The sequence below is a fragment of the Cuculus canorus genome, chromosome 3 (assembly GCF_017976375.1).
Source record: "Cuculus canorus isolate bCucCan1 chromosome 3, bCucCan1.pri, whole genome shotgun sequence".
Lineage (NCBI taxonomy): Eukaryota > Metazoa > Chordata > Aves > Cuculiformes > Cuculidae > Cuculus > Cuculus canorus.
The window spans coordinates 16,545,665-16,789,457 of record NC_071403.1 but is presented as its reverse complement, the minus strand read 5'-3'; the positions used below and the strand labels follow the sequence as shown (position 1 = coordinate 16,789,457).

Here is a 243,793-nt window from a genome sequence, read left to right as displayed (position 1 = left end):
AAACTTTCTGGCAGCAATTTGAACGGTGTGCATTAGGTTATGTCTTTCAGCAATAACATTATTGAAAATGCTCACCTACTCTCTTTTACCTGCAGAACTGTATGACAGTTCTCTGCATATGTAGAGACACAACAAATTGCTGATAAAGCTAATGGCTTGATTTTGATCCTTTCTTTTTTCAGTGGTTGAAGTGGTGTTTATCAGCTTGCTATGACACAACCATAAATTCAACTGGAGATCCATCATCGTCTTGGAGGGGAGAAAAATTTGATTGTGGTTTAGATTTGGGCAGAGACATCCAGTAATAACTGTTAGCTGCTTTCATGTATTTAGGAACAAGCTTTATATCCGAGATAGCTAGTGGTGTCAGTTGAAATGCCTGCTTTATGAAAAATACTTCCAGGAAGCATCTTCAAGTTTGCGAGTATGAGAATCACTTGTAAACCACGCTGATGCCTCGTACTAGCTTGACTATTGCAGTTAATGAGGAAGAATATCTGGGAACCAGTGGTAGCTGTGCATCCCTAGTGAGGTTTTGTGTTTCTAACACAATTTGTGCTTTTGTAGTCTTCCTGACAAGTTGTCGCTTGTGGGTTATTATGCTGAAAGTCTGGTGTTGACTCTGTAACAGTTTCTAAAAAAAAGAAAAAAGAAAATCGAAATAATCCTTTTGTTTCTTTTCTCAAGGAAGCAGTGGGTTTTCCAAAATGTGCAAATGAGCACAAAAATCTAGCTTCCCACTGCAGTACTATTTTAAGCATCTTGTGGATTAAGTTTGTTTAGAATTTTTCATTCCTGTCCTGGAGAACCAGAGTACGATTGTTAAACTTGAGGCAAACTGGAAGAGAAGGGCCAGTATACTCAGAACTTTCTAGTAGAACCAAATGTAAAAACAGGGGAGTAGGGGAATACCCCTGGATGAACTCTGTCTGTGTAGGTGGGTTTGACCAACTGCATGACTAGAAAACTGCAAACCGCCTGGCTGGATGTCTCAGAAGAAGGTTTGGGAAATGGGGTACAGCTTCTCTTGAAATGAACTTTGATGCCTTCAAGGAGGAGAAACCTTGTGACACAGTGAACTATTTCACAGGATGGGAAGGCATCAGTCTGGCAAGGCTTCTGCTGCTGCCATGTACTCAGGGTTATTACCAAGTGGTGGACATCTAGAAGGAATGGCATAAGGAAAGACCAAAATCTTTAAAAAGCCCGTATCCTTTCCCACCCACAGGAATGATGAAGAATATTGAAAGAAGGACAATTGATTAAATAGTCTAGATTATAAAAATCCTGTCATGAGCTACGCAGAAAATGTGTGTTTCTGTGTGCAACTGAAGCAGAACGTGCAGCTGTTCTTGTTGCAGTCAAGTGCATCTCAGAGTCCACAGCAGCCCTGGTGGGAGGCCATGAGGGGTTAATGCAAACTAGGAAAAAGATCATACTGTAAAGTGATTGGTATTTACAGACAGAGCCTTGACATGTTATTTAAGTGAAGCTTCTGATGACAAAAATTTGTTCTGGCAGAGGTGTGTTTAGTAACCCCAAGCTGTGCGCTGGAGCCTGCAGCGGGAGGCAGGCGAGCGTGGTTCTGCCAGGGCTGCACTGTTTTGCTGCACAGTGCTCACGCGGTGGCGTGCGCAAGCCGTGGGGCTGCCTGCACTACTGGGATTTTTTTCCTGCTGCCGAGCAGCTGACCAAACAAGACTCGAGGGCAGCTGCTCAGCAGCGTTTTCTGAGACTGCATTATACAACAAGGAAATTCTCACCCCCTCTTCAGTCTATAAAAGTAATTAGTTGCAGGCGTGTCCACATCACAAGCTGGTGCCTATACTGTCTTTGCCTAGGAAAATGCAAAAAAGAAAAAGAGTTACAAACCTTTTCTAGGGCTAAAATTAATGGGAAGTTTTTTTGAAATATCTGAAGATCTTGCCTTCAATGTCCCTATGGGTATTTTATGAGTAAAGGAAACTTAAAATAAGTAACTTCCATTGGTCCTTGTAAATGTGAGAAGTAGTACATTTTAAAAATGAAAAATTGTTAGTAATAGGAAGTCTTAGATTCCTAGCAGTTGATGTACTCCAATTATGTGCTTTTTCCCCTGATTCTATTACTGTAGTGCTTAATTACCACTGTTAAATCAGTATTTTTTGGACTTAAGTATTATATTGAAGTACTTATTGCTATTTCAGTAGTAATACTGAAATAACTGAACTACATTCAGTTCTGGGCCCCTCGCCACAAGAAGGATGCTGAGGCTCTGGAGCGTGTCCAGAGAAGAGCAACGAAGCTGGTGAAGGGGCTGGAGAATGAGTCTTATGAGGAGCAGCTGAGAGAGCTGGGGTTGTTTAGCCTGGAGAAGAGGAGGCTGAGGGGAGACCTTATTGCTCTCTACAACTACCTGAAGGGAGGTTGTGGAGAGGAGGGTGCTGGCCTCTTCACCCAAGTGACAGGGGACAGGACAAGGGGCAATGGTCTCAAGCTCTGCCAGGGGAGGTTCAGGCTGGACATCAGGAAAAAAATTTTCACGGAAAGGGTCATTGGGCACTGGCAGAGGCTGCCCAGGGAGGGGGTTGAGTCACCTTCCCTGGAGGTGTTTAAGGGACGGGTGGACGAGGTGCTGAGGGGTATGGTTTAGGGAGTGTTAGGAATGTTGGACTTGATGACCCAGCGGGTCCCTTCCAACCTGGTGATTCTGTGATTCTGCTTTACTGCATTCCTATTTTTGATTTGTATTTAGGAAATAGACATGGTAACTTTTCTGAAAAGATAGTTCATGTAAACTTTATTTTCTATTTCAGGTTCATATACACTTGATTTTTTCAGTGATTGTCATTAGAAATGTTTGCTATGATTTTTTAATATTTTACTTTAAAGGATGGGAAAGTCTCTTGGTGCTGAGGACATGGGAACGCTGTCCTGGCTTCCACTGACCTGGAAATATATAGCCAATGAGTATTCCATCTCTTCCACTTCGCTTCCATTCTGTCCTTCATTATTTAACCTTTTAAACTTATAAGCTTTCAAGGTTAACAAAGAAAGCTTACTGTGCCAGCTTTGGCAGAACGAAAATATCGTTCATGTCACTGTAAGAGAAGTGACCAGTTGAATAATAGTCGGACAGATGAAACAAATTAAAACCCAATGATTGTATTTCTAGGTTATGCAATCCTTTTGAGGCCCCAGGTGTACAGACCATGTTTTACTTTCTTTGCTGGGAAGGTAGCTCAGAACTATCTACTTTTGGAACTGTGTCCTGGGCTACATTTTCTTGGCTGTTGAACATACATGTAGATCCGATTAGCTTGACACACACAAACATTTCCCAAGTAAAAGTCTGGGGACTAATAATGTACAATATCACAAAGAGAACATGAATAAAAGTTCAGAAGCCCTCAGAATTAAAACGGAAGTGCCAGAGAGATCTCTTAAATGTACCTGTTTTAAATTTTCACAAACAGCAGAGTAAAAATACCACTTTCCTAACGTTGCTTACCTTGGCTATTGCTGCTTTGAACTGTGAGAAAGCATGCTTTATTTTTTGGCATCTCTCACATTAAGCTGTCCTTCCTTACTCTCCTGTTCTTTCCCAATTCTGTTACATACCAAAGAGCTGGAGGTCGACCTTCATAGTCACTAGAGTGAATCAGACTTTCAAAGACAAAATTAATCTGATCAACCTGACTTGACCCTAAATAAGGTATTTAGGTGATGAGTAAGTCATAACCAACATATCTTTTCATGTGCATGCTTGTGCAATTCTTTTTCAAAAGAAGTTCCTTTTCATAATAACACCACCTTTTCTAATCTAACTTGCCTGAGCCTTTACACTTAGTTTTTTCAGTACTCAGTCAATTCTGCTGTAAAAAAGATGGCTTGTCCAGAAACACAGTCTGAGAAGAATCTCTCGCCTGTACTGTACGCTTTTTCTGAATGTGAGCATTCACATCTTCAAACTTGGTAGGCAGTGCATACAGTCTCTGAGATATGCTTTGGTCTTGTCTCAATATTTCCCAAGATATGCTCTTATTATTCACTATTAGACTGATTAATCACAGGCCTCCCCAAAACACAAGTAAAGCTCTGGCGCACTTATATCTATTTTCTCAAAAAGATATATCCTTCTAAAAAAAGCTATTTACCCTGGATTCCTGTTTAAAAATGTTGTGATAAGCCAAATTCACTCTCAGGGGCTGGAGAGGTACATGAAAGAAGGGTGTTACCCCACTGAGTCCTCAGGCAGACCTGGTTTTAGGTCCATAGGGAACAACAGTATCTGTTTACAGTCTATTCAGCTCACAAAATAGTTACTCCCATTGAATATCGCCTGCTACATCCTAGAGAAAACTACTAAACAGGGATGAATGTGTACTTTGTTAACGTGTTTCTTTTTTATAGTTCCTAATCTACCAGTCTGAACTTTTTGAATGGCAAGAATCTTTGTTTTCATCTTTCTGGTTTCTGCACGTAATTATCTTTCTTCTCCTTCTCTAGTATTTTATTGTTTTATGCAGCTTTGGTATTTTCATTGGTGAAACTGTGAGTCCCTTGTCTTGTTGGGTCTTTGCTGGTTGCAGTAAAGGTAAAATGCTGTCTGGTGGCCATGGAAATCAATTGGAAAGGGATGGTCATGAAAGATCTAGTGGTATTTAAGCTCTACGTATAAGAGCATGGAATGAGCTACAACAGAAACAACCACAGGAGACTTGGAGGTTAAGAGTCACCTAAATTAAGGCTTCCTAAATAGAATTGTCACAAACTAAGTATGAAATGAACAAGTTCATATTGCATACTGCAGCATTGGTGCTCTCTTCTACGAGCAATACGTATTTGGCTGCTAACAGAGATGTAAAATAAGAAAGGAGTAGAGCATCTTGTGGTATGTCAGTCTAATAAAATGGTATCCTTACCATTAGAGTTGTATCGATAACTTTCTTCTTGAGGTTGCCTGTGAAGTTGACCTAGAGGTGTGGTTCCTCATGATTTCACCAGAAGCAGCAGCTGAACGTTTTCTTCAAAAACAACAGTAAGGTGTTCAATGAGATACTTCATATGTGCTAATCGAAAAGCATTCCAGCTGCCACAAGGATCCAGAAACAACTTGAACTGTCTCTCAGTTCCTCTGAGTTAAAATTTTTTAGAGGACCTCTCGGGGCCAAAATTGATGCATTTGCTTGTTCAATTTTGACAAAATCTGAAACAGTAGCAAAATAAATTTAAATACTTGCAGATGACTCTCTTTTGTTTTCTACATAAATTTTGCCTTTTAACCAAGAAAGCAGGGCTGAGTAGGACCTGAAGTGTATGATCTGTCCATAATGTTCTTATATCTAAATTAAGATTCCTCTAAGATTTTCTATGCAAATTTCCTGATATCATTCTCATCAATGTGACCATAGTGTTATGGATAGATATTCAGACATCCTTTTTGGAATAAAAGGGAGAGGGAAAGATTCAGTGCTGCTCTCACCTGTTGAATCAGTTTGTTCCTGTGAGCATCTTTTATTCTCACAGGGTTACAAGAAGTAGCTTGTGATTCCATCAAGTCTTTTAAGCTACAAATGTGTTCTTAAACTAATTGAGTTATATACATTTATTCAATATCAAAGTGGTTCCACACTGTTTCATCTCAACATTAGCACTTGCTCTGGATGACTAATACCTTGGGACCTGAAGTTTATAATGGAAAGGCTGACACACGCGTGCAATCTTATCTATCGTAACACTATGCAAAAGGGAATTATATAATTAAAACATTTTAATGATCTCTATTGCTCAGTGGGATGTTACAAGTCCCAAAGGAGCGAGGCCAACTTTGTTATCAAGGTTTATTCAGTCATCTCTTAGCAGTAGGGCACATTTTGCTAAATATAGTGTGGTGTGCTAATATGTGCTCTGTGTGCTGCATTGCACTGGGACCACTGTGCCACAAAACTGGAACCGGGTGGTCAGTACACCTTGTCCCTTTGGCTGAGGTTTTCAGAAATGAGTGCCTGGATTAGACTCCTAAATCCATACTCAGGCCTTTACATAAATAGCCTGATTTTTTTTAAGAAGACCAATACCAACAAATTGTCTTCTATTAAGATCATAAAATAGAAAAAAATATTACAATAACAACAACAAGAAAGGGTTTTATTAATTCTGGAAATACTACTCAAACAGATGGCCATATTTCTGGGAAAAGAAGAGGGGAATCACCACTATTGGTTACTCCAGTTTAATTAATTATGGGGTGTAAATGCAGTTTCTGAAAGGAACTAGATATAAGGCAGAATTTCTTCACTGTAAGAGTGGTGAGGCACTGGCACACATTGCCCAGGGAAGCTGTGGATGCCCCATCCCTGGAGGTGCGCAAGATCAGGTTGGATGGGGCCTTGGGCAGCCTGGGCTGGTGGGAGGTGTCCCTGCCCATGGCAGGGGGTTGGAACTGGATGGACTTTAAGGTCCCCTCCAACCCAAACTATTCTATAATTCTATGAATTATCAAAACTCGGTAGTGGTGCAGGAGAGGCATAAACTGCACGGCTAGGCAGTAAAAGCTGCTCAGTCCAGCTGATTGTCCAGCACCATCTGAGGCTATATCTGAAGCATTTTCTTGGGGCTGGAAAATACAACAAAGGACCTGCAGGAGACTCGCATGCTCGTGTTATAGTATTTGGGGGGCAGAGCAGGATCCCTGTGGCATTCAAACAGCACTAGGGGATCCCCTCTGCCTCCTAAGCGGTCTGGTATAGTCTGAGGTGAGTCAGCCTATATGGGTCTTGGTCTGTAGCTGGCAGCTCCACGAGAGGTCTCAAGTGCTGCAAGGCACTCACATGGCTCTAGAACCCACTGGAAGCAGCTGAGCCAAGCCCTGGGGATGCTGCATAGCCAAAGTACTCAGGCATTGCTGAGTTCATTTACTAGATCCTCATCAGCCATTGCAGAAGTTTAGATATCGGGCTTAGATGCAGGCACATAAATGTATCTTAATATATCACAGCCAAGTGTCACCCGAGGTGACATTGCAGGACAGAGCAATGGGCACAGCCAACGTTCTCAAACAGCTAAGCTGTGTTGGCAGGGCATGTGTCAAAGAGCACAGACCCTGTCTGCCTTCTCTAGAGATTAGAGAAGCAGATTCTGTAGTTTTTATTAGAAAGTAAGGTGCCAAGAACTACTCCTAGCATAAAGAAAGGGACCTAGTCTTGCATCTTGCTGCTGTTCTGTTCTTGACTGGGGAAGAAGATCATGATGTAGGAAAGCCCCATAAACGTGTTTTAAAGAGCGCTGGGCAGAGGGTAAAGGAGCAACAGGTCAGTTTTACCAGCTGAACATTTATGCTCAGCAAATGTAACAGCAAAGGATGGAAAGAACCTGGGCGGTGTTTCATTGTGTAATTTGTGCTTAAAAAACCCTATTCGTTTAAAAATCCCAAGCAGATTATTCTTTTTAAATTTTTTTTTTTGGAGGGGATAAAACAAATAAGAGACACTGGAGCTAGCGGCAAATGCATTTTTCCAGAGAAGAATATAACATTAATCAGGACAATGCCAAAACCAAGACATGTTCAATAAACTGGGGTGGCTAAAAGCTAACAGAGTAGCGAAGCCAGCTGGAAAGCATCCGAGAGAGCGAGGAAAGGGCATGAGAGGAGACATTTTAACAGCTTCCTGTGAAGCCTCTGTGCAGGCTGCAGAGGTGTTGATACGCAAGAGAGGCACTGAATTCCCAACAGGTGAAAAAAGGCTGCCAACAAAGGGTGGGGGGAAGCTTTCAAGTAACCTTTAAAAGCAGAAAAATGACCACAATAGGTTTCTGTTTACACAACAGAGTGCTTCTGATACTGAAGCACAGGGCAACATCTATTTATAATCCAAATAAATCTTATGTTCTGGTATTTGGAACTGTCAGCATTTAACATCTTGGGAAGCAGGAGCCACAAGGCTGCATGAAGAAATGCCAATTTAAATCTGCATTTTTTTGCTTCTTGTATTTTCCCCTTTAGTCACTAGCCAACTATGACCTGTGCAAAATAAACAAATTTCTTTTTCAAAAGCTAACATGGAGTTCATAAACGTCCTGGCAGGTTATATCTAGATGGAGCCTTTATCTAGATGGAGCCTTTAATAGCTGAGAGTTAAGCTCTTACCTGACTTTTTTTTCCACAAGATCTCATGTGTCCGCCAACACCTGGGATAAGTGACACGCAGAGGAGAGCCCGATAGGTCTAATGGAAATATATATATATATATATACATATATATATATATATATATATAAACTGGGCTATCCATCTCCTTGGGCATGGTGGAATCCATTCCCTGGCCACGTCCTAGCTTGATCTTTCCCTGTTGTGCACACTCTTTTCCTTCTGGAGAGGAAAAAGCTGTAGTGAATGCCCCAGCCTGCCAGCTGGGATACCAAGGCACCAAGATTTGGAAGGTAGAGGCAGGGGGAGTGGTGATCATGGAGCCCATCTGCCCTAAAGTCTAGAAATAGTCAAAAATTACATGGCTTTAAAGTACAGACGTACTATAACAGCAACAGGTTTTTTAGCAGTGCTGGTGAAGTCTCTACCTCTGGCAGTCATATGCATGAAGGAATTTCCCAGTGCTAGTTCTTTGCTCTCAGGCTGAGAGTTTGCAGAGATGCCAGTTAAGCAAACAATTAATTTTTCATATTAAACCGAGACTGTTTTTCTGAAATCATCCAAAAGCACAGGCTTCTCTGGTATAGGGTAGGGTTTTATCCCCCCTAAATATTTTTTCCTTTCACTGCAGAGTACTCTGTTGATCCAACTTATTTCTGACTGCTCTGCTCATAGCCCAACTATGGACAACATGCAACCCACTTAAACCAAGTTATTATCTATTGTCAGCCACTAGGTAACACCTCCCCAAAGTGTGCTGTTAGTACTAAGTATGGTGGATTTCGCTTTGAAGTCCTAATGTACTCTGAATATCGGGTGATGAACTAAATAGCTTCTCAGGACCCTTTCCAGCCTCATTTACTATGGTTCTGTTTGTTAGACTGTTTAAGGTTTTAAATATTTGTGCTGCTGAACTGACAGGAAGTTTTGGGCCAATCTTTGCATCCTCTAAACTGTTTTGGAAAGATGCATATTGGGAGAGAGTTCAGCAGTAGCTGAGCATTCCCCCTTGACAGCTTCCCTCCAACCTGCTCCTCAGGCAGGGGAATCACAGCATCCCTTCACACTCAATGCCTTTTGCGCCTGCTGGGGTCATAAGAACAGCATCAGTAGTTGGCCTAATGACAAGGTATTTGTTCTTAAAATTTTCCCTATATAATCAATTACTACACTGTCTGCAACAATGTGATCTAGCCACTCATTAGCTCAGACAGCTTGAACTTTCAATACCTTTGATTACCTTGTCCATTCAGGCACAAGCTTATCTTCTCTGTAAGCCTACTTACCATCTACATAGACCGTGCTGTCACAATATATATTGTTTTTTTCTTTATATATAAGTACTGAGAAGAGTTAGCAAAATGTTCCTATTGAATGCTTGACACTGTGCCGTTTCAGACTTTGTTGCAGATTAATATTACGAGGACAGACTGAGAGAGTTTGGGTTTGTTTAGCCTGGAGAAGAGAAGGCTCCAAGGAGACCTTATAGAGACCTTCCAGTACCTGAAGGGGCTACAGAAAAGCTGGGGAGGGACTGTTTACGAAGGCTTGTAGTGATAGGACGAGGGGGGATTTCTATAAATTGGAGAGGGGCAGATTTAGAATAGACATAAAGAGGAAATTCTTCACGCTGAAGGTTGTGAGGCTCTGGCACAGGTTGCCCAGGGAAGCTGTGGCTGCCCCATCCCTGGAGGTGTTCAAGGTCAGGTTGGATGGGGCCTTGGGCAGCCTGGGCTGGTGGGAGGTGTCCCTGCCCATGGCAGGGGGGCTGGGACTGGAAGATCTTTAAGGTCCCTTCCAACTTAAACCATCCTATGATTCTATGATTGTGTGCTTCTTTGTAGGAAGTGATTACACTGAAAGAGTTGAAGGGTTACCAGATGTAGAGGAATCCCTACATACTAACAGAGAGCACTGTATTATAATTTTCTGCAAGTAGCACCTAATATCTAGTGATGTTTAAAAGTGTTTTGATTTCTTAAAACAATGTGTTTCCTCAGTGGAACATCATTCTTTCGCTGGGGATTCCTTAGCCACGTGGAGGAAAAGGAATGCTTAGACCTGCATTCGTAAGTCTTTGTGGCTAGTCCAATGCTGTGATCCAAAATGTGATACCTGACAAATATACAGGGTCATTGCCCTCAGTAAATTTCTTTTCTTACCCTCTTTATTCAAGCAGGATTTGTACTGGCTTCACTGGGAAATGCTTCCTGAATAGATCAGGACTCTATTGTGAAATAACAAACCAGCTTCTTTGAAACAAAGCAACTTAATTTAGGAATGTTTTAATATAAAGCACGTTTGCATCTCTCTGTATGGAAGGGACTATAAGCTTGTTGCATCTAATTTTTTCCAGTTTTAGTATTAAAGATATGATTTTTTTAGAAAATTAACTGCCATTTATAAGACTCCCAAATCCCATTAGGAAGCCAGTTCCTTTCTATTTATACCTCTGCTTTTGAATAATTTATTTACTTTTCCAGTTCTACTTATTTGGGACCACAATGATTTTTAACTTCCAGAGCATTACATGATGGGAAAACTCAGTCAGAGAAATTAAAGAAATAAATAGTTGCTAAGGAAAACATACCTGGTGAGGGAGATAATTATTTCATGGCTGTAATGCTCTCCAGGGACGCTGCTTCCATAGTTGTTCCATTAAATGAAGAGATTTTAGATAGAACCAGTCCTCTCTGAACACTGCTAATATAAGAAGCCATTCCTCATTATGAGAGGTCAGACTAGTACTGCTCTCTGAATACCAGCTCTGAAACAAAAGTATCTGAATAAATAAATACCAGACTGAGTTCTTCTCATGCCATTGACTGGAATCTCTCGGAGAAGGCAGGGCCTGGAGGAAGAGGTTTGTTGTATTTTCTTCTTCTGCATTTTGTGGATGCAGATATAATACCGTGCAATATTAGCTTTATGACTGACATAACAGGGAATAAACAATACACTGGAAAGGTTGTCCTCGGTGCTGTAAGGAATGAATGTGCCTCCTAAATGACTGTACTAAGATGATATCTAATGCAGATAGACTGCAGTGATAGTGATAGATTGACCAGCAAAGCAATTCTTAGGTAGATTTAGATCAGTCACTTACAGTTTTACCTGTATAACAACATTTAATGCTGAATCTATTAATTATTTAATGTTCAAAGAGCTGGCACTTTCTTTCTCTGTGTAAACCATATACACAAATACATATATACGCTTTTGAATAAGGCATTTACCCTATTCATACGTAAAGCAGATGGAACCAATTGTCAGGAAGCCACAGAGGCCAAATCTAGTGTGACATCCACACAGAAAATGATATGCACGGTTACAGTGCTGAAATGCACAACATCCTCTTTTATGCTGCCCTGGCAGTGCAGCCTGAGGAAACTAAAAGAAAAAAAACCAAACAACTGCCAAAAGCACAAAGTATCTTGCACTACTCTAGACCAAAAAACCAGTTCAGAATTTCTAAGAAATTCCGGGTTACCTACAATATTACTAGCACATAACTACACCAAAAATGGTCAACATCATTAAAAGCATAAACATTAATTCAAATCTTGATTTTTGTGTCTAAATTTGTCACTTAATTTACTCAGCTTAGATAGAAAAGAAAATTGCAGAGCTGGAGTGCACAGTCTTAATGTTTTTAACACTTGTCTAAGAAACAAACAGACAGGAGAGTGCTAGTAAATGTTTATGCATTTCAGAAATGCCTTCTGCATCACATATTAAGTACTCAGACTATGAATGTACATAGCAACAGAGCTGATTAAAACCAAGCCATTTAATTACTGTGATGTGTGGAAACACACACTCTAAATACAATTCCTTGGTACATTTTACACGTGAAAGATCTTGGGAAGAACATGGTTAGAATGATTAGAACAAAGAGTTAAAGATAAGAATGAAATCCTGCTGCCCTTGGAGTCAATGAACTACTTGTTCTTGCCAGCTCTGAGTCTTATGTCATGACAAGATACTAAGCAAAGCTGGTCAGCTGAGAATAATGAGAGATAGCCCCCTCAGCAGCACTAAAGTCTGGGGGGGAGCACAGAATCACGGAATCAGAGAATAGTTTGGGTTGGAAAGGACCTTAAAGATCATCCAGTTCCAACCCCCCTGCCATGGGCAGGGACATCCCACTAAATCAGGCTGCTCAAGGCTCCATCCAACCTGACCTTGAACACCTCCAGGGATGGGGCAGCCACAACATCCCTGGGCAACCTGTGCCAGTGCCTCACCGCTCTCATGGTGGAGAAATTCCTCCTTATGTCTAGTCTAAATCTGCCCCTCTCCAGTTTATACCCATTGCTCCTACTCCTATCACTACAAGCCTTTGTAAAAAGTCCTTCCCCAACTTTCTTGTAGCCCCTTCAGGTACTGGAAGGTCAGTACAAGGTCTCCTCGGAGCCTTCTCTTCTCCAGGCTGAACAACCCCAACTTGCACTTCTGAGAGACTTATTGGTTTCAAAGTGGCAACTCCTGTAAATCCAGTAGCGGAATTAGTACCAAATTATTTAAATATTTTTAAAATAATTTTCCAAGTGATTATAACTTTTAAATAGAATAACACATATTTTCTTCCATCCTCATTATTTTTATTAATTTATTGTAACTATTAACATAAAATCTCGGTTATTCGATGATGAAAAAGTCCACAGTATGTTGTAAGAAAGTACCGTTGCAGTGCACAAGTGATAAAAACATTTCTTTTGCATTAATTGACTTCCTAAGGAAGGATATTTCATTGTAATCCATGATGCCTATTCTGCTGAAACTGCTGTTCACACCACATTTATACCAGAGCTCTTGGTGTATTCCTTCAGGAAACTAAATTAAATTTTTTTAGAAGTATTATTGCTTTTACATATTAGATCTGCATAAGAAAAATTAAATTCCTTATGCCAAAATGCCCAAAGAGGAAATTCAACTCAGCAGCTCGGCAAGGGGGTTAATAGGTCAAAAGTATTTGAAAGTTTATCAGCAGAGGAGATATTGCTTTTGGAAAATGTGTTTTATCAATACCAGACAGCTGAAGCTGTGGTCTGTCCCCAAGAGTAGCTGACTCACTTCCAAAGTGCCTGGAAATGTCAGCACACGTCTTCTGGTTATCACTTTCTTTTCAGCATTCGGGTTCTCATGCTGATAACAGGTCTATTGCAGAAATAAAGATTCAGCTCAGGGAAGACGAGTCCTTCCGTTGACATGTCCTTGATCTCCCAACCCTGCAGAAAACCGACCCGGAGCCGTCACTCTATAAACAATTAATCTTCATTACCAAGCACTTCCACCCTGAATGGAACTCGTCTGGGTTGCTCTGAAATTCATGTTAGTGCAAAGAGCTGACACAGGGCCAATACAGAACCATAGAATCATGGAATTGTAGAATCATAGAATGGTTTGAGTTGGAAGGGACCATAAAACCCACCCAGTTCCAATCCCCCTGTCATGGGCAGGGACATTTCCCACCAGTCCAGGCTGCTCAAAGCCCCATCCAACCCGGTCTTGGATGCTTCCAGGGATGGGGCACCCACAGTTTCCCTGGGCAACCTGTGCCAGTGCCTCACCACCCTCAGCAGGAAGAATTTCTTCCTAATGTCTAATCTAAATCTTCCCCCTTGCAATTTACAGCCATTCCCCCTTGTTCTATCACTCCATCCTCTCGTAAACAGTCCCTCTCCAGCTTTCTTGTAGCCCCTTCAGGTACTGGAAGGTCGCTGTAAGATCTCCTTGGAGCCTTCTCTTCTCCAGGCTGAACAACCCCAACTCTCTCAGCCTGTCCTGGTATGAGAGGTGCTCCAGCCCTCTGATCATCTTTGTAGCCCTCCTCTGGACACGTTCCAACAGTTCCACATCCTTCTTACAGTAAGGATTTCAGAACTGGACACAGTGCTCCAGATGAGGTCTCTCAAAACAGGAACAGAGGGGCATAATCCCTTCCCTGGCCCTGCTGGCCACACTGCTTTTGATGCAGCCCAGGACAGGGTTGGCCTCTGGGCTGCAAGCGCACATTGCCGACTCATGTTGAGCTTCTCATCCACCAGCACCCGCAAGCCGTTCTCTTGTTCTATCCCCACAAGCCTTTGTGAACAGCCCCTCTCCAGCTTTCCTGCAGCCCCTTCAGGCACTGGAAGGTCACTATAAGGTCTCCCCGGAACCTTCTCTTCTCCAGGCTGAACAACCCCAACTCTCTCTGCCTGTCCTCACAGCAGAGGGGCTCCAGCCCTTTGTGCTCCTCCTCTGGACCCGTTCCAACAGCTCCATAGCCTTTTTATGCTGAGGATTCCAGAACTGGACACGACACTGGCGCTGGGTCTCGTCGGGGGGGCAGCATAGGGGCAGAACCCCCACTCTCCCCCTCGGTCCCGCTCTCCCTCGCAGCCGCTCCCGCCCCGCCGGGGGGCGCTCCCGCACCGCCAATGGCCCCGCGGCGCTGCCGCTTCGCTCTCTCCCCATCTCCCTTCCTTTTCCTCCTCCCCAGTTTGCGCAGACGGTGACATCCCGTATTGTGTCCCGAAGGGCTCCGCGGGAGCCTCTCCCGGGGCTGCCCGTTCCCCGCTACTGCGCGGAGCCGCCGGCTCTCCCCGGGCAGGGAAGGGGACGCGTGTCCCACCGTGTCCCCCGCTGCCACAGGCGAGCTCCGGGCAGCAAGCGACGGGAGAGACCCTTGCGGGTTCCCTTTCCCACAGGGCTGCCCCGCTTGGGAACGTGCGGGGCTTTGCCCGCAGGGTGCGGGGCGGGCAGGGGCAGCGCCCCCCCTCCCCCCCTTCTGTGCTCGAAGCGAAGCACCGACGGGCCGAGGGGGGTCGATGTCTGCGGGCTGCGGGGGGCGTTGCCAAGCACACCTGAACCCTGTGAAAATGGCTGCCTTCTCTTCGCCCCCGAGGCTTCTGGCTGCAGCATCGGGGTTGTCTGCCCTCCTCTGCTGTTTACTATCGTCATCTTTTCATTTCACCAGGGGCAAATCCTGTATCACCAATCTAATGGCTTTCTATGATGAGGTAACCACAGCAGTGGACAGGGGTAAACCGACGGATGTGATCTATCTGGACTTCTGTAAAGCCTTTGACACGGTCCCCCACAATATTCCTCTCTCTAAATTGGAGAGATATGGATTTGATGGGTGGATGGTACAGTGGATAAGAAACTGGTTGGATGGTCATATTCAAAGAGTAGTGATCAATGGCTCAATGTCCAGATGGAGATCCGTGAAAAGTGGTGTCCATCAGGGGTCCGTACTGGGACTGGTGCTGTTTAATATCTTTATCAATGATATTGACAGTGAGATTGAGTGCACCCTTGGCAAGTTTGCAGATGACACCAAGCTGAGTGGTGCAGTTGCCACACCGGAAGGAGGGGATGTCATCCAGAGGGACCTGGACAGGCTGGAGAAGTGGGCCTGTGACAACCTCATGAGGTTCAACAAGGCCAAGTGCAAGGTCCTGTATCTGGGTCAGGGTAATCCCCATTTTCAGTACATGATGGGGGGTGATGTGATTGAGAGCAGCCCTGCAGAGAAGGACTTGGGGTGCTGGTCGATGAGAAGCTCGACATGAGCCGGCAGTGTGTGCTCGCAACCCAGAAGGCCATCCGTGTCCTGTGCTGCATCAAAAGCAGCGTGGCCAGCAGGGCGAGGGAGGGGATTCTGCCCCTCTACTCCACTCTCATGAGACCACATCCAGAATACTGTATTAATTTCTGGAATCCCCGGTGTAAGAAGGATATGGAGCTGCTTTAACGTGTCTAGAGGAGGCTACAAACGTGATCAGAGGGCTGGAGCCCCTCAGCTGTGAGGACAGGCTGAGAAAGTTGGGGTTGTTCAGCCTGATGGAGAGAAGGTGATGAGGAGACCTTATAGAGACCTTCCACTACCTGAAAGGGGCTACAGGAAAGCTGGGGAGTACTGTTCACAAAGGCTTGTACTCATAGGATGAGGGGCAATGAGTATAAACTGGAGAGGGGCAGATTTAGACTAGACATTAGGAAGAATTTCTCCACCATGAGAGTGGTGAGACACTGGCACACGTTGCCCAGGGAAGCTGTGGCTGCCCCATCCCTGGAGGTGTTCAAGGCCAGGTTGGATGGGGCCTTGGGCAGCCTGGGCTGGTGGGATGACCCTGCCCATGGCAGGGGGGATGGAACTGGATGATCTTTAAGGTCCCCTCCAACCCAAACTATTCTATGATTCTGTGAGTCTGTGACTCTCTGCAGGGTTGCCCCGGGGACCGCTCCGGGTCCCAGGAGGACAAAGCCCTTACCCCGGGCTAGGGGCGAACACGGGGACCGCCTGGAATCCCTCTCTCCGCCGCCCCTGGGAGCCGTGCCCGGGACTCATTCCTTGCCGTCCCCGCCGCGTCCCCTGGCCCGGCAGGAGGGGGCCCTGCCCGCGGGGGCGGCTCACGCCGCAGGAATGCGCGCAGCTCTGCGCCAGTTTCCAGCCGCGGATCCCCTTCCTTGCTGGAGCCGAGCGGCGCATAGATCACCCGGTGGCAGCGGTCCACCTTCCCTGCCGTTTCGTAACCGCTTACGAGGGTAAATTGAGAGTTGGGAACAGCCCTCTATTAAGTAGCAGATTGAGAAGAGGCTCTTCCCACTTGGAGAAGGCGAGTCTTCCCGGGCGGACCCCTAGCATCGGGAGCTACCAGGCATCGAGGCGCCTCTGCCCCGCGCTCCATCGCCGCCGCTTCTGCTCCTCCTTCGCTGCTACTCGCCGCTCCCTCCACAAGGTGCCCCCGGAGCTTCATCCTTTCTCCTCCTCCCTTTCTCCAGGTCCGACGGCTGCTGCGGGAATCGCCGCCGGAGGAGCTGCCCGGTCCCCCCGCAGCCGTGGCTGAAGGTCTGTGCCCGGGGAGCGGGCTGCCCGGGCGGTGCTGGAGCCACCAGCCCTGGAGGTGTTCGAAACGCGGGTGAATGAGGTGCTTAGGGACGCGGTTTAGTAGTGGACAGGTACGGTTGGACTGGGTGATCTCAAAGGTCTTTTCCAACCTATGATTCTATGATTCTATGACATTGAGCTGCTGGAGTGCGTCCAGAGAAGAGCAATGAAGTTGGTGAACAAGTCTTATGAGGAGCTGCTGGGGGAACTGGGGTTGTTTAGTCTGGAGAAGAGGGAGCTGAGGGGAGACCTTATTGCTCTCTTTAACACCCTGAAAGGAGGTTGTAGTGAGGTGGGTGTTGGTCTCTTTTCCCAGGTGACAGGAGATGGGACAAGAAGGAATGGTCTCAAGTTGTGCGGGGGAAGGTTCAGATTGGACATTAGGAAAAATTTCTTTGCCTAAAGGGTATTCAGGCACTGGCAAAGGCTGCCCAGGGAGGTGGTTGCATCCCCATCCCTAGGGGTATTTAAAAGATGGGTAGACGAGGTGGTCAGGAATGTGATTAGTGGACAAGTAGGGTTGGACTTGATGATCTCAGGGTCTTTTCCAACCTAGTGATTCTATGATTCTGTGGTCCCCTGCCCTCCCCTGAGCTGAGCCCAGTTGCCTGTGACCGTATGCACCATCCACGCAGCCCCTTCTGAGGCACCTTCGGCTTTTAGCAGTGTCGGGCTGAAGGCTGACGGAGGAAAGGGGAAAGAGAGTGTGTGTGCTTGTGTAGGGCATGTCAGAGCTGGCTTGCGGGTGTGAAGAGAAAAGGTGGATGAGTGGCACAGAACGGAGTGCTCTGGGGGGCTGCTGGCCGTCGGGTGCCTGGGCAGCAGTGCAGGGTAGCGGTGTAGTGGTGTCCCGGCTGTGATGTCTCTTCCCAGCTGGAGGCTCCTGTCGGAGGCCGGTGTCAGTGCCCAGCACCCGCAGGCACGCTACTGCTGTGGCTTGGCAGAAGCTCTCGCTTCCCTCCCTTGCCTGTGCAGCTGCCAGGGATGCTTTTTCTTGTTTCCAGTTTTTTTAATGCCTTTGATGGGTAGTGTGTGTTTCCTGTGGTTTTTCTTCTCGTTTAGGTTGTTTTTTCTTCTTGAAAGTGGTAAATGTCATGCACTGTGTAGTTTAGAAGTGCTTTGACTAGGCTTTCTTTGGTTGAATTAGTACGAGACTGGACTGACACCGGTGAAAGCCCGTTTTTTTAAAGTGGTCTCTAAAGATATGTGAAAAAACCTTTAGTCCCAACATAAAGTCTGCCTGTGTCCCTGCTGAGCCAGCAAAAGGACTTTTCCTCCACCACCTTTCACACAGCTGAGTTTGCGAGATGGAGACAAAGCGTTCCTAGGTGGGCAAATGAATGCTATAGCTAAGATGTTTTATTTCATACAAGAAACATGTGTGTAAGGAATGGTAGACCTGCAGCAGTACTGAAGTCCTAGATGCCTTTGTGAGATGATTAATTTCTGTTGCTCTTCAAAAGGATCAAAAGATGGCAGTCCAAGCCCACACAAGATTTCCAGGGCATAAGTCCATTTATGTTGTGTTTAAGCAATCCTTAAACTTGCTGCAGAATGCAGTAGATGTGCTCAGGGATAGCCGTTTCCCACGCAGAGCAGTGATATGGTTTTGAGGACAATTTAATGTTAGCCTTGTTTTTTGTCATGTTAATGTCAGGGAGTCACTGTGGACAATATTACTCTTCTGTTTACCCCCTGGAGTTATCGTTGGACTGAAACCATTGCTTAGTTTTCCTTCAAGCTCTTGGTATTTTTATGTGCAGTAAAGGCATTTGGCTAAAGCAAGTATGTGCAGCTGCCTGGCTGAAGCCTGTTAAGTTCAGTAACTGGGAAATTACTGGATCTCTATAGCATCTACCCACTAAACGTGCCTTGCTGCTTCGTTCTCTAGAAGGCAGAAGAATATTTTCTGCTTTAGCTTTTTCTGCGGACTAATGATTTATACATTTTTCTTGTGTTTTGCTTTTGGCACCTTCCCGATAAAATCTGTTGCCTTATTGCTTTTGGAATTCTTTTCCCTCCAGACTAATTATGATATATGATGCATTTGTGACTTTATTCAAGCAAATTACCCCTCCCCTACTTCCTGTGCTAGAGAACCCCAGTCATCAGAAACACTTATATGCATATGCGATAAGGACTATTCATATTAGCCTTTACTTAGACAAGGAAAAAATTTGGAAGTTTTACTCTGGAGTAATTCAGAGTAATTTGTCGTGACCTAGAACTTATAGTCATGGAAGTATAGCTGCTTGCAATTAGGAAGCATTAACTTGGCCTATTCCCACGTAGTTTGCTAGATAACCTGCAGTAATTGTGAGACTCTCTTACCTGCCTGCTTTTTGTAGGGTATTTTAAATCCATTTTCTCTCAGGACGTGTAAATGAATTATCAGATGTTGAAACATCATGGCTAGACAGATGTGTCAGGTTTCAGTTGTGTGTTACACACACTTCTGTATAATCTATTGCAGACTTTCAAGAAATGAAGAATAGCACATTCGTAGGCAGAACCCCTCAAAAAAAGTTTTATTACCGTTTCCAAACTGCCTTGAGACTACTAAAACACAGCTAACTAAGTACTTCAACAGTTATGAAAAAGGAGCTGAATAAAATCCCCAGCTGAAAGAGATATTTAGCTGATCCAAGGCAGGAATGACCTCTGAATTAGCTATCATCACATTCAGCGATGAAGTCATGGAGCTCCCTCCTGGCTCCTGCCCGTGCGGAGGCACGGATCTTCACCACGTTCCCTGATCAAATTAACCCAAACTAGGTTAAAGCTGCCTGTGCTTACTGTGATTGGAAAGGGTTCAGCAACAAAAGAGACATTATTGCGAGACGAGACTCTCCAGTTAGTCATGCAGATCTGTCATCGTCTTGGACGGCATTCAAGTCTAGAGGTTTCAACCTGGTCCCGTGGGCGGGGGCTGGGGATAAGGGAACAAAGGGAAATCCGTGGTTCATCTTTTTTATGTTTCATGAATACACCCACGCAACCCTCTAATCCACGCGTATCGTTTCCTTCTCCTTTCTCTCTTTCCCCGCCATCACTGCAGATTCATTCATGTTGTTGTGATCTGAAAGGGCAGAAATGAAGACAGCGCTGTGCTCCGCAGTCGCTGCTCTATGTGCAGCCGCCCTCCTCTCCTCCATCGAGGCTGAAGGTAACCTTCCCCTCCCTGCTCCCTTGCCCCCCATGCTCCACTGAACAGCAAACCTCCCAACCACACTTGGGCTACCGTCTCTCTCCCTCTCCGTTTTTGAGTGTAACTACTTCACCATCTCTCTTTCTCTCCTTCAGAGAAACGCCTCTCCTTCCTTGCCCAGCTCCTTCTGTGCTCTGTTTCTCCCGGCTAGTCAGCCGGACTGTAGCTCCCTCTCTCTGTCTCTCTGGTGTGCTGTCCACACCACCCTGCAGATGGGATGCAGGACAGCCAGCGTGGCCGCCTGGGCTCAGCGCCCCGAGGAGCCCGCTGCCACCGCGGGCGGCCCAGCACGGCTGGGGCTTGCAGCACTGCCCCGCTGACTGACCAAGAACGGCTGTAGAGTCTCGTTTAGTGATGTTGAAAGAGGAAATGAAAAACCCATCACCCAACAACCCACAGCTTTGAAATAAAATGCTCCAACAGAGTCTGGCTCTCTGCGCCTGTGTGTTTTGTCCAGGCGGGACCCCTTGCCTCTGTCCTGCCAGCTTGCTGGCACGCTGGCCTCCCCTGCTCAGCGAGGCGACCCCTGGCTGAGCCCTGGAGTGGCCAGACTCTCCCTCGGGGATGCGTCAGCCTCCATGGTAGGGCTGATCCAGGAGAGGCTCCTGGGGAGATGCTGCCACCTCCATGACATGCATCCTGGACTTGTTGTGGCAGCTGGGCACCCAAGGCTCTGGCATGCACATGGTGGAAATTACCCCTAAAGAGGCCTTTCTCCTCCTCATGGGGTCCTGGCCCGGTCTTGCTGGAGATTGAGGTCCCTGTCAGCCCATGACAGTGTCCTGTCTCCAGCTGCAGGGTTGAAGACCTGGGAAAACCCATTACATCTGCCACACTTACCACAGTTTGGGCCAGGATAGTGTGGCCCAAAATGGTGTGGGGACAACCTCCCCTGTCATCCTCTATATGATCTCAGTGGCTTTGGTTGTAGTGGCAGCGTTTCTGCCAGCAGTGGCTGCCAGGAGAAACAGATGCTGAACATCGTGCACTGAAATGACTTGATCTGATCTCTGGGACTTGACTCCATCACTGAGTGAACCAAACCGCTGAGTGTGAACTCCCTCGGATTTATTGGAAAAAAACCAGAAGCCAGCATCTGATAATTCAATTTTTTTCCCCTTCCTTCTTCAGAAAAACAAATTCTCTGATTGTGGCCTGCCACAAGCTCCTGTGTCTGGACCTGGTCATCTTGGCTGATGGCTGCTATAGAAACCATGGAGTGTGAGAGGTGCCTCTGGGGCATTTGTGTCCCCAGCAGTGAGTTTGCTTGGAGTATGCAAAAATTGCTGGAAAAAAAAGGACATTTCTGCACAAAGTGCAACATCTGGTCACCCCAGGAAAGAATCAGCCTGCTGCCTCCCTCTTGTGCTGCATTGTTGTTGGCTGAGGAACCAAAAGAGGTCATTTAAAGTCATTTCAGAGTTGCATTTGAAATGCAGGACTGCTGTGCCAGAGAAAGCAGAGAAAGTGTATGGTTTTGATGGAGGAGGGCAGTGAATGTGTTTGTGCGTTCTTCCCCATCTCAGAAGGGGACTCGGTCAGAGCTGGAGTAATGTTGCTGTTGTCTTGCACTGCTGATTGCATGTATGGAGTAGGCTGTTTTGAAAAGTAAGTGGAAGTGTTTTATTTAGCTAATTAACTGAACTAGTCATTGCTTGAGTACTGTTAAATGAAAGCTACGAAAATGTATTTGGAGACGCACACAGTTGCAACAGCAAAGCTAGACACTGCCAGACAAGCTGGCTCAGCTTGTTTAGATCTCATGCTGAAGGATGCACCATAGCTAAGCAAAAGAGTGGACAAAGCCTGATCTTTTGAGTTGTAGAGTGTTCCTGAACATGAATTATGTTGCTCTGCATTCAGACATGTGTATTAAATAAAACACCTAGTTTATAGTGATCAGGTTTCTAGAATTTTGGAATAGGAGCAGAAAAGTGTCTTGAGTAGGAAGTGTGGTGAGAAATAGTGGTGATGAAAATGGGAGTTCAAAGCTATGAGTACCTTAGGACTTGCTCTGGCGGGAACTGCTTTCCTAGAGCTTTTTGCAATGTGTTTTTTGTTTGTACTGTACTGATTATTGTTCTGCACTGTTCTAATTTCATGCTTCAGTTTAGCATCATCTTGTAAACTGCACGTTGGATCTCTCTCGTTTTAGTTCTGGTATCATTACAACTTAAATCCTGTCTGCTGAACTGACCTTCTGCTGTGGACATTGGGCCTTTAGTCTATTTTTCCAGCTTTCAGATTGCATTGTGCCTGTCTCTTTTTTTTTTTTTTTTATTCTATTTTTTTCCTCGTTGTTCCTTTGGCTCTTCCTGTGGTGTTCAGAAGAGATGCAGTTTGCATTTTCTTTCCTTAGGCTGTGGGTAGACACTTGGTGGGCTGAAAAAGTGAGAGGAGGGTAAGGGAGAGGGCCAGTTGATGTGAGAAAGATTGATGATGTTGGGGTGGAAAGGTGGAATGAAAGCAGAGGGAAGGAAAAGCTTAATTCTATTTTCTGCCTTCCTTCAGCTTTCATTTTTCTGTTTCCCCTGGGAGTAGATCTGGTGTTTATCTGATACTGCTGTTCATAGATTCCTAAATCTTTCAGGGTGAAACTGGTTATTCATCAGCATCACAGCTGCTCTTCGAGTCCTTTGTGAGAGCTGTGCTCTGTTGCTGTTGGCAAGGCAGTGAGCTGCAGTAATGGTGTTAGAGCTTTTCTGCAGAGATCCAGCAACACAGGGGTTTCAAGTTGGACTTTCACTGTAGCAGTAGTGTGGGTAAAAGCAACATATAGGCGAAACGCATTCATGGCATTTCACTGGGGATGTTGTTTCTTTACCCCGGACAAGGAAGCAAATCTGTTTTAATGCCTGGCATTCTTTCCTCTTTTCTTTTACTGTGAAATTATTCTTGTTTTATTTTGTAATCCTTCTGATGTCTCTCTCTTATCTTAAACTTTCTATGCATGATGCTATATTTTATGCTCTGTTTAAGTCATATCTTGCCTTTTTAGTCCAGCACTGCAATATTCCAGTGCATTCCCTGTGTGTCTTTGTGCCAAGATTTCTTTCTGTCACAGTATATCCTTTTTCTAGATAAGATTTTTTTTTCATTTCTTAGTTGTAGTTAAGCCAAGTAGATTAGTATGCAAATAACCTGTTAATCATAATCTCCAGGTAATGCTATGGTGATGTCATGGCTTGTGTAGTATTTTGTGTTTCCCAATTTCAAAGGCAACGGGAAGGAATGAGGAAATCATTGGTTCTGTGTGACCTCACTCAGCATGAAGGTGCTGACTTTTCAGTGTTCCAGGATCTGGTTCAGACCTAGAAAAGTCCGTTTTCTAGGCTGGAGGTAGAGAGGGAAGGAGGCATCACAGAGCCAAGAATGGGATCTTTGTGTAGTGCACAAAAGGATTTAAAGGGTTTATCAGGTGAAAAGTTTTTCTCCAGGACATCCAGTACAGGAAGTCACAAATAATTGCAGCTCAGCAGTTACAGAGGGTTGAAAATTTCTCATGTAGTAAAGCTTGTGTCATATATGCATGAGGGTGACAATAATTTCTTGTTTTTCTTACTGCTAATTAGAAGCAAAGTATACATATGTGTATGTACACACACACACACGCATGCGTGTGCGCTTAGGTATGCACAAACATGCATAAAATTTGGTAAATATTCATGCATGCTCTGTGTGTATATATATGCAATTATGTTTAGTTGCATACATCTTTATATGTAAAGTTATATATGAGTATATGTGTATAAATATACATATATTTAGATGAACTTTTTTCAAAATACACTTATGAGCTATATTTCTTGTATTTTGAAGAAATTTCATATACAAGTATAAAATAAAAAAATGCAAACATACAGGTGGCAATGTTTCTGTGTCATGATTGCCAGTGAGTATCTAACAAGGCGGAGAAACTGCTCTTTACTGCATTGCTAGGCTATAGTTTGTTCTTTCTCCTATTCCATTTGGCAACACTGACTTCAAAGGAGCTTGACTGAGGTTGTGATCTAGTTAGTTGTGTCAAATCCTTGCCATATATGAAAATAATAGTAAATGAGGACTTTGGGCCTCTTCGAGCCACAGCAGGGCTTATCTCAGTGACAGTAAAGCTGGGCTTACTCTTCAGCTTCTGTAGCGTGTGTGGTGTTTTAACGTGGGCTAACACATTATTTCATATGCTGATTATCATGAGTTTTCCAGTGATGGAATTACAGTTTTTTTTTCGTATAAGGATTGTGGATGGCCGCTAATTCCAAGTTATATAACTTTTAAATCTGGTTCTAGATTCAACTTGCTTCATCTTCTCATTATATTTTACTTTGGCCTTGTTATGATATTCATTGTGGTGATTTAGCAGTCACATTGTGTTAACTGTAAAAACCTGTAGACTTTTCTGTATTAGGTTTGTATTACCTGTTAAATAATACAAGATACTATGAGACATATATAGCATGAGAAAGATGCCTTGCTCTATATGTTTTTGTTTCAGAAAATATACTTTTATGATACATGTATCTAACACAAGGAGTGGCAATTAATGAAGTATATTATGTCTTTTTTATTATTTTGAGGTGCATAGGGCAGGATAACTGATCAAGGAAGTTATATCATGCTTCTTAGAATAGTGGGTCTTAAGACTGTGTAAACATTATTGTTGTACAGCAAGCTATTTTTTTACTAAACTGGAAACCTGTAGGAGAGCCATATATTTCAGTGAATCAACAGTATAATCACTGTATTAAGGCAATGCTATAATACCATTACATTTACTGCCATGATCCTGTACCTTGACAAATCAGTGAGAGGTTTTGACATGGATTTTGATGGACACAGGTCCAGACTGATCAGCAGTGTCACTACAACGTAAGCACATGTGCAACTTACTTAATGTAAATAGCCTTATATCAAGACTAATTGCTTGAGTAAAGCTGCACTCAAATGCAGGCCTTTGGAATTTTAAGCTTTGTCCCTGTAGTGGGACAAAGTCCCACCACAATCAGGGGAATTTTGTTTCTAGTCTGATCTGATTCCATATTGAAACTGTATTATTTTTCCAGTGGTGAATTCCCTTCTGGAAGAAGAATTTTAATAAGGTAGAGTAACAGTTAACCTCTTTAGATAATAAAAACCTTATTGTGATAATCAAATATTTTGTTGTTCTTCAGATCAACTTACTGTTCTTAGTCATATGACCAAGGTTTGGTTCTCACCCCACAGCTGGTTTCACATGGGTGAAATCTGGACCCATGTGAAGGTCTGCGAATATTTTGGTGGTTCTGTTTGAGTATCGAAAGCTCACAGGCCATCCAGAAGAGGTTTTGATGACATGGGGTCCAAACAGGCATTTTTTCACTCTGACAAGGTTCCTTTTTGGATTTCAGTGGGAGAAGCATTCCGTGCTTGAGTTTGATAAGCCAGACACAGATTGAGAATAAACATATTCAAAATGCAGCAACGAAGACTGGAGTTAGGTGTTAGGAATAACTTTATGATGATAAAGGGAGTCAAGTGTTGGAATTTCTGTGAGAAGTTCTGTTGGCAGGCTTGCCAACCGCGGACATCTTTAAGAATAATCTGAGCAAATGTCAGAATTGACATGCAGTAACTGATCATGTCTTGGCCGTGGGGATGGATGAGGGGACTTTCTGAGGTCCCCTGCACTGTTGTTATTTTATCAGGCGGTGAACACCTGGTGAACGGATACGTCACTTATGTGCTGATGTACTTATTATTCTTGTAACCTGCCAAGATCCACATCTGAATTTCCACAAAATGGATTAAAATCCTTTGAAATGTTAAAGACTTTTCCTCACAGTCAGTTTTTTCAGTTTATCTGGAATCCGGTCATTTGGATATCAACAAGTTGGGCTGCTGCTGTTCTTCAGCAGTTAAAGCCTAAAGTCTCTGCTGCAACATGCCAATTTACTTGCAAGGTTGGTGGTGATATTTTTTCCATGTACTGAATTTTTTTTAAAGCATGCTCAGGTCATTTGTCTCTGCCTTTGCATTAAATTTGTCCTGAGCCATTGCTACTGAAACAATATTTTATAATGATATTCTTATCATCTAAATGTATTTTACTATTAACACATATTGCATGATCTTGATACTAAGTAACTACCCTGCCATCTCTAGCACTGTGATACTCATAAACTGAATGATGAATAATCTACGCATGCAGGTTAATGGTCTAATCTCACTGCCTGTGTATGGACAATAGGAAAAATAACATTTACTTTAGTACTAGCTTATATGTTGTATCAGTATTACAAAGCCATATTATCCTATGGTTGGAAATGACAGTGAAGTAAAAGGAAAAAAATGCATACACAATTGGTTGCCAGTTTTCTTGAGCTCAATATTACTTGTTTCAATTGACAGTGTCTTTTCATAATTATACATTCTAGCATTTTTTTCATTATCTGCTCTTTAAATTTAAGTTCAAAATTGAAACAAAATCTGACACATAATGCAGGTCTTCCATGAAGCAGAGAAGACCTGCCTATTAAAAATGTCTGCAAAATGGCCTCACAAGTAGTTAAGGAAAGTATGGCTGAATCTACTCTTACTTTGTAGACCTATTTAAACAATAATATATAATACACCTACCATGCACTGACAGTGAGTCAGTAAAATGCTGCATGAATAAGCATGACAATTTTACAGAGAGAATATCATTATAAAATATTTATGAAACGTCTTTGTGTAATGAACCTTGTACATGGAGGCTTTTGTCCATCATGGGAAGCTAAAAAATAATCAACATTTCATTTACATATGCATGATGCTGCAAATTAGCGTACGTAAACTGTTTCTTTCTGTACTGTTCAGTTACTTCTGTCATCCTACAAGTTTTATTTGCGGTCATTTGTTCAGATCACTGGTGCCCTCTTTGCTGTTTTCTATAGATTCTGTAAAATAAATGTCCATAAATATACTTCGATGTTGTCTTTTCACAATTAACCACTGTGTTGTTTGGAACCATACTGGCATTTTATGTTAAAATGCCACTACTAGTATGGGTACACCTGCTGCAAAGGGAAAATGAAAACAATAGTTTACACCTTTGAAATTGTACAGCAATCTGGAGTAAACAGGTAGAATCTTATTTTTGTGAACTTTTGCATCAGCTCAAATATTTCAGCAAATTGCAACCATTACTAACCCCGTTTATTATCCCCTTAGTTCCCAAATCCTTTGCAGCCATCTGCAAAGTATGCCACTAGTATGCCTAGTGGCATCTAGGAACAAAGGGAAGGATCTCTCTGTATTTTGAAATAAAATGATACATCGGTATATTATGATTACCGATATACATTTTACATGTATATTTATATCTAGACCCTAACAGAAATTGTTTTACTGAACATTAAATACCCCATATTTTCCCGTATTCCTTAAAATACTTTTTTCTCTGCCAAGTTTCTAGATTCAGTGAAATTGATAAGAAATATGACTACGCAGAGAGTCTATTAAAAAGCTGATCAATTCTTTGATGTCTAGTTAAGAAGACTATTGTGTTCTCAATGTCCTAAATGATCTCATGATATTGTAAGCAGGTTGTGATTTGGCATGCTTGTACGGATTGCACCCAGCATGTAAAAAAATTTCCTTTAATTGTTATGTGAAATGTTTGCATATGTGGTGATTATCTGTGAACTCATTGTACATGTATCCAAATGTGTTTTCTATTGTGCTTGATTTTTCTGCCCATTCTTGAATGTCTTGGCAACTCAAGAAACATATGTTCTGTGCTGTCCTCTATAATGCGTATACTCTTCAATGTTTTGTCATATTTCATCAGCTTTTATTTTACTCTTTTTCCAACAACATATCCTTATATTTGTTGGAAACAAATTTATGCAAAGACAATTTTAGTAAGCTTTGCTCAACATTATTTTATTTCTACGTTTACCAGAGCTTGTTCAAACTTTTAAACATCCACCTGGTGTAAATCTTTTGCAGTTAATCCACCGTCAGACTTGAATTTTACAATTATAGATGAACATAATGTTCAAATGTCATGGAAAAGGCCACCGGATGCAATAGTGGGTTACAGGATAACTGTGGTTCCAACAAATGGTGAGTTCTGTAAAATGGTATTTTGTTATTAAATTTTTTGAAAGCTTGGGTCTATTTTCACTTATATCTAACTTAGGTATGAGAGTAGCTATTAATGTCTCTCTGAAGTTTGTGATCAGGACTGGTAGCAGGAAAGGGCATGCAGAAAGGGGCACGGGTTGTTTCATGTTAAGAGTTTTCCTTACCTTAGTGTTTACCCTATGAGGACTGCAAATAATTAGCTTTGGATGCCTTTCCTTTGCAAGGAGCTAAAAGAAAGTGGAATAATCACTCTGCCTCTCTTCCCTGCTTTTACCCTAAAGTTAGAAAACTGTATTGTACTTAATTCATGTAGTTTATTGCATGTGTAAAGTAATGATTTATGTTATGTAACTTCCTCATAATGGCTATCTAAGACACCTAATATTTTCTTTCACTTCAAGAAGTAATCAGTGTAAAAGTGATATCAAACCAGAACTGGACCATGATTTCTTAGGTGATAGTACATGTTGTATGGATGTTCTAAGTTTCAAATTTCCCAGAACTTATTAAACACTTCAGTAATTTTTTCACTACTGGAAACAGTTAATTTAAAGTTTCATGGTTCAAAATTCATATTTCAGGAAAAAGAAAGTGTATAATTCTAAAATTTGAATTGTATTTTAGATAGATTGTTCCTTTTTTTTTAATGATCAACTTGTCATTGATATAACTGAATTTAAAGGCTGCATTAACATTTTTATTCACTTGTTGCAGATGGGCCTACTAAAGAATTTACTCTTTCACCTAGCACAACCCGAACTGTCTTATCAGATCTTATACCTGATATAGAGTATGTTGTATCAATAGCTTCATATGATGAAAGAGAGGAGAGTCTTCCTGTTTTTGGCCAACTGACAAGTAAGTACCTGTAAAACCAAGTAAGAGAACTTGAGTGGTTGTTCGCAAAGTTTGGCTTTGTTCCAGTTCCTCAACAAAATTGCACATACCTAAACTCTGATAAGATCTAGCTGCCTGAACAACCTTCTTCCATGAAGTATAATTCCTAGTAGAAGCAGAGATAATTTACAAGAGACAACAGGAAGCTAAGATGGATATATTGTGTTTGACAACCACTATGGAATTCTTTGCTGGAGGCCACTGATTCTGTTGAGCCAAGCCTTCTTCCTATAAATATCTATATTCATAATAAAATATGGATTTTAATTTTTATAATGTATATTTAATAATGAAATAAAGCATAAAATAAATTGGATTAAATGAAGAAGTTAAGCACAGCAGACTGACTTCTATGACACATTGTGTTGCATGTCTCAGGCTTCCCAAACAACACAGGAAAATTGCTTATGATGAGTTCCCCTGAGTGTTAGAGAGGGGTAATATTGGTATTTCATCCAGGGATGTTGCAGTTAATTTTCGGGAAGTTACTGTAAAAGACGCACAAATGCAGAAGATTCTTAATTATTTGCATTTTCTGTATCTTGTGTTGCCCTGAATGCTATGTTGTCAAATCTGTAAGTACAGATGATGTATTTATAACTTATGTTTTCATGTTCTGAGACTTGTCAGATGTGTGTCTTGAACTCCATCCATGCTTTTCTTTGATGTTAACAGATTTAACCTGATTTCCTCCATTAATTCTCTCTATATCACACTTTGTGCAGTTCAGACAGGTGGTCCAGGTATACCAGAAGAAAAGAAGGTTGAGGCTCAATTACAAAGTAAGGTGTTTTGTCTTTCAGCTTCTCTGACATTTTAGTGATGAGTCATGTCTAGCTCTAGGGCCCCATAAAAAGATAGACTGTGTTTCCTAGTGATAAAGTAACTTGTAGAATTGTCCAGAGTTAAGAAAACTCGGGAAGGGACTAGGATGGAAGGAATTTATTCATAGCCACATTGAAAGAATAAGGTGAAAAGTTGGTACTAACACCAGGAATTTCATGTAACTAATCCGAGAAAGTCCATGAGTGTTTTAGTCCTATTTACAAAAGACTTTGTGCTGTAGATAAAAGGCATGGCAGAAGAACCTCTGCAGCTGTTATGGGAAGGCAAATATACAAAGCAGAAGTGGTAACAAAATGAAATGTTCCCAATAGCATCATACTGTTGCAAGAAGTTTTATATGGGAGTTTTCATCTGCTATGACACAACAGATATTGTGGAATAACATGAGGAGTGCCTCAAAACTGAGTATCTAGGTGACAACTCCCTTGTGATAACATCTTTTAGAAGGCTTGTATGCATTTTCACTTCTGTGAGTAATGCTTCCCCAATAAAGGTATTCCAGAGAAGAATATCAGTCTATTTAGAATGTTTGTTTTGGCTTTTACCTACTAAGTTTCTGTCAGGCATTTCTCACTGATTTGTAAGAATGCGACTGCTCATTTTCTAACAGAGATTTTATTTTTGTGTCTGTGTGTTTCAGGATGCTCCATAAGTGCAATGACAGATTTAGTTTTCCTGGTAGATGGTTCATGGAGTGTAGGGAGAAATAACTTCAAATATATTGTGGACTTCATGGTTGCCCTTGTATCAGCTTTTGACATTGGGGAAGACAAGACAAGAGTTGGAGTTGTTCAGTACAGTTCAGATACAAGAACAGAGTTCAATTTAAACCAGTATTTCAGAAGAAGTGATCTTATTGATGCAATTAAAAGGATACCTTACAAAGGTGGCAACACAATGACAGGTACAGATTTCCCACATACATGTTTATTCAGTATTTCCTTTTATAATTCAAATTGCCTTTAAATCCTAGTTCTTTCAAGCCTAATAAAAAACAACTTGTGGCATTGTTTTTAGGTGAGGCTATTGATTACTTGGTTCAAAACACCTTCACTGAGTCTGCTGGAGCAAGGAGAGGCTTTCCCAAGGTAGCAATTGTCATTACGGATGGAAAAGCTCAAGATGATGTAGAAATTCCTGCAAGAGAGCTTCGCAACATAGGAGTTGAAGTTTTTTCTTTGGGTATGTTGAGTTTTTCTAATGATTTTGCCTTCCAGAGGGACCTTGGCAGGCTTGAGAGGTGAGCCTGTGTGAACCTCATGAAGTTCAATAAGGCCACCTGCAAGGTCCTACACCTGGGTTGGGGCAATCCCAAGCACAAATATGGGCTGGGTGGAGAATGGATTGAAAGCAGCCCTGAAGAAAGGACTTGGGGGTGCTGGTGGATGAGAAGCTCAGCATGACCAGACAACGTGCACTTGCAGCTGAGAAAGCCAACCATATCCTTGGCTGCATCAAAAGAAGTATAACCAGCAGGTCAAAGGAAGTAGTTCTGCTCCTCTACTGTGCTCTCGGGAGACCTCACCTGGAGTACTGCATTAAATTCAGGAGTCCTCAGCACAGGAAGGACATAGTTCTGTTAGAGTGAGTCTAGAGGAGAGCCACAAAGATGATCAGAGGGTTGGAGCAACTCCCATACAAGGACAGGTTGAGAGAGTTGGGTTTGTTTAGCCTAGAGAAGAGAAGGTTTTGGGGACAACTTGAAGCAGCCTTCCAGTACTTAGATTGGGAGGGGCTCTGTGTCAGGGAGCATATAGGTACGATGAGGGTAAAACGAACAGTTTTAAGCTGAAAAGGAGTAGATTCAGGTTCGATATTAGGAAGACGTTTTTTACTGTGAGGGTGGTGAGACACTGGAACAGTTTGCCCAGAGAAGTTGTGGATGCCCCAGCCCCAGCAGTGTTCAAGGCCAGGTTGGATGGGACCATGAGCAGCCTGGTCTGGTGGGACATGTCTTTGCCAATCCCAGGGGGCTTGGAAAAAGAAGACCTTTAAGGTCCTTTCCAACCCAAACCATTCTATGATTCTTTGATTCCATCACTGAGAGTTTAACATTCCTGGAAAAGTAAGTTATGTATTTTACAGATTCTGTATTTCAAGAATAAAAGAGTGGCTATGCCAGACTTTCTATGTGTAGGCCTTGATATGAGTCATTTGCAGCCTCCAGAATGGAATGTACCAGTTGTGTTTATTTAATAGGAATTCTGTAGCTCCTGCATTGAGATTGAGATGACTTACAAGCACGGTCAGTTTTCCTTGACCTTATTGCAGATACCACATTATTCAGGTCAAAAATGGAGTCTGCATTAATTATTATTTTGTAGTTTGATTGTTAATAATGACAGAAGGCAAAACTCAATTAAACTCAGGTTTACCCTAGGATGTTCTAATACTTTATGGTACCTTCATGGATGTCTGTATTTTATGTCCACTTAACACAGTCATGTCTGTTGCAACTTCTAGGAATCAAAGCAGCAGATGCAAAGGAACTCAAACTAATTGCATCTCAGCCTTCACTGAAGCATGTGTTCAATGTGGCTAATTTTGATGGAATTGTGGATATACAGAATGAAATTATCTTGCAAGTATGCTCTGGTGTTGATGAACAATTAGGTGAACTGGTTAGTGGAGAAGAAGGTGAGATACTGGATATAATATATTTATTGACTTCAGTTTATTCTGATGCTATTCCTACTTTCTTTGTTTTGTTTCTGAAGTTTGATTCATGGCCTCATTTAGAAACTGGAAAACAGGTCTCAGCTTTCTCTTTTAAATGCAGGAGAATAGAAAATGTGAAGCATGTAGATTTGGAATAGTTCCATTATTCCGTAGTTTCAAGGGTAACACGATGTGCAGTTATCAGAGTCTCATACAGTCAGTTTGGACACAGGCATCACTTCTATGGAAAAATGTACTAAAGGGAAAGAACCTGCTTGGTGAAGGGCCTGAATATGTAATAGGTTAAGAACCAAGAAATGAAAAGATTCTGAGTAACTAGTTATTCTTTGGACAAAATGACAGCAGAGATGACTTCAGTGTCATAGTGCTTTGCTCACATCTGCATTTGTTCATACTCGGTACTGTGGTTCTGTGGGTGTAGCTTTCACTTCTTGTTGAAATATTATTAAAGCAAGGCAGCAATACTTCTGGAACTTCTGTTACATTCAGGGGACCACAGATGTGTTGTTCATATTTTTACCCTCTTGCTGATGCCCCATTTGGACTGTGCTATAATTCACTTATGTTTATTTATGATAAAAAAATTGTGATCTTTAGTAAAGATGAAGCAAAGATGACTAAATGTATTCCAGAAATAAAAATGTGCAAGAAAATGTGTTTGTAACTGTAATTAATATTTTGGTTTTGCTTTTGATTTCTCTCAGTGGTGGAGCCTCCTTCAAATCTGGTGGCCACTCAGATCTCCTCAAAGTCTGTTAGGATCACTTGGGATCCGTCCACAAGCCAAATAACTGGCTATCGGCTGCAGTTCATTCCGATGATAGCTGGTGGAAAACAACATGTACTGAGTGTGGGTCCTCAGACTACTGCTCTGAATGTTAAAGATCTCTCTCCAGACACAGAGTATCAAATTAATGTTTATGCAATGAAAGGGCTGACCGCCAGTGAGCCAATAACAATAATGGAAAAAACACAACAAGTAAAAGTTCAAGTGGGTGAGTTAGGAGCTACTATGTTATTTTCACACTGTACCTTTTTGTTGTTTAAACCTCTGATGCTTGTTTTAATATCACACCTTCATTATTTATGAGAAACACCTTTACTTAGAATGGTTTATTTCCTTTATAATCAACTGGGTATGATACATGAAGTGCAGATGCAATCGTAATGCTCTGGCTACTGAATAATCCGTTTATAGTAGTAATTCTTTTTCTTCACAGAATGCTCACGTGGTGTGGATGTAAAAGCTGATGTTGTGTTTTTAGTGGATGGTTCCTACAGCATTGGTATCGCCAATTTTGTTAAAGTAAGAGCCTTTTTGGAAGTTTTAGTTAAAAGCTTTGAGATATCGCCTCGAAAAGTACAGATCAGTCTTGTCCAGTACAGCAGAGATCCCCATATGGAGTTTTCTTTGAACAGATACAACAGAATGGAAGACATAATTCAGGCTATTAACACCTTCCCCTACAGAGGTGGATCTACCAACACGGGCAAAGCAATGACATATGTGAGGGAGAAAGTATTTGTTACTAGCAAAGGATCAAGACCAAATGTGCCAAGAGTCATGATTCTTATTACTGATGGAAAATCGTCAGATGCTTTTAAAGAACCTGCAATAAAGCTAAGGGAAGCAGATGTAGAAATATTTGCAGTTGGTGTGAAAGATGCAGTGCGTACAGAGTTAGAAGCAATTGCATCACCTCCTGCTGAAACCCACGTTTACACAGTGGAAGATTTTGATGCTTTTCAAAGAATATCATTTGAACTTACACAGTCTGTCTGCCTACGAATTGAGCAGGAACTGGCTGCTATAAGGAAAAAATGTAAGTAACTACTATTACTTTAGGAAATGTAGAAGATGCTGTGAAAAAAGATCTGAACCAATGTTTTGTGCTTGTAAGTTACCTAAGGAATTAATATTGATGAAATTGTCTATATATAACTGATTATTTAAATAACTGGGGATTTGGTTCTCATTTTCAAACCTATTAAAAGCAACAGGGGAAATCAATAGAGAAACGGAAATGAAAAAAATATGAGAGAAATATTTTTTTCTCTCCCCTCCTAGGTAGCTGGAAAGCTACTAAAGCACGCGTCTATCTGGAATGACCTTAGTGGATGTGCTCTGCTTTTGTACTCAATGTCTTGAGTAAAACATTTACTTACTGGGCTATTCTCCTTTAGCTGTCCAGAATGAGGTAGCTAGTCTAAGTCTGTCGTTTAGAATTTCAAAGGTAATGGAGCAATGCTGACACCACAAGAAGATGACTTGATTAATTTTCAGGGTGAAATGAATGGCCCTCAGAAATGGGCTTAGACAAGACAATTTGAGACAGCAGTTGCTAGGTGATATTAATCGCAATCTTACTGTAAAGACTGCAAAGAAGTAGCACATGAAAGTCTTCACATGCATCCAAATTTGGCAAGCTTGGATCATGTTTACTATGTAAAAGATTTCTAAATGACCAACTTTTGGTCAGCTAAAGTTGCTTATGATTAGTTGCACCCTCAGTGTCCCTACCTATGTTTAGTAGAACACTAACATTGAATAGTCCCCAGTACTGAAAACGCCACTCTCTTTAAAAATAAGCCTTTTGTTTCAGGATAGCTTTGAGGAACAAACCAGCAAAGCAGCCTTTCTTTTAGAGGGCTCAAGCAGTCTTAACATCCCCACTGTTAGGCTGACTAGGCCAACCAAAACAAGCCCAGGATGTCAGGTTTGTGTTTGTGCCTCATGTCAAGCTCTTTTTTTCCCCTTTGACTCCATTCCTGAAAAAATACTGGGATTTCTTTTGTCATATTTCTAATGTAGATCTGAAAAAGCCCAAGGATTCTTAGTTCCCATTGATGGCATAATGTTATTGCTGTTCATGGGACGTATGAAAGAGGGAATCCAATATGTTCATCAGTTTCTTACTTTAAATTTTCCTAAGTACATTTTTTTAGATGGTCTGTAGTCATTTAATCTAGAATCACTGAGTTGGTGCTTCTACTCATTCTCATATGATCTGAGACAACCCAGATATGATCTTCATGAAATTTGATAACTATATAAGCAAGTATAGAAAACAAGTACTGTTGCATGTGCAAAAAAAAAAATCTGTGCAATTAATATCAAATTGTTGAGACATTTTTCATTTATTTTAGAGATTTTGTGTTAAAAAAGTATTCTAGCAAGTACGTCTCATCTGAGTATTTTTTTTCCATACAGCTTATGTACCTGCAAAGAACATCGCCTTTTCTGATGTAACATCTGACAGTTTCAAAGTGAGCTGGTCTCCAGCTGGATCTGAGGTTTTGTCCTATCTCATTAAATATAAAGAAGCAGTTGGTGGAGATGAATTCATTGTTTCAGTACCAGCTTCAAGTACTAGCTCAGTTCTCACCAACTTGCTACCTGAAACTACTTATGCAGTCAGTGTGATTTCTGAATATGAAGATGGTGATGGCCCTCCCTTGGATGGAGAGGAAACCACCTTAGAAGGTAGGCTTCCCATTATTCTCAGACACAAAAGAGTCATATGTTAAAATAAGAATTTGCTTTGAGAGAATGGCTGTATGTGGAAAAGCCAGCTAAGGCTGAGAAGCCGTACTGGTATGCAGAATGAGAATAAACATTATTGCCCATCAATGCATTTAGTAAAGATATACAATTCAAACAATAGGTCATTAAAATGTTAGGACTGCGTTTTTCCCTGAGAGTTGGATGGAGGATGTGTTTCTCTGCAGTGGCCTATTTTTTGAATGGTGCGTTGTCAATAATAAATTCACTGGCATGTATTAGTCTTAGTATACACTTAAGTTGGACTAGATGATTATTGAAGGTCCCTTCTAACTGAACTATTCTAACTATTTATAATCATGACTGATGCAAGAATGCATGTTGATTTTAATACATTTAAAGTCAAGCATGTACCTATGTAATTTACCGTGTCTACATCTAACTTGCATTAATAGACATTCTGTTTTATATACCTTAGTCGTAAAGGGGGCTGAGATTTTGGTCAGCTGTTTCTCATCAGAACTTCCTGAGTCTGATCCAATAACTCTTACTGATTCAAAACTTCCATTGATGTCAGCGTGGCTTACATGATCAATGGCTGTAAAGTTAAGCATGATAGTTGTACTTTTTCGTGATGGAATTGCCTCAATGTGTTTCCACTGATTTAAAGGAGAAGGATGATGGTAGATTTGATTTTCTATTCTGGTAATTGAATACTCAGTCTACTCCAAATCATGCTTTTTAAAATATTGATCCACTCTTTTTCATTATTCCATGCTGTCATTTGTGACCTTTGGTGATGTAAATGATTCCAATGGAGCAAAAGAAACAGCATGGAAATTTGTTAATTGCTTTTTCCTCTTAGGATTGATAGAAATACACACTTATAAAATCGCTTAGTTTGGATGTTAATTTTGGAAGATACAGGTTTCACTGTTGGTGCGCATATTTCCATGACTTTACTAGTCAGAACACTTCGGCCACGCATAACTTTCCCTTAGGAAAACAGACAAACTCTTGACTGATAGAATATGTAACTTCTGAGAGAAAGTGACAGGAGAAGGAATAGCTTGAATAAAAATAATTGGCGTTCCTATGTTGTAGCTGATGTTGTCTTAAATAAATGTCAGCATCTTGATCTGATGAAATCCCAGCATGTCCAAGAAGACAGAGTTTCTCTGCAATATGTAAATACCAGCACCTCTTCACACATATCTAGCATAATTTGGGCCAGACAGCTTTCTTGGCAACTAACTGGTTTCAGGCTTTTAAAGAATTTAAAATTGTGTTTCTGATTAGTAGAAAAAAAGTTGATTTCATTAAAACTAGGATTATTAGTTGCTTCACTCTTAACAGGTCTGTAATTTGGCTCTGAAAAGCAATGCTTTTGGCATACAATGTTCCAGTTGAATTATACTTTAGATAGTAAACAACAACCCCCCCTTTTTTTTTTTTTTTTTTGCTTAAATGAAAGTGCCATATGCTGGTAGGCAACTTGCAGTACAGTAGGTCTTAATGCATGTTCAAAATTCAAGTCCTTCTTCGGTGTGCCCACTGAGTTCGTGTGAAATGACCTGAGGTGCTGTACCTTTTGTCAAGGAGCAGGCTAAGTTAAATGATCCACCATAGTTTTTGCTGAATTTCTGGGGTGACAAGATGTTTCTTGTCTTTGAGTTTGAGACTTAATTCAGAAGCCTTTTTTAAACATTAGATGCAACTTGTAGCGCAATTAACATATTTTGTGTTGTAAAAATCTAACTTAAAAAATTAGAGTTGTTTTGGTGTTTTTTCTTATTTCCTGTTGCATTTACCTTAGTCATTTCATTAAAATAGGAGAGCTGCCTGTGTGTAATCTGAACAACTATGTGTAAATGGAGGTGGTGCAGAAGCAAACGGCCACAGTAAAGTGTTAAGAAATTTCTGCACTATGCCCAAATGTGCCTTATGCTGTTCAATTCTGCTGTTACTGCTAAACAGGGGTAGACTGTCTTCAGTTTCAGGATTGATTGTATAAACTGGGATTAATGTACTTTTGGGGACAACTTTGTTATGCTGCTGATTGTAACTCTTGCCTTAAATTTTCAGGAAAAAAAGGCTAATGATTTGTGTACCTTAAAACAATGAGAGGGCAATATAAGCTGTTGTTTGGTAAATTGAGTGAGCTAACAGAATGGTTGGGATGGTTTCACTTCAGATACTACTTGATTAAAAACAAATATTTACAAATAATATGTGTATTTTTTTTGTAGTTAAAGGCGCTCCTCGAAACTTAAGGATAACAGATGAAACTACTGATAGCTTTGTAGTTGGTTGGACTCCAGCTCCAGGAAATGTCCTCCGGTACAGGCTTGTTTATAGACCACTTACTGGAGGAGAAAGGAGACAAGTGACCGTCTCAGCAAATGAAAGATCAACTACTCTGCGGAACTTGATTCAAGATACAAGATATGAAGTGTCTGTTATTCCTGAGTATCAGTCTGGGCCTGGGAATTCGCTGAATGGATATGCAAAAACTGATGAAGGTACGTGGTCAATGCTGTGAATGTAGTAAGCTTGACAAGAACCCCTTGCACACTGACATATTCATACTGAAAAGAAAATAATCCATGTTGGCCATATGTATTATCCCAGATGAACAGGGAATTATAAAATTACTGAAGCCTAGTGAAGAGATAGTTTAAGACATATTTATGAAAATGCTAATATTTTATTTTAAAATATAGTATATTGAACCTGCGACACTTAATATGGCAAGGTAACTTAAGCGAAGAATGTACCTGTGTGTTCAATTAATTGTCCTCATAATTCTTCATATTGCCAATGATATAAATTATATTTCTTTTCAGCAAATTCAGACTCTTTGTGCTTTGTTCTGAATGGCTAGCAAGGAATGAAACATTAAATTTACTGAAGTTCTCACTATAGCTTTAAATTGTATGAAAAAACCCTCAATCCTTTAACAGATATCATGCCTTATTAAATAAAATCTGAAGAGTACAGAGACATTACAAATCTCCTGATCACTGGTGAAACTTTACTGAGATTTTAGATATTAGAAAGCAGAAAAGCTATAATCAAAAAGAACTCTGTAGGTAACCATAATGTGTTGATTTCACATTTCATTGGTGATTTTTGACTTGATACTGCAGTGACTTCAGCATGGATCTCGGCATGTTGATGTTATGCATAATTTCAGGTGCTAGTGTGTGTAAGTGTTATTGGGTATTTTTGCCTTAAGGAAGATGGGGATGGAATTGTACAATCCTGATTACACTAATACTGTAGTAGCATTAGTGCAGGCTATTCAGGGACTATTTTTTCAGCATTAAATCCTACGTTGTGGTAACCTGAAAAATAAATGCTTCAACTTTTCAACCTCTTTTGACATGTGCAGTCCGAGGAAATCCAAGAAATTTGAGAGTTTCTGATGCTACAACATCAACAATGAAGCTGTCTTGGAGTGCTGCTCCTGGCAAAGTGCAGCAATATTTTATTACATACACTCCAGTAGCGGGAGGGGAAACTAAGGAAGTGACGGTGAAAGGTGACACTACCTCTGAAGTGCTGAAAGGCTTAGATCAAGCCACTAGGTATGCATTGACTGTGTCTGCCTTGTATGCCTCTGGAGCCGGAGAGGCCCTTTCTGGAGAGGGAGAAACACTGGAAGGTAAATATTTATTGTTTCTGTACAATTATTCATTTATTTTAAGGTGTCTTAAAGTGTACTGTCTTCCTGAGTTTTCTGTATGTGAATGAAATGTAGGCATGAAGACATTCTTATATTTTACAGGGATTGTAAAAATGACTGAAAGACGTGCAGGGACCATTTTTGCATTAGAGAAGCAACATCAAGTCTAGGCATAAGAATAATGAATCATATCCTTTTAACTAATAAGAGTAAGAACCTGGAGCTGAGCATTAACAGAATGCTGGCAAAAGTGTAACTTGGAGCCAAAGACTTTCGTATATGGAGGGGAGGCTGCTCTCGCTCTGCCTTTGAGCAGAGAATTTCCCAGACTGCTTCTCTGTGAGCATTCTCAGTGTCATCTGTTAATTGTCAGAGGATAGGGAAAGCTGGCCATGAAAGGAAGTGTGACTGTGCTCTGTGCTGGCCAGGTATGTATTGCTAAAGTCTACCACTGCAGCTGTGGAGGCGCGGCACTTGAAAACAACTGATGGATGAATTATGTGGAATTAAAAGTTGTCCATTGACGCTAATGGAGTTATAATAGGGATGTACTTGGCTCTCAGGTTCTGCATCACTTTAACTTTTTGTTTATGACATAGGTTAGGAAACAAGCCAGGAAACCTGTTTCTAGTAGGAAACTGTAAAAAAAAAAAAAAAAAATAAAAAATGGTTCCAGTAATTCACCAATGTCCTGAATTCATCCCAGTAAAATTTAGGCACTTCTTTGAACACTGCAGTTTACAGCATGGACTCCGTAGGATTCTGTGATTGATGAAGAAATGTAGATACCTCTAGAAGGCCATCTGAGATCTAATTTTTCCTTCAAAAGAACATTCTTCTGTTCATTGATTATAGAAGGAGCAACTGAGAGCTAGGCACCAAGCCCTTGCTCACCCCACTACCTGAGTCTCAGACAACTATCCAGTCCACCTACTTACACTGAGACTGGATGCAGCCACCAGAAAATCAGGCACCTTGCAATTCATGCTGAAAATTCCCTAGCTCCCTCACATTTACTACCCATGCAAGATCCAAAATGTTCCTTCTGTAGGAGAAAAGAAGTAGCCTCCTGTCCAGAACACTGCTGGGATCCAGGTAAAGGAAAGTGGGTAGCTGGATTCTGCCCATATCCTCCAGAAAAGCCAGCAGTGATCAGAACTTAGTGAAGTTCCATGTTGGTGGTGGTACATTAAAGCTCTCTATTAATTTTTGCTTGGTTTGATATTAGTAAAATATTAGTAAGACCATATACAGTTGTCAGTCATTACCGAGTGATCAAAGGTGAAGAATAGAAGACAGATTTCTGTTTGCATGACAGCAGACGCCTAAAACGTGATGTTCCCTCATGTAACATCCACCCTGTATTTCAGTAATCAGCATATCTGCAGTTTCATGGGGTAATAAAAATATTTGAATTAGGCCAAGACTCTTTGGACATAGTCCATAGATATTTTAAAAGACTCTATGACTAATGGCATGAAAGGTTCTCAGAGTATCTGTTGAAGTACATAGAAGATATTATTTCACTCTATGGTACTGTCGTAGGTCATTGGAAGATAAAAAGACAAAACCTTTGAGGAAAACCACAGTTAAGGGTTGCAATTTTGGAACTGAAAGGTAGTGTTCAAACCTTCAAAGAGTAGTATAGAAGTTTACTTGAAGAAAGAAGTCATGCTGCTTGTGAAGCGAAAATAAATATGGTTGGACTTGGCTGAAAAGTTAAACAAGTCAGTGAAGTGAACGCTTGACTAACTATTAGATGAAATAACTTGTCTGACTGAGGCTGGGAATGGCACACATCTTAACTTCTGGAGAAATAAACTTATCAACAGTAATGACAAAAAAGCTGTGAAAGGAAGCATAAAAAAGTGTTTAGTATTTCAGTTAGTTTTTCCATGAGCCATAGTGTCTGAGAAACAAAGGAGTGCGGTGTGTGTTTTTCATTGCCAATAGCATTGAAGTACTGAGCACTTAAGTATTTTCCTGTATCAGGAATGCCAGTGAGGCTTACTTGATGTCTTCACCATATGAATTCTCACCAAACCTATTCAGTCGGTGATGCCGTAGTTGCTGGCCACTTCAGTTCATGATCATATCAAAAGCTAGACTTCAGAGTGACTTTCAGTCTGGGACAGTTGTTAGTTTATAGTATTGATACGTAGTCTAAGAGAAATCAGTCTGGGTGTAGTCAACATTTCAGCACTAATAGGAAAATGAGAAAAGAGGAGCTGGATACAGTAGCTTCTCCAGCTATTGTATAGTCAAGTGGCAGGAAATGAAAAATCCAAGCTCTCAGATGTTTATGGAATTTTACTGAGTCACTAAATGGTCCCCTGCGACTGAGGGTGTAGACAAGCATTCTTACTGCCTTCAGTAATGATTTATTTTGCTCTGCCTGTAGTAGGAGAACTCACATGGGCAATTACTGTCTCTTGGTTGCAAGAGTAGCCTTCAGCAGAGAGAAGTGATAACTTTTTAAACTGCTCTAACATGATTTACAAGAACATGTCTGCCTAGGCACTCGTTGAAGGTCCTTCAGTTACGTGTGTTATCTCCAAAGTAGTTTGGAGCAGTTACAAATTCCTCTTGAAAGTTCCTCCTCTTCCTCTTCTTTGCTCTGCGTGGCAGTTTTTCAGTGGTTTGTAGTGGCTTGTTTGTTTCAGGATACTCAGGAAAATCAGTCGCCACAAACACAGCAATCATTCTGTGCACTTGGTATCATTTACCAGCTGGGTAATCTCTGCTTCTCCTGTTGTTTTTCTTTTTGCTAAGGATGTGCTTACCTTTGTTGTAAGCACACCTAAAACAGAGAAGGCAAATATTCCCCCAAGTAACTGCAGATAATCTCTTCCATAAACTGTTTGCATAGTTATCTGCTCCAGCCCAAAGATAAACACATGCCAGAGGATCAGAATTTTATGAACTGTTAGCAGACAACATGGTATAGAGATTTTAGCAAATGAGTAATCAGGAAGTTACTAATTTCTGAGGGTGCTGTTCCATGCCATACAGGTATTTGTTATTCAGAGAGACTGGGTTTATTTCTTCTTTGTCTTTGTGGAGTGGGAAAAGGGAAACAATGTTTTTGTCCGTTTATTGAAGTATGTTTTCCTTCTTCAGTAATATGGGTTTTAGGAAATTTATAGTGCTCTGATTTTTTTATACGGCCTCTTTTAGTCACTGGCTGATTTCATCTGCAGTTGTGAAGTACCATCCAGAGGTAAAAGTTCTAGAGCTTTATATTTCATACTGCATTACGCATAACTGCACATGCAAAATATGTGCTGTTAAAAACTCTCCGCTTTTATCCTCTCATTTTCAAAAGTGCATGGTGATCCATCACTAAGCAGCTTTGGTTGAAGCCCCTTTTACAAAGGTGCTATGGAAAAGTTTTGCTCAGACGCATTTTGCTGGCGGTGGTTCCCCTCAGCTCACACAGTCACTGAAACTGCTAAAGTAAATGAAATTGGTACAGGCTGCCATTTGCTGTCTGGTGGAGCAAGGTTTGTGACAACAGGGGAACTAAACAAATTAGCACTAATGGTTATATTTGATGATACCTAACGCAGATTGAAGATAAGAAGGAAACACCCACAGGAAGTCTGTAGGAAAGGATCTCCTTCTTATCCGCAAACACCCCAAACAAACCATTTAGTTAGTTGCAAGTCTGGCAAGACTTTGTTTTTCTGCCCAAAGGCATGCTCTTGCATGAAAAGAACGTACTGTACATTAGCTGGTAAATAGATTAACTTTCATACTTTGCAGTTACAAAATTAAACAAATTCATTGCTAGATTAAGCAATCTACACAGAAACGTTTAATCCTAATGAATGTCTGAAAAGTTTGAAAGCTGCAGAACTGTTTTATGAGTGTCCTTTTACTGGCAATTATGTATTTTTCAGAACAGCTTTAAGAATTTTTCAGTTACTCTAAGCAGGGGAATCAGTACACTTTTAAATACAAGCTTCAAAGAAATTTAGAACTCCCCCCTCCCCCTTTTTTTAAGATTCAGTGGTCAGATTCCCATCTTGCTTGCAGTGAGAAAATTCAAAGTATTTCCACTTGCATCAGTGAAGTTCCTGGGCTAGAAACGCTGTTGATGTAAATGGACATAGATATTCTGAAATAAATGAGACTGTTAGTCTTCTTTAGCAGACATGTCAACCCATTTCATTCCTTACCTTTGCGAGGTATTTCTTACCTTATTTTTAGAATAAACAATAAGTGTATTATATTCAGGAGATAAATTTGAGAGATAATTATGTCAGTTTCTTCCCCTTGAGAAAGAGACTCTATGTTTCAGTGACATAGGACCCAATCTTGCCATCCCATTTGACAGGTAGCTATTTGTACTGAGAGACTTAGGCTGTACTAAAACAATACATTAAAAAAAGTTGTTATGACTGAGTAATTTTTCATTTTTCAGTTATTTTCTGTTGTATGGATTTCTTAGAGTTTAGATTTGGGGATTTTTTTGGTCAGAAAATGGGTAGTAGTTCTTTGGTAAATAAATGATTTATTTTTGCAGTTTCTATAGTAACATAAGCATGCTTTAGAAATGAATGACCTCCTACAAGCAGAGCGGTACAAATTCAAGTGACATTTTCTTACAATGAAGTTTTTAGCACATCACAGGGACTTTACGTAATGTTCAGGCTGCGTAGTGCTGCCTCCATCCTGACAGAAACAAGGACTCACTGTCCGCTGGAGATTTAATGCTATTTCATGCATTTTTTAAATTATACATTCCAAGATAGTTGAGTCTGACATTTGAAATTGACTTTTTGTAATCTGTGGAACATTATTTTAGTTTTATAAAGGAAATGAAAAACATATCAGAAAAAAATTAACAAAGGGGAAGCTTGAATGAATAAGAAAAAATATTTCTAGATAGTTGAGAGTCATATTAACTGATTATCAGAGATAAAAGGTTAAAGGGACTGAGTATGAGTTCCTGTTGGCTTTTTCCTAGAGCAGGGAGTCTGGAGTGCTCTGGCTCTCTTTTGGGTCAGAACTCTTCTGGTATGCATCTTCTCACCCTTTTGCATTCCCAGTAGCAAAAGAGCAAGAAACCTGCTCTATACAGGGTCGTGTGAGCATTCCCTTTGCTTAGCAAGTCCTTGACTCTCCCCTGCACCATGTCCACATCCCCTTTCTATGTGCTTGAGGGCTGGTGCTCCAGCAATATCCATCTGATTTGTGGCTTTGAGGGAGGGATATCCAGTGCCTCCTCCAGTGCCAAGGAGAGCTTGACCATTATAGTTAAACCTTAAAGTGATTCTGCTACCATCTCATCTGATGTGCACTTGGATCCTTGGCTGCAGTGGCTTAGCCTGATGACTTAATGGGATAGTCCTGATGGACCCCATTGTAAACAAGGCAGGACTCAGGACATACATTTTTGGTGAATGCTTCTGTGAGAGAAGACTCGTTTATTTAGTTGATTCTGATCTTGCAGGATGCTGGCTTAGCTCAATCCTGTGCTTAACTTAAATGAAACATGGCTCTGTGTGAAATTTACTGTTGCAGGTTGATTTTGAAAACTACTTTTAAGAATACTTTGTCTAATTAAGTTAAAATTATTTAGAGTTTGGGCCCAAACTGCATGTACAACTCCCACTGAAATCAACTGGAGTTGTGTAAATGTTTCTGAGGGGGAAAAGCCATTTGAACAAGGCCATTTGAATTTTATGGATGTCAACTTTTTCATTTTAGCTGATTCACAGTCTTGTATTCAATAGCAACAGTGATTGCTGGAGAGCTATGGGAAGTGAGCCAAGTGGACACAGGGAACTGCTTTGATATTGTATTGTGTCTCTGGCATAGTATAGTGGAAAAACTTAATATGGAAATTGGACTTTGCAGAAGTCCAAAACTGGGTGTAAAAGCACCTGACTGAAAATTACCAAGTTAATTTTTTAATCCTGAGAGTATGTCTCCACCGAGTGATGGTGGAGATACATGAGGGACTGTAGGCAGACTGTGTCTGTGAGCTAAACACTGCTGAAGATAATCTGATAGTCTGAAACTGGTGACTCCTTGCTCTCCAAGGTAGGTGTTAGATGTTTCTGAGCAAGCACTTCTTTTTCCTTTGTACATATTCCCCATGGTTTACAGCTGTGCTTACACCAGCTGGTTTAGTGCTCCAGAGCATCACAGGACCTAGTGGCTGTTAAGAGGATAATTTAAAAAAAACAGCTCCTTTCTCACTTGCTGATGACTCGGGGGCTGTATGAAGCTATGGGCATACTTCAACTTCCATTTGAAGTCAGGGAAAAGCAGGACTGTTTTGACTGTTAAACACTTAGAGGCCAGCCAGCCAGCACTTTTCTTTCTTACAGTGTACATTGTCTTTCCATGCTCCTTATCCATCCCATTTAAACAAGCAGGCAAGAAGCAGGTGTACAACAAGCATATCTGAACGTGTAGACCAAAAAACAGAATGACTGCTGCGGTATTAAAGTTGTAGATTTTTGTGTGTCTATGTGAACTGTATGCAAAGTAACCAGATATTTTGTTTTAAAGAAAAATCTCTCATATGTCTAAATGTAATTTTGTAGACATTACATTATACAAGTGTTACTGTGCAGCGTAAATATGTTTCTTGATTTTGAGTGTACTAGCTCAGATAATACTCGATGGAGAGAATCCTGGTAATTTAAGACTTAGAGTTGGATTGCGTCTTAAACACAGCTGCTCCCCTAATACAAAAACACTTGTGGAAGATCCAGTGAAACAGAAAAAAGCTGTCAGTGAACTTCCACCTCACGTATGAGGTGCAAATCAAGTCAGTGTGTTATGTTAAAGAAATGTTCTCTGTTGCAGTGTAACATATAAAAAGTCTAATTTCCTTTAGTAGGTAAGTTGTCTTGTCAGCAGTTTCCAACTATTTGAAGTAAAAACTTTCCATTTAGTTCAAGTGGTTTGGTAGGAATCCCAATCCATTTTCCCTCTCTTACCTTGCTTTATAAAAAGGACCTTTAGTTCCAAAGGATATTTCTTTCAGAACCGACATATTACAGTAACTGGTGTTCATTACAGACCATTCCAAACAAATTATTTTCCTCTGTTATTTAATGACCTCAGTAATGACTTAATCGATAACAGTTTTAAATATGCAGTTATTTTTGCAGTGTTTCCAACATATATCATTAGCTGTAGCGTCCAAGAGTAGACTTGCAAAAAATTGTGCTGTGGTAGCAGATACTTCAATACTGAAATCATGTTGTGGCAGAGCCATGTTTTAAAGTAGCCAAAATAAAGTAACTTGTATATTTATATTACATTAAAATATGGAAAGAAAGATTTTTATTGTGAGACATCTGTGCATTCTATCAAATTAGGTTTTCCATATTTTTTCCATTTGGATTGCCTTAATATTTTTTTTATTGTATGAAAAAGCCAAGATTTGGGAGTAGAAGCTTAAGAGCAGACAGAAAAATTGGTGTAATTTACTTCTGAAGGCAAATCTTTTTTTCAGGCTTCCAGGAAAATTGGTCTTTGGAGTTCAGATTCTGTCCTGGCTTTCATTTAATGCAGTCACTGAATTCAGTGAGACTGCATGAAGCATGAGCTGAATCAGACCTTTTCATTATAACTTTTTCACTATATGTGACTTCCATTGTTGTGAAATGATAAACATTTCACTTTACTGAAACCTCCCTATCTTAACCTTTTTTTTGAAGAGAAGATGCCATAAATTTTGGTGGTTTATATTGTGAGGCTAAAAATTGGTTTGAAGTGTAAAATTGTAAGGACTGATGCAGAGTTAGGATGGGAAAAGAACTGTGTCCAGAAGAGCATGGGGGGATGTCCCAAGACTGAATTAAAATCAGGAAAAACCCAAAACACAAAGGAATTCTATTACATGTTCTGCTAGCTATATTGGAGAGTCAGCTTCATGACTGGAGTGGTACCCTCTGATCCTCTAATTTGTGTAGCTGATGAATTTTTATTATACTGTAAGAATTGTTTTCAGATATGTTGATATTTCAGTTCTTTAAGCCAAGTGGAATTAATTTGCTAGATAGATACTGCTCAAAATGAAGTTGGCTGGCCATGAGGTATTTCCAAAATGAAGCCTTTCTACAGGTAGTTCTGTTTGCTTCTCTGGAATTATGTTTGGAAATGTTGCAGATTTGTGTGGAAGCGAAAGATAAATTAATATGAGAAGTGAAAACACAGTATATGACTTTGAGCAACTTGCTCAGTCTTGGACTGAAACTGCTTTAGGCTTCTGAAAGCAGTGAGGTCTGTTCTTGCAATGAGTCTTAAACGGTGGAAATTGGATAGGTACTGAATTTCTCTGTGTGCAAAGAATTTTGACTCTAGTCCTGTGATTGCTGTGGTATAATATAGGGATATGTTTATATCAGTGCAGTAAAACTTAACTGTGATGCCAGGAGCCCACCTCGAGTGTTTAAGTCCTCTTGCTAAGCATTCTCTCAGGAACGTCTTGTAGGCTGCAGAGAATACACACGAAAGAAGTACGCACTTCTGTGTGTATGTGGATCTAGTTTTGTAGATCCCTTTTGCAGATTTTGCTACAGTCAGGCGATTGCATCAAACCCACCACTCAGCACTCCTCTCCTGCCATCAAAAGGCAGCGACTGCAATAGGAAAATTGAACATATGTTATAAACGTATGTTAAACATTAAACAGAGGCACTCTTTTCACTGCTCCACTGTAGACCAATGAGCTCCATTTTTAAGCAGTGGAATTACTCTGGTCTTTTAGGCGAGACTCGTGCATTCAGCTGACAACTGGGTTTCACAGACTAACGAGCTGTTTCCTTTGTTCCAAGCTGGCTGGAACAATATGCAGAGAGGAAGGAGGTATAAATCTTATGAGTGGAAAGATGGAGACTGTTTTCTGCTGTAAATGTAGCATGAAGTAAACACACTTCAAATTAGTTGTAAACATAAAGTGAAATAGCTGATAGATGTGATAAGAAGTAGTCTGGAAGATTAGAATAATACTATTAAATAAGATAAGGTTGTCAGGGAAGGAACTGTTTCTCTCAGGTAAAAGTTTCCTTTATTTACCGACCCCCCTAAAACAGAATAAATTACACATGTAGGATGAAGTTGAATAAATTACATGAAATTATTTACTTGGCTGTTAAAACCTACCTAAAGAGTTGCAGCACATTTAAGCATTGGCTTCATTGAAGGTCTTTGATTAATGCTGTTTTTATTTTGCATATTCTAAAGCATAACTGCTGTGTATCTTGCATAGTAATGTATAGGATTCATAGTCTAAAGTTAGCTTTAAGCATTTAGCTGAAAAATCCATCAATTTTCTCTTGGAATTACAAATGAATGCTACTGAAACTGATATGGGTTGATTTTGCTCTTATGATCATTTTACTTCTCCATTTGTACTTTGCTAACTTTTGCTATTTGTATTTTAGAGAAAATTTGCTGTTTTCTTTCTTGCAGAACGTGGTTCACCACGTAATTTGGTTACCACAGACATAACTGACACCACAGTTGGGTTATCATGGACACCAGCTCCAGGAGCAGTTAATAATTACAGGATAGTATGGAAATCACTATATGATGATACGATGGGAGAGAAGAGAGTCCCTGGAAATATGGTGGATGCTGTACTAGAAGGCTTGGAGCCAGAGACTAAATACAGGATTTCAGTTTATGCAACCTACAGCAGTGGAGAGGGGGACCCAGTAGAAGGAGAGGCCTTTACTGATGGTGAGTATAGTACGTTACCACCATTTGTAACATACTGTTCTTGACGAAATTATCATGTTTTAAAGAAAATGTACTTTAGTTTTCTTACCTTATTTTCCTGAAAAGTCCCCCGAAACCAAAATGCCACCTCAGATCAGTCCATTCTGGCTTTTTGCTTGATCACTAAAAAAAGGAAAAGCTCTTCTATGTCATGTGGGTTTGGATTCAGCAAGACTTACTTGCAACTTAAGATGTGATTTTGTCTGCAAATTACTCTGAAGTCAGCCTTTCATAGGTTCAGTGTGACTGCTGGAAATCGAGTGGGAAAAATGTTATGGATAAAGTAAGGAGAAAAAGTGGCATAAATTCTCAAAGAATCAATGAATTTCCTTTCTAAGCTGTTGCTCTTTCCAGTCCATAGTCCTCAAACTTTATTAATGTTTGTTATTTACCTTTCCCAAGGCTCTTCTTTTTTCTAAACTAATGTACTATTAGTCAAAGCAGGCTCAAGCCTTTCCTGCATTGTAGGCCAGGGATAGATTGTTGCTGTATAGCAAGAACTGGCAAGTGGAGGAGATGGAATGAATGAGGGGTTGCCCTGGATCAACTTCGACGTTTCTGTTGTTTACCTAAAGGGGTCATGTGAAGACAGGGTCTGAGGGGGTGCTCTGGGCAAGCATTATAGAATCATAGAATAGTTTGTGTTAGAAGAGACCTTTAAAAGTCATCTAATTCCACCTGCTCTGCAGTGAGCAAAGTAATCTTCAACTACATCAGGTTGCTTAGAGCCCCGTCCAACCTGGCCTTGAATGTTTCCAGGGATGGGGCATCTACCATGTCTCTGGTCAACCTGTTCCAGTGTTTTACCACCCTTATTGTAAAAAATGTCTTCTATATAGCTAGTCTAAATCTACCCTCTTTTACTCTAAAACCATTACCCCTTGTCCTGTTGCAACAGACCCTGCTAAAAAGTCTGTCATTCTTATAGGTCCTTTTTAATTATTGAAAGGCCACAGTAAGGTCTCCCCAGAGCCTTCTCTTCTCTAGGCTGAACAACCTAGAGTCGGCTCTATGTCTTCACAGGAGAGGTGTTCTATTGCTCTGATTATTTTTGCGGCCTTCCTCCGGACCCATTCTAACGGGTCTATGTTGTTCCTATGTGTTTACACATTCTTGTACTCTTTCTTAAGCATCTGTTTTGACTACTGTTGGAGACAGGCTGCTGAATTACATTAACCTTTGTTCTTGACCCAGTATAGTTGCTCTTAAGGTCTCACGAGAGTAGTGATTGCTGCCATTGTTAAGATCTGACTCCTCAGATTCAAAGTAGACTGCTATCCTACATCTTCCTTCTTTCTTCAGGAATAGTAGCATTAACTGTCCAGGCTTTGCTAGGTTAAGTGGGCAGCTTAGCCATATAATTTGTTGCTTCTCTCACTGTGTTGACTGACAGAATTTGCTGTGAGGCCTTATTTATAGATTTATATAGAATTTTATATAGATTTTTAAAAATTGCATCTTACTGTTGCAAACACAATTAGAAATTCTCAGTTCCTAGGACTGGGAGAAGATACTGCAACCTGCAAAGCCTACTTACTGTGTGATGAAATACTGACCGATTCTGGCACGCCAAGAAGGTTCAGTTTTGCCAAAACCTAGATGGCTGATTCCAGCTGACAGCCAACATTACATACCTTTCAGTTCACTTCAGATAATTTGTACAGTCTGGAAAATATCTCTTAGAATCAGAGTGTGCTGCAATTTGTAGAGAAAATGCTTTATTAGTCCGTGTGCTCATTTCAGCACATATACTGTCCTGCAAATAGTGGTGAGTGATTTTCCAAGCATTTGGAAAGTCACCACTGTTTGCAGGATAGTTTGTATGAGTCCAGCGCGCAGCAGTTTAGCTGTTTGCCAGTAGCTGATCAGATTTGTAAACTCCAAACTTAGAAGATTCTAACTCTATAGGACATTGTGTTCATAAAAAAACAATGACTTTATAATTTATCACTTTCATTTAAGAGTGCTGAATCCATTACTTAATGGATTACTGAAAAGTGTGACTAAATAAAATTCCCAATTATACTGTGTCATCATGTAATTTATACTTTCCTCTTATTTTTCTCTCTAGTGGAAAGCACATTTATGTTAGTTTAGTCTGCTACAGTTAAGAAATAATTTAACAGTGGTCTGTGGGATTCCCCTATGTCTTGTCCACAATCAAATACTGTAATTTTAAGAAGAGCAATTTTTTTTAATACATCAGAATTAATTTTGTAGGCGTGCATTTGAACATATCTTTATGTGACAAAGTAAACCTTTATCCATATTTTTACACTGAAAAGTGTCACCAAATGCCAGGACTGTGACAGTAGACAACGAGACAGAAAATACAATGAGAGTTACATGGCAGCCTTCACCCGGGAAAGTCTTGTCTTACCGTGTATACTACCGACCACGCAGTGGAGGAAGACAGATGTTTGGAAGAGTAAATGCTCCTGCTACAAGCATAGTGTTAAAGCGTCTTAAGCCACGAACTACATATGACCTCAGTGTTGTTCCAATTTATGATTTTGGACAGGGAAAATCAAGAAAAGCAGAAGGAACAACAGGTATGTATCACAAGCTTGTACAGGATTTGATAATTAGAAGTTCTGTGCTTAAAATTAATAATCATGATATGTAGAAAAGTATAATGGAGTCTGCCAAGATCCCAGATTAACAGGCAAACTTAAGAAAATGCTAGAGGTTGAGAAGAGTGTTTAATTTGCTGGAAACTTCACTATGGCATAGCCCGAGTACACCGTATTACTGTTGATAATAATATGTTGTAGAATCTAGTTGAAAATACTGGGCTTGTTTTGAAACACTGTCATCAGAAGTTAAAACAAGGTGTTTTGTGAGGAAGATAGTATTTCAAGAGACTGCTCAATCAGTTGTTTCATAATTTGCCTTTTGATCCTGGTTATTGATTAAATAGCTACACAGCATCCTGTTACTTAGATTTGTATTCTTTGGTCACCATATTTTCTGTGGAAAAACTGAGGTAATAGAAGGGTGGAGTAGATGGTTTTGAAGAATCATCAGTGGAAGCATGATATCAGAGACCGTGGTCTTTTTTTCTCAGAAACAGAAACTCTAAAACGTTTATTAACTGGTGAGGTGATTTTTATGGTAAGAGTAAAGACCAGTTTTCTACTCTGCCTTTTGTACGTATCTGATACTAGTCTTTCATTTTGTAAGGAAATGTTCTCAATGTTCTCTTGCTATCCAGAGGAAGTCAACCAGATTTAGAATCAGCTTTCTGCTTGTATAGATAGTCATTATAAGAAGAGAATTGTTTTCAAGATGTTTCTGCCCCTGTGAGACTAGTGCCATTCACTGAGGTACACTGTAAATACTTCACGCCATTCTCTGTTCTCTGAATGCACGTCATGTAGAATAATTACAGGAAGTAAGAAACAAGACTCTTTAACAGTGGAGACGTTGACATCCCTGTTACTGAATAAAGATTTCTTTTTAAATTAAAATGTGGTTGATGTAGAGGAGTTATGAAAACCTGATCAGCTCTGGATCAGCACCTGTTTTTTCAGTCTTGAAAATTATACTGAGGTAAATCTCAGATCATCCATCTGCTTTTGATTTTTGACCTGTTCTTGATATGCCTATGCTTTCAGTATAGATAATTGTGGTGGTAATCACTCTTTGGAAGCAAGTGGAGCTTGAATGATCTTGTTAGTTAAAGCTGTCATGATAATTCAGGGAGGAGTATCATGGAAGATGAGACAGAAAGGCTATATTTTTCCTTGTGAGTGGGAGCGTATCTACTGTTTCTCAGCAGAATTAAGAGTCAGAGAATATTTATGATATTTCAGCTATAATTAGACAATTGCATAGGCACAGGGATACGAACCTTTTTTTTCCCCTCCACCTTTTCACTCCAAAGTGACAGTGGTGACTTTATGTATAGCTTTACTTCAGATTTACGGAAAAGCAAAAGTGATGCAAACCATTCTGTCTGTCTGTGAGTACTAACCTGCATTGGGTAGCTGTTAGTCTTCAGAGGAAGTTTCTCTTGACCTAAAAACCTCAAACTCTCTGGCTGCTCTGAAGAATTATTTTTTTGACATACTGCCACACCTGTGGTTGGTGAAGTTGCTTGAGCTGCCAGGCCCCGAGCATGTCAAGGAGAGGACTGTTGGCAGAGGACCTTTACTACAAAAGGGTCCTTGCTTCCAACTTTTCCATGCTTTGATTTGTGGAACCCACAGCTCTGAGGAGGCAACTTGAGCAGTGATATTGGAGACTGAGTACTGGCTGTGTGTGACTTTTGCCTGCAGAAAATTCTGATTTTTCCAGTGTTGGTTTGAAAGGAAGAGGCTTCCATTTCTCTCTTTTGGTCTATGTGACTCACCTCCTTGTTGCCATTTAAAAGACAGAGTGGCTAGTCTATAATTGATGGAGAGAAAGCCTGACGGTGGTTAGTCAACATTTATTGCAAGATCAGATGGGTGTTTAAGATACGTGAGGTGAATTGCTGTCTGTCCCTCAGTCTGTTGACTGTAGAGGGAACCTTGGTGGGAAACTTAGCCCACATACCTGTTGGTTAGATAGCTAAAATTAGGTAAAATAAATCTTGCCTTTCACCTCTTTATAGTTTAGGGTTGCCACTAATACTGGATTTGCATATAGATTTTAGGTTTTTACATAAAAGCATACTGGTTGATTTTTTTTTCCCATAACCAGACCTGATTTAAATCCTTTTTTTCCATCCTTACAGCCTCTCCCTTTAAGCCACCTCGAAATCTGAGAACTTCTGATTCAACTATGTCAAGTTTCCGAGTAACCTGGGAGCCAGCTCCAGGGCGAGTGAAGGGATATAAAGTAACTTTCCACCCTACTGAAGATGACGGGAGTCTTGGGGAATTAATAGTGGGGCCGTACGACAGCACAGTGGTATTGGAAGAGCTTAGGTATGGATAATAATTCATGTATTTTTATTCTATTTGAAATAATTTCAGTTTAGCCTTCTGTTTAGTTGTGATTTGGGATTGAAATGCCTGGCAAAATCTACTGTAAGTGAGAAAGTGATTTTGTCGATAACCTATGAGGATTTTGTAGTCACCGAATGGCACCTGGCAGGGTCCTTTCTGAGATTATCCATATCACTTGTGGTGTTCTCACAGAACTGAAGGAAGCAAAGATGTGGGCAGAGTCTGTGTTCTGCATTTCACATATGAAAAAGCTAATGCGACACTGGAGAAAGTAAGAATTTCTAAAGTTTCGTCCCAAAAGTTTCTTACCTCATGTTAAAAAAAGCCTGGTTTAGATCTTGATTTATTTTCCCAGAGAAATGGATTTATAAAACAGGCATCAGACAATGTCAAAATCTGCTATGCAAATATCCTAAATATATTAAAAATAGGATCATTAATTAATCATTATATTAGTCTTCATTAGTCTTGAATTACTTGAATGAAGAAGGCTATAAATTTAAGTATAGAATTGGCTTTTAAATTGTCAAAACATCCCTGTCTTGTGGAAGAGCTAGCCTTTGGGCTTCACGTTCTAGCACCTTCTTTTCCATGGGGGATTTTCTTCTGTGAGATTTTCATAAGTGAAGTGTCTGCATTTGGCTAGCAAAGTGACTTTAGTTACAGCACACCTGTTTAACTATTGCAGGGCAGGAACTACCTATAAGGTAAATGTTTTTGGAATGTTTGATGGAGGAGAGAGCAACCCTCTGGTTGGACAAGAGATGACCACCCTTTCAGATACTACTTCGGAGCCATTTTTATCTAGAGGTAAACATGATCATATTGAAGAAAAGTCAGGCTTGGCTTTTGGATAAAAAAAAAAGACCAAAAGTTTACCAGTATTTCCTTATCATTTTTCTAATGTACATAAATATTTATTTACAGGATTCAGTGTACTCCCTACCCTGATGATGTAACCCCTGGTCTGAAATGACCACTAAGTATGCCCCAGTTCATGATTCTAGTCCTCTGCACCCTTTAGATGATCTTACAAAGATGATAACTCAGACAACCCATGTTTTGCTGATTACTCAAAGCCATCTGCATTGCATTTTCAAACCATCCACATCTGTGTTAAATTACATAAGGTCAAATTCTTGAACAGAGTTCATGGCTCATTTACAGGGGTGTTCACAGGAGTAGAACAAAGAATTTTAAGCAGATCTTTAGCCCTTTGCTTGTCTATATATGGTGACTTCTCCTTTTAAGACTAAGATGGAATAATGAACTAAGGGCTGATAGTTGGGAATGTCCCAATGTTATTGTACATTGTTTGAGTTTATATGCAAGATATATGTTATTATGTAAATTTTTTTACCATAAAAGGAGGAGACTTAGTTCAGAAATGCAGTTGCTGAGTGCTCTCCAGTATCTGTCCGGGAGTTTCTCCCCATGTAACTAAACATTCCAGTTAAAGTTTCTATGAATTTTATGATAGAAGCTCCCTTGATATGATTAATGGGCTAACAATGCTCATAGTTGTGCCCACCATATTCTCGAGTAATATTGGATGAAGACAGTTTCAAGGTTCAGTCCTCATTCATGGAAAGCATAAAGAAGCAAGTTTTTGGTAAATAAAGACCTTTCTCCTCTGCCATAAAAAAAAAAAAGAAAAAAAGTTTCTGACAGTTGGCTCTATATTCTTTTCACTTAACCTCTTTGATGCCTTGTTTCCACTGGGCTGTGTAAAAAATATTCACTTTGGATAACTATTGGCAACATTTTTAGAAACTTTTAATTGATTGCTGCACCACTCTGTCTAATAGAAGAGGGTAAAACTGATAAAACCTACATAACAGGCTATCAGTGTCATTAAAGTAAAGCTGTAATAAGTCTGGCAGAATAATTGTACTAAAAGTTGTTTGTTATTTTTTATTACGGCAGCTGTCATTTCTGTCTTCAGTGTTATATTCTTTAAGCTAATTAGTTTTACTAGTGCATGGTCTTGAGTCATGCTTAATATGAAAAGGAAATTTTATAGCTAGGACTGTAACTGTAATAGTACATTATTTATTAATAGGGAAAAAAAAATCACCCTAGGTTTGGTGCTTTTGCTAGAATTTTCCATGTGTGGAAATATGGTAGTTGGAATAAAGGTAAAAGTCAAAATAGTTTAACCTTTATATTGTACATGAAGCTAACTTTAACTTCCATATTAAAGTTATGCATGCAATTTTTTGAATTAACATGCTTTTACGTAAATCCTACTCCCAACTGATTTTATTGTCCTGACTAAAGACTAGATCTATATTTTCTATGCAGAAGAGGATCATGCTTTTAACCCCCAGGTACATGGAATAGTTATATTCATGAGTCTACAGTGTTGGATCAATTATGTGGAGCATATATGAAATCACAATATCTTTCAACTGTGATGAGTGTGGCTGATTTTTCTCAATGGGATTTCTTCCATATAAAGACCAGAAGCTCTGATGGCAGGAAGCCAGAAAATTGCAGCTGGTAACACAATCTACAGGAAAAGAGAGAGAGCAAGGATTTTTTTTTTTGTTAAATGGTTGCGGATAAAATCATTGTGTCTATCTGTTTTGTATAAATATTTTGTGATTTTCCTTGTGATGAAAAAAAATATGATGCATATTTTACTCTGTAATTTGTAAATTGAAGATATTGGAAACACCTTCCTACCTTTTCAGAACATTGTGGCTTTATATAAATGTTCTTTTACCTTTTCTATCTCTTGGCCTGTGTTTATATTTGTATATCCTCTTTAAATTGCGTTCTTTCTTTTCTGGATGTGCAAACTTCTATACCATCTGTTTTACTATGTCTTTTTCCCCTGAAAATTCAGAAATGCTGTTATTTAAAGTGCTTGCAATTTATGCTCTTAATTCCACTATTATGTAGTTGAAAATTAAGTAGTAGTTTAGCAGGCCATGATAGACTAAATACTGTAAGTTTGTATAATCTGGTAATGCTTACTGCCATGTCAGTGGTTAGTTTAGTAGTGTTTTACAAAACCTCCGAAATCAAGTTGTCAACTATCTTTAAAGACTAAACTAGATAATGACATGAAAATAGAGAATAGCACTGGCCTTGACATTTGTGAAGGCTTATTTATAAAAGGAAACATATATGAAGAAATTTTTACAGCTTTTGCCATGGAACCAGTGACTAGTATGAATAATGTTCACAAATAGGTCATACTTGACAGAGTGCCAGTGAATAAAACTAGAGCTATTTTGGAAGCTAACTCATGACATATGTCATGTGAAAGGATAGGGAAAGAAAGCTATCATGCTAAGGCTTTGTTTTTCTGGTTGAAAGCTATTATGCTAAGGTTATATTTTTCTGGTTGACCTGACAGGTTTAGAATGTAGAACCAGAGCAGAAGCTGATATTGTACTACTGGTGGACGGCTCGTGGAGTATTGGGCGCCCCAATTTTAAAACTATAAGGAGTTTCATTACCCGTATTGTTGAAGTTTTTGATATTGGTCCTGACAAAGTACAGATTGGTAAGTCCTCTGCTGTTGGCAGTGAAAATGAGACATAACTTCTACACAGCCACAAAATAACTGACTAATGATGGCTTTTTTTTCCAGGTCTGGCACAGTATAGTGGAGATCCCAGGACAGAGTGGAATCTCAATGCTTACCGAACCAAACAGACTTTGTTAGAGGCTGTAGCCAATTTGCCATACAAAGGAGGCAACACTCTGACAGGTGTGTCACACTTCCAGGTTATTACATAAGCTCCAATGGAAATAATTCTAGTAGCTGTTAGTACTGTTCAGTGAGCACAAATTTGTCCATGGTGAAAGGGCCTTACATTTCAGTTCAATTCAATTCAATTCAATTCAATTCAATTCAATTCAATTCAATTCAATTCAATTCAATATGTTTGGAAGAGAACTGGCATAGCATGTAGAAACATAAGTTCAGTGGAAATCTGGAGGAAAGCTGTGCAAGAGAGCTTGGGTGATGAAAAGCGTGGGATGCTGTTAAGCATATGAGAAGAAAAGGCAGTACCATGTTGGAGTTGGGATGAAGACAAGGTGAGGACCCAGAAGGGAGGCTAGAGGAGATCAGATAGGAGGGTGATGCATAAAGGACAAGAGATTAAAGACTTTGAAAGGGCTGAAATAATATCAGTTGCTGGTAAGTCTAGATGATGGGCTGCAACTAGATTCTGAGTACTTCTAGAAGGTAGAAAATTGTGGAGTGAAGTCACCAGGATGAATTCTCTGTGGAAGCAGTTTACAATGATGGTTACCTTCTTTGTATTGTGCTAGGCATGGCCTTGGATTACATCTTAAAAAACAACTTCAAACAAGATGCAGGCTTAAGGCCCAGAGCTCGTAAAATTGGTGTTCTCATCACTGATGGCAAATCACAAGATGATGTGGTCACCCCTTCAAGAAGACTCAGAGATGAGGGAGTGGAACTTTATGCTATTGGTAAGTATTATATGAAGAAGTGGGCTGCGCAAGTCCACTCCTGCCCACCTGCTAAATGCACAGCAAAGTGGCAACATAAATAAGTTTCTAAAAGGGTATTCAAATAATCTGTTTAGGGACTTAACTTCATGGCATGGTGTTTCATGACTGTCACTTCTAAGAAGATTTGTTTTCATGTCTTCTCTCTAAGGTATTAAAAATGCAGATGAAAATGAATTGAAGCAGATTGCAACAGATCCAGATGACATCCATGCTTACAATGTTGCAGATTTCTCCTTCCTGGCTAGCATTGTTGATGATGTAACCACGAATCTGTGTAACAGTGTGAAAGGTCCAGGTACTTCACATCAGTCTAGTTCATCCTTTTTCCATTTATGTACTTGCACTGCTAATTCCTTTTATTACTTACTGGGAACACCGTGTAGCCCTAGGGTGTTTTTTCAGCTGCTAGCTTGAGGAAGTCGTGCAGACCACCTGGACTACCCTGCAGGGGTTCTTCCTTTCTTCTCAACAATGACTGTGTTATACCTAACACAATGTGACATGGCTGGGCGTGCCTTTTTTTCTCCCAGAATCACGAAGTATGTTGCTCCATGTGTCACCTTTTTGGTCTATTGTGGCAGGTTCTTTGATAATAGTCAGCCGATAAGGAAAATTTCAGTAACACTGCTTAGGTATTAATGTGTGACATCCCAAAAGCAAAGCCTGGCATGGAAAAACAGTAATACTAGCTGATAGTTCTCCACTTAAACACTGTTGATGCAGGTGGAGTAGAACTGTTAGGGAGCTTGTTTGGTCTTGAGGGTATCATGGTGAGCCAACTCTTGATGTGGTTGTTTTGAGAATTCCTGAGGAAACAGAAAGAAGAAAATCCTTTTGTCTCACGTTTTTATTCCTGATGACATAAGGTAAATTAATATTTTTTTAATTTGCTTCCACTTGTAGGCGATTTGCCACCTCCCTCTAATCTAGTTATATCAGAAGTGACACCTCGTTCTTTCAGACTGAGATGGAGTCCGCCTCCCGAGAGTGTTGATAGATATAGAGTTGAATATTATCCTACCTCTGGAGGTAGCCCTCAACAGGTTAGTACTATATATTAATCTGTGACGTTGTCCATAATAACCTTAGACTTCCATATCACAGTAATATCATTGTGAAGTTTGTGCTGTGTGTGGTATAACAATCAATGAAAAAAGGCTCCTAAGGTCAAGAATACCATGCCTTGGTAAATGATACGCAAAATTACAAAATGTAGGAGCATAAAGATGACTTTGGTTGTTTTAAAATCATGAATCCAGGAGTAAAATGTATTTCTTAAAAGCAGTTGACTGCTATTTCTAGTAATTCCTTTCTATTGATATTCCACTGTTATATACTGGTTTAAATAAGTCTGTATCAGAAATTTTCTGAGCATGCTTGTGGGGAGGCTCACTGTCCTTTTAATACATTTTCTTGTTAATAGCAAAAAAACCCCAGTGGATGATATGGGTTGTGAGGTAGTGCTTAGATTAACATTGTATGATGGTACTTTGTGCCTAAGCATATGCTCCAAACTCTTTAATGCACAGGGCCAATCGCATCTTGTGGTGATTACTCCTCTACACAGGGAGCCAGTAATCGACAGCCCTTAACTCTAGGCAATCTGAATTGCTTATTACACTCTTCAGCCAGATAGAATAACATTTATGAGAATGAGGTTAGGCACCTCTGTGTACCTAACTCTGAGCTTCCCGTCTCTCAATGTGGCTTTTAAATTTTAAGTCAGATTTGACTCATGGAGAATTTAGCCTAAGTGTATCACGACCTCAGGATTTGGCCTTTAATTAAGGTTGGAGCAATCATTCAAATGCACACTGACTTTAAAGCTTGAGTGCTTGCTGGCATTTCTCTTCTGCAAGATTTTGCTAATCTTGCCATGTGCTGTAAGCGTCTAGATTATCCCGGGTGTTTAAATTTCTGTTTTCTGAAGTGGTAACATTTATCCCTGGCACATTCTTTTGTTGCTGAGTAATATAGAAGTGTAAACCATGTGTGAAAGCAGGATGCACAGTGAGTGCTGTAAGATATATCCAGCTCCATTTAAAACAAGTGTCTGTCTGAGCTTTATCTACAGCTTGCTATGCAAAAATAATGGTGTGCTGTCAGATAAAATAAATAGCGGATTAAGACTATACTCTTTTTTTGTTCCATACCATTGATTTCTGAAGAGTTTCACAAGGAGTGATTTTTTTTTTCTTAGAGATAAGATTACAAATGCATTTGTTGTATGGTGGTTAACATTGCTTCTCTTTTATATAGTTTTATGTAAGTAGGATGGAAACAACAACTGTTCTGAAAGATCTGAAACCTGAAACAGAATATGTTGTTAACGTGTTTTCTGTGGTAGAAGATGAAAGCAGTGAACCTCTAATCGGCAGGGAGACAACTTGTAAGTTAGAAATGGAACTTGAACAGCCAGTTTGGCATCTGGGAACTGTCCGGTAGAACTTTTAGCACTACAGGCTTTCTTCTTAGAGGAAACAAAATTTTTAATTTCAATGACCAAATTGTGTTGAGTTACGCTGGTAGTTCAGATCTTGCCTGGGAAATCTTAGCAAAGTGAAACTGCAGTGTGGTAAAAAATGTTTGTCCCAGCTTCTTTCCAAGCCCATAAGGCATAGTTGTACAAGACTAGAGCAACAGACGTGAATTACAAGACAGAGCTTATAAATTCCTGAAAGCTGATCATATTACAAATGTATACTCATTCATTTTTATGCTAGATAATTAATTCCTGCTACTAGAAGCCAGGATACTGTAGAAATTAATTCTGATTTTGTCAGAATAACAAAAAGCCAGCTCAACACAATTGCATCACTTCTGTGAGGCATAATTTAGCTGTATTTCTACTATTATCTCTCAACATGTTTGATTTTAGTACATTTATGCTGAATACAACATAGGGTGACTTTTCTGCCTCTTTAAGAATATTGAAAGTTAAGCGTTCATTGCACTTCTTTGATTGCTTTGTACTAGTCTTGTCATAGACCCTTAAAGTATGTACATGATTTTTATGAAGTCTGTGGTAATTTTTGATGTTTACTTAATAATTTGAGAAGTACAAAAACCAAGAAGAAAGTACAAAAAATGCTTTTACAGGTACAGAACCCAAGACAGTCATGTTGTTTTATATTAGAGCACTCGTGTGAGTTAATGTTTCTTTTTAGAATATTCAAGTGTTCTAGTGCAGACTGGTAACATAGTTTTACCTGTGTGTATAGCAGATCTGTAGCATGTCCAAAATGTGATGAATATTACCTTATTCTTTAACTAAGCACCCCTTAAAATACCACTACTTGCAGATCACCTTCCTACTACCCATAATGTATCCTAATGCCCATGTGCAGTATTGTCAGTGGTGCTACCTGTGATGTGAAATGCAAAAGGTGAAGAAGGTGAAGGAAGTAAATTAATATACTTTTTTTTTTGTTTGGACAGTGCCGATCTCTTCAGTTAGAAACTTGAATGTTTATGACATTGGATCAACTTTCATGCGAGTGAAATGGGAACCTCTTGATGGAGCTACTGGTTATTTGTTAGTATATGAACCAGTGAATGCCACTGTCCCAACCACAGAGAAAGAGGTTAGAGAATTTGTCTTCACTTCCTGTACTCTGCCAAAAACAAATGAAGAAAAACTGTTAGATTTTCTTCATCTATCATAATACTCAAAAGAGACTGGCATGTACTTCTTGAAGTGCAATGAACTTACTGGGATATTTTATACAATGACATCAGTCAGGAAGCTGTAAATATACTGTGAATCTCACAAACAAAATTCCCTTGAAGTTAAATCATTGCTTGCTTTTCTGCCATTGCTTTCTTCAGTTTTTAAATATGGTGTGCTATTTTTCTTTTGCAGATGCGTGTTGGACCATCAGTGAATGAGGTACAGCTGGTAGACCTGCTCCCCAATACTGAGTATACTTTAACAGCTTACGTACTGTTTGGTGATATCACCAGTGACCCACTCACCACCCAGGAAGTGACATGTATGGACATCTTGACTTTTGCTTTTTTATTGCTTCAGCAGCATTTAATTTTAATTTTAATTTTAATTTCATGCACCAGCTTTTATGTAGTCTGCTTTGTTTAGAAGACTGTTTTTACATGTTTTATGCATTTACTAGCACCCATACATTTCCAAAAGAACTTAAAGACAATTTCAATGAAAAGGGAGCAAATAGAGGAACAAAAGAGTTTTTTCCTTCAATGATGAAGGAATTTGGCTTCACAGCCTTGAGGTTATAATGTTTTGAAAAGGTCTTAATTTTGCATGCATTAATTTCAAAACCTAATTCCAAAATTCAGACAATCTTTTAAATATAGACAATGCTAAGGAAGCATGCCATTCAAGAAAAAAAAGCAGTATGTTTTTTGTATTAAAAAATGTTAATTCCTTAACCATACATGAAAAGTGACTCCTTTCACTGGAAGTTAGAATCTTAAGCACTGATACTTTTAAAAATATTGTGCTTATAATTTACATAGGTGAAGCTAATGTAGTTTATAGCTATTTTGCTCGTTGCTGGGAGAATACCTTCCTAAGCTGTTTCATTTAGTGGCCAGAGCATTTAACTTCCTAGAAAGTTATTGCCTCATTTTTAATGAAATGCATGAAAAGAATTTATTTCCTTCTACAGGAGACCTACACCTCTGCTGTGAATAGAATTTTCATTTATTACTGTCATTATTTTTACAGTACCTTTGCCTGGACCCAGAGGATTAACAATTCAGGATGTTACTCACAGCACCATGAATGTTCTTTGGGATCCTGCCCCAGGGAAAGTTCGAAAGTACATATTAAGATACAAAATAGCTGATGAAGCTGATGTAAAGGAGGTAAATGACAGGAATGTTTCCGAAAGTACTAGAAGACAGCTCTATTTTGAGGAGCTAGGTTACTAAAATAATAGTAAAAGTACTAAAATTTACTAAGGCACCATTGAGAATGAAGAGTGTCAGTTCACAGTGATTGCATCTTGAAAGGGTACTGATTTATTGGAAACTGAAAAAGCACAAGAAAGATTTCTCTTCCTCCAGAGAGGAAAAAATCCTCAAACTCACTGGGGAATTTTCCTGTGCTTTGATGAATAGCCATTTTTACTCCTGCCCAAGTGTTATCTTGCCAAGGTCTAAGAATAACTTACAATTAGGAGAGGATTTTGGAATAAAGGTATGTTAGCATCTTTCCCACTCTCAAAACATGTATGAGCATTGTTAGAGATGTCTTTGAGTTATCTACAAGTTTCCCATAATTGTACTTCTAGGCATGAATCAGCTCTTGGAGGATTAAGTGTGTTTTATAAGGAAATGAGAATTTTCTGGAGATGCAGTCTGCATCCTTGTTCCAAAAAGAATTAAGTAGTGAAGATCCACAAGCAGTACTAGTATCTGAGACAACGTCCTTCGCAACAGAATCAGTAGATAGCACTCAATATTCAGGTGTAAATTTAGGAGTATATGGCAAAATTTAGTGCAAAATACTTTTCTGGTTTTCAAAACAGGAATTTCTGCCATTTAATCAAATGTAAAGTCAGAAATAGAGCAGTTTACAATTCTTAACTCACTGTTTTTATTCTTAGGTGGAACTCGACAGACTGAAAACTAGCACTACTCTCTCTGACCTTTCCTCGCAAACACTCTATAATATAAAAGTTGTTGCCGTATACGATGAAGGGGAATCTCTACCAATAAATGCAGAAGCTGTCACTCGTAAGTTTTCCTAATAACCTTTTTTGTAGTTATTTTTGCCTTATGTTCTATTCAGTTTGTGTGTGTTGCAATATATTGCTGAATTTAGATGGAAGAAATATCTGAGAAATATTTTACTTGCATTTTTGCATTATTTGCAATATGATAATCCCTGGGATTCTTAAATTAATTCAGAGACTTACTGCGGTAAACACTGAGACCAGCATCTGAAGTAAAATTATTTCTGTTTAGAGGCTGAAGGAGGAGTGTAGGGGTAGAATTAGTAAGAAAATACAAGGGCAGAAGAAAGGTTTAGCAAGCCTATGCAGGAGTCTAGGAAAGTGAGTAGGAAGCTGGGGCATATGATAGAGGATTACAGACATGACCTTGATTCTGATCCAAGAGAGCTTTTGTACTGTAGAATGCTAAACCAGCCTGTACTTTCAGAGAATCATAATGGCAAATTTTGAGTAATCTCAACAGATAGAGGCAAGGAAATGGTGTTGCACAAGTGGTAAAAGCCAATCTCCATACAAGAGAGGCGGCAGACTGCATGGAGAAAGCTGATATCAGGGAAGTGCTCATCTTGATCTAGGCTTATCATAGTATCATAGTATAGTAAGGGTTTGATACTGTGATTTATGAAGTCGGCTAGAATAGAAATGAACAATATTACTTTACCACTGCCCTTCACTCTGATGTGAAAAAAAAGTGAAAAAAAAATGCACATGCTGTCTCTCTCTTTTTTTTTTTCTTTCCTCTTCTGAATTTTTCATTTCATAGCCTGATGTATTTAAAAAGTTTTATGAGTTTTTTTTTTTTTTTGCTTGCTTTTGTGCTGGTCGTTTCGTGTGAAATTGTGTGTAAGGAAAAAGAGGAAAGCTCTGCCAAAGAATTTATTTTTAGTTTAATTCTCTGGTTTTACTTACCCATTTCTTCCCAGTGGCTGTAATAATTGGCCTCCTTAACCTACAGTTAACCTCTGTGAATTCTTTCTCAATAAGTGGTGTAATTCAGTCATGACTTATTTGGCTTCTATAAAAAAATGTAAGATCTGGGAGAAACTCATGCAGAAGCTTAGCCTCTGTGTGGGAGTTCATAATCACTCCTTCTAAGTCAAAAATGTAAGAGCTAGGACTTCAGTTGCTGTGAGTAGGCATGTGAGTTGTGACCTCTACTGAGGTCAGTAGAGCTATGTCTGTTTTATCAGGTGATGACCCGTTGATGTGAACTTATGGATGCTGATTTGCTTAGTGTAGGTGGGCTGTGTTATACTGCAGCATTTTATTATAGTCATTAGAAGTGTGGTAACTGAGACATGAATCTTTTACATAATCTTCAAATTCATTGTCTGATTAATTCCTTCGTTTATCTGTATTTTGTAGTTGCATTTTGTGGAGTACTTTTCCTTTTCTCCCAACAGAGCCTGTGCCAGCACCGGTCAATCTCAGAATCACAGATGTAACCACAAATAGTTTCAGAGGAACTTGGGATCATGGAGCTCCAGATGTGTCTCTGTATAGAATAACCTGGGGACCCTACGGAAGACCTGAGAAACAGGAGGTAAGAATAGATAGTGATAATACAGTTTTGTGGGTCTCTCAGATGGTATATTTTTTAAATTAGAAATGTAATTAATAAATAGCCTATACCTTGCAGGCCCTCCTGTTGAGCTCAATGGAAACTCGGTGAGAAGATGTAGAACACATAGTTATGGCCACTTGTAGTGATGTTACTGTGTGAAAAGTTACTCAGTTATAGTCCACTCTTTCTTTATTTCTTTTGTTTGCTTTTCATCTATTTATTTATTTATTTACTTATTATTTTTTCTTCATTCTCCACAAGACTATCTTAAATGGGGATGAGAATAGTTTGGTCTTTGAAAATTTGAATCCAGATACATTATATGATGTCTCAGTGACTGCCATCTATCCTGATGAATCAGAAAGTGATGACCTCATTGGCAGTGAACGAACATGTAAGTGAATAAAGCATTTCTGCACTCTATTATTCATAATTACAAAATCAGAAGGCATACATATACAAGAATTCTGAAAACTCTTTCTGCTTTTTTTTCCTAGTACCCTTGGTACCTGTGACCACACAAGGTAAGAATCTGAATTTCCAGGTATGATACCATTAAAGTAAACTCATAGCTATTTTTTTCTAAACTGTGAGGACTGTTGATTTTAAAAAGCTGAGATGATTTGATAAATATTAGTGTATATTTGGAAGAATACTAAACACTAAATTACCACATGTTTATTATTTTACAAACACTGCAGTTTATGTTTTCTTGTATTTAATACATTCTAGTCTAGGTCAGGCATTCATGTAGCCCTAAATGTACGAATGAAGTGTTTATTCCTGCTTTTTTGCTTGACTTACATATTTATTCTTCTCTTTATTACATTTCTCAGCACCAAAGAGTGGCCCACGAAACCTTCAGGTGTACAATGCAACTTCACACAGTTTGACTGTGAAGTGGGATCCTGCCAGTGGTCGAGTGCAGAGATACAGGATCATTTACCAGCCTATTAGTGGAGATGGCCCCGAACAGTCGGTAAATAATTTTGAAGTGATATAGTTATTCAGCCTTAAATAACAGTTCTGCAAAGCAATCCCTTAGAATCATTTATCTTCTAAGCAGATGTATATTAATCACCTTTTAGGTGAAGATTTATATTTATAGTGAATAAATAGTACATGATCCCAACTTTTTCTTTCTCCTCTTTGAAATCCAAGATAGAATGCTCATTGTGGAGCAAAACCAACCTTTGATACAGCCTGTTTTATTGAAGATCACATAATCTGTAGATATAATTAGAATGAAGTTAAAATGTTTTGAGGAACAAGTCAGTTAGCACGTGAGACTACAAGTCACTAGTTATCACAGTAATCAATAATATGAATTACCATAACTACTTCAATAGTCCAGAGTTTTCCATTGTTCTCATAGTGTGAATCGTGCTGTGAGAGGGTCTTTTCTGTGAAATATATTGTGGAGAGCTGAGACTGTCTCTTAGTAGGCTGAGGACAGAATAACTGCCAAGAAGTGGCAGTTGCAAAAGAAAAAAATCCATACAAAATACATGCTAGGGAACTCCCTAAGATATATTAGTGTCTTTTAATATGATTGAGCAGCTGTAATGATAGGGAGAGCCAGTGTTTCATGATCAGCCAGCTTTCCCTGCTTCATCACCAAGAGTTGTGTTGATTCCTGGCAGCCTGCACAGCACAGCCTGGGAATGGTAATTCAGTCAGCCTGTTTATCCAGAATGAATGCTACTTAAAAATGCCCTATTCTGCAGTGGGAGGTTACTGCCAAATGACTCAGAGGAACAGTCTCAGATGAGAACCACACTCATTTGTCTTTTTTTTTGTAATTGGAGTTCACACATGTTAAGAAGTGTATTTAAGAATGTTTACTTTAGAATCAGTTGGATACTTACACACCCATTTTTACTCTCTTCCGAACAACATGCATTTGAGTTGAGGTAATTGGGCTGTTGAATGAATTGAGTAGTCGAATGTAAGTTTAGTGAGAAATCCCTAGAAGAATAAGAAACAGCAGTAAAGTTGGTTAATATCTGTAATTGATTGCTGGCACTAGACTCAAAAAAGAATTATGAGCATTCTGTTGAAATTTGTGCAATGAACAGAATTAGTAAAATTAAGTGTTCACAAGTGGATGAAGTCCAGAAGTAGCAGTCAGTGAAGACACCTCTTTTTGAGGAGAGCACACAGAACACTCATGTTCTCTTCATGACATTTAAACATGCCTGCCAATAATTCTCAGTCATTTGATAGTAATTCCTTTTCTGCTTTTGTTGTTACTGTGATATTTGATTAAATTGCAGTATGTAGCTAGTAGCAGTGTAACCACTGAAATATTTAAAATAGAATTTCTGGAAGTTTTTTATTGTTCTGTCTGCCATTTAACAGCCTTAGCACCAAGAAAGAGCACAGGTTATTTGAAGACAACTCTGCAAAAGGTGCACACCAAACTCCAGAGACCATCGTGATAATTTAGGGCAGGCTTTGAAAAGCAAATAGATACTAAAATATGGAGGCAGGTATGATGGGATGCTAAAGACATTTACGCTTTGAATTGAGCTTTGCACACTTGAGTACAAATAAAAAGTTTCCTTGTAAATTAAAATAATCTACGAAATATGAAGATGTGTAAGTGCTTGCTCATTATCAGAACTTCATCATCAGAACCTTTTAAGTTTTATGACAAATTTATTAGTTGAATAGGCTTTGAAGATATGCAGATGGTCTTAAAAGTACAAAGGATGATGTTGAGTAAGTGTACTTTCACACAATTAAAACCCAAAAAGCTCACAATTCACAAATGCTGAATGTCGAAGTATTTTTCTCAGTGCACTGTAAATCTTTTACTTGATGGAGATCATGATCACAGGATTGTATGTAGGAGGAAAATTGAAATGAAAGATGTATAATGATTTCTAACTCTTAACAAAGGTGTTTTAGAACTGAAGCATCTTGCTGTAGAAGTTTTGAAATCAAGGAGGGGAAATGTTGATATTGTATCAAATGTACATTAGAGATCTATTTATTCCATATAATTTATTCCATGTTTATGTCCTACCTGAGAGTGGAGCATAAAGAGCTAATTCCAAGAGTAAAAGACTCTAACTGATTTAAATTTGATATAGTCAGAGGCAATGCAGAGAAATAGCTCTCTGCTGGCACAGAACTAGCAGTTGATATGTTTTTGTGGTTATATGCAGGTTTGGAGGTCTTAAACAATATTGGTTTTGTGTCACTAGGCTCTGTCTAAACTTGTTAAGATGAATCTGTACTAAATAGTATATTTGTTCAGTGCCTGCTTTTCAGTGTCAGTTACAAGAACGTTGCAGCACATGATATATAATAGCATTAGACCTTATTGCTCTCTACAACTACCTGAAAGGAGGTTGTGGAGAGGAGGGAAGTGGGCTATTCTCCCAGGTGATTGAGGACAGGACAAGAGGGAATGGCCTCAAGCTCCGCCAGGGGAGGTTCAGGCTCGATATCAGAAAAAAATTCTTCACGCAAAGAGTCATTGGGCACTGGCAGAGGCTGCCCAGGGAGGTGGGTGAGTCGCCTTCCCTGGAGGTGTTAAAGGAATGGGTGGATGAAGTGCTTAGGGACACGGTTTAAGGGAGTGTTAGGAATGGTTGGACTCGATGATCCAGTGGGTCCTTTCAAACCTGGTGATTCTATGATTCTATGATTTTCCACTCTGTATCAAATGCTTACATTCTTCACTATAACAGTAAGCATAAAAGGGGCAGCATGAAAGGGATTTTAATCTTTTGTTTTACTACAGACTACGATTGGAGGGCGGCAGAACAGTCTGGTAATACAGAAGTTGCAGCCTGACACACAATATACTATTACTGTGTCATCAATATACGCAGATGGTGAAGGGGGACGAATGACAGGACGAGGCAGAACCAGTAAGTAACTTCTTGAGCTCTACATATTACGTGAACAACAATATTGATGTGTTGCTTTTTAAATTATCTGAGAAAAAATTATCGTGGTGAAATTAGTCCCATCTGTATTTGTCATTTGTCCTTTGATGGGTTTCAGATATCTAAAGTAAGAAGGCCTGTCAGTCTACTGGCTGTAGAGAAATGCTGGGCCACTAGCTTAGACTGGATGCACAGCTTTTAAGGCTGAGAGAGACCCTAATGCTACTATGGAACTTCTTCCTCATTTTCATCTGTTTCATTGTCTTATGCCACAATTTAGTAAAGACCTTAAAGCATCTGAAGGCACATGACTCTCATGTATGTGCTATTAAGTATAAGTTTACTATTCTCCTGTCAGCATCTTCAGTTCAGAGGCTGACCTTTGCAGTGTGCACTTTAAAACTCTACCATTTTAGGTTCTGCTGATAAAAAGTGCAGAGTGATTTGCTACCAGATTCTCTTCAGGCATAAACCCCAAGTAACTGGTTTTTAATTAATTAATTAACTATAAATTTATTCATAAATATCTTAATTTGTACTTAGTTTACTTTTGACTGCGTGATGAAAAGTTAGATATAGCAGAGTATTTGGTTAGGATTGAAGAAAACAATCCTATTTAACTCATTGTATAATTCTAAAATAGTGTCTAAATTATTAGAAATAATTTTTTCTTACTATATTTAGCATTGCTTATGCTCTTGGATGGGGAAATGTGTTCTGATTAATGAACGTGTAATGTGACCTATTAAACCTGTTGTTTTCTAAATTTCCTAACGATACATTACATAGGCATGGTAGGACAGCACAGGTGAGAGAATGTGGTTCCACGGTTCTTACAGCTCATTGATCTGTTTCAGAACCTCTCACTACTGTGAAGAACTTGCTAGTTTATGACCCTACTACTAGTACTATGAATGTTCGATGGGATCATGCAGAAGGAAGTCCTCGCCAGTATAAAGTGTTTTATAGACCTACAGCTGGAGGTGCAGAAGAAATGGTAAATACTTTGTGGATCTCATGAATTATCTCAGATAAATTGCAGCTCATGGTGCTAGTGAGAGGAATACTGCTGAGCTAAATAGGCCTTGTTTGCCTACGCACTGACTTTTTTTTCTATTTGTAGCTACCCTGGAGAAAATGCAGAGCCCCTCTATGAAAGTCAGTTGCTCTCATATGTATTATAGATGTTTGATTTTATATAGTAGACCTTCAGTGATTAGTTCTTAGCGCAGGGATTTAATAATGCACACAATTTTTTGTTTGTTTATTCTTGGGGCAGTGCGTGTGAATATAAAGCTGACTTCAGGGTATACAAAAGGCTATAAAGTCAGCAGACCTTATTTCTACCCATTTTTACTGCTAAGAAGTCATGTGACTGTGGGCAGTCAGATGGGATCATATTTGTGAAAGCAGAAAAATCCACATAGGTGATTGATTCTAATCTCCTAAAATTGCATAATTGCTAAAGAGCTAAAATAATCTTGAAAATAGGAACCCTTGTTGCAGACTGGGAAAATATATTTTTCCCACTTGTCTTTCTTTATCCACATCTGGAAATTTGATGTGCCTGTGACATGAGAAGTGCATAAATTACCACAGTTTCAATAATATCTGCAGAGCTACTGATGATAAATATTCTTAAATGCTGTGGAATTTTACTTTCTAACAAGAGCTGCTCATTGTTTCTCATCATTAGCATTTTGTAGTATTATGTAATGTTTATTTTTTGATTTAGAAAGTGACCTTTTAATGACTTCGAGCTGTTAAATAGCAGTCACTGCAGTTCCTGCTGCTGCTATTAGCAGGACAGATTCTGAGTCCAAAGATGAAGATAACTGTAAGGGATTGTATAGGAGAACATAGGACTTAACAAGCATTTTTGTTAAGTCCAAGACAAAACCTTCTTGAAAGGCAATTCCAGAAGATACCAAGAACCTTATTACATCAAGCTTCACTAAAGTTTCTCATGAAACCCGGTCTAGAAATGAGATGTGGTGTAGGAGTAAGGGAGGTACAAAAAAGTTCAAACTTTTTGCATATTTGTGTGAGCATTATGCTTCTATCTTTCTTCATAAATTTGTAGACCACAGTACCAGGAAATACAAACTATGTCATCCTGAGGAGTCTCGAACCCAATACACCTTACACAGTAACTGTGGTTCCAGTTTTCCCAGAGGGGGATGGTGGACGTACCTCTGACACTGGAAGAACTTGTAAGTAAAATAGTCCTTTCTGAGAAAATGTTAAGATTTTTGGTATAAGTGGCTCAGATCTTTAGAAATTGATTTTACATCAAATGTGGAAGTTTGTTTTCCCCAAAGCTAAAACATTAGTGTGAGAAAATCTGTTTACCTGCTTGGTTATGGTTGCAGCTCTGTAACTTACTCAGTTTTCTTTGCTTATTAGGCTGGGGGCTGTCAGTCCACTTATCTCAGACAAGCTCAGCTCTTGCATTGTGCAGCAAACTTACTGTTTACTTCCAGATGATAACAAAATTTTAATTGTAGTGGCAGCAGCAAAATTGGTGAACAAATGGCAAATACCAGTGTTAATCCATGATAATGTCCGTATCATGTGCCTAAAATTTTCCAGGGCTCCTAATGTGAGCATGTGCTAAAATGTGTAGTTTGTGGCTATTTTTCATCCCTGTCTGATCCACAATAATGTAACAAAGTGTTGTGAACATACCATCAATTTTCACTATAAACGTGCACTTTGCTGCCATGCAGGGAAGTTTGTAAAAGCTTGTCACTGAGATTCTTACATTTCTAGATTTTGAGGTAACAGAATTATGTGTTTATCTTGGACTGATTCAGTTTTCAGGCTTCCTTTGAGCACTGTTGTAAATTCAAGTAGAACAAGAACTTATGTGAGCAATTTTATAAAACTTAATTTAAATTATCCTTGATCTAGTGGAGAGAGGAACACCAAGAAACATTCAAGTTTACAATCCCACACCAAACAGCATGAATGTCCGATGGGAACCTGCTCCAGGTCCAGTACAGCAATATAGAGTTACTTACTCTTCACTGTCTGGCCCAAGGCCATCAGAATCTGTAAGTAATTTAGTTTTTATACTACTCCTTAAAAGTGTGTGGAGGATATTGCTTCCTTCAGTTCGTGTAGAGCAGTAATAATAAACAGAGGCCGTCTGTATGCCTAAGAGTGCCCCTGCTGAAAACAGTGTCTACGGGAATTTAGTTCATTGTAAATAAGTGCTTAATTTGGTGAAATAAAAGAAATAAGACTCTCTTATTTAAAACTGAATATTGAGGACTGAGTATCATTTATCATATTGCAGGTAAGGATGAGTTAAAATAAAATTTTGTTTTTTTCCAAAGAAGAGAGAAGGAAACAACAAATATTTATTAGGAAATGTTTAATTATGAAACCGGATGCCAAGTTTATGTCTTTTTACCACTAAACCATCTGTTTACCCCAAATCATTAGTGTTTATGTAGGTCATGGTGAGCATTAAAGTCTGGATATTGGTAAAAATTTACCAGCTGTGAAGTAGGAGTTCTTGGATTTTTCTAGAAATAGGTGCAGGTTTAGAGATAAGCTTGTGAATGTAGTCACACAAACTGTACATTCATATAATACACATGGATATATTTCTATGTAAGGAAGTGTAAGAATTTTTGATGACTCATTCCATCTGCAAAGTGGAACTGCATATTGTTTCACACAAGGGGGAACCTGTCTGTTAGTACCTGTTAGCAAATGCCCTTTCTTCATCAGTCAGCCATGACAGAATTTACTTTTTTATTTTCTGTTCCAGAATGCTTCTTTTTTTTTTTTTTCTGAAATATTTTCATTTAAAATGTAAAAACTAACAATTGCATTTGCAGAATGAGAACAATTGAATAGCATTTTTATCAATATTATTTGGTTATTTTAGACCTGTATTTTTTTTTTTTTTTTGAAAATGTGCAGTCTGGTCATGTTCCAGATTTTTCTGTATTCCTTCAAATTTTTCATTATAACAAGACATGTTATAAATGGAAGGGTGTTTTTTTTTACATAGTTGCCTTTTGTTTGTGTTTTAGATCGTGGTACCAGGCAACACTCGTGATGTGATGCTGGAGCGCTTGACTCCTGATACAGCTTACTCAATAAATGTTGCAGCTCTGTATGCAGATGGAGAAGGAAATCCAAGCCAAGCACAGGGAAGAACATGTAAGAGGCAGTCAGTACTTTGTGAAATATATGTCAAAATCTGTGTGTGAAGAATTTATGAAATTGGTTGTAACCACAAATAGTGTAAGCCGTTCAGTGCAACTCTGAGATCAATTCTGTTTAATGCCTTCAGTAACTGCTGTATTATCATTGACTAAGTCTACCTGTATATGTTTATTCAGGATTTCAAAGAGGGCTCTTAGCTTTGGCTTCAGGGCAGTGTTTGAATCAGTGAACCTGATGCTGAACTGGAAGAAACGTGCTCCATACAGACTTCTGTATTTCCTTTTTTTAGTGCCTCGCAGTGGTCCAAGGAATGTGAGGGTGTTCGATGAGACCACAAACAGCCTTTCTGTACAATGGGACCATGCTGATGGGCCAGTCCAGCAGTACAGAATCATTTATTCACCCACTGTGGGAGACCCTATTGATGAATATGTAAGTTCTGTAATTCCTTATTAAGCACTTAGAGGTTCTCAGTTGATTCTTTAGGCTACAGAAAAACAAAGACATCTATTCTATGTGTGGTGTGCTTTGCGTGCTCTATGGGTTCTTTGTCATTGTTGTCAATGCCAAGAAGCTATGGTTTGTATGAAAGGTAGTTAAAGTGTTTTGTTTGGGCTTCCTCCCCCCCCAAAATTGCAGAACGTATGCAGTTTGGTGAACCAACTTGTGTGTAAAATAATGTTAAGTATGTGAGTCACACATTAATCAGAAGATACTGAGCAGAACCTACTTCCTGACATTTGATTCAAACCTTGTGCTATAGTGAATAGCCGTCTATTACTTCATGTTCTATTCCTTGTGTAGTCAATGTGCCAAGATACAAAATAAGCATAAGTCTGCATTTTATAAATTGAAGAGAGTTGGCAGAGTTTAATACGAAAGCTATAGTAGCTTTGATTCAACATCTAACTTGCTTTTGTAAGATTCAGTGTGAATTATAATTGTTTGTATTTAATTTCCTGCAGCTTAATGATAGGACAAGTTAATCTGAAGCTTATAAAATTCTCTGAGTGTTTATAGCAAGGCTAGACTCAAATCTTGTAGAGGTCAATAGCAGAATTAGTGCTGACTGTCACCAGTAAAAATGTAACATGTATAGAGTGCTATTTAAATGCTATTACTGCTTATTTATTATTGTGCAGGCCATGTCAAATGTTCAGAGGTTGAAAAATCCCTAGCAGAGCTGTTAATCAGGACACACATATTTTTCAACATCTCTTCTTTGCAGAAAATATTAGACATCTCAGAAACAGCAAGTCTCAAACAACTGAAAATTTTTATCAAGTAATAATGGAAAAAGTTGACTGGGATGTGCTTCTGAGATACATACCTCAAGTTATTTTCTGTAGTTTCACTGCTTTATTGACATTTAATGGAGCAGTGTAATTTTTTTTTTGATTACACCTACCTTTTCACTGACTGCAGTGTTTCATAATTTAAAATAACAAATGCTAATAATTGTTTATAGGCTATAAGCCTTAAGATATCCCAAGTGACTTTATCTACAGTGGACATAAAAAAAGAGTGCCAAGTGCCAAAGCGAATTTTTAGTTTTATTTACTCTCATTATTGATCTGGTACAGGACTGTGAGTTTGTTTACATCTGCTTCTTTTCTGTTCTAGACAACAGTTCCTGGGATAAGAAATAACGTGATACTACAACCACTGCAATCAGATACGCCATACAAGATAACAGTTGTGGCTGTGTATGAAGATGGAGATGGTGGACAACTGACTGGAAATGGCAGAACTGGTAATTAGTTTTCATACTGTATATTCTTTCTTAAATTTTAGACACATATTCCTTGAGCACTCCAACATTGTTTGGGTTTCATTTTTTTAATTAAGTCTTTGATATGATTGTTACCTGACAGAGTCACAATCCAATTTTTAGGTTGAAAAGCAGTCCCTAGTCTAATTAGAATGTTTTTTGTTTCTTTTTTAGCTGGCCTGCTTCCTCCTCAAAATATGTATATAACAGATGAATGGTACACACGATTCAGAGTTTCCTGGGATCCTTCACCATCCCCTGTTCTTGGCTATAAAATTGTATACAAACCTGTAGGTAAGAAAACCTGATCATTCTGGGTGTAGCACTTTCTGAACACTGAGTGGCTAATGGAAGATCAGAATAGAAATTGTAGGTGTTTTGAAACGTTTGTGTTAGAGGATTAATTAGTTTTCTTTATTTAATGATTTTGATAGAAGCTTAAGTCTTATTATCAGTATTTTATAAGAAGCATAAGCTATTAAATACAGTGTTTCATGCATTCAGTTAGGGGGACTGAATTTTATAGTTAAAATTTACCGTAGTGACTTGATACAGACTGGGACCAGACTAGGTCCTCTTGTTCTTATGAGCGTATAAACTGGTGTATGTGAGATGAGTATTGTTCAGGTATTTAGGTACTAATGTCCTTCAGAAGCTTTGTTTTATGTGACAGTGAAACAATATACATCCCTTTCCATAAGTTAAGATAAACATAAGCATTGCGCAGTAGCTTGTAAAACTGTGCATGTTCTGTTTGCAACAGTCTACTATGCTAAAATTTAAGAAATTGCTGTGTTTTGTTTTCAAGAAACTGGGATTAACAATGACATGTAAAAGATGGCAAATAGTTTTGTAGCTCAGCTAATCGTGAATCTTTCTCTCTCTGTACTTTCTTGATGCTTCCTTTCGTTTCAAGGTTCAAATGAGCCTATGGAGGTTTTTGTTGGAGAAGTGACTTCCTACACCTTACATAATCTCTCTCCCAGTACTACTTATGATGTGAATATTTATGCTCAGTATGATTCTGGAATGAGCGTACCCTTGACAGATCAAGGAACTACATGTAAGTAAAACTAATTTTGCTGTAGTCATGATAGATATGTATGCTGATCTAAAATAATGTTGAATAAGAGAAGATTTTTAAGGCTGGTTGTTGAAAGTCTGAATATCCTGTCAGGGATAATACTTATAATCTGTCTCTTATGTTGATCTTAAAAGCACCAAGCTTGGGAACAGTTGTAATACAGTTGTAAGCAACAATTTAATGATATTACATTTTCTAGTCTGCTTCCTAAAATTTTATCCAGCTATAGTTGAAGTCAATCTCTAACTGCCTCCAGAATACTACAGAGTCTAACCATACTGAGCAGATCTAGGCTTTTTGCTATTCTGCCTTTATCTCACAGGAATGTCCAATATTGGAAGTCTTAGCTTTTTGGAAGAAGATTATTTTGTTCATGGCCTAAGCTAAGTAACTTCTAGAAATTTAGCTAAGATGAATCAATATCCTGAGTTTTGTTGACTCAGTACATTATTTTCATGCTGCCACATATGGGATTCGGGTTCCTGTTTTTAGAAATTTGTTATTTTATAAAGAACTTGCCTTACTTCATGTGAAAACTCATAAAATGGGCCATTACCCAATTTGGGATGGCTATCGGGCTTTGGGCCTTTGTAAATAGTGAAGCTGGGATCTCTAGGGCATAACAGAAAATGAGATCTGACTAGAACTGCTCTTTCCTTCTGGGAGTATTTTGAAAAAATGATGTTCTAGGCCAGCGCTGCTAGTATAATTTTTATTTTGACGTGCTTAATTTAACATCCATTACATATTATTTTCCAGAGAACAATTTATCTCTTTCTCTATTCACAGTATACTTGAATGTCAGTGACCTAACAACTTACAAAGTGGGTTGGGATACCTTCTGTATCCGATGGTCAGCTCACCGGTCAGCAACTTCATACAGACTGAAGCTAAACCCAGCTGATGGCAAGTGAATTTTATTTTCTTGCATTCTCTGGAAATGCTTTGTGGTGACAGCACCACCTATTTGGGATGATAGCAAACCTCCACCAGAAGCCATGAGACATCTGGTTGAGCTTTAAAGCTCTGAATATATCCTGGTTTTAAAGTGGTGAGAAAGCTGCAAAGAGGGAGTGCTGCTTATTGTCAAGTTAACTTTCATTAGTGGGAACCTGCTAGTTACCTTGATTTTACATTTAAACTTAAATGTAGTTACTCTCCAGTATACTCCAGGATGCATAATCACCACGTAATCTTGGTCTAGAAAAGCTTTTGTGGGACAAGAATGAGACTGCTGTCCTATCTACTCCAACCTCCTTGCAAACGGTTGCTAATTTCTACACTTATATGCACACTTATTAAAAGGGAATAGTGGGTTCTAACTTTCTTTCCATTGGGCTTTGTTTTGACAGGTTCCAGAGGACAGGAAATCACAGTACGCGGATCAGAAACAAGCCATTGTTTTACTGGCCTCTCACCAGACACAGAATACAATGCTACTGTTTTCGTTCAGACCCCTAACCTTGAGGGGCCTCCAGTCTCTATAAGGGAGCATACAGGTAGGTAATAGATACTGTGAACCTTAAGTTTTGGCTATAGAACTTGTCTTGTTTCAGCTGCAGAATTTGCCTTGCTCCTCAATGGCTTTCAATATCTCTTTTAAATGATCTTCTGTGTGGTAATATGATACATAATCTTGAATTACATCATTTCTATGGAGTAACAAAGTTTTTTTTTTTTTTACTTTAGTCCTTAAACCTACAGAGGCTCCAACGCCACCACCTACACCTCCTCCACCACCTACAATCCCTCCAGCTCGGGATGGTATGTTTGTTTGTAGATTTATTCAGTATTTTTACATAGTTGTTGCACCGCTTCAGGATTTAATTCTATTTTTCATAAGTTCAGATATATCTAAAAATAGCGCAGCGCTTTAGGGAAATCGTTCGAGACCAGTTTCCTGATGCCATCCATTTGCTGTTGAGCTTAACTGGACTTAAAATTTTCCTGGTTTAGGACAGCAAGATGCATGCATTTGGGGAAAAAAATAATGATATTCTGTAGGGCTGCAGGAAGTCTGTGAGCCTGGCCCTCAGCAGAGGACTTATGTTTTACAGTAGCTGCTCAGAAAAGAAATAGGGATTAAAAAATTTGGTTTTGATTCTGGAGCTTTTCCTCATTTCTTGCATTTTTCTTTGAAAGCTTTAATAAATCGCTTTGTGTTGAGCATAAGCCATCTGCCATGTTGACTGTGTGGTAATATAAGTTTGTTGAATGTTTGTTGTTCTTGAATTTTCAAATTTTGAAGTAGTGCTCTTTACTTAACAGTGCTATGAATAATGTGTTTTAAGTGTTCCTTCTCTTGCTCTTTCAGTATGCAGAGGTGCCAAAGCAGACATAGTATTCTTGACGGATGCTTCCTGGAGTATTGGTGATGATAACTTCAACAAAGTAGTGAAATTTGTTTTTAATACAGTAGGAGCTTTTGACTTGATCAATCCTGCTGGAATCCAGGTAAATGTGTTATTTCCAGTGCGTCCATTTGGGAGGGAAATTAAAATGGAGCTGAATTACTAAAGTTACATCTGATTTTTTCTTTCTTTCAGAATGCTGTCTTTTTTTTTTATTAGATTATTGTACAGATAAAGAGTATGTGTGTGTATGTATGATTATGATGAAATATATTATGAAATATATAGGACATTTTGTAAATATGAAGGGAATCCAGTCTGTCCTGAGAGGTTACTGTTCTTAAAGACAAAAGTTGTAGTGTGTGGGAATTCTCCAGGCAGAGAAACTGGGGAGACATATGGTCAATGTATGGTTAATTTTATATTTTTGTTTCTTTGTATCTACAACTGACACACTGTTCAGTTGTTATTTGCTAGGTTTCGTAGGTGTCATATTAGAAATCTGTTTTAGGGAACAGCCTGACTGTTAAGTTAGGGTTGTGTTTTAACTTCTCAGTCCAAGAAAGGAGTCTTGTACATGTAAAGAGTCCAGCTGTCTTGCCATTAGTCTTGTCTGGTTTAACTGCCTAGAATCCCACTGCAGCCAGTTAGTAGGCAGAATCCCTCAAAGAGAAGCACTTCCAGAGGTCTCTTCATCCCATGCTAAAGATAGATAACATGGGTCCACTCCACAGTGTGCACAGTGAAAAGTATCAAAAGGTGAAAATTTAGTCCTCTTAAATTAATACATCTTTAAAGACTGAACGGTAGTAGCTAATATTTAAATTTGAAGATGATTTCAGAATAGACATTCAGTGATGTATTCCAGTATTTAAGGCAAAGGAGTACCAAATTTTTTATATAAAAAACTTTATTGACGTTCTGTTGCTTAGTTGTGTATTTCATAAAAAAACCAAACAGACTGGAAGAGGTTTTCTAGATACTGGACACTTGCTCGGAAGCAGAGAATAGGCGCTACGTATATACTGCATCATAGCAATAGCAATGATTTAATCATATGTAGTGAAGGTCACATCAAATTTCATAGACAAAAGAGAAAGAAAAGTGTTGGATGTACATTGCTGTGATGACATCTGTCTCTGTAAATACGTATGTGTATGCATATATACACAGAAAAGATTTTTCAATTATTTAATCCTTACTAATATGCCACAAGACATATTTCAGTGGAGGCAGTTGGTCTGGAGGTATGAGATTGAACACTGTGATATATTCCATTTCAGGTTTCATTTGTGCAGTACAGTGATGAGGCAAAATCTGAATTTAAACTGAATACGTTTGATGACAAGGCTCAGGCCCTGGGCGCTCTTCAAAATATCCAGTATAGAGGAGGAAACACAAAGACAGGTACTTCTGAGCAGCAATTATATTTCTTTTAAATAAAGTGTTCTCAGAAACTTCCTCAGTACCCTAATGTTGCATGGCTGAAGAACTAAGTATTTATGCTTTTCTGTTTCAGTTTTATGACTGTTGCTCTTTCAAAGTAGGAGATTTCTTCTCTTGTGGATAATATGGCTGACTCCTTGTTCATTGTCCTCTTGCAGGGAAAGCCCTAACTTTTATCAAGGAAAAGGTTTTGACTTGGGAGAGTGGCATGAGGCGAGGTGTTCCCAAGGTACTTGTTGTTGTCACAGATGGTCGATCTCAGGATGAGGTGAGGAAAGCAGCAACAGTCATACAGCACTCTGGTAAGCGATTCACAGTATCTTGTTGTTTCATTTCCTTATGGGTTAAGCAATGGGATTATAAGTGGTGCTTCAGTTATCTGCGAATCCTTTACTCATCGTTTATGGTCTCAGAAACATATTCTGAGCTTTTGGGAAAAACTTTATTTAAAGTATTTGGACTCTCTCGACCAGTCTTAATTTTTCTTTCTCTAGACTTTTCTCTGGGGAAGAATGTGGCCTCCCAAGGCTTTCAAGTAATTCCTGATGCATATCATTTCATAGGCGTGGCTTTTGGTTTACTTCTTTTTCTGTTTGCTGTGTGGACCCCAGGCATCATTGTGAAGTCTAATCTATTCTAGTGCTTTTATGTAATAGGACTAGCTTTTTGAGCTTTATGTTTTACCCAGTATAAACCAGCGGATCTCCAGTTAAAGTACTGCTCTTGCTGAAGCTGTATTTTCATTGCGTATTTTTTTTTGCTGAGAAGCATTGCACTTCCTCTTCAAATCTGCTGAACGGGACTTACGTGTATCTAATAATCTATTCATATCCCTGCAACCATCAGTTTTGCATTTCAGTGCAGGAACCACCTGCAGTCATGTTCTCTGATTAAGGACACATTGTACTTCCTTATGGAAATCACTGTCATGTAAACCAAAAATGGTCATCTTTTCTGTGTCTGTGATCTGAAGTATTCAGCTCTGTCTAGATGTTTTTTAAAGGTGCTTGGCTAACCTATTCAACCTATTAATAAAAATCTCTATGGTTTCTCTACATAATCTGCTTCAGTGCTTAACCACCTTAATAGCTGGAAAGCTTTGCCTCACATTTTCACCTTAGTGTTTCTTCAGGCGAGTGAAACTATTGTCTTCTTTTAATTTGCATAGTTAACCAGGAAAACAACAGATCACTGTCCACTGTAGCGGGCCTTTTTATTTGAAGCCTGTTGTCATTTCCTCTTGCCATCTTCTTTTTTCTTGGCTAAACAAACCCATTTTCTTCAACTTCCTATAGATGTTTTCAAACCCCATATAATTTTTGCTCTTCCCTCTACTTGCTTTAGTTTCTTTGCATCTTAAATGTTGTGTTCAGAGCTGGACAGAATAATTCAGCTTCACCCTAATCGGCTACATAGGAATAATTAGCTCCCATTTCTTTCTGAAAAATTAAAAGTTTAAATACATATAGCATTATCATTTGAGATAAATGTGAATTCTGCTTTCAGCCTCCATCTGGTACTTCTAATGTCTATGTAGGTTCTTGTCAATTAAATTTTGTGGGAGATTTTTTTTTTTTGCTATATAGTGCTGAACTGTGCAGTGACTATTTTTTCTTTCTTGTTTGATATAAAAAACAGAGGTGAAACGCGGAGGCTTAGGTGGGAGAAGGAAAAGGAGTCAGAAACAGAATTCTATAAAGGCTAGAAGATAGCAGGAAACAAAAACTCAAAAAAGACAGAAGGAGATGCTAGTTTAAGGATTTGAAGAGGAAGATCCCTCTGACAAAGATCAAGAATATGTCTTTATACCTAGTAATTTGATTAAATTCTTGGGTTTGGGTTCTTCTCATTTGATTTAAGCCATCTAACAACTAAATGCCTAATCTAAGGTCATCACATAGGGTCCTTTTATGGCTAGTGAAGAGAGAAACAGATAGACACTGACAGACCACACTTCTGTCTTGCAGGTAGCATCCTAGGAACGTGAGATAAGTTGCATTCTGAATCTTCCAATGTTTGTTGGTTGATTATAAAGACTAGTCAACTCATTTAGTCTTGTTGCTAACTTGAAAAGCAAAAATTGGTGAGATGAGTACCACCCTAAGAAATTAAAAGGGGAACTGAGAAGCATGAAATGCAGGAGATGGCAGCAGACAGAGAACTGGGTAACTAATAGTGTGCACAGTGGTTTTGCAGAAAGAACAGATTAAAGATACTGTACAATTGAAAGTATTGTATATTTTGTGCAAAAGAGTGTGTAGCCAAGGCTGTATGAGATTGGATAAGGCCCCACAAAAATCAATGAAGGGAGGAGGAGAAAGTTCTGAAAGAAAGATGCAAAAATCAGTTTAATCCTTCCTGAGCTTTGATGGGGTCAAAGGATGTCTAGAATGTATGCTTATGATGAAGGCCAAACAAAAGACTAGGTAGAGGATGACAAATCAATGGTAGAGAAAGATTTGCTTGAAAAATGCTAACATATATTTAATACATTGCAAATAACAAGTGTGATTTTTACAGGCTTCAGTGTCTTTGTGGTTGGTGTAGCTGATGTAGATTACAATGAGCTGGCCAAGATTGCCAGCAAGCCCAGTGAGCGTCATGTATTTATTGTTGATGACTTTGATGCCTTTGAAAAGATTCAAGATAACCTCGTCACCTTTGTGTGTGAGACAGCTACCTCAAGTGAGTAGAAAACAATATTTTCCCTTTTCCCAAACTAACACATTTGCTTATATACTGCTACATTTTTTTATGCCATTTAAGGTACATCAAAGAAGTGTTCATATGTAAGAGTTAGGTTTCATAATGACTGGACAGAGTTTAAGGGAGCAAGTTACTACTCTAGAATTTTAAAGTAGGTAATACATTTTATATAATCTTGTCTCACATTTCAAAAGTACTGGTATAAAAAAAGAGCGTAATAGTCAATGAGAACTACTGCTCTTTAAAAGGAAGTAGGATGATGTTTATTGTGAACCGGGGGACACAACAGGTCTAGGGATGCTAATGAGATGTGGCTATAGTGTAGAATAATGGTTTAAAATTATCTAAAATCAGATGTTTACTCAAGTGAAATCCTTCTATGGCAAAAATGAAAAATTCTCAGGCCTGTCATGTGCAAGTGTGTACTCCCTAACTGCTTCATCTGCTGGCTCCTGAGGAGCCATATAAATCTGCAATTTTTCCTTGTGAATCTGATGGCTATTATGCAGCCTGACTCATGCCTTAAATATTAATGGAAAGACTGTGTCATTGTGCTCCTTTCTTCTTATGAATAAGACTCTTAAAATATTTTGGGGGTTCATTTGTTATTCCATGTTGTGACAGTAGAAATATGCTACTAAAAGTAACGAGTAAGGATTTTAGCAGTACTTATACCTCAGAACAAAACACAGAATGACAACTGTAACAAAAGTTGGGTGATAATTAATAATAACACAGCTTTTTTTGGTAATAAAACTTTCTGAGGTATGTACATGTTCATATCCTGTTAAGTTTTAGAATTTTGAATTATATTTTTTTCATGTCTTTTAGCTTGTCCTCTTATTTACCTGGAGGGATACACTTCACCTGGTGAGTAACTACTATTTTGGCACAGGTTTGTGTCTTTTACAGCTCTACGATGTTTTTATTGTTTTCATTTTCTCTCCGGATTTAAAGGTTTCAAGATGCTGGAATCATATAATCTAACAGAGAAGCATTTTGCTTCTGTACAAGGCGTATCACTGGAATCAGGCTCTTTCCCAAGCTATGTAGCATACAGACTCCACAAAAATGCCTTCATCAGTCAGCCAATACGGTAAGTAAACCTGAAAGACTCATACTCAGGGCAAGAAGGTGATGAGAATTAGTAAAGTTTATAAATAGATATGGAAGATGCATTTATTTGATGTTCTCTTTACTGAACTCTAAACCCCATGTATTTTCCTTAAATACTAATCTATTCCATTGCAATCTGTTCACTATTAATCCAGTTGCTTATTGTTCTTTTTTTGAAATTTGACTTCTTTTCATACCAGTCTTTGAAAACTTATGCAGTCTTGCCAGACTGGGTAAAGATCACAGGCCCAGGAGCTGAGGTGTATGAAGAAATAATTTCTTTTTGCCAGCCTTCTTGATTCACAACTTTAAAAGCGGAGGACATGAGAATTTTTTTAGTCATTGACATGCTGTTATAGCTACGGGGGGGATAGATCTCTGGCAGCCTGGATTTTTATGATCTAGGGGCGTACAGACAAACCGAGGCACTGGGATCTTGTTTTGCAACTTTCTTATATTAAGATTAAGCTTGCACGATAAGATGATAAAAAGCAGACTTCCTATTTATTTTTTTTCTTTCTTTCTTTTTTGGAATATAGAGATGCATAACCTGTTGTTTGCTGTTAGAGGTGGAGTGGACTTGCTAGTGACACTTATTTTTCATGAGAAGCCAGAAAATGAACTCGTTTTATACTGAGTCAGCAAAGCAGTAAAAGCATGCTCATCCTGGTGGCATAGCTGAGATTACTTGATATCCAAGTTATAAATAGCGTTGCTATATCTACTTTTATATTTTTCTTGCACTGTGCTCTATGGTGTTGTTGACTTAGCGATTGTTCTGTTATTGCAGTGTCCATAATTGTATGGGTGCGTAAGCTTTTCCTAGAATACAGAGCAGCTTCTTTCATCATTTTAAGGTTTCTATGTTTATGTTCATGAAGCCAAATCCCCTCTCATTTCCATTATAATGGTTAAGGAGAAGCAGAAGCTATTTCCTTTACAACAGATTCCTTGCTACTTTCCCACCCTTCCCCTTCAGAAAATGCTGGAGGCCATTTAGTGCATATTTTTATTTACTGTGGCTTTCTGGTTTTTTTAATATCTTAAGAGTCTGAAGACCACAAATTTAAATCTCAGCCAATGATGAATGAATGAGCTGTAGCACATTCCCAAATGTGTCACCAATTGCAGGGAATACGTTAAATGCATCCTTCATTGTGTCTGTGTGTGAAGGCAAGAATAGTTAAGTGCTGTTCTCTGCCGCCTGTCTAAATGAGGCCAGATGAAAAAAGAGTAGAGCTATGGTCCTATTTTCCGTACTTATCATCAAAGAATTTAAGATATGTATATTTTATGCAGAATCTTGCCACAGTATGCTTGCCATAGTAATACATCTGCAAAAGTTCTAGGTCATATTCTGGCTTCCTCTATAATCATAGTGCCTGGATCAGTTGAAGACAGGCTGTTCATCTTAACAAATCACACAATGATTTTTATCACAAAGTTTTTTTCTATTTGAGAGTGTAGTTAAAATTCTCAGTTCTGTTCAACACTGTAGTTTCCCTGTTACTCTCATGTCTTTTATTTAAAAAAGAGCAAATGATGAAGATCTTATTTTCCTCATGTGTTTCTGTGTGAAAAAATATCCTCATATTTTCTTAACAGTGAGATTCACCCGGAGGGATTGCCACAGGCGTACACTGTCATTCTGTTATTCCGTCTTCTGCCTGAATCCCCCAATGAGCCTTTTGCAATTTGGCAGATTACAGACAGAGATTACAAACCACAAGTTGGAGTTGTACTTGATCGTAAGGATGATTTTGCTTATTATGTAGAGACTTGGCAGATTACATTACTTTGCATGCATTCTTCCCAAATATCTCCAAACCCAAAGCATTCTTATGTAGCAAAAGGGTTATATGGCTTTAAAAGTTCTTTTCTTTTTACTTTGTACATAAATTATTTTTTTTTCAACTAAGAGTGATTCAGCTAAGATACATTTCAACTTTGGTATTACCTCTAGAAAGAAAGGAATATAGTTATGGGTCAGTAAGACCATCTATAATCTATGTTTACCTTTTTTACTGCATTTTATCCGTAAGTGTGTCTTAGGATGGTGGTTTCAGTAGTACATGTAAAATAAAATGTTTTATTTTCATTTATTGCAGCTGCCAGCAAAGTGCTGTCATTCTTTAACAAGGATACAAGGGGAGAGGTTCAAACTGTAACTTTTGATAATGAAGAAGTAAAGAAACTCTTTTATGGAAGCTTCCACAAGGTAAAGGATTGAAATTATGAATGTTGCTTTCTGAAGTGCTGTACTTTGAAACGGAAGACAAGTGGGCAGAAATGACTGTCAGTTATATCCAGTCTTTTTATAGTACTATAAGTTGACATAGGGATTTACAGGTCATAATAAAACAAGAGTTATAGCTCTTCTTTTTTTTTTGAGTTAAAGGCCTGCTTTGAGGCACTCTAAAAGATTTGTTGAGATCTTGTAAAAAATTTATCAAGATTGTGTATGTAAGTGGAGGGCTATATCTGAACAAGACATTGTAGCCTGATTCCTGACACATGAAAGAAGAAGAATGAAAGAGAAACAGGAGAAAAAAAGGAATGAAAGTTGTGGTATGAAAAGACTGGTAGGGGACTGTAGTGATTTGGAATCGTTCAGAGAAGAAGAAGGTATAGCCATTGAAAATAAATAGCCAATGGCTTCCAGAAACAGGCAGGAAATCAATTTTGTGAATTAAATAGCATACTGATTAAAATTCATATGTTTAACAAACATAATATGTGTATATGTTTATATTTTGTATGTACGCATGTACGTTGGTATATTTTTGGCTTAATTTCAATGGGCCTAAAATATTCCAATGTATTGAAAAGTAATAGTAAGTGAGGAAGCAGCGATAATGACAGAGAGCCCATAAAAGATCGTATAACCTATTTGCAATTTAGAATGAAACTCATGATTTTGGGGTTGTCAAAATGGCTAGTGAAATCCTTGCATGTTACTGAATCTGCCTTCAGTTGCGGTAGCTTTGTAACTACTTTTGTAATTTTATGCACTGAATTATGAAAACATGATCCTACCAGGCTTCTTTAGTCATCAGGAGGTGTTTGACTAAATACCTAAAACACACTTAGAAAAATAATTTCCATCTGTGTTAATTACATATTTTGAGGGCAAGAACGTGATTTGCATTTGCAACATTTTTGGTTAGCTGAAATGCACATTCTTATGTTTTAATTTCTGTTTAGTTTGGTTTTCTGATGACTAAATATGGCTGGAGTATAACATTTGTTTTCTTTATGATGCCCTGTCCTGCATGACTAGTCAGTACCAGCATTCCTTTGAGGATACAGATAAGAGGTTGCCTCTATCAGCTTGCTGATACTGGAGGCCACATTGTCTACCTGACTTTGCTATGCTAAAAGCAGGGAAAAGTAGCTGGAGCCAGCAATATGTTTTCTGACTTCATCTGTTTAAAACTTGGATGTCTACAGTAATCACAGTACTAGAAAAGATGTTGTTTTCCTCAGAATCTGACAGATGACAATTTCCCAAAGTCCTTTTATGTCATATCCAATCATCATTGTGTTTAAAATTTATTTAATGGCTAATTATTTTTGCGTATATGAAGAAGCTTTTATGTCACTAGCTTTTATGACTGATACCTACAAGTAGGTTTGGATCACACCTGCATTAGACAGCCTCTGTTTTGTCCTTGACATTTGGCTTTTTGACTTTCGGTTTTTTTTACAGCATAGTAGGACAGCTGAATTTTAAGACAATGTGTTAATCTACTGGTGTGAGAAAAACTGTTGGTAAAGACTAGATTAGATATTGTTTTAATGCAAAAACTGAGTAATCACCAAGAAGTAGTGAGGGAATGACTGTTTACAAAGGCTTGTGGGGATAGGACTAGGGACAATGGGTATAAACTGGAGATGGACAGATTTAGACTGGACATAAGGAAGAATTCCTTCGCTATGAGGGTGGTGAGGCACTGGCACAGGTTGCCCAGGGGAGTTGTGTATGCCTCATCCCTGGAGGTGTTCAAGGCCAGGTTGAATGGGGCCTTGGGCAGTCTGATTTGGTGTCCCTGCCCATGGGAGGGGGTTGGAACTGGATGATCTTTAAGGTCCCTTCAACCCAAACTGTTCTGTGATTCTATGATTCTAAGTACTATCAAAACACAAAACAGCGCGTAGCACGCCTCGTTTTAGATATCAGTGTGAGAGCTGAGACTTCACCTCTTCAAGTCCAAGGTCTGAAACTCTTTACATGCTCTACTGCCAGCAGTCTATTCTAAGTGTCCGCTGCTACTTTAGTTGACATTCAGCGTCATATTTTTCCTTGCTGCTCCTCTAAATGTGTTAGAGCTGAGCAGAATTATTTGACGGCACTTGACAGTGAAACCCTGCTAATTTATCGGAACAAATGGGCAACAACCCACAAGCCCAGCAACACTAGCAGTTACGTATGATGTTTGTTATACCTCCTGGTGAAAAAAAATTACATGGGAAATAAAAATACAGCATTTTGTATTATTTTGGTAGTTAAATACAGTCTTACGTATGAAGAGGAAGAAATTCTAAGAGGCCAAACAATGTACAGGAGTCACTGTGAGTTGCTAATTATCTTAAAGCCCTGGAACTATGAATTCTTGCTTATGAGACTATTGCTTAAGCAAAAATGAACCATATGTCAATCATTTAGTCCAGTCTCTTATTCCCCTTATTTTTTCCTCAGAAAGGAAATAAAAAGTTCGATTTTTGATAGTATTTAAAGTAACTGGAGTAGCTTTGATTTAAAGAGCTGTAGTTGGAATTTTTCGCCATGTAACTGAACTGGTTTCTCTGGATTCTCTCCAGGATTATTATTGAGATTGCTATATGAGTCAAGTTCTTAATGGTAGCATCATGGGATTCCCCAGCTCATGTACTGGAAAACCCTTAGGTATCAGCCCTGTTGATTATCTCCTAATAAAGGATAGCAGTAGTTTCAGCTGGATGAAGGAAGGAAAGTAAGATTAACACATTTCAAAAGGTACTTTTGCAATTTTTACTGCTGTCCAGTTTCAAAGAAATGACAGATGTTTAAAATGCGAGAAGATGTTTTCCAAAGTATCACACATTTTTGTGGTTTTCATTCAATGACTTACTGGCTCTTCCAGTGAAGCACAGTTAACTACACCTAACTGTGCAGGGAAATTTACTTTGGCACACTTGAACACTTTGCGTAGCATAGCTATGGTGAAAGCTGCTGAATCTGGCAAGTCCCATAGGAAAAATCTTGACTGCCTGAGACAGTCATTAAATTTATAACTGAATGTTTTGGACAGACAGACAACTTCTACTTTCTTATTCTTAGCATGCTAGACTTCCTTTTAGATTTCAGTTTTGCAGTAGTTAGCCACAGGAAATTTGATAATGAATGTATGTCTTTCTGCTGATGTACATATGGGATAATAGTTTGCTTAGCTTATTGTCATGGTTCATTTAGCAGTAGATCAAAACACCATCAGACTTCACCTTAAAGGTGTCCAGAGAGAAAAACTGAAGTATGTTTCCTTTCCTAAAATCTCAGTGCCTTCTGGCACTGGAAATGATCAGAAGTGATGCTTTAAGTTGGTGTGTTCAAAATGGAAGAGAATGGTTTTGTTGACATTTTGTTGAAAACTTTTTTCAGGTCCATATCGTTGTAACGTCATTAAATGTTAAGGTTTACATTGACTGCAGTGAAATACTGGAAAAAACAATTAAATACTCTGGGAACACCATGACTGATGGCTATGAAATATTTTTGTTGAAAACAAAGTGTAGCAGGATTGAACACAGAGATGATTTATTTACTTTAAACACTAAATGCATACTTTTATTGGATTTATGCAAAGTTACAACTGGAGTTCCTCAGGGCTCGGTACTGGGTCCAGCCCTGCTCAATGTCTTTATCAATGACCTGGATGAAGGCATTGAGTGCACCCTTAGCAAGTTTGCGGATGACACTAAGCTGGGAAGAAGTGTGGATCTGCTGGAGGGTAGGGAGGCTCTGCAAAGGGATCTGAACAGGCTGGACCGCTGGGCTGAGACCAATGGCATGAGGTTCAACAAGGCCAAATGCCGGGTCCTGCACTTGGGGCACAACAACCCTACGCAGTGCTACAGACTAGGAGAAGTCTGGCTAGAAAGCCACCTGGAGGAGAAGGACCTGGGGGTGTTGGTTGACAGCCAACTGAACATGAGCCAGCAGTGTGCCCAGGTGGCCAAGAAGGCCAATGGCATCTTGGTTTGTATCAGAAACGGCGTGACCAGCAGGTCCAGGGAGGTTATTCTCCCTCTGTACTCAGCACTGGTGAGACCGCACCTTGCGTACTGTGTTCAGTTCAGGGCCCCTCACCACAAGAAGAATGTTGAGGCTCTGGAGCGTGTCCAGAGAAGAGCAACGAAGCTGGTGAGGGGGCTGGAGAACAAGTCTTATGAGGAGTGGCTGAGAGAGCTGGGGTTGTTCAGCCTGGAGAAGAGGAGGCTGAGGGGAGACCTTATTGCTCTCTACAACTACCTGAAAGGAGGTTGTGGAGAGGAGGGAGCTGGCCTCTTCTCCCAAGTGACAGGGGACAGGACAAGGGGGAACGGCCTGAAGCTCTGCCAGGGGAGGTTCAGGCTGGACATCAGGAAAAAATTTTTCACGGAGAGGGTCATTGGGCACTGGCAGAGGCTGCCCAGGGAGGTGGTCGAGTCACCTTCCCTGGAGGTGTTTAAGGGATGGGTGGACGAGGTGCTGAAGGGCATGATTTAGGGATTGATAGGAATGGTTGGACTCGGTGACCCAGTGGGTCCCTTCCAACCTAGTGATTCTATGATTTTATGATTCTATATATTGGAAGAGTTTTAGAAAAGCTATGCTGATGCCTTGAAGAGAACTCCATGTGGGAAAATATTTAATATGGAAAAAAAGATCAAATTCTCAAGAGATTGTTTTGGCTGTTGTTGACTCAGGACATTTAAGGGAATCTCTGTTTCAACTTTGTGCCAGTTTTTTTAAGCAGTCTTCAAACAGCAATATGTTTCTGAAAGGTTATTTGCTGTGATAACAGAAGCTTTAAAACGCATACTTAAGGGATTCTTTACTGATGAGCTTAATGTGTTGATACTTTAAGAATTACATAAAATTTATAACACTGTATATAAAATATATGCAGAATGTAAGGTATATGAAGCCACAGAAATATTTTTGTTGTCTTAAGTTGTTCCTCCATCAACTGCATGTTAGATTTACTAAAATCATAGAACCATAGAATGGTTTGTGTTGGAAGGGAACTTAAAGATCATCCAGTTCCAACTCCCCTGCTGTGGGCAGGGACACCTTCCACTAGATCAAGTTTCTCAGAGGCTCATCCAACCTGGCCTTGAACAGACCCTTATTTCTTTATTGGAGACTGTTGCATGTTGCCTGTTTTCATAGACATGTAGGAAATTCACTCGTTTAACATTCACCATACTTACTATAAATTTTTGGAATGGTAACCTTCACTTCAGTGTTCTTTGTTCATCTGTTTAAGTTTTACTGTGTTTTAATTCTGTTCTCTTGGTGAACATATTTTCCCTTTGTTACAGTCATTCTTTTCTCCCTCCTAAATTTCCTTTATTTCCGATAATTAATTAATCTCTTCCTCTTCTTCCTTGTTTCCCTTTATTTTGCAATATGTTTTTGTTGCAAAATTCTTGTTATGGAAACTTCTCTCTTGTCCCTTCCATTATTTTGTCTTTTTTTTCTGGGCAGGCTTCTCTGCTCACTTCCTGTACCACAATGCAACTAATGCCTCTGGTTGAGTCATCTGGGGAAACTGAACTTTGGATCTTTGGATCTAAAACAATCTGCTCCCTGAACTACAGACAGAGTCTATTAGCCAGTGGGAAGTCACAGGCTTGTAAACTCCTTGTGTGGTCCTAGCCATCAGTAGTGGACAAGAAGAGCTTTATATTCACTTCCTCTCAATAATCTTAATGCCATCTTAAAGCAATTTTTAGGCAAGCTTTTTTAAATAGATCATCGCGGCTCAACTTTTATACTAAATAGTACTTCTTAGCTCTGCTCAAGTATTCATCTTACTGACCTTCGACACATTTTAAAGAGGCTACTAATGCAACAGACTTTCCTTGAGTTTTCCAGCAGCTGAAAGTAAAGCAGGATTACTAGGAAGAAAATTTAAAACAGTATTACTAAGCAGTGAAATACTGTTTAAAGTAAATACACCTATGTGCTTTTTCTAAATGTTACTCTAAACTTTTTTCAGGTTCATATTGTTGTAACTTCATCAAATGTTAAGATCTACATTGACTGCAGTGAAATACTGGAAAAACCAATTAAGGAGGCCGGGAACATCACAACTGATGGCTATGAAATACTTGGGAAACTTCTGAAAGGCGATCGGAGATCAGCAACAGTAAGCAATAGTCATTAAACCATTCATTAATGCAAGCCTTTGAAATCGTCTGAGGAAAGAGATTAGAGATTAAGGATTGCTGAGAAATCAGTATTGCACCCAAAGCTTTCACGTGTCTGTACTGCAAGACCTAATATACTTAACTGAGAAGTATGGTCTTGGTAGCTTCTCCTTCTAGCAGAACTGCAAGAACAAAATGTCTGATAGCTGAAAGTTGCAGTTAGGTGAATTCAAACAAGAGCAAAAATGTTTTTCTTTTAATAGGGAGACTAGTTAGTTATTCAAACCATTTACTGTGGATTCTCTATCATTGCAATTTTTTAAATGAAGATTGCTTTGTTTTTTTAAAAGACATACTCTAATGAAAAAGTTCTAATTCGGGCAAGTCCTATGGTGTGTCTTGTACTGGCTACTCAGAATTATCCTCACTGGCTTTGTGATCTATAAACCTTTAATGAAAAAGTGGCTGCTGCTATGAAGGGCACATCAATTATCTTGAGGGATTAACTGTACTTAATATGTAATCAATGCTATTACCTGGGATTCATATTAGAAGATTTAAGTCTGCAGCCTGACCCATGTGTGCAAACCATAACACCTACAGAACATTCTTGGTGCTGACCACAAAAATATTTGTTTGTAAGTATGAAACTACAGGACCATAGCTCTTGGGGTCAAAAGAAGAGAGGAAACTGCTTTGACCTTGTAGTCTACCTGTGGTCCTTACTTCAGCCTTTCTGCAGAACTTTTCACCACTAATGTTGATGGAAAGTTCCATACATTAATCTGAATTAAAATATGAGCCAAGGACTGCAGTCCTTAGAGCTGGTCCAAATGTTTTTCAGCCAGATTTTTTGTTGAAGTGCATAAGCACTCAGCTGATGTAGAAGTTCACCTGTACTATTCATTAAGTATTGCAAACTATATCTTGAGTCACTTTATTTGGTTACCTTTTGCCCCTGAACAAGAGCACATATCAGTGCTTGAAGTTCTTGTAGTCTTATGTAGGCTTGTTTTAAAATTTCCTATTAGTTTTCAATAATTTTTCTGTGAGTATCAAAAAAAGGAATTGAAGGTCTGAATGTTGTTAACTACATTAGAAATCGTTTTTTGAGGGGTCATTTTTAATGATAATGCAACTAGATTTCATAAATAGTATCTCTCATATATTTCAAGAGTCCTTCTTTCTTTTATAGTTAGAAATACAGAATTTTGACATTGTATGCAGTCCAGTTTGGACTAGTAGAGACAGATGCTGCGATCTTCCTTCTATGGTAAGTATAAATGAACTATAGGCTATTCAGAAAATTGTTATTAATAGCAAATGTAGCAGTATCAATATTAGCCTGGTATTATACCTTCTACAGACAACACATCTAAATTGCAGCTGTCAGAACAACCAGTGAACAACACTCCATTTCAACATTTTGTGTCTGAGCGAGAGAGCTGTGGTAGCATGAGATGAGCATGAGAAATGTGTAATGTGTTAGAATGGAGTCCCTTAGGAATGGTGGAAAAAAAAAGTCAGTTATATTTTGTACTCCAGTGATATTTAAGATCCTAGGTATTGTGAATGGAATAGCTATATTGTTTATTTAATCTGTTCTTAGACTGACAATCAAAATTAACTACTTTATTCTTTTTCAATGCAAGCTGATTGTCTAATGTATATAGTTATTAGAACAACGGAAATTGCATGTGAATTTGACTTTGTGCCTCTTGTTAATGTCTTGTGTAGTGTGTAATGTCTTGTGTAATGTGTGTGAAGCTCACAGAAAATTTGCTAACAACATGAAAGATCTTGTAAAAACATTGAAACATTAGCTGTGAGTTTTACTTGCACTTGAAAAAAGGATAATAGAGAACCTTACTGCTACATTGTAGAAAAGTATGCTGCTGCTTTTCTTTAAAAGGACAGTAATAGTTGTGATTGAATTTTCAGAGAGATGAAGCAAAATGCCCAGCTCTTCCAAATGCTTGTACATGTACTCAGGACAGCGTGGGACCTCCAGGACCCCCTGGACCAGCTGTAAGGAACTATTTGCAGTAGATAGATTTTCTGATTTTTAAATTTATGGAAGTAGTTTTGTGTTGGTCTGTGGTTTTGTGAAACAAAGGTCGGTCAGAGAGATGTGCATAACATCATGATAATCTGTTCTCCTTTCATCTTAGTTTAAACCACAGCTGGGCAACTCCTACCATCTCTAATTGTTTATATAATAATCCTTTTCCCATACTTCTAGTGTGATCCCTGTGAATAGCTCCCCATTGTTTAATATAATAGGTTAAAAAGAATCTGGCCCAATCTCAACCGTCTTGCACTTCATGTACAGGATATTTTTAATGGACTGTGCAAATATTTTTCCTAAATACAGAGTCAGTATTTCATTCCAAGGAAAGATTCTTTATACTCTGTCAGGGAAATAACTTAGTTACTCTTTTTTATGTGGATAGATAGTAATCTATGGAATGGATGTACTCATACCAACTGCTTTGAATATAAGGGAGTTATACTCAGTCCAGTAGTCCTACGTTGAAGCTATCAAAAATGCTGCATGAGGAATCTGAAGCCCAGTTAAGTTGTCCGGCAGTCTACTAGGGATTTTGATTAATATTAATTGAAGAAGTTTGTATCTGCAGAGACAATAATGACAACAATTTTTCATGGGCTAAATTGGCAAGGCTGAAACTGTTGTGGTTTACCTGAGTTTCTGATGCATCTCTTGTGCTAGTACTCTTTTTAGCAGTGTGATCTATCTGCTTCAAAACCTCTGGCTTTCAAATGAGAGGTTGATTTGTAAAAACACATTTTTATTCCGAATATCCAATTTAGGGTGGCCCAGGAGCAAAAGGTCCCAGAGGTGAAAGGGGTTTGACTGGATCAGCTGTAAGTATATTTCTGGAACGCATCAATAATTTTGCTACGTGGTTACCTGTATGAAAATTCGTATGTTTAGTTCTATGCTGAGCTAAGAGTGGAGATTAAAAATTTAATTGGAAATATGCCTCTAATTTATTTATGTGCAGTCTACTCATTTGAGGCTATGCACAGCTTACATTTATATGTAGCCTTAAAGGCATTGTCTACACATTAGGAAACTAGAGGACACGCATCAGTGTGTTAATACTCACTCTGCAACATCATTGTCCTTTCTTCTGTATAGAGGAGTCAGCTATACTTCTAATTAAAACTCCCAGAAGGTATGCATTGTCCTGAGACTGCCAACACGATTCACAGAATAGCTGATGAAAGGATATGGCAATTAGATAACTATTTCTATGGTTCTTAAGTATTAAATGTGTCTCTAGGCTTCTGACTTCCCCTAAGTGTCTAACCCAAAGGATTTTGCAGTTACAGATCCAAGAAGGGGTTGTCATTTACAATCTTGTTCTAATTTTCTGCTTTAAGGGCCCACCTGGTCCTCGTGGTGAGACAGGTCCTCCTGGCCCTCAAGGTCCCCCAGGTCCACAGGGTCCTAATGGGCTGTCAATCCCAGGAGAACCGGTGAGTGGCCATTCTTAGTGTAGGTGGCACTGTGTGTGGAGTCAAAGCTATCCATGGGGATAGTAGCCTTGGGAAGAGAGTGGCATCTTTGTCCTAACATTTGTTTATTTCCTGCAATGCAGTGGTATTATGAAACATATCTTTTTCTGAAACCAGTCTTTTCCAATAGAACTGCATTCTGTCCTGAATTTTATATATGCTAATGGGATGTCTGTGAAAGGACAGTGTCTGAGCATTACAATGTATTCCATTTTTAATCTTACATGCTTTTCTGTAGAGCTGCTAGGCTTTCAAGTTCTAGGACTCAAAACTATCAAACTATGGAGCAGAAAGATTAAGCATCCAATATTATTCTGAAGCCTTTCTCACAGATTTAGATGTCCAACTAATATTTGCTGAGCTTAAATCAGTAACTGAAAGTTCCGAGTGGCAATGGGAAGTCTATATCTAGGCATACAAAATAGCCCTTTGTCTTAGGGGGATTTCTTGGCAACATGCATATTTTAGCAAGGGGCTACTTCTGATTTCATGTACAGGCTTTCAGAGCCCGAGTAGCTCTGTTAACACTGAGTTTTCACAAGATTCTGCTTTTTAGAGCAGACAGCATAGGTAAACCTTTGTCTACGTTCTGAATGTATCACGACTGCTTTTGCAACATTTTGATAAGTAAGCACCACAAACGCAGAAATTTCAGTTTCCTGTTTAGGAATAGCTTGAATTTTAACATAATCAGGAGCTTTTGTATGAGTTCTTTGATTAGAACATAAAGTTTATGAGAACAAGTATTCAAATTGGTCATCCTGCATTTGCAAATGTTTGTGAGATTATCATTATTGCTTAAATTAAGAGGTATATGTATCTTGGTTTATTCCATAATACATAGTTGGTTTGTGGATTCCTTAATTTAGGTATCTTGCAGAAAATCTTTTGTGTCCATTGACATGTAGATGATCTATTCTGTGGTTCAGAATGTCTAAAATTAATTTATGAAAATTATAGGGTCGTCAAGGAATGAAAGGTGATGCTGGCCAGCCTGGACTACCAGGGCGATCGGTAAGTCAATTCTTAGACAAGATATTGTCATTTTACACTGTTCCTGATGTAGCCTGGCTGCTGGACAGCTGTCTTTAATATGACTAGGAGTATTAGGTTCTTCTCGTGTTTTCCTAAGCGATAGTTTTGGAAGCATAATTATCTTACACTTAGGAATTCGAAATACAGGAAATAGTAAACCATTCAAAACAGCAAGGGTGAAAGAATAGCTGTACTGAGTCAAGCCAAATGTCCATCTGGACAGTTGTGAATGCACAGGGACAGATGGGCCATTGGATTAGGAAAAGTACACTGATAACTCCACAGGAAGGTCTCTCAACTTCTGGCCACCTGCAGTTAAATGTCTTCCTAAAATAAACATTGTAGAACCTTTGCTGAACCCATCTTCAGCAATATTACCTAATTGCTTTCTTCTTTTGTAAGTCAAATGGTCTTGGGACATTAATTGTATGCCTTCTGAAAGAAGAAAGCAGTATGAAATTTCCCTTACTTTCAGGCTTCTTTGTTGCAAGCTAGGATTAAGGTTTGAGGAGAAAAAATATGGGACTTTTTGTTTTGAATAATCAGAGGTCATTGATCTGCACATATGGTGACAGAACTTCTATGCCTTGGTTACTATTTTGTCCTTGTTTTTACTGGGGACGTGACTACATGAGAGATGCTTAAATGGTATTGTGGGTTTAGTTTCATATATCAGTTAAGGTCAGTCATAGACCAAAAACATTTTTTAAATTGAATTATGGACTGGTAAGGAAATGGAAGTGAAAAGTAGAGTGAAGGTGAAGACTCTTTGTCATGTATATGAAATGAATGGTTTCTCCTAAAGATTTTTTTATTTTTGTAAATGCCAAAAAGCAACATTGAATACAGATAAACATTTCAATGTGTGCATACTGGGATGATTAGCATAGCTATTCTGTTTGTTCTGTCATGGATACAGTTAATTATTCCTATTTCCTCTAGGGAACCCCAGGTTTACCTGGTCCACCTGGCCCAGTGGGACCTCCAGGAGAAAGGGTAAGATTTCCTCAGTTTATCTTCTGAAAAGACTAAGTAATGTTGGTTTCTCCCGTGCCCCCTTCTTTATCATATCTTTCTATTTTCAAATGCTTTTTCAAAAGCAGTCATTTTATCAGTATCTAATCTGGAAACATAAAAGTGGAAGGACTGGAAAAAACTAGGGGTGAAACCCTCCCCAGGTAGTCATTAGGTAGCCAGATAGTTTCTGTAAAACTTGCACTGCTTGCTCTCCTGACTAGATTCTCAGATGCCTGATCCCACAGAGCAGTGTGTACGCTGAGCAGGGCTCTGCTGAGGTACACAGCTCTGATGTTTTCCACACACTGTTGCGCTGCAGGTGATCACTTTGAAACTCTGCTCGTCTCAGCCCTCTGATCATCTTTGTAGCCCTCCTCTGGACCCATTCCAGCAGTTCCATATCCTTCTTATGTTGAGGATTCCAGAGCTGGATGCAGTATTCCAGATGAGGTCTCCCAAGAGAGGAGTGGAGGGTCAGAATCACTTCCCTGGCCCTGCTGGCCATGCTTCTTTTGATGCAACCCAGGACACGGTTGGCCTTCTGGGCTACGAGCGCACATTGCCGGCTCATGTTGAGCTTCTCATGGACCAGCACCCCCAAGCCCTTCTCTGCAGGGCTGCTCTCAAGCACATCATCTCCCATTGTGTACTGAAACGGGGATTGCCCCGACCCAGGTGCAGGACCTTGCACTTGGCCTTGTTGAACCTCATGAGGTTCTCACAGGCCCAATTCTCCAGTCTGTCCAGGTCCCTCTGATGACATCCCGTCCTTCCAGTGTGGCAACTACACCACTCAGCTCGGTGTCATCACACCACTCAGCCTGGTGTCATCATAATAATCATGATAGTTACTTTTATAACTTACATTGTGGATAGGTTTTAGATTACATGCTGCTAGTAATCAGTACTGCAATTATATAATATTAGGGGTTGGACTAGGTGATCTCCAGAGGTCTCTTTGAACCCTGACCATTCTATGGTTCTGTAATATTAAAGGCCATTTTAATCAGGCTACAGTCTTAGGTTAATCTCTAATCATGCTTTTGTTTTCCAATAGGGTTTCACTGGAAAAGATGGTCCCACAGGTCCCAGAGGCCCACCAGGACCAGCGGTAAATATAATTTTGCCTTCGATATATATTGAAATAAGAGACCTGAGCCAAGAGAGTGCCACATTGACATATTCAGTTTCTGTGAAATATGAAATGGATCCTTTGTTTAATATCCTAAATGGATCTAGGAAATTGTTGGTAAAAGCTGAGCAGAAAGCAGCAGAAAGCAAGTCTTCACAAACATTTATAAGAGTGGTTTCAAAACTGATTTCTGCACTTTAAAAAAGGGAAGAACCAGATTACCTAGTTCTTTAGGCATGATCTTTAAATGCATAAGTAGTTCTGCTGAAATCAATCAACTTATTGCTGTAGTCTGCTGAAAACAGGCGCTGTCAGTAGTTTTCCCTGACAGTGTTTGAGGATTAGTTTTTGCTACAAAAGCTACTGCATTGTGTTTTATTCAACCATGTTAGAAAAGGTGCTGGTTGTTAGAGTAAAACAACCCTATCACCCTGGATCAGCCAACTTGAGATCTTCAACTCCATCTTATGTGGTCCAACCAATAACGAGGTGGAAGATGTATTCTCGGTAGACACAGATACACAGAATACACATTTATGCCATGTATATTTATATAGACAGGAGTTATTAGGGCAGGATATTATTTAGGATGTCCCTGCTCCCCTCCAGTTGTCTTTCTGGTGCTCCTTTGTGGGTGTGCAGGTGGGCTTTATCACATAATCTAATACTGGTCTTTTATTTGTTCAGATTTATCTAGTATCAGTGGAATGACTTCTATGGACTTTTTATTGTAGACTTTTACATGGATCACAGACCTGCTAGATAAGTTAGAAGGCAAAACTGTCTTGTACTCCTTTAGGAGTTATTAAAAGTGATACTAAACCCATAGACACTCTCTACATCTTTAGATTCAGAAATTCCTTTTAAACTGCGGTGTTATGTGAAAGGACACATTTCCATGAAGAAAGAAAATATTTTTTTCTGGAGGAAAGTTTTCAAGGCTGATATGTACATAACAGAAAAAAACCAAACCCAACAACCTGATAGGAGCCATTTTCAGTATTGCTTTGCACCAGTATAATAACACATTTTTTATTAGCACTTAGGCTGTTGTTGATTTCCACAGTTTGTTTTACATGTCTTCTGCTGTAGGGTGCTCCAGGAGTTCCAGGAGTTGCTGGACCAAGTGGAAAGCCCGGGAAGCCAGGAGATCGTGGGACACCAGTAAGATAATGATACATTTATAATATCAAATTTAAAATTACAGTTTCTTGATGAATATGAGACTTATCCTTGCTTTAAATACTTGTCTAGCACTTATGACAGTGGTTAATACAGTGAAGCTAACCTAAGACCACAAGCCTTTTTTTCAAATGATTTTGTTTTTACAGTATGTCATTTTGCTGAGTTTAATAGTTGAGGCTGGAAATTGTGGTCTCTAGTTTCCACTAAAAAAGATTATAGGCTATTTTGTGCCAAGATATATATTCCTTTACTGCATAAGCATGAAGAATTGGGTCAGCAAAGTGGTTGGAAAGTCTTTATATTTTAGTGTGTGTGTGTAGTTAGAAAATGGTACACTGCTGAAGGTGGACAATCTTTGATAATATTACATAATCATTTCTGGTTTACTAATGTTTGGTGTTTTTTATAACGTGATACTGAAATTATTTGGGCGTGGTTTCTGTGGGTTCTATTCAAACCTTTAAAGTTAAAGTACATCCTGAGTAGGGAGAAAGAGCAGGGGGTACTGCCTCCTACCAGCAGTTTGAGGAGAAATTTTGTTTTCAGGAGAAATTGATTAATTTATAGGATCTTTGAGAAATTATGCTTGAGCCAGGAGTGGAGACAGAAATTGCAACAGGAAGTCATTTATTACTTGTGCCTTAATGTCTAGTAATCGGCCAGAATTTTCCATCTTGTTTCAATATCATTGTGTATATGACAGCTGGATAATTTGGAAGAATATGTAGTAGGCTGGGCAGCTTGGTGGCTATGAAGGGGAAGTTCCCAGGAGCACCTGGAAGCTGGGCCATTTTGTCACGCATACGCTGAATTCAGTTTCCACTTGCCAGCCTATAAATCCCATTTCTCCTTGCAGTAGACGACACTGAGTGTCTTAGGAAAGTACTAAAGCCTTTAATCATACATTGCTAGTGTGATATTCCTGCCGTGTCAGATGCTTGATCGACATAGCTGGTGCACAAGGTGCTGTGATTTATTCACAAGTGAGGCTCAAACTACTGGATGTATTTTGAACTTTCCTTTGCCTGGCATGCTGGATAGCCAGCCCAGTTCAGCAGCAAAGATCTTCTGCAGGTAAATAATGTGCATAGAAGTAAATTTGACTACAAGCCCACTTTCAGTGCTTTTGCAAGGCAAAGCAGTCAACTCCTGTCCAAGCACCACATGTAAGTTCTTCTACACTTTAATCTTAAGAGTTCCTTTCAGTTAGAAATACCTTTTTTTTTTTTCCCCCCAGTTATTGCTCTTTCTTGTAATGGAACACTGTGCATTATATTTACTATTTCTTATGTTTCTAGAACAGAACCCAGCAGGGATTCTGGCTTGCACCTTGCACAGATGTTTTATCAGACTCCTGGTGGACAGAATTTCAGCGCTTTCCTTTGTGTGCAGTATTAGAATTGCCAAAGGTGCAGCCTAATGGCCAAATGCAGCTTCCAGTGTCCTGAATCATAGTTCAGGCCTGCCTGAATTTATAACTTCCTGTCCCGAAGAAAGATAACGAGGCTTCACATTGCCTCTGGTAAATAGAAAGAGTAAATAACTTTCAACTAGATCCTGACATTTTTTCTTTTACCTGAACAATCTGTATTGTTGGTAATACACGGCGCAAATCAGTTAATAGGCTCCTATAGGGCAAGGAGCAATTCATTTCAGGCAAAAGATACAGTTACATGCAAATTATGAGGATCCTTAGTGTCGCAGAGACATTTCCAGTGAACGCAGTCAATTGGAGCTCTTCCTTGATGTGCTAATTACCACTAATGTGCTAAACTGAGGCAGACCACACCACAAATGTAGCTGTAAATATTTCGTCTCAAAGTGTACTTATCTTAGAACAAGTTGATGCTTGAAGTGCTAACTGAATTTTCACAGCAGTAGGAAATTTAACTTTATAATCTACTTGTAAGTACTTCTGAGAGAAACTTTTATGGGTTTTTTTTCAGTGTAGTAACAAAACCAAGAAAGGATCAGTAAGAACACAAATGAGTCAATAAATGAGAATTTAGCACTGTCTATCCTAGAGGAAACTAATATATCTGTTCTCTGTGTGTGTGTCTGGTCAAACAGAGAGTGAGAATTTAGTAGCAGTCTGTACATGTATTTTAGGGTAACAAACAGCAAGAATAAGAAAGAATTCAGCTAAAAGAGGATATTGACTCTTGAGGAAATGGATATAGAAGAACTTGGATTACTAGGGAAGGAAATTCCAGTACGGTTATTTTATTGGTGTGGGAGTGAAAAAGGTAATGCATGGGTAGGTAGACTATGTGATCTTCAAGTTGAGCTGTCTTGTTTATAATTCAGACTTTGACAACAGGGTCTGACTGTTGGTCTAGGAAGTCGCCAGGAAACAGTGCAAGGCATTTATGTTTGTTTATAAGGTGCTTTTAGGGTGATGCCACCAGGACTAGACAGCCTGTGAAAACCTTTAGAAAGTAATTCTAAGCACATAAGGAGGAGGTTTACTGTGTGTTAAGTGCAGTTCTTGAGTATTTCCTGTTCTCTGCTGCTGTGTATTCACTGATCTTATGTCCATCTATGCCAACATCCTAGATGAGATCTCAAAAAGATGCTGCTTTGGGAACAGCGAACTGGTGGTTCTTCTAGGGAGCAAACATTCTGTCTGCAGAAAACAACTGAGAGCATTATCTTTTAAAGTACAAATAGCAAAATGTCCTTTGTTTTGTCCTTCAGAAGCAGAATTTTGCTGCGGCTCCAGCTTTCATCCCACAGCTCAGAAAAATCCCACATGCAGCATAAACTAGCTTTTCCTCATTCTGACCCCAAGTAACTCCCTCATTGCAGGATATCAACAAAACAGAATGTCAACAGCAGCTGCTGCTTCTCAAAATGCTGGCAAGCAGTTGGCTAAATTGCATGCTTTTATCTATTAAAAGAAAATGAACTGAAATTTAAGAAGAATGTAACGAAGCGGGAGGAAGGTGCCAACGGCAAGTCAGTAATTGCAGTTGTAATTGTCTTTTGGAAATCATATTTCTTAAATATCCAGGTGGAAAAAGAAAATTTTTGTTAACATAGCTAGTTAGCCTCTGATCTCCAAACTTTAAAATTAGTTTGGAGTAACCTATAGATCTCCACTCATATGGCTGAATCAGTTTTATTTTTGCAAGGTCACAAATTGAAGAATGAGGCTCATTTGGTCTCAATGAAGTGTAAAATTGACTGTGTATCACTTATGATTAAGTGATGATCTTAGCCTTTTTCTAGCTGTGAGAGCTTTGTTGGCAGTACTTTGGAGCAATGTTGTGCTTTTGTTACCAGAGCACCTTCCTGTCTACCAACCTGTCTTGTAGCTGAAGACTGCCTGAAGAACTTTTCTTGACTGGTCAGCAGAAATATTTCCAGAAACCATATATAGGATTTGAACACTTCAAGTTTGCTTCATCTTTTCCTCTTCTGTGTATGGTGCTGGTGTATGGATGCTCTAGCAAGTGAATTCATTGAAAGAAGGCACTTTAAGTAATTATTAGAATATTACTTGGATAGTAGATCAGAAATCTGATTTCTAATGATCGCACTTACCTAGTGAATAAACAAGAAAACATACTGCATGGTTTGCTTCCAGTCAGAATGACATGAGGTTGTGCTATGAAAGCGCTTAGAAAGAATAAGAATACAATGAGCAGGTATTATGAATACGTACTCACCAGATAATTTAAAATGAATACACTTTTAGAAAATACAAAAAATTGCCAAGTTTCAAACGGAAAGAGAAGCACCAAATAATTTGAATATTCCCTCCTCCCTCATGATTTTCATGTTATAAACTAATGTAAGTGAAAAACTGCAATTCTGTTCAATGGATATTTCAGATAAATGTGATAGTTTCTGACTGAGATGGTAACGTTTGTTGAATTCAGAGATGAATTACATCTCTTTTAGACCTTCAATACATCAGCATTTACCAGAATGTTAATTATTACAGAATGACAGATGGAAATGTCATGTTTTCCTGATGGTCATAATTGTTATCTATTTATGTTGTTATGCCATTTACAAGTCCACAGTCTGTTTAAGCATGCGGCTGTTCTAAACTAAAATTAGAAGACAGATCTTTTCCCTGTGAACTTCACAGAGTAAGAAAATTGTAGATTAAGGAGTGAAGGACAGAAAGGAAAGAATATTCAGCAGTTTGATGAGTTTATTGTGTCCGTATTAGTAACTATCTCATTGGTGGCATAATTTATTCCAGTGGCACATTTATGGTGTTGCCATTCTAAATCTTTAATTTGATTCTGTACAATTAATTTTGCATGAATGATCTGTTGTGCATGATGCAAATGCACCATATACCAACTACTTACTTTAGTGATGGATGAGCTGCCTAATATTTTCTGTGGCATGTCATAGGGTACCTATCTCAACCCTGCTGCAGAGAAGCTTAGGTAGTGCTCTAAGTTCACACCCCAACATTTCCCATGGGAATTTGTTTGCCCAAAACCTTGTTCAAAGTCTATGAAAGAATGCCACTGCATTTGAATTGTATCTGCTGTGACCTCAGTGGAATGGCTTGTCATCTCGTGTTGTTGAAATTAATTGTGGGTACTGTAGGAATGTTATGAAAAACAGCTGTGGCCCACACTTCGCCTTTGCTTTGTTAATGGTGGTAAACAGGCTCCTTAAAGGAATACTACAGTGTAAAAAGCAGCAATATTTAGGATGTATGTGTAAGTATGTGGAGAACACACAGAGCAGCACATCATCAAACTGTTTTTTCACCTTTCAAGTACGCCTTACATTCAAATAGTAGTTTAGGCTACAAGTGGAAATCTCTTTGAACTCATACTGACCCCTTTTGGCTTGACTAACAAAGCTCCAGTGCTCTTTGCAGACATTCTGGCAAGTGAATTTACAATAGATTTTTAGAAGGACTCAGCTGTGGCCTAACTGCGTGCACTGAAGTTGCCTGTAAAACTCACAATGACCACTTCAGAAGCCACAGTTTAGGGCAAAGTTTTATTTGTACTGCCTTGGGATTTGGCATACTTCATATTTATGACAGTGAGTACTCAAGAGCATCGGAAGGGCTATTCATGACAGCTTCCTAAGCAGGTCTTGAAGTAAATCCAGTTGTATTTTCTTTTTTTCTTTTGTATTTTGATGTCAAAATTAGAACAGTTTTAAAACATTTTGCAGATGTTTAAATTTTTCAAAGGCCAACTTAGTGGCTAAACCAAATGGCTTTGAATCTAATTTTCTACTTATTTTAAATGGGCATCTGTAATTTTTACTATGGCAAAAATCATGTTGAATAGACCAAAGCAATCCTTCTAAGCTCATTGCTATCTATTTTGGAAATCTTTAAAAATCAGTCATACCAAGCATCGTGATTACATTTTCTTTGGAAAGTATGGTCTACTCTCTCAATGCTTTTCTTTGCTAGCAGTGGGATCAAACACAAGGCTGAAATCTGAAAACATTGTGTGAGAGTTGCAAAATTATGTTTGCAGAGAAGATTGTGCGTGCCTGTCTCTAGTTCAGCATTTAAAACATCTTTAGAGTATACATGATGTTTTTCCAGCCATGAATACATGCATATATAAAAAGTAGAATCCAGCTCACTGGCTGGCTTCTTACATAGTATTCTTGAAAACCAAAAACCCCGCAGCAGCCACTAGAATATTCAAAGACAAATGGAAATTGCTGATAGACAGGAGTTAGGTCTTGGCAAATCTCAATAATTATAAAGCAGCTCAGGCTCAGACTTCCGTGAGGCTATTGGAAGAATATAAGTGGTTGAGAAGTAGTAGGGAAGCTGGCATTATAAATAGAATAAGCACTTAGTGGCATCTCTCTCCCTCTTATGTGTCACCTCAGCCTAGCACTCTTTCACTTAACATAGGGTCTCTTTCTTGTGGGTTCTACCTTCCTTAGATATGCTTCCTAGCTTACCTTCTTTAATGATGAGTTGACTTAAGACTTAAAGTCATATAACTCACACAAGACTGTTCATCATTTACAGAAATGTGATGTTAGAAATCCAAATTTCAAATTGCCAATGTGATCCCAGTGTCAAAATATGTCAGTTTCTTTGTCCCTGGTTTGAATTTTTCCTTCAGATAATTTTCTTCTGCTTCTGTCAATGTGTGTGATCATACACAAAAGATCATTGCTTGTCCAGTCTTAGCTGGGACGTGGTTTAGCATCTCTGAAATGCAGAGTTTAAGGAGGACCAAGTCTTTCTTCTTGAAGGAGTCCAGTTTTCTAAAATTACATGTCTCAGGCCTATAGGTGAGATGGAATAACATTATCCTTCAGTTGCTTTATTTTTGTTGTATTTATTTCAGGGTACACCTGGAATGAAGGGAGAAAAAGGTGACAGAGTAAGTCTGCTTTAAAGTCCAGTTTTCTTTGATTTTTTTAATTAAGAACTATGTCTTTAAAAGCACAGACACTTGCTAATGAAACACTTGTTTTGGTTTTGATTATTTAGGGTGACATTGCTTCTCAGAACATGATGCGAGCTGTTGCAAGACAAGTTTGTGAACAACTGATAAATGGTAAACAGAGATGCTTGCTTTGTTTCTCATGCTAGTAATTTATTACTTTGCTTGTTTCAATTTAGTGTGATGGGATACTAGGTACAGAGCAGAACAAGAGCTTGAGTAGTATGATAGATGTCCAATGACAATGACTTGGTGGAATAAAAATGTAGCGCTAAATTTTTGCCAGATCCAAATGGCTAGCTTGCTCATGAACTAATCTGTGACCTTTGGAAATACTTGTGCAAGTCTAATACTCTGATGACTTCCCTTTGGCCAGTCTGGTCTGAAATTACTTTATCATAATCATAAATCAGTATACATTTTCTCATTAAACGTGTGATCTTCAGGAGGAGGGAATTGATGAGAAAAAGGATGCTCTCTGCAGGTACTTTGCTAGCAGGAAGAGACTGGGTGTTGGGTAAATACTATGCCCAGAATGAGCTGTGCTATATGAGTAATAATGATATTTATTTGGATAAGGACTCCAAAGTGAATTTCAATCCTCTACTGCCACACAGTGCAGCTTTGCAACCCTTGTAAGTGTTCTCTGTAGAACTTTGTCTCTGTCAGTAGACCTGTCGAGGAGGACAGAGGCAAATGTGTCCATAAATTGTTCTTAATATTATGTCTATGACAAGGGCAACTGCTAATGGAGGTAAACAGATATACCTTTAGGTTCATTAAGAGTGCTTGGGTACAGGGAGGAGGACAGTATGTCCTTTAAAATGTCTCTGATGGCTGCTATTTGCAATACGTCTGTTAGTTAGCCATCACAGAGGAGGGAAAGTATTTTCTGAGGTCATTCAGTATCTCTTTTTTAAACATCCCTGCCTTATTTTTTCCATATTCAGTTAATCTCTTTGAGGTTATGCTAGGACTGGCACATTACACTAGTCAAATAGGGCTAGATGTACCCCTCCATTAAGGGCTCCTTTCTGCGTAGCTACACAATGCTGTTGCTTTTGTTTGGACACCTTTCTTTGCAAATGAAATTTGCCTGCATGCAGAAGGCTTGAGAAAGCAACTGTGTGCTGCTGGCTTTACATGTGAATAATTTATACTGTGTCTGCGGTATCTTTAGAGCTCTGAAAGTACGTAGAAATGTGATACTCCACCTTTTGAAGTGTAGCAAGTCTTCTTAATTAATTTGTACCAGTTCACTGCTAATTTATTGAATGGGAACAAGGATGGGATTTAAAAAAATTAGATAATTTGTTGTTCCTTTCCAATCTGATAAAAAGACTTTCAAACATTTCACATGTGTTATTGAACCATTTTTCTTTTCTTTTGAAGGTCAAATGAGCCGGTTCAATCAAATGCTGAATCAAATCCCGAATGATTATTATTCAAACCGTAACCAGCCAGGGCCACCGGGGCCACCTGGTCCCCCAGGAGCTGCTGGGACAAGAGGAGAGCCTGGACCTGGAGGAAGACCAGGATTCCCAGGACCTCCTGGAGTCCAAGGACCACCTGGTGAAAGAGGTGAGTAAATTCCAAGGCAGCTGTATATTTCATAGTGGACATAGTACAGAGACTGCCAGAGGAGCAATCTGATCACTTTACCTTTACCATGTCAGACTAAGAGGACCACACCTAGCAGTAGCCCCTTAGGTCATTTGGATTGCCTGAGGGACACTGTTAATTTTGGAGGACAAGGTTAGTTACATCAGTGTTTTTTTCCGTCTTTTCCTAGCTCATGTTTCATGAAACACAAACTGGTGTAACATTTTTGCTGCTGTCTCAGGCTTCCACAGGATATCCCAGGAAAATGAATGTTCTCATAACTCTTTTGGCACTAAACAGCTATGTCTTGAAAGGCTGTTTGGAGTAACACAACTTCGCGGAACAGAACTCTGATTAAGAGAGAAAATGAGTCATTACCAAGCATAAAAAGTAGGAGTTGAAAGAATTAGGTCTGCATCCTTGGTTATTTGCAGTACTGTCAGAGTACTCTGGACTCAAGCAACTCTGGACTGAGTCTGAGCTTATGGCTAAACCCTTTGTGGCTATCTTGGATCATTGCAACGACATGGAGTGTCTGTACTGTACTACGTTGTAATCTTTGCTTATTCCAGCTGCTGTACCATAGCATAGACTCAGTAATGTGTTTTCTAGCATATATTTTAGTATAATTTTTAAAAAAAGTTTAGAAAAAATTAAGGAAGCATGAAATTCTGAATTCTGCTCTTTCTTGAACTTATTTGATCATCACTGTTTTTAAGAAAGTGTAAAGCATCCTTTGTAGACTTACTGTTTGTGGCTTAAAACAATAAGGTTCTGTGGTGTTTTTTTAAGTACCTCTAAGACTTTTCTATGTTTGAGAAAGTTTATTTGTTCTCAATTACCTCTGCAGCCCACTTTGGTTTTAGGTTAGTATATTTATTTTCAAATTATTTTCCCAAGTGCACATTTGGCCATCTGTACAAAATAAGGTTTGACCAGCCTTGTTCCGTTAAATAATGAGAACTAAATATTAATACCAATAAGAGAGGATGAAGAAGTATTTGTTGATGTGGTTTCCTTAATTTGGTTTTTATTGCTTTTTAAAAATTATTATTCTGTAGGATTGCCTGGAGAGAAAGGTGAAAGAGGGACTGGATCCCAAGGACCACGAGGTTTGCCGGGACCACCTGGTAAATATTTCTTATTTTATCATATTGCAGAAAAGTAGGAGAAAAAAGACAAAACTTCTTCATAGGGAGCCAGGCTACATTTGGTGAATGAACAAGCTTTACTCTATCCAATTCATGGTTTTGACATGTATTAGAGTTTATTGAAAACCCCTGCAAAAAAGGCAATTTAGAAAGATTTTTTTTTTATGGCCAATAGATATCTTAATCTTGTAATTTTCTTGTCTGGCATGCTCGCTTGTGTGAAAATGTATTACCTGAACTACATTGTCCACATATTTGCCAGATGAGCATTATCAGACAATACCTTTGCAGCATCTAGGTCCATTTTTCACTTATGTTTACAGAACTACAGATTGTGTCTGGACTACAAAATATAGACCCCCCAAGTTAGCAGATGATAGAGTCATAGTATTTGACCACTGGTTTTGCTCTTCTTATCATGCAATTTTGTTCACCGATGCCTTGGCAGAAATCAGCTGCATCATTCATTTCTGCTTGTAGTTTACTAAGCCAAACATGGTTTTCCATTACCGGACCCATAAGATGCTTGCAGCAAATTGTAGCCCCAGTTACTTGAAGCTTTACTTTTCTGCTAACCATAATAAGACTGGTTCCAAAAAAAACATTACCTCATCTATCCTGGGGCTACAGGGTAGCAGAATTAATGTACTCTTCTATTCTAATTGAAATCCAGTGTGCTTGTCTAATCTAGTAGTTTCCCTTGAGATCTTTGTAACTTACACGGAGGGGAAATAAACCAGAGAAGTCATTGATATTTCTTACTTGGCTCAAACCTTACTAAATCAGTTTCTGTGAATAAATCCTTAAATAAGCCACACACAGGGAAGCAACTAATGATGAGTCACATTTCTAGTTTTCCTTTGTTTTTCTTTCTCTTGGTCCCCATATAGTAACAAAGTGCAAGTGTTTTCTCACCGAAGACATAGCCTAGTTTGTGTAGTCTAGACATCAGTAATGTTAACTGTTTTATCAAACTGGCTTTTAAAGAAAATGACCCCCTGACCACCACTTTTCAATTCTAAAATTAGGTCCACAAGGAGAATCTAGAACTGGTCCACCAGGCTCCACAGGATCACGAGGACCACCAGGGCCGCCAGGTCGTCCTGGAAATGCGGGTATTCGAGGGCCACCAGGGCCACCAGGATATTGTGATTCTTCCCAGTGTGCTAGTATCCCATACAATGGCCAAGGATTCCCAGGTAGGTTATGAACTACTTAACTTGGCTCAATTAGCCTTCACAGATATAGCTGTTCACATTGAGTTCCTTTACATGAGACAGTCCTGCTAACTTGGACATACTGAATCAGGAGGAAATGGTTGCAATGAGCAGGCCTGCCTTTTGGCAATGTGCAGGTATATGAGCAGTCACTGGAACTTTGGTTCAGATATACTTGATGTTATGTGTGATTTGCTTTTAAAAGGAAGTAGTAACTAAATATTGTAGTGTTTTTTTTTAAAAAAAAAAAAAACGTAGATAGTTAGCAGTTGATAATGTTGCTCATAGGATTTAAGTGACCATTTTCTTCTTCTTCTTTTTTCCCATCCGTCCCCACCCCTTCCAATCGTCTTCAGAACAAGGTTGAATTCTCCATGTTTCTCTTGAAAAATAAAAAGAATGCTGTGGTTGGCAATTTCCGTGTGTCTCTTTCTGAGCAATGTCAGGATTTTTTATGCAAAATTGATATCTGAAGTAAAAATTTTCCACAAAGGAAATCCATTCAGTCATACAGTACAGACAACTGAAAAACACCACTGTCCTACAATTTCAATCAAGTTAAGCACCATGGAGTCTCTAAGTAGCCCTGTGTCATATCGATCTTCCACTCTGTGACATAGCTCAAAGCAGTAGACTGCTTCTGGAATCAAAATAAAAGGTTACAGTGACCATCAATTTCTGACTGGAAAGATTCTAATATATTTTAACATGGGGATCCTGCAGGACCACAGTATTGTTAACAAATTAATATGTATGCATTGCAACAAAATTAGTGTATGTGATACTGCTGTTGAATATGGTTTGCTGTTAGTCTATTGTGCATGTACCCATGAAAAGAAAAAAAAATAATATATATATATGTGTACACACTTGCAGACTCAGTGCTGCTGGTTAAAAAGCCAAGTGGTTTTGCAGATCTCACGCAAAATTCTTATTTAAATGAAAAAGAAAGAAAACTGTACCTGTGATTCAGAAGTGTTCTCCTTTCTAGTAAGCAGCTATGTATACATATATAGATATATGCCTATGACTTAACTGTTATGTATTTAGTTGGATGAAAGTATGTTTTTGCACATCAGATGGACTTTTTAAAAGACTAACATCATCTTTGACCTGTTTCAGGTTTCGGCTAACACATTTTCTAAGTCGCCAGTGCTGCTTACAGTTTGAATACATGAAAATCCTGTTTCTGAGATGTTTGCGCACGTGCTTATTAGAAAATGAGTCCGTATGGATATTTCACCACGGATATGGTTTTTGAACCATGTTGACCTCATAGAATGGGGAGATTCTTTTTACTAACACAACTTGTGAATGAGATAAAGGACAGTGTTGTGAATTCCTTAAGCCTGTTGCATTTCAATAATAAAATAAACAGTCTTTCTTTTTTTAAAAAAAGACCCGACCATCAAAAGCCTCAGTGGTGAAGGAGGCTTATAAAGCTACTAACCAGTAAAGGTAATGCCATTAGAAGAGAAAGCTTTAACCTGGTAAAGGAGAAATTACTTATGTAAATAGTAAACTAATTGTGGCTTGTAAATTATTTGTATGGGACCGTATCCACTAAAATCTGTTAACAACTCTACGTGATGCTTTTGCATAAAAGCCTGCTGCTGCTTGCTATGTGCCAGAATAACATCTTTGACAACTTATGAAACCTACCTGTCTGTTGCTTGTTACCAACATGTCTGAATCGGGGCATGTGCCTTTCTTCATATGTAATCTTGTTGGATTCTGTAACTGCAGTTATAAATACCAAAGTCTTATAATTATTTTTCTTCTGTTTTGCTGTAGTTTTTGGTGTTCCTGAAGCACCAGCTGTAACTCGGTTTGTTACGAGGAACAGCACAAGAAAATGACATGTACTGTATATTGCTGCTGGTGATAGTTATGTGTAAACTCACTTTCCCATTCTCAGAGAAAATTAGTATATGCCAAACCCACGTGTTCATTTTACCTGCTCCATGTCTTCTACTAATTACACAGACTAAAATAAAGTCCAGTGGTTTGATTTACTGAAGTAGCTGTAAAATATTTTCTTTATTTGATTTGCTTTCTTTTCTTTTACAATAATTGGTCCCTTGCATAATTTAAGACTTTCTGCAATATTTTCTGTATTATAAATACAAAGCTATTCAAAATTAATTTTAAACTTTTTATTATTTTATTGTCAAAAAGTATTCATGGACAAAACTGAAAAATACCCCTAGTGAACTATTAATTTATATATTTATTATATGGAAATAAGATTGGACTAACATTATGTAGACTAACTCTCATTGTATTTGTGGATTCAAAGACATGTGATAACTATTATGTTCAATTGGACAACTATTTTCAACCAGAACCATACGTGCCTGAAAGTGGACCCTATCAGCCTGAAGGTGAACCCTTTATAGTACCTATGGAATCAGAAAGGAGAGATGACGAGTATGAGGACTATGGAGTTGAAATGCATTCACCAGAATACCCTGAGCACATGCGCTGGAAAAGATCGCTGTCAAGAAAAGCAAAAACAAAACCATAAGAGATCTGTGTCTTGTTTTGGTTTTTTTGGTTGGTGGTTTTTGTTCTTGCTATACTTCCATTTGCAAATACACACAGGGAGAGTGCATCATTTATTTTGCAATATAGATTTCTGGTTTTTTTGTATCAGACACCCCCCTGTTTTGTATTTTGCTTTTGTGGGGATAGCAATGTGTGTACCTAGAGACTTCATATTGCTCTGGAAATGCTTGTAAAATACTTTTGCATATAATGGCTACGTACAGGTTAATATGTGCATTCAGTTATCCCAGTGCTACCTTTTCATCAAAATAATGTAAAAACAAATAAATAAAAAAAGAAAACCAAAAAACCAAAACAAAAATATCCACAGAGCTGCTGCAAATTTTCTAAGGACCGTCTGCTTTAGCTCTATGTTTTTCTTCTTTTTCAAATGCATGTTCACAGTTCAGTCAGATTGCAGGTCTGTGTTATCTAGTTAAAAAAGAAACAAAAATACTCTCTCCTTCCAAACTCGTTGCCATTTTCTTCTATTCTTAGTTACACTTCACAGAGCATATATTGCTCTTATACATCTCCTTTGAACACCACAAACATTAACTAGCTGAAATCATTGTATCAACTGGATACAGTTTAGTAATGCCTGAAATCTCCTTGTTTGTAGACACAGTAACATTTATGCCAAATTGCAGTCAATCCTGCAGAGATGGAATTGCATGTTTATGTTGTATATTTAGTATGGAATTTTTTTTTCAGAATAAAATATTTCGTAGTTATCAAAAGCAGTTGGAAATTGTTTGCAAGACTATTGATATAGAATTGCTGCTTTTATATTTTAACTGCAAATTGTGAATTTCACTGCCTTATATTATTTATTTCTGAAATGAAAGAGGCATTTTTCAATAAAACTACTGAAAATTCATGTGCGTCTGTTTATTTTTGAAAGGTGTGATGAGACTGATGTGCCTGAATTCTATCAGAGTTATTTACTCAATCATTTGGAAATGACAGGTACCAAAAATCATCTAGAATGAGAATAGTCTTAAAATAGGTATTGGCTGTGGTGATAGGCTAATAGTGATAGGACGAGGGGCAATGGCTATAAACTGGGGAGGGCCAGATTTAGATGAGACATAGTGAGGAATTTCTTCACTATGAGAGTGGTGAAGCACTGGCACAGGTTGCCCAGGGAAGCTGTGGCTGCTCCATCCCTGGAGGTGTTCAAGGCCAGGTTGGATGGGGCCTTGGGCAGCTGGTCTGGTTGGACGTGTCCCTGCCCATGGCAGGGGGTTGGAACTGGATGATCTTTAAGGTCCCTTCCAATCCAAACTATTCTATGATTCTATGATCTAGAGGTCTGTGGATGTCTCAGCAGTCTTCCACTGGCTGAGGTATGAATGAGACTTATAACAAATTCGGTCTGCCAAGCATTTGGTAAAGAAAATGAAAGAGAGCCTCTGAGTTTCGGTCGCAGTCTATCTTGGGGTTTCTGATGGGTGACTGCTGCAGAGAGAGATTCTCTTTCCACCTGAGGAACTACTTGAACTGCAGTGAGTACCTGCAGCCACAAAAACTTGTAATTCCTCATGTGCTGTGCATGTTGTAGTGATGGCAGCATGGGGTTCCATATTATCCAATAGCTTGCTTGGGAAAGTGGATGTTTGCTGTTGGCTAAGCTACTGCCTGCTGGGACCATACATGAGTGGCTATTGTCTGCTCAAGAGATCATATCTGTCTGCACATGCTTTGGTCACAGTGATGGCTGTAGAGTAGCTTTACCCAGAGAGGAGGATGAGTGGATTTGGAAAAGAACAACAAAATTTACAAGAACAACAAAACACCTGAATCACTTGCTAACTGAGGAGAAGAGAGAGTAGACTGATGGCGATCTTGGGAAACTTTGTTATCTTAACCAAGGTCTGCCTTTGTAGTGGAAATTGCTTTCAGCATAGGACCTGGAGCAAAGCCTTTTCACACAGATCACACAGAATCACCAGGTTGGAAAGGACCCACTGGATCATCGAGTCCAGCCATTCCTAACACTCCCTAAACCATGTCCCTCAGCACTTCATCCACCCGTTCTTTAAACACCTTTAAACACACGTTCTTTAAACACCTTTTGACTTTGTTGGGAAATCTGGAAAGCCATTGCTTAAGATCCTGCAAGACGTCTGCCCCACAAGGGAAGCTAGATGTTCAGCCTGGCTTCCTGATCACTGAAATTTACCCGGCACTGGAAGCTGTGTGACAATGTCCACAAATGGAAATAATACAGCAACTCCATACGCTGCCTGGTGGGTTATCAGTGGAATGAAATCCAAACAAATGGCATTTCAAAGAGTGATCCTGATTACAGCCATGTGCCTTTTAGACTCATGAGAATAATTGTGGGCTGAACTGAGGAACATTTAAGGGGGAACCAAAGCCATTGATTCTTTATGCTTTCTTTAAATTGTGGAGATTTAAGTATCAGAAACATGTCCTGCAGCTCGACATGCAGAAAACAAATGCACGTCTGGCAGAAAAAAAGATGCTGGTAGAAGTTTGGAGAAGTGATTAAAATGTTTCCATGAACTGTATTTAAAAAGAATTACATCTTGCACTGATATCCCATCTGCCTTTTTCTGGCATTAAGTGTGTTCCTAGGACAAGCTTAGCCAGATGCCCATATCTTCATAAAAAGATTTTCTTCCGTCCTCTAAGCAGAAAATTTTACCCTATTTAAGGCATATATTTTAAATTATTTTTCTATATCTTCACAAAATATGCCCAGTGCCTGCCAAGCATGCCTTGTATTTTTTGTGTTCTTTGAGTCAGTCTTAATAGAGGTGCTGCTATTTGATTATCCCAGGGCCTGAAATATTTAAACACTCAATAAAAGCTAAGCTTATTGATAGTATTTTAACAACAAAATTCTGCTCAAGGCTCTGCAGGATGGATAACAGCGCTAGGATGTGTACTTTTCTACAGGCACAGAATTCTAAAGTATGAGTCACAACCATCTCTAAAACTGAGATAAATGCTGATAAGCATTTGTACCTCATACCCTGACCCCCATAATACCTAAACCTGGTTAATGCTGCTTTCAACCACTCCGCAATGTTTCGCAGAGGCATTCCCCTGGCAGTGCATTTTGAAGTAAAAAGAACTTTCACTGGCTCATCCGAAATACGGAGAAAATACTTGAAATGTTTGGACAGTGTATCAATGAGTATTTACTGCTGGAGGCCAACAAGGAAAAATAACTCATTTCTAGGAATTCTCAGGGGAACAACTTTAGGGGGCCGGGAGGTACTGAGCTACGAGTCTGAGCTCCTGAATATTTCATGTACAACTAAGCAGTTTATGTAGTCTAGCAGTTTTAAAGAAGATTGTTTAAAAGCTCAATTTTAACAATATACACATTTTGCTCTCATTTTGTTATGGATATCAACAAGCGCGTGGGAAAGGGCTGCTGCTTGCTTGAAATTAGGGCTGAGCATTAGGGAGGACATTACTGAAGACAATTATATGTTTCTTGCAAACATTTGCTCAGAGAGCAAGTTCTTTCCATTCCTGGTAGTATGGATAGGAAAATTGCTCAAATACCTTGATAGCGTTACTGTTCTATGAAGGCTAAACATTATGGTAATCCGTCACCACAGAGACCTCTGTGCAATAACAGTCAGAAATGGAGTGAAGGGAAGCACGTAAAGGGCTTTCTTTGAAAGACTGCCTTCCCTCATTTTTCTTTCTGTTGTGGTTTTGCAATAGTCTTTTGAATGCCCTAGCACTGGCTGCACAGAAATGCTTATAAAAGAAGCAGATAAAGGGACAGTGACTAATTTTGCCAGACGTGAAGAGTTCCAAACAGCACATAAGTAGTTGATCTTACCATGAAAGCCACTTTGAGATAGATACATACAAAACAATATTAGTGATAATTTGATCAATCTGTATGGAGCTCAAGGACAATAATTCAATAATTTTGGCAAGTTTCCAAAACAAATTCCACTGTGGAAAACACATTAAAGGAGTCACATAGACCTTGTACACTACCTTTAGGAAATGAAATAATACTTTGATATTTTTTGACTGCAACTCAGACCAAAGTAACAAATGGGAAAACATTTTGGGAAGATGTTGTACTGTGAAAACACTAATTATTGTCATGTCATCTTTTTAATATAAGAATGAGTACCTCTTGTGTTAGATGCTCCATTGAACATACTGATATGAATATAGTTATAGTTTTCCTCTTCAGAGTAAAAAAGATATATCATCTTGTAGCCATCAAGAAAACACAGTTTGTTATAAAGGCTCTTCTTCCTTCAATATTCTGCAGAAGACCTTAAACTCCTGCCTTGAGCAGCTTGTTAGAAGGTGCAAAGCCGTTACTTTCATGCCTTATAAAGAGAGATGGGAATGAAAAGAAAAACTCTTGAAAACATTGCTGCATCTAAACATTTGTTAGATGACTTTCTGTTAAAAAGAATAGACCCAAATAGGGATTTTATACACTCTTTCACTATTGGCCCCGTAAAGAAATGCTCAGTTGCATTTTCATTGATTTATTTTTCTATGCTGTTTAATATGCTTCCATTTCATTGTTTGTGAGGTCTTCTTGTGTGTCATGCTTGAGATTGTTATCTATTTGTGACAAAATGCACCTCGGAGAGTGATTCTGAGATGCAGAGTGAACTCCTGCCTGCTATAAGATCAGCTATATTTTGTCACTGAATTTAGTGATGTTGAATTTATAGTCTTGCCTTCATTCAGCAAACCCGTTCTCTAAGCTTGGAGATGTATAAAACAGAAATAAATTATTGTGGGTTTTTTTTTTTTTTTTTTTAATTTTTTAATGAGGAAGCATAGCAAGACCCTTTGCATCTGTCACCCAGATGCTGCTCTCAGTTTCGTTTCTGGATCAGCTTTGTTGTTCTGAATTTCTTCATCCTTGAAAACCACAGTTCATTTCTGAGCTGTTCTTACAGAATATTTTAGTGCCCAGTTTGGCTTCTACTGTCTTTCATTCCTATATAGGCAGTCCAGGAAGTCTTAAATTTTAATTCATTACTGCTGTACCTTTTCTTTGTGCAACCCATGTTTATTCCTCTTCAAGTGATGCAATCTACTCACTGGATCGTCAAGAATTGTTAAAGATTTGGGTACATGACATCTCTGGATGCTCATTTTGAGATGTTCGTCAATCTCTTAATGTCGGAAGGCAATATGCCTCGAATAACTTGATCTCTTTAACCAGCCTCAAGTTATCTTCTAAGTCACTATCAAGATTATTTGTATAATATTAAATATTGAACAAAACAATAAAAGTAGGCTGGAGAAGAAAAAGATATCTTCTGTCTCTCTTTTTTATGGCATGTTATCCCTGCAAAGTCCCTAAGCTAAAAATACCGAAGGAGATGGATTTTCTTCCTTTGCTGTAATGAAAGCAGAAAAACTTCAAATGCTGAGGAAATACTAGAAAGGAGAAAACAAAAGCTGTATCTTTTTCTGTTAGACAGGGTGCCTATCCAAAGACTTCTGCCATAAACTTCACCAGAATTACTGGTTTCTGAGCAAAATGAAGACATTTGTTAATAAGTTACCAGAACTCCAGTATTGATCATGATGAAAACATTCCTATCTGGGTAAGCCTAAATATACAAAACTGACTAACACCTTGATTAATGCTGCTTTTACAGCTGCCAAACTGAAGCAAATGTGAGCCGTTTATCAGTTATAATGGCCTGCTGTTTCTGTCTCATAGCAGCCACCACTGGAAAGTTGCAACACTTTGTCTAATGTTTGCAGCTTTGAGCTCTGTTTGTGACAATGAACAGAACAAATTAAAATTACTGTACACAGTACAGTAAGGGTTTTGTCTTTATCAGTTATGACAAAATGTCACGCCCTGCACACTCTTCCTTCCTTTCTTCCACGCCCCCTTTTCTTCCTGAAGCTTACACGCTATTCCCTTATATTCAGCCCTCCTGCCTGTACAGCTCCAGCCTCCCCAGGGACAAGGACAAGTTGGAGCAAGTCCAGCTGAGGGTCACCAAGGTGGTCCAGGGGCTGGAGCACCTGGTGTTTGCAAGTGTTGAGTTTGTTTAGCCTGGCAAAGAAAAATGTATTGAGAAGCCATCTCTCTGCTGTCTTCAAATTCCTTTGCCTTCCTGCTATTCCCAAAACTTGTTTCCTCTTTATTTTGATGGCAACGTACCAATGAGAGATCAATGAAGTTCCCAGGCTTCCTGGATCATGCTCTCCATCTGACTTGCTATTGCCTGTCTTGCAACAAAAAAATGTAACATAGGGTTTTAGGAATGGAGTTTTAGGCCTCCTTATTGTTGACATTTGTATAAGTGTTGTCTGTTTCAAGACTCCTTATATCTTTTTGAACTGTTAGTCCTTTTCCTGCTTTTACACTACTGTTGGCATAGATTAACAAGCAAAAAGTTGCCCGGGTAGATTTTATTATTTTCTTCCTATGTGTAGCTCGAGGAGTCAATGACCAGATGAGATGTTTCAGGAAATGTATTTATCCCAGGTCTATTTCTTTAACATTATTACAAGAAACAAAATGAGTACTTTTTTTGTGCTCTAGAAGACAGTGAAAAAAATACGCTTTTAACTACAAAAGCTTTTAATTTTATCATTGAGTTATATAACGCGTCAATAACTAAAACTATAAAACCATAACCAAGGTTTGAAACAGAAAGAGAAACAATCTTAAAAATTATATAAATATGTCATGTGGATACACAACCACTTACAGATAAAGGATTTTTTTTTAATTCAAAGCCCATTAGGTTTTTTTTTAATAGCGACTGAATTTGGTCTGATTTAGGATATGTCCCTAAAAAGCCAGTATCCTCGCCCTGTATCCATTCTTAGATGTTTGTCCTTAAGTTTTCAGTTCTAGAAACTCTGTTGATGTGAGAAATGTCAGCACAACATCAAATAAAGGGTAATCTGCAGTCTTGTTTTCTTTGGCAGTTCCTCAGAATACCATGAATACTCTCTGCTGTTATTTGGCAATACCCTTGTGTACAGTATATCTGACAGAATGCTCCTGTATGTAGAATCCCAGCCAGTGCATCTTCCAAGGTAGTATCCTGAGGTTATATTTCTCAGCCCTCTTAGCTGATCTTTTATCAGTAGCAAGGGAAGTCAAAACAGCATCAAACATTTAATTGTTGTTTTTTCCAAAAGAGAGTATGCTCAAAAATGTGAATAAGTATTGCTGTATCCTGCTTTATACACTACTATATAGAAATGGTAGCTAGAAATATAGAATGAATAAGAGCTGCAGCCAGTTATTTATAAACAAATGCATTTTAGGCTATTCTCTTTAGAATTTAGCTCTACATCAAAAGACATTGAAAGGAGACACAGACAGAATTCTTTCAGCCTAGCACTGGTTTTGTCAAAGACAGTATTACAGATTTCCTGTAAAAGGTTTCTTCAACAATCCTGCATGAGAGACTTCAATCAATTGTGTGACTCTGACTCAGTTAATCTGTGATGTGTCTCAATTTTATCTGCACTACTCAGACTTTCAAGTTGTAATTTAAAATTCCCGCCTTAAAGGAAAATATTATCCTTCAACATTTCTGTTTCGGTTTCTGTCTCCAAAGCTGAATGCTTAATATTACAGCCAGATATGGATAGATATCATAAGAGCAACTTTTCCTGTTCTCTGCATAGTAATATTGTGTATTTTTAACAGATCCATCTTGCATATGAATGTAAATGATGTCTCAAATAAAAACATATTATCTATCCCTTCTTAGAAGTACTCCTAAGATGACCTTGTAAAATGTGGTAGGGTTCAATATTAAGTTAGAAATGACAGAAAGGAGAACATATCGAGATGGCAACATAAAAGGACAGTTTAATTTCGGATAAATATATGGATCTTATCCCGCAGAACCCAGTAAAGACAGAGCTCCCTCATTTTTACTACCTGCTGAGAGTCTTTATTAGACTTTGTAGATATGTTGTAATGCTTCACAAATGTATGTAAGTCAGAACACAGCACGTTAGTTTTACTTAGAGAACTTAGAGAACTTAGAGAACCAAAAGTTTCATAAAAAATATTTTCAGTATGGAAAAAGGTTCCTAGGATACTTGGATACTGTACTACATGAGCAGTACAGACGACTGTGCTTTCAGAAACCAAATAGATCAAAATAGCTTGTGTTTCCCAGGTAGTATGACATTTTATTTTTTTTGCTTTGCATTCTGTGTAAATAGAGTGAATAGAATGAGCTGCATAATGATAATATGAGTTTTGTGATTCCTAAGAATGTCTTGGTGTGATATGTATTTCCTGTATTTAATTGCAGTGTTAAGAATTGTTCCAGCTACAACGTCTGAGAAGTCCTTACTTTAATACAAATCGTGTATGACATTTTGTTCGAGTCTAAAATCCAGATTTATCTGTTACATCTGAGTTCATTCTTGATATTCTTTCTCCAGAATCATCACCTACAGAAAATGCTGCAAAATTATACATATTTTGAAAGCTGCATGAATCAATTCAGTTTTGGGAGTCAAAATATAAAACCATCATTTCTGACTTTCTTAATGTGTAGTCTTTTGGCACATCATATTACGTTATGGTTATCCTGTAACATTAGGAGCATTGTGCATTGTACTGTGGCGAAAACCGCATGGCAGTGTGGAAATTCCACTGAGGAAGAAATAGTTCCTTCCAAACCAATTGTGTTTTGCCTTTTATAATCTCTTTGGAGCAGGATCAGTATGGAATTTTGTGAGTTGTGGCCAGGATTTCAATAAATCTGAGTAATCTGAGTTAAGCCTAGGTTTATTTTTTTTCCAGAAAGTTCAGCTTCTGTTTAGGCACTGAGTCTAGTTACACTCTGGGTTCAGATGTGAACTAGCTTTTTAAAGGAGGATGGTTAGCCACACGGTCATCGTGCTGAGCGCAAGTTAGCAAGATCTGCTGAGAGGATACACTTTTTGCTGAGGTTCAGTGCCAAAGTATCATATCTACACAGCTTCTGAGTTGAAATGACTTGTAATAACCCATCTTAAAATGTTGATAGGCTTTACATGTGCCTGTCTTGAAGTGACTACACAGCCTTAATCTAAATGAAATGGTCATATTGTCAGGAATGTCTAGTATGTAAGAATTCATTATCTGGCTTTAGTGAATATGAATTATAGAAGACAGTGTCAGAAAAAAATGTGAGCAAGTGTCCTTGGCACCCGTACTGCATAGACTAAGGGCCGGATGATGGGGTGGAATCAGTTTAAGGTGGTGGCTTGAGGAAGAAAATGGGATGGCATTTCCAGGAGTAGGGAGAAGAAGGAGAAAACAGAAAGAAAACGAGAGCTGTTCTTGATGCCGCTCTCATATACTGCTCAGCCATAATGTGCCCTGGGAATCCCTATAGAATAAACCAATGAAGGTCTGCAGGTTGTCATTCAGAAATAAAATAAGCTTGTTCACTTTCATTCATGGACTTATACTACTAAGTGACCCAATACTTTCTATGAGGAAGCAGTAGCTGCCTACAGAAAGGTTGACAGTCAAGATTAAAAGTTCAAAATATTTTGCTAAAAAATTTTCTTCACTGATTAGCCAAATAGGCCATTTAGAAGAAGACTACAAGGCAAGTTTGGCATGACAGGGGTGTCATTCCTAGATTATTTTGGGTTATGGGACCTCATTCCATGTTGAGCTTCACCAGACATGAGAGTGGGAAAATAACATCTTTGAGTGTGTGGATTTGGATCTCTCAGCTCTGTATGCTACTAATATCATATAAAAGTAAACCAAATAATTATTTTCTTGTTGGCTATTTTTAGGCTAGAAACTAGAAAATGCTCAAAGCAAAGAGTTGTCTTTCCTGTATTAAAAATATCCGTCCATCTCTCCTAATAGGTTGGACATACAAAAAGCACATCTGCTAAAAATATCTGCCACTGACCAGAAGCATATGATCTAGGTCATATAAAATTCTAATTGTTTTAACAAATGATGAATGGAATTAATTTTGTAATTCTTGCAAGTCTCTGTTATCAAATATATTTGAATGAAATATAAGAATTTGTACAAGGACAAATTAAAAAAAACCACAAAGAACAATTTATCGGTCTGCTTTTCCTTGCACTTTAAAAACCTTTAAATTTTCATAGGTTTCCTTCTATCCAGTCATGACTTCAGGAGTACTGAAAAATGAGACAAATCTAAGTGGTGTTCTCGGTCAGTTTATTACAAGTTGAGCATTTTTCACTTATTCCTCACCTCCACATTTTGCTGGGGTAGAACGATATAGTTGACATTGTAGTGGGTGCCTGCTAGAGGCTGTCTGAATGGGAAGAACAATTGAATGAGGTCTTCTACATACACCTAGGAATAGTCTCATGTTTGCAGGCCCTCATTCTCATGGGGACTTTAACCACTGAGATAACTTCTAGAAGAATAACAGAGCAGAACATAAGCAATACAAAAAATTTCTGAACTGTATTGATAACTTCCTGACCCAAATGATAGAGGAGACATGCTCTGCTGAATCTCACACAAATAAGGAAGGGTTTATTTGGGATGTGAATGTCAAAGGCACCCTTAGCTGCAGTGACCATAAGATGGCAGAATTCGGGATCTTGAGAGGAGGAAGACCTGTAAAAAGCAAGCTCATACCTGTGGACTGCAGGTGACCAGATCTCACCTCTTCAAAGATCTGCTTGAAAGCACTCCATGGGATAAGGTGCTAGGGTGAAAGAAAGCTGGTTGATATTCAAGGATCATTTCTTCCGAGTTTAGGTACACTCCATCGCAATGAGTGGGATGTCAAGCACAAATGCCAGGAGGCTTGCGTGGATGAACAAGGAGCTCTTGGCAAAACTCAGGCATAAAAAGGGGTATATACAGAAAACACAAGCAGGGACACGTAACCTGGGAGGGATTTAGAAACACTGTTTGGACATGCAGAGATGCAGTAGGAAAGCCAAAGCCCACTTGGATTTGAATCTGGCCAGGGATGCCACAGAAAGCAAGAAGGACTTCTATAAGCAGCAAAAGAGTAGGGAAAATGTGGGCCTTCTGCTGAATGGCACAGGGGTCCTGGTGACACAGAACGTGGAAAAGAATGAGGTCCTGAAAGCCTTCTTTGCTTCAGTCTTTACTAGCAAGCTTGGACTTCAGGAATCCCAGATCTCAGAGAGCTTAGGGAAAGTCTGGAACAAGAAAGACGCACCTTTGGTGGAGGATGATCAGGTCAGGGAATACTTAAACAAACTGAACATACGTAAGTCCATGAGCCTTTATGGGATCATGAGTGCTGTGAGAGCCGGCTGATGTTACAAGACCTGTGCCTGGAGAGGAATAACTTCATGCATGAGTGTGTGCCAAGGGACACCTAACCATGGAAACATACATGGAAACAAATTTGGCAGAAAAGGACCTGAAAGTCCTGGTGAACACCAAGTTGAACATGAATCAACAATGTGCCCTGCAACAAAGAAAGCTCGTGACATCCTGGGGTGCATTGCTGAGGAGTGTTGAAGGAGTGTTGAAGGAGTGTTGCTATCTGGTCAAGGAAGGTTATCCTTTCCCTTTATTCAGTACAGGTGTGGCCACAGCTGGAGTATTGTGTACAGTTCTGGGCTCCACAGAAGATGATAGATGTGCATGGACTGGACAAAGTCCAGTAAAGGGCCACTAAAATCATTAATGTACCAAAGCGTCTCTCCTGAAAGGAGAGGCTGAGACAGCTGGGACTGTTTAGCCTGGAGAAGGCTCAGAGCGGATCTCATGAATGTGTATAAATACCTGAGGGAAGAAGTAAAGAAAAAGGAGCTATAGTCTTTTCAGTGGTGTCCAGTGATGGAACCAGAGGCAATGGGCACAAAGTGAAACACAGAAGGCTCCTTTTGAGTATTAGGAAAAGCTTTTTCACTGTGAGGGTGACTGAGCACTGGTACAAGTTGTCCAGAGAGGCTGTAGAGTCTTGCAGATGTATTCAAAATGTGTATGGACATAGTCCTGGGCAACTGGCTCTAGGTGGCCCTAATTGAGCAGGGAGGTCAGACAAGATGAGCTTAAGGTCCCTTCCAGCCTCAAGAATCTGATGATTCTGTGATTCAGTAGTTGGCCCTTCCTTAGTTCCTTCAATGGATCATACCTACATGCAGAACACTTAGGCACTTGTAATAAAATGAATGTAATTTGAATTTCTGTCACAATTTCCCATGATGTAAAAACAGTTGTTGAGATAAAGCACGAAGATTCTATTAGCAGTGTTTTATGATTTCCTCAGATTTTGAGGTCTTGCCAGTCTAGCCTTCCCCCGCAGCTCTCACTGCAAACTTATCTCAAAGAAATGTTGAGTATCCATCATAGCATAGCAAATTTCCAAGTATTGTGACATGAGTCATGTAAATTTATGCAGTCACTGTCAAAGCATTTAAAACAGAGGCTTATTTTCAGAAGTGAACCATCAGAGAGGACATTTTTGTGTAAACAAGTGACAAAGAACTAAATAGCGGCTGCAGTTTTGGAAGAGAATGTGAGCCTGATGTGTGCAGAGGTGGCTTCTGACCGTGACTTAGTGGTGTTCCAAGGTCAGCATAATTTCCCACTCCAGGTCATCCAGCACTTCATAGTTCTGTTCCGACATACAGCAGAACTGTGTGCTTTGTCTTAGACGGAAACTTCTACCATTATTTGAAAAACTGCATTTCTGAGTTGCTTTCAGGAAGACCTGAATTTGGACCAGAACAGTTGTATAGTTTATGTGTAGACTTGAAAATCAGTCATCCTAGGACTCATGAGGGCAATGAAATGGAAAGGTCATAAAATAGATGATTTCTGACTGTACTCATCCAATTCCTGCTCTTAATCCTTTCCCAGCACCCTGCAAAATAAATGATTGTAGTCAGCGTAGTAAGAAAGATGTTAGCAAGACCCTTTTTTAGACTAAAAAAGCAAGGCAATAATGAATTCAGCTCTTTCTGTTCCACTGTTTTTCTTCTCCATTATAAGGGACTAAAAAGCAATGGGGAACTAACCTTAGAATAATAGAATCATAGAATCACAGAGGTTTCCACAGGCCCACTTCTCCAGCTTGTCTAGGTTCCTCTGGGAACCTTCTAGCGTGGCAACTGCACCACTCAGCTTGGTGTTGTCTGCAAACTTGCTGAGGGTGCACTTCGTCTTGCTGTCTACATTGTTGATGAAGATATTGAACAGCACTGGTCCCAGTATGGACCCCTGAGGGACACCACTCGTCATAGATCTCCATCTGGACATTGAGCCGTTGACCACTACTCTCTGAGTATGACCATCCAACCAATTCCTTATTCACTGAACAGTCCAACCATCAAATCCATGTGTCCTCAATTTATAGAGAAGGATGTTGTGGGGGACCGTGTCAAAGGTTTCTCTCTTACTAAAATGCTCTGCTTTTGAATTAACAATTAATAATTTCTGCCACCCAGTGAAAGCTGAGAGGAGTGGACTCCAGCACTAGCTAGAATACCAGTGAATGAGTCAAGAGGGAACCTTCTTATCCACTAAAAGAGGTGCTTGCTAGAGGAGTATCGTCTCAATGATAAAGGTCCAGGGAGGTTCACTGACGGGTAAATTTCAGTTCGTCACTCTGTGACTGATTATTGTTTACATGCAAAATAGTACTTTAACATTATCCCCAAATTGTTCTTTCTGGAGAAGTAGATTCAAGCCTTTCAGCCAGATCTTCGTTTATTGACAAGATTTTATCATAAACACAACCACAAAGCTCCAGGGAAGTAAGAGTTATACGTTTTTATCTGAATGGACCCCCTTGGTTGTGCTATATTCAATGTGCTGTCAACAAACAGAAGCATCTAATACTTCAGAAGACAAAACAGCAGTTCACACCACTGCCAGGAGGACCATCCATTCACCATAGCTCTTTCTAGCTATGCTGCTCTTCAGGGAAAAGGCTGAAATATGTTGTGTTAGCTGGTGGGAAACACCGCCTTCAGATCATCGATGAATACTGCAGAGTCTTGATTCCTTGTTTACATTTCTTCCCCTGGGGTTATTCAACATGCCAAGTCTAAAATAAATGTTCATGATGCTCTTAAAGCAGAATGAAACCCTAGGACTGAAGGCTTTTATGGGCTGTGATGTCATGCCTAGAGACAAGTTTGTTTATGTGGTTGAAAGTGCACTTACTGTGTTTTCAACCCTTTTTTTTGCCCATGCTGGTACAGTCTGTTCTTGCAGAGTGTTGGGTTCCTAAGACATTTGAAGAGAATAACAAGCATTAACTTTTGTATCTGTAGACATCTTCTCTTTTTATCTTTTATTTATAATTTTAACTTTTCTGATGTGATATCATAATCCTCCTTGGCACTAATCCAGTGTTGCTCTAGATTGGTTAATGGTCTGGATTGCTCAGTGTTGTAACTGCAACTGGAAAACTGGGTTGATTCTTATGTTTTCCTATCCTGTTCTTATTTTTTCATCCCCAAAGAGCTCAGAGACTTTTGTTTTGCATGTGTTCAGATTTATGATGAAGTCTTTGATTACAAATGTGGGTGGTTTAAAAGTGTCATTTTGGGATGCTACTTCAGATCAAGTGTCTTAGAAATTCATGAACTGAAAGACTTTGCCTGACCTTCAAACCCAGCAGCAGCCTGGAGCTGGAGAAGGACTTAGGACATTCTTTTTGTGGGAGGATTTTGATATGTGTGTGGGTATCAGTTTGCAGCTCAGTTGTTATTCCTCACTGTACCTTTCCCCTAACTTGGTTAGGTGAGATGGATGTGTGTTTCTGAGTCTGCTTGAAGAGTGCCTTGGCCTTGCTTGCACAAAGGCACTGTATTAAGTCAAGTCTTTGTTATGACCTGTGTTGCTCAAAGACACCAACAGTAACACTGTTCAGATTTAGTCCGGAGAGAGTAACATGGAAACAAATCTGGGGTGAAAAGTTGCTTGCGAAGCACCGTAAGGTTATCCAGAGCTTGGCCAGGTCATGCATAACCAAAGCTGTGGCAGGCTAGATGGGCCAACACATCACAGACTATAAGAATTCCCACACATGCATGTGCACATACACATGTGCACACATACGTGTGCATGTCGGTGCATCCCGCTTCCCCTCCCCCTCCCTCTCCCCTTCTTTCAGAGTAGGATCTGTTCAATTTGTGTCTTACATGAGCTGATTAGCTGAGACCTTCATCCTTGCCCTGAATAACTGCTGACGTGGATTTCACATCCCATTCCTGCAGTGAGAGACAGGTCTTCCTTGATGGGAAGCAACAATGGGATGAGGTGGTACTAAAGGCTGCATGACAAGCACCTACCTCCCAGGGCTACTAAGTGTCCACATGGCCAGGGTTGCAGGGAAGGGGCTCACTTCCTCTGGTCCTCGTGCCCAAGGTGCTATTTGGAGATTCTCTCTAGGCTGGCTGTTCTATTACTATTAAGAAAACCTATTTTTTCCATGTGTTGCTTAAATGGCTCTGGATGTATGATACGGAGGCATATACCATCTCAGTAAGATTCCTTTTGTTACTTGGGATGTGAACATAGCTGGACCACGGCTGCTGTTTGCAGTACTAACACTATACCAATGCAAGGTAGTGTAGTCCAGAGGCTCCAGGACTGCCACTCTCCAAAAGGTACCAGTCCAGCTCCACCAGGCACACTAGTTCCTTTGCTCTCCTCTCTCTCAAACATATTGAGATCCTTTCCTAACAGCTTGAAAAATCTCCTTTGGCTCACAGGCTGTGTAAAGAGCCAGAGGTTTGCAGTCTGCCAATTTTTTTCATTCTTACAGGAGTTCAGTTCAATTGTTACGTTTAATGAAATATCCCAAGATTATTTTACAATTTTGGCAATCTAACAAGATTTTTTATCAGTGAAAACAATCAATGACTCCCACTACAGATTGGCATAAATAATATTTTTTTTTACATTAAAAAAAAAAATATCCCATCTGTGGCTTCTGGCACAAAGCCCCACATAATTCTCCGGTTAATTTCCCTGGCAATTCTGATTGCTGCAGTTTCATACATAGATGAGCATTTCTACAAACCAACATCTTCATTGTGAGAATATGGTTTCAAAGATTTTGTTTGTTTTGCTGCACATTATATATACTGTATTATATTTACTGAACATTGGCTACTTACTGGTTTGTCATATTGGGTGTGGTGACTCACAGTTGCTGTCTATGCTGCTTTGGAAGTTTGCTATGAAGAAGGAAACTTTGTGCTAAAGCACTTGTATCTTTATTTTGGACGATTAATTGGAAAAGATTTGCAGAGGCGATACGTATGTGCTACTACGTGGAGAAAAAAACAGCAAAAGACAACGTGTATGTTCTAGACCCACGAAATATTTCAGATCCAGAGAGAACGGAAGTCAACCAGAAGTCTTTCCATTGACTATACTGGATTTTGGATCAAGTCTTATATATATAAGTGGCGTCCAAAGGTCTGAGCTGTTCACAAATGGTCCATGTCTGTTGTAGTTACCAGGAAATGCAGGGAATGGGCCAGAGTTCAAAGCTTCAGCTTTTTCAAATCCAAGTCACACAGACAAAAAGAAAGATGCCATTATCCAACATACTGCAGTCCTCCAGAGGACTGAGTTTCCCCTTGATCCAACTCTTGAGCTATTAAAAAAAGTAACAAGAAATTTGCTGGCTGGAAGTATATTGGACAGAAACCTGTAAATCTCAGCAAAGGGGAAGAACCATTCTGAAAACAGTCGTAAATATAGTTGGGCTGGAATTCAGGAATACAATGACTTTCTGAAAGTAAGTAAACCCACAAATACATTGAGTACAGAGAAGAAGATTGGCAAGTGTTAGGAGGGGAATCTTGTGAGAGCATTCTGATCCTGGCAAAGTCAGCAGCCAGAGAGTGTCTTAGGAAGCAATTACATGGTACGGTGACTGCCATTTCAGGGACTAGGCTCAAGGAATGTATACACTATGATAAATACATTGAATTCTGCTAAGTGTGCAGGTAGTGAGGGAGCTGCAAAACCACGCAGGATAGACCTCTATGCACACTGCATTAGCTGCTGAAATAATCTATTGAAGTGCAACATATCAACTGCACTGAAGAAGTAGTGTGGGCCTTGATTTAAGGGTTATGTTTCACGATGATATTATGCATACTATTTAAGACATAATGAATGCTTTGAACTTGAATTTCCATCTTCCCATTAAAAGAAAGAAAAAAAAAGAGAGACACCTGAAGAATTCTGCTTACTGGAGTAAATGAGACCATTGATTATATGTTTGCAGAGAGCCTTTCCTGCACAAAAGGGCCTGCAGGAATCACTGCATAAATAATAATCTAAAGAATTAAGAATTTGTTGACCTTTTCTTGAGAGATGTTGTCTAGAGGAACTAAAGAACAGCTGTTTGCTATACTTGAAATTGGTTCTCCATGAGTAATCCTGAGAAGAATCCATTTACAACTCCTGGTGGGTGTAATCAATGGCATAGTTAAATAGGATGCAAACTGCATTCAGCATCTGTAACCTCTTACTCATGTTAGCTAGGAAAATAATAATAATGTTGCTTCTTGCCTGTAAATGTCCTGAAAATTATAAACAAGTACTTTCTTCAAAGGAAGTCCTATGATCTGACCTCATTCATCAATCTCAGCTTCAGGAATACAGAAACATTTTCCAGCTTTACTGCACCTTTCCAAATATAACAGAAGAGTTTTAAGCTCAGGTTTTTACCAGTTTATCCATTGCTGCTGAGAGGAGTGCTAGACATTGTGTATCAAGAGCTGGACGCTCCACAAAGGGCAACATTGCTTTGATAATTATTTATTGCTCAGGGAACTCACGGAGAATTCTCCAGAAGCGGCTATCAACAGATCAAATCCTGAAAAGTAAAATTGCAGACAAAATAAATTGTGTTGTTTTGTATTTGCACTGGGTGTTTTCATGATTAGCAAGTATCCAGATTTTGAGAAAGCCCAATCAAACAGGATGAGAATGAAACACTTTGACTTCAGACTTGCGAAAATGCAATGAGAAAAGTAGAACTGAGTGAGAATATGTCTTACATTCACAGAAAATCTATTCATCCATTCTTCTATCAGCAATGACAACAACAGAAGAAAAATGCTTTATTTACTGGTTAAAATAAAAGGTGACTCACACAGGCAATGTGGGTGAATAACATTTTACAGGATTGCCTTTCATATTTGACCAGTAAAATGATTATGTTGCAGACCTCTTATAGATGGTTTGGAATATATGAGAGCCAAATGAATGCAGGGGTGAGAAAACAGCTTTTTTCCCATGCATAAAGCCTAACCCCATGAATCTTCAAATACTCCTTAAAGTTATAGTTCAAAATGAGCCCATTTGTACTGGGCTGAGGTCTAAGAATTCTTTTCATTGTGCAGAATCATACAATCATAGAATCACTAGGATGGAAAGGACCCACTAGGTCATCGAGTCCAGCCATTCCTATCAATCCCTAAACCATGCCCCTCAGCACCTCATCCACCCGTCCTTTAAACACCTCCAGGGATGGTGACTCAACCACCTCCCTGGGCAGCCTCCGCCAGTGCCCAATGACCCTTTCCATGAAAAATTCTTTTCCTGATGCCCAGCCTGAACCTCCCCTGACAGAGCTTCAGGCCATTCTCTCTTGTCCTGTTCCCTGGCACCTGGGAGAAGAGGCCAACTCCCTCCTCTCTACAACCTCCTTTCAGGTAGTTGTAGAGAGCAATAAGGTCTCCTCTCAGCCTCCTCTTCTCCAGGCTAAACAATCCCAGCTCTCTCAGCTGCTCCTCAAAAGACTTGTCCTCCAGCCCCCTCACCAGCCTTGTTGCTCTTCTCTGGACACGCTCCAGAGCCTCAACATCCTTCTTGTGGTGAGGGGCCCAGAACTGAATACAGTACTCAAGGTGCGGAATCACCAGTGCCGAGTGTAGAGGGAGAACAATCTCCCTGGACCTGCTGGTCACACCGTTTCTGGTGTGACCAAAGCCAAGATTCCATTGGCCTTCTTGGCCACCTGGGTACACTGCTGGCTCATGTTCAGTCGCTGTCAACCAACACCCCCAGGTCCTTCTCCTCCAGGCAGCTTTCTAGCCAGACTTCTCCTAGTCTGTAGCACTTTATAGGGTTGTTGTGCCCCAAGTGCAGGACCCGGCATTTGTCCTTGTTGAACCTCATGCCATTGGTCTCAGCCCAGTGGTCCAGCCTGTTCAGGCTTTGCAGAGACTTCCTACCCTCCTTGCAGAGCCTTCCTATCCACGCTTATACCGAGCTTAGTGTCATCTGCAAACTTGCTGAGGGTGCACTCAATGCCTTCATCCAGGTCATTGATAAAGACATTGAACAGGGCTGGACACAGTACCGAGCCCTGAGGAACTCCACTTGTGACTGGCCTCCAGCTGGAGTTAACTCCATTGACCACCACTCTCTGTGCCCGGCCCAGTTTTCAACCCAGGAGAGCGTGAGCCCATCCAGGCCAGAGGCTGACAGTTTCTGAAGCAGAATGGTGAGAAACTGTATCAAAGGCTTTACTGAAGTCCAAGAAGACTACATCCACAGCCTTTCCCCCACCCAGTAGTCGAGTGATTTTGTCATAGAAGGTGATCAGGTTAGTTTGGCAAGATCTGCCTTTCATGGACCCGTGTTGACTGGGCCTGATCACCCAGTTCTCTTTCATGTGCTTCATGATAGCAGTCAAGATCACCTGTTCCATGACTTTCCCCAGCACTGAGGTCAGACTTGCAGGCCTGTAGGTCAGACTGACAGACCTGTAGAAAGAGCAGGAAATAGGAGCTCATGCCCTTTTCAGAGTCAGTTTAGGATACCACAAGTCCTGGGTGAACAGAAGCAGAGAGGCTGTCACCCATGATCAGATTGTGCCCATATATTCCAGCTCAGTAGGCACAATTGAATGGTCCAGGTAGGTGGAGTCTGTACGAACTATTAACCTGAAAAGTGGGAGTACTTTGAGTCTTCTTGCACAAAAACCATAGTTTTCAGTTGTGTGGAGTCAAATCCAATCTTGTGTTCTCAGCCTTGGATCTTGACTTCCAGTCAACGTAGTCCCTTGGAGTCATGATTTCCTTCTTATGTGTCATACAAAGAGTTTAATTGGATACTGGCTAATTGGAGCTAAAGCTAAACTCCAAACTCTTATCTAAATCTCTTTCCTGGGAGTAAAGATGGGAGAAAACAGCAATCCAGAGATCAGCTAGGTGGCATTTCTTATTCTGCAGCCCAACACGGTCTTCCCTTCTTCTTCAATTATGATGCAGTCCCTCAGCAGGGCCCTTTTACATTCACTCAGAAGAGCTTCTTTATTGCTGGAGAGTGACTCCCTCTGTACAGAATCACCAGATTAAAATTTTTGATCTTCTTGAGCACAGTTGTGGCAAAACTTTTTCGCTACATAGGCCAGGATGTTGGTGGTGGTGTTGCTCCAGCTAGACCTGGAACATATTGGCAATCCTGGCAGAGAAAACCAGGCTTACCTGCATCCTCCCTTTGGCTTTCCTTCTCCTGTTTTTTTTTTGTGCCATCATCGGAGATACAGGAAATGTCTGCTTCTTAAGCTTCTTAAGGCTGTACTCTTTTTACTTTTCTTGCTCATCTCTTAATAAACCTCCTGACTTGATTCTATTCACCACCACTGATTTTCTTGGGGCTATTTCTCCTCTATCTCCTTGATCCACTCTCTGTACTCCCTTCTTCACTTTTTTTTCTGTGTGGATCTAATTGGAATTCATCCACAGCTTTAGGGACAGGAGGAAGCTTCTAATTTATCTGATCCCTACACTCCTGTTGTCTAGCCATGGTGAAAGAAGCGTTTGGTGTAGACGGGATCATGTATAGGGAGAGAGAAGGAGAGAACAGAGCAGCTGGTGCATGAGACACTGGCTATGGAACAGAGAAAAGGCGTATACTGACATACTCCTACCAGTAGTTGTCTCACACTCTTGGAATTCTCTGTGGGTATTGGCAACTCCTCCTACATAAGACCTGTCCTTCCACTTCTTCATGGGCCAGAGCAGTAGACAAATAGACGCCCATTTGGGGAAAAAAAACTCTGTATTTTTCCTTATTCTGTGCAGCATTATCCTATCTTTAAAACACTGATGCCCCTGAGTTACTAATTTTGGGAAAACCAGAACAGAAGGAAGTCAAGGTGGTCTGGATCATTAGCTTCAACTGCCCCAAACCTTCGGGAGACGTTTCTCTTATTATGCCTAATTATGCAATTGTCTATCTTCTTACAACTGAAATTGCCTAAAATAACAATGACATTTCAAAATTAAGGATATTTGGCTTTTAATTTTACCTCTAAGTCAATTTAGACTGTAAGTTCCTCGCAAAGATCTGTCATGCTTAATAGTCAGATTTTGAATTTCTTCTTCCAGACATATCAGTTCCACAACCTCTAGTTACAGAAGTATATTCAAAAGTCTATATTTTTTAAACCTAATTTAATTTATTTCTGGAAGTTCTCTGGAGATATAGCAGCAAGTAGAAACTAATTAGTCAGTAGAAACAAAGCTTTATATGCATGGCAGCATTTTCAGCAATTCCTTCCTTCTGTACAACAATAGTTTTCTGATCAAATCACATCATCACTACCAGAGTTTTCCCAGATATATTTCTCAATTTCTGGAACCATGCACTTTAAGGTATGTTCAAAATGGAAATAATTATTATATATTGTCCTTGTGATGTTTTTAATGTTGGAATGAATTAGGATCCTTATAGGGATCATCCAGCTAATCCCTCTTTCTAAGCAGGCACTGCTAGAAGTCACTTGACGGCATCTGGAGTGGATTGCCAGAAGGAAATGTAGGCAATCTTTGGATGTCTGGCTTTTGTCAGTACCACTGTACATATTTAATGATGATATGATGCAAGCAAAGTCCTGCTTTCCTGCTCAGCCTTGTGATCTCAAGGTCTGCAAGCAAGTTTCTCAATGTTGCTGTGAAATCAGACTATTTAATCTGTTGTGTAGGCAATTTAAGGATTTCCATTGTCATTTTCTTCTGCCAGCAACTGGAAACATAGTCAAGACCACACAGTCATAAAGTCTTAGAATATGTGTACAAAACAGCAATTCTAAGGTTTAATATATCTCTGTTTTGGCACCAGGATTTTTTTTTTTTTACATGCCAAAACACTCAGAGCAGGCACTTACTGTTTGGTAGTTTCCTGCACCTGCTTTTTTGCTACCTGAAAATGAAGGAATAAATAGGGCAGCTATTCTTGGCAAATCTGGGTCATATCAAACACAACCTTATGGCTACTTTTAGCATATAAGAATTAAGATAAAGCATAGTGAAGGGTTCTGGTTTTTTTTCCTCCCCATTTTTAATATAAGCCTTAAATAAGAGCCACGCTAATTATGGACCCTGAGGCTTAATTTCAAAATTCTGCTTGAGTTAGTACATCATTGTTTTCAAATACTGTGGACAGCTGCAGATTATGACTTTCATGGGTCTACTTTGAAATTTCTTGCACTGTTTGTAAGACCTCATCAGAGGTTCTTCCTTAGCTTGCAACAATGCTTCTTTTCAGCAAGTGGGTGAGTCAGGACTCAGACCTCAGCCTGGCTCTGATCACTTCTCCACAGTTTTCTCAACTGCATTTTTTGGCTTTCCAGTCTGCTGCAAAAGCCCTCCAACTCTCCAGTTAGAATAAACATTTCTGAAGAACTGTCGCCCCAGGTGCAACTAAGCAATGCACTGGTGTCCTTGGGAGCAGAAAGACCCACCAGTCACTCCTCAGTTCCTGCTACCTTTTGTCACTCTATATTGACCATCAGCAATGGTCTGTCAGCTCTTGGAGGGGGAACGTGTAGTTGTGAAGTCATGTAAGTTGGAAGAAGTTATCCACTGACTAAGCCTTATTCTTAACAGAAATTTAATCTATATAGGACCATTACTTAGCATAGCTGGTGGGGTAAAGAAAAGGGTTAAATTTCCTCTTTTGTGAGTTCAGCTTGGCTTCATATTAGCATCTTACAGTATTTTAGCACCTGACCTAAAACCAGCATTCCAAATATCCTGGTTTCTCATTTGGAATGCTTGTTCATGTATTATTTTCTGTGTTCTCTCCAACTGTACTGAGAGGTAGTTGTATCATCCACTCATTGCCAGGATGTCAGCTCTAAACAGTACACTACAATTCATTGCTGTCCTCCTATTACATGTTTATAAGAAGCAACTTCATGTGTTTTCCCAAGTTGTGCTTCTCATGAGAGAAAAAACTCCTCATATATATAAATAAATACAATAACGACACAAATTTTAGCATTTGCCTTTTCTATGGTAGCAGAGAGACTCAACACTAGTTGGTTATGTGCTGAAAGTATTGCTCATCAGACTAAGTACTGTTCATCTGTTAGAGCTGGCTATTGCCTCAAATGAGCTCAACTTTCGGTTCTGTGACTGTGCAGTGCACAAGGGTTCTAGACACACACACCATGACTGACACACAAAAGCATCACCGCAAAGCAAATAATCAACATAGGTGACAATTGTGCCTATTCTGTGAGCCTAAGAGAGTTCTCCTGTGCCAGGGAATGAGGTGGGTAATCCATCCTGGGCCCTGGGCTGGACAGAAAAGAAAGGCGATCATTTCTGTGGGAGAGGGAGATGAATCTGACATCTGGATTTGAAATGGATTTAATGTGGATTTAAGTACGCTGTGGTAGATATGGCACAGGTTCTTTGGGAAAGGCGAGATAAAAGTGATGTGTAAATGCAGCAGGTGAGATATATTTCTGTTTAAAAGAAACAGGTATTAAACAGGCCCCTTGAGAAATTTGGGGAATTTGTAGAATTGGATAGACATCTTTTAAATTAAACTTCCAGTCCTGTGTCTTAGAAAAGCTATCATGTTCCCTCTTGTTCTCTCTACACTGAAGTATAAATACACACACATGCAGGCTATATTTTTCATACGAGTCTTTATGTGAGTATACATTTACACTGAAATGACCTTTTATTTTATGACTGGCAATAGATAATTAACAAAAACTTTGAGCTGCTGAGCTAAGGAATTCTTGTAAAAATGTTGTTATTGTTCATGCACAAAATTATCACAGGATGTGGTTTTCAAAAGGCAGTGAGGGATAAGGCTTGACTGTCCTGAGTTATGGTTCTTTTCCATGGTACTTTACATTTTACTTTTAAAAAGCAATCTTGTCTCCTTGAGTTTCTGAGCTGAAGTTCACCCCCAAAACAACACAAAACTACATAAAGTGCCATGTTATCAATACCTGGCACTGCTGTTTTGCATAATTATGCAGGCTGAAATCTAGAAACAGCTCACAATGTGGTTGCTTGAATCACCCCCTACAGGCTAAAGGACGTTACCCTGTAACTAACACATGTTCATGTTCCATCATTTATTGAAATGCTTCCCCAGACTTCTCCACAGGCAGACCAATTTCACCAGTTTAAAAAGTGAAACAGCTAAAGAAAGAAAACATAAGCAGCTGGAAATGAAAGCCAAGTAAAACCAGGTGGTACTATTGACAGTGAAGGAAATTAACTATTAAAATGCTGTAACTAAGGATGTGTAATTTGTCACAGCTTAAATCTTTAAGTAAATCTGTGTGCCTATGTGACTTACATTGTGTTAATATCTAATGTATCTCACACGATGTGACCTGATGTGGAAGGCTAATGGACTTGAGACAACCATGTGAGTAGGAAAAAAGTTCAAGCCCTTGTGTCAGAGAAAGAGATGGCTCACCTTGTCATAGAATTGGAATCACAGAACCATAGAATCACCAGGTTGGAAAAGACCTCTCAGATCATCAAGTCCAACGATTCCTATCTGCCATTAAAATGTGTTCTTCAGTATCTTCCTCTTCTTACCTTCTGTAAAGGTTGTGTATTAAGCCCTTTTCAGCATGTAAATCCAGAGGGCTACCCCAGGGATCTCTCTGAAGTTTGTGTAGTTCCTTCACAAAGGGTTGAAGCCATGGGATTATATACAACAGCCTGTGTTACACATAGGAAGTTGCTTTCCCCAAATGGTCACCTCTATAAGCAAAGCAGGGAGACAGTTTCCTCCAGTGGCCTATTAGTTGCATTTCAGGTTGCTGCTTTCAGCCCTGTCTCTCTGGTCTAGGGTTATTGGATGAACATTAGCTTTTAGGAATACTTCTTTTGGCACCTCATTTCTAAGCAAAGAGTCAGACATGGCAGAGTTTTCCACTTTCATGGACTGTGCTAGCTTCTCCAGCAGTGCATTGTTGACAAGTTTAAGTGTTTGCATTGTTAAGAGTAATTATTCTGTCTGTGTCTGTATTGTTGAAACAATGTCTGTATTGTTAGGAACAATACTGTTCAGAGCAAGCAAATATTACATTGACCCCACAGGAAGTCTGGAAAACATTTTTGAGGATAAAACTGTATTTTCATTTGTGTCCAGTGTTCCTGTCTCATTCCAAGTTTGGTTTACCAAGAAAAGTCATTGTGGTGGTCTAAGGAAGAGGAGGAGCCAAAATACATGCCTCGTGCTACAGAGGTTTCTCTGTTAATGTCCTCATTTGGACGTTTGTTGAATACATGCAGGTTCTGGTCCTCATCTGGAGGGAGTGTCTTGGCAGCCTTGCTCTCTGGCTACTGCACAGTCTCATCCAGTCAGATGTACGGCATCTGCAACTCGCCCACCCGTCTGCCAGCACACCTACACACAGAAGAAGGCCGAAAGAAGATAGATTCCCTTGGGTTTCCCTAGGAGTGTAATTGTAGAAGATTAATGGAGGAAACTGTGACTTAAATAGAACTGGGTAAGAAGAGCAAAGGCAGTGTTGCGGTTGTGGTTCAGGACTCAAGAGATCTAGTACTAATTTAGCTCCTCTGCTGCTCCCTGAGTAATTTTGAGCAAGTCACGTAATATCTCCAGGCTTTGGCTCTCTATCTATATGTTGAGTCAACACTTCTCTTTTCTTAAGCTCTGTCAAGACCTGGTGTCTGAAAAAGCTGGCCTTGATATAAGGCAGAAGTGATCTTCTGTATTTATGGAGAGGTCTGCAATTTATTTAACTGTGTGATTTAAAGGAAAATGTTATTTGAATGTGTTTTAATCAGCTACAAAATGCTATACTGAAGCGTGTTGCACAAGCATAATGACATTCAGATGAAAAATGGGCCAATTTAAAATATAGTAAAAATAACAATACGTAAGTCATGAAATATGACTTTTAGAAGATCAAAATAGCAATGAACAAATAACAATGCACTTTTAAAAGTACTACAGCACCTCTAGAAAGTGAACACTTTTTTTTTTCTCTAACAACCAGAGGTTTGTACACGAACATCCTCTTCCATAAGTTGCTTCAAAATGTTATTCTTAACACCCCAGCTGCTTGAGCTGAGTGGTGCAAAGGAATATAATCATCCATTGGCTGGACTTAATACCAGTAGATTTCATTGTGAGTTAACATTAGTGTGTTCTGTTGCTGTAATCAACATATAGATTATGGAAGGATTGCTGATCAAGTTAGCAACAGACATGCTCTCTCAGATCAAGGGTCTGCCTAGTCCAATATCCTTTTCAACAAAAGAAAGATGAAGCCTAGACATCAATCATGTATGATATTTGCCCTAAGTACTCTTCTGGCTTCCAGCTATTTCATTTCAGGGAATTTCCTGAGACAAATATAATACCAAATCACACTAATTTGAAGACTCTGTCCTGAAATAAGCCTGTAGACAGAACAAGGTATATACAATATAGATTCAGCAGTTCAAGGACTGTTGGAGCTGGGGGCCTTGATAAAGTATTTTTCCTCAACAGTCTTCTCTGTTCTGTTCCAGACTGTCTATTTGGCTTCCAAACTCTCTACCCTCTATTCTTCTGTAAAGCTGGCTGTTGTTGTTGCTTCCAGCTACAATAACAGGAGTTTGAGCAAAGGTACATACAGTGCGGATAACTGCAAGACTGCCATATATAAAACACTGACCCAAAGGAACGCTTTGAAGATAAACCATCAGAATACCATACAGAATGGTAAAGAAAGAATCACTTCCTACTTTGAGAACAATTTGTAACCAATCAAGTATTTGTTTATGGATCTCCTGCCCTTGAATTTGTTTAATCCCCTTTTAAATCTGCTGATACTGTTTGCCTTCACAAATCCTTGTGGCAACAAGTTCCAGAAGTTCATTAACCTTTGTGTAAAAAACTGTGCTTTATTTTATCTATTTTATAATAATTTCCTACTAAGTCAGGGAGTGCTCACAGTTACAGTATTGTGCATTATGGAGAAACAGTTTCCCATTCTTTTTAACCATGATGATCACGATTTTGTAAAACTCATGAATATTCCATTCAGCTTTCTTCTCTCCAAATTCAAATGTCCCAGTGTTTTTAGTTTCTCACTGTATGCTGGTTCATCATCTTCATCATTTTAAGAGCCTTTCTCTATACTTGGTCTCCTATTTGCCTGTTAGATGTGGAGATCAGGGCTGCAAACATTATGCAAAATGTAGGTGAAAAAATAATCCAGCAAAGGCAAAATAATGCCCACCATGTCGCCCTGCATACATTTTCTGGTGACACAGAGCATTCCAGTGACTCTCTTAGGCTGCTGCTGCACACTGAGTCAGATATTTCAGAGAGATGAGAGGACTCTAAGTGCTTGAGTTACTGAACTCAGACCTGACGGCTACATCAGTAAACATGATCTACAACATTTTTACTCATATATGTAATCTTCTGCTTTTCTACACTGAAACTCACTTCACACTTTTTGCCCATCTCACTCAGCATTTTATTACAGGGAAGTCCTTAGTATCATTGCTAGACTTGGAGATTTCAGTAGATGTTCTTATCAGGTCACTGATGAAGATGTCAATCAAAACCAGTCCCACCGGCAACTGCCGAGAGACTCCACTGGGGAAAGCTTTCTCAACTCTAACCAATTTTGATTCCACAAAAGGATCCTTCTTCCAGTGTGGTTTATGAATCTGAGATATTCTCAGTCAGCCAGAAGAGAAGATCAAGGGCTGGGGAGAAACAATGACCTTCAGGACCTGCTGCTGCAGACTGGGGGTGGTACTCATGAGCTTCTTAAATGCGTCATGTGCTTATGTATGGCAAGCTGAATTAAGCTCCTGACAGGAGCAGGCTGTACAGTGCTAATCAAGGAAATACCGTAAACCTGATCTTCCCTGCCACAGCCCACTGCACGCACATCTATACCTGAAAGGAAGGGTGTATGACAAACAAAAGTCTTTATTTTAGAGACGCAGTCTTAGCATGAGACTTTTGGGGTATGCTTGGCTGAGTGATAAACAGAAAGACTGTGGGATGATTGGGAGAGACTGGAAAAGCTGAATACAGACTTCAGAGGGAAAAGTTGTAATCAAAACAGAATGGCAACTGAAGCATTTTTAAAACGTTTAGCTTTTGGGATAAATTTCATCATTTCCCTAATGGCCTTTTACACAGCCAGAATTACTACAATCCACTCAGTACTACTTCCCACAGATAAACAAATAGTATGCAAATACTGAGCTACATTAAGGCTTTGGTAAGGGAAAATTCTGTTCTGAATTTTTGGCTTATGTATTGTAAGTTACTGTGCTTTTTCTAGGAACTGAATTGTTAAAAGGCATTGGCCTTAGACACTTCTTTGTCATTGGCTTAGATTACAAAAAAAGTGAAATATCCTTGGAAGAAGATATGTTCTTGATTTTCTCTTTTTAATTTTAGTCAGCTTGTGATATTTTGTAATATTGGATTTTTCCCTCTTGTTTCCAATGCCCTAAACTGTCACTGACATTTCAAACAAACCACTGAAATTAACACACCTTTAGGCTTATATTCAGATTTGCTGTATGTTCTGAGAGGCCACTGATCTCAAGGAAGGATTTTTCTTTATAATTAGTTAGGCTGTAATGGAAAGCCTTTATACAGATGATGTCTGTGGCCCATACTCTTACAGAGACAGAATTCAAACTTCAGAAATGGGAGAAAGACTGTACAACCACATAGGAACAGTGTTATAAGTGAATGTGTGAAAGGAAGTTATTGTACTGCGTTAGTTAGGATAATTAGTTCCCAAAGACTCAGGGGGGTGGGACCAGTTCTTCAGAGTATCTACTCTAGTCAGGTTTCAATGTTATACAACACACATGAAGTCTCAGCTATGCCAGATGCTTATCTAATCTAGAAATTCCTGTGATGAGATGAATGCCCTAATCTGAAATTTTTTCTGGCTATTCAGTGCCCATATGTTATGTGGGTCAGGATAATAGCACACATTTGAAGTAGAATAAAACCTCTCATGTTTGTAATAGTCAAGATGTATTGGACCAGCTACTAGCCCAAAGGTATTTTTAGAAAAAAGTATGTTTGGAAATGTCTCTTTGAACTCTCTACATATCAATGACATGAACTGTCGCAGACCTATTGACCTTGGAAAAGGCACCAAAATCCTCCCTATATAAGATTCCAGGAGTGAAAATTAAATGATTGCTGGCTCCATAAGCTCAACCTCCTGACAGTATGAGTGTTTCATACTGATTTAAGGCAAAAAGCATAACTGGAAAGAATCTCATATACCAACTGGCTCGTGATGAAGCCATCAAAAGCCAAGCAATAAACAACAACATATTTGAAAAGTGACATCTTCTTCACTTGTCAAAGAATGCAAATGTAGAAGTTGACAGATTATTATATTTACAAAGAAACAGAATAGCAGTGGAAGATTAATTCTTGAGGTCATCATCATCCTTTAATCCAGAGCAGAAGTTGAAAAATATTGTCCTTTCAAAAATCAGCTATTACTAGGAATTGCTAGCTATGAATAGATGCATTAGCGGAAAGAAAGATGAATTCTTACTTCCTATCATTTGTTCTAAGGTATTTAGGAACTCAGTCCATTATAGAAACACTTTAAAATAGGCGGTCTGCACAGGGTGACCTTAGGATTTTTACGTGTAGGCCAGAATGGATGAACAAAAAGTGTCCCAAACAAAGGGCCTTATTTCTCTCTGCTCTCTTCTGGGTTTCATAAATTTTCTGGCATCTTCCAATTTTTTCCTGTAGGTTATGTTTGGTTTTTTTTAGACTTTCTCATTGCTGTCATCTGGACTCTCCCTAATTGATCCACAGGTTTCTCAAATTGCAGCTATTAAACTGGGCAAGATACTCCAGCCACACTCTTGTCATCTTAAGCATTTGAAAAGGATTTTTTTTTTCATGTCCTTTGAAGTTAAGGCATCTGTTTCTCCATTTGAATGGGACTATTTTATTTTCTTTAACAACAGCACATAGCTGATCCTTTCAGCTTAGGGACCATCAAAACTTGCTAAAGACCTGGTATCAAATTCAGTATTTCTCAAGTATGTGCTTCAGATGCTTACAGAATGTTCAGGACATTAAGGGAGGCATTGGATGTGCTTTAGACATCTCCAGTCTTAGGAGCTGCCAAAGACTGTGTAATGTGGAGTACAATTTACAGATAGATGTGTTTTACATGAATCATGTCCCAGGTTGACTAGTCTTGTGCCATGAAAGGCACATGCTTGAGGATTTTGGGGGAAGCTGCTCTGCTCTTATGCACTCTCATTCTTTTGGCCTCACAGTAGTTTTACAAAATCAGCCTTCAAAGTTAGATTAAGCTTTAATTTTTCAAAAAGGAGCAGTGCATCACAGACACTGTGGTGTGTGAGATAAGTGTTGTTGGGCAATATCTTAGATGCCATAGCTTTTGCAATGCTTAAGGCCTTCCAGTTTCAAGGTTCTGGCCTGCTTTTCCCTAGCAGCTCTGCAACCTCTCACCTAATCTCTTCTGGCACTGTCTTTTGAAACCCTTTGGGACACTATTTTCCCCTTGTTCTCGGGCAGTTGTTTTTGTGCTGCTGTTTTCATGGCCTTGTACCTGGAAACCCTGACACTGATATAGAATCACTAGGTTGGAATGACCTACTGGATTATCAAGTCCAGCCATTCCTATCAATCCCTAAATCATGCCCCTCAGCACCTCATCCACCCGCCCTTTAAACACCTCCAGGGAAGGTGACTCAACCCCCTCCCTGGGCAGCCTATTCCAGTGCCCAATGACCCTTTCTGTGAAAATTCTTTTCCTGATGCCCAGCCTGAACCTCCCCTGACAGAGCTTCAGGCCATTCCCCCTTGTCCTGTTCCCTGGCACCTGGGAGAAGAGGCCAACTCCCTCCTCTCTACAACCTCCTTTCAGGCAGTTGTAGAGAGCAATAAGGTCTCCCCTCAGCCTCCTCTTCTCCAGGCTAAACAACCCCAGCTCTCTCAGCTGTTCCTCGTAAGACTTGTTCTCCAGCCCCTTCACCAGCCTTGTTGCTCTTCTCTGGACACACTCCAGAGCCTCAACATACTTCTCGTGGTGAAGGGCCCAGAACTGAATACAGTACTTGAGATGCGGTCTCACCAGTGCCGAGTACAGAGGGAGAATAACCTCCTTGGACCTGCTGGTCACACCGTTTCTGATCCAAGCCAAGATGCCATTATCCTTCTTGGCCACCTGGGCACACTGCTGGCTCATGTTCAGTTGGCTGTCAACCAACACCCCCAGGTCCTTCTCCCCCAGGCAGCTTTCTAGCCAGACTTCTCCTAGTCTATAGCACTGCACACAGTTGTTGTGCTCACGGGAAGGACCTGCCACTACTGTGGGAATCTACCTACTTTCCTTGACTTTCCTTTCCTTATCCTCCTTTTTCTATTATTATTCCTTATTTTGTAAGTTTTCATTTGTATTATATAGAAAATTTGTGTATAAGAAAGTAATCAGTGGTAATAAAAGTACCGTCATCATGTCCTTGTATTTAAATGGTGGCCACAAAGAACATGTAGATTCCCTTTTTATGAGGAGTCACATGGAAAAGACAAGGGGTAATGGGTACAAGTTACTCCTGGGGAGATTCCAATTGGACAGATGAGGAAAATTTTTCACAGTGAGAACAATCGGTCATCAGACCATGCTCCCCAGGGAAGATGTTGGTTCGCCTACATTGGACACTTTAAAGATTCAGCTGAGCAGGTGTTGGGCCATCTTGTCTGCACTGTGCTTTTGCCAAGAAAGAGTAGACCAGATGATCCTTGAGGTCCCTTCCAACCTGGTATTCTGTGATTCTATGATTCTTACGTAACCGTGTATTATATATGGATGGAAGTTTTGCAATTGATTGCATGCAACACTTGTGCTGTGTCAAGCATATTCTATTCAGTAAGAGAAGCATCCCTACAGGAATAATCGTCATGGACCTTGAGCAGGTACTGATGAGAAGTCTACAACACTCCTGAAATAGCACAGTGAAAATTCTTTGCACAGTCACAATGCTGCACTGCACAGTACCCTCCAAGGAAGGTATCCCTGTGAGACTCCATCACCGAGTTTTCCTTTTCTCTTTTTCCTTTTTTATTTTTATTTTCTCCCAAAGTAACTTTCACCATTAAAGCCAATGCCTGTCGATGACTAGGGTCCTTGAGCTATGGGTCTCGTTAATAAAATTCTGTGTATGTAAACCTGTTTCTACATCCTATGTGTAGCAGTGCATGTCTTAGTACTTAACCATGTCAATTGCCCGAAAAAAAGCAATTGATGGGAAGGGTGGAGGAGATTTTTTAACAGATGATATGCATTTTTCCCAGACTTTGCATGAGGTCTTAAAGAGGTAAGAAGACATATCAATTGGTTTAAAACTGTGTTAAGGATTGATCAGTAGGTCAGAGAGACCTTACAAAGATTAAACTCCAAGATGAAACATGAGCTTCTGCGCAAATGCTTAATGGCCTCTGAGACATTGAAGATGAATGAGACTATCACAGTGTAAATCCAAGAGTGCTTAATTCCATTGACTCATTAATTGTACCATCTTTGATAGCAGGAATGATCATCACTTCTGGAGTTTAAAAGGATTCAGAATAGACTATATCATCAGTCAAGTCCAGATATGGTTTTGCTTTGGTGATAAGCTGAGCTCCAGTGGTGCAGCTTTTTGAGTAACTATAAAACAGCCCTCAAGACCTGTTACTGCATAGTGCCATGGCTCACACAGTTCCTGTGCACAGACCTAAGACACAGAAAGAGGAAGGCTGTCAGCAATATTGGGCTTTAATTTGGTGGTACATAACCTGCCAGCCAACTCTTTTAAACTGTTAGTAGCAAACAGGCAGCAAAAGAGCACCAGTAGGAGTGAAGACACAGGCTTTCAGCTGAGCTACAGCAAGACTAATACAATATGTTGCTCTTGTTGCACAACTGCTACTATTATTTACACTATGTTGTCCTGTTCAATCTCAACTGTGAGTAACTTGTAATGATGACGCAAGTAATAATGTATTTTCAGATGTTTGCATGATGTTTTACAGGGATTTTAAACTGTTTTCCTGTAATCACTGTTGATCATAAGCAAAAATTTGCAGAAGCAAAGGTCCTAGCACAGCTGTAGGAAGTGAAACACTGGAGGCAAAGTTCCTTGCACAAGAAATCAAGGACCTGGGTCCTTGAATCAGACCAAGGGAAAGTTCATGCCTACATCCAGGAAGAAAAGAATCAGACAGGGAGATCCGCTTGATACAAAAAGCAGACAGAAAGACTCTCCAGGGGAGAGAGAAAAAGATTATATGAAATTACTTGCTAGCCCCCTAACTAATGTTTATGACTAATTATGGCAATTAGCAATAAATACACAGTGCCATATCTGACAAGTAGTTATTTTACGGCAAACCACAAGTGCTGTTGTGCATAGTTTCTTTCCATTCTTTGCCAGAATTAACTAATCAGAGGGGAAAAAAATGTTGATTATGTCTGAGGAGAGGAACTCCCTGTAGTAGCCTTGAAGTAATGATGTGTCTTACTTACGTTACTAAATTATTACTTTGCTTAAATTTACTCTTGGGCCACTTTCAGTGGGACAGGGAACACTGAGAGTATTATGTTGATGAATGAGTAATGATCTGAATCATCACAAATGAGGAAAAAAGTTCATTAATCCAACTGTGAAAGGATTTTGGCTCTTTCTTTTTGAGAATGAATTCTGTGATCCCTAGTCGAGAAGGAGAGGAAAGCTTTCTAGCTTTTACTTTAACCTACTTTGTTCTGTTGGTGTTTCCACTGGAAAATCTTTTTAAGTTGTAAAGATTTTAAAAAAAAATCCTGTGTAGGAGAAATAATTGCTAAGATGGTGAATTTTGGTAATGAGGCATCCCACAGGAGCTGTGCTATATGGGTCAGCCATGTGCAGAAGCCTTAAATAACACAGAGTGATGTAAATAACACAGTGCACCTATTTCTTTGCACTACAAGGATGGCAAATATGCTTGGTAAGGCATTCCTTGGATATGGCACCTAGAAGCCAGGCAATGGAAGACAGCAGTAGGGACTAAAACCTGTGCAACTGAACAGAAACCAAGAAGTGGAATTCAGTTTATTATGACAACATCTGCATTTAGGCAATCTAGGAGGTATTTAGGTAATATCTTGGATGTCTTAGGAAACGTTTCCTGTCCTCTAGATGTTGCTCATAGAGGATATCTGCACTCCATAGGCTTTGTGACACATCTACCTGTCACCTGTGGATACCTTGACACCTATGTGTGAGCAGTTGAATCAAACTGTAGATGGGTCTAGATTTGTTGTTGGAGCTCCCTTGTTGGAGAAGGCGGCTTTACACCAAGCAGGAATGGAGCCTAAAAAACAGTGAGATCTGTTTTGTTTTCTTTTTTTTTTTCTTTAATATAAAACAAAAAGAAACAGAATAATCTACTTTAATATAGAATTTTAATGTTATATAATAGTCTATTATAAAAATTCTGAACAGATTTAAACTAATTTGATTAAATTTATATAAGGAATAATATTTACATTTCCGTTATAGGGCTCAGCTGAATGGAAATAAGACAGAAAAATTTCTAGTTGAATTTAATATCCATAAAAGCAAAATCAAGTATAAAAGTGAGTTCCAGAGTTTAAGAATCATGGAACAGAAGGAAGAAAGATAACACTGACCGGTAATAATTGCAGTATGTAGCTGAATTTGGAGGGAGATTGTGAGAATAGGACTGAGACATTGGCGTCCTAAATGTACGCACATTTATTTGAAGCAGATCGAATTAGTCCTGAAATTTAAAATAAAATAATCTCCTTTGGTCCCCAAACATGAACAGGTCACTTTTGTAAACATCCACAGACTTTAGATTTAAGATGAGAGAAAACATATGAGAAATTTAGAGTAAATTGAGACAGATAATTGTAAGGAAAACTGAAGCTGGTTTCCAGAAATAACAAAGATAAAATCTTTGATATATGTCAGGATGTACGTATGTCGAGAGATGATGAAACAAAAAGAACAATTACATTTAAGTGTCAAACCATAGAAATAGTGTATGATTTCTGCTAGAAAAAGCAGCTGGGCAGCAAGAGGAGACCCCTGCTTGCCTTGGCCTTGATGCTCTTCTCTAGGTCAGAGGAAGCTCCTGGGAGGAGATTTCTCTTGGACTATCTAGGTATGCTCATCTGGAGTAGAAGGTGGGACAGTCAGTGTGAGAGCATGAGGGAGCCAGCAGGTGGGAACCTGCAGCATTAAGACACTGGAAGTTTTCTGTGAGGCTTAGGGAATTAATACACATCTCTTAGAGGCGCTGTGAAGGAGAACTTCCCAGAGGACTCCGTGCAGGTTGCCCAGCGTATGTTGCAATCCAAGGTGCCAGAAGAAAGCTGTTGGCCTGAGAGAAGATCAGTGAAAAAGGACTTCATACCAGAGGGCAGTTTTGTTTTCTAATTTTTTATCTTAATGTCTTATCTGTTGGAGTTGACTTCCTCTGATATCGAAAAGTACTGGGTTTTTATCTGTTTTCAGACATCTTGGCTGTAGTGATCTAAACATTTGCTGGTTTTGGCACTCTCCCTGTAAGTGCAAACAGATGCACCTCAAAGTAGTGGCTGGCTTGTGAGCCTTTCAGAGTCAGCAAGGCCTGGATGGATCCTATGGAGCATTAGGCATAAAGCCGAAGTAATTGAGGGAAGGAATAACCTTTCCTAACTGCATTTCACTGAAAAAATGTACTTTGAGTGGAAACTCTTCCCTAGGAATGCCTCACCAGGCACATGACAGGTTGGTTGGAGGGCCAGAGTGAAGTTTCCCTGAAATTAAAATGCCTTCTTAAAGTACACAAATTTATAGTAAGCTGAAAAATAAGGTGGTTGGGAATCGTAGAATCATAGAATCATAGAATCATAGAATCATAGAATAGTTTGGGTTGGAAGAGACTTTGGGATCATCTAGTTCCAACCTCCCTGCCATGGGCAGGGATACTTCCCACTAGATCACGTTGCCCATAATAAGATTTTTCTTGTTGTGAATCACATTATATTGGTGCAACAAGATAAACACCATGTCAGGATTGATGGACCCAGGGCACTGGCTCTCATCCATCATTCTGTATTTCTACAACATGGATCAGGTATCTCCAATAAAGGGTCACCCCTGTGAATGCCAGCGAACAGTGCAACATTCTGTTTATGAGAGACAGAAGCCTGTTTACAATGGGAAGGAAAAATTTCAGGTATTAACTGGTAGTTGTAATGCTCTCCACTTTCTTGATTTTAAAACTATTGCTAAGGAACAAGAAAAAAAAGAGCAAATGCATGGAGCTCTACCTCTTAAGGCAGGACTTCTGGGCTCCTCCCTGCAGGAAAGAAAGATGGACTAGTATTGGACAACCCCGTAAATTAGTGTCTTGTTGTTCTCTGTTAGAGAGCAACTACAATAATGCTAAGAGGAGAACTTGCTAACAAAAGTTAAGCGCTACTTTGTGGTTGCTCTGCAATAGTAGGCTGGAACTTGTCTTGTTTTTCAGAAGAGAGGTCAGTCTTTTGAGAAAGAAGGGGAAAGAGAGCCTCAGTTTGGAAGTGGCTGCTTCGAGACAGGGTAACACAGAAAGAAAGCAGCACCCTTTACCCTTTGCCTATAACTGTGGGGCACTCTGTGCTGCTATCGTCTGAGCCATTTGTGTACTACACAATGTAAATGTTAGTGATCACAACCAATGCTTGGAACGAGGCAGACCCATTTTGTGTGGCCGCCGCCAGTCCAATTTAAGACAAAAATGAAACCTCATTCATCTGCCTGTGTATACTTATTTCCATATACAGCATTTGCAAGTATATCTCTATATAGACATATATATACCATTGACAGACACATATTTAGTGCATAGATTGCTATTAAGAGATTTCTCCTATTAATCCCTATTGTCCTGTTATTTTTAGAACTGAAAAATAAAAATTAAATGGTTTTCTGCCAAGCACTAACTAAAATAATAACAAATTAATAATAAAAAGGGTTTCTTTAGTGAAAAAATACACATTTACAGATTTGTTGCTTCAGCAAAGAAAGTAAGGTTAGTGTCTGGTGGGTGAGAAGAGCAGAGTTTTGCATTGTCCACAGAAATTGAAACCAGCTGCGAGCCTAAGAAAGCAATGCAAGGAATCTTAGCAGGCACCCATGAACATGATTAACAATAACACTTTAAAGGAGTACATTTTCAAAGTGATGTGTGAGGTTTTAGCCTACTGACATCCACCAAATGTGATGAAAGTCATGTGGCTAAAAGTCGTGCAATGCTGTGAAAATTCAGAAGATTAGGATCGTTTGATCAGATGACATGACAACCATATGATTAAAGTGTCTGTCATTCCAAGTTCTGATACTATGAAAGTTTATAAGGCTCTTTATGTCAAGAGATTTTAAATAGCTGGAGGAGGGCATGGTGCAAGTTCACAGAACACTGCAGTACATGGGTAGATAGATGTGCAGTTGTGTGAATGTAAGAGAAGCAGGCTAACTGGAATACTTGTTTTTCCTTTTTTCCACACAAGATTTTTATGCAACTATGTTAGGTTCTCTTATGTTGTAGTACAGGACTTGAATATATAGTGTTTGTTTAAGTTGTAATAGTACCTTTTATTAGAATCAAGAGTTTTGAGGGACATGTAACAATTATAAAAGCCTATTATTACCCGTCCCCCAACTCCCCTGGAAGTATCCAAGGCCAGGTTGATGGGGCCTTGAGTAGCCTGGTCTAGTAGGTGATGTCCCTGGCCATGGCAGGGGGATTGGAACTGCATGATCTTTAAGGTCTGTTCCAACCCAAACCATTCTATGATTCTATAATTCTATGATTCTAAATACTCTATCAAAAACCTGTATATAAAAATTATGATCCTTAAATACTACCGATATTGCTGAACAAAATAATTACTGATGCATAAAAAAGAAAAAAAGAAGGTGATAAGAAAGTAAATATTTTAAGTAACACTCACCTCACATTTAGCTGTCTAAACTGAGGTGTTTGGTCTAAGATGTTTTGGTTTCTAAAGCAAAACACAGATGCTTATCCACTTAGTCATTTTATTCATCTTAGACCATCTCAGTCTTTCATTCCCTTTTACCTCTCCATAACTCACCTTCTGAAGGAAGCTCTCTCCATCCTTTTGTCTTTTACTTTTTTTTTTCTCCAGGACTTTCTTTCAAAGATCGTCTCATTCCATTTTTAAAACTTTCTGGACTTTTATCCCTTCTTTTTCTGTTTTTCCCTCCCTTCAGCAGTCTTGCTTTGTTGCCAGAAGGAAGAGGAATTAATGACAAACGGGTGAATCCCAAAGTTTGTTTCCTTATCTGATGTCTCTCAAATGATGAACTTTTGCATTTCAAATACTGGCCTATAAAGTTCATGAGAACAGAAGACTCATAAGGAAAGACTGTCTTGAATGATTTTAAGTGTTTTCCCCTTTTCTTTTGGCGAAACTTATGATTTGAAAAGAGGACTTTGGCATTCTTACTCATAGATGTTGCCAGAAACTGGGAGCATAAACACATACAAAACTGAAGCAAAATGAAAATAAATTAGTTGAATTTTGAAGCTAAAAATAATTTGGTTTGCAGAGATCAAATTTTAAGGAAAGGTTCAGGAGCTGGAAAATATCTAATTTGATACGGCTTAAATATACCCATTGATACAGTTTCTTGAAGTTTTACAATCTGGGCCTTGTATTCAACATGGATCTGAAAGAAAGAAGGGTTGTAATATTTCTGTTTAATTCCTGCCTAACAGGGGATCAGCAAGCTGTGTTTTATGCACTGCGTGCAGTTCTTACACCGTGGAAGAAACGGTCTCTGCCATAAAGAGGATGCACTGGAAGTAGTCAGACGAAAGAGAATGATTATCCAGAAAATACAGGTCAGGAGTGTGACTTGCCCAGTCAGAAAGAGTCTTGATGACAGATGCAAGAGCAGAAATCACTTTAGAATCAGCTCACACAAAGACCATTCAGTTTGGCTTTTAAGAATAAAGTGTTCTGATGTTATTTGTTCTGACAGCAGCCTTAACTCCTTAGCTGGAGGCTAACTGTAAACCACACGTGGTCGAGGGTGTCAAAGCATACCGAGGGTTACAGCTGTGTGATGAGGTTTATAGCAGTGGGAAATGCCGATGTGTCCAATAGAAGCTGCCTTTAGCCACCTTTTAAAAAGCAGAGTGCCTTATGTTTTATGAGAAACTAAGAGGTGTTTTTTTTTTTCATTTAACATTCTGCAAATGGTTTTGTGCATAAAATAATGACTTTATATAAATCTAAAAAATATTTTGTATAGGACTGAATGGCACCTACTTTTTGTTAGTAAAAAGAATGGCTGATGAAAACAGTATTTTTTCTGTTGCAGTCATAATACTCTTTTTCAAACATGGAATGAAATAAAAAAAAGGGATGTCTCAATGCAACTCTGTGGTTACTATACTCTTTTTTTGAGTAACAAAGAAGAGCTAAATAGTGCACTTTCCTTACACCTGAAAATTTATCTTTGGGTTGAATTCCAAATAAGAGCTTATATTTGACTGAGATATTCTTGTGAATTTCTAGGTGAATTCAGAAAAAAAAAAAATCACAAAATATAAGATTCCAAACTCCATCTTATAATAAATTTATTCATAATGAATAATGTGCCAGAGCAGAAACAAACACGAATAATGGAACACAGGACAATCTTTCAAAAGTGAAGTTATAAAAAGTTAATGTGTCTGGAATAAAATGAAGTCCAAATGTCTTGTATTACATTTAGGAGACCAGTGCATTTTAGTATGTTAGAGTTTTACTGTAGAGCCTGTTTTCTCAGCAGTTGTAATAGATAATATAGTCATAGGAGGAAAAGATAAACATTTTAAACCAAACTGAAAGCAACATTACATTAGTTCCTGCAAATAAAATTAGTTACTGTCTGTAAGATACTCAATACATGGATGATTATACAAAAGCTTAGTTTAATTACAAATACTGTTTAATGCAGAATGCAAAGAATCTGGCAATTGAAAGAGCCACAGCAGCTAAAACAAAGAAAAGGTGTAAATGAAGTGAATCTTACTCCAGCCTAAACTAGCAGAATTTAATAGAACAAAAACTTCAGATCTTGGCATGGCACTTCAGCTGCTGCTTGCATTAATCTTAAAACTGTAGCACAAATAACATAAAACCCGAAGTCATGGTACAGATTCAAGGGTGAAAAGTACAAATCTACATTTAAGATTCCAAGTTAAAACCTTAATGTGCCTCTGCAGCTTAGATCAATGTGCAACTATATGTAAATATTAGGTGTTTTAATACACTTTAAAAATCCCATTTGCTCCGGAGAATAATTGTGCATAAGCTGTTCACTGATTACTACTTTTATATGCTTTCATTGAAATCTGTGTATTTTGGGCAAATAAGCTTTTCCAGTTCTGTTTCCTTCATGGACTCACTTTTAGGGACTGATTTACCAAAGGATACATTTAGTGTTCTCCTTGGTCTGTATGGACTGATGTATCACTAGAGTGAACACTGCTAATGTGCTAGGATATTGTAAGCAGTGAGATACAGATGATCCAGTGGCTCCTTTCCAAACTAGTGATCCTATGATTCTGTGAAAGCAACTCAGAAAAACATGCCGAGAAATATATTTATGTCTCACCAGAACATCTGAGTCAATGCAATGGGCAGTGCTGCCAATGAACCAGCAAGCGAGTTGGCAGTAGCACCTCTGCTATGAGGGCAGGCTGGGAGAGTTGGAGTTGTTCATCCTGGAAAAGAGAAGGCTCTGGGAGACCTTATAGCTATGTTCCAGTACCGGAAGGGGGCCCACAAGAAAGCTGTGGAGGGACTGTTTACCATGGCATGGAGTGATAGGACGACATGCAATGGCTTTAAATTGGCAGGTGGAAGATTTAGATTTGACATCAGAAAGAAATTCTTCACGATGAGGGTGGTGAGGCACTAGAGTAGGTTGCCCAGTGAAGTTGTGGATGCCCCCTCCTTGGAAGTGTGCAAAGCCAGATTGAATGAGGCCTTGGGTGGCCTGATCTAATGGGAGGTGTCCCTGCCCGTGGCAGGGGGGTGGAACTAGATGATTTCATACCCATTCCAACCCAAATCATTCTACAATTCTATGAAAGCCTGGCATGATTCACTGTCCTTGATACATTGGTGCCTCTAGTGACTCCTCTTGATGAACCAGGAAACGAAGATTTATGAAGACTAAAAGTGGGAATTGGCCAGTATCCATTAGGGGCTGTTCACATGGGACAGAAAATGTGCTGGAAAGGGAATCAATGGAGCAAACAATCCATTAAGGAGTGATATGTGGGGAAGGTGAGGAACGAGCCACCTTTTATAGTAAGGATCTTCTTATGTTGCCAAAGTCTACAGGGCAAAACTAGAGACAGGCATGTTAGGAGCTTCTGCACCAACTTCGGAGAGGGAAGTAACACTGGGGACATCTTGGGGGTCTGTTACAGATCTCCTGACTGGTAGGAATGGGAGGAAAAGGCGTTTTCCGAACACTGCTGAAAATGTCCCACCTGCAGGCTTGTTTTGTTATGGGTGGCCTCAATTGTCCAGACAACTGCTGTAAAGGCAAGGTGCCTTCATTTAAGCAACCCAAGGTCAAACTGTGAGTTACACATTTCCAATCCAAACATTAGCGGGGTATTCCTCAGTAGGTCTTGCTGCTCACAAATTGAGAAGGATTGATGAAAAATATGGTCAATGGTGGCGTCTTAACCTTTAGGGAGTGCAAGTCAATGGAGTTCAGGATCTGGAGGAAAGCTGGAAATAAAACTACAGATGTAGTTCTCTAGACTTTCAGAGAACAGACTTGGATGTTTAAGGAATTGCTAGGCAAAATCCTCTGGGAAGCAGTCACGCAGAGGCAGGTTGCCCAGCAGAGCAGGAAAACTCCTTCAAAGAGAGCTCACTGCAGGATCAGGAACAAGCCATCCATTTGTGTGGGAAAACTGGATGTTTCAGCACAAGGCCAGCCTGACTGAAGGGGAGCTTCTGGATGAACGGTGAACGTGTTTGAAGTGGAATTGAAGACAGGCATCAAAGGAAGAATATAAATGGATTGCTAAGGTACTTAGGGACAATATTAGGAAAGTCAAAATTCAGGTAAAGCTAAAAATAGCTGCATTAAATTGAGCAATAAGGACAAATTGTAAAGGGAAGATATGGGGCTACTAATGTATGAGACACAACACAATGTGGATTATGTGGAAAAGGCTGAAGGATGCAGGGTATTTTTACCCTGTTCATCACAAGCAGAACTGTCTCCCTGATCCTTCTAAGTACCAGAAAAGTGTGGGAAGGAGCCAGCACTGGATGAAGACGTTAGGAACTGTTTCAGCTGAACATATTCACACTCCTGGATTGACCTAAAGATGCTGAAAAAGGTGGATGCTACAGTTTCCGTGCTGGCTGCTATCATTGCAAGGCTCCTGGGCTGTCTGTGAAAAATTGTGATGAATGGAAAAAAAAGAACATTAAGTCATATTCAAGAATGGCAAAAAAGAGGATCTGGAACACTATCAGCTGCTGGCTCATCTCAGGCCTTGTGAAGATCATGGTGCGTGCATGAACTTTTCTTGGAACCTATTTTTAAACTCAAACAAGAAAAGGAGGAAATCAGACTCAGTCATCCTGATTGCCTTCTGTAGTGAAATGACTAGTTATAAGAATGAGGGTAGGGAGGTAGATGTGCCTTTAGTAAGGTTTCTGACCTCAGACCTCTCATCTGGAAGCCAAGAATGTACAGGCTGGATGATCAGATCATTGGATGAGTTGGAAATTAGCGGGGCTGCCAGGCCCAAAGAGTAGCAGTCAATGGTTCCATGCCCAGTTGGTGGCCAATAACAAGTAAAGTACTCCAAGGCTGATAATGGAGCTGATGTTCTTCAGTATTTTTATCAGCAACTTATGTGATAAAACAGAAAGCACTGTTCAGCAAATTTGCAGGTGTCACTGTTAGGGAGGAACTGTTGATAGAGCAAAGGATATAGGCTGAAGCACTAGTAAAATGGATTTAAACTGGGAATTACAATACTGTTGATTTCTTGGCAGAGTGGAAATAATCTGCACAATGCAAGCAGTTCATCACTACTTCTTTGTGGAAGAATATTATTTCTTTGAATTTGCTTACTATAAAATAGACCAGGTTTAGAGTTTATTATTCAGTTTGCTAAGGTTACCTGAGAAGTAAGTGGCATTGTTCCAGAGAGTGGCACTGATATTATGGTACTGTTATGTCCTGGCCTTTCTCTCTGATCAGTCTTTATGTTAGCTATTATGACTACTCTTATGATTTAAACAAGCTTTCTAGTGTCTTTGTTCTACAAGTCAGAGATTCTCAAATTTTCTCATTTGGCTTCTGCCGTTGTGCAGATAGCAGATGTTATCAGGGATAGTGCCAGCAGCACCAACTTCTTGTCTCTGTAGTGGTCCCTACACTAAAGACTTACACCTTCACTCTTTCTGCTTCATCCCTCTAGCACACATTCTTTCCTCTCTAAACCAACTTGGCTAAATTTTCTGTAACTTTTCTCTCTCCTGCCACTACATACCATTTAAAAAGAAATTTGGAAAACTCTGCTGTAGGTGGTACAGAAAGAAAAGGAAGACCCAGAGTATTACCGAGGACGAAAGTAACACCACGGTGGAAACTGGAAGCATTTTTTATTCTCGTTCTGTTGTTTTATAGGAATTTTTTTGACTATAAATAGAATATTCCAATGAGGATCACAGATGCAGAGCCTGATGGAGATAAAACTTTGAGGATTTTGACAAAAATAAAACCAAATTCTAATAAATCTCCCATTCCAGAAATTACTTGACAGTCCAAAAAGGAAGTTAGGAAACATCTATTGCTTAACATGCTGTTGAAACAGAATGTTTCATATTAGTGTATTTTGCCTGTGGCAATGCCATACTGAAGACACCTCCAGCTTGTCACAGAAACTAATCCCAGCCTGGTGGGTAATTGGTAAGAGAGACCACATGGGAGTCTTGGGTGCTAGAAACACAAGCCAAGGAAATGTGGCTGAACTCTTGGCAAATATCTGACAATGGAAACCCAGGAAGTGAAAAGACTTCACTTGGCCTTCTTGTTGTTCCTGAGCTAACTGACCAGAGCAGAAGAAAGTTATTGCTTTTTATTCTTTAATTTAAACAATGAGGGAACAGTAGGAATCTGCAAATTTTCTAGAAAATCTAGATTTAACTGAAGGTAAATTTAGTCTTACTCCTGTAGACATACACTTCTTCACAGAATACTGCTATGCCCCAACACATTGTGTGAATTAGCCATAGGAATGAGAGATAATTATTAAAGTGTATTTCATACAGTAATATCAATAAATTCTTATCTGAAATTTGGATTTACTGAAGGATAGGACTGCCATTGAAGGATCCTGATATGCAGGCTGACAAGTATATAAAGAAATTTAATGAATACGAAGTCCTGAACTTGGGAGGGAATGACCCCAGGCTGAGATCTGGCTGAATACAGAGGAAATTTGTAGAAGACTCGGTGGCCCTGGTTTACAAGAAGTCCATAAGGCAGTGACTAAGGCTCATCACATCCTGGACTACAGTAGCAAACTGTAGCTAACTGGTCCAGAAAAGCAATTAGTCTACTCTACTCAGGCCTTGTGAGTCCATATCTGTAATACTATGCCCAGTTTTCAGCTCCGTAGAGAAATACTAGCAAGTGACTGCATCCAGTGGAAAGCCACCAATATAATTAGGGGCTGGAGCGTACAAAGGGTGAAGACACATTGAAGGGTCTGTTTGCTTAAGTTGAAGAAATGCAAACTAAGAGAGATGTAATTATTGTCTCTAACTGCCCAATGGGTATGTCTAGAGGGACTCAGACTTTTCTTGGAGTTGCATAATGAAAGGATGAGAGGCAATGATCATAATTTGCATCAAGGAAAATTCTGACATGAGAGTGGGTAAGCAGTAGAACAGGTTCCCCAGAGATATTATGAAAACTACATCCCTGAAGCATTTTTATAACTCTACTAGTCTTGAGCAATCTGATCTAGCTTTGAAGTTAACCTTGCTTTGGGAAGTAGAACTAACTGACCTTCAGAGGTTCCTCTGAATCTGAATTATTGGATGATTGAAAATACTTTAATTCTATTATTGTAAATACCAATTCCTTAATCAGAACAAATATATCGACCCCCTTTCATCATGCTTACCATTTAGGACTGATATAGTGTGCATCAAGATATTGTTGGTAGAGCATAATTTATAGCTAAACAGTTTCCTCCAACTTTCCTATGTTGAGACAAATATTTCTGGCAGGCCTTGACAAGAGTTGTGTTGGGGAATCTGCTTGGCCCCAGAATGGGATATTGATCAGAGAAAGTCATAGTCCACAGTTACTAATAAAGAGCCAAGTGGCTGAAACATCAACCTGGCAAATGAACATTCAGTTTCTTCCACTTGATTCTGGAACTTGAAACTACACAGAAAATGAACACTTTACTTACAGCAAAAGATATATTTAGGTCGATGTCTCATCTTTTCTGTTATTATTATCTCATGTTTAAAAATAAAAAAGGGTGAAGCAGTCCTTCATAGACGTCTCTTAAAAAAAACCCAAACATCAATTCTGAAAAAATGGAGTTAGCGGTACCTTCTTCATTACAGAAACTTGATCTGGTTCTTAACTCATGTCCAATTCCATCATTAAGCAAAACTTCAAATATCACCCACAATCTTTAGATTTGAAAATATCACTTCTTTCCTGATTTTGATTCCTTGTTTAACTTTTCTCTTACAAATTCTCAGTATTTCCACTTACTATAGAATGAGAGAAATAAAATCTGCCTTTTACTCTTACTTCTGTACAGAATATAGATGAAATTTTCACTGGTGTTAACTGGCAGAAACTGAGTCTTGCCAAGAGTGGAATTCCTACTGCAATGAATTCTGCACTTGTGTGAAGAATGAAAAATAACACTCCCCTAAATTCTAAGTCATTTGCTTAATCATCTCTGAGTATTTGTAATCTTCTCTATTAGGCAACTCAAGACATGGAACTCTTTCTTCAAAGTGAAATAATTTATAATAAAGCTTTTTATGCTGTGTTATTTTCCAGATGCTGGCCCATGAGAAGTCACCATACTTCTCACTGTTACTGAGCAAAAATATTTACCTAATTATTGTGACTATGATGCACATTTATGGGGACAGGAAGGAAGCTTTCCTAAACTTCTGGACAATGAACAAATGTTACCTGATTTATTTGCATCACATTTTCATTAGGTAGTGTGGAGCTGGTGATGGAAAACGAATGCATTGTTCTGTTCTGTCTCAGGCTTCTTCAGTTTGTGGACCTCTAAACCTTTTCTGGGATTTTCTAGTTCATTGTATAGGCTCTCTGTCCTTTTCCACCGGTTCCTTGGGCTTTGGTGGATACTCAGATACCCACAAACAGGCTGTATTTTGCTGCCACTGTGCATTAGAAGGGGAGGTATAATCATCATTGTTCCCACCACGTATACCAGCAGTATTGCCTGTGTAAGGTAAAGAAGTAATATCCCTATACTCTCACTGGTAAACAGGGACACAGGACAGGATATGACATGTCCCCAGCATGATGTTGGACAAGAGGACAAAGCCCCAGCTCCTTATGGGTGAGTTCCAGCCTTCTTTCTCTCTTAGTCCTACCGTCCACAAAACAGCACTTGAAGAGGGTCAGAATTAAACCTCTGTCTAGTCCTTCCTCTTGGCTCCAGCAGCAGCTGTTGTGGGATGATGAAAGAAAGCAAATTGCCTTGTCAGCATCAGCTTTTTCGTGCCTCTGGGACTCAGACTGGGAGGTTGCTAGAGACTGATGCCACACTGCTGCTCATGTCTAACAGCTGCCAACATAATCATGAGTTTGTCTCGTCCATTCCTGAAACCCACTTTTAACTGTGGCCCTCAAAACATCCTTTAGAAGTGCATTTCATTATTCAGCTGTACCACGCATGGAAATTTGTGTCCTTTTGTTTGTTTTACATTAGTATAGGCTGCTAAATGGTTTTCCCAGTTACGGATTTTGTTTGTTACCTTCTCCATGCTCTAGATGATTCTATTGTAATCTATTTATATATAGTTCCTCTTAGAAGAACAATTATCAAATCTCCAGTAATTACTTCACATGTTTATTTATTGTCCAGTTTATTTGGGCAATAAGCTTTCTCGGGCAAAACTCATACTGATCAACTTCCAAATATCCAAGCCCTGAATTTGGTAATGTCTGAATTCTTTGCAATTTATATGAACTTGCTGAGAGAAATGGATCCGATTCAGACCTCAATATGCCAATTCAATGAATATTGATTTTACAGAAAGTCTGCAGAACTGACCAATGTATGAACAGCTGGACAAGTATACGGCCCAGTATCTTCAGATGAAGACTGAGATGCTGCCCCAAGATGTTTCAGGGTGAGATATTTTTGTTTGGAACCCTAATCAAATCTAAGGAGCTACTACGTGAGGTTAAATAACTTTAAGGATATTTCTAAACTATGATTCAATTTTTAACCACTTGGGAAAACATTCTGCAGCAGCAAGAATGAAAACTAAAGCACCAGGATCTCAGTATCAGTATTGGTTCATTCAGAAGAAATCCTAGAAAAAAACAGATAGGCCTGGTTCAAAATATACAGTGTATATGAAAGTGTATGTACTTGTGTACAGTTCTCTTCATTCATGGAGCTGAGAACAACTCTGTGAGTGAAATGTGTGGACAGGCCAACTCCCTACAAGACTGTAACTTGTAGGGAGTTCCAGTCCCCTTTATCGGCATAGGGAATATAGGACTCAGGGGCACTTTAAGGAGTGGAATGAGGCATGGCAGACCAGATTTATTTAATCTAGGACTTAGAAAGCTAGGCAGAATTTTAACACTAATGACAACAAAAATCTACTATTCATAATGTTGAGGAATAATCTCTTCTTTTTTTATGAAGAGACATGGAAAAATTCTCTAAAAAGTGAGCATTTTATTTTAACAAACTTTAAAAATCAATCAACCCAACAAATGAACCCCCGTTGCTGCATATTTTTGTCCACCCTGAAAAATTGTTGGAAGATTGCAATAAACATCCTTATTAATGAAAATTTACACAACATGTGAAACTACTTAAATTTCAAAATTTACCAGATACCAATCCCTGGCGGCAAGTCTGTCATTTCCCAACAGTCCTCTCCAAGGGGTAAGTAGTTCCTGGCCACCGCTTTTTCATTTGAACTCCTAGGTTATTTTTCAAATAGGAAAAGTCCTACGGATTTCCATGTTTTATGAGCCTGAGTCACAACCCAAACTGTACCTCACTAGTGCATCCAAGAGCACTGGGCTTAGGAAGTATGAAATGGTCTGGAGAAGACTATGTGGTCTGAAAACAGTATTCAAGACTATCTCTGCCAGCACTGCCACTCATGAGCCTGTACAAATGCATTGAAGACTTGGCAACATGCACCCAACAGGACGGATGTCATCAGAGCACAGGGAAGAGTTGTTTGCTTACTGGGAGAAAAGCACCCAGAAAGCAGGTGGGAAAGACATCCATAGCTACTGTAGCTCCAGATGCTGCTTGACAGCCTGGCGCAAAGATGACCTCTGAATCTGATTGACTTGGCTTTGATCAGGAAAGATCCCCAAAGGACAGCTATGGGGTACACAACTTTTCTAGGCTCCTTTGATAAATTATGAAACTTTATAGTACTGTCATACTCTTTTGGAGCCCAGACACACACACATACCCTGAATCCCAGCCCAATGGGAGCTCGATTTCACTGGTTACTTCTGCAGAGACACTTTATAAGTAGAACATACAACATCTACAGATCGAGTTTGCGGGACAGCAAGGGAAGTCTGGCTGTGCTTTAGTAACTGACCTAGATGAAACATAAGCATCTCTGACTCTTACTTATCACTGTAAAGTATTCTTACGGCCCAGATCAGCATCTTCTGTGCTATACAATACTCTTCCAGTTCAGTTCATGCCCTTTCTTGTGAATGGTAGTCCTTATTAACTATGAGCAACTAGGTCTGACTTGACAGATCCAACAGCTAAACAGCTTTTCTCTAGTACAAAAATGTACTCCTCACCTCCTTCTCCTTACCTTTATTTGCCTCCTGGCATATGATGCTCTCTGTGTTTTAAGTGCCACCACTAGAACTTTAGTGTTTTGCAGATGAAGATTTTTCACTCCGAAGTACCAGCTACATTCAGGCTTATGAAGGGAAACTTCATCCTAATTATCTCAGCAGCTGTCCCAAGGCAGGGTTCCTGTATCACTTGCTAGCAAAAAGAATGCTATGTCATTGCACCTGGTTGGAAAAGGGGTCAGGGAAATCAAGGACTTCTGCACCACAGAGGTACACTCCATACTCACAGCCATGAGGAGATCCATAAGAAAGTGTCCTCTTGCAATACTGAAGTCAAAGACTGCCTCATCTAGAAGTAGGTGCCCCCAAATCATAAGAGCAGTTCCTTGTCATGTGTACTTCAGGCCCTATGATGTAACATTGGCCAAAGAGCAGTAAAGCTGGAACTAGTGCTTGTTTGCAGAGCAGTACGCTGGGTTTGCTTCATGCCATGCTGGCACAACATCAGAGCATGAATGCCCCATGCAAAACTGCTGTCAGAGTCTTGGCAGAGCTTTACTGCTTGCTGATGAAGACAGAAGATAACGTGGTGAGTTATTGCTGCAAAGTCTGTACATACAATCTCAGTGGCAGATTTACTACTCCTGAAATAAGGAGTTCTTAGGTGAGCCTCACTGCAGTTCTCTTATATGACTAACACACAAGAGTGAACAGGGGTGAGGTGGGTGTGAAAAGGCAGCTAGAAGGAGGCAGTGAGTTCCAGGTGTGTCAGTGCCTTCCAGGTAGGGCTGAGTAGTGTCTCTCTGGATGCCTCTGAAGCCAACTGTTGATAAAACTAGCAGAACCCCTCCAAGCATACTGCTCCACATAGTGAATTTTTATTACATTCTCTGGGCAGGAAAGCACACCTTTTTTTTTTGCAAAATTTCACATAATTATCAACAACCTCCCCCAGCACAATAAAGACAATTGTTTCTGTTTTATATGCCATTTGTGCTTAAGCACTTCTGGCATGGATGTGCCTTCAAGGAGAAGCAGGCAGGATGCCACCACCTTAAGGCACTGCAAACTCCACCTCCTGGCTCTCTCCCCTCCCTTGGCTGAAAAAAATGTATGTGGTGACATCTCTTTGCAAAATTAACTTCATTAAATATCTTCTATTTCTCAGAGATCTCTAAAGTGTGCCTGTGAAGGCAAGACACCTATTTCTGCTTTGGAGAGAATTCTCCAGGACCTCATAGCAGGGTTTTATGAAAGGTATTTGAAGTAATTTTTGTTCAAAACCTCTGTTCAGGATAGGCTATATTTCTAAGGAAGAAGTCAGATCAACTCACTTTGGGTTTCAACATTTGTGGATGCTTATCTTTCCAACTCTACCCAGAGTGTCATATTAAAAATATTTATTTTTTGAAAGATTTACTTTCTTAAACACAGAGCCATTTTTGGTGCCCTAAAGCATCTGAAGCACATCTGCATGGGGCTGGCACATACAACACAGGATCTGCAGAAAGATGCCTCTCTGGTGTGGTTTTGGAGTGTACCACATGGGCAGGACTCTTTAAGGCATTTATGATGCCACCAGACAACTAGTGACATCCTGTTTGGTGTCAAAGCTAGGAGACATAAAAGCTGAGAGGCTTGAACAGGTAGCCTTTGTGGGGTGGGTAGCAGTTGTAACTTCCTTTTTTTAACAGAACATGGAAGAAAATGGGAAATAAAGAGAACAAGGTAAGTATAAATTTATAAACAAATATGGTTTTGCAAGCTGCCCACAGCAAAGAGGGACATTCTTGTGCTGGAGACCAATAGCATTTCCAGCTTAGTCTTCTTGTGTTTTGTACTTGGCAGACAGCTGAAAGATTAAGAAATCGCAGGCCAGTAAGGAGTATGCACTGCTGACACTCCATCAAGTGCCATCCCAAATCACTGGCAAAACATTCAGTACAACCATATAAAATAGCAATGACAAAGACAATCAAAAAGAGAACTTTTTTCCAGCCAGAATAAAAATAGCTAGAAAAACCTTTTCTGGCCCCAGAATGCAACACCCTTTTCAGGAAAGCAAAGGAGATAGTTACGATAACAGGAAAAACAACTTAAACTAGTTTAAAATTTGTGCCAGGCTGTTGGTAAAGGATACTTCTTCAGAAGCTGAGGGACTACATAAATAGTGCAGAAATAATTAAATCCACCAGTTCTCCCTTAGCAGATTCCAACCTAAACTGAAATGTTCTTTTCTTATTTGTATTTACTTACCATCAATTGGATGTTTTACAAAACACAGAAGCAGAGAAAGGAAGGAAGGAACTCGCTTTCAGGAGCTGAGAGAAAAATACACAAATGTGTGAAGTGTTAGAGTGAAAAATCCAAAGGAAAGGTTCGTTCCATTGGATGTTCTTATTGGATGTTCTTATTAAAATTTCTTGTATTGGGTGGTATTTTACATTTGCTCAATTAATTTGTAAGCAGAAGATGCTTTTGGTTTTTGTTGTGAGGTAAATACAGTTACAAGGTCTCCAGGCAGTTTGGACCATATAAACTATTGCAGCATAGTAGCACTCTGCAGTATCAAACATCTAAGGGATAAAAGTGAATAATCAAATTCTCTTCCAGCCTTCAGCTGCTCATTCATTGAGTGACTTCCGTCTACATCACACCTTTTAAATCTCTTTGCATATCCTCAAGGTCAAGGGCAATTATCACCATCTGAGATGCACCCTCTTGAGTGCAAATGTGCACTAGAGCTTTCCCTTTTCAGGGGTGTGCAGGGCAGGCCACTGATATCTCAGCTGCACCCTAGAGACAAGTGGAATCAGCTTGTTGCAATTACCAGCCAGGCACTGTTAGAAACAAAATGCCCTTCCTCCCTGCTGGAGCTTGCTCCTGGTGCTTTGGTTTCTCGCCACCTCCCCTCATGCTGCCTCCCGATGAAGCTCATTTTTGTGGATCGTTTCTTATTTTTTTTTTCGCAGAAGCTGCTGCAACGTGAGGGCTGTCACTACCCTTACAGGAGGTAAGAAGGGTCTATGTAACCTGAAATATGTTGTCTTCATTAGTTATTCCTGTAATGTGGCTTTGCTTCTTTTCAGACTCCTTTTTAGAAAAGGCTTATGGCTTTTGCCCTAATCCATACTTTCCTTTTCTCAGGGCTCTGTATAAATGCTACAATCTACATTCATCCCTTCTTTTCTTCTAAAACCAGAGGTTGAACTACAGGAAATCTATATGTATCACATCCTTCTTCAGCTCCTTGTTGTTTCCTGTCACTATTTGGGTTAAATACATCAAGTTGACTTTTAATCAGAGATAAAATTTAGTCAGAGCCTCAATAATTGTTTTTTATCCTCAGAAGCTTTCTCTGAGTTTCATGTGCTTTAATTTTTCTTACCTTGTGGACTTGAAGAACACAGCTCCTCATCTGAGCCCTGTGTATGCAGGATGTCAGAAAGGCTACTACCACTTGCATCAGCTCTGTGTGTTCAAATCGTAGGGCTTCTGCTCCCTGGGTTAAGTGTCTGCCTCCACAAGCACAGTGTGTTTGCCAATTCCATTTCCAATAATATTAACATCAAACAATTTTACCTCCTTGTAGCCCCTCTCCTTAAAGAGCAATATGACAAGTAAACTTCCCATTTTTAAGGTCAGTTGGAGTCAGCTGTCTCAGTAGTATCCTCTCCCAGCTTCTTGCCCATCTAAGCCCGCTTGATTTCAGGAAATTGAGGGGAACAGAAAAGGCCTTGATGATGTTTACACACTGCTTAGCAATAACTAAAACATCCCTGTGCTATCAATGTTGTTTTCCAAACCAATACCATACAAACTACTACCACAAAATGACTTCTATCTCAGCCAACTACGTTGGAGCTACAATATGCCTCAAAGGCAAAAGGATAACCAAATAAACTCTAATGATGAGATTAATAAATATTTTCTGGCAGAATATGAGGTGTGAACAAATTATCTGTATTTCATTATTGTGACCTTGAACCATGAAGGAATAAATGACAAGACATTTTAGTTGCTTCCTGTTTTGTTAATTTATCTTCTCAAGTGCTTTGGTTGGTGTACCTTTGGTCAGCATTATAAGTTTTACACATTCTCACTGTATATGCATATTTAATGTAAAATATTATATGTATAGTAGTATTTTAAAAGTGTTCTCATCCTAACCCATGACTCAAGACTGACCAGAATGCATCACAGCTTTATAACTAGCATAGTTATAGTTAGTTTTAGTGGCTGAAAGTGCAAAATGGGGATCTTTACCAAAAGAAAGTTCAGTGCCTAATTTGTCCACTGTTTGATGTATACCAGTAACTCACCAAATGCTCATTCAGTTTTGCACTTCACAGTTTCACTGCAAACAAGAAGTCTTCTGCAATAAACGCAAACCTTTTGGTGAATGAATCACAGACCGCAACAGGGTTGAAACTGCAAATAAGTAAATTTAATTACAGATTTAATTTAGTCCATCTGTAAGGTACCAAGAATTTCTAAGGAAGATTTGTTACTGCTGAAGAAGAACAGCCAGCAGGAAGTGGTGGCATGCTGAATTAAACTTGAGCATTCTAATCAAGACAAGGCATGGGCATAAACTCCACTCTTTTGATGTATCACTCCTCAATGCTATTAGCTAACAACTATTTGTTTGCTCTGTTTCTTTGAAGAAACAGATTGGGTTAGATGACATTTATTTTCTGTGCTATTTGTTAAAAGGACAAGTAAAGATTTTCTAAAGTACTTTCAAGTGAAAGAATAACTCAACAAGCACATTAGCAATGCCACTAAGCGTGTGGAAGAAAGAAACACTTTCTGGTGCTGCTGATTATGCAATGTTTTTTATTGTGTACAAAGAAAGAAATAATTTGAATGCTAAGACTCCTATTTCATAGGAAAAAGTGTTTATATCATGGAAAAAAACAATGTGATGTCTGCAATGCTGAACTTAACCTATACTTTACCAAGGGACTCATGGTTATTCAGAAACATTAAAAACACATCCTGTTCTCATTGTATTCACTTAGTGATGGGGATGTAAGAGTGGTTACAGGAAGATGACAAACAGATGGCTCTAGCCAAACACAACTTAGTTCTTCTGTAGCTATTAATCTCTAAGATACAATTGCTAATTATGCAAGCTTATGGCTGTCTTTTTCCTGACTTATCAAAGGATAAGACTACAGCACAACTCGTTTAGAAAAAAAATTATTTCTTTTCCAGAAACACTTTAATTATTAAGTAAAAGAGTAGACTATAGACGACTGGAGCAGCTATTTTAAGAACAGACCTCCTTGACAATCTGTGTACCTGCGGCTGTGTGTCTATCTGTGTGGGGACTGGAGGCTTCCTCACTCCATTTATACATGCATGCATAAAGGCCAACCTCCCAAGTGCAAAAGCAGAACTATTCTGGGCTGTCACATTTCTTTCCACACAGAATCAGGAAAAAGAGAACATCTAGAGTAGTATTTTAAATAAAACTGTCGTTTTATTTTGCATTCTGACTTGTTCAAAGCTGCACATGATGGCAGCAACTGGCCAGGGAAACCTACAGCATATACACATTTGATAGTACTCAGAGGACTGACCAGGGATACTGCCTTCTTGCTTTGCTTTATCTGTGGCTCTGGTTAATTTGCGTATTCTAAAGGAAAAGGACTTCCCAAAGGTGGAAGATAAACCAGCGAAGTCCAAATACGGTGCTTGGCTGAAACTGGAAGAAGTAGTTCCTTGATTGCATCTGCTCAGCAAAACACTTGGGTTAAAGCATGAAAATTCTGTGCCATTTCTAAACATTCTACTCAATTCCTTGCAATATATTCCTGCATGTCATGCAGATTCAGCACAGTATCTCCTAGGGTTTAGTTTTAAAAGCAAATGTGATACAGAATGCATTATTGTGAGGCACCATACTTGAATTTAGCAGATCAAGCCATGAATGAAGGTGTGCAGATTTTGACCATCACACCCAAAGTATTCCTAGGATTGTAGTAACATTTCAGATTCAGAATGAAATTTAAAAGAATTATCTACTCGATCCTCTAGTTCCTCTATACAGTATTCCAAAGTGAATTCTAGTTTTTAGAGCCAAGTATCTTAGGGGGACCAAACTTTGTGGAAAGAGAAACTAGATCTGTAAACAATTAGTTGCACCTATGCTGTGTGTGTGTGTGTGTGTGTATGTGCCTACCTGCTACAGGTGGTCTTTTTGTGAGCTGAAACATCATTATTGTCTGGGACTATGGATAACAAATTTAGGGCCTCCATTAAGATGATACCTTTCAAATATAAACTATCCAACTGCTGGGAAGAAACACACTGACTTAGAAACAGGAGATGGCAATAGCAAATGAGCAATTGTTCAAGAACCCTCTTCACAGCACAAAATGATGCAAAGACTGTTCCAGTAATGAAGAGTACGTTTTCAAAAGCAGCAGATTGTTTTGGCATTAGAATCAAGAAAGTACGTTTCCTTTCTCAGCCAGGAGAGACCAAAGAGTATCTCGGTTGTAAGTCTCAAATTATCCACTGTTTGTGAAACTTCGACCACCGTGGCTGCAGAGGAGCTTTAATTCTAGCCTGAGGTGATAAGGAGAGCTTTCAAGTGGTGACATGCTTATCTGAGTCTTCAGAGAGCATTTTTCAGGAAATCAAACTGGTAATCCCATCAGAGGAATCTTTTCAAAAGTTTTTAATACTTATGGTTCTTGTTGGAGTAGAAAGCCATGGGTGGATCCAAAGCCCAAAAGCAATAATTGGGAACCACTGCTTATAAATGACTTCAAAGCACTTTGGATCAAACTCATTGTGACAGCACGCTTTCCCCTGGTATTTTAATACTTCCATATCCAGCTTTATCCAAAGCAGGCAGTGAACTGCAAGAGCAAAGCAAAGCAAATGTTTTTCTGTTCTTGAAGGGAATCCAAAGATGAATGTAATTACCAAAGGGAATCAGTTCTGACATGAATAAGAATATGTAAGAAAAGAGAAGATGTAAAAGGAAATGATGCATAACCAGTACAAAGCCAAAGATCAGGTCCCTATGCTGCAGGTCAAAATCCAAAGCAATGGCCACTCCACATCTGTTCCTTTCTCCAGAAATAATTCTGATAAATTAATATATATATACGGGGCTGTATGTTATGCAAGCCCAAAGGTGTCTGTGAAATGGTTTAGTGTGATTCACTACAAAACAAAGACATAACCACCACCCCCTCAAACCAACAATATTTATTTTAATCATTTTTACAACCCCACCTGACAAAGGTGGAAAAATAATTATTTACACGTAATACATGCAGTATTCAGAGCAGCTGTGTTTTAGTAAGCTCAATAAATTTATTTTATGACAGTGAAGCTGCTATTTATCTATCTATCTGTCTGTCTGTCTGTCTATCTATCTATCTATCTATTTATTTATTAAGACCCCAGGAAAGACATTAATTTTCAAAAATTCTTGGACTGAAATGAAGAACATATAGAAATGTATGATGGTAGTTTTTCAACAGAAACATTACACAACTTTTCCACAATTCACAGAACATTTTAAAAACCACATAATCAGTTTCCTTTGCTTTCTAGCTATTCAGCACAAATGTGTTTGTCTATTCAGTTCTAGTTAACCACCTCCTTGGAAGCCTCCTGTGGAAAGCTAAAAAGGGATGTAATTGATATCCTCATATTCCGAATCCTCAGACCTTACTAAGAAATACCCTTACTAATATACCAATGAAGTATTTAAAATGTGTTTTGAGGCCGATTCTGTTCCAGTAGGAAGAGAAAACCCTTTGAGACTTAATTACTATGTGGACAACTTAGCTTTCACATTTTCAGTTAGATGCTTACCAATTGCAGTTATGGTTTCTTGTCAGGAATGAACTATTGATATATGTCATTATGAAATTAAGGTCAGCTTCCAAGGCAACATTACACTAGCACAAAGGCATGAGCATATACTGGAAATGCAGCGAGATGGTGTTTGCTTCAGACTGTATGCAGCATCTCTCTTCTATGTCACATTTCTGACACTAACCATCTATTTACACCTGATTATTCCCTGTTGTTTGTGAAGTGGAGGAAAGGGAGACAGAACTTTGTGCAGCACCCACCACAGAGTCTGAAAAATTAAAAATGGAAAAGGCTAGTCAACTGATGAGCCGCATCAAATGGTTGTGTGGGATTATGAACAGGAATTTTATTACCAATACATGTATTGTTACAAGGGAACAGGCAGTGGGTCATGTACTGTGGAAGGGTAAGCTGTCATATGCAAGCATTGCAGACCATCTGACCAAACAGGAGAGTCAGGCTGATGGATTGAGAGATAACCCCGGGTCTTTTCATTACTGAAGGTTAAGTACACACTGATGGCCATGGCAGATAGTGGGTGCTTCAGTCAGATAGCAGAGTGGAAGTGGCGTGCATGTAATCCCAGTGAGCTCTAGATTTATCGACCCTTCAAATGATTCACAGAATGGGCCTAATAACACCAGGCCAAAAACTGCATACACACAGGGAAACAGCCAGGACTAGTCTTCTCCCGCTTCCTTTCATACATTTTTAGCACTGTATGGTTTGTATGATTTGTTGTTTGTTTTTTTTTTTTAAAAAAAAAAATGAAACAAAGAAAGGAAGGTGGAGGTCAGAGCCAAGTTTTGATCTGAGGAGACCTTTCTCTCCACCTGATACCTGAATTTTGAATCTTGCACAGTTAAAGTAACATTAATCAATGGTCTCCAAGTCACCTGAATGCAACACACATAACAAAAATCTCTTGGTTAACTCTTTACCTGAGGACTGAAGGAACCTGGGCTCCAAACCTGCCAAAGGCAAATTAGTTAAACATTTCATTTCTCTCCTTGTGAAACATAGATGATAATAGTGTCTCTGTGAAAAAAGATGGCTACAGGACTCTAATTTTACTTCTGTAGGCTCTGCAAATTTATTCAGATTTAGTTTGTCTGCAATCTCATCAGCTTCAGCTGGAATTGCAATCTTCACTTCTCTCCCTTAGGCCACCTCCTCTGTCCTTCTGTGTTCCTCTCCTGGCCTCTGTGCCTGCTCTTCTCCCCCAGGGCCAGGATTTCTCAAGTCAGCAGTGGGTGTATTTTTTGCTCTTTTCCTCTCCTTTCTTCCCATATACTCTGAGTATTTCATTTTGCATCCCACTTTCCTTTAACTACCTTTGGGAACCCTCACGCTTGTCACTCATGGAAAATAGATTGCAGTGAGAATAGAGCGCAGGCTGGGATAGGGCAGCAAAGGAAAGATACACATGATGAGGTAAATGCTGGCCCAGAGTCCTGAAGAAACCACAGAGCAGCATTAACATTTCCAGGCAGCTGGCTCAGCGGTGATGTATTCTCCTACTGGTTAAGCAGCGATTGTTGTCAGTGCTCTCAGAGCTCTGTGCTCCACAGGAATGAAGGGAGTAGCAGGCTAGTGGTGCTATGAAAAACACGGGCTTGCTTTGTTTGTGGTTGGGACAAGATGTACAAAGCATGGCTTTAAAAATCTCCTCTGCAGCACCTTCTCCTGGTTTCCTTAAAGACAAACCGCAACCAACGGCTCAGAAAAGACTGCTCACCCTGTTGTCTCTACAGGGGCAAAGAACATAATTGCTGCTGTCAAGCCTGTATCACCACCAGCATCTTTGCAGCGGTGAATGTTCAGTGGTAATTGTGAGATACATAACTCCCTAAATAAGTCGCATTGCTGTGACAAACGCCAGCTGAAGTCATGCTTACAGGCTGACAGACGCAACCTGCAGCCACTTGTGGTTTACAGCCATGGACAAATAAGAGTGTATATAGACTGGCTCTGATTTTTCTTACTTGATCTGTTTAACTCAGCAGTGGTATGCTGCTGTTAAGGAAAGGATAGCCAGACCTGCAGTAGCTTGGCAAGTTTAATTGAGGACAGCCTGTATTTAAAGGGCAATAGGTGAGACTGTGGTTTGGGCTCTGTGCCTGCACAGGGGTAAATGAGGATGCAAAATGCTCCTTCCCTGCACACTGTAGCCTTTCCACATGCTTTCTGTCTGACCTCGTGTCCAGGCATACAACAGCAAATGGGCAAAAGTAGCTTCTTAGTGTCCTACCTCTCCCAGTTCAAAGGCCATGATGTTAATGAGGAATAGACACTCATACTTTACAAAACATGCACTGCTTCAAGTGATGACAACAGGAGGCTGCAACTCCTTTGTTCTCATACTGCCAGAAAGCATTCATTGGAAATTTCTAGGGAAAAAAGCATGAAGGGCAATAACCTTCTGCTGAAGAGTCATACAAGAAGGAGCAGAGAAAGCCTGGGGTTTTCTGTACTACTGCGAGCCAAACTTGGAAGAGGATGGTGATGGATATCATGTGTTACATTGCAGCACATGCATAGAAGCGTGGCTGATGTCTTATAGTACTTAAAGCAACTGCCTAGATATTGTAGTGTTCAAAAAAATTTTCCAGTGGTTCCATCCCAGAAAGATCTTTTTCCATTGTAGAATATTTTGTACCATTTGTTGTATTTCTTAAAGTTTAGCTTCTTTGCTGCAGCATGGGAAGTTATAAAGCAGCTTCTGTGCTGCCTCATGATCCTGCCAGTAAATTTCAAATGCAGCACCTTTTTAAAGCCGCATCAATAAAGTATGAAAAGTAACACTTTAGGGAAGAGATAAGTGTATTTGAACTTATTTGTCTCATGTTCCTTTTCTTTGTTTAAGCTTTTCCTCCAAGCTTCTACACTCATTAATTGTAGCCGACCACACAACCCTACAGGTGATCTTTAAAGGTAGGATTTTGAGGGATAAAGTTTAATGGCTCATAAAACCTCCACGCACGCATTGAGCTCAGGGAGGATTCCTACAGGCTCACTGTCAAAAACCCATTTGGCTTATATTTGCCAACTTTCCTAGTAATATCACATGCTCATGTTAATTACTTAATTAGAGGACCAAACAAGAACTTGCAAGAGAAGTGAATGCGTGTTGTCTACGCTATTTAAATATGAGTCATTAGTTGTGGAAAATGACACAGAACAAACATGAACATGCAGGCACACAATTAGTTATCTTATGGAAAACCACCACTGATATTTCACGGCTTTTATTTTCATAATATTTGTTTAGTTTTACTTTCTTTGAGGACACACTATTCTCATACAGCTGTCAGCATCTATGAAAAGCTTTCTTCTAAGGCCTAGTGAATACTATGTAGCTATTTTTTTATGGTTTTGGTTCCTTTTTTCCCCCAAAATATCTTTCTCTTAAGAAGCAAAAAAACTTACGAAACAAGCTTGTGAACCAGTCTACATAAGAAGATATAAGTTCATGATCTAAAGGAATGCTGAGGCAAAGTATTTTGCCTCTTGTTTTCTGACCCAGAATTCTCAAAAATTGTGTTCAGAGATGCCAGGAATTATTTTGCAATTGTGAAGGCTGATAAACAAATCATGGTCACAATTATTTGCTGCTGATGTAGAGAAAACACAGAAGTGAGATGTGCCCATCATCTTTGGAATGAACAGGTTCATACTTGGGAAGAAATCATTACATGGATGTAGTGGAAGATAAGGAGATCAGGTTTTGTCTTCTGCACCACTAGAAGAAATCCTACGCTATGGGATAGGTAAAATGTAGAACATATTGTTGTTTAGTGCTCTCTAGTCTTTATTACAAGTTTATAAAAGTTAAAGCTACTTTAACCTACATTTGGAGATCAAACTGTCCCAATGATTGCAGAGAGTATAGCTCAGATGAGCTTAAAAACCTCACCATGCCCAGGTCTGAGGTCTACTTAATGAAACCATCTAGAGCAAACCTGACTAGATACACTGGCTTTGGAGAGATTTTTTTTTTTGGGTTTTCTGGGGCTTTTTTTGTTTGTTTGTTTGTTTTTTCTTTTTAATTTATTTTTAATATCTTCTTGCCCAGCATAGAGAAATGCTAATTTTCATCACCTGTAAAGTTGTGACATAGTACTGTACTGAACCAGTCATAACCCTAAAATTTGTGTCCAGATACACCTCTAAATTTCTGTAGTTTCTTATGATACTGGGATTTTGTGCACACTCCAGGCACATCTTGGGGAGGTCGGCTATAAGTCAGATTACAACAACAACAACAAGGAAAAAGAAAAAAAGATATTCAGAATGTTTTGCACTTTTTTAGCCTCTGTTAGGGTTTTTACCCAGAGTCATCCCATCACCCTTGGGCACAGAACTCTATTCCCAGTCTCACACAATTGCTTTTCAGTTCTCGGTCTGTGATTTGCATTTCTTATTGAGGGTTTATATGTAGGCATATCTTCAGATAAGCCCATGATAAGCAGGTGGATACTCTTGCTTATCTCCTGCTTCTGTGGGCCATGGCATCCACATGAGAGAGGTCTAAGAACCCTCATAGAGTCAGTTACTCTGCCTACCACCCTGATGACAGTGGCCTTTAGATGAATGACAATAACGAGCCACTTAGGGCTTGATGAGCATATTTTCCCCTCCTCACAGGGTTTTGCTGAGCTGCACTGCCTAGTTGTAGAGGCTTTTTCTGAGATACTGCTTCAAATAGGCAAAGCTCAGGAACTGTTTATATTTGTTTGACTTGCGCTTTTTGTGTATGGATTATAGATTAGTTTGTGGCTGGATCTTGAGTGGCACAATTGGAAAATCGTGATGCATTTTATATTAGAGTAAATAATGTTGTGTGAGGATGAAGAAGAGATGTTTCAAATAGTGCTTTTGCTCAGGGGACACAAAAAATCTGTTCCACAGACTGAAAAAAAAGGCTCAAAGCTGTGCTCAGTATCATGTTGAACCTGCAACACAAGAGAAAACTCTAAAGGGCAGAGACAGCTGGTATAAGCTTATCTTTTATAGGAGGAGAAAGGCAGTGAAAGAAAAAGATTTTAACTCCCATTTCAGTTGGAAAGTCCAGAGGAGGGCCACGAAGATGATCAGCGGGCTGGAGGACCTCCCATGTGAGGACAGATCGAGAAAGTTGGGCATGCTTAGCCTGGAGAAGAGAAGGCTCTGGCACACCTTATAACAGCCTTCCAGTACTTGAAGGAGGCCTACAAGAAAGCTGAAAAGGGGCTTTTTATCAGTGGGTGCAGTGACAGGACAAGGTGTAGTGGGTTTAAGCTGAAAGAGGGTAGATGTAGATTAGATATTAGGAAGAAATTCTTTACTAGGAGGGTGGTGAGGCACTGGAACAGGTTGCCCAGAGAAGTGATGCCTGCCCCATCCCTGGAATTGTTCAAGGCCAGGTTGGATGAGGCTGTGAGCAACCTGATGTAGTGGAAGTTGTCCGTACCCATGGCAGGGGGGGTTGGGAGTAGATGGTCTTAAAGATCCCTTCCAACCTAAGCCATGCTATGATTCTATGAAAATTGTGTCTATTGGTGAAAGTGTTGCTCTCCAAACTGAAAATGGGAGTCCCGTCACTTTTCATTGTGAGCATAGAACAAATGCTGCTCACAGTAAGGGTAGAAACCTTGATCAGAAAAAGGGGAAAGTTTTACCAAATATCAGCACACTAATTTCCAGCGTTTGGAAACCTAACAGAGAACCCTATCCAACTCTCAGTGGTCCCAGTGGAAACTGACTTCCCCAACTGATTTTACTGGGATACAGACTGAGCCTGTAGAGCAGAACTGGTGTTACCAAGACGGAAAGTTGAGGTAACATCAAAATTCCTGTAATCTGCAGCATTTCTGGGAGGCTCAGTTAAAGTTTGTAGCCTTCTGCTCACATATACACTGCACACCAGCCAGACAGGATACTCAGACTTACTGACTTTCTAAATATTTCTTGAAACCTCTGGAATGTTTTGGAATGTTTTCCAGGAACTGGAAAAATATGATCGTGGAGCTTCTTGAGAAAAAAATGTAATAATTGTAATTATTTGAAAGAGCAGTAATTTAGAGTGACTGAGGAAACCCAAAAATTGCTAAACGGGTGGAACAGCTAGGTGAGGTTCCAAGTCAGGGACTTGAGCTGGAAATCAAAGCCACACAGCTGAGACTGAAGCTGCTGGGCTCACACTATAGTCTTCCTGAGGGTTAGAAGGACTGGTGACAGCCAACCACAGTGCCATCTAGTGGGTCTAGGACAGCTTTTAACCATTTCTTTGAGCTCTTGGAGTAGCTCTGGTGTCGGCTGCCAGAAACTGTCATTGATGACTCAGTAGCTGAAGGGTCTGATACCCTGATTTTCACATTGTCACTGTGAAGTGTAACTGCAGCAATAAACATAAGGCAATATACGAGATGTCAGGAAGATCAGAACTTACAGAGTACTGCATGAGACTGAAAAATAGCATATGGCCTATGCTGATAAGGGAGAAATACTCCTGGGAACTGTAGGAAATGTCCTTAATAAAGTATGTGAGGTTTTTTTCCCTCCAAAATGAAGAGCAATGACGCAACAAGTATAAAACTCTATCACCCCCCCCCCAGCACCTGGTGGGTAACAGGAAAGATTTGATTTCTCTCTCTCACCTCTCATTCCCTCACACTGATGTGAGGCAGCAAATGCTGAAGACATTACTTTCATTCCCATCTTCCGTGTCTTGCTCCTGTAACCAGAGATAGATTAATCATCATGATGAGTTCAGGAAAGATCTTTTCCCCAGTTCTGATTAGAAAATATCTTTGTATTTTTATTTTAAGTATGAAATCCCTGATGTGGGGAGATGCCAAGAATACTGTCTACAGCTCTTTTTGTAGTAAAGGTCTGGAAATTATTATAAGATGTTGGGAAATACTCTGAGGGTTTTGTAGTGTGGGAAAGAGTAGAGTTCTTTGATCCAGCGGCACATTACCTGATTGAGGACAGGGGATAGACTTGATGATTCACGTAATCTCTTCTAGTCTTGTTCCTATATGGGAGTTTTCTCCATTGTTCTTTTTCTTCCAAGGAAAGAAGAATGAAAGATTTCATCCCTTGGGTTTATTGCATGCTGCTTCCTTACTTTGTTTAGCAACATGTATAACTGCTGTCCATGAGATAATTCACCCATGTGAATTGGCTGGGGGATGCAAATCCTGGCATCCTTCACTGTGCAGAGTGTGCTTACAGATGGCTTTCAAACCATCAGAAAGCTTGTTTAAGCTGAATAGTCTCCAGCCTCTTGTAAACGTTCATTTTCCTTGGTATAAAAAATTGACTGACACATCAGAACATGGTTTTCTTAATGTACATACAGAGGATCCTGCAAGTGGATGGGGCAACGAACAATGGCATAGCAAAGGTACCCAGGAGAGACAAATACTGAAAGTAACAGGTGAAAACTTCAAATTAGTGATAGCAAAAATTTTTTCCTGTTAGCATTAATGTGGCCTCAATTATACAACTTTACCTTCCACAGTCATATCACTCCTCTACAGATTCTTTCTGAAATGTTGATGGAAACAGACAAAGACTGTGTGAACCTGTGCTTAGATATTGCTCTTTGTTTTCTACCTTAGCATGCACATTTCATTTTTAATATAGCTGCAAAGAGAAGAACATCTTTCTTCCAAATAAAGGATTCAGATTTAGACAACTCAGAGTATCCAGAATGACTGGATTCCCATTTGTCTGATTTTAGATGGAAATTTTATTAGAGTGACATTATGAATGCTATTAATTTGAATTGTTTTTTATGAAGAATATTGAATCAAGGACAAAATAAATGCTGGAGAAAGGAAAATAATATGATTAAAAAAAATAGGTCATATTTGTTCTCCTCTTGTGCACAGATACACAGGTTTTTTTTAATTTAGTGAGTAAAAATACAGCTACGTGAAGACTACTATATATGTATAAAATATTTAAAGCAATGTAACAGAAAAAGTAACACCCCAAACTCTCTGTTTTCTCATGGCAGTTGTTCCCAATATACGAATAGCAATTCTCTAAATCCTAAAAGAATACTAAATTATCCAATAAGGACTTCAAATGCAGCAAGGTTTTCAGCTAAGTCTGCATTCCAGAGTCTCAGCTGTGGAAAGAACAAATCGAGGAGTCACAAGGGTATGTTAATAGCACATAGGACTGACTGTGTGACTCTGCTACTCAGTAAGTGAGCCAATAATTAAAAACATAAAATACAGTAAAGCTATACACACTTATTAACAATTTAGCACTTTGGAGCCTGATCCATAAAAACAATTTAACCTCTGCTTAATTCCAAGCATGTGACCAATCCCTTTGAAGTTAATGGAAAAAAGTTAATTGAGGTCAGAGCCTCAAAATGGGAGTTCTCTGATTATTCACTGGAGTACCTCCCACACAGAGATGGCTCATGGCACTCTGCCAGGTCATGTGCATGAACAGCATTGGGGTGTTTTCAACCTCTTTCGTTCTTTAATGATCTTTTCTTTGCTTAGTATGCCTACCTTTTTCACTGCTCTGTTTTACCCCCTGCTTTCCTAAACCAGAACTATCCTCACTTCCTCTCACTTCATCAAACGGTCATAGGATTAGCTCTGCACGGGCAAATACTACCAAAGATTGATTTAGACAGCCAATTGCTCTGTGGCTCTCATATCTACATCAGCAATTACTGATGATCAGTTGGTAAATTTGGAGGTGAATTTGTTCCCAGGGATAGATAGGCTTGATACAGACAGAGCTAGACCTGCTCTCTTGGCTGCCACCAGCAAGTTGCAGTGATTTCATCTAAAGCAGGAGTCCTAAATTTAACTGATTTGGGGATCATCATGTGCAAAACTGGCCTGAAACTGTTCCAACGCTAGTAGCAGTACATACAGCACAGTCTGGGAACTTCTGCCTGGAAAGACATGTACATTTACTGGAGAAAGCCACGATCCTTGAATATCACATACCTTCCCTCATGAGCCATCAGGCACGTCTTTCGTTTAGGCAGGCACAGAATCAATAATTATTCCCGTAACAGATATCTGACTAATAGGTTAGAAATGTCTGGCGTGAGTCATTCACTACTATCCTTGCTTCTGTTGCTTGGTGGTCAAAAAAAACTGTGAAATACCTACCAGAAAGGTGCTGGGGGCCAGGGAGGGGGGTGGGAGGAGGTGTAGAATGTGAATATCCACATTGTGTGCAGGAAATTTTTGGTGAATATGTGTCTGAAAAATCTCCATTTCCTTTTTCTACAACACGGACCAAATATGTTTTATTGTTTTCAGTCTCAAGCACACTATTTTTCTCTAGACCTAGACATTTATTTATTTACTTACTTAACATCTTGTTTTCCCTTGACTTCTTTACACATAATTTTCTTCTGTTTGCCTTTGGCTATACACAGCTTTTTCTGAAACAACATTTTGCACCCAGTTTCTAAGCAGGTGAGGTTCATCTGCACTGTGACTAATGGATCTGAGACTGGCAGCACCAGCTCATGCGATTTGTGCGTCCCTTCACAGTGCTTTTTTGAGAATTTGGAGGGGAATACTTTTAGACTGAAAACCAAAAAATCACACCCAGGTACTATGAATACGAGTCATGTTGCCAACTTGTGCTTGCTGTGCTGAAAATGTGTTTGGAAAAGAATCTTCTATTGCTAGCAGCAAATAGTTCCTTTGAATAATTTGTCTTTTTTGTTTTTCCTGGTCTCCGTGCTACATTGTGAGTTATTTCTTGTTCTGACTGGTGCCCACTCCTCCTTTATTTTCAGCAAAGCAACACCAACCAAGCAAGGATCAGCTAACGGCTGATTTCTGTCACTAGGAGCAGATGCAATGGGAATATCCTTGTGCATCCTTGAAAGCATCTTCTTAGAAACAGCAAAGTGTACTGAACTGCCCCAGGGCCTGGCCTGAGCTATGATGCTGTTCCTAGGAGTGTGGTCCAACCGCATGGCTGTGTCTGGGCTGATCTGCAATGGGAATAGAAGGGATGTGACATCAGATGTTCTTTCACTTATGATTCATTTGTCATTCTTCATCACTTAGCTTACCAAATGTGACCAAAAGACTCCTTTGATCCTGCAGTACCCCAAACAGATTGAGATTTAATATTTCTCACTCTTTGACAGGAGAACTAGACTTACGTTATCTGGATAGCATTTCATATTGAATTATACACAATTGATTTCTGTCCATTATATGCCTTGTTTGTATCTACCATACACTTCTCAGGTCAATAAACTTAGAAATATTTGTTTATAAATTTGTTTATTAATAGTTTAATATAGTGACATTAACAACCGAGAGTTAAAAAAAAAAAAAAGGAAAAAAAAGAAGAAAAAAGATGAGAAAAGAAAAACAAATGCCAAACAAAATTGAGAAAGAAAAGGAGAAAGAAAAAGATGAAAAATAAATAGAAAAAGAATAAGAAAGAAAAAGTTCAACAGCTTCATCTGACAGAAAATCAGGATCTGAGGAATTTACTCACTAGAATGAAAGGCATAGGCGTGTCCACGCATATGAACGGTTTACTGAAACACTCTCTCTCTAAAAAGTATGGAGATAAATAGTAGTGTGATGTTGGAATGACAAGAAAAGCAGCGTAATCAGTGTTCAGAATCAGTTTCTTTTTAAAACACATTTGATTGCTCTAGAAACTTCTACTCACTGGACTGGAATTTTCCATTCTTGTGACCTCCTTGTACTTGTGCAAATTATGGTATAAATTTCATAGAATTGCTTGGTTGGAAAAGAGCTTTGAGATCATTAAGTCCAACTGTACTTGTCCAATACTAAATCACACTTGGAGGAGCATAATCAGTTCTGTGAATTTTAGTTCAGCGTATCTGGATGCAGAGCATCCAGTAAATAACAGCTGAGTTCAGCAACACTTAGCAAAGTGTTCCAGAGCTTTCAGAGCAATCTAAGATTTTGTATGGACGGGAAGAAACAGTAGCACCATAAACGCACGGCCCTTAATTTTGCTTTGCAGTCTGTGCAAAGTCATGTAACCCTGCCTAAACCAGCCAGTTTTCTATTGGCTCCCAGGCATATCAATTGGATATGCCAAGTGTTATCTTTGTACACATGTTGAATGATCAGCAGTTAGAATGGTGGAAATATTCCTGGGAAATTATTTACAATAGTGTAAAGATGTATTTTCTTCCTTCTTCCACAGAAAAGGCCTTTGGTCACTTACTAGGAAAAAAACAAAGCACGACAAGAGTCTTATCAGAGGAAGCTTCTCCATGTCCTTTTCTTTTCTACACCTGGATCCTTTCTTCATAGAGAGGATGTCATTGTTGTGCTATGTTCTTAATGTATGTTTCCTTTGCTCTTGTTTCGGAACTCAGGTTAGTTGACTTCTGTTGACTGCTGTCTCTTTTTTTTTTTTATTTCCCCAAGAATCTCCCTTTGATTATTTTCTTTTTCTATATGTTATCAGAGCTCTCTCAGTGTATATCAGGTTTCAGCACTCCTGTTTAATTTGACTTATTCATACTTTCTTGTCACTTATACCATAGCCAAAGAAACTTCCTAGAATGAACGCTGTGATCTGACCACATTATTTCTAGAAAGAGGTGGTAACCTCTTTGACATTAGAACATAGGCTAAGGAAGGTCCTGACAGACCTTGTATTTGTCTAAGAAACCTGCTTAGACTCCTGAGCTGAAAACCCCAGAATATGAAATCAGGGGAAGAATTTGATCTATCTATTGTCTGCCAAGGATCACTCCCCTCTGCCTCGGGGCTGGTAGGATCAGCACTACTAAAGTATGAGACACAGGCCTGTGTAGTTATAGGTAACATATGAAATTTTATTTTGTGCCTCATCTTTATTTAGTATGAGCTCATATGTGGAAGGGCTTGATATTTTGACTGATGTTAAAAATAATTGTTTGGTTATGAGAAATGCGTTTTCTCATTCAATAAAATAAACAAAAAATCAAATATTTGATCCTATCTACAAGGATAGGATTGACTTTTAATGTACTCTGTGGGCTTTCCTATTAGTTTTTATGCTCAGGCTTATAATTTTTGACCTTTTCCTGGCATGCCAACCATGCCAAACTGTTTATAGAACTATACTCAAAAAATACGGGAGCTTTACGATTTATGTCCTTGGATATACTTCCAAAGCAAGATGCCTGAGTTGGTACACAGTGTACTCATATTCATTCCACATCATTAACAAATTTACTCAAATTGGATTTGAAATGTGGGGGGAGATTTATTTCCAGAAAATAACAGTATTTTTACAAGAGATTTTGAATAATTTATGACCTTGTCCTGTAATACCAACTGTTAAGTAATACAGTGGAGAAATGTACGATTGCAGATTCTCTAATCTTTATCTTTCCCAGAACATTGATTTCTCAGATAGGTACTGGATAAATACAATCCCTTCCTGAATAGTTCCTAGATTAAATTTTTTAAGGTGTCTTTTTGAGAAAAGTTTTGTTGGAAATGTTAAGAAGGCATTACAGAACAGACAAATGGATACTGATTCTACAAAGCTCTCAAAACTGAGGCCTTATTTCTTCTATTATGTCTTTTATTTGCTCAGTGTGCTGTTTGTCTTATAATGTTACTGAGATAAGAAATGCAAGAATACCAGTAAGGCAGGCCATCATTTATCGCTGAAAAAATCCAAAGCTGTGTATTCATCAATGAATTGTTGCAACTTGCTTGCTAGATAAGTGGAAATGTTTAACATAGTCAGGTGTCCAAATTCCACTCTCTTCCTAAATTGCCTCATTGTTTGTTGATGTCTCACAAGCAAAGTGATAGCATGAATGGGAGTTGAGAAAACACCTGTGCTTGAAAAGAATTTATATGAAGATAAGAAAACAGTGCCAGATCATGCTCCCATGAAAGAGAAATTGTGGGAGATATCCAAGGACTACTGAAAGAACAGACCTGAGGAAATAAGATTTGTAAATATCCATCAGGTGAACAATGTCTTAGTTGAATTATAAATAACATGGAAAAGTTTTATAATGTCTAGGAAGGTAAAGGTGACTTTTTTTTTTTAGTAATTAAAGATAATATCTGTCTTCTTGTCTGTGTACTTATTTCCTGCATTTAGAAAGTCAAAGACATTAAGGTCATTTAATGAAATATTAGTTCTGGCACAAAAAAAATGAGACTGTGCCTCTAACTTTTTGTTCAACAAAATAAGAAAATCAACTACAACCACCTTCAAAATATTTCCCTTCTGCATTGACACACAGCTGCCTCCAATGCTGCCAACATTCAAAGCAATTCCATAGATCATTTTCTGAAAGACTGTTGAGGATCTCCATAACTTTCGCTTTCACACCTTCTATGAAAGATGCGTTCCTTTAAGCACCGACTTGATCTTTAGGAAGACATAGAAATTGCAGGGACCCAGGTCTGGTGAATAGAGTGGGTGCTCAAGCAAAATGATGTTGTTATTAGCTACAAACTGCTTCACAGATAAAGCATTATGGATTAGCATGTTGTGTTGGTGCAAAATCCATCTGTTTCTCCAGAATTCCAGCTTTTTACTTCTCACACATTCATGCAATTTCATCAGGACTTCAATGTAACAGTGCTGATTTGCCCCCTGGCCACTGGGAACCCATTCTGCCATCACAGTACTCTGGATATCAAAGAAAACAATCAACATGGCCTCGAACTTTGGAGGACTTGTGTTTTCTTTGGTCTCGGAGGTATTACTGACTTCCACTCCACTGATTGTTGCTTACTTTCTAGATCATATGTAAATATTGAAGTTTCATCACAAGTAATTACCAAATTCAACAAATCTGCTTCATCCTCAATGTGTTGCAAAAGGTCCAAACACCTTGTGACGTGGCTTTTATTCATCTCACAGCATTTTTTTGCAACGATTTTTGCACAAATATTTTTCATGATCAATTCTTCTGTTAGAATGCATTGAACTATGTCCCTGTCCAAATGACATTTCTCAGCTGCTGCTTGAAAACCCAGCTTTCTGTCTTTTCAAATCTCATCTTTCAGTTTTTCAGTGTTGGCATTGATAACTGCAGTGCATCGGCAGCCTGGGCGATCATAATCTTTCATGCTTTCTCTGTCTTCTGAAAATCATTTGTGCCATTCGAAAATGCATGCATGAGACACACACTCATCACCGTAAGCCTCAGCCAATAAAAGAAAATTTTCTGTCATGGATTTCTTCAGTTTCACAAGACACTTGAAACATCAATATTTGAACACATGCCCACTCGTACCAAGTGAAGTGATTGAGTTGAGCTTTGCCTCACTGTGATAGGTCAGAACATATTCTATAACCTCTCTTTGTCTCCCCCCTCCCACTCTTGGCCTCTGAGCTATGAGGTTAGTCTTGGTTTTGGACCGTGTGTGTGTGTGTGTATATACATATATACACACTGCAATTTAGAGACATTGTATATGGTAGCTATTTGTCAACAAGTTTTTTCCTTCTCTCAAGAGAAAATAATGAGAGAAAATGTTAAGGCAATTAATTTTCACTCTGTGCCCCTTTCCTCTACTACTTTTTTTTCTGTTACCTTTCATTATCAAACCACGATTTATTGTAGATTTTAGAGTCAAAATAAATTTGATTAAGGGACTGCTGTTTCAAACTAATAGAGTGTTTGCAAATGTTTGGAAGATAGCTACAATGCATGCAATAATTGAATGAAAATTTCAAATACAAAGATTCTAATCTCACAGAAGTATCATTACCTAGTCTTTCTTATGTATGACACTTGTTAATCATCCTTATATACTTTGTTAGCAACTACTTTATGCATAATTGAATTGTCTATCTTGTTATTCACAACACTCATATAAATATTGAATATTATTTATAACAACATATAATAAATAACATAATGAATAACAACACATTATTTTTTATTATATTCATAATATAATAATTATATTTATAATATAATAATATAATTTTGTCTGAAAAATTGTGAAAAGAGGTTGAAGTTATACAAGTCCTCACAAAGCATGTTGTGAAACCTTTCTTCAAGAAGAGAAATGCAGGAAAAAAACCCAAAGAAAAGTAGACCCACTGTCATCACTTTTCTTTCTGGGCACTTAGAAGAGAAGAGGATGATGAATATGGAGCACCAGGTCATAGTGAGCAATCCAGAGGCCCCGGCCGTGGTTTCTGCAGATGTTCAGTACCAAACATATCAGGGAAAGTCAATGAGGCTGAGTGTGAGAAGACCCGCTGTGCTGATTCTCAGATTTGCCAAGCAGGGGCACCTATGGAACCACAATCCAGCCCCTCCCAGTCAGGATCTTGCCTTGCCTATGGATTCAGTGGAGACAGGCATGGAGAGGCAGGAGAAATATGTGCAGACATGGTGTGCAGAAAGTGTCTGAGAAGACACCAAGATGGGAGCCCTTCAGGCTTCACCGCACAGGCGCAGCGGAGGATACTGAATTCACAGCAGGTGAGATGTAGACACAGATGGCTCAATAATATTTTCTTAAGCAATGAAGGAAGTGTGGTCAACAGGAAATAATCAAAAGGCAGTGCAAAATTGGCCAAAAGAAGTACATGGAGAATAGAAATATACATTGATCCCTGCAGAAGCTTCTCTTTATTTAGAGCAGTATTTACCACCACTTTTGAAGATTTTTATGAATGTTAAAAATAAAAGAGATATTGAATTATTTCTCTGATAGGAGCTGCCTGAATCTCTCTCTTGTGCTACCAACTTGGCTGCTTCCCAAGTTGACTGTTCCTTGTCATGACACTGCATTTCAGCTCTCATTTCTTGCACTTTACTGGGAATTAGGGAGACACTAGTGTTTAGAGTTCCCTCTTTTGGTGCTTCCACACTTGTCTGTCTTCAAATTGAAGATTTTAGAATAGCCCACCTGAGGAACATGCTGAAAAGCATTAAAGAAAGCCCAGGAGGTGTGTAGACAGTATTTAGATATGGAAGAGCTCTTACATCCTTTGGCAATGTCTGTGCCAGAGTAAGACATCAATAAATCTCTTGTCTTATGACTCATGACTGCCTTACGGGCTTTCAGTTCACACCTCATGCAGCCTGCTTGGCTTCACATACATGGACACGTAGGGTCCTTGATGCCGTAGAGGGCTGTCTGCACCTCAGCTGCACTGAAGGAAATGGATTAATTTGATCCTGACAATACCCTTCGAGTACACCTACCAGAAAGATTCTGATGTGGTCATTGATATAGTCACCGAGACCTCTGTGGTTCCTGCAGGTAAAGGAGACCTATTACCAGACAAGACACCCACTTCAGTTTCACTTCAGTTTGTTCTGTGACTTTGGCTTGGGTTTGTTTTTCATTTTTGTTTTTTTCACATTTGTTTATTTTTATGTAAAATTTTCAGTTTTAACTTTTCTGGATGTGTACGCTGTGCTTAGTGCTGCCCTCTGGTCACACTGAGTTGAGAACATGCCAAGTTGCTGTACAAATTACAGCCACCACAAAAAGGAAGCCCTGCAGTGAAAGGAAGCATCGCCAACGATCTATCCTTAGAAATGAAGACAACTAAGGAAAAGGATAATTGCAATCACAAAACTAAAGCCCCCTTTGAGGAAAGAACACGTGATAGCATCAGATTTTCCCTAATGAGACGTCGTCTCAAAATACTTTGTCAAAAGTGAATTTTGAACAGTTAAGAGCTATTTTTCCAAATGCAAATGAATCCCTATTTATTATAATAATTAATAAAAAGAAATTAATGAAAACATCTTTAATTTAAAAAAAAACATAACAAATTCCTACACAATATAGTTAATTTGTTGTTGAGAAATGGTAATGTGGCAACAGTTAATTGGTGTAAAGTTACACATTTTCTCTGTCAGCTCCACAGCTTTTAACATCTGCCTAGACATGTTTTAGCACAAATGCTCTTATATTTAATAACTCACTTCTTCCCATTATTCTTTCAAGGATATAAGAAATCAAGGATGCGATTGCAATAGTTTCTGGAACGAAATCTCAGCCACTGGGAATACTGGTTTATTTGAATATGAGCCAGCTCCGCATAAGCTCAGCATTTCTGGATTTTTTTTTATGTCCCCCCTTTTTTTTTATTACTTATGTATTCCATATGATAGTATCTTTTTTTTAAAACTCTAGAACACGAGTTTAACAAACTCCTTCAAAACTTGCTAGGAACAGCAAGAGAAGTACAGAATTTTCTCCTTGGATATAGAAAAGAGACTCTCTGATCATTGAGAATTAGTGCAAGCCATATAGTGTATCCTTACAAAATAAGTCCGAAAAGATATCTGTATGTGTAAATTTCTGCTATTCTAAAATTACAATTTTACAATTTTAAAATTGTAATTTTATTACAAAATTACAATTACAAAATTAAGTGGTTATTATTCGTCCAGGCAGAGGACAGGACAGCAATATACCTGGGATGTTATTGTTGGACAATGACTTAGACCTGTGCTGTGCCCAAGGGCTGCTTGTGCCACCCTCAGTAAACTACATTGAAATTCCCATGCCTCAACTACCCATTGGTTAAATGGATAATGATGGCACATATGGGTCTTACCAGATAAAATTTGAGAAACATTGTGATATAATGCCAAGTATTCCTAAAAGAACCTGTTTTTAAATTATGGGCTGTAAGCTTTAAATAAATTCCCAGCTTTTGACAAAAAGTTAGTAGGTTTAGGGAAAAAGCCACACTTTCTGATCATTGAAGTATTTCTAGCAGAAATTCATCATGTTGCAAAACAATCCATAACTATCTAGTCAGTAGCAAACATCTTAGAAATTTTAATGGGTAGACTATTTTGGCATGCAAGCTTATTTTTTCACTATAAAATGAGGATTTGTTTTTAGTGTTATTTTTGTTTTTTCTTTTTAATTTTAAGCAAAATTTTAGCAAAAAATGGATTATTTATTGGATATGGTATAGCTTAGGGACAGAGGTAAGAAAGATTGTGGTTTCCCACTTTAATATGTTGAAGAATATGCTTTAAAATTTGTTGGCACTAAAGAGGCATTTGAGACAGAAGCCAACAGAGGCCAACAGAGAGAAACAAGTACTTTGCTAAATCTGGATGTCTGGGTTTGGGGCCATGTATTTATATTTTAGTACATTCAAATTTCACACATTATGGAATTTTTTGTTAAGGTCATTTAAAAAAATTCTGTGACTGTTTCTTCAATTAAGGTCCAAATTTTGAGTACTTTCTGGTGGAAGTAATGCATGTTAATCAAATAAGGCTGTTTTTACTTGAGTGCCTACTCTCTCTCAATGGAAATAGAACTATCAAGATAAAAAAAGCACTGCTTTTTTTTACAACAGATTACTCTGTAGGAATTTTCTGGTTTATTATCATGTCACTCAGTGCCATAGATGAGTTGCTGAATAAATGGTAAAAAAATTCCTGTGAAGCAGAGGAAATTAAAGGTCAAATGCAGCAATAAAATGGAAGTAAAATTCTGCATTAAATTTGCACTTAAAGACATTCTTCTTCTCTGTGTTGTTTAAATATTTAATTTGATACTCATGGACAAAATAAAAAGGAAATTAACATTGGACAAGACTCCTCTGCCTCACACTTTGTGAAAATATGGTTTCTGGAGAAACTATTCCTTAAATGCCTGTAGCAGAATCTGGCCTTTTATGCATTCTTTAAGACATCTTTAACAGTTTGAGGTCACTACTGGAGGACCTATTCCCAGCAGGTGAGAGAAAGAAAAGACCTTCTGTTTTTTCACTTAAATGATTTGAATTTCTGACATTTTTTAAAATGTATTTTTGCCTCAGTCTGCTTCCCAGTGTTCTGAAGTGAAAAAAGATTCTTATTATTTAAGCTTAGAGTTGCTTACAGATTTTGTAATTTAGGTGCTTATACAGAGCTATGCAGTAGTAGTATTCTCCTTCAAAAGCTCTGTTGGCCGAGTGGGAAATATAGGTATTTATTACCTAGATTAAGACATAAATTATATTCTCAGGTTAAAGGGATTAGATGCCATGTTATAACTCTACATGTTGTAACCACCTCAGGTTTCTTACCACCAGTACTGCTGCAAGGGAGATGAAGCTAGAATCTACAACACAGAGGAGCAGAGAGAAGGCTCGTGCCCTTCTAGAATGGAGCTGGGTGCTAGATGGGATATTTCTGGCAGTCTAAAATGGCATTAGATGCAGATGTGGCTCCAGCAGAAGGTAATAAACTCTTCAGCTGCGTACATGTCTTTGCCTTTGGTTCAATAGAAATTAAACAATATACAATAAGGAAAAGAATGCATTCATTTTGTTTCCTGATTTCGAGATGTGGAGAGTGATTACTTGTTTTTGTCTTAGGGGTAACCAGTCATTTGCATGTGTCTCAAGAAAGATAGTGGTACCCCAAGAAAAGTACTTTTCAGATAGAAATAAAAAAAATCATTAAAATGTTAAGTGAAGTTACTAATCACCTTTATCTAAAGAAAAAATGGAATAAACTGACTTCAATAGAAAACTCAGTTCAACAATAAAAAAAGCTCGATACATGGCCAAAACTTAGAGGAAGTTTATGGTATAAAAAGCATTTGTATCAACCAAGACTTCATCACATATACTTAAGTTTGAATGGAGAAAAGTTGCGTGTGTATAGGGAAAGAAAGAGGATACCGTAGTAAGTCCAGTACTTTGGTTGAAAGAGAAATCAACACATAAATCTTCAAATTTAACCCTAATGAGTTTCCTCCTAACCACAAGCAAGAACAAGTTGGAAGAAAATGCTGCCTGAATGCTTGCTGAGCAGGGAATTTAATTGACGTACCTTCAAAGGATAATTGTCAAAGCAAACCAAGATGAATGAACTGCAGGAACATATAATTATTAAAATCAAATTCCATTTTAATTTGTTGTTGGATGAAAAGCACAAAACAGCTTAATAAAATTAATTGTCTGTCATCTCAGCTGAAATGCAAGCTATCACAGTTTTGTGGTATGGACTTGTCTTTGGTCAGGAATTTCTAATTGCCAGTGAAGTAATAAATGTGATCATCACAACATGAGGATATTATTACCAATCTAAATACCAGCTGAAATGATTATTTTCTCCTCCAGACCTTCTGATATTCCGTTATTATATTGCACCATGGTATTACTACTTATAGAGGCCCATAACACAACATTCTTAATTAATAATAATTAAGAAATAGAAATAATATAACGGGCCACAACTCTTTGACAGAAGCAGCACTGGAGTTAGATTTTGAAAAAACCCTGACACCTTTCCCATAATTAGCTTCATTTTTTCTTTAACTTTGTTTTTTGCAACTATAGCTTATACAAGAGCAGTGCTTACTTCTTCAGCAATAAGGTATTATTTTGTTTAATTATAGAAAGCACAAATAACTCAACGAAGTAGTAAGACTGCTAATAGTGGTGGTGACTGTTGCAGGCAATTATAATGTAATAAATTAGAGATGCTGTAACATTTAAAGAACTATCCAAGGCAATCTCTTAATATTTAGAAAATGATAGAGCAGATCCTGAGAATAAAGGAGGGAAAATATTTGTCCTTGACTAGTTGATTTGTATAGCATCTAATAAAAAGTACAGGAACAATAGAATATTTTTTTAATAAACTTTTCAACAACCTCATACAAGAATGACATTTCACACACAAATTAGTGAAATATGTTGTCCATGACATTACTGTAAGCTGGATGCCCTGTGCAGGCAAAACAAATTTTCATTACTGTATTGTGAGTCTTGAATTGGCTGGGATTCTTCAGTGTTTTCTTACAGAAAAAGCACCAGCTATATTTATGATGATGAACTAATATGAGCTATAGTGATTTGTCTAGGAGAGGTTGAAGTTTTTTCAAGGACAGGATAAATTGCTAGGTATAAAGAGGACAAACTCCACATTTGAGGCTGGTCCCCTAGATGCAATTCATGGTCATAATAATCAGTTGCATTTTATATCTTGATAAACAGCAATTTCCCAAATTCTGGGTTTTGTCAGGCACTGTAAACTTGATCTTCAACAACTGAATTCTATGGGAGCTTCATGGATTTCATGGGAACAGGAGGAGGGCTTCAACTGCTCATATTATTCAAGAGCAGAAAGAAGGTCTCATCTTCATTTCAGTCTCTTGAAGTAAAAAAAATAAGTGGAAAAATTTCTTTACACTCCTTTCCTCTCTTAATAACAGATGTACAGAGAAACCCTTTCTGTAACTATCATCTCCACTGTCCAAGTTGCATTTCGTTGTCTTTCACATTAGGCTGATGCAGCCATATAGTTCAAAGCTCTGTTCCTCGCCATTTCCTTAGCTGCTGAAGCAGAGGAGATGAGAAGAGTATTGTGGATCCACCTCCTTCCTTCAGCTGTGGAACAATAACAGAAGGGCACGTGCTCGAGTCACACCTTTGTCAAAATGTCACTTTGAGATTGGAAAATCACATTGGGTTGAGGAATCAGGCGAGGAAATACAATATAAAACCTCCAGAAGAACTACATTACAGTATCATTTACTTGTCCAAGAAACTGGCCAATATTGGGGGCTTTGTTAATTGCTTTTATTAAGACAAATTTTATATTAGAATTATTTGTTTCTTACACATGACAATTTACCAATTCCCATGCATAAAATTCTATTTTCCAGAACACAGAATGAGATACCTGTGGAAATTCCTTATCTGTGCTTTCTCAGCCTAACTCTCTCTACCCAAGAAACTCTTTTTCCCGTTTTGTGCTATTTTCTTTCCAGTTTACACTCTCACTGATTATTTTGAAACCTCCTCAGTTTCTTCCTATCCACTGGATGCTTCTCCTCTCCTTCTGACAAATGAATACAAATAGCTTCACTAATTAATTCCTGGCCTGTATGTTTTCCTTCAGTTTTGTTTGGGCCATGGCTTTCATTATATCTTTTTTTTGCTCAACAAGGCGGATTTAATTGTTCCGTCTTTTATTGTTACTGGAAGGACGTGATTGTGGTCTCCAACAGGCTTTTTTATTTGAAACAGTGAAATTCATACTTGTTACACTGAAAAGGTCTTTTTTGGCCTATTCTTAATTACCATTTCCAAGCATTCTCAAAAGAGAATTGCTAGTTGGATCCAGGAAACTTTTTATGTTACTTTCTCTTAGGTGTGGCAACCACATAACCGCAGGCACAAATGGATTCTCCTAGGGTCAAAGGCTTGCTATATGTGAGTGGAAAATCACAGAATCACACAAGGTTGGAAAGGACCCATTGGATCATCGAGTCCAACCGTTCCTAACACTCCCTAAACCATGTCCCTAAGTACTTCATCCACCCGTTCCTTAAACACCTCCAGGGAAGGCGACTCGACCACCTCCCTGGGCAGCCTGTTCCAGTACCCAATGACTCTTACTGTGAAGAATTTTTTTCTGATATCCAACCTGAACCTCCCCTGACGGAGCTTCAGGCCATTCCCTCTAGTCCTGTCCCCTGTCACTTGGGAGAAGAGGCCAGCTCCCTCCTCTCCACAACCTCCTTTCAGGTAGTTGTAGAGAGTAATAAGGTCTCAAATGGATTGTGGGAGAGGGGGTTGAAAAGTCTGTTTAAAAGAGGAGTCTGGCCAACAGTATCATTTAACACAAAAATTTAATCAGTTTTTTTGGTAACACTATAATGAATGATAACATAGTCCATAGCAGAGATGAACTTGTGAAGTTCTTTTATTCACTGTGATGCACAAATTTGTGTTTGAAATACGGTAAAAGCTAGCTAAGTAACAATATAAAATATTCAAGGATATTATCATGGTGCTGGCAGCCATGTAAATTAAAAATGATATTGATTCTAAGTGAATAAACATTAATTTTAATTTCAGTGGTTATGCCGCTTTCTCAAGTATGACATTTTTGTCATATCTCCATATAAAACTTTTTTGAGGGAAAGCTCATTTTGAGGAACTGACATATTTGGTTTTGCCAGGTGGCATTGCTAAGACATGAAGCCTGATGATTATAGAGATACACAGAAATTTCTGAAATGAGAAGTGTCTCTAGGTGTGGCAATTTATCTTCAGTTGCCTGCAATGAGTGAGGGCCTAATTCCTACACATAAGGAAATTAGTCTCTTTTTTTTTTTGTTGTGTTTTAGTAAGACAGGTCAGCCATCCCTCTCAAATCCCTAAAGGGGTGCACCTGAAAATCACTGTTTTTATGAATTTTGATATCTTAGCACACTATAGTTCAGAGTATGAAATCCCTTACAGGATTTAGGAGACCAGGTGCCAATATCTAATTAAGAACTTTCAGATACTGGTCTGATAATTAGAATACTTGTACAGGTTGTGGAAGACCTGACTTTCAGGTCAGGAAATGCACCAATCACCCAACATATTGCCTCTCTCTGGGTGATGTTAGGCTATGGTACAGTTACGAATGCACAAAGTGAACAGACTGGATTTGTAACACAGTGGTTAGAGAGCTCACTTTGCTTTTGGAAAAGCTTGACTCCTGGGCCATGTGCCCAGAACTGTTTGTGCATTTTACTTCAGATCATCACTGGATAAAACCCAGAAACATTAAAGAGAACAATGTCTGGAACCTCACCTCTCTGTTTTTCCAGCAAAGTTCCTGAGTCATTACAATGTTAAGTCAAGCATCCATTGCCACTGTGGCTTTTACTGTCCATGGTTCCAGCATCAACAAGAGGTATGAAAAATGAGTGTTTTTCCAGTACAATAGGTTGTTTCATAGTTTGGGCAAAATAGATCGCACACAAAAAGGTAAGTCTTAAGAGAAAATCAGCTCTCTATGCCACCTGAAAGGAAGAAACTTATGATGGGAAGGATGTGCAAGTACACAGTTGCAGTAATGACTTTCTGGGTTACAGCTTCATGTTGGAGAGGGAGTTTAAATCAATGCAAAACATGATACATGATAACTCAACTAGACAAAGCTAGAAATGGTAGGTGTGCAGGGTATCTCAAGTACGTAAGTGCACTAGATGGACTAAAAGATGAATAAATGATCACACAAAAGATGGACTCTCAATTGCCTAGTCCTTTGAATTTAGGTAAAGGTTTTTCTTGGAGCACTAAAATGCTCTCTAGATCTTCTTCCAACTTCCCTGAATATACAGCTTTTCATAGGTTTCTTTATTTTCCAATAACCCTGACAGAGGCTCAGGACCTTTGAGAGTTCCTGGATTAATTTAATGTAGTTGTCATGAAACTCTGTTTTTAGGCTTCAAAGGTGTCCCAGTGGACAGGCAGCTTCCTTTTAAAGAATAATAGAATTGTTTAGGTTGGAAAAAACCTTTAAGATTATCAAGTCCAACCGTAAACCTAACACTGCCAACTTCACCGCTAGGCCATGTCCCTAAGCACTACATCTACATTTTAAATATCTCCAGTGATGGTGACTCACCACTTCCCCAGGCAGCCTGTTGCAATGCTTCACAACCCCTTCCATGAAGCAATATTTCCAAATATCTAGTCTAAGCCTCCGCTGGCCCAGCTTGAGGCCACTTCCTCTCTTATTGCTTGTTACCTGGGAGAAGGGAGCGACACGTACCTTGTTACAACCTCCTCTCAGGTAGTTGTGGAGGGCAATGAAGTCTCCCATCACCCTCGTCTTCTCCAGTCTAAACAACCCCAGTTTCCTGAGCTGCTCCTCATAAGACTTGTGCTCCAGCCTCTTAACCAGTTTCATTGTCTTTTCTTGAAAGGCTGTTGAAGATGTCTATTGGTTTTTCTTTCACATCTTCTGCCATCAAAAAATGCATTCTTTTGAGTATTAACCTGATCTTTGGGATCTCTTCACCATAAGCCTTGGCTAAAAATTGGAGTTTCCATTATGGATTTCTTCAGTTTCACAAGAAACCTGATGTTAACTTGCAGTTCAGTCTTACACAGTCATTTTCCAACTGAGGGTAAGAAAACATTGATCTTTGAACACACATCCACTCGTACTGATTGAAGCAATCGAGCTGAGTGTTGTCTCACTGTGACAGGCTAGAATATGTTCTATAGCCTCTCTTGGTCTCTCCCCTCCCACTCTTGGCTGCTGAGCTATAGGGTAAGTCTTGGGTCTTTTATGTTGGACCTTGTATAATTAGAAAGACCTCAGCGGTGAAAAAGCTTTAAACCATTATTTGTTTTTTTCAAAAATCAATTAGATTTCAAGGGGTCTGTGTCCAATTCTCCTTCTCAGAATGATTTCTTGGGAAATAAACTTCCCAATCAATTTAATTAAACTATCTACATCTGTTCATACTTAACTAGAGTTTATGAGAAGGATCAAGATTGTTGCCAACTCTTGTAATTTTATTGCATGTCTTATGTGATTTGATTGAGAGTCCTTCTAAATCTCACATGATCTTAGATTTATTGTTTCAAACCTAATGAAATCTGCCTCAAGTATAATGGTTCCTATTGGTTTCTGCAGGACTTAAATGAAACTACATTTAGCTGTGGTACAATCATTCCCTACAATCTTTGTCCTTACTGGGAGAATTTGTTCATAAGTATGGGTGTTATCACCAGCTTCCCAAGATCTTCTCAAATATAAGAAATAGCTGTTTCTGTGCCTAATAGGCGATTTAGCAAACTGTTAGGAAAGAAATTAATAAAAATATCTATATTTAAGAAGAAGAAACCGTATTTTGGTTTCTAGGGTACATTTTGAAAGAAAAGATGCAGACCATAGGGTTTTGAAGCCACACGTGTTTATGTGAAAGTAATTCAAGCTTCTTTGACAAGACAACACACATTCAAGGCACCCATCCCCCAAGTAGTAATCTAATCTAATAATCTAATCTAATCTAATCTAATCTAATCTAATCTAATCTAATCTATGTGGACTTTATTAACAAAGAGAATACAGTTCCATGAAGATAATACAGTTTGGGGCATTGGACCAGAGTTAGACAAGAAGTGTTTTCAGGAGAACTCTCAAGGAGATGCATTGCCCAGGGGAAAAATTAGACAGGGTAGAAATCACGGTGGAGTAATAGTATGTTTCAGCCCAGAAGAGATACTAACAAAAGTCAAACAGGATCTCATGAAGACAAATACCTTATTTAAAGGTTTCTGTATTAGTATTTGGGTTGTAACAGTCTTAGGAAAATCAGTACATCTTTTTGCTTTTGTACCTCTAACACCAAGTTTTAAGGAATGTATTCAAAGGTAAATAAATTAAAAAAAATAGAAAGGAAGATGAGAGCTTGGCAGGAAACATGAAACTACAAATAAGCCTGAATAAATCGCCTAAAATGTCCTCATGGTGCTAGCATTAACTGAAATCAGTCGTAGTTCTTATAAACAAAGAACAGAAACACAGCACACATTTCACGTAAACACCTACAAGTAGGTAGTATTTTATCTATCAGAGCCCTCCCATACAATCACAATAGCCCAAGTGTCTTTCTTTTGACTTCCTACTATTTCAAAGCAATGTCCTATTTGGCATAGATATTTTCTGCTAGCAACCAAATGTAATTTGTCTTGGGGCAGAAAATCTGTTAGTTTCAACAATGTCTTAGAAGGAAGGTAGTGTTGGTAAGTAGAGAAACCAACCCAGAGTTTCCCTTTGAAGTTTCCAGCTATTGACAGGTCACAGAACGTAAGAAAGAGGAGAGGCTGTGCCAATATTAGTGTTAAATAACACTTCTGCTGTATACAAAGAAATAGGAGCTTAGTGTGTCTTAAGCACTGTATGACTTTGCAAAGTGTTTCTCCCTTGGTCTGTGTCATTGTGACTTTAATTTACTGATTCGTTGATGTAAAGCTCATGCCATAAAAACTTAGGAATTCCCAGAGAGTATTCTCATTGAGTACAGTGTTTCCATTTTGTGTCTCTTCTTCTTGTGTACTCTTTGTATTTATTTCTGCAGAGTGACAGGGCTTCTGCGTTGGAGATGTAGCTTCCATTAGCTCCATCTTCTTCACAGGCTATGATACAGAGTATCTGATTAACTGTGCATTTTTTTAGAAATTAAGGCAATCTAAGGCTTTTAAATCTCCTTTTCTGCAGGCGCTTAAATCTGATAATACCTGGTTCCTGTATTTGAGCCACCAGAGAATTTTTCAGTGTGAAATGTAGGGTCTGGCAACCCTGGCTGGTTGCCCTGGCTAATACTATCTTGAGTTTGAATTCCAACTGTGTACTACACTCTGTTGTAGGTGTGGGAGGCGGTCTGAATAGAGCTCAGAGTTCCCCAAATGTTTTACATTAAGCAGTCCCTCTTTTCTGGTATCCAGCATGTACATCTGTCATGGTTGTCTTGGACTTTGTGATAGGAACCAGTGAATTTGCATGAAATGTCACAAAAGTATAATTTCAGAAGATGCTATAGGGTTTTTTCTGTAATTTTGAGGCACACTGTGAGTTTCAAAATTCTCCAAGTTTGCAATGATGAATCAAGAAAGGAATTTTCTTTTTTGAATGCTATCACCTGTGGGATTATGCCACCTGTATGAACCCCCGCCAGCAATTCCAGTTTTGCTCTCTCTTGCGGCCATCTCACATTCAGCATTCTGAAACAATCCTCACTTCTCTGATATTTCCTCTCTATTGCTCATGCTGCTCAAGAACAATAAAATAAATCTCTAGCCAGCTCCAGGGTTCTTTGCCCTCCTGCGTGGTTTGTCTCATTATGGCTTCCTTGCCATGCTAAGCTGCGAAGAGTGGAAGGCGTCATTAGCTGTTTCAAAACTTCCTTTCTTTTAGGAATATTTCAGCACCAACTGCACCTGCTGTAAAAAGCTCTGTTTACTCTTTTATGTGCTGCTGAGTATCATATGTCTCTTCCATCTTTGTATCACAATCTGGTCCACAGCCAAGTTCTGAATAGCAGGTCATCTATCCTGTTTGCATATCAGACCATGGAAAAGCCCTTCTTTCAGCAGGATGAAAATCTTGGCTCTTTGATCTGCCTGCTCATAAACTCGCAGTTGAAAATTTCAACATCCTGTTTCATCATGAAGTAGGCTCTTGCTGTAGTCTGAGCTGCTGATTAGGCTTTGCAATTATCCTCTGGAGGTCTGATATGTGCTTTCTGCAGCTGCACGTTTTATTCAGAGCTGCATAAAATCTCAGATGAATGCTAGTATCTCACAATAGTGTAATTTTCTCTATCAGCTACACAGGTTGGGAGTGGAAAATGAGGAATAATGAATTTATTATGGTATCGGAAGAATTTAGATCAATGTCCGAGTCATTTGCAGGCTGGGAGAAGTGGTGAGGAACAAGAATAACTGGGAAGATTTGATGATGTTGTGCAGCATGTAAATAAAAAATAATGTTATGAAATTTCAACTAATTCAAGGAATGAAAACATGTATTTATCCAGGACCCATAGGGAAACGCAGAAAACCTATGGTGTCAATAATCTTGATGGGCATTATTTAAACAAAAGACAGAGGTCTTTGTGTATTTCTATGTACACATACATTAACTTCAAAGTACAAAAATAAAAAAGGAAATCTTTGCAACAGACAAAGAAGAATGTATATCTGGTGAGATGGTCAGTGTTAAATACTTTTACCAGAGCTTTCTGAGAGCTATTCTTAGAAAATTAGAATTCACTCATTCTTAAAGGTCCTACTGGAATTCCTTTTAGTCCTGGATTCTTCAATTAGAATATTAAAAAAGGAGTTTTTTTTATGTTGTAGGGAGTTGCAGTGTCTGAATAGATGACATTTGGCCTAGAGAAGAACAGAACAAATGCAAAGCAGCTTAATATGCTTTGATTTGTTTTGAAAGATAGTTTAATCTGTCAAACAACAGTTTGAGCAAACCTGTGAACTTGTAAAGCAAAAGTAGGATAACTAGAGAAAATCTAATATATAAAAGCACACAATTGTTTTCACGAAGATTTAGGCATGTTGAACCATGCCTCGGCAGAGCAGGAAGCGGTGAAAATATTTTCTTGAAACATAAGCAGACCAATTTGAGTGTCTGGATGGCCAAACCAGCCACACAGGCATTCACTCCTCAAGAATGGACAAGCTGCCCAGCTGGTGTGGTGTGCAGATCTTGACAATGGGCCTAAGAAAGGTAAAAGTTTTGGTTCAGAGGCCTCAGTGCTGAGATATAGTGCAATCACTAAGCAAGTGTAAAATAAATCTCAGCCTAGGAAGTTTGATTTAGTGCTAATAGCATGGTCAACACAGGTGATATTTAACCTGTTTATCCCAATGATTTATCCTAGACAGAATGTGAAAGAAGCTGACTGTCAATCCACTTATATAATGAAGTTTTGTTCTGTGTCCAGGACTACACAATGTTTCTGGCACTAGTCAACATTTTCTTTAATGACATGAATGATGAAAGAAAGAACATCTTTATTACATTTGCAGACATAACCAAGCTGGAACAACACACCAGAGGACGAGGTCAGAATTTAGCCAGGACCTTGATAAATTGGAGAGGCGATATGAGAAAAATAGGATGTGATTCAGTAAGGATAAGTAAAGAGCTCTATGTTTAGCCAGGAATTGTCAGTTACATAAATGCAGGATGTGAAACAACTAACTGCCTAGTCGTTCTGCCGAGAAGGATCCCAAGGCTGTAGTGGATCATACTGGACATCGATCAACAACATCGCAACATGTAGTGAGGAAGGCAAGTTGAATACCAGACTATATAGAGGGCCATGAGTTTCATAAGACACATGAAGAAATTCTTCAGCCTATATTAGCATTAGCCCCATGGAATGCTGGAACACTGGAACACTGGAACACTGTCTCCAGTTTGAGGACTCTAAGACAGGTGTAGATTGGTTTGAAAGAGAAGAACAGCGAGGATAGTTGGAGGCTAGAAAATATGACGGGTGTGGAAACACATAAATATTGTAGTTGTTTGGTCTAGAGGACGGAAGATTGGTGTGACACATGATAACAGTCTTCAAATATTTACAAAGCTACTGCACAATGGAAAGAAAATATCAGTAGTGGGTAAGGCAAGAAATAATTGGCTTAAACTACAATATGCCAAGATACAATGCTTAAAAAGATACTATAATGCTTGCTTACATTGTTTGAGGCTTTTAATGACTGGTTAAACAGGTATTTGCCAGGAATATTTTAACTAAGCACTAAGAATAGAAGTGTATATGTTCTTCACAATGAGATAAAGTTGCATTGGTGTTACTAAACTCACCTTGGTTCCAGAAGCTCATGCCAAGTACTCAACCAGTGTAACCTGTCATGGTGTAAGAAACTTTCATGATGATTAACAGAGACTTAGTGTATGATTGAGTACCATTGCAATTCAAGCAGCCATATATGCTCTGTGTCAGACAACGCATATCCTGCCTATTGCCCTGCTACGTTTAGTGAACTCTCTTACAACCTTGGGGATACTGTTGAGGATAGCCAGATGTTTTGGACCCATTCCTGGTAACCACATTTCTACAGGGTGATGTAATCCTGCCTGGAACACTTCTCTCTGACACAAAATTGTAACCAATACCTGGGAGGGAAGGTGAAATGTTGCTTGGACAACTCTGACTTTTCTCAGTATATTGACCAGGAATGATTTGATATCCTGGTTCTATTGGGTACAAGTGACCTGAGTGGTGACACAAGGTCCAAGTACCATCATGCCGTCTACGTGAGCCACACAGAGAAAGTCTGCTCAGATCATGTAGAATAGGAACTCAATGTTGCTGCGGAATTTGGTTGAATTTGACTTGCAGTTGTATAGTGACCTAAACTGAAGCAAAGTGCTTTACAGAGAGGGAAAACTGGAATAGTTATCAAGTGGCAGTGAGATCTTCTGGGCATGCAGGCAGCCTATGACCAATATCACTTAGCTTCACCAATGTAAATGTCAGCTAATACGCTCCAGTCAGTGTTGGAATTCCACATCAAGAGAAGCATAGCCTTAGGTTCTATATTGCGTACATTGAGGAGAAAGAATCTAAAAATCTTTCAATAGCACCTTTTCAGGAAGGAGAACTCTATATTGGGCTACTTAGAGATTGTAGCACAGCATATAGCACAAACAATTGAGTTTTAAAGTAAGCAAAAGCATTGAAATCCAAAATCTTTTCCATTTTATCCACCAAATATCCCCAAACCAGAACTGCAAAAATTTACTTTGGATGAGAAGCCATCCTTCTAAAAAGACACAAGGGCAATAAGAAGAATGAATAACTGAATAACGAGAGGGATGTAAACATTGATGAATATGAATTAAAACTGAATTTAGAAGGTAATTAATGAGGCACACAATGGAATGCTGATGAGTGATTGAACAAAAGATAGTAAGGTGGCCTTAAAGAGGAATTTAGAACAAGAGAAAATCTCAGTGATTTACAGTGAAATGCAGATGAATAGGAAGAAATGCTTCGTCAGCTGCTTTTCTATGCTTTATGGAGAATTTTATGAAGGAAGAATTCAATATATGATACTTCAAGGAGGGTTCTGAAGCTCTATTTGCTAAGATTACATGTTCTGAAATCAGTAGACTCTCATAGACTAATGGCATTGATAGTCTTAACTAATATGCAGTTGAGACTCAGTTTTTTTTTCTCTTGAGGCAAATCTAAAGTTAATAGATTTATAATAGATTAATAATTTTTTAATCAAATTAAAAAATTTTAAGATATGAATTATCTAAACTCAGCTAAAAATATAAGCTAAAATTCAGAAATTTATGCAAATTTACTCCAGTATTACTTACTGACTTGCAAAAACTGAATTATTTCCTCTGCTTTCTTCTTTTGCTCTTTTTTTCTGGTTTCAAATGTTTCATTTGTCCTGCTGGTTAGTTAGCACATCCTGTTCTTTGTTGCCTGCTGTTTAATGCTATTACCCTCCATGTCACAAATAACTGTAATCATATAGCTGATGAGATCTCTGATTTCTTTTTGACGTTTCCCTGTTCAAATCTTGTTACTGAAACACAGGATAATATTACTGAGTTAATAGTTAATATTGCCATTTATGTCCAATAATTTTGAGACTGATCCAAAGTCTCTAATTTTTAATGGGCTGTTAGTTATGTCTCAAATGAGGATGGGCTCTTGCAGAATGAAAAAAAAAATCCACCCACTGTCATAGTGTCAACAGTCACTATTTTTGCTGGCAAAGTTTTTCTTAAAAAGTAGTGCTCACTCAGACCATACGTGTTCCTTTAAGTGAAACTGAGCAGGTTCTTCTTCTGATTTAGATCCCAGACTTCCCATATTTTTTATTTTGTGATATCAACATCATTGACTATTTTTTCATCAAGATTTTTATTTCTTTTCTGGTTTTATGACTAATTAAGTCTTTCATAGAAATTTTCAGAAAAAATAATATCAAGAGGTACTCAAAATTTCCCTGAATTTAATCTGTATATTACAGACCAAATAATTGCAATCAAATGCACCACTGCCTTCAGCAAAGCTTTGGTAGACTTTAACAAAAAAAATCCCAAAACCAAAAAAAAACCCAGAAGAAACCAGTATTCCATTGACAGTGGCAAAATAGTTAGGACCAATATAAATGGTGTCACTGAGCCAGATATGCGATTCTAGATGATCACTGAACGGTGAATCAAGCTACAGAAGGAGGTAAAAGCTTGCTAAGGAAAAAAAACTTTCAAAAAATGAGAACCAGTGACCAGTATAAATTTTTTGTAGCATACTTCAGTCAGACACCATGGAGGCTTCTGTGTGCGCAGCTGAATACTGGTCCATCTTTCTCAAGATGACGCAGTTTTTAGCTCTAAGGTTAGCACTCTGATCAGTCTGATGCTGTAGAGAAAGATAAAAAATATTTAATTAAAATTCTCCTGATTTATATGTTATCTTATGCAGTTACTATTAACCCTCTGAACCTAAGAATTTACTAAGTAGTATTGTTGGTCTATAAAGATGTGAATTCATGACTACAATTCTAGCATTGTTGTGCTAGAAAGGGTTGTCCTAGCCAGCTGTCTCACCTCTGCCTACACATGATGCAAGCAGAAAACAAATCTATTTTCCCTCAAATATTCCAATGAAATGACCATCCACTATGATGCTTGATCAGCTCCTTCAGTGTTTAATCTCACGTGTGTTTTTCGGCTGCCTCAGATGTACATAACCAGAGATTTTTTTACAATTCTAGACCATTTTTATGGCACTCTGACAAAAGCCAGGACAAAATGGCCTGATAATAAATGCCTGGTACAGGAGGGTCACAACAAAAGTGATGAGGGACCCAGCATTGAGAGGGAGTTTGTCTCAGCAGATTGTGTTAAAAAGCAAGATAAAATCAAGTCAATTAAAGAGTATCGAGTGAATTAGAGACTTTGGCAAGAAAGAAGACATCAACTGAAGATGCAATACCACATGAGCATTAAAGTCTGTAAAAGGGGAGTGGAAGGAAGAGCAATGACTCTGGTTGGACTCGATGATCCAGTGGGTCCTTTCCAACCTAGCGATTCTGTGATTCCATGATCCTATGGCTCTGGTGTCATAACGAGGCATTGGCCCACAGCATCCCCAGACCTGCCTGGGCCCATCCCAACAGCACCCTGTGGGGCACAGGAACACCCTGCGCACCCAGCCAGCAACCCACAGCACAAGGGTGGCATCAGGAGAACGCTCCTTGAGTTGCACATGGAGTATCGTCCCACAGCAGTGCCTTCGTGGGTTACCGGCAGGGTTGTGTGCACAGCTGGAGCACCCACATCTCCACATGAGGGTCTGGCAGCTTGTGCTACATAGATGATACTGATATATATATTCATTGATGACTGATTTATTACATATGATTAATAAATCAATAAACTTCTTACAATCTTTATTTGTTCAAGATGGGTGAACTGAACATTTTCATATGTGACAGTCCCATACATCTGACTTTGTATCATTTTTTCTGCTCTGAAAACAGTGCATTCTGCTCCATAGCTCACACAGTATATTCCCAGAGGTAATACTTCTTCTTTAGTTTTGTTGAGTATGTCTGGTTGGATTCTAATCAACTTAGAAAATCATCTGGAATGCTTTGTGTCAGTTATTTGTCCTTATTACTTATTGTCATTCCATTTTTTAAAATTTTTATTTTTACCAGAATGATTTAATGAGATAAAAATACTTGCTAGCACTGATCCAAGAACTTTTCTTATTAGTAATCCTTTCTCTTTTATATATTAGCTTTGAAAATCATATGTTAAGCTCTGTCAACAAGAGAGTTTTCAAATAATTTAATTTTTGTCCTGCTATTAGTGCATAATGCAATATTGAAAATGTCATATTGTAATAAGTCAAGCAGAGACTGCAAAATGTTGCAATGTGATATCTTCCAATTACGTTGTCAGTGCCATTACTTTTGGAAACCAGATTTCTATTGCTGTCAGTAAAGACCACATATTTATTTCTGACAAGGCTTTTTTCTATAAACAAGGGTGACTTAATTAAAATCCAAGTTTTATCTGTATTTGCATGTATCTGTGAGTGTATTTAAATTTCTTTATTTTAGCCATCCTATGAATTAGGCTAACTGGTTTGTAATTCACAGGATTATTCATTTTATCCTGTCCAAATACTGGAAACACATTTGTAGTTATCCAGTCACTTGGAATGCCTTCAGTTTCCCAGGACTTGTTAAATATTGCATGAGTTGTTCTGAGAGCTCCCAGATGATTTCCTTAGGGCTCTTGGGTGCCAGTTATCTTGGCCTGTTGATTTGCAAATGTTTAATTTCAACAGATGTTCCTTTACATCGTTCTTTGCTACACATGGCAAACTTGCTGTTACAGCAGCAACAGCATCTGGGATACATACAAACTCGTGCTTCTTTCCACTTCTGGCCAATGTCTATTGGCCATTTCTGCATTATAATTCTTTTTTTTTTTTTTTTTTTTCCAGAGCTTCTAGATAAATGTGTACCTGTAAACTATCTCAATATTAACTTTCCTTCCTTTTTAGCAGGCCTTCAATATCTCCTTGTAAGTAGGCTTGCTGCCTCCCCAGGATAACCTTTTTCATGTCCTTGGAATTGTGTTTTATGGGATACCCGGTAGGATATTTATGAACAATTCCTGGTTTTTATTAAAACACTCTACATTAAACACATGTGCTTGTCAGTTATCACAGATTTCTTCAGATTTGGTAACAGCAATCACTTCAGGGTTCAGGTATGTAATCTAACAGGTGTTCTATAATCTATCTAGATTAAGATCACTGGCGTCTTCTTTTACGTAAGTAATTGTCACAACTCTGCCAGTGGGAATAATGCCCAGATACTGAGTTATGCTGTCTGCTCATGGCTATTCAACACGTCCAGGAAAGATCCCTTGATTTGAAGTCTTTCTTGGCAATGCTAGTTTTCTTCCTACTTCATCTCAGCAGTGGTTTAAGGAGTAGTTTAAGCTTAGACTCCCAGCAGCGTTATATAGATATTAAAGAAAGATGTCTTCCTTCTGTGCTTTTATTATTATGATGTCACAACTTTCATGAACGTAGCTTAGTGTATATCCTATAATAACAATGCTGTTATTCTGTTCTGTTTAGGTAGGTGCAAAACATTTCTGGCTAGTCTTCACTGCATAGAAAACAACCATCCCATCTGGTTTGTACAATGATCTCTTTATAGTAATCACACTACCCTACCAAATTACACATTTCTTTCTCCACTCACAGAAAACAAATTTTCATTTTTATCTTCTGTTACTCAAGAAACAGAAGGAATTCCCTAGAATGCCAGAAGGCTTCTCTATCAGTTTCCTGCTGTTTCTTGTCCAGGAGTTAACATAGGTCATATTCAAATTGGGTGATGTCTCTGGTAGATCTCAAATAATAAAATAATTGAATCACAGAACTATAGAATGGTTTGGGTTGGAAGGGACCTTGAAGGTCATTTAGTTCCAACCCATCTACCTTTGGCAGAGACACCTCCCTCTTGACTTCTGCCTCTTAGCAGATTTGATGTACAGGCATAAACCCCTGATGTTTTCTACTCCTGGCTGATGACATAGTAACTTATTTTGGGCATGAAAAGTGCTTGTAATTGCATGATAAATGTGAAGAAAGTTATGGAAAGTTTGGCTCTTCACAGCCAGGAATTCACAGGTAAAAGGTTTTAAATAATCACTTCTCAGAAATATTTGGTATTATAATATCTTGAGATTCACGTAATGATCTTAGCATGCCTTCTTTACTCTTTCAGAATGTACAGTTTCACATAATCGCAGAGAGAAACAAAAGCACATGGATGGTTTGACTCCATCTTGCAAAGCGTAAGCTGGCTACAAAGAGGAAATAAATAAAATACTGTAAAAGGAAGACCAGTGTTATCACTTCACAGGGTGTCATTAGTCCAATTTTATATTTGAGGCAGATATTGTAGTTGTGTACAATAGCATATGCACTATGGTGTAATCAATATATAATGTAAAAGAAGTTAGAAAAGAGAATTTAACTTGATTTCACTTCTATGACACTTAGAACCTCTTTAGGAATATATATTTTCTGCTGTTCAATAAGCAGTAGAAAATTATTAAAGATTTTAAAAAATAAAACATTTTATTTGATTTCTGTATCAGGTGACAAAGCATTTTTTTTCCCTTGGCTTTCTATATCAAACTACAATTTTTTATTCTCAAAAGAACAATAAATTCTGAAAAAATGAATAGATAAACTACTACTTATAGCATAAAAATGTTATACTGCTTTAATACCTGTGATATTAATTTAAATAAGAAAGAATATAACATTCAAAATAAGTGATTGTCTAAAAATGAGACACCAGAAATCCCCAGTGTGAGGTACTTATTATGTTTTGAATAGCTTTTTAGTTATTGACATTGAAAGTAATATTCATATATAATGTCTAACACAGAATAATCAGGAAAATTCTCGTAATCTAAAGACACATTAGGAGAGAGAAGGCAAGTCAGCTTCACATCAGCGCCTGTAACAGCTTGCAGATAGAATCCTCCAGAAAGCTGTGTGTAGGCACTGAAATCCTAATGGAACAGATAGTATAATCTTGAGGATATTTCAGATACTTACATAAATTAATAAAATTACTGTTTTCTTCCTTCTTCAGTCTGTTGCTTCTATTTTCCCATTGGTTGACTCGTGGCAAAGACATAGCTATATTATGTTGGTGTATGTGTAATTTTCTACATAGTAAGCTTATAGAAGTGTTCTGAATGATTTAGCTTTTGTCTCATCTTTTCTCAAAGTATTCCCAACATCAGACCCTCTGCTTGCTACACTAGCTGAATTGCACTATGCTAGATTAATCATAGTCTTCCTGAATTTTTTTGTTAGCTGATGATGAAACACTGAGGATGAAGGCATGTAAAAGAACATATTTACACATATACTCTATTTATTGTTGGAAAAAATACTCTATTGGCTTAAGGAAAGCATGGATATTTCATGGTTAGAGAAATTCCAACTGCACATTAAATGATTATTCTCTTGGAAAGATTAAATGCAAAATGTTTCACTCCAATTTCATTTTCTTCATTTACAAAATTGGCAGTTCTGTCCTTTTGTAAACTGTCTGCTCTTTAAACATCTGCATTTAGCAAAAATATTAGTATGATATAAAGTTGGAGTGACTTCAGATTGCTCATTCTTGCTTTTATTAGTTTGCTGAATTTATTCATTTGCAGTTGAAGAGGACTTCTATTTTGTTGATTATATCGTTAGCTTTTGGGAAATACAAAGTTATAAACTAGTAAAAATAGGACTGTACTCTTAAACTTATGGTGATTCTATAAAGGAGCAGTGAATTTTGGTTAAATATTTTAGGAAAAATGGAATTATGTTTGTGCTCATGTATGAGTTAAAAATTTTTCCTAACTCTATTTATACTAGGACACATTCTTTTTGCACTCCCTTGTCTGCACTTTAAGTTCAAATTTGTGCGTGTGGTCTATCATTGTCTTTGCTGAGAATTTATTTCGTATTTCCTAGACAATAAGGTAGTGGAGATCAGGTTAGATATTCGAACTGACAAATCCTTGCCTTAATGTTTGGCCCAGAAGAACTTGAAAATATGATTAGCTTTAAGCATCATTGATTTTCATGGGATTAATCACATGCTTTAAAGTAAGAATGCCCCTCTGCACTTCTCCTGAGTATGTCTGTATCCAAGAACAGAGGACTTTCCTCTACTCAGGGAGGGGAAGCTGTGATTTTCCCTTCAGCTGAGTACTTAAAGGTGTCCACATGCAAGGAGATCTCAGGCATTTGGAGAGGACTTTGGAGAAGGAAGAAAAGGATAATGCTAATTTGTACTGAGTCATGAATAACTCAGTAGTAATTTGCTGTGCACTTTTGTAGTCAGTTGTGATTTTGGTTTGTTAATTGTGATGAAGATCTAGACCAGCAGGCAGAGCCTTTGTACAGAAACTTCAGTAAGTGTGTGAGACCAGTATGCCTGATTTACTAGCAGTGTTATTATGGCTACTTCACAGCCCCTTTGCAGCCATTATCATCTCCTAAACTGCCTTTGCAACCACCAAGTACTGGACAAAATTAGCCCTGCTGCTAGAATGGACGAAGTGTAATATACATGTCTGAAAATGCAAACTATGGCTCAGATACTATTTTTAGTCTTGAAAGGCAACGTTGTACTTATTCTTAGATTCAGTATTTGTATAATTCCTTTAGATTCCCTGGAATGAAATTGCCTACATACACCTTTCCTCTGAAGAACTCTCTTCCTTGCCTTGTCTTGCATTTGCCTTGTCTAGTTTTCTCTTTTCTTGTTAACTAATTCCCCTTCTAATGAAGAAACGCTTGGAGTTAACATAGAAACGGAGCTAATGCAGCTGTTCGTGTACCATCTCTGAGCTCAGTCTTCTGCATATTCTGTGCCTTTCCCTGCCCTTTGCCTCTTGTCTTTTCAGCAGTTAAAGCCTGTTAGAGAAGGAACTGTATTTGTACCAAACAAAGCACTGTGCAGACTATTTTTCAGTGAGCTCCCGAGGTTTACTGTAATATCTATAATAGCAAATAGTTTAATGTGGCAGCAGTTCACTAAGGACAAGGAAAAAAATAAATGGCATTTAGGTCACATTCCTGGTTTCTGAGAAAATACTGAGCAGTAGAAGAAGGAAAAGAAATAGACTTATGTCTGGAAAAAGCTAACATACGTAGCTAAGTCCCTTAGCATGAAAAAAAGAACTGTGTCACAGACATAGCTGAGGTTAAGAATAGACATGTTACATCATCTTTTGCACAATGCAGTAGTGGGAAAAAGGAGGAAATGAGGCCTTCGGAGAGGAATAAATAAACTACAGCCAGATTTTATAGAAAAATGGCTAGACTGGAAGCTCCTTAGGAAAAATCTGGATTGTGTTCTGTGTCAGATACAGGTGAGGGAATAATGGAAAGAACTACTCTAACAAAACCGAAAAGAATAATTGGGATTACTGATGACATGGAAGAAACTGTCAGAGAATCAGAGAACACTTAGTTCTTTTTTTTTTTGTTTGTTAAGAGAGCCTTTAATTATTTCTGTCATTTTAGTGATAGAGGTAATTTGTGCAGCAGCCAGGGCCTCCTTAAACCTAACAGGAAAAACGAACACAAAACTCTGGATGGTTTATTCAAATCCATCCAAGGCTGCAATCAAATTAGAAAAGAGAAGGTCCTCTTGAGAGCAAATTCTACCTTCAGGACCATACCTCTGGCACCTCGTCTAGATCATGTGGAAATTAAGGGAGTTTCACTAGTTCTGTGAGAACACGGAACCTTTGTAGGATGGGAGAGGTACTCAGCAGTGGCAACATCCCATCCTCCTTGTAGAAAAGTGCCACTTAGATGACGGGGCAGTTGCCAGTTGAGGTGTGCAAATGGGCTCCTAATAAATGTATACCACAAGCTAGCTGAATTCTGGCCTTCTTTGCACAAACCGAACAAATGGCTGAAAACTTCTTTCCTTATTTTATTGGTGTCTTTAATCACGAATAAGCCAGAAAGCAATACTTAACCTGTCAAACGTGCCAGGAGTTGGGCTAGAGAGCCTATCAGCCTCTAAATCTTTGGGTAGGTCTTTGTAGAAAAAACTGTTCTGTGCTTCCATTTCTAGCCTGGAGCAGAGAAATGGAGGGAAGGAGAAAAAAAGCCTGCTTGAGATTTCTTAGTTCAGCTGGAAAAAAACAGCAACCCAGCTCTGAAAGTATAGACCAAAAGTCTGAAAGCAATTTAAACTGCTCAGAGAAATGTTTGGAAAAATAAACAAAGTGCATCTAGTTATATGGGAAAAATGCTGGATACTAAATTATTAAGTTAGAAGCAAGTGTCACACAAAGATTATAAAAGATATAGTCTAGAGACAAAGGTGATCAGGGAATGATATACGTCCACTGAAACCAACTATTAGTTTGATTCTGGAGTTCTGCATCTATGTGTGGGACAGGATGGGGACTAGTTCTTGGAAGCTCTTTTTTGTCTCTGGAAACTAGAAAGATGGAAAGGCATTCTGGAACATCCTGGAATTTAGTACCTCATAGCACTCTGTGTTTTTAGCAATTATACTAATTTCTGAACCTTTATTTAAAAATATTCAGCACTTTGATGCAGTTTTGCTTTAAACAAACAAGCAAATTCAGGAAAGGTCTACATCATGTGAAGGACCATAGCTCCTAATTCCACTCTCACTTGAGGCCTATGTCTAGGAGAGTTTGTGTCCCAGTAACAAACAAAGGAGCAGTTTGTAATCAGTTTGCATTTACAGCCCTATGTAAATCCCAAAGTAAGTCAGTGACAACACAAAAGTGCTCAGCTTCTAACAGGGTCCCTACTGCTTCTAACTAACCCTTCTTTAGGGAAGCAGATCTTAGATTACAACAGGCATCACAGAGGAGTAGAAGTCTAATGAGATCTGTAGGCGGACATTGTGAATCAGAAAACCTTTTGCCTCAACCACAGCAATTCTTTTCAGGGCAGTGCTGGCACAGTCCTGGCCTCCAGAAGACCAGATAATGGATTCCTTCTATCATTTCCATATTTACAGTGGCTTCTTGACCCTACAGGCTTCATCTCACAAACTTACTGCAGCAAAGCTCTTAGGAAACTTCTGCAGGCATTAGATGGAAGATACTGACAGGAAGATATGACAGGAATAGGGTAAGGATCATTGACTAAAATTCACTTTGGCATTTTTTTAAATTTTAATGTTCAAAATTGCAGCTATAACAATTTTGAGACTTTTAAATGATTTCCTGCTGCATATAAAATGAAGTGAAAAACGTTACCATTGTGAGATTTTATGAAAAGCTAAAAGACTGACTTCTAATTATTACACAATCAGTGAGATGCAATGCTACAGGAATAGAAAATGGAAATTTATGCACTTGGATCTGTTTTTAAAGAAGGAAACAAATAATATTTAGGTTTTCATTTATTTTTGTCAGTTCAGAGGAAACTGTCTTATAAGTATGCTTCCTGTTACAATTTCAGATGGTCATTTCCTGATTCCAGACAGATTACCTGTACTCACTCCTCTGAAGTAAACCAGTTAAAAAAAACCCTCCAAAAATACAGAGGATTAAGCTGTCAAAAATGTAAGTCTAAATGTAGGTAAAACCTGCTCTGGTTGCTATTTTTAACCTGAACAGACACTAGCTCAGCCTGCTCAGAAAATAAATTCGAAACAGATGTCAAAAAGTCACATGCTTTATAGGAGCCCTTCCTGGAACCAAGGAACCAAGCGGGGTCACTATGGCTGAAACCGAGACTGTTTAAAGCAAGTATCAGTTCCAAAGAGAATTAGCATATTATGGCAGTCTTCACTGTTTCCGTTATTGCCATGGCTTTATGGAGTTTACAACTCTTCTAGGGTTTAAAATGTCATATCCCAACCAAATTCAGTGTGATGTTATTATTGCAGTAAATCGCCTCAAAAACAATTATTTGGAAAATATAATAAAAGAGAGAATCATTTGGCTTGTATTTGCTAGGCAGTCCCACAGAAAACTGTTGCCAGCAGAGCAGCTAAGAGCTTCTCAGCCCTGGAAGCAAAATATAAATTCTACCATCACGTTTCAGCGAAGATACTCCTGTTTTCGGGATGGAGGAGAAGGGTAAGTGACAGAGCTGAAAAGGCAGAGCAGGAATGGAGACAAACGCTTCTATTCCTAGACTGCTGTATACACTCCAAGGCAGTTGCTGATGCTGCAGCCAGAAACATTCCCAGGCTTCCACCACAGGCAAAAAGCCTCTGTCAAAATGATTTTGCTGTTTCTCTGTGTTATTGTATCTTTGCATATATGCCATCATAAACGTCACCAATCCCACAGGTATAATCTGCAAAGATAAAGTCAAACATCAGTGGGTAGAACCCCTCTCCTGTCTGTCTCATACCCTGTTGGGATGGTCTCTTGTTAGCTACTACTGTCCCCAATGCCACTGCTTAATCTGCAGTCCAGCAAGAAGCACCTTAATTCCCTCTTCAGTGCACCTTTCATTTTAAATAGAGGGTAGAAATGGAGATTACTGGTCCTTGATTGCTCTGTGTGGTAGAATGACCCAGGATCTCGCTAGAGTAGGGGAGAAAATGAAGGGGGGCTAATAATGTGGAAGCAGGTGTTTGTGCTTCCTTGGGAATAAGCTGAGAAATTCTAGCAGTTTTCTGGAGCTAAAAACACCACTGGCTTTACTTAACTTAGCTCCAGATATTGTCTAGGATTTTAACCAGTTGTTCTTTCACACTCCGTACAGTTGCTCTTCTTTAACAACGTTCTTGAGTTATCCTGCTTGTTTACTCCTGTCTTGATTGTCTGGATGGGGTATTTTAATTATCGAACTCAAAGGGCAACTGTTACAATAGCAATGATATGTGATCTGCTGTGTTCATGTCAAGTGCAGATATTCGTCTACATGCAATTTTATGCTGTTTTTTTAAATTGTATTCCCTTCTAGAGACATGTTGGCAGACCAGAGGGAGGAGTGGGAGCAGGGATGGTGGGGAACTATGTTAAGAACCTGTATTGATTTGATTTTCATGCTGGCATTTTGCCTTTCAGACTGGAAGCCCTCTGGAAGACATTTTGTAGTCAGGTCTTGGTTTTAGACACCTATTACTAAAGAATTTCCTTGCTGGCATTAACCTTGACAGATTTGAAACACATTGGAATTTATGACTCTGTGGATTTGTACATTGCATGTACATAAACCACATAGTTAAAAAAATCAACAGTTTGTAAAATAATTATCAGAAAGAATTAACAAGGACTGTTCAGTTCATTATTAGCTCAGGAGATAATATGTATCTTATTTTATATCAGGTGAAATGCTTTCAGGAAACCTATCTAGTGGTTCAAATACATGTCTTTACACAATGTATAAATGTATAAACAGAGCACTTATCTAGGATTGTATTTTGAGGTGATCAATGACATTCCAGTATAAAATTGCATCAATTTCTCTTCACCAATGTCTGATCCAACTGTCTCCTCAGCAATCACTACAGCCTCCTCATTCTCACTTTTGAATGTCATGGAGACTGCTCCTTGCCATTGTTATGACCCTCATAAATGATATGACCAAGTTATTTATCATCACAAGTGGCAGGCAAGAAAACTGAGACACAGATAATTTGCTAGAGTTAAAAAGGACATGCCTTACCTAGAAATGACTGAGAAAGGTTTTGATGTCTACACCTGTTACTTAACATCGTATTTACTTTAGGATCCTCATAAAAAAAAAAATCTTTACAGAAGGTGTTCAGTTATTTCTTCCTTTTAATTACTGTGTTCTAGGAAATTAATGGATTACTACTTGAAATGCAAAATGAAAGGATTAGCATACTAGTTGGTATGCTTTAATTCAGTGTTTATTCTTTTTGCAATTTACCTATTCACAATATGAAGACTAGACCCAATGGCTAAAGCCCAATGAAAGAACTTGGCTACATTAAACACACTGGTTTACTAATTTTCATAGTGTCTCAATGAAACCATATTACATGTTAAGGCATTGTGTTAGTAAATCAACATTAAGGAATAGATAAGAATGGGTTGGAACGCAAGAGGACCTGGGACAAAATATGTTCCTCATATGGTAAGATTGAATAAATCCTGAAGTTCATTTAGAAGGTCAGTGAGTACTTGTGAAAAGGGATATATTTTATGGTCATTGCTATTGAAAATTTTAGATTAAATTTGTTTTCTGCTTCCACAAAAAAAAAGTCTTCTCTTGTAAAATGATAGATTTGTGGGGTTTTTTTATGGTATCCATTTTAAACCAGTCTCCTTCTTTGCATTGGCTATGATTTATTGATGCTTTAAGATGGAACAAGAGTTTTCTCAGCAGCGTTCTTGAGTATTGTACCATTTTCCACTGGAGAGTGTCTTCAGTGTTGTCTGGTGCCTCATGGAACAAGCAGTTCTGTATTTGGGTACAGATATCTAATTGGCACTGTGACAACTTTGTCATGGTACTGGCTGCATCTGGAAAGAATAAAATACAAAACTGCCTTTCACCACATTTTTGTTGATTGTGGAAACCATGTTGTTTCTTAACTTCAGTCATACACAAGGCCAACGGGAAAGACTCAGACAGAAAATGGAGACATTTCAGTAAGCAGACCATTCATCCTCTATCAGTCTGTCCGTCTTGCTGAAAAGCATAATTGAAAGTGATGCAGTCTCACTGTCTACACGTCTCCACAATTGCTCTGTTTTTCTAATATGACTGTTTTCAGGAAAGTGTTTCAATTTCCATAGGAATTCTGTATTTTCCTTTAAGATATATAACAATTAAGATAGAGCATCTCTTGAGACCATATGCTTTATTCTCTGATGCTTTGTCCAATACTGAAATTTCCTTTTTATTTTAAAACTTTTGAGCTAGAAATATTTGCTTGTGTGAATAGCAAATGTTCTTATCATCTCATTTCCCCAAGTCAAATTTTATGGATGTGATAAGGACTTCAAGAGACCTGTCATAGTTTAGCCTTTAGCTAGCAGCTACCCAGTACACAGCAGCTCTTTCACCCCTCTCTACCCAGTGGGATGGGAACTGTTAGAATGGGTCCAGAGGAGGGCTACAAGATGATCAGAGGGCTGGAGCACCTCTCATACCAGTACAGGCTGAGAAAGTTCGGATCATTCAGCCTGGAGAAGAGATGGCACAAGGGAAACCTTTTAGTGGCCTTGCAGCACTGACGGATGAGGGGGAATGGTTTTAAATTTAAGTGGGAAGATTTAGATCAGACATTAGGAAGAAATTCTTCACAAGGAGAGTGGAGAGGCACTGGCACAGGTTGCCCAGGGAAACTGTGGCTGCCCCATCCCTGGAGGTGTTCAAGGCCAGGTTGGATGGGGCCTTGGGCAGCCTGATCTAGTGGGAGGTGTCCCTGCCCGTGGCAGGAGGGTTGGAACTACAAGATCTTTAATGTCCCTTCCAGCCCAAACCATTCTATGATGCTATGACTCTATGATTGTTTATGAATTGTCTTTGAGATGCTTTCAATGGAATGAGCAATTATTTCTTAACATTTATACAAACAAAAAAAAGAGATTAACTAGGTGGCAATATAGTACATTTATGAGTTTATCTCTAAAGAAAACATGAACTGTTCGTGCCACGGTTAGTTTGGGGATTTGCAAGAAAAATAATAAAAAAAACTTTAGATGGAGAAAGGGATACCAGCTGATATCTTGCCAAACTACACAGCATTTGGAACAAGGATTTTTAAGTTGGAATAATTTCTCAGTTTATAACTGTTGATAAATTATTTTTGTACATGCAAACAACAAAGCATAGAATTATTTTACACTAAGGGAATCAAGAGCAAACAAATACAAAGCTTTTATATAGAAAGGGAGAAATTACAATTTGTCACGTACTATGAATAGTATTTTCACTCACAGCAGTGATCCACATTTGACTGCTTTTAAAAATTATTATAGAAATAACAGAATAGTAGCTCTATATTCCTTAGACAATATGACATATATCACTCCCTGACTCCAACAGAGAGCTTGCTATGACCCCTGCCTTAAACTTTCCTCCTGAGATGTTATCATCACTTTTCATTTTGAGATGTTCTCAGGTCCCTGACTAGCTCATAAATGTTTAGGAAAAAAGGAGTGATCAAGAGAATCTGTATCTCATTGTGTAAATAAATAGAAATTTGACTAGCACATAAGATCAGCCCTGTATTTTACAGGCTGACAAATTTTCACCAGTCTGAAATAGATCACTTGCTCAAACTTCTCCATAGTGCAGGCTTTAGCATGTGGGGCACAGGAGTGAAGCAGAAGAGATCAAAGAACCTATCGATATTTCATCTGTAAGTTTGCAGTATTTAAGTGTTCTGTCCAGGGCATACACCTGAATTTCACTTCAGCAACTTATTGCAGAATGTAAGTTACTGTATTGCTAAGACAATGCAATACTTGTCTATTTTCCACAGAGATCACTCCCTGAGCTTGTAATTTGATCTTGCTTTTCATCTCCAGAACTTATTCAACTAGTGTCCTATATGATTAGATATTGATTGGGAAGGGTTCAAATTGTTCTATAAATAGGCATCTCAGCAAGCTTTTGTCCTTTTGGAAACTTGCAAAATAGTGATCAGGGTCATGGTTCATCTCCTTAAAGAGTAGCCATCTGAAAACTAGGGCATGCATTCTTAGGTGGTTGTCTAAGCACTGCCTGTGGTGAACGGAGAGACAGGTATGTCCACTGGATATCTCAAACTGCAGGCTCTTGTCATCTGTCTCAAGACAGGGTACATTGCCATTTGAAGATAACTGTGCCTATCCACTGCACTGAAATACGGGCAGCCAGTATAAATAAGATTACTACATTTTAAGTGCAATAGAATAACATCAGTTTCATTCCTTTGTAAGAAATGAGGTTTTAGGCAAGTTCTTGGAGCCATCGTTTGCTCTGCTCAGTACCACAGTTTTCTTCTGTAAGCTTCTTGACTGACTGTAAGCCTTTGTACATTCTTATAGAGATTTCTAAACATAAAAATGTTTTTTTAATGCACTGAAAGGTACCTGCCACTGACTTTTATAACAGATTCGGGGAAGCAATATCTTTCCCTCATTGTTTGCCTTTGTGGCTGTAAACCAGGGATCGACTGTTTACAAGTAATTGATGTTAAGTGTGATTGTCTTTATAAGGATGGAGCTTTTCCTTACTGGTTCCCACATGGTCTTGTCCAGCCTCAAGGGAATTTATCCTTCCAGCACCACAGTTATAGGATGGGAATTCAGATAAGAGCTTGAGACTCAAAGTTTCACAAGGTTTAAAGAAGCATCAGTCTGAGCCAGGAACTAAACCCTCTCCTCTTAATTTTCATGTCATGATGTTTGTACTTGCTTCTTGTCTTGCTAGCCCACAAATGAAAAAAGGATTTAATCTCTCTAGGTATTCTTGTCTCTTGCTCTCTCACTCCCTCTCCCCTATTTAAGCCCCAAAAGAAGTACATTTGTTGTTTAGGAATATGGATCACCATTGATCACTAAAGCCAAAAATACTTTCACTCATTAATTTGGTGGGAGGAGCACTTTCTAAACCTACTGCTCTTAGCAGTAAGAAGAAAGGTTTTATGATGTGTGTTTTGGCGTTGGAACTGTTACTGAAATAGGTTTTCAGATTCTCTACCTGAAACTTGATACAAAGAATCCAGTTTTCATGCAGCCATGCATCATTAACTATGTTTAACAAATGCTTTAAACTCTCAGAATGAAGCAATAATTTTGATTATGACTATAGTGATATAAACCAGGCCTGAAATATAACAGCAGGATTCTCTAGAGAGCAGAATGAGCATTAGAAATGAGAAAACATGTTCAGTCAGCTGTTTCAGTACAAGTGTGGAGGGTCTTTTGTGAATGAGAAAACATGGGCCATTTTTCACATGTGACTGGATACGGTTGTCTCTACAAGGAAGGCATCTGGAAGAAGAAGCCAGGCACCTGTGTGAGAAGCTGGCAATGCTAGTGCACAAATGGGAGCTGTTGTCAATTCTCTATCAAAATGCTATGTGTCCTACATGCTGCTGGATTTTGTTCGGTGGTGCAATGATCTATGTTCTAAATATCACTGAAAGTATTCTGCCTGCATTAAGTCATGTACAGTTTTCCTTTAAGACAGTAAAAAACTCTTTGACTTATGGCTCCATTTAAATTAGACAGAGAAATGCAGCCAATTAAAGCAAACAAACAGAACTGTTTTGAGAAATAACTGGCAAATTATGGTTTTAATTTGTGCTAATGGATGTGACTGTGAGCCCCTGGTACCACTAAGTAGATAAGGTAAAGAGCAGGTCGATTTGTCAATGTAACCTAACAAATAATTCCCCTACACTTCATTCTGACATGTAGTTCTCATTGATTGAATCTTTTGAATAGTGTGGTGGGGTTTTAGCATGATCACAAGGAAACATAAATTAATCAAACCACAAAGCTTGTTCGGTTTGTAACCTGAACCAGTCTTGACTTCTCAGATGGAAAAACTGAGTAAAAGTGAAGGTGACTCAGTTTTCCTTAAAAATAAATCTAATGCAGACTTTCAAACCCTGAAAAAAAAGTGGTGTGATGAAGTATAATTCAGTTTTTAGTTTCAAATCAATTTGGTCTGGCCTGAGCAAAAAAAGAAAGTTTCTGGAAAAGTCACGTGACTTCCTATGTTTTTTTGATTTCAAACCCCAAACATTTGGAATCAACTTGAAAAACGTTCTTAAGGGAAAAATTAATTGCAGTTTGTGTTCCCCCTCTCCCTCGGCTAGACAAACCATGTTATTACTGAAGTAACCAATATTCAAATTTCTGCAGTGTTTAGTCCTGTTTTTTTTTTTTAGTTCAACATTACTTGCAGGCAATCCTGCATGTAATACCCAGATTTGGTGTTATTATTGCAGTAATTCAGACCTTTAATAAAGCTGAGTATTGCTTGAACTTCCATTTACAAGTGGAGTCATGGTTGTTTAAGAAGAACCAGACCACACACATGCTAATTTAGAGGACAGGGATCGTGGGTCTTTGACAGAAGTCTCTCATTTGTGTAATTTCCTAAAAATCTCATTTGTAAACCATTTTTCACCTGAACTTTGTGGCAGAATGATGGGACATTCTATCAGACTCTAAGAAGAAAGCCTACCCTTAAAATGTCCTTAGAAAAGCCACATTCAGATAACAATGGTGAGATTAGATCAGGAGCAAAAGATAAAGTATGGAAAGGTGAGAGTGGAGGAGAGTAAGGGCAGGGAGTAAGGGGAGTCACTGGTGGAAAGGTAAAATAAAGGAGATACTGAATTCAGTACTGAGTCATATATTCCCAAAAGACACAATTATTCATACTAGAATAATAGAGATTTCTTGACTAGTGCCGAATGGAGGTCAACAGTATCCTTACTGAGAATATATTCACTGAAGTGAGCTAGTGAGCGTGAGTTGTAATATTGCCAGTGCACACATACTTTCTCAGACCTACTAGAGGTCCTAGAATTCCCTGTGTATTTTCCTCAGTGCGAATCTTGCATTCAACCTAAACTGGCAAAGAAGTGCATCCTTCCTTGTTACTTTACTAATGACTGCAAATGTCAACTTCAAATTTGTTATAATCTGCCTGAATATCATGTCCATTTCTATTTTACATTTTCCAGCAGAATTTTGGCAAGACTAAACCTGCAGTTTTAATAATCCATAAAGAAAATAGTTCAAAGCAAGGAGAATTATATTACACCTGGGAGAAAGAAACCTAATCTGTAATTTTCACCAGCTCACCAAAGTTCATTGCACAGAATTGGATTCAGATGGTAGAATCTATTTGAAGAATGTACAAAAGTGTTGTTCATACTTTCAGTATAATATTCTTGAAAGATCATGAAATTAGATACTCATGATCTGTTAATCACACAAAACCTCTCACTGTATAAAACTTCAGTATTCCAAATACGCTTATAGAACCTGAAACTCCATACAGTTTATGCAGCTTTACATTTCCTTAAATTCAACAGTATACATGGAGTGTGTGTGTTGACAGAGAATAGCTGGAAGTGGTGTATCTAATTACCTCCACAGTATCTCAGATTTATGCTAGAGTCATAGCTACAATGAAGAATTTGATAATAAAATGCTGGAAAGTTTAGAAGTTTAAAATAGGAGATTTATTTTAATGCAATTAGTCACGTTCATAGCATTTTTAGCAAGAAAAGAGTGTTATTATGCTCACATTTATTATGAAAGTTAAATTTAAAATATTTCCTTTCCCTGACTGCATCCAATAAGCAGATAAAAAGGCATGGAATTTTCAACAGGACTGGAAAATGAGTAAGACTCAAGAATAAATATTTAGATTATAGTTATTTAATAAATATGTCCAATCTGTCAACTATGTACTATTTGTATAATGACATGAATGGTGAGGTAAGTAGTGATCTAGGGAGTTAAATTGAAGTTTCTTGCTTAGCTGAAATTCTGAGATTAGCACTTGCTTTAAAAGAGTCTTAATCAGATCCCATTTACTCTTTCCTCTAGAGTCCCCATTCCTGCAAACAGTCCAGTACAAAACGTGCGATAGTGTCATGTCTTATATTCAGACACACCAGAAGCAGTCAGCCTGGGCAATTATACACTGGAAACACTGCAGAGGATGAGACTGCTGAATAAAGTTAACCAAGTTCTTCCTAGCAGGCTCCAAGCTAGGTGCAAAGTTGGGTCCCAAGGAAAAAATATTTGAGGAAGCCCACAGGAAACAAATTCTAGACAGGTTACTTGAGACTTTTGATGTCAGCTTTTGGAAAAAATAACTGCACAGAAAGACACTCTTAAATGAAACTTTTGAGAAAGAGGTTACCTCTACAGAGTTCATAAGAGAACACTACATTCATTGACAGGGCTGGTAAGCTGAGGGAATGGTTCTCTATATGCTTAAGCTCAAAATAGCTACAAGGAAAATAATCAGCTACAGGAAAATTGACTATTAGCCAGAGTGTATGCGGCAACTGAAGAATAGATGAAAGTTGCAGTAGGCAGGTCATAAAACAAAGAAGTGCAAACACGATTTGTGTTGATCAGGAGGATGAGTGCAACAGCAAAAGCCATACATAGATTTAAAGGGGAGGTGTGTAGCAAAGGCTTGGACACCTTAGATTAGCAGCTTTTGGAAGGTTAACGTGCCTGGGAGAAGGGAGCGTAAGAGCAGAGCAGAAAGTAGAACGCAACTGAGAAACACCTGCTGGAAGAGCAGATACAATGGCAGTAAAGAATAAGGAAAAAGAGGGAAATGTGGCCACTACTGTAATAAATTTAAAAATGTTCATAAAAGTAAAAACTAGCATTAAGATGTAGGAATATGAAACAAAACAGAGGAAGCAAGTTGTCCACGATGTAACTTTCACAGTACTTGTGTCAATAACACAGTGTTCAGACTGTGGATGGAATATCTTTCACACATTGCAAAAATGCAGAAAGTATAGTCACTATTGCACAGAAACCACAGAAATAAACATAGCACCAGTCTAGAAATAAAAATACTTGAAGCCATTCATCTTGGTCAAAATCCCTCAAGAGTAGCATCAAAAAAGTGCACAGTCAGGGAAAACAGATATAATTTACAAAGTCTTTATTTGACGTTTTCCAAGACACTGAGGATTAGATTTATCTTATTGCAGTTTAAAGATCTTTTAATTTATTCCTGGGTCTGAGTGTCTTTACAACTAAACAGAAAAATGCAGTTAATTCTATGCTGTAATGAACATGAGCCAGCAGTGTGCCCAGGTGGCCAAGAAGGCCAATAGCATCATGGCCTGTATCAGAAACGGCATGGCCAGCAGGATCAAAGAAGTGATTCTGCCCCTGTAGTCAGCATTGGTGAGGCTGCATCTCGAATACTGTGTTCAGTTTGGTACCCTCATAAAACAGACATTGAGGTCCTGGACTGCGTCTAGAGAAGGGCAATGATGCTGGTGAAGAGGGTGCATCCTGGTCTTACGAGGAGCTGCTGAGGGAACTGTGGTTGTTTAACCTAGAGAAAAGGAGGCTGAGGGAAGAACTTATCACTGTCTACAACTGCCTGAAAGGAGGTTGTAGTGAGGTGGGTGTTGGTCTCTTCTCCCAAGTGATAGGACAAGAGGGAATGGAGAATAGCCTCAAGTTGCGCCAGGGAAGGTTCAGGTTGGACATTAGGAAAAATTTATTCACTGAAAGGGCTATCAAGCACTGCAACAGGCTGCCCAGGGAGGTGGCTGAGTCACCATCCCTGGTGGTATTTAAAAGATGGGTAGATGAATTGATTAGGAATATAATTTACCAGTGAACAGATACAGTTGGAGTTGATGACCTCTAAGGTCTCTTCCAGCCTAGAGATTCTATGATTCTATGATAATTTGTTCTATTCATTTAGAAGTCTATTTCCCAGTCAGATGAATCACTTAATAGGTGCACTTATTTTTCTCCATTATACAGAATGAGAGTATACAAAATTAGATTACATGTAGTAATCAAAACCGTAGACATATAAGCCTGGCTGCAAAAAATCTTGCCAGACTACCTGTGTGGTCTTTTAAAAAAATCCTGTGCTCTGTAAATCTGGTGCAGAGAAGTACACACAGCAAGAACCTTCAGCAAATGTGTGCTGAGTGGGAAGGATTACCGGAAGATTGGAAGAGCACTTGCATTACCCTTTAGTGCACAACAGAAACCCAAGCGTTGGTGTTACGTGGTTATGCAGAAGAATACAAATAGGAACACTGTACCTTCCTCACAGACTTAAACGGTCTGCAGCAAAGGTGTTAAGTATTAGGTTTCACAATATTTGGAGCATTACAGACTTATTTTTGCCCTCATGAACCTCTTCTTTCAGTTGCTGTTTTCTTCTCATCCTCAGATTATCACTGGTGTGTCTTTGGCCCCTTCTTTCTGCTACTGCATCCTGACAGTTCTATCCACTGTGAGTCTTAAGGCATAGCAAGTGTGTAGATACTTTTTATATAGCAGTTTTCTTATAGGAACTTTTACTTTCTTGAGGGGGCAATAAGCAATATTTGCAGCTGGCCAGGTTAAAAAATAAAATGAAAGAGGAAGGCAGAGTCCACGTTCACACTAAAGCAGAACATCATAAAGAAAGCATTTTTAAACCCTTGTCTTCTGGGGGAACATTTTGGCTAATCCTGCTAGATTAATGTAAATGCTGTAGGTTCCAAATTCAGGTCATAAATAAAGAAAATATGTTTCTGTGAGCATGGCATGAGGTCAGGAAATATAGCCAATATCAACAGCTTTTTCAACTGCCCCAGCCACGGGCAGCAGAAACCTTGCTAGGGCTGGGCTGAGGTTCAGCTGGGTGGTGGGACTGAAGGTGTGCCTGGCTCAGGGGGCCCATGGCCATGCAGGGCAGGGCTGAGGGCAGCTGGAGACATTGGGGCAGAGGCTGATGGCCCAAAGGAGGCTGACTTGTGCTCCTGGGCTGTGGGCAAGGTGGCTGTTACCCCGAGGAGCCAGGCAGGGCTGGCAGTGTCCCTAGGGCATCATGTACAATACATGTGCCAAACCGTTCTCAGCACTGGTAGATGGGACAAGATTGGATGTTAGGATAAACACTTAAACTTGGAGTGTAGTGGCTGGCTAGAATAGATTACTCAGGGAATTGATGAAGTCTCACAGTTTCACAATACTCAGCTTGTCAAAGCTACTGCTGACACCACTTCATGCAGGTGGTTGTTCTAAAGGTTAGACAAGATGACGTGCAGAAGTCCATCGCAGCCAAAACTTTTGTGGCTCTGTTATTCACTACTTCTCTGGAAACAGCCCCTGAAGAATAAGAAATAGTCTAATAAGAAATTGTCCCAAAGAAGACCACTAAATGTGCATTTCAGAGTATGCAAAGAAGGATGTGTTGAGATAAATAAGACTAAATTAAATACTACAACTATATGTATATTTCTTGTATATTTGTGCATGAAAATAATCCTGTACAGTGAAATAATAATGAAAAAATCTTGTGTAGGATGTCCTGGGCTTTTTGAAAAGCACTGTTTCAGGAGTTAAATTGTAGTCTACCATAACTCTTTTGAAAGAAATTATGCAGGTTTGAATGAAGTACATCTAAGATCCTATAATAACTGGAAATGTGGTAAGTAGGCAGGAGAACTGAACAAAACATAGAGGCTAACCTCTCTGGCACATTAGTGAAAAGGCTGCTCGTTGCATAAACCTCATTCAATTTTAAGCTGAAGTGAATGATGCTGGTCTCATCAGGTACAAAATGTTTGCATTTAACTTGCAAGGCTTTATGAAATCTCTAGAAGGGAATGTGTCCACTTCAAAAACCTTCAACTTGGGGGAAGAGGGGTAGAATACTTCTATTTGTTTTTCCCTGATAATCAGATAATATTTTCATTTATTTCTTTGAGGACTGGTGAATTGCACTGCATTTGTTTCAGACAACACCTTAACAAACATTATCCTGCATAAAAGTATTGTATTTTAGCAAATACATTTAGAATTATCACAGAAACCTATAATCTGACTAACTGAAAAGGTAATTTCATGAGTTTCAAAATGTTTCCCTGTAAAATAGGTAGGAGAGGCATGGGGAGATGGCTTTAATAATTTCACACTTAATAAAGGAGATGCAGAAATTATTTTTTTATTTCCTGCCCTGTTTTTTTGTGCTTGGTGGTGAAGATTAAACAGAAGAACTAAAAGGGAAGCAAACAAAAAATAGCATTTTATGCTACCACTGATTCTCTTTCTGTTTTAATTTATGCCAGCTGAAATAACTGTAACTTTTTGGCTTATATCCTGCTACTTTTCATTATTAGATGGTGTAATTTGTGGCTTTTGTAATTTCACCAGAGCTGGGGAACTTTCTTATGGTGTTGTGTGACTACCATGAGAAGTATTGTATTTATTCCTTCATTGATTTTCACAGAAGGTCAAGACCCATAAGTCATAGAATAAATCTATGACTATGAGTGACAAATACTTCAAAGTGACAAATACAAATACAAAGTGACAAAGTGACAAATACAAGGCTTGCATTATGGTAACCACTAACTTAAGCATCCTCATCATAGACAGAAATGGAGCTCGGAATGCTATGATCATATGATAAGATCACTGGCAGTAGGAGAATAGATCTGCTTCAATAACAGAAAAACAATAAACTGGATCTAACAGAAAATTCAGATTTGTCCCTCATGTGACATATCCCATATATCCTGCTTCTTGTGTAAAGGATCTCAACAGGCAGGAGATAAACTTAAAACCAAAGACTCCCACTAAAGCCTCTTGAGTACATACAATGCTTTAAATGAGATGTTTGACTTGAAGAAGTGGGATAACTGGAAAAGAGTGTAAGCATAGAATAAACATATTCATTAAAGAATGAATCTCCCAAATGCTCTCTAGGGCCCAGAAGTTGTTGGATTTTTATTTTTGGCTTCTGATCAAATCCTGAAGGAAACTGGGACAATGAGCTAATAGTGCATCCTTAAGCAGGGCTGTATATGAGAAAGGTTTGGGTTTTATGAATATTTAGTAGTGTCTGTTTTACTATCTAGCATGTATTTAAGCATTTCAGTGTGAAAAATTATTCATAATTGAAACACATGAGCAGTTGCTTATTATTGGTATTATCGTATGAGTTTCAACTTGCCACATATTTACTTATTAATGTAATGATTATCACACAGATATCAAGGATTCAAAATTATCCCTTTGTTTCTCAGACCTTGAAAATGTAGTGGGATTGCAGTAATATGTAGTTAGTTCTGTCTAATGTCAGCCACAACTTCTGACATTATCTGTGGACATGCAGAAGCTTTTTCAATCACAGGGAAAACACGGCACATCCCTTTCTCTTTTTAACATCTTTGTTTGTAAAGCTGCCATTTCAAGGTGCCTGGAAATGCAGATCATACAAACCCAGTCCAATTAAAACAATGAGAACACACTGAAAAATCAGACAAATTATATAATTTCACAATTTGTTCTTTCTAACAATTTGTAGCTGAATTGGAGCATACATTTCAAGAATACAACTAATCTTAATTTAGAGATTTCAAGTGATGGACAAATCTCACGTTCCCGCCTTACCTTTTCCATTTGTGAGTTACACCCAGGTAAACAAAAAGATCTCAAAAGAAAATAGCCAAGATTGAAACACTCAACTACAAATTGCTTTTATTTGATAAGAAAGCTGAATATTGCCTTTATCAATGAAATATATCTTATTTTTAAGATATTATCTTATTTTTAAGACTCCTCAAATGACATACTTACAGCATTTGTGATATTTCAGAATTTGGTGGGAGCTACTAAATCCCGCAGACCTGCAGGTGAGGCTGCCACAGTTCCATGCCCGCAGGTCCATCCTGTAGTGTAGATGAACCTAAGCATGAATTCGCAGTAGGTACATACATTCAGCATATGTACACACACATATATAGATGCACAAATTAACATAGAGAAACCCTGGCACAAACATATATGGCACGTGTGTCCTAATCCTATCCCTTTCATGACATCTTCCAGTTGGTGGGAAATATACTTTTATCTGTAGTTGTATATACATAGAATATGGATGCTCCCGGTAAATGGTTTGGACATTCTTCCACTCAGTTCGTGACACTGGACCTCCTGGCCTTCCGGTTATCTCACATGCCCACATGCACACCAGCACCCACATTTATGTACTAAGGGTCTCTCCACAGCTGGGGGCCTCAGTCCTGCTCCAAGTGGCGGTACAGAATGCCTTACACACCACCACCGTGTATGCCAATGCACTGTGGATCTCTCTCGCAACTTGCCTCAGACTCAGTTTATTCAGGGCTTCGCCCTTGAATCCTCCCATCCCCATTTTTCTCAAGCACAGACTCACTAAAATAAATGGGTGGGGCTCTCAACCAACCTGCACAGATGTACTGTCTCCTCAGTCATTGGCTTGGACTTCTTGGTCCCTCCGGTAGCCACCTCTCAGGTTGTTTGGTCTCTCTAGTATCTAGCATAGACTTATCACTTTTTCACTATCTATATCCCAAATCTGAAGCATTCATGCAGTATAAATTCCCTCTACCCAAGAAAACAGAAAGGGAGTTTAATTAGAAGTCTTGGCAGGCTGCGCTGATCAGGCAGGTAACTGTAGAAGTACACAGCTAGATAAGTGTCCTGACCAGCCGCTCTTTACATGTGACCATACACTTTGAGTCCCTCATGTATTTTCCTATGCTTGTTTCCCCACAAACCACTGTTATCCCTAACTTTCCTCATCCTTGTTCTTGTGACAAACATCCCATACTAAGCCTTGTGCAATCCCAAGATTCTCTTCTGCACCCATAATGAGTTCCGTATGTGAGAACACGGTGCCGCAGACAGTGAGGTTACCTAGAGAGTCTCTTGATTTGGCTCATCATGATGTATTTCACCCTAGACCGTGCATCTCCTGGGACATTCCTGATGTGGGACCCTCAGGTCTCTGATGGGGTTATCAGCGATCCTCTCCCTCACAGGCACTATGCATTTGTGCCTTTGTGTTTGAATGTAGATAAACCTTTTATTACATAATCTAACACAGAATTATGGACTTTATTAGCGGTAATTGATCCTTAGATAGATGAAAGAAGTTTGCAAAATGCAAGAACTACTTCAAAACAGAATTTTTTTATAATGCAAATCAGTTTAATGATGAATACAGAACCATGCTGTGTCAAGATTTATGAACCTACAAATATAAAAAGAATGCATGAACTCTTTGAAGTCTGATTTATCTAGAATTGGTATCTCATTGGTCCTATGTTGTCTTAGAAAAAGATATTTAATGAGAACTTTTATAAGACATGAAAGAGAAAAGGAGGAAAGTGGAACATAAAGAGCAAAGATGGAGACTGGTTGGTATTGGTTTCTACAATTAATTTCACAGTACCACTTAATCCAATATCTGTTACAAATGTTTAAAGCTACTATACTTGGAAAACCTTGAGCCACTTATTTTTTCACTCTGTCACTTGCTAATGGATTGAAATGATCACACAGCTCAACTAAAAGGGGAACTCCTCAACACAGTCTCTGAAAACACATCAAGGGGGAAAGGAGAACCTTATACTTCAACAAGAAATGAACTGAAACATATATAATTCTGCTGTGCGTGCACCAGTTAAATTCAGTAAACTATAATCTGGGATCTGGAAGTTGGCCAAAACTCATTTTATCCATAAAGTTAAATAAAGATGTAGCCTTTGTGTACTTTCACAAATTAAAATGTATTTTTTATAACTATTCATTGCCCTAAGAAGAACACAGCTTCCATACAGAACTCTATGCAGGTTTGAACATTATTACATTTTAAATTAGTTTTCTTTTACTGTCAAATTTTATTAAGTCTGCAGAAAACGATCAATGCAAAATACAGCTTTGTTCATTTCCTTTTTCAGCATTTATATATTTTTTGTAGCAACGGTATTACCCTGTCTACGGGTTTTTAATGGATTTTTTTTTTAAATCTGGACTTTTTCAGTCCAGAATATTGCATAATAATGAAATCACTTGTCATCATTAATAAAGGAGCATGTGATCAGAAAAAAGACTTGTAGCATAGTTTACTGTAGCGATTTCATCAAAATACTTATAAAAGATTCTGCTACATGATATGACGTTTAAAAGCATTTATTTAAAGAAAACGAGCCAGAAACACACATCCGGGCTTGTAATATAATTTGTTTATAATTTATGTCACTTCAGGGCAGAAGAAACCCAAAGATGTTAAATCAAATAATGAAAATGTAATCATATTGTATGTGATGTAAGGAGAACTAATGGAACTGGCAAATGGTGGACTATCATGACAGGAAATAAAAAACATTAATAATTAGGCATGCATGTCATATGGACGTCAGTAACAGAAAACAACTCTCTTCATGTTGTGTGAGAAAGACAACCAGGGAAGACTAAATATCTAATTATAATCACTCTTTTTGGAAGGTATCAGTTGGACTCAAATTCATTTTTAGTTATGGTATAGAAAAATTTTATCTTCAGGTTGTGAAAGGATTATTTTTTTGCCTTCACAAGTTATTTGGTCAGCTGAAGCATGCTGAAAAACTCTTGGTATCTGATTTACTGAAACAAGTATTCTTGAGAAAAGCAAGGGTCACCAAATTTCTCAACGAAAACAAAAATAAAGTTTTAAGTATATAAATACTTTCTTTTATCTTTTTATAAATAATTAATTCTGGTTTCCTCATTTAAGGTATATTTTCTTCTGAAGTAATGTAATTATAATTATAGATTAAGTAAACTAAATAGTACTAAAAGTGTGATTTCCCAAATTGTTTTGAAAAAGATTGCTTTTATTGTGAAGATTGGTCAAGATTTTTACACTTAATCCTGATATAATGCAGTGAAATTATATCAACAGTAAATAGACATCTACTATTTTTCACATGAGAATATTGGACTAATTAAAAGATGCTTGTAGTTTATATATCAGATTAAATTTCTTAATAGTCAAACACATATGTTTCCATTTTTTAATCTGTTCTCTAGAACATCTAATCATCTTGAACAGAGAAATAGACTTTGTACTGTGGCTCCATGTGATATATACTGCAATGCAGTGGGGCTTTTGCTACGAAAATGAACCAGCTGGCTAGATATTTAATTCTGTTGATATTTATCTTGATATCTACAGCCGGAACAAACTGTCAGAGGGATTCATGAAAAGAAAGATGGCATCACTAACAGCTGGATTACAAGAGGTATGTATGTCATCATACATTGCTATGGGAGATGAAATTTTGTTTGAGTACCAGTGGTAACATTATTTGTTTGCATGCCATCATAGATAGAATAATCAACACATCAATCTGGGACAGAATCATTTTGCACACGAATGCTCATTCGTCTTCATAAATCAAAGCCTGTAGCTCAAAACAGACACGTGAAGGTTAAGCAGGTCTGGCTTACTATTCACATTGAATGACCTTCAGGAATAGACCCACACAATCCTGGTGCCAAGTATGATATGAAAATGTGAATGTGCCTGTTTAGCTGTACAGGAAAAAAACACATTTAGCAACAGTATCACCACGTTTTTCAATCAGAGGGGAAGAATAAGACTGAGAACTAAGAAAATATCTGAAATACAGACATTCATATATTAAACCTGGTCTGCCAATTTATTAATAGAAGCTAGGTCAAAAGCACAGTTATCAGCTAGGTACTGTTTGCATGTGAAGTCTGACACAAGACATCTGAGACTGCATCTGTAAGTTTTTATTTAGCAAATTAAGAAAATCATCCGAACGGCTGTTGAGGATCTCTGTCATTTTTGGTTTCACATCTTCTACTGACAAAAGCAGGGTTGCTTTGAGTGCCAACTTGATCTTTGAGATGAGGGAGCCTGGTATGGCAAATAGAGTGGGTGCTCAAAAACAATGATGATGTTATTAGCTAAAAAATGCTTCACAAAGTGTTGTGGGCTGGCGCTCAGCAACATTTTCCAACCAAGGTAAGAAAACTTGTATATTTGAAGACGTGTCCACTTATACTGAGTGAAGCGATCAAGTTGAGCCTTGTCTCATTGTGACAGGCTAGAACACGTCCTATAACAGTCTCTTTGTTTCTTCCCTTCTACTCTTGGTTCTCAAGCTATAGGGTTAGTCTCATTTGGGTTTTTTTTGTGCCAGACTACATACTCATAGTTCTCTAGCCAGAATCATCTTCCTGTCTTTGTGTCGTTTCATCAAGGCTGAGTGTCAAGGACAACACATACAAGCCCATCAGGACCTCAGACAGGCACATTCTTGTGGTCTCTAATACGTTGATGAAGAATGTCTGGGACTGCCTTTTTAAATGACCAAAAGTCAACTTGTAATATATTTAATAATGTTCCTTGATGTTGGATTATGAAGCAAAAGGAACTGCAGTAGAATAAGAAAAATTACATTCTGTATCTTGTTCATTTTTATTGAACTACTGGATGGTAAACTCCCCTGTAAAAAGTCATAACCACATCTGGTTTAGGATATCTAGGTAATATTTGTCGACTCTGAAAGTGTTTCAAGGGACACATTCAGAAGGTTGCACTTACATTCTGGTCTAGGCAGATTTCAGCCTCAAATTCCTTAAAACTCAATTCAGTCACCTACACTAAAATATTGCCAGAAGTCATAAAGTATGATAGCAAATCAATCTATATGTTTTTGCCTTTGTGGTGGGTTAATCTTGACTGACTGCCAGGAACCCACCAAGGCCACAGCTCTTGCCAGGATCCTGATCCTGTGTGGGCTCTTCATGAGTTGTGTCTTCCTTCCAGGTATATCCACCTACTGCAACAGGGGGTCCTTTACACACTGAAGTGTGGATATCTCCAGTCCTCCATGGGCTGCAGACAAAAACCATACTTCAATATTGTCTTCACCATAGGTCGCAGGAGGAACTCTGTTCTGCTTGAAGTATCCCTTCCCCCTCCTTTCCTCCCTACCGCCCCACACCCAAGTGTAGGTATCTACAGGTTTGTTTCTTTCACCTTTTCTCACTCCTCTGTCTCACACACCTGTGCAGCATTTTTTATCCTTTCTTAAAAACGTTGTGACAGAGCTTTCACCAGTGTCAGTGATGAGCTCATGTTCATCCAGAAGAGAGTCCACCTTTGAGCTGTCCGAAATGGGCGTTGTCTGATGTGGGGCAGCTCCTGGTCTCTTCTCACAGAGGCCAGCCCTGCAGTCTTCCAGTACCAAAATCTTGCGACATAAACCCAATAGAGCTTTTCAACCTGAGCCCCATAATATATGGGGAATATCAAGATCCAAGGATGGAGGTACTTTTTTTCCATCTAAACTGTATTTCACAGATACTACAGGATGGGTCAAACCCTTGCTGAGACCTGATGTACTAAACCAGGTTTGGACGACTGCTAAATCAACAGAAAAACAGACTGCTTTGTGCAAAACTACTCTAGTGTAATGACCTGGTTTCATTCAAAAGTATGACATTTTGTGATCTTTTATTGCACAAAATATACTTTCACTACTGATGTAAGAGGTGAACGTTATCGAGCAGAGACTCATTGCAAGTTCCACAGAAGTAGTACGCTTATGTGGTATTGACACTAAATACCAGGATGAGTTGAGCTTAAGCATATCACAAACCTACAGTTACACCCATCAACTAGTTTTTAGCTTTTTGCCCACCTCATAGACATTTGTCTAACCTGTAAGTAGAAAACTGAGAGAAAGTGCTGGAGAGCATTCTATCTGATTGTGTCAAGATTTGGGATAGGCTTTACATCCTTTGCTCCCTTTCCTCTTCAGGTGGTACACAGTCAGGCTTTTCAGGCCTTAACATGTGTTTTGTTTATTTTCCTGACAGTGCTCTAAGCAATCTCACTTATATTATGGGTGAAAAACAAAGAACTGGTCCATTTTATGCTCAGCTCTCATCTATCTGCATATTATATTTCTTATATTATTTTGCTTTATTTCACATATTAATATCACTATAAATCCATGTTTTTCCTTTTGAAATGCATGGGAAAACTACAGGGAAATTCTAATTCTTCTCCATTACTGTAATTACATCTATCTTTACTTTGAGTACAATTCTGCAGGCTATGCTGGAATGAATCATTGACCTCTCTAAAAAACCCAATTTGTTTTCCTTAAAATTATGACTTTTACAGGTTTCTCTTTGGCCATTCCTTCCAATATTAAGGAAGAGACAGGGAAGAGAATGTTCAAAATGAAAAACAGTAGTTAACCTTAAAAAAACCAGCTTCTATCTTTTAGCTTTTATAGATGAAGTATTGTTTTTGAAACTGACTTTCTTAACAGGAAGAGTAGTGTAAGCATCAAAATAAGAGAAGCAAATGAATTTGGAGTGAAATCCACTGCTTGGGTGAAGGCTGAATGAAGAGACTGTAAACAGTGTGCAGAATTTGTAATTTAAAGGTGCAAATTTACAGTAAAATATTGAGCAGAAGAGAGGACTTGCTTTTTGACTGCTTCATTATCATGAGAAGAGACTCAAAAGCAGAGATTTGCCTTGCCACTTGGCTTGTAACATCATGCAAATTGCAACATTTTCTTATGGGTCTATTCACATCACTGTCGTTTCCACTCCCTTAGGCGTCCTCTGCACTCATCTTTCTAAGGAAGCGTGAGACAGAGGTGAGAACTATTAGATAAAATTTTCCTTCCCACTGCATCTAATCACATTACAATGAATTCTTTAATCCTTTTTCTTCTTTCCTTCAGAAAATTCTGTGAGAACAGAAACAATTTGTAGCATGCCTGGAAGGTCAGTACATCTGCTGAAAGGGTTTCAGAAACAGATACCAAAACAGAGACTGTGTCATAAAGAACATCCCTCCAGATTCACCACCTTATAAAATGAAGGTCTTTTAGTCCCATCATGTCAATCCTTAAGCATTTGGGCATAAACTATTCAGTGTGTTCCTGGAAAAAAATAACTTCTTAACACTCCCCTGCCTGTCCGCAATAATTAGAAACCTGTAGCAGGCTCTTAGTAGTTATAGCTTCACCTGCACTAAATTCAGTTCCCAAATAGGAACATTTAAGTATATTTTCTTTCATAAAAAGTGATATAAACCAAAATCGAACAGAGATTTCTTTCTACCTAAAGATGTATTATCTTCCATCAATGGGTAAAATGAGGCAGAGATACAGCCCACTGAATATATCCAAATATATCCAAGCTGTCTTTCTGTTCTTACAAACACATTGGGCAGGAGGAAAGGGAGGAGAGAACTTTGCACTAGATTAGAGATTGCCTGTAAAAATGGAGCAGCAACCTTACAGCACAGGAACTGTGGAATGACATGGCAGAGAAAGGAATCATATGTTGATTCATGTAAACCAAGTTGATATTTCAATGTCTTGTAAAATCTGTGTTAGGTGGAAGTAGTTAGGATGAGATACTGGAATTTGTTGTGCATGCCAAGGAGACATATTTTATCCTGGCTCTAGAAAATTTCCTGCTTCATGATTGTAGAATAGATGATTCTTCTTCCTTGACAGAGATTTATGCCTGCGAGCCAGTCAGGCATATTTTGTGTGACGCACAGGCAAAACACAAGCTTAGGAGCTTGAGTGCATTTCCACAAATAAATACCTGTGTCAGTTATGCAGTAAGTTATTCTGGAAAGAAGTGGTAAGAATATCCATAAAACTAACACACAAGTTTATCTTTAAAATTTCCTCCACTGAGAAAATTAATTTATTTGTGTATACAGTTAGTTAAGTTATTTTCCAATTAGGCACAAGCACATCTAACAAGCTGCAGATGACAATGGTCTTCAAAATGGGAGCCTCTATTCACCACAGGGAAGAAACAACTTCCCTTGCAGCATCTGGCATAGCTAGAGCAAACTGAATGAAAAGCAGGGCTGGCGCTTTAAAATACTTTTTTAAAAGTATGAACATTTTTGTGGATTCTCTTTTATCCAAGGGAAAACAGAAGGAGAGTTCGCTTGGTGCATAGCTTTCAGCTTATTGGCTAAGGGAGGAGAAGAACTAATCTGGACACTATAGTGTCTTATAGAGTTGATTATGCCTTAGAACTTCATGGCAGTAAACCTGAAGAGAAATTATGAAAGGTTTTGGGGTCCTCTTCTCTGTAACACCTTTCTGAAAAGGTGGATGTACGTGACTGACAAATTCAACAAAAATCTTAAATGAGAAAATATTGCTACCATAACAAATTTACTAGACAAACTTTGGTCCTTTCAGTTTTTCTTCTCTGAGAACCTTTCCTACATTCATTACTACAAATAACTATACTTTACACTACATATAGATTCCTGCTGGTAATTGGAAATCTGGAAATCTAGAATTTTCACAGCGATGATCTCAATTAATTAGGACCATGCATTCCTATCTGTGTGGCTAAACTTACTGCATCTCTGTGCCAATAGAAAGCTCTATTAAAAACTTGGAGTTATGTGTAAATTAAGTATTTTCTTACCCCACATGTCTTGTAGAAGTGTGAGATTACCTTAATATTTTTTTGTTCCTTTCCACAGTTTTGTTTACATTACAGTCTTCAATAAGCATTTTCCTAATGAACAGTGTGAGTAGAAAATGAAGAGGAAAGGGAATATGACAGAAGAGAAAATGATTATTGACTAATAGCAGAAAGAATATAATTGAGGATTAGGAGAGAAGAGGTGAAATCTCTGGGTTTTAATACCCTCATTGCTACTTATCCTTCCACTGACTTGGGAGTGCCACCTACTACTTCTGATTTACTTCTGCCATTTATAAATAGAAAGTGATGGTGACCTACCAAACATTTGCAAAAAATAGTATTTGAAAATTATTTTGAGTTCCTTACTTCTGTAATATGCCATTACATATTTCACAAAGGTTTCAAGCAACAGTCCTGATAGTTAGGGGTGGGTGAGCACGTAGGCTAAAATAACAATGTAATTGAATCTTTCTTAAAACTTGAATCGGACCTCTGATGCTTTCGTTAACTTTCTTGAGGTGATTTTTCATTTTGATGTGCTATAAAATTCCCAGTTCCAGTTGGCTGTGAAAACAGATGTGCTGAAATACAAACACTACTGGAAGGTTGCTTTAGTGGTATTTCCAGCCTGAAGGGAAGCCAAAGATGTTAGAAATCCCTTGAGAATGCCTATTTCCAGCCTATTTTTGCAGGCAGATTTGTCTGTCATTCATTTCTTTAGTGACGGTAACCTAAGATGGACAGGAAATAGCAGAACTTGAACACTCTATATGTTTTTGGGTCACAATCCTACAAGGTGCTGAACAGAGCTACACAGATAAAAGCAGTTGTGTTTCCTGGATAGTTTCTGTATATTGAAGCTTGGTTGCAGTTTTCATAAAAAAACTTATGAAAGCAAGTGATATCAACACTCTTAGTGAAAGTGAAGGCTTCTCACCCTGTGCTGTAGGAGCTCATGATGGACCCTGGAAGTGGAGCCTCCTGGCAGAACATGAAGAGGAATTTAATCTGAACTTGATCTGATTCCAGTCAGAATTTTATTGAAATAAAATAAACTTTTTGAATTGCTGTGTTCTGCATGAACTTGTAAATTCTACAGGAAGCATATTATTCTGGAATTTCTTTCATCCTTTCAAGACCAGAGACGTTTAATAAGATACAAATTTCATATTCACTGGCAAGTCAAGCATCAGCTAATTCAGGTCATCTTAAAAGAAACATCTAGATCTAGTTCAGTTATCTGAAACCAGAAACTTTGTGCTGCGTAAGTTGTCCATCTGATGCTGTGAAACACAGCAAAACTGAGCCCATCCAGCCTGGCACCTAGAACAGATGTGAGAGATGCAGAAGCATCACAAGTACCTATAGTTAAGGAACTAACTTGAGACTCATGGGCATAAATTCAGTTCAAGAATAAGGCACTGAAATTTAGAGGTCTATCCTTGGGTGTACCACTGATGCTATATGTGCCTCAGGTCCCATTAGGAAAAATGAAGATTGGTGTTATGTAATGATGGGAATAATGCCATGATGGAGGCTAGAGTGCTCTTAGTGGACTAGATTCCAAGTGTTTATTTTAGGGTGAGCTGAATTTCCGCCTAAGGTCCACTGACTGCCTTGGCTAGATTCCAATGACAATAACAGGAACTCTTGCATTTGCCATGAGAGTATATATCTACATGTAGACACTTAAATATATGTGTCTTGATATTGAATTGAATTCTGCTCCTAATGGTTTATCAAATTAATTTACTTTCTTTTACTGTACTGATTTGGCACTTGGTTCAGTTCAAACTGTGGTAGCTGGTACCAGTTCTGGTGTTCCATGTACCCTCAATATCAGATCTGCCTACACCATGCAGATGACCAAGGTACTTTATGGAGTACCAAATAGCACTACATGTCTAGTTGTGTAGACACATGTAGATACCTACGTGTAGAATATGTGGAGATCAGTTTTACCTGACCTCTTTAAGGTGAATCACAAAAAAGAGGATTATATTTACATAGTTACATATTTATATGTGGTTATATTTATATCTTGAAATGGAACATAGCCTCTGTTGCCTAAAAAAATTAAGATACTCAAACCATTATTTAATCATGTAGTCTTTAACTGCTGTCACTACTGTCATAAAAAGCTGCATCCTTAATATGTATATAAAGCCCCAATACAGAATATGATGAAATAAAATACTATAGCTGGCTTTGGAAGCTTCACGTCTCTTTTGGTTTTACAGTGCAGTGTAAGGAGATCAGAAAAGTGGATGTGGCTTTTGTTATGACATTCAAAGCATATTATTTCCTTTTGGTTTTCTTTCCTCAGCTCGTTTTGCATTGCCACTTGTGTTATTATTTTGATTTCTCTTTTTTTTTTTTGTGGTTGTCATTTTGAATTCTTTTTAGATTCTTTTTTAGCTAGAAATACTACTGATCTCCTGATAGGCTAAACTGTCTACAGGAAGGTTTTTTTAGACGATCACACACTAACATATAATAAAATTTCTGAAAATATGTGCTGTGCATATGTTCGTGCCTGCCTTTGGCTCATGAGCAAAGCACAGGAGATTCACAGCCCCATGTTCTTTGGCTCTGGATTTTAAAGTTACAGGTAAGAACAGCTTAGCTTTTCATATGTTCTTCTTCAACATTGATAATAGGCACTTTTGAAACTAGTTGTAGAAAGAATGAATCTAAAATGCCACTTCCAGAATGCCAGAAGGGATCACTTTGATAATTTGCCTCGACATGAAGTAACATGTAAAGTTAGACCTTCTCTGCTTGAACTAAAGAATGGCTTTCAGTGAAATCTTCTCCATAAATACTCTTAAAATTGTTAGCAAAATATTACTCAAATAAATTAGCTTCAAGCAAAAAAAAAAAAAAATCCCTCAAACAATACTCCATTTTTTCCCTAAGCTGAATTTGTCTAACTTTACCATCAAAGAACTGTTCTGGTGCTGCAAGTGTCTTTTGACAAAGAATACTCTATTAAAAATATGGTTCCATATAAATGCTTTGAATTTGTCTTAAACTAAGTATACTGGTCTCTTCAAGTTCTTCATTGTAAGATATGTTTCCAGTCCTCCAGTCATTCTTCTGACTTTTACCTGAATAATTTGAGTCATCAGCAACTTCCCTTAAACGTGTGTGCTCATTCTGGCTGTTAGTGTTCTTCACAGTAACTGGTATGGGGCTATGTTTTGATTTTGTAATGAAAATAGTGCTGATAACACAAGGACATTTCAGTTATTGCTGAGCAGTCCTTGAACAGTGTGAAGGCCTTTTCTGCTTCTCACACTGCCCTACCAGCAAATAGGCTGAGCGTGCCCAAGAAGGTGGGAGGGGGCACAGCTGGGACAGCTGACTCCAACAGATCAAAGCATATCCTATAACATGTGATGTTGTACTCTACAATAAAAGCTCATAGGGAGGATGAAGAGGAAAAGGAGACCTTCAGAGTTCTGGTGTTTTTCTTCTGAAGTAACCCTTAAACGTGATGAAATTCTGCTTTCCTTGAGATGGCTGAACCGACAGCTGAGCAGCAGTGAATGAATTAGTTATTTTGCTTTGCTTGCACATGGAGCTTTTCCTTTACCTATTAAACTGTCTTTATCTCACCCTACAATTTTTTTTTTCACTTTTACTGCTCTGATTCTCTTACCCACCCCTTTAGGGATGGAGTAAGTGAGTGGCTTAGCTGTCTAATGGGGTTAAACCGCAGCAATGTCCAACTCTCTGTAAATGCCAACAGGACTCATACCTGTGCCTGGTGTGGATGCAATGCAACCTCTCTGCCGCCACACTGTTAAGAGCTGAAACATTATAACCATTCTCTATCTACAGAGGCAAGAATCATGTTAATTTTTTACACTCCACCATCATCTAGATTGCTCAAATACATGATTTGCAACCATGGGTACAATCTACTATCTCATAACCACGGCTTCAGTGTTTGGTGTGTGACAATTCAAGGTGTTCCTGTGCCTATTTACCAGCAAACCAGCATGTTCCGTGTCACCAATCCAATGAGACCAGGTTGGTTTTCAGCACCTGTAATCTTTCCCTCTTATCACTGACAAAAATGATAAATTTTGTAAAGTGAAGATTCTTCACTGCTCAGAAATGACTTCTTATGCACTATACCTGTCTGTTACATGTATATTCCCTTTTATCACATTCTTTGAAAATTACAGATTCCCAGCTAGCCAAATGTATATTTGGTGTGTGCTTATGGGAACACATGCATGCACTCACCCACACAGACATATGTACACATACACACTCCCTCTCGCTCCGTGTGACACACTCACACACTAGTCTTTTTTGTCTTTACCATATATCATGTGCACATACTGAATGGTACTGTGTTGGTGATGTTAGCCCTAGCATAAAGTAACAGTTCGGTGAAGGAGAAAAGAGATTGTAAGCAAGTTCTGGCTCTTCATGTGCTTAATCTTTCCTTCTGATGTACTCTGCTTCCTTCTTAATCAAGTAAAAATGTCCCATTTAGAAAATAAACTGTTTTAGTTCTGTAGGATATGATTAACATTTGCTGATATGGAGGTGTGAACCTGAATTAACATTTTCATTTTATTGCCTGCCCACCAAAAACATTTATCTTCGGAAAAGGAGATCCTGTGGCTCACAGAGCAGCCATAATTTTTAAGAAATTTGGTGATCAAAGGTATAGTATAGTATAGTATAGTATAGTATAGTATAGTACAGTCCAGTCCAGTACAGTCAGTATCAATACCATATGGGTTTTGGTAAGGCAGCAGTGGAGAAAAAAATTAAGCTGAACAATGCAATGAAATTTAAGTGCCTGAAAGAACATCGTAGTAGGTAAGTAATTTAACAACAAAAGTTCACAGCCAGATTCAGTTTAAAATTGTATCAGCCAGACAGTATGCAGTTTTATCTGGACATTTGGTCAAGTTTTGTGAAACTATAGGCTGCATTGATCATCCCTGGAAAACTCAGATTTGGAGAGAAGAGGCTAGACTCTTTTCCTTCTCTAAAACTGTATTTGGAGCAGATAGATGGTTGATTACTGTTGAAATTGCAACCATTAAAAGTAAAGCAATCACAAAGTTTGAGAAAAACATAAGAAAAAAATAAACCTCAAGCAGTTCAAAATATGAAGGGCAAATGACAGACCTGGGTGGGGTATGTGGAATTTGCTGCTTGAAAATGTGGATGTCATCCCTTTTCCTGTCTAATTGTTTTACTGTCTCCTCTGTGATATGCATCTACAATTATAGCAACTTGCTGTGGTCATGGAGCACTACATAACCTTTTAGCTTTGAAGGAAAAAGAGAGACAGAGACAGCAAGATAGGGGGCATGTATGTAAACGCTTTGTTATTCACAATGATACTTTCATGAATTGTTCTTAACAGGTAAGTTACAAGAAAGATGAACGGATATACAGTTTGTCACATGCAAGGTCTTATAAATGGCATACATAAAATATATTGGATTAAGTGTTCATTCTTAGATGAAGTTCAGTTGTTTCACATCTATTCATACAATGAAGCATAACTTCATTTTTTTTGTTTGTTTTCATAACTTTCATGCAACCTGGTAAAATAGTTATAAAGCTTCTGTGTTTACCAAAGAAGAAAAAGCAGCCGTGCTGTGGTTTAGCATATATTTCATTCATCAATTCCAGATGGAAAAGGTTATCAAGCTTGTTTCAGCTGGATTGATATGTTATACTCACTGGTGATTAATTTTAAGTTGAAAGCATGTGTTTATGTGGCATTCAAATAGAACAGTCTTGAAAGACAAATTCATGAGAAATTGGAGTGGGTGACCAGAGACCAGTTACCTTGTCCTTGAATATTTTCCTGTGGTATGGCAGTGGATGCACTTAATGCATTTCACCTTATCAAGAGGTCTGTTGTGTATGAAAATGTGAGTTTTGGGGAGAAAAATATGCAAGAGCAAACATCATATGAGTAATTTCCCTTTAATGTTTTTCCATGGAGAAAATTCAACATATCAAACATCAAATTATTGGCAAGGTAAATAAATAAGTACATTTAGATCAATGAAAAACAATTTTGATGGCCCAAAGAATACATGAATGCTAAAAGCCATGCAACTATGTTATACACAACAAAAAAAAAATGCTTTTAGTAAAAAATTGGAGAGTTTCATAGTTTTCTACTTGGTGAGCAAAAGGAAAATGAACATGCCCAATTCAGCAGTTGATTTAGGCCAAAAAGATTCATCTAAAATTAAAGCTCATAATGCTGGAAATTAATCTTTTATAAGAGGAAATGAAAATAAATTCTTCTAAGTTAATTTATCTTTTAAGTGAGAAAATTGGATTGGAAGGGAACATGAAACTTTCTTTTGCACAATATGTATCTTTTTTTTGCACTGATGTATATGCATTCTAATCAATTAATGTAATCAAACAGAAATATAATAATGTATTTAGTAATATAGTCTTTTGGTTTTAATAAATTAATTTTTACTTCTGGACTGTAATATCAACATCTGCTTGGTGAACGAGTAGTGATTTGTATTTGGTTTAGGATTTTTGTTATAAGTAAAACAATAGTGTCACAGTTTAAAGCACAAGCATGCACAGAATAAATTACGTCAGTGTTTTATACTTAATTTATCTCAGTTTCCATATTCCACTTTTTTCCATATTAAGCTAGCTCAGTGGACAAGCTAAAGGATTAATATTCTATAATGCCATAACTGCAGACTGTACTTACGACCCCAGAACCCAGCATTTCTTCTTCCTTTTTTATTCTCCCCTATCACAAATATTCTGCTGTTTGCTGGGGCATAGCCTGCAAATTGTTTGACATAAGAGCAGAAGGGAGTATAAGTTGTTTTTCCTGTAAACAGGCTCATCAAACAGTACTGAAAACTTTGCATCTTATAGAAAGTAAGTGTAGAAAATTAATGGGCATGTGAGCTATCGTAGATAGTACTTCATTTTTGGTTAGCCTACAAAGACATAGTCCTGTGCTTACCAGGTTCAATAAATGTTGCCTAGGAAACCATTATGGCTAAGGGTGTTAGAAATTACAGGCAGATGAATAACAGAACAAGAATTAGTATTTGGTAGAAGATGTCCTTATCTACTTGAAAAAAATACTGGAAAAAGAAACAGGAACAGTTAATTAACAAATAGAGTTCTGGAAAGAAACTTAACAGATACAAGCTTCTCAGCATAAGTGTTAATATGCTTTGTTTCATACAGCGTATCATCAAGTTACTATTTGTATGACTATTTCCTTTTGACTAGGTTTTAGCATGTATAAAAGATGCCGGACTGGGAGCTTTGGAAACTGAGTTTATTTATCCAAAGAAAGCCTCCCGCCTCAGCAGCAGCAGTAAGAACCAGTGTTCACCTCCTCACACTGGGAAGCCTGTTCTGCAGAACTAATAGTGAAGTCAGAAAATAGGTCAGCCTCCACGTACATTAGCCTTTGCCCTCTCTGCAGAGACTGCCAACGAGTGTGCTAATTAATGACAGCTGTGGGGGACATTTGTTGACTGGG

The 243,793-nt window shown here is 38.7% G+C and overlaps 1 protein-coding gene across 7 annotated transcripts; it reads left to right on the top strand.

Moving 5' to 3' along the window:
• Positions 1 to 16,706: 16,706 nt before the first annotated feature.
• COL12A1 (collagen type XII alpha 1 chain) lies at positions 16,707 to 115,057 on the top strand. Of its 7 annotated transcripts, none has more exons than XM_054062599.1 (66): positions 16,707 to 16,860; positions 20,068 to 20,175; positions 28,186 to 28,302; positions 29,038 to 29,181; positions 29,946 to 30,002; positions 30,707 to 30,970; positions 31,084 to 31,248; positions 32,530 to 32,703; positions 33,450 to 33,740; positions 33,966 to 34,568; positions 35,957 to 36,229; positions 38,497 to 38,769; positions 39,642 to 39,914; positions 49,377 to 49,646; positions 51,971 to 52,237; positions 54,406 to 54,598; positions 55,308 to 55,429; positions 57,987 to 58,136; positions 58,224 to 58,343; positions 58,913 to 59,077; positions 59,268 to 59,414; positions 60,023 to 60,162; positions 61,379 to 61,508; positions 62,558 to 62,703; positions 62,982 to 63,111; positions 63,822 to 63,961; positions 64,705 to 64,834; positions 66,237 to 66,376; positions 66,659 to 66,791; positions 66,895 to 66,921; positions 67,234 to 67,376; positions 70,152 to 70,281; positions 71,157 to 71,296; positions 72,383 to 72,512; positions 73,213 to 73,355; positions 74,349 to 74,478; positions 74,774 to 74,916; positions 76,108 to 76,237; positions 76,430 to 76,549; positions 77,172 to 77,318; positions 78,129 to 78,245; positions 78,692 to 78,838; positions 79,029 to 79,103; positions 79,654 to 79,793; positions 80,974 to 81,097; positions 81,295 to 81,438; positions 83,657 to 83,821; positions 84,674 to 84,712; positions 84,800 to 84,938; positions 86,564 to 86,706; positions 87,067 to 87,176; positions 93,202 to 93,351; positions 94,548 to 94,625; positions 95,294 to 95,380; positions 96,185 to 96,238; positions 96,761 to 96,856; positions 97,856 to 97,909; positions 98,873 to 98,926; positions 100,005 to 100,058; positions 101,172 to 101,243; positions 107,576 to 107,611; positions 107,722 to 107,788; positions 109,067 to 109,255; positions 110,338 to 110,406; positions 111,456 to 111,626; positions 113,990 to 115,057. In XM_054062599.1, the coding sequence occupies exons 2-66, from the start codon at positions 20,103 to 20,105 to the stop codon at positions 114,169 to 114,171; spliced, it is 9,369 nt and encodes a 3,122-aa protein (XP_053918574.1). In that variant the 5' UTR covers positions 16,707 to 16,860; positions 20,068 to 20,102; the 3' UTR covers positions 114,172 to 115,057. The 7 variants fall into 7 exon arrangements, with proteins under 7 accessions (XP_053918574.1, XP_053918579.1, XP_053918572.1 ...); XM_054062597.1 differs by having other exon boundaries at positions 16,716 to 16,970; XM_054062600.1 differs by having other exon boundaries at positions 16,716 to 16,970; positions 112,767 to 114,132.
• The last annotated feature ends 128,736 nt before the right edge of the window (positions 115,058 to 243,793 follow it).

What these genes read in the sequence shown, in the direction of transcription:
- COL12A1 (XM_054062599.1), top strand. Translation starts at nt 20,103, where the DNA reads ATGAAGACAGCGCTGTGCTCCGCAGTCGCTGCTCTATGTGCAGCCGCC. An exon ending in AGGGAGAAAAAGGTGACAGA is followed by an intron (nt 107,612 to 107,721) that starts GTAAGTCTGCTT and finishes TTGATTATTTAG; the next exon opens with GGTGACATTGCTTCTCAGAA. An exon ending in AGGACCACCTGGTGAAAGAG is followed by an intron (nt 109,256 to 110,337) that starts GTGAGTAAATTC and finishes ATTATTCTGTAG; the next exon opens with GATTGCCTGGAGAGAAAGGT.